The sequence below is a fragment of the Anastrepha obliqua genome, chromosome 4 (genome assembly GCF_027943255.1).
Source record: "Anastrepha obliqua isolate idAnaObli1 chromosome 4, idAnaObli1_1.0, whole genome shotgun sequence".
Classification (NCBI taxonomy): Eukaryota; Metazoa; Arthropoda; class Insecta; order Diptera; family Tephritidae; genus Anastrepha; species Anastrepha obliqua.
Window position 1 is genome coordinate 57,822,077 of NC_072895.1, and position 279,431 is coordinate 58,101,507.

At 34.9% G+C, this 279,431-nt stretch overlaps 2 protein-coding genes and 1 non-coding gene across 3 annotated transcripts; 2 read left to right on the top strand and 1 right to left on the bottom strand.

Annotated features, from left to right (window-relative positions):
• The first annotated feature begins 103,729 nt into the window (after window positions 1–103,729).
• LOC129244170 (uncharacterized) lies at window positions 103,730–212,510 on the top strand. The gene is made up of 5 exons (XM_054881785.1): window positions 103,730–103,753; window positions 122,337–124,095; window positions 127,478–129,751; window positions 208,407–208,809; window positions 212,443–212,510. Exons 2-5 carry the CDS (start codon window positions 122,467–122,469, stop codon window positions 212,508–212,510), a joined length of 4,374 nt encoding a protein of 1,457 aa, XP_054737760.1. The 5' UTR covers window positions 103,730–103,753; window positions 122,337–122,466.
• LOC129246640 (U2 spliceosomal RNA) lies at window positions 206,274–206,466 on the bottom strand. The gene has a single exon (XR_008582507.1). It is a non-coding gene; the product is annotated as a U2 spliceosomal RNA (small nuclear RNA).
• Window positions 212,511–256,083: 43,573 nt separating the features above from the next.
• On the top strand, window positions 256,084–263,985 carry LOC129244171 (probable E3 ubiquitin-protein ligase RNF144A). Its single transcript, XM_054881786.1, has 6 exons — window positions 256,084–256,134; window positions 258,861–259,023; window positions 259,135–259,367; window positions 259,501–259,704; window positions 259,859–260,109; window positions 263,522–263,985. Exons 1-6 carry the CDS (start codon window positions 256,084–256,086, stop codon window positions 263,526–263,528), a joined length of 909 nt encoding a protein of 302 aa, XP_054737761.1. The 3' UTR covers window positions 263,529–263,985.
• The last annotated feature ends 15,446 nt before the right edge of the window (window positions 263,986–279,431 follow it).

Genomic DNA, 279,431 nt, shown 5'->3' on the forward strand with positions numbered 1-279,431 from the left:
ACAAGACAGAAATATTGTTGAATAATTTTTTTTATTATAATCTGGTAGATAATTTTTAATGGCATTTATTGTTTTAATATAATATCCGGTATATGTCTGTCGCGGCTACGAGTTACATGGCCCATTGGATCAGTCCAATTTTTCCAATAAATTTGGCCACATAGCGTGAATGATGCTTGAATATTGGCTTCTAATGCTGCAAGAGGTGCTGGTTTGGCGGCATCAACCAATGACTTTACATAGCCCTATAAAAAGTAATCCAGAGGCCTTAAATGGCATGACCAGGGAGGCCAGTGAACAGGACCGTTTCTTGAAAGAAAGTTGTCACCAAATTTATTTTGCAATAAATCGAGTGTTAATCGAGTGTTAATCGCGCTGTATGGCAACTTGCACCGTCCTGCTCGAACCAAATGTCGTTGATTAATTTTTGAAAACAAAAGTTCAGCGTAGCTCGATAATGCTTACCATTCATCTTAACACCAGCTCCTTTCTTATTTCGAAAGAAATGATGCCGCCAGTTTTCTCATTTTCAAGGTAGATTTTTACAATTTGGAAGCGTTAGAAGCAGTCGAAATTGTCGTATAAGTAAGGATTTTTAAAGATCATATGTGTTGGATAGTGACAATTTCAAATACATAGTTACATAGTGCCACAAAAATATTACCCAATATTAGACAGAATAATTTCCACAACAAAGCGCTAACTGGCTTTTTGCCAGTTGATTAAATAAATGCCTTAAATTTTTATTTATATTTCTGTTAATTTTCCATTCTATTGTTTCGCTGCTCATTTTATTGCAATATTTATATTTTTTCGGTTTCAATTTTTATCATAATGGCATTCAGTAACATGTGGCTCTTTTGTTGTCTTTTTTGTTTGAGTCACACTGAGTCAATATTATTGCACACTTGAGAGCAATTCCGTCGCGGCCGCTCAGTTCTGCTGTTGCTTGAATTTTTATTTTAGTGTTTTTTTCATTACTACGAATTTCAATGCCGGTCGCTACTGTTACTGCAGTTTAATGACTTTATCGTACTGCTGGGAGTACAAATAATTGCGCATAAGTGAATATTCCATTTAAGAAAAAGAAAAAAAAAATTGTTTTTGTATTTTGTTTTTTTTTTTTTTTTTTTAGTAATCTTGGAAATCCCTTTGCGAAGAGGTTAAGGGGGCAACTGAGATCTCCAGACTTCGTAAAATATTAGCGGAAAGTCCTCAAAATTGGGAGCAGCTACAGAAAAGTGTACATTCAATACAAGCAGTAAAGAGTCTTTAGAACTGTTACTTAACACTCATTTTCCAGGCGAAGTCAGAGTAGACGCTATATCTGAGGAACGACTTCTAAGCGCGATTAAAAGTTTCAAACCTTTTAAATCACCGGGTCCAGATGGTATTTATCCAGTGGAACTGCAGAAAGTCGCAGGATTTTTAACACATTGGCTACTAGCAATCTTCAGAGGTTGCTTTCTTTAAGGTCATATACCTCTTAAATGGAGACAAGTCAAAATCGTTTTCATTTCAAAAGCTGTTAGAAATTCATATACCCACCCAATTACTGCAGCACTCACTGATCTTGCGGTAGAACCGGGCTTGGTAGGCTTCATTGGCAAAATGCTAAATAGCAGAATCATTGAAGCGTGAGGTAATAGCTTACGCCGATGATGTTGTTATTGCTGTCTCTGGTAAATTTGTATCTACATTAAGAGACCTAATACAAAATGCTGTAAATATGGGTATATGGCAGAAAAGTGTGGTGTGGGAGTCAACCCACGCAAAACACAACTCATATTGTTCACTATGAAACACAGAATTCCTCAGCTAAGTCCAATTATGCTCAAGGGGGAAGCTTTTCTGATTTCTGAAGAAGCCAAGTACTTGGGACTAACCATAGATAGGAAATTGACTTGGAAGTCAAAAATCTTAGAAGGAGTTAGGAGTTAACAACGTCCTCCCGGAGGCAATCACCCGGTCTCTGGGTAAACTGGGGGTCGAAACCGACCTGATCAGATTTATCTATAAAATGCTCAGCGACAGAACTGTCGCGGCAGAATGGGGTGGCATCTCCATTCACCGGCAGGTGAGTAGGGGCACTCCGCAAGGTGGTGTTCTCTCGCCCTTCCTCTGGGTCGCTGTTGTAAATGACTTGCTGGAGGAGCTGGTGAAAGGGGGCTGCAGGGTGGTTGCCTACGCGGATGACGTCGCATTAATCGTCAGAGGAAAATTTGTGGATACTCTGTACAACCTGATGCAGGGATATCTTAACGTAGTTGTTAGATGGGCAACGGACTGCGGCCTGTCGGTGAATCCTCTTAAGACGGAGCTCGTCTTATTTACGAGGAAACATAAAATACCTAGAGCTCAACTTCCCTCACTAGGGGGCGCTCCGCTGATGCTTTCTGACAAGGTTAAGTACCTAGGTATTATCCTTGACAGCAAGCTCACATGGAAGCCCAATATTGAGGAAAGAGTGAGGAAAGCAACAATCGCCTTGTATGGATGCAAGGGCGCTATTGGTAAAAGATGGGGCCTCTCGCCTAGAGTTGTTTTCTGGCTATACAATACTATTGTAAAGCCTATCTTGTTATATGGAGTCATAGTCTGGTGGAACTCACTAGAGAAGACGACATTGGTGAAGAAGCTGGAGAGAGTCCAGAGGTCGGCACTCATTGGAATCAGTGGGGCGCTTCGAACGACTCCTACTCTGGCGCTCAACGCAATGTTAAATGTGGTACCCGTAGACATTGCAGGCAGAATTGCCGCCTCGCGTACCGCAATCAGACTGAGGGGCTGGAGCTATAAGCTTAACCTCACTTATGGGCACTCAAGCATTCTCAGAAACTTCGAGTTCATCCCTCTGTCAACGGATCAGTGTATACCCTCGTATAGTCCTACCGGAAGCTTCTCCACTCATATTCCGTCAAGGGAAGAGTGGAGAGAGGGCTACACTTGGGGACAGGGCATGGTGAACTTGTTCACGGATGGATCGAAGTTGGAAGGAAAGGTTGGCGGAGGAGTCTTTTGCGAGGAGCTCCCCACCAGACTCAAATTCAGGCTACCGGACCACTGCAGTGTGTTCCAGGCAGAGGTAGCCGCAATCAAGGAGGCAGCCGATTGGCTGCTCAAATGCGTATTAACGGTCAAGAAAGTAAATATTTACTCCGACAGCCAAGCGGCAATAAGGGCCCTCGGGTCTACGACGGTGCATTCGGAATTGGTCAAGGAATGCTTGACCTCGCTTTCGACTGCGTCCGAATTCTTTAACATCAGCCTCATCTGGGTTCCTGGTCACAGCGACATTGCTGGAAACTGTGAGGCGGATGAGCTGGCCAGACAAGGGACATGCGAGGTGATTTCCCCGCGAAGGGAGGGAATTGGGATCCCCCTGACTACCTGCGGTCTGCTCCTGGAAAGATGGGCATCGCACCAACTCAGCGAGCGCTGGGCAAGTACACGAACGTGTAAGGTCGCGAAATCCTTCTGGCCACGTGTGGACCGCAGGCGCTCGGGCGAGCTTCTGAGGCTGACAAAATTTCAGCTCTCCAATCTCGTGGGTTTTCTCACAGGACACAATGCGCGAGGAATGCATGCTGTGAGACTTGGAATCATCTCGAGTCCCTTTTGCGCTGGATGTATGGAGGATGAGGTGGAATCATCTCAGCACCTTCTCCTTAGCTGCCCTGCTCTGGCGGGGCTAAGATCTAGGCATCTTGGCTCCTACTTCTTTGCCACGCCTGCTGATATAGCTGGCGTTGACATTAAAAATCTGATGAATTTCATCAGCAGCATAAAGCGGTTGACGCAAACATAGTCATCGTTCGTAATCGTAATCCGCACGCTCCCAACTATCCCAGCACCTCTCCCCGCCCTCTCCCTGTATCCCGCCTCACCCCTCCATAATGGCATCACAAAGGACGAATCCTTCTTCGTCCAAGTGTGCCCATTCCCTGGGCAACCATATCAACCTAACCTAACCTAACCTAGGAAAGCGAACCTACCTTTTTATGCCTGTAAAAGAGTTTTATGTAAGATCTGGCGAATTAAACTTAAGGTTGCTCATTTGCTTTATACTGCTTTTGTCAGATCCATTCGTTTATATGAAAATGTTGTCTGGTTGTGCGCTAAGCCGAAACTAACCTATTATAATTTTTTGAATAAGGTGCAGAGATCAGCGGAATTAGCAATATGTGGCGTCATGAGAACCACGCCATGCATGGCTTTGGGATATCATATTACATCTGCCACCCTTAGATCTCTTCTGCAAATACTTAGCGGCCTGCTCCGCTTTAACGCTCAAAGCGAGCTCACAATGGAGGACTGTCACACATGGCCATTCAACCATATTAGACTCCTACACGGATATACCCAGTGCCTGTGATTATCACCCTCCTAATGAAAATCTCTTCTAGACTGGAATGGCTTAAAGAAGATCCAACACCTAACACACCCCTTAAGATCTACACGGACGGATCTAAAATGGACACCGGTGTAGGATCAGGGTTATAATTATAGAAAGCTCTTCACAACTTTCTATTAGTGAATCCTTTAAACTACCGAATCACTGTAGTGTTTTTCAAGCGGAAATAAACGCTAATCATGAAGCCTTAAAATGGCTCAAGATAAACAGAATATCATCAACAGATATCTGCATTCTATCAGACAGCCAAGCTGCCCTACGGGCCCGTGTTTCATTCCAAATAACGGCAAGGAGTGTCTTACATTGTCACCAATCTCTTAATAAGATAGCCAAACAATATCGTATTATCTTATGCTGCGTTCCAGGCTACAGAGATATACCAGGGCACTGTAGTGCTGAGCAACTTGCAAGAGAAGGTATTTGTATGCCAAACACAAGTAATTTCATGGGGTACTTCTCGCAACTTGTAAGCTTCTTCTTCCCTCACAGGACATTGTCTCATAGGAAATCATGGAAATGTAGCCCAGCCCCTGCGGCTCACAACGGACCCATGTCGTGGTCTAAGTGAGATCGCTGTCTCTAACCTCCTATAAGATATGGGTTCCTTCACATACGAGTACTTGTAATTTTCATACGAGCGTGGGTATATAAGTTATTCAAAATTTAAATAAGGAACGCTCCATCCAGAATTTATAATTTTTCCAACGTTTGTTTTTTTCAATTTTATGCATTTTATAAAACATTATTCGCACAAATAATAACTCAAAGTTGTCTCAAAGTGGTGTAGAAATAGTTGCTCATTTACACTCGTATCCGGGATGCACTTCAGAACCGTTCATCCGATTGCGCTGCCATTTCTGTGAGTTCATATAAGTAAGTTTACGAGATTTAAATTTTTCTCTTATTTAGAATATATTATATTTATAGTATATGGAATAGAGGTATATGAGAAGAAGAAATAATTTGTATAAAATATATCCGCTACGTGGCACTAGTGCTGAGCTCCTTCTGACATTCATACCTATAGGCCGATTTAGCGCGTACTCCAAATACAGATATGGTCACAATAATGCGTAGCGAAATTTTGCCAAGTTTTAACAATTTTTTTATATTTTTGTCTTTTTTAATTATTTTTTTTTTTTTTGTTTTGTATACAATTAAAGGTTATACTACAACCAAAACTGTATAATTCAGAGTTTCACACTTTGTACCAAATGAAATGAAAAAGTTAACAAGTTTTCTTTAAAATGTCACATTGTTGGTCGAAATTTTTATAAAAAATCTGGGTGCGCAGTTTTATGGCACATGTAATTTTAGTACAATATTGTTTTTGTTGACGGTGTTAGGCATTTTCTCGCATATAAAAAAATTTGAGCTCTAGTTGCGCAGAAGAATATTCATCACTCTCAATAAAAAAAAAAATTATCAAAAATAAATCCGAATTTTTAGTTATTTCAATCTTGCCACCACAGTCGAATGGCCTGGTGCGGGACTATTATTCGAAGCGCTGAACACTTCACACCAATTGATGGAAAAAGGATTTGTAAAGGCGGTCTGCTGACGGTGTTGGGTGTTTTTTCCATATAAAAACTTGCATTTCAGCATACCAAAATTCAATGATATATAAAACTGCATACTTTTAATAGTGCAAAATTTCTCTAAAATTTGTAAGTAAAAAGTTTGGAAATTTTGATGAAAAATTACCGAATGTTCTCGAACTTTATACAATATGGGAAACTTTATATGGTTTTTGTTGTACTATGAACTTTATTTTTATTAAAAAATAATTGAGTTTGCGTAATAAATAAATAAATAGTCAAAACTTGTCAACATGTGATATACACTTTATTTTGACGTTGACTGTATATAATATTATATATAAACTCATAAGCATACCACCCATTTTTGCAGAAATATTTCCTATCACCTGATTAAAATACACGTTGAACCAAATCGGACTAATAATACGATTTTTATAAATATCTCGACTGTAGCACCATCTAACGGACCAGTTTGTAGCCTATGTTCAGATACTAAGATGCCTAAAGCAAATTTTACCAAATTTTATTAATACATTTCGTTAGTTTTTGCGGCATTTAAGAACTACTCAAGCTGCCATATTTATTTTTCCTTAGTTCCTGGTGAAACCCTCAAGGGCTTTTATTTATATGGCGACATTTAACCTTTGTTTATTTTGATCGACTTGTTATGCCGTATCGACGTCGTTAAGTTTTAGCCTAAAAATATTAATAATAGCGATTTTTTTTAGCGAATAGTTTTTTTGCTTTTCATTTTCTATTAGCTTCTAATTAGCCTATAAATTCAACTAAATAATAATGAACAGATAAAAAATACAAAATTTATTGATGGGCAAAAAAGTTGTTAACTATCCTTTGTTTATAAATATTTAAAATTTCCAATTCATTGAATGCCGCGATAATTAAATGTCAACATTCGCTATCCGCAACATAAATATTGAACAGATTATGCACATCAAGAGCAAAAAAGGGAATTGAAAAAATTGTTGTAACAGTAACAGCATCCCAATTACTACAAATTTAACAACAAGCTGACAAAGAAACACGGCAAATTAAAAAAAAAAATGCAGAATACAAAAAAAGGAACACAACCACAAATTTGTCAATATATTCTTTGCATGGCGTTATTGGTTTTTGCGGTGTAGTGAAACACGAACAAAAATCGTACTATCGCGAATCCCTGCACGAGTATTTAAGATCCTGAATAATACACAAAAAGGCTGGATTTCCATTTATAGATAGGTGTTTTTTTAATGTTTCAATTTAAAAGGAAACCAATATTAATTAGCGTGGCTTTAAAAATAAATGTAGTACATAATAAATTATTTTGTAATACACGCTGACTTACACATGCGCAAAATTAACCATCTAATTATTTTCGCAGAACATTTTGACTAAAGAAAAAAATATTTGAGTACTGGAAATTTTTATTTAGGTATTTACGCGTTCCATTTCTTGATAGTTTGTATACTGCAGCTGTCTAATTCACAAGTCTTAAATATAATTGGCATAGTCCGCCATTTGCAAAAATTATGAAACTTCCAATAAGGTAATTAATTTTGTATCACCAGATGTGCTTTTGCAATTTTTTGGCGAAAAAGTTAGCAAATGTATTTTGGTTGGAAAACATTTTTTCCTGAAAAAGCTAACAAAAATGTATTTTAGTCAGAAAAAGTTAACGGGCACGCCGAGTTGTAATTTATTGAATACCAAATCTATTGAAAGTCTATCCTGAATACTAAAATTGGTAAGGGAGATTTTCTCTGTTTTTTAATATGTTTTTTTCCAATCTTTTTATAAGCAATTTTATTTTACAAGTTTTTATTGAATTTTTCCTTCCACCATAATTCAGAATTTTGATTAAATCCCGAACTGGTCCTTGAAACAATTGTAAGAAATTTTTGGAGCTATTTATATGGTACCTATGTTCTTATTTTTAATGATTCTCTTAAAATGTATCGTCTTCAATAATTTTTTTCCAAATATTTGTTCTGCTAAAATTTAAACTTTTCTTACTGAGTGCATTCTTAATAAATCTTCACCGCTGCCTAGTTTTCGCCCATATCATAACCTTGGATTGAATACTTTTATTGCTTAATTAATTTATTAATCCAATCATTCGGTGCCTTTTTTGCAACAAAATTATTCAACTATACATCAAGTACTTCGGTATCTGAAGATATTCAGTGTTGTGCGCATTCTCGTGCTGCTCAATTGAAATCTCTATGCCATATCGATTCAAATAACTTGAAAGCACTCAGAAATTGACGCCTGATTGAATTTCGCGCGCGCAATAGACGCAAGTGAAAAAGCAATCTTAATATAATAATAATAATAAAAGCAAAGACAATAAAAACAGCTACAATGCAATGTAAGACCAAACAGAATTATAAGCGCTGCAAAATGTCGAAATCGAATAAAACTTTTCGTTTTGCTCCAAGTCCCTGCCAAATCGTTAAATTCAAAAGCTTTCGTTCTCCCGCTGTAACTTATCAAAGTTATTTCTACGCCAACAATTACACCTCGTACCATCTATCCAGCATGGTGCTGCGACCATTGCAGTTGAGGAGTGTCGAAATGTTTGTAAATTTGATTTTTGGCAGAACTGAAAATATTCTTGATTCGCGTAAAAGTTTTCACATTGTAAATAAAGTGCGAAAACAATTCATGCTCTTCCATTCGTTTGTTTGCAGGCAACTATACGATGCCATGCTACAGTATCCTACCATATTTCAGCGGGGTTGCGTATACGCCGTGTATGCACCCTTCCGCTAGAGGTATACGCGCGGTGTAAAGAGCGTTGCGCTATGCTAGTTGGAGCAGCCCATAAATTGCCAATATTAATGAAAAGTGTGAAATATTAAAAACGTCGGGTTGCATTTGCGCATTTGTGCATTCGTTCATTTCTTAATTAAAAGCTGTAGCGCACAACTTTCTTCACTGCAACGAGAGCAGAATAAAAGCAAAAATTTTAATTTATTTCGCTCTGCTATGACTTTTACTTGCCATTTTACCTGCTTTCTGTTAGCTTTAAAGATTTTTTTGCTATTTTACTTTTGCGCGGTAGCTGTCTCATAAATAAAAATCAGCAGCTGTTGCCGCTTCTTTCGGTGACTTTTAGTCGCTTGGCAAGTGCGAGGTTGTCAGCCGCTGAAATGTGCATATTTTACTACCTTGGGCATGTTTTACAATTACAATTTTACTACCATTTGGTCTGCAAGTTTTTATAAGTGCAAAGGTGGCGTATTAGTGGGTGGGTGAGTAAGGCGTGTTTTTGGCAAAAAAAAAAAAAAAACGAAACACAGAAGGCGGAGCGCGAAAATTACGACCACTGACCAGCTGGGTGACTCACCCGCTTACAAAGAATGCTCACTGCCTTGCGCTGATTGCAATTCATTCGACCAACTTTGCGGCGATGTTTTCATTCTCATATCTTGACTGTGCAAAATCTGCTTTCCTTTGTTTCGCCGCAAACCAGTTTCCTAAACTAATTTTTCCATGGATTTTCACTCGTTTTCTGGCCTACATCCGCTGCAGCCGTTGCTCTCTGACTTATAGCCATGGCGCTCTAGATTTTTTGTTAGCTTGCCAACGCTTTGTGGCAAGTTAGTAGTGGTTGTTGCACTACCATTAGCCTTTTGCTCCGTCGTCTTGTCTCATCAACTTCCGCCCGTCTGTGCTGCGTATGAAATTCAATTTTCTACGCCACTCGCACAAACTGAAAAGCAGCTACATATGAGTATATGACCAGCTGTGTCGTCGACATTGGAATATAGCGCAGGTGGAAAATAGAATATAAAAGAAAATTGAAAATTGAAGAAAAGCGTGGAAAAGTTTTCTCCCTCAACTGCACTTGTGGTAGGACACCATATTGTCGTGCATTGCAGTTGCTAGCGAGCACATTGGGGCAACCGCATTGCCACAATACGTTGCAATATGCTGGCGCTCATGAAATATGAGAAATAAATTGAATTTTCTGATGACAAAATGAATAGCAACACAACGAAATGTTCGTGATGCTTTAAACGGGTTGCCAGAGGGTTTCCTGTGCATTTGTTGCTGTTCGCGAATCAAACTGCTTTAATTGTTCGACAAAAGATTTGATGTGTGAATTTTCAGAATTTAACAGGCATTAAATATATTTCAAACTGCAACAAACTTGCAACAAATTTTAACTTTTTTTAATGTAAGCGCGTACAACGCAATGGTGGTAAATCTCGGTTTTAAGCATGTCACGATTTTTTGTAAGGATCTGCAAAGTTTTAGGTAAGGCCAAGTATTAAAAAAGCGATCCTTATTCTATAAAATTATATGAACTAAGCAAATATGGGTATCAAATAAAAACATGTAAGAGAATTTATTGTTTTTTCTTTTTTTCAAAGCAATCCTTCTCAAGAAATATGAAAAATATGTTTGGTTTTTGGGAAACTTCGTTCTTTATATAAGTTTGCCGGGCGACCATTATTAGAATACACTTTTTGTTCAAGTTGATTTTTCATGCGTAAAATGGGTTTCTAATCCAGATCCGCCGAATTGTAATGCACGCACGCAGAATTTTCCGCAGCCTTAGTCCTTGTCTAGCGAGGACATAGAATGAGCTTGCCAGGAAAAGAACCGAATTGGTCTCACAGATCTCCTACTGGGTCACCGGCAAACTTCTAACTGTTGTAAAAGGGCAATTGCACAACTTAAAACCCTGTGTCCCAGTACAATGGTCCCGGTCATTAAAATTCCGAACTCATAGCTGTATTTAGCGGTCATTGGACGATCGGCACTCACGCATTTAACTCGCCGCTAGTTATTCTTCGGAAATAAATTATAGAGAACGCAGAAGAAAGGCTGTCGAAATAACCGAAAGTTTTGTGAATGAGATTAAAACATTTGTGTACATTGTCAAACTGCAATTGAGTTTTTTAAGTGCTTATAGCCTAATTTGAAATGGGTTCAAGAATGTAGAAGATCCGGACAATCCCTTCGATATCACAGCGACAATTTGTAATGACGTTTCGGGGAATGATAAACCAACAGAGTGCGTGAGGTACTTTAAATCATTTCTCAGCGCACGATGTGTCTATGTTTTCGTTTTGGTTTTGTGTTTTCACAAATTAAAGAGAGGGCCAGAGTACATCCTAACAGCAGGTAGACTAATTTGGACCAATGTTTGAAAAGCAGACAGCATAACAGCAAATGCACTAACATATCTCCTTTTGTTGTGCTGTGAAAGGAATTTTTTTGTTTTTTTTACTTTTATGGCTTTAGGTCTACTACTAAGCCACACCATAGCTTCGGGTTTTTATATGCTGTCTCTGTTACCTTGAGGGAGAAATTCCTAATATAGGGTTTTCCAAACAGAGGTGTTATATTGATATTCAAAGAAAACTGCTATTTTTTAATATAAATGATCGGATGTTTATTTCATTGTAAAGAGGAAGGTATGCCGTTAATAGTGGAAAATAACATCAGGCAAATAACCACGCTTACAGGACCATATCCTTTTATGAAAGTTTCCATAACCGAATTGCAAAGTGGCTGCCCTATGTCCTCGACAGTCCCACGAATTCCAACTTTGAGGTCTTGAATCGACCCTGGGCTGTTGGCGTAGACCTTCTCTCTTACGTGGCCCCAAAGAAAAAAGTCACAAGGTGTTAAGTCACAAGATCTCTGTGGCCAATTGTGATCACCTCTTCGATATCACGGTCCCGGAACTTTTTCCGTAAAATATCAATGGTTTCGTTGCTGGTGTGGCACGTAGCACCATCTTGTTGAAAATAAACGCTGCCCAGATCAATACCATCTAATTTCGGATATAAAAAATCGTTAATGATCTCTCGATAGCGCAATCCATCCATTTAAAACACCTGTTATTGGAAAACCCTATAGTTCAGCCAACACGCACTTTCAAATATTCTTTGCATACGAACAGCACGGCACAGTTTTATATCGTTGCTGCTGTTGTTTTTCTAACGTACATGGGTACGTGTTCACATACAAACACATGGCAGTCACTGAAAACTGTTGAAAAATCTCATCGACAGCAAGAACGATAGTCAAAATTCATAATTTTTCTCTTGCTGTTGCTTCAATTTCGTGCTGCGCAAATCTTTACATGGCAGCAAGAGTCGGGTTGCATTTTGCACAGTGCAAGATCGGAGTAAGTTAAATAATAAAATGAAAACATTTTCCAACCCAGATTTGGGCCACGGCAGAGTTACGCACACTTTAACGAAATGGACGAAGAAGAGGTTACTTGCGTTGGCGCTACAAAACAAGTACATGGCTTTTCAAGTGACTACTTATTTTGCACAGTAGCACTGCTCATATGACTGACATTCTGGAAATCCGGTTTTATGATTTCGATATAATAGGGTAGAGATGAGGAAGAAGCAGAGTTCATTTATTACTTTTATTACTTCTGTGCGAATGGATCCGCACTTTGAAAAAGAACTTTGTTTCTTCATACAAAACTTATTAGAGGATGTTGATAGTTTAGGCAGTCTCGTGGGAGTGGCTGATTGGCTTCGCCAAACGCTCGATATGATTTAAAAATGATAAGGATAGAATAGGAAAATTTTTGCTGGTAATGTGTTCTTATTCTAGCGTACTTGTGCTGAAATATGCAGCCAAGTTTAAAACTAATGACATACTGCGTACTCCTCTACCCTTTTTTGTTGATGAAAAAAATAAAAAGTTCTACCATTTTGCGTCCAAGAATGTTCTAAATTGTTTGATACACCATTTATAAATACCTTTTTAAAAGCACTCGCGTTGCTATTCTTACTCAATTTGCATTTATTTATTTACTAATCTTTATTGCACATTCACTAGTACCGTTTTTGGTATGTATGTAAAGTTTACTTGCGCGCATATGGAAGTGTTTGCTTTTGTATAGTTTTTGGGTAGTTTTTGTGGCAAGTTGAAAAGTATTTGCGATGTTGAGTCAAAAAAAAATCACCTAATGGAATTTTGATATGCAAATGCCAAAATAGCCCTACAGTGTTTTCATACCCACACATACATGAATAAAAAATGTATGCCGCTGAAATGAAGAAAATTTTTGAAGCTGAAAATTTTACCGCTGAAATGAAGGCGAATGTTTGAAAGAGAAAAAGAAAAAATGAAAATGGAAAATTGTTCAAAACTAAATCGCTGAAAGTAAGTTTCTCGCAACAAATTTTATCAATCTCAATTGAAGTGGCAAAAAATTCATAAGTTATTTTATCATTCCATGCGAATGGATTTTCACAAATGCATATACTTGAGAGCATATATATGGTGCTTACTTATACGCCTGACGGAATGAGGAATGCAAGTATGCCGAGAAAACCGCAAATGTTGCTGCGGCGTGGCACGTAGTTGTAAAACAAAAGCGCAAACAAACAAAGAAATCTTCGCCTTTTTTATTTCAAATATATTCTTCAAAGTCATGTTTACACACAAGTGCGTGTGTATGTGTGATTTGGAATATTTGCTTGCGGATTATTTGATTTCAGCCCGGATGCGAGAACTACAGAGCAAACAAATGTGGATCAATGCAGGCACGTGCATCGACAAGCAGATATTCGATATGGCAAACCGACAGGCAAAACATCCATCATTCAAATGCAAAAATAATGGAGATGAAATCAAAAAGTTAAAAAAAAACCAATATAGCATACAAAAATCACTGGTATTTTTCATTTACCTGCAGATATGCGAATATTGCAAATCAAACGGCTTTGTTGCGGCGACGGCAGCAGTCAACAAGCATTTTACGCAAATCGAATGCAAATTCAATATGGTAGTTGAAAAACGGTGTGAATTTGTAGCAGAGCGAAATGTATTTTGTTCGCAGAGATCATGAAAAATACGTTTGGCAAAACCAATAAAGCAATTTGCATTGCTCAGTGCTGAACGTTTTTTATTTGTTTTTGCATGTTTTGATTTTATTATTAGTTTTATTTGTTTGGAATAGGAAAGTGGCTGATTTTCGTTGGAATAGGTCATGTGCTAGTAGAACGAACACAAACGCATATATGCACTATGGATCCCGAAGTGGATGGTAAATGATTTGGGAATTATGGGCATGTATTTGGACCCTTACACGACTCTGGAACATATATGAGTGGCTTACAAAAATTGCATAACCTAAAAATATCAGGGTGTATTACTTTCCTGCTTGATTTATAACTTACTGAAAGTTTTAGAGAACTCGAAAAATTGGACTATGTGTGCATTTGTGTTGAAAATAATAGGAGCGCGACAGATTACCAAGTTTTAACAAGTTTTTGGTATTTAATTTGTTTTCTGCCTTTATGAAAGTATTGTGCGTTCTATAACAAATACCAGATAACTCAAAGCTCTAAACTTTGTAAAATATTCACAAAAATTAAAAAACAAATTCATCAAAAATTTAAAATTTTTTAGAAAAACTCTAGGTATACAGTTTTATAAGCCTTTAAATTCTAGTTTAAAAATAGTAAAACCTATGCGTCAAACTCGCAAAAAATCCCCTTGCATTTTGGCAACTTGTTTGCATACGCTGTTTCAGATTTTCTTCCATGTAAAGTATACGAATTTTGTATGGAAAAAATTCTCAACACCTCAGCGCAAAAAAAAATTCATAACTCAAATACAGTTCTTGCAATTTGTTATTCTAATATTGAATGAACTATAAAATTGCACTCCCAGATTTTTTTTAAATCTGAATAACAAGTTGAAAGCTTTTATATATTTTTCTTTTTGTTTTTTCTGAATGTTGTAAAAAGTTTGGCGCGTTGAGTTGCATGGTTTTTGTTGTAGAATGCACCATACTTTCATAAAGGCATAATAGTTAAGGGGTTACATGGGTTTCGTTGGTTAAAAAAATCGATCTATTTTTTTTTTGGCTTATTAATTTCTACAACATCTCAGGAATATTATCCTAAATTTTCAAGTCGATCCGAATAATAAATTCGGAGATACAGCCTTTGGAATGAGTGCGCTCCAGGCCACTTTTATTGTTGCTCAATACTTTAAACGCGTTTTTCTCGGAACCGTGTTTTCAAAGTCGGTTGTCAAATGTTCTCGAAAACTATTCAACCGATCTTGATGAAATTTTACACAGGTGTTCGAAATACAATTTACTCGCGCTTGAACGAAGGATTTAGTTTTTTATTTTCAATTGCAACTATTTAAAAAAAAAAATAAAATGTCAAGCAAATTTGACCGAAGTTTTAATTTTTTTGGATATATAACTGCCAAAATTCCAATTTTTACTTTTTTTTCTTTCCTTCGTTCAAGCTCGAGTTTATGGTCTTAGCTAAAGCACTAATTTTTGTTTTTTTTTTTTAATTTTTGATGAGCCTGTCAGGAGTTATGCTGACAACGAGGACGCACCTTTTTTTCGAGTGGTCACCGGATATGACGTCACAATGGAGGAGTTTTAATTTTTTGTTTTTTGAAAATTTCAGAAATTATTCTTTAAATATGTATCTATAAGACAGAAAAAAGTTTTAATTAAATAAATAATTTTTTAAATAGAAAAAAAAAATATTGAAAATAGACCTTTTTTTACCCGACGAAATCCATGTAACCCCTTAATTAACATTAAATTAAATACCGAAAAACTAGCGGCTAAAACTAAATACACAAGTGTGTATTGCTATAATAATATAATTTTAAATAGTTAAAAATATATGAAAAATCTAACTGGTTCTGTCGAGGATAGAAACGGGACTAGTAGAGCAAAAAGTTGACGTTCTGAGAACATTGCAGCTTTAGTGCGAATTTGAAATCAAAATAGTGAACCCTGAAAGAATCTAAATATTAAAGCTAATTAAATTAAGAAAAACCTAACGAAATTTCAGAACTTTCTAATGTAATGGTTTTCTTCTTTGCAGGTAAATATATCTTTGCTTGTGGAATTTATATATATGTATATATATATTATACAAATATAACGGTAAGTAAAATGTATACCTATGCACAAGGTGGCTCAAAATTTGTCATCAAATATTGTTTTTAAATAACTTTTTTACTAAATAAAAAATATTGATTTTGAGGAGGGATTGGCGCTTGTCGTCGTTATGTGCACAATCTCACCAGCGGTCGATAGGAGAAGTTATATCAGTGGCAACCGATTGTATTGTAACCAATATGATTGACAAGCCAGAGAAAAGCCTATGTAAAATAAGACTTTGAACGGCTGCTGAATATTGTAACATCCCTTTGAAAAGTAACAATTAGGTTAGAAATTACACAGCTTATGAGCTGACCATATAAGTCGCCCTTAAGATGGTGGATTCTCCGTTCAAAGAGAAAGTGGAGGTGTTTAGCTACCCACGGTCTGATCTTGTATAGATGGGCTTCGAGTCATTTCAGCAGGCACTGACAAAAGCAATGATTTAAGATTGTGTGGTTAATTTGAGTACAAGTGCATCGGAGATAGGAATTTTCACGTTAACAAAACCAGATTTGTCGTTAATAATTATATTTTAGCCTACAACTATCCCATCGAAATCCATATGTTGAAACTCAACATAACTTCTAGTATCTTTTGAAATCTGCTGCCGTCTGACAGATGATGATGCACTACTTCACAGCTTACCTGCTTTCACGATTTTTAGTTTCAACATCTCGGCTCTCACATTGTACCATGCACTTATGTACTTTATTAGGTGTTTTGTGAAGCATCGCCTCTACTTTAAGCCGTGCCATTAATTTTACCAGGCCACCCTTGGCTCTCTCACACGACTTTTAAATGAAGTCACAACTGGCTGCATGGACTTTGTATAAAAACAACTTAATAAACAAAGCCCAGCTAAGATTAAATAAATATCCCCAATTGATGAATTGTTTTTTGCCGATTTTCGACATGGAAAAATTGTAGAAATAAAAAGGGAAATGAAGGGGCGCAAAATCACGATTTCATATTTGGCTTAAATCCACTGCACACATGGCACAACAGTATACAGTTCTCCGAGTATATATTTGTATGAGTGTAGAATACTAGTACCCCACTTGCAACATGCCACATGCAATGCATGGAACATGCAACTTGTTTACACTACAACAAATAGAGCGTGAAATCCTTAAACGTGGCATTAAATCCCTTTGTTGACTGAGCGCCACTTACCGACAAATGTGCACAGTCTTAAAGGGTTATCCACTACGGATGGGTCGTTTTTCACAGACAGTGCCACATTGCTGATATAGAAAAGACAGAATTTCGTTAAAGCCTCATACATAACTTGTTTTATTCCATTTCAACATCGGTTCGCCCTTAATGGAGGCCCCTTTTGTAAAAATAGTTGCAAATATGTGTTTGTGCCCTCATGCAGCGATACTGTAAAATAAAATAACGCACAGACCGCAAACTAAAAAAAAAAGAAAAAAGCAAGCATTCTACTCTTTGCGTGGTATTTACCAATTTTAAGCCTTAGCTGGTAAAATGAGAAAACAAAAAACAGAAAACGGAATAGTTCAACAGCGCAATTAAAACGTCGAGAACATTCAATTAACCATTTAAATGGCGCAACGAACCAAACGAGGATTTAAAGCCAAACCAAGCGGGCCAAACGAAAACCGCCAGCAGGCTTAGCAGCCCACACGCTTTTGCTGGCTTGCCCAAATGTTCGCTCATGCGCACACAAATCCCAATTGCCGTATCTGGTATGGGATGTGGATATGATTCCGCCAACGTCACGACGGCTGAATGCTTGGTTGGTTGGTTGGTTAGTTGGTTAGTCGGTTGGTAGGTGGCTTAATTGTTTTGATTAAAGCCAAATGTGAAGTAAAGCAGCGCTGCTCAATCTCTGTTGTGTGGCGATGGTGCAAGGTAGATAAAACGAGTAGTTGTATAAATGCATATATTTGCATATGTATGCATGTGTATGTATATGAAAAACCGTAAAAAATCCATTAATGAATAAATTAAATTACAACAATGCAAAAGTAGGTTCTTATTTATTATTAAAACAGGGTTCCTTATCCTTCCCCACCAGCCCAAGTTGTGCGAGTATGCCTAGCAAACCATGTCCTTCACTCGCTCAAACTTACTTAATGTGCAGTTTATTTGCTAGGCATTAAAGCGCATTTGTAATTTGCTTAATTGGCATTTGATGATGCGAAGCAGAGATGCTGTTTGCCACATACATATGTACTGATACATACTTACATATAGATGCACGTGTAGTACACGTGTTTCCATGTATGTGCACGTGCAACACTTTTTGCCAATATCTTTGCAACAGCATTTGCGCACACTCGCATTTGTTATGCATGGGCGCGTATATACACATACATATCTATGAGTGTGTGTACAAAATTCAATTAAACATGTGGGCAGCAGCAATCTATAGTTACATTCATGCAACATCATTACATTTGCAAATTGCAAATTACATTTGTGGCATGTTGCACATTGGCAGTGAAAATGTGGCTAGACTAGAAGCTCTTCAAACGAGGTGTATGAGGACCCTACAGGAAAACTTACTAGTATAGAAATACTGCTGCGCTGCAAGTGAATTTGGATTTATGACCAGTTTATGCTGTTTCTTCTTTCGACATAAACAAGGTTAATGCTTTAAAAGTTGTATGGGTTGCTCTATAGTTCAGAAGTAGTACTAAATTAGACAGCTAGTCTGCCCTGCAGCCCTTTTGCGCTAGTTCCAACAAGAAAGGATAATGATACAAAATAAAAAATGCGCCTACTTTTTTTTTAAAAGTATATAAAAACGTTAAAATGTACTGAAAATACTCGATTTACAAAAAATGCAAACTAAAAATTTTGACACCTAATTGTTATAAATTTTTTCTGCTTACTTCTTACAATACTCAAGTCTATAAATAAACCAATTTTTAAAAAAATGTAAGACCATCTGCAAAATATTTGTATGTGTGAGAAGCTGGTTTCGAAGCATAGGGCATGCAAAGTAGGTAACAAGTTTTCTTTAAGGGATCCAAGTATTAATTCATTAGCATACAAATTTACCTAACGGCCTACTTATGTGCAGCGTGGAATCATTTATTTCTGAGCAAACAAAAAACACATATCTTTTGTTTTTAAATTTTAGAATAATTTATCTAACAGAACGTAGATTTGCACCAACTACTTTTTGATGTTTGCCTTACCAGCCAAATATGCACTTCTTTCACCTTTTCCCCATCACGTTGGTCAATGTATAGACCAATATCATTGTTTCACGTCGTATAATGACCATCAATTGGTCTTGGGCCCTTGGCTTGTTGGCGTACACAGTGGCTTTTTGTAACCGCACAAATAAAAGTCTGCCGACGTCAAATCGGATGCTCTCCAAAATCATCAGTTTTTGATATCAATCGCCTTGGAAAGATTGGACGCTTTTAAATTTATTATTTGTCGAGCTGTGTCGCATTTGATGCCGTCGTGTTAAAGCAAATAGCACCAAAATGTTAGTCAGTTAGCTGAGTGTTTTCCATGGGAAGAAACTGGGGATGCCATTGTGAGCGGAAAATGTTGATGCCTGAATTTTGGGATATTTTTAAAGTAATTTCGGAATTCCGTGATTAAACTTTCGAAAAGTTCTTTGTTTTTTTTAATGAATAAAATTTCAATAATTGCAAGCAAGTAAACATACCATGACATTAAACCAATTAAAATTTAAGATAAACTGATTCAGAAAAATCACATATCTATTAATATAGACAAATTTTATAGTAATGCATTGTTAAATTATATTTAAATAACCACGATAAAATATATACACATTAGTAAATGTTTTTTAGCGTGATTTGTAAAAGTTTGTAAACAATGTTTGCTTCAATTTTCAATTCTATTCAATTTTCACCGTACTGCACAAGTAAATTAACACAAATTTCTTGGAAATCGATAAGCTTTTATTATAAGTAACATAAAAACTATTCCACTGAAGATCTTAGACAAAAGCATGTCTTCCCCTATCACATTGCATTTTCTGAACACATCCTATATCATATTTTTGTTTTTTCTTTTCGGGGTTTTCGGTAAGCAAACAATTTCTAAGATCTCTAGGTCGAAAAGCAAACCTTGAGTTATTTTACTAGACACTAATCTCGTTATTTCCGGGTCCTTACAAATACCATGAACCGGAGGCTGATATCATTCAAAGAGAAATGTGTCTCGTCAGACTTGGTAATATTTCGCAAAAAAGTCAAGCTCGCTTGAATGTACTGCTACACAATTTTACCGCGTGCTATTTTCTCTTTGTAGCGTAATGCTCCTTGGTATAAATCTCCTTCGACTTATGCTCCCAATGCGTTACAATATTAATTAATCTGATGGGGCTGTCAATAGTTATAGCATTGATCTAAGCTTTCACTCTATCATGTTACCCTGTATATCGTTTTTTCAATTTATTTTTGTTTTGAAATACTGATTTTTTATATACGTTTGCTTTAACTTTTCTATGTTGGTATTGTTAGGGTTTGCTTCATAATTGGTGAAATCATGCTAGCTTCAAGTCAGAAGTATTTTACTAGGTGCGACTTTCCCTAAAGGGTGTATGCATGTACATATTTTTGCATAAATAGGTATGTATGTATATGAGTTTGCTACTAATTAAAAACGTATCCTTGATTGTTATGGAGTGTAGACACGTTAGTCTATGAAGCATTAGCGGCTGAGCAATGTTCTTCAAGTCTTTAATTTCATTGTGCAAATCATCTACAAAAACATTAGTTTACTTAATAAAGTATGAGTTGGTCCCAAAATAATACTTTGGGTGCGCAAATTATTTAAGACTAGGTTCTATACATTCGAAATCAGAGTGGAGGCGAACTTCTGTAATCTATACTATAATACAACTACAACTATAAGCATTATTTTGCTAAACCATCGCTGTTTAATTCCCTAGTCCGATCGAAATTGGAATAAGTCTTATCAAAAATATGGTTGTGAATGATGTAGCAAGTTCAACAAAGAAAAATAGACAAAATTTTGGGCAGGTGTAAAATACCTTTATTCAAGAAAATGTTACTCTTCAACTAGCCTTTGGATTATAATTTTTCTTTAAAACTTTTTAATGCTTAAATTGTCTTCATATATGTATACCGAAGGCTCGATGTTTTTTTTTTTTTTTTTTTTGTTTTTGTGTTGTATGGAAGAAAACACCCAACACCTCCAGCAAAAATTGTTTCAATCAGCACGATATTCGAACTACTTAAAACTCACAAATCAAATTTAAAAATTAAATGGTTTAAAAAACTGTATATTCGAAATTTTTCAAAAAATTCTGGCTGAAAAGTTTGAAATTTTGATAAAAAATATTTGAATTTTTTGTTTTGAAGTTGTACAAAGTTTGCAACCTTAATTTATATGTTGTTTTTGTGGGGGAAAACAGGAAATTAAATTTTTCTTACAAATGTTTTATATTCTAAGATTAAAAAACAAAAAACGAACATAAACTAAGGAAGCGTTATTCCCTTTACTTGGTGCACTGAAACTCATTTCCGTTTTTTATAATTTTTTAATTGTGCATTGCATTGTTGAAACCGCAGCTATTTTGTACCATTTTGAAACCATTCGTGTAATGTGTTTTCCAGCATTTAAAATATTATATTTTCCAAGTTATATTTTTTCTCAACTGACACACGCACACACAGCCACACGCATGTGTAGATTTTACTTTTATATTAATTTTGACCTTTGAATTTTTCGCCCATGAAACACGCAGCTGAAGTAGTGCATCTTCTAACTTTTTTTAATAATGTCCATTAGTATTTTTAACACGGATGCGTTCTATAAAGTGTTATTTGTTAGCCTATGCATTAGTCTTCAAAAAACTTCATAATGGACAAAACAGTAGGTGATTGACTCCATCAATATTTCTATCCATTAATATCGTATTTCGTTATTACTCTGATTACGAGTATTTGGAGTATTCTTATTTATAGTAATAGCAGAATATTTGTTTTGCCTACACCTCTATTTTTCGCATTGGTTCATTGATACATTGGCACATTTCTGGCACTCTGGAACTAGTATGACTTTGTTCATCAGCAACCAATTCACATATGTTTGACTCCTCACTGCAGGGCAGCTATTTACTAACACATAAGAATATATCTAGATACATATATATAATATATTCCCATGATTGCATACATGCTTACCATAGTTCCGACATTTGTTTTTCCGCATACCAATTTACGAGCATTTCTAACGACCTCCTTTATTGACTGCAGATATCACTTTTCATATGTAAAAACATTAAACTATAGTATTTTATAATAAGCAAATAAGATTACGCTGTTTTAGGCTTTGAAACTAAATAAATATATATTGTACAATATATATATGTATGTATATACAAGGTGGCGTAAAATTAAGCATCCGTTTTAGTTTTTGATTAATTTTTTGCTAAATAAAAAACAAGTTTTTGAGCGATGAAAATCTTCATTTTGACCTTTACGCTCTCCATTGATTGCTTTTTTGTATACAACAGCTAGTTAGTTCAAAAATGTTTTTAGCAAAAATTATGAATCTTCCGATTTTCGCCACCTTGTATATATGTGTGCATGCCTAACACGGCTTTAAGGCACTAACATTTTTAGGGAACTTAAAAATTATTTATTTTATTTAAATATTTGTTTGAATTAATTTAACCGCAAGTGCGTATAGGTATGAGTGAGTTAGTGTATGTATAGCATGTGATTTCATATATATTAATTTATATGATTACAGCATACCGTTATATGTTTGTGTGAATATGTAAATATATATATATGTATGCATTTCTGGAGAAATTTACTACATAAATTCAATACACTCGTCCCTGCTGGGTTGCTTTAAAGTTTACACAGTTTGTTTGCTTTGCACCTTTTTATTAACGTACATGTGCATGCATCTGGCTGCGATGCCTCTCTTGGCCCAATGCAACCGCATGCAATTAAATTCAGAAATGTCTTAATTAAACTCCATGTATTTTTAGTGGTTTCTTATACTTTCTATTAAAACAGTTCCTGGAATTTATTATTACAAACGCTCGTTTAAAGACATTTTAAAAACTGAAAAGGAAAGGCCAGCTGGTAAATAAGAAATATAAATTTATCTGTGCATAACTCGGTGTTTAACAGAGCATATTCGTCCAAAAAGGGCAAGTTTCTGCAAATGGAGTCTGGGATTTTGCGCCAAGAAAACGTGCCATATCGTAAGGCTAATATATGTAATGAATTTCTGTCAACAAATATTTCATTTCCTTCGATTTATTTCAAGTTTAAAATTAAATCGAGTTTAAAAAATAGTTTTTTCAGACCTTTTCAAGCTAATATTAGCTGAAATTACTAAAGATAATTAAATAAATTAAAAAAAAGACATTCAAAATAGAAATTCGCTAAGTGTGCAGGTTAAATGCACGCGCCTATTTCGTGTTAAGCAATTTAAGATGAAATGGGTAAGTGTTACGTAGTGCTCTAGTAGAGATGTGAAAGTGACTGAATCGTAACCGAGATGAACAATCAATTTGTTCTTTAATTACACTAGAAACAAGTAAGAGATAGTAAAGGTATTCTACTTTCTAGAGACTTTAATTTAATACAAATCAAGCGGGGACTATAGGAATACCAAATCTAGAGCAAATGAAGAAAGCGAACTATAATTTAAGAGTGCAAAGAGCCGAGAATTTTGTGCTATTACTACGTAGAAAAACTAAGGTATAGTGAGAAGTAGATGCAGCGAAGTTAATATGGCTATTGAATGAAAAATGGGGGTAAAAAATCGCACCCAAATTTTTAAATAAAATATACGTATATAAAATATAAAGTTTTGCTAACATTTGCCCTTACACTAGATTGTTCAATAAGTTTTGCGGTTCGATAATGATTTTTTATTATGTTGGTACTCTCATCATATGAACTCTTCATTCTTTGTTTACAAGCCATTTAGTAATTGAATTTTTATTTTTAGAAGGTTCAAAAGAAAATTTATGAACGTGTGTTGAAAGTGTATAAGGACTTTCCGCCATCTATTAGTATAGTAGAAAGATGGCTTGCTGAATTTAAACGTAGTCGCATAAGCCTTGAAAGCGATCCACTCCAAGGACGTCCAAAAACAACAACCAAGATTAGTCCGGCAAAAGTTAGCTCGAATTTTCTAGGTCTACTAAAGTTTTCATGTTACGGCCACATCTATTTCAGAAAAGGGGGAAAAATGATCAAAATATATGTCTGATGGAGATGAAATGTTAAGACATATGTACTAAAATTTCACGAATCATATTTTCGTGGTACATCTTAACCCATTATCTCCCATCTAGAAAGGTCATTTCGACCCTTACGTTAGGAAAACCCAAAAAAAAAACCAAGTTGGAAAGTCGTTAGAGAACTATAACATTCTAGAAAATTATTCTTTGTATATTAGCATTTTACTAGGTCTTCTCAGGCAAAACCTTCATGTCACCACGTGGACTTGGTGAATGTTTTTGAAGAATTTAGGTTGTAATAAGAGACTCAAAGATGCATAACATGGAAGCGCAGGAGAGCACATGCGGCAAAACACTGAAATAATAGAAAATTATGGTAGAAGGAACAATTCTAAAATAATCACAACCAACATTCTTACGGCAAATCAGCACAGGAAACTATGCGATCCTTACGTTTTGGATATGTTATGTGTTCCTCGTTAATACTATCACCTTTGACATTGTTAAAAGAATTTTATGCATTTCGCTTTTTTAACCTGGTGAAGAACAAATATTTTATCAAGTACTACCCATTAACTTCTACCGATGCTTTGGTTTATGCTATGTGTGTTATGCTGGTGAATAAGAGGATGCGAATGGCGTAGACTGCATATACGATACTTATATGAAGTGAGTAAGTGCGGTGAGAAACAAGTTTTTTACGAACAAATTAAACTGTCTTTAGCTGGTTTTTGGCTGGCCAAATGTTGGAATTGTTTATGCCCTACTAACTCATATATGGTAATGTCCTTACTTATGCATACATCTTTATATACAATACGAGTACATATGAATATATCGGGTCTTTCAACAAGACGGTTCAAAATGGAATAAAACAAACTGAGTATGTGGTACTAACGAATTTAATTTCTTTGGTTTTTGTGATGCCAATGAGTCACATATCCACGTGACTTCCCGCATAATGGCACGGATCAACGATTCTGCTGCATAGATCCGTCTGAATTTGAGCGGTATACCATCTCATCTAAGTAATCTTTTTGACTTTGAGCTCAGCGGTCGATTGCAGCTTATTGTTGGTATACGCTCTGGACATCAAGAGACCTCACAAGAAAAAATGTAGTGGGGTCAAATCGCCTGATTTTGTTGACCAATTCACGTATTACATATTGGTTATAATGGTGAGTGCTGTTTTGAAAGTCGCATAGTCACACAGTTACACCTGGGTTAAAAAAAGTACCACGACGAATTATGGATTTTTAAATATTTCAAATCGTTTTTTATATTTTTACAATAAAAAAACATTTATTTCAAAGCTCCAAACTGTTTTCATGTGGGAGAAAATGCACAAGCCCTCTGCAAAAAAGATTGTGAAAATTCAATGAGATTTACAATTTGTTGTACTAATATTGAATGAGGTATAAAACTATAGAACCAGAATTTTTCTAAAAATTCTCAATCAAAAGAAAAAAATTTTTGTGTATTTCTTGTTTTTGTGAAACCTCTTAAATTTCATGCAGTGTTCAATCGATAGCCATAAAATTGCTTTATTTAGAGTGATGAAAATCATCTAGAGAATCTCGATATTCTAGTAAATCTCCTGAAATTTGAATGGCATAATTGTAGAACAACATCAAGATGCACATCGCAAATTGGAAGAGGAAACCAGCCAAACATCCTACAATGGATATGCGGATTATATATTTAACAGATGACACAAAATTAATCAGCCTATCGGCAAATTTAAAAACTTTGCAAATGTAGTCATGCGTCAGTCATATTAGACATTTGTGAATTAGACAACTAGACAAACAATCGATCGCGTAAAGATTAAAATAAAGATTTCCATCACTCAAAAGCATTGTGTTTTTTTCAGTAAAAAAGTTATTTAACAACAAAGTTGGTTGATTAATTTTGCGACACCTTGTATATACGAGCTTATTTAAATAATTAGTTCATACTTCTAAAAACTAGCATTATTATCAAAATGATATGCGACCTTTTGATTCCCCCTTTCAAAACCAATCGTCCAAGCTCTAATTGAGTTCAGCAAATGCCCGAAGAAACCCCATCACTTCCTTGGGACGAACCCTAGGTAATTCAATAACCCACAATAATGCATCAGCTCATACTGTATTGCTTGTTCTTTTTTTGTTTTGTTTATTGTTCCTCCTTTATATTGACCCCTTTCGATTTTTTCCTGTGAACCTAAAAAAAAACCATCAGAGAACGGAGATTTGCCAAGATTGAAGAGATGAAACAAACAAACACATTTCGCAAGTTCCTCGAAGATTGAAAAAAACGCTGACACAAGTTTATTATAACTGTAGTGAGGCGGACTACATTGAAGAGGACAAAATGGATATTTGTGAATAAAAAAATTTTTTTTTGAGAAAAGTAGAAAGTTTTTCTTTTGTTTTAAACAACCTTGTATTGAGAAAGAAAATATATATATTGTGCATCTCTTAAAAAATACCCGTTATTTATATACTCCTATACTTTCATATTTATGCCATCCGTTTATGTGCGCCTGTTTATTCTCTATTTGTTTGGTTGTACCACACGTATGCAAATATCTATGCTAGTACATACACATGCACACATACACATCCACATTGTGGTCAGTACTCTTTATGTTCGTTATCTGTTGACTTTGCCAAATATTTGTTTAGTTTCATGCTTTTGGGTGAATATAAAAACGTTTTGGCCAAAAAGTGCTGGCAATGAAAGCTGTCACAGAACAATTCCATGACCCACAATGTGTTGCGGTGTTAGTGTGTGTTTTTTTTTTTTGTTTTTTTTTGTTTTTTGGTGAAATGCATTGTTCGGTTTTGGTCAAACAAAAGGAATTGACTCGCTCGTTGTTGTTGCCAAAAACGGTTAATGGGTATATGTAGATGTATGTATGTGGCCTCGTTTATATAAAATATATTTTTGTCAGCGCTGCATTTACACAAATTTGAGTATGTATGTATGTGTAATTTTGTGGTTTTTGTTTGCTATTTTATATGCTCAGCAAGATGTCAAAAAAGGATGAGCTCCAGGATTAACTAATAAATTATGGGATAATAGTATTTGAGTGCTTGCGTCGATACAAAGTTATAACGGAGTTTTAAAATATGTAATTTTATTGCTCACTATTTTGCTCAAATGAATGAGCAAATTTCATGTAAGATCTTAATGCTGAAATATAAGTATAGTTACAAAAAGCGATTAAGATCTGTTTTTATCAAATGTTTTTATTAGAAAAATTATAAAAGCTGTTTAATAAGTCTAAAGCTTAGGCGATGATAATAATTTATAATTTAAAACTAAATTTGTCAGTCAATAATATTATGTACCCATCCAGCCTAGATATAGTCGCATGTTGGAAAATGCAAATCCGGCAAACTGAAATTCTGGAAATAGTAAATAATATTTCTAGACCAGAAAATTTCACGATGAGTCAAAAATTTAAATTTTATCAGATCAAATACAAAATTTGATTGAATGATTTACAATTCGTTGTAGTTTTTCAGATAAAATGGTAATATCAAGACTTTTTTTAGAATTAATCCGATACTTGTACTTAAAAGTATACATTTTACTGACTTTCAGGACTAGTGGCTTTTCACTTCGAGAAAATCATCAAAACAAAAACTAAAACCTCTGATGAAAATAAAAATATAACAGTGTAAAATTATGGGCTATACCAGATTTCTGTAAAATATGCGATAACAGAAATATTTGCAACGTTTTTTTCTACTTAATAAAATTCATTCATTAATTTGCTCTATTCAACAAGTCACTGCGTTAGAAAGGACTGCCTATTCAAAAACAAAGTATAATGCAACCCATTTTCCCAATTTTTTGAAGCCATTCAAGTAATATGATTTGTGTGACGACCTGAGGATAAGTCATTTACCAGTGAGTCACGTTTTTTAGTATTGAGAAACAGGAAAAAGTTGCAAAGGTCTAAGTCTAAAGAATGTACTGAAACACTTTTCATATGTGTAGGAAATATTGGTGTCTTGTCTTGGGTATAATAAGAAACAAACCGAAACAAACTTATTAATTTTCAGATTTCCTCAATTGATTTATAATTTATAATTTTTAAAATCTAGTCAGTTGTTTTTAGCTTTAAATAAGTTTTTTATTATTATTTTTTTTTTTTTTGTTTTTATTCTCTTTTAAAACAAGTTTTTGTCGGAAAACTGTTTGGGTTTTTTTTTTAATTTTCGAAAAATACCTTCCTCAGATTATTTTCTTATTTTTGCCATTAATATTGGGTGCGCAACTAAGTTCTCGCTGTTTTTTGATGAAAATACAACTTTGTTCTGAAAAAATGGTTACAAGTGAATCATTGAAAGTATTGCTCATCGCTGGCTACTACTTTTTCCATCTTTCTGGTAGATCTCGTATACCGTCGCGGTAAAACTGTTCATATTTTGAGGCTATCCACAAATCAAGCCATACATAGCATTACCCTCGCAGCGTGAATATTCGGCCGAGGCGACGACGTAGAAGCATGACCGGGCAGTCCCCATGACTTTCTTTTCTTTGGATTGCTATAATGGAAGAAGAAAACTCTTCCTTTTTTGCCGCTGGAGCAGTTGTTCACAGGTGAAACGTCGAAAAAACGACCTTCAACATCCCTTGGTTTTAACTCATAAGGAACCCAAGTCCCCTGTTTCTGAATCATTCCCAAAGTATGCAATCGCTTAGAAATGGATTGGCGGGTAACTCCTAATACTGAAGCAAGCTTTTCTTGCGTTTGACACGGATCCTCATTGAGCAATGCCTCCAACTCAGCGTCTTCGAAGGTTTTTGGCCTTCCTTCACGCCGACAGTCGTCAACACTAAAATCACCGCCTTTTAAGCGACGGAACCAATCTCCGCACATTGTTTTACTTAAAGCAGCATCTCCGTAACCTTTTTATAGTTCTCGAGCGCTTCACCCGCCATTTTTTTTTTTTTAATGAAAGAGGAAAATCAACACTTTCCGCAAATGACGATTATTCGGCACAAACTCAGACATTTTCACAAAACCAAAACAAAATCACTAATGTGTCGAAGCAGTTTGTTTACCATATGTCTGAGCTTGGTTATGTTACAATAGACTAGCACACACTGCTGGCGGCATCTATTGACAAACAGCGGGAACTTACCTAAAACTAATGGTGAGTAATTCCTCAAAATTTCATAGTAAAATATCCATAACTGTTTGAAGTTTCTAATACGTACACTGAACTATCGAAAAATACCGTGTATCGCTTTGCAAATGGGCGTAATAGCATAATTATTACGTTGTTCAATAAGTTTTGTGGTTCAATACTAAAGTGAGAATCCGGAAGGGCTGCAAAATACGCTTACACAGCTGTTATGACCACATCATTTAATAAAAATGGTTTCCACACATGCATTTTTTTAGATCTGGAACAAATGAAACAGCCGATAGGGGCCAAATCTTGTGAATACGGTGGATGATCCAATAATATCAGCTTTAATTCATATATTTTAGCGTAGCTCAAAAGAAATTAGGCTAGTAGTTACGCTTTTTCTAATCTAGCCGCAAAATTTATTGAACAACCTAGTAGTATGCTGGAACTCACTGGAGCAGTATTTTGCACAAATTTTTCACTGGGTATGTCGCGAATGTTCAACATTTTATTTTATATGAAAGAAAATTGCCACCACCTCAACGAAAACTTTTGAAATTTTCGTGCAAAGCTAGAAGATTTCAGCACATGGTTTTGGTAATTCATCGCGCTCCTATTGTTTTGCACACAGGTGTGCATGTGGGTATCAGAGAGTTTTAAAGAGTTTTAAATTTTAAATGATTTTTTATCCCTCAATGTCCATAAATTTTTTTAAAGATTTATAATATTGGGTATGGGAATAACTTTCAGTCCTTTTTTAGCCAAAGTTACGAATTATTTAAACAATTAAATAATACATGATATTATGTGGAGTATGTGCCATTAGAAGCTACAACTTTACTCCATATTTCAGGCAGGATACGGATTCCTCTGACGAAAAACTCGAGTTCTTTCGACTTGATCCAGTCATTGAGCCAGTTTGCGATGCTCTCCTAAGAAGTGAACCGCTTTATAATAAGGACTGACTGCATTGACCGGAACAGATGGTAATCTGAAGGTGCAATGTCTAGGGATTACGGTGGGTCTGGCAAGATTTCCCAATTTAGTCCCTCTAAATATTTCTGGACCAATTTCGCAGCGTGTGGCCTGGCGTTGTTATACAGCAAAATCAGTTTGTCATGTCTACCGTCCCATTCTGCACGCTTTTCGTTTGTTCGATTCAAATGCATTAGCTGCAGTCAATAACGATCGCCAGTGATGGTTTCAGATGGTTTAAGGAGTTCATAATAGATGACACGTTTCTGACCCAAACAGATGTACAACAAAACTTTTGAAGCATGAATGTTTCTTTTCGCTGTCGATGGACCTGATTCACCTCGCAGGCTTCAACATTTTCGGCGCTTAGGCTAATCATAATAGATCCATTTTTCATCGCCAGTGACGATGCGATGCAGAAAACCTTTTCTTTCCTGCCGGTCAAGATGCATCTCACACGTCACCAAACGTTTCTCGATATTCCTCTCTTTCAATTTATGTGGCACCCAGTTAACTGCTTTCTGGACCATTGCCATCGCGTACAAACGTTTATCGACGGTTGATCTGTCAGCATCCAACTCTTTAGACTCGACATGGGTCTTCATCCAATAATTCTTGTAGTTGAGTATCTTCGAATTTTTTCGGTGCCCCTTCGCGATCTTTATCACTCATGGCGAAATTGTCACTTTGGAAGCGTCAAAATCACTCTTTTTGCAAGTTGTATTTGATGGATTACGTGATTATCGTAAATATTGATCAATATACCACACGTTCCAGCTGCACTTTTCGTTAAAAAGTAATAATGAAGCATGACTTGCCGCGCTGTTTTTTTTGGGAAAGTGCGAACATAGACGTTTTTAACGTCAAATAAAAAAGGATCTTTACGTTTCAAACGAATGTCAACTACAGCTTCAAATTAAAAGTATATTACAAGAGCGAACACAAAAACAGTATTAGCGGCGGCACCTCTTTTACGAAGGTGGAACTCATTCCCATACCCAATAAATTCACTTTAATGTTTTGTGACTATTTCTTCTCCTTTTTTTCTCTGCTGCGTCTTTCATTGTGTCTGTGCAAAATTTTGTTATTGTTCTAATCGGAGAATAGTTGCTATTTGAGTTTCTAATTTAATTTGTTACTACTTACTATTCAAACACAAACTAATATTCAAAGGAAACCCTTCACACAAATATATACTCACTCACACAAATACATACAAACACTTCGCATGGTTAAGGTAATAAATTATACAAAAGAAAATTCTCCATTGCTTTTGTGAATTTCGTTTGCTTTTTGTTGCAGCTGCAAGGCAAATTAGACGTTTTCTTTCACAAATGGCATTTGCGAATTGAATGCTTTTACAGTTAGTTTAGTTTGTTTAGTAATCGAAAGTTTGAATGCTTTTGCTGATTGCTTTTGTGAATTATTCATTCATGTCTGATAGCATATTATATTAGTTGGATATTGAATATGCCGTGGTTTTTGGCTAATGAAAAGATTAGGCATAGAGGGTGAGTGTGATGCACAGGGTGGTTCAAGTGTAGTTATCGCAGATATTATTTGGTTAGTAACAGCTTTTTCTCATTCAACTCATTTAGTAACTTTGAATTGCTGCAACTGTGCGTTCACTAAATAAAAGTTTTGAACAAGGAGACTTTTGATCTCAGCGACAGCAAAGGTAGACTAGTGAGTGAAACAGCTCTTCGGGAACAATGCATGTGATTGCTATATTCAGAAAATATTTTATTAAAAAAATAATACAGGTATTTGGATCATCTTTTGTAGTATTATTGCCAAAGTCAATAATGTACACCCAAACGAGTGCATTTATTGAAATAAGCCAAATTCATCGTTCCAGCGGATCGCATTTCCACCTCGGCGGCTATGTTTACAAGCAAACTAGCGGTTTTTTGTGGCCATAAATAGAGAACATCTACTTGGGTTATTTTTAGTTTCAGCCCAATGGCGAGTTATGCCTCATAACGTATGCCACAAGCAATCTTTTGCGCGCCAAATACGGTACTCGTGCTAACAGCCGTCTTAGCGATTTCTATTGGCAACCTCGAGCTGCGATTAGATGGGTTAGACTTTTTTTCGTGGGGTACCATGAAGGACAATCCAAACATGAATTTGTGGATTAAAAAGTAACCACCATGTAGATCACTCTGTATATGCAAGATATTTGGAAACAGTGAAAAATCTAGTAAATTTCCTTATTGTGGTGTGTGTCTTCATGTGGTCCTATAAAATAGATAAACACACTCAAAGGGTTGCCATTGCCTGTCTAGGAGCGATTGCTATTAGAAGAAACTTTCTATGTTTTGGTGTTCCATGCTCACAGTAAGCTTTGAACAGCCGGCAGAAAAAAAGTAAAGACTGTTACACATAAAGCTACTCGGCTATGATGTACGAATATAATCAACGTTGCAAAAAGGCAAACGTTTTTAGTTCAGAGGAAGCTTTGCATAATATTTAAATTTGATGTCAGTGGCTGAATCCATTTTGAAACAAATTCTGTACGATGAATTATCTGGAATGTTTGAGGAAAAGGCCGGAAATTGTTTTCTCAAAGATTTGCAAAAAGTGCTAAAGAGGATGTACAGGTTTTATAAGACCGTTGCAATTAAGTTACACTATGAAATAATAAGAAGTGGCAGAGAATTCTGTTTTCTTCTAAAAACTCATTTTGCCACTGGTTTTCTCCTTCTCCATCATAGAAAACTTAATCCAGGCTGAGCACAATGAACGCTCCAAGATACTTATTTATTGTTTGCTTGAGTGTTTCGGGGAACGCTGACTGTGCCAATCCCACGTCGAGGTCTTTTCCAAGACCATGTTGATAACTTTCTACAGTGGGGAACAGCAAAACTGGAACCAATCGAGCTACAGGAATCACTAACGATAATTTTTCACTTTGCCCAATTATATCTTCGCCTTGCTTTTGAATGCGTCTGTGTTGAGGCGAAACCTTTAATCATTTAAAACAATAAACACTAATATATCAACGAAATTTAGTAGACAACTTAAGGCCGGCGGGCCAATTAGATGTCCTAAATTCAGTAGTTTTCGCGAAGCGTTGTAGGATGAGAAAAAAAACAATTAGCCAAATGAAGTTTTGGGGATAGTTTAATATATATTTGAACTAAAAAAAAAAATTTGTACAATCTCCAACAATATATTGTAAGCCGAGTTATCAATAGATTCCCAGAGCGCCTTGCCACTGAAGTATCCAACTTGTGTACAAGATACAACTTGCAATTTTCATCTTAAAACAAAAAAAAAAAAGATTATTAATTTTGATGTAATTATCTTCGATGTGAACTAAGAAAATTGGGAGAAACACGTAAAATTCGAATTTTTGGGGAAGGTAGAAAAAATAAAGTGGTTTTTCAAGGAAAAAAAAATTCTTCAACTGGGTAAAAGAGTCGCTTAAAAAAAGTTTTTGGATGTTTTTTTAGTTCACATAGAAGAGAAAACAATACTGAAGATAACGCATTTTGAATGAAATGGATAGCTCGTTTAGTTTTTTTGCAATCGTGTACATAAATTAGGTAAAATCGTGAAAATGAAAAGCCGAGAAAACGCGCTTCAAAGTTTCAAAGTAAGCGCACGGTTGCTTGACGCCGCACTACGCTCGGCTCTGTAGCTCTGCAAATACTTGGAATTTAACTCTGAAAATTTGTGTCTCATGTTCTTGAATATCTAAGCTATTGATTTCAGGAAAAAAAAAATCGATTTTTTCGACCTTTTAATTGGCCCGCCGGCCTTAAATTGTATCACTAAAGCTGAGCACGAACATATGAGATTATACCATTTTTATGTTTCCTGAAGTATAACTAAATATTCGAAACTACCAAAATTAAGATTCTGTCACAGGGTTGTATGATTTTCCAAATTACAGTGCCTTCAATATTGTTGTACCTGCAGCAAGTATCCAGCAGATTTTCGTGAACTGATTTATTTGAGATTGATACCGAATTTTTTATTTTTTTTTCTGTTCCTCTCAAAAAAATTTTATAGAGGAGCTTTCAGAAGCTTCAAGATTCCACACTGTGGGAAAAATTCTACGAATGAATTTAGCTCAGCACATGGTAAATTGAGTTGTTGGCAGAATTCATACTTGTATAGAGTAAACTTGTTTTTAAAAAACCCATATAAATGAGTTTCTACTTCTGTACATACACACATACTTTCGTATATTAGCTTGTTACACAATTTTATAGAACAAGTCATAATTCATTTCATTAGAGTAAAAAATTATTTATACATTCACGTTTGGTCCCATTACACTTCCCATATGCGCATATATTAACATATATACACAATGATTTCCAAGATATGTTATTTATAAACACTTCTAGAAGCAGCTATTATCAAAGGCATTGGTTCTCATACTTATAGGTGTATGTGTATATACAAGTTGGCGCAAAATTAATCTGCCAATATTATTTTTGAATAAAGTTTTTACTAAATAAAAAACATGACTTTGAGTGATGGAAATCTTAATTTTGAGATTTACTTGCTCCACTACTTGTCTGTCTGTATACTAAAGCTGTCTAGTAATGGACAAGTGTCAGATATGATTGACGTACAACGCCATTTGCAAAAATAATAAATTTTTCTATTTTCCCCTTTTGAAAATGAAGATTAGTTCATTAGTAACAAAACAAAAGGCACTAGTTAAATTTATACGAATTTAATAACACTTGAATGTGTACACACGTATGTAATGAAGTAACTCAAATTAAGTCGAAAAAATGTCGATTCAAAAACACTGAAAAATTCCCAAATCCATATATTTTTGTTTTTTTTTTAGTTGTAAGCTGATACATAATTTTTTGTCTCGATGAATTTAATTGGAATAAGTGGAAAGTTGTAGGCTTTAATGATGGACCGCCGTGGTCTAATGGGTTGGTGCGTGACTACCATTCGAAAGTGCATGACTTCGAAATCTCGGACACGAGGCACCAAATAATAGAAGACGTTTTTTTCTAATAATGGTTGTTTTTCGGTAGTCAATAGCCCACCTGCGTGAGTATATTTGCCATGAAAAAGGTCTTCATAAAAAACCACCGACCGTCTAGCGACGGCATAAAACTGTAGGTTTCGCCATTTGTGGAACAGCACCAAGACTCACACCACAAACAAGAGGAGGAGTTCGGCCAAACACCCACTAAAGGGTGTGTATAAAGGTATATATTTAACACTATACTTTATACATATTAAAATAAAAAATTAAATAAGTCAATGTAACTTTTTGCAAGAGGTGCTTATTAATGTGTATTAAAAACAAAAACGTTCGAAGGTTTACTTAAAGTCAATTTTATTTGTTTTGCTGTAAAAGAGAGTCTTTCTGCTTCCATTTCGTATTCTTCGCAACAAATCATAAATATCGAAATTGTTGGAGTCCAAAAATTTCAGGATTGACATCCATAATATATATATAACGTTGAAAGACGCCTAAGTATACTCGCATATATTTCCATTATGAGTTAAAGAGCTCTAAATTCACTTGTTATGCATAAGTGATTTAATGTAGAATATGCACATACATACATGCATATGATATGTATTAGCAACATTTTTGCACTATATCGACGCTGCAGGGACGTAATCGTAATCAATTAAAATGTTGCTGTAACGCAACCACCACTAATTGAATGATGTCAATTTGATTATTTAATAATATTTAACAGAATTGAACACACACGCCCATTAGGTTTAATTGGAGCTTTTATCGCCGATGCTGCTAAATGATCGGAATACATGCATACATACGTTTGTAGCTATCTAGTTAATACTTCATTAAATATTAATGGCTGCAGTTTAAAATGGGTTTTCTAAGTACCGAGAATACGCGAAGGTTTCATGAATAATGATGGGTTAATGGTAAGGAGCGCAATGAATATGTGGTGAAGAGTTAATTTGCATAGATTGCATACTGTATAAAGGGTGCGCCACTGTATTTCGAAATGTTGTGTTAGAAACTTTTTTATGATTCTTTCATTATAAGCGAGAATTGAGTATCCAATAAATTATGGTATATGAAATATACCAATTATGCAGCATATTTTAAATAGTTTGTTAGCACTATATCAATCTTGAACTGCATCTCACAAAAAAATCTGTAATTGCATCGAATCGCAGCTCCGTAAAAGAAGAAGATGACTCTTAATTGGCACGATAACCGCTTACGCGATTTTTGCCGAGTTTAACAAAGCGCGCCTGTCGTTTCTTTATCGTACTAACCGGCTCCGGATGGACACACCAACTGAAGCAAGGTCCTTCTCCACCTGATCTTTCCAACAGAGAGACGGCTTTTCTCTACCTCTGCTACCACCAGCTGGTACTGCATCGAATACTTTCAGAGCCGGAGTGTTTGTATCCATTCGGGCGACATGCCCAGCCAACGTAGCCGCTGGATCTTTATACGCTGCGCTATGTCTATGTCGTCGTAACGCTCATCTTAATTATACCCAAATTCAATTGGCTGAAAAAAACCATACTCCAAATTTTTCAAAAAATTAAAAAGTTAAAATTTAGCTGAAAGTTTGTCGCATATTTCATGTGTTGCTTGAGATTCAAATATCACTGTATCAGCTTCTGTGCCATGCAGTAAGACAGGCGTGATGAGTGACTTATAAATTATGATTTTTGTTCGTCGAAAACGGACTTTACCATTAATTTGCCTATTTGTCAAAAGTAGCACGCGATGGCAAGGTAGATTCTCCATTCGGTTCCACTTATACTATCAATAGTGAGCTATATATGTATATATATATATAATTGGCACGTACACCCTTTTTGGGTGTTTGGCCGAGCTCCTCCTCCTATTTGTGGTGAGCGCCTTGATGTTGTTCCACAATTAAAGGACCTATAGCTTTAAGCCGACTCCGAACGGCAGATATTTTTATGAGGAGCTTTTTCATGGCAGAAATACACTCGGAGGTTTTCCATTGCCTGCCGAAGGGCGACCGCTATTAGAAAAAACGTTTTTCTTTATTTTGGCGTTTTACCGAGATTCGAACCCACGTTCTCTCTGTGTATTGCGAATGGTAGTCACGCAGCAACCTATTTGGCTACGGTGGCCGGTGCTCTTACTATTTCCAAATTTCATTTGTCAACAGTGACGCAATAATTTTCAACCGATTTAAATATATGTATCTGTAAAACAGCTTATGACATCAAGCTCAGTCACCTCAAAGTGAATAAAACCGCTACAATGCCAGAAATGGTTGGAAAATGAGTTGGTTGGTTGGTTGGAAAATGAGCTTAAGTCTCAAGCATACAAGTTCCAAAAAGCACACGATCTTTCATCCCAGGAAAAAAAAAGTTCGGTGTGAAAGAGCAAAGCAGTTGTTGCACTTGCACGAACGTGGCGAATTTTCTAACATTGTGTTTTCTGATGAAAAAAATTTCCCAATTGAGCAGTTCATAAACACTCAAAACGATCGTGTTTACTTGACCGAACGCTCATATGAGAATTTGAGCCACTGCTTTAGAGCCGTGGACACGCAAACATTTCTGTCCATGGACGTTCCAACAGGGCTCGGTACCGCCTCATTAAGCTCGTGTAAACCAAGAATGGTTAAAAAATCATGTTCCACACTTCATTTCGTCTACACAATGGCTTTCGAATTCGCCAGACGCAAAGCAGATGGACTATACCATCTGGTCCATTTTGGAGAGCAAGGTGAGGACTAAAAAATATGCCAATATGGATGCGCTGAAAAAAGAGATTGTACGAGAATGAGCCAAAATACCTCAAGATCACATTCGTGCAGCATGCAACTCATTTTTTGACCGTTTGAAGGCTATAGTCAAGGCAAAAGGTGGTCATATTGAGCTAAAGTGAATACTATATGTTAAAATTGTTATCATTTTTGAAGAATTTTGTCTTTTAAATCAATAAAAACTATTATAATTTCACACAAAAAGGTTATGGTGTTTTGAATAGGTAACACTTCATATCGTTCACCCTGTATATATATATTTTTTCGTCAATTAAAGCTTATTAAAAAAATTTGTCGCAGATTAATTAATTTGAACTTATTGCTCTATTTTAGTATAACCAAATTCCGAACATATCATAGTTTTTTTTAGCTACTTTTGCCAACAGAGAAAATACTTAAAATGAGTAGCATTTTATCACCTAAATTATGAACAAAAACAAAAAAAATATATTTTTTCAGCCTAAGTATTACGGCTTTCCCTTCACCAAAATTTGCTTAAAGCTTCGAACTACTATTTCTCCTACAATAGCGCATAGAAATATAAAAAAATTTGGCTAAATATTTATTGGTTGCTATTGGGAACTTTATATTCCCTTAACTTTATATTCTGTGCTATTTTAATATACAGTGATGAATTTTTCTAATTAATTTTAATCTCAGAAAAGCGAGATAAAATGAAAATGTGAATAAAATCATGTATATGTGTCTCTCACAACATTAACTAAACATTGTTTCATTTTGTAAATATTGTGTTTACTAACTAAGTGTATAGTTCGCCTTCAACTGAGGTCCCAAGTGTACAGCCCTCAGTGCGTATGAGCGACATTTGAGTCATATTACACTAATTCAACGTGTCAATTATGATGCTGATGCACGTATATGGTATACAAATATGTGTGTACGCGCATGTGTGTGTGTGTGTAAATGTATTCTTTGTGCCTTAATGGATTTTGCTGCAACTTGATTACTCCCATAGGGCAATAACATTAAGCTTGACAAAAAAGAAACTTGCTTTACTCACCCGCCAACGCGCTGCGTCCCATACCACTATGTTAATTTTATTGGCCCATTGGCCTTGCGCTGGTGTATACTGTATACAATAGTTTGTATGTAGCGGTACGATGTCGCCCATCAACTCAAATTGAATGTGAAAAATTTTACATTGTAAATCATTACATGCTCTCAAAGCGCCGCAAAAGCGAAGCGGAAAATGCACAGATACATATATGGTATACACATACACAATATTCGCTTCCGGTCCGAGCTCTTTATACCACTCGTCACGCTGGTGCACTGCTCACCGCCCAACCTCAGACCATTTCACACTTTTTCTTTATCTACGTTGCTATTGAATTCTCTGTGGAGCATTGTAGAGTGTATAGTATATATAAAAAAAGACTACTAATGAAAATAAAACAAAAAAATTTAAAAATGACCAGCAGAGTTTAACGTTCGCAAACAAGTGTTTTACAAAATGTTTTCCATTCAAAATTTTACACCACTCTCGTCTTCGCCATTATTTTTTTTTTTTTTGTACTTTCTTTTTCCAATACCTTTTTGCAGCGGAAATGTATGCTTGCAGCGCTGGTTTTGTTCAATTTATTGTTCTTCTTTCCATTATTATTTTTGACATTGATTTCTTTTGGCATTTGCGGATATTTTGCCCTGGACATTGTATTGTCTTGACTCAGCAGCGTACTTCGAAAAGCTGCTACAGTAACGAATATGATGGTACAAAGTGAATATTAAATGATCAAAAAATATTATTGATTGGCAGCGTTTTATTGCGACACGGCGATATGTCGATGGAACGAGTAAAATCAGCTGTTTAACCCGGTTACTGAGTTTCATGTTTGTTTTGGCAAATAGATATTTTTTACTTTTTTGAACACATATTGACCGTTGTAACCGAGTAGGTTTATGTGTAACTGCCCCTCAGTTACTCCGGGTTTGAGATCCACTATTCTCATGAGACACTAAATTATAGGAAAAGAAAACCCTTGAGTGTTTTTTTTTCTAATAAAAATTTGTGTACAGTTTGGTGCTCAACTCCATAAAGTCGGCAGAGAGCACTTCATAATTTTTACAAGGTTTTCTATTTTCTTTTTTCTTCTTCTTTTTTAGAATGCTTCTTAAAACTATAGCTCACTGTCTAATCAAGCCCCTATAAATAAATCCATATTTTGAACTCCGATAGGGTGATTAATTTGGCGCCACGTGTAAAATGCAATATATTTTTATTATAAAAATAAAATGAAAGCAAAATAATTAAAAATAATTTCCCGTGAAAAACTTACACTGTTGGAAAATATAATAGAAACAGTTCACTTACATTTTTCGAACCGACCATTTCACTTATTTTCAAATTGTTTTGGTTAAGATTGTATACATTTTTCTATATTTCTAAAAATAAAAACTATATTAAAATTCTGAAAAAAATGTGTGGTATTTGTATTTTTAGATATTTTTTAGTGTGCTGGGCGTGTCAACAATTAATGCCGTTTCATTTACCTTTGAGATATTGGTGAAAAAACAATTTCAAAAAATTCCCATTAAGAAATTTGAAACTTTGAGGAAAATTTTTCTATATTAGTTTTTGTTTTTAATTTCCGCAAAGTTTCAAACTTGGATTTACATGGATTTTGTACACGAATGTGCAATACTTTCATAACCAAATATTTAAATAAATAAAAAATCAAAAATACTGTAAAAACCTGTCAATAAGCCCCTGTGCTCGAGTTGCCTAACCCTTTAAGGGTAGAACCTAATTATGTGGTCTATGGGAGATTATTGTTGACTAGTAAAATTGATTGCACTTAAATTGCACCACCCTTTAAACACACTCACCCACATGCATGCCTGCACCAAAAGGCAATCAGCCTGTCTGCAGTAATATTATCGTCTCACTTCCACTGCGTTGATTTTGTAGGTGAATGAATTCTCAGCGTCCAAGTTTGCATAAGTATTCTGTGAGTATGCCAGAGTGTCAGTCAGTTACTCGGTTGCTCAGTCAACCAAATAAACACTAAGCCAGTCAGCCTGTCACTAAGTTATACAGTCACTGAGTTAGTAAGCCAGTACTACTAGCCAATGCTAGCAGTCGGTCGGTCAGTGCTTTGCTGTGTCCGGTCTGCACCGCTATTGCCAACACCCAACTGCTGCTAATACCCACCAGTTCCAAACCAGGCTGTCAATCAGTTAGCACAGCAACTGCCATCAGCCATCAGCCGTCAGTCGTCAGCTATGAGCTCATAGTTTATGCATCATTACTTGTTGACTTGCTTATTTGTAAATGCTCGAGTCCTTTTAGCTAACACGACTCGTTTTCATTGTTCTCTATATAAATACTTGTATATTTGTACAAATTTATTTTACATTGCTGTTGGTCTTGTGGTATTTGTTGCCATTTTCCATTATTTGTTTGACTCTAATCTGTAGCACACCATTTTCCTTTGTTGTGTGTTGCTTGTGTTGATTTTTACTAAATGTATGGGGAATAATAATTTAGGTGCTGGTGCAATAAAGAGACTGACAGGTGATTTTTGCTGATAAGCAAAATGTCCATGCAACAAAATACTGTGAAATATTGTAGAAATTGATTGAAAATTACTTATGCTTTTTGGTTGGTCAAGTATTTACTTAGGTATTAGGTGTAGAACAATGGCTTAGTAATGATTGTTACTCATACGCCATGTTGATTAGTCAGGCCCATATCGAAGTAGTTTATTTTGTTCAGTCAATATTTATGTTAATTTCGTCGAGTTTTCTGTTCTTTTATAAAAAACAAAAGCACTGTTTATTTATTTACAGTATTATTCAATAACATTTTAATATCAATATCCCTGCAACCCCCCTCTTTTTAAATTCCTGGTAAGTAGTGCATACATTAAAGAGACTTGGGATCAACTGCGCACTTTCATCGAGCTCGAAATGGAGTTTGGTATTTAATTTTTGTGGTTATTATAGTGTCAACACTAATTTTGTGAAGTTGCTACCTCCTGGTATAGACTATATATCAGGTTCTCTATTCGGTCGCTTCAATATTATCCTTCATTCATCTCTTCCCAAACGCATTTCGTATTCCAGTGAGTGCGAATCCAGTAAAAGTATTACAGTTTCGCAAAAGTCTATACGGAATACAAAAACAAAAAACCCCGTTTTTTGATGCATCATAAATTATAAATATCAGTCATAAATTTTTCAACCAAAGAGCATCTAATTAGCGTCATTTTCTGCAAAAATATTTTTTATGTAATTAACGTACGTACACAGGTAGTCATTATAATAGCACAGCGCTTTTTTTGTCAAGTTTTGACTATTTATTAAAGTTTGTTTGTTTTTCACAATCCATTTTACTACCAAATAGTCAAAGTCACACACTTCATATTTTTAGTATAAAAAATATTTCGAAGATTCTTTATGCGGAAAATATGGATAACATCGTCAACAAAAAAATGCTTCAAAATCGATGCGAATTTTGAGCTACTTTAAACTGTCAACTTGAATGGGCAATAAAGTTGCATACCCGAAATCTATCTAAAAATTCAGAAAACTGAAGATCCCTCAATTTCTAGAAACCATCAAAACACATGCCACAAATAGGTGGAGGAACTTGGTCAAACACCCAAAGATGCCAATTATATATAGGGTGGGCCATGCAAAATTTGATTTTTCAATCGGCTATAAAAAAAAAAAACGAATCAATATTTTTAAAGATTGAACATTGTCATTTATGAATGAAAAATAATATCATTCAAATGACTGCCACGACTGGCTTTACAGTAGGCCATTCGATCAACCCAATTTTTAAGCACATTTTCGATTGTTTGAGCTCCAATTTCGTGAATGGCAACTTCGATTTCGTGTTTTAAAGCATCAATCGTCTCTGGATGGTTCGCATAGCATTTGTCCATAACGGCTCCTCACAAAAAATTGTCCAACGGGCTTAAATCACAGCTCCGAGGCGGCCAATTGATATCGGAATTTCGGCTGATTATTCGGTTTTTAAAAACGGTAGCCAAAAGTAAGCCATTTACTGCAACCGCGGCTCCCCGCTCATTTTCGAAAAAAAATGACCCGATGATGCCGCCAGACCAAAAACCGCACCAAACAGTGACTCGTTGTGGATGAATTTGCCTCTCTACAGTAACGTGTGGATTTTCTGAGCAACAAATCCGACAATTTTGCTTATTGACATAGCCACCGATGTGAAAATCAGAAAAAAAGAAGAAGACTCACCACTTTGGAAATAAGTTTTCAATATTATATTATAGCGTCCCATTTCGTAAATGTCAAACCTTTAAGTAAATTATAAACACATTTGACATGTCATTTGTGTTGCCATTCTCAAAAAAATAGGTGTTTCAAAAAGCAAACGCTATATGGCCCACCCTGTACATATAATATACAGTCTGTGTCAGAAGAAAAGAACCGGTTGTTTTCTTGTAACTTCAAAATTTATTTTGTTCTGCTTTTTGCTGCGTAATAGGCCCACTCAAGGGCTGCGACGCCAGTGCTTACTCAGGTAGGTGTCGAAACTTTCCTTTAAACGCAACCGAACAAAAATTAGTGAGAAGTACGCGAAGCGTTTTGAAGCGGTATTTTTATGCACGCATTCGAAAGGGCCGAAATCATCTTACGCCGCGCCTGCAAAAGTAATAAAAAAATCAAAAAAGTTTTTTGTGATGTGGACTTTTCCGAGCGCGGTTTGAAGCGAGTGACGTCAAAAAAGCAGGATAAAGTGATCGTCAAACTTTTTAAACGGGATCCTTCTTTGTGACTACGCCAAGCACAATCATTTCTTGCTAAAAAGGGAATAGATGTGAGTATCAACACTACCAAACGTCGACTGACGGAGGCGAACATATCCTACCGTCCCACATCATCAAAACCACTGCTCTCAGAAAAATACATTGAGAAACAACAAAACAAGAAAATTGCGTCTCAGTGATGGACTGGCCTTCCCAGTCCCCAAACGCCAACCCCATTAAAAATCTGTGGGGAACTACGAAAACGCATTTTGCCGGAAGGCCAGAAGGGCAGTCCATGATTTAAAGCAGCTCGTGCGTCGTGTTCGCAAAATCTAGTCCTGTTTGTCGACGAGCTACTTAGAAAAGCTGGTTCAAAGCATGAAGGCTACACGGTTTATTGAGTAATTGCGGTTCGTAGTTTTGTACATACTTTTATGTAAAAAAAATTTAAATATATATCTTTTATACTTCATGAATAATCGCGGTTCCTCTCTTCTGACACAGACTGTATATAAGTATGTAAGGTGTAAGTTTGAACTGGCTTATAAATCGCGTTGATCTTGCATAATTGTTTTTTCGCTGAGATGTTGACCATTTTCCAAATCGGTCACCACCACTTACCGAAATTTTACCGCAAATCTATGAACGAGTTGGGAGTGCCTAAGCTACAAAGAAATTTTCGTATGCATGTACTACATATACATATATACGAGTATACAATTTTACACGCTTTTCAAACAGTTTCGAAGTGATCCGTGAATAAAACCAGTACACTTTGCTTCTCTGCTGGGTTCACAATATGACCATAGATAGAGCCAGAGCTCATCTACACAATTATATTAATGTATATACAAACCCACAACAAAGAAATTCCGTAAAATATTTCTTAATTTTATAGGATTCTAAAACAAATTAAAACCGCAATAAAGAATACTCGTGTACATAATATTGGTAAATACATAAAGTTGTATAGCTGTTCGTTTTCGCATATATGTACGTGCATATATGCATCTGCGTAAAATTTTAACTTCATAACAAAGCGCAAATAATTCGTATGTAAACCTGAAAAGTCAACAATGTAAAAGAAAGCACCAGACGGAAGGCAGAAGACACAAACGACAGCCAGAGCAAAAGGCAAAGCGGCATTGCATTCATCCAGCGGACAATTTGCCGCTAGGAAATTATGTATGAAAGCAAAGACTAAAGACAATAACCTCGGATAAGTATAAGAAGTTTAGAAGCGGAGAAGTGCCTGCGGCATTAGGTAAGAGCATAGTGTGCAGCAAGAGAATACTTAAGCAAGCATAATGACGGTTCCTATATTATAAAATAAAATAAAACCGATGCTGGTAGAATAGAGCATGTCTAAGTGCGGCGCAATGCAAGGGATACCAGTACAAAGAATACCATACCGCATGTCTGTGCATATGTATGTATGTATAGTATGTTTATGCAAGTAAGTATAAAGCTCATCTTGCTGTATGCACATGCCAAGCAGCAAAGCAATTTATATACTTGCACATTGCATAGACAACGATGCCAACAATTTCTACATGCATCAGCTATGTTATCATAATGTCGGAGGCGCAGAGTCTGCACCAAGAGGAAGATACGTGGTTGCACACAGTTATCACGGTTTGTAGTATACGAGGTGTGCTCAAAAAGTATTGCAAATTTTGTGTTTTTTTTTTCAAAAATTATTTATTTATTCATTAATATCTATTTTGTCCCCTTCAAAGTAATCCCCATGAGATATTATGCACTTGTGCCAACGTTTTTTCCAATCTTCGAAGCACTTAAAAAAATCATTTTTTTTATCTTGTTTAGCTCCTCCTTCGATGCCGTCTTTATCTCGTCAATCGTAGCGTGACGTCGTCTTTTCATGAGCCCTTTCAGCTTCGGGTAGAAGAAAAAGTCACAGGGGGCCAGATCTGGGGAATACGGTGGCTTTGACATCATTAGAGTGTTGTTTTTGACCAAAAAGTCGCGCACAAGCAACGATGTGTGAGCAGGGGCGCTATCGTGATGCAAGAGCCAATTTTTGTTCTTCCACAAATCCGGGCGTTTCTGGGCGGATTGCTTTGCGTAAATTGCGCATAACTTCCAGGTAATATTACTTATTGGCTATTTCACCCTAAGGCAAGAACTCATGATGCACAACGCCCCTGCAATCGAAGAAAACGGTAAGCATAACTTTTACATTCGACCGAATTTGGCACGCTTTTTTCGGTCTTGGTTCATGCGGTAGCTTCCATTGAGATGATTGAGCTTTGGTTTCTACGTTATAACTATAAACCCACGATTCGTCACCAGTTATGACCCTCTGGAGCAAATTTGGGTCGTCGTGTTGGGTCGATAGAGTCCAACATCTCATTAGCAATGTTCATGCGATGCAGCTTTTGGTACGAATTTTGCGGCGACCCGTCCCATGCCCAAATCATTGAAAAAAATCGAATGGCTCGAGCCAATCGATATGTCTAGGACCTCAGCAACTTCTCTAACGGTGATTCGATGATTGGCCAATACCATTTTCTTCACTTCATAAATTTTTTCGTCTGTTGTTGAAGTGCTCGGGCGTCCGGCACACTTTTCGTCGTTCACATCTTCTCGGCCTTGTGAGAACATTTTGTACCACCGATAAACGGTACTTTGGTCCAAAGTGGCTTCTCCATATGATACAGTCAATATTCGGTATGCATCCGCGCACTTAATTTCGTTTTTGACACAAAATTTGATACAGGTTCTTTGATCCATATTTTTGAATAGGTAAATATCGAAGACGAGTCGAAACACATGCGACCAAAGCAGCTGTCAACAATTAACTGAACATTAGCCGAACTCGTCGGCATAAGTGAGAGACATGAGTATCAACATCTCGCCACAAAAAAATCGAAATTCGAATATACGTAACCTGCGAAAATTCAAAATTGGCGATACTTTTTGAACAGACCTCGTACACGTACGCTCTAAACCCGTTTTAAGTAAGCGTAGCACTTATGGTAGGCTACAAGCAAGAAGAGAATGCGGGTGCGGAGGTGTAGGTGGGCAAGATCGCTATCAAAGCACGCCAGGCAGGACATTCAGTTAATATAAAGCTATTTGAAAATTGAAGTCTGTGAAATAGAGTAGAATTCTGAGAAATATTTCAGCATTGAGTTCAACCGTTCAAACCAACCCGAACTGCGTTAATATTTTATAGTTTGCTTTCAGTAATACTATCTATATAATACTTAAATCTCACTTAATATGGTTTATTCTGATCGACAATAAGCCACCGAGTGGTATTAGCACAGAGAACAAAACCACCAATTTAAAGTGCTTTTTGAAGTGATATGCAACATTTTAATAAATATTTCACAATCTTAGAACTAAGTACCAAAAAACTGATGCCATTGTTGGAGGAATCTGCAAATTGGCCACATATATGCTCGAAAAGAGTGAAAAAGAAAACGAATCACATGCAACATGATCTGATGACTAAAGTAAAGAGCTCCCATCGACCAACCCTTTAATATTAAAGGAGTTGTAACAACAGAGCGAACAGTAGCCAAATCTCAAGTATGTTTTAGTAGTCCACATCATTCATATCACGTTCAATCAAACGGTTTCTCTCCCGGAAACATATAGAGACCTAGAGTACACTGCTCCACAGATCTATTTTGAAAATAAAATTTTCAAGCGTCTCCTAAAAAGATGTCAATGGAATAACGTTAAAAACATTGATGCTTGGTCAGTGGTTCTCTTCACTGGCGGCTCAAGGCTAAATATCAAGGTCGCAGTTGAACCTAAGTCTTTAGCTATCTGACTAAGGCAGCGTATTTCAAGCCGATTTAAAGGAGGCTGCTTTGTGCCACAGAAACTCATCTGTTGCAGCACAAACGATCACTACCTAATCTGGCAGTTAAGCTGCCATAAGATCTCGGCTGTGCATTAAAGATATTCCTGGAAATGGCATCGCGGATGAGCTAATTAGGGAGGAACAAGTCTGAAGTCGGCCAGTTGAGCTCTGGGCCAGGCCGGTCTACATAGCGAAAGCCAACAGTAGTAGAACCTCGGATCCCATTTGTGAAATAACCACACAGGTTTGGCGTAGAAGGAATGAGCGCATAACTAGATCTCTGATCAGTCTAGACTAGGTTTTCCCTCAAATGAGGGAATGAGTTATTACAAAAGAGAGTGGAATGAAAAAAGTAGTTTGAGAACAAGAAAATTGAAACAAAAATTTTTCAGTACATTTAAGTTAGCTAAGCAGCTGATTCCGTCAAATCCACTAAAAGCCAAGCGGTTTGCGAAACCTTTTGTATTTTCTCAACCGCCTTGATGGTAAACAAGAAGAATAACCAATTGCAGAATGAAGTTGTGGATGGGACGAAAAGGTAAACACCAAGTCCACTGTTTACCACCCATAAACTCAAATCAACGGTTTCGTTCTTCCATCGATAACCGCCGTTAGAGAGCTCCTTAAACCGATAATATTGCAAGATATTTGAGACCTTTGAATTTTCATTAAATATTATATTAGACAATTCTATAAACGGGGCCAAAAACAAAAACATAGCATGCTGCGTAAGGAACTTAAGCGGCCAAAGAAGATTGAATATTTATTATTAATTTTCTTACAGGGTAGTCACTGGCATGCAAAAATACGTATGTTGCTGTACACTTATACTCCAGCATCTTTCAATGCACTTTAAATATATGCAGCAGCCGTCTCCTTTCTCATCAGAAATCTGACAGTTAAGTTAAGTAAACAAAGGATTTTGAGGCTGCATGCCGACTCACCTCACCGCAACACAAAAGTACACCTCGTTTGTCTGTCCTTGTTATACATACATATGCATATATATGCACACAAGAACTGCTACGCGTTCAAAGCCAAAGTAGCTGTTGCAATGCCAGCTCTTTGTCAGATGCCAGATGCCGCGTTCGTTTCTATTTTAGCAGATTTCTTTTAGCTCTTGCTTTTTATTCTGCCTTAAATTGCTTAACTACTGTGGCTGTGGTAGCAACTTTTTCGGTGTTGGCTGAGGAGACAACGAACATTAAAGAAATAAAATAATAATATGCATATAATGAACTTGTGAAAATTAGAACAATGCGGAAAAATATCGAACCAAAAAGGTTCGATTCTACACAATACCAAACGACTTTTTGATTTTCTCCATACTCGCATTGCAAGAAAATATAAACCCGTGAAAATGAATAAAAATAAATAAATACATAATAAAACCCGTGTAAATATATAAATCGAAGGAGTAACACTTAACGCCTACTGCCTTTTCTCAACATCTTTTACACCGTTGAAGAGCCTCTGGGTCGTAAATGATTTATGTGTAACACTCGTTACAGCAAGGTTTTGCCACCTGTTTGTAATTTAAGGAAGTAATTTGTTAAAAAGTGAACAAAATTATTAAAACGTGGGTAACAATAGAAAGCTAAAGTTTGGAGTGACTACAAAATACCGTTGATTTTTGGGAATTGTTATTTTGGTGGTACTAAGCATTTTCTTGCATATAAAAAATCCAAGCCTGTATTTTGTACGGAAGAAAAGGCGTGCCACCTCAGCGAAAAAGAAATTAAACGGTAATTTGAAACTGTTATATTAAAATTTAATGGGCTTAGAAACCCGCACACTTAGAAAAGTTCTAAAAATTGTGTTTTTATGTAATTTTAAGAACTGAGGTTAATGCGATACCAACTGTGTACCATTTTCCATTAACATAAAATAAGTTTCTGATAACTTTGCGATCTGAGATATTCAACGAATGAATAGTATGGTTTTTCATTTCTTCTGATTATCCCCTTTAATGGCAAAATATTTTTTAACCTCCTTTTCAAAATGGCTTATTAATGTCGCCTTCATTACACTGTCGTCTGAAAATCTTCGTTTCGGTAATTCCTTTTTGTTAATCTGTAGCTGAGTGTCATTCCTCTCAACCCAGGCGGTGGGAACGGAGGCTTTGTTTTGCAAACAAGAACTCCTCTCGCTCTGCCCAATTGCGCCGGGAGTTCATTCGGGATTTGTTCTCACTTTGAATTCTATCAAATTCACATTAGATGGTGGGACTCAGTCCACGATTCAATCTTGTATTAAGGTAATAGTGTTCACAGCAGGGACTATGCCGTTACAAGTTCGATATCGCTCACACATAAATTTCTTTGAGACTGATAGTTACTGGAACGGGGTTGGACCGAACCTACACTGTTACGAATAGTGTGATTGCACGCATTATTTCTTACCTTATAATATTTCCCTGTTTACATTTTTGGACCGAGAGTGCATCGTGATCGGCTCCATGGTGTACATTCGCCCGAAATTAGCCATTCACAGCAGTTCCTTTACGCAAGTTATCGATTTAATAAATTCTTTCTTTATCTTGGATATTGGTAGCTATAATACTCGACGCCAACTTTCTCTCGTTAAATTTCTCTAATTCGATCTGCCACAACTTAGGCCTGCGATCCGCCAGTACTACTTTTGTGACTTTTATGAACATTTTATCTGATCATTACCATGACTGGCAACGCGAGTGGAGGTCATCTCCACAGCACTCTTTTCTGTTTTGCAATTGCCGAGCCCATTCAAATGAGGGTACATAGTCCTCTAAAACCGCTTTCCTTTTTTTAACCCTAAAGGGCTGAGGTCTGCTCGAGAACCTTAGCCAATCACTTGGGGGACATTTTGTGGACGATATTTAAAACGATTTTTTTTCGCAATAAATAGTTATCTCAACTCTAAATTATTTTATATTTATATAGAGAATGAAATATTTTAAACTTTTGCAGTTTTATACAAAAAACACTATTCAAAAAAAACTTAGATAAACAATCCCCGATCTTAAACAACTTCTCCCGGACGATGAAACTATCACATTGGGGGTAACAAGGAATTCAGTCAGAGAGTGGTGCCCCAAATTCCCAAAATTTCACTTTACCACAAAATCACTTTACCGTTATTCTCCGGTATTTCGCATATCCTGCCGGCATGAACTCTTGAAAATCTCTCAAAACAGAAAGCCCAGATTTTTCAAAGCACACTTAATTGCAGTCGAATCGCAAACCTCAAATAAACCGAAGGACCAGCAGATTGTGGCCGCATGTAGGCGTACAAAAGAGAGGACTTTGTTTTAGTAACTTAAGAATACCTATAGGAAATTGATAGCGGTACAACTTCAATTCAATTTCTACTATGTTGAGCAATAAAATTAGTTCGAATGATTTTATTTGGCAAAGGAGGTGCAAACATAATTACATACATACACATATAAAATCCGCCAAAAAAGTTTTGGTTTTGATTTTTTATTGCCTTTGTGTTGCTTGCAAACTTTTTTCCTCCGATCTTCTCTACTAACCTTCTTCTGAAACTATTACCAGATATTGTTGCTTGGTTAAGCAGCTTTCGACTGTTGTATCGCACTTGCTTTTGCTCTGTTATCAAATACGAAACTCCTAAGGTGCTACAAGAGCAACAAAATCCTTGCTTTCGCATTACAAATACACATTTTGAAAATTTCCGAAGTAGCTGTTGAACATTAGGGTGACTCACCAAAAACGGTTGCTGTTTTTCCGCCGGAATTATAAAATGTATTATATATAATAATATTTTGAGACTTCCGCCAAAACATTTTAAGATACCAAAAATCTAGTTTTTATTAAAAAAAATTGGGCTTTAAAAATATTTTCCCAAAAGATCATCTAAGATGATAGAAGAGTTCAAGCTTAAAAATCTAAAAAATTAATCGGTGTAATTACAAGAAAGAGATTTTTAGAGGTACTTCAATAAAGTCCAGCTCACGTAAATCTAAATATTTTCCCGACATATTTTAGAATAAGTCTTAAGATACAATAAATTTTATTTCTAATTCCGATAAAGCATCCTACAATTTTTTATTTTGTATTGAGAGTGATGCACTCTGATGTAGTTGCATATATATGCGTGTATATGTATTGTAAGCGACAGCATAAAAACATTGTGGTTGGCAAACTGTTGCGGCAGATGTTGCATCAAATGCGGCAGCTGTTGTTCCCTGAAGTTCGAAGCAAATTCCTATACATTTTTGTGCACATTTGAATACTAAACGCACACTTATGCATTCTAAATATAAGTGAGTTTGTGTGTTTGTGCGTTCGTAATCGCAGTATTTGCAGAAAATCTGCTGCCTTACCACAAAGCAATACGATTATGTGCAACACAAGCCAGGCTGGTTGGCTGACTGACTGACTGATCGGTGGGCTAACAGGGTTTGCAAGCCAAGTAGGAGCTGCACTGCACTTGCCACAAATTGAAGTTGTGGTTTGCAGACAGTCTCTCTGTTGCCTTGTTGCCATTGTGCAAAAGTGCTTTACAAATATACTATTTATATGTGTGTTAGTGTGTGCATTGTCAACCTATAAGCGCCGTGTCTACCGAGTGACACATACCGCAAATGGCTTGCTCTTGCACTTTGTGCCCACCGCAGCCAGCCAGCCACCCATTATTGCGTATATATGCCTACGTACACATGCATACTTACATATACATGCATATGTATTTTCTGTTCAATGCGTCAGTTCTACTTGGCTTTTTGCCTTGCGTGTTGCCACAAGAATTTTAGAAAAAGAGTAGAATAATTGTTTTCGAATACAAAAAATGTTAGCACCACCTTGTTGAGATGACTCACCACAGCTGCAGCACATGCGTATATACATACCAACACATAAATGGCTTGAGTATCTTGTTGTGTTGTTTGCTTGTTTGCGCTTCGAATCTGAAATTAAATTGCTTGTTTCCTCTTTTATTATATTATTAACAAACTTGATTTTGTGTATAATTACATTTTTTCTTGGGAAACTTTACCAAATTTAATATCAAATGTGTAGCTAACGCCTTTTATTTATTCTCGTTGCAGGTAATTACATTAAAATGGAAATTTCAACTCACGTACATATCAAGGTATATGAATATACAGCTATGGCCAGAAAAATAGCGCACGTCCCCACAATAACTTAAAATGATGATTATTTTTACTGGATTACTAAAACAGTTACTTTTCCACAAATCTGTTATTTTTATTTATTTATAGTCCTGCAAGGCCTTTAATACATTCAGAAAATTGAATTTTTTTGTTTTAATAAAAAAAAATTTCATTAGAAAAAAGTATATATTTGGTATAACTTGATACATTTCTACATTCTAAATACTTATATATATCAATTCTAGATGAATAACATTAAGAACACAAAAAAACAAGAGAAATTAAAAATTACAAATATAACGGGTGATTTTTTAGCTATTATCTTTTTAAACAGTTGGTTTAAACAGCTGACGCACGTTTCGTGTTTTGTTTCACTGTCAAACCTCTTCAGTTTGGTCTATAATTTAACCATGAATCGTCTTACAGACGAACAAATCTTGCAAATCATTTAATTTTATTATAAAAATTCGTGTTCTGTTAACAAAGTTTATCGCGCGCTTTTTCCATTTTATGGTCAGTTTAATCGACCCACTGAAGCGGCTATTCGAGCTATTATGACTAAATTTAGAACCAAATTTACATTATTGGACATCAAACCACAAACAAGCTTACGTAGAGTGCGAACTGAAAAAAATTTCGCAGCTGTATCGGTCAGTGTGAAAGATAACCATCAATTATCGATTCGTCGCCGTTCGCAGCAATTGGGCCTCTGTTACTCAACAACGTGGAAAAATTTGCGAAAGGATTTAGGTGCGAAGCCTTTCAAAATACAGCTGGTGCAAGAATTGAAGCCGAACGACCTACCGCAACGCAGAATTTTTGGTGAATGGGCTCTTGGAAAGTTGGCCGAAGATCCACCTTTTTATCGAAAAATTGTGTTCAGCGACGAAGCTCATTTTGGATCAATGGGTACACAAATAAGCAGAATTGCCGGTTTTGGAGTGAAGATCAGCCAGAAGAATTGCAAGAGCTACCAATGTATCCAGAAAAGGTCACAGTTTGATGCGGTTTATGGGCTGGAGGTATCATTGGACCGTACTTCTTCAAAGATGCTGCAAATCGTAACGTAACTGTGAATGGTGAGCGCTACCGTGAAATGATATCCAACTTTTTTTTGCCCAAAATGCAAGAGCTTGACTTGCATGACATGTGGTTTAGCAAGACGGTGCCAAATGCCACACAGCACGCGTAACAATGGACTTGTTGAGCGACGAGTTCGATGAACATTTTATTTCACGTTCGGGACCTGTCAATTGGACACACAGATCGCGCGATATAACGCCTTAAGATTATTTTTTGTGGGGCTATGTTAAAGCTCATGTCTATTCAGACAAGCCTGCTTCAATTAACGCATTGGAAGACAACATTAAAGCATTTATATGTGATATACCGGCCGAAACATTAGAAAGAGTATGCCAAAATTGGACTAAGCGGATGGACCATTGGAAGCGCAGTCGTGGTCAACATTTGCATGAAATAATCTTTAAGCATTAAATTATATGGACCATACTATCGATTTAAATAAAAATTTCATGCATTTTTCTGAATTTTACCTGTGTTTTTTTGAAAAACTTTTCTATAGCTCTTAAAAAATCACCCTTTAGTTGTATTAGGAGGTTGAATTAGTTTTAAAAGTGAAACACAGATGGTGCTATTTATCACTTTATCGCGTTGGCAATACTGAATATATATTCATGACAAAGCCTCATCCCTAGGCTTTGTTTATCAGTATCTGTCATTTCGCTGAAGTATAAACAACGCAGTGTTTTCGTGCTCCGAGTATGTCAACTTTCGTGCCGTCGAAACGCAATTTGCGGGAAGCTTTGCTTTTCTGCTTCAATTTGAAAAAAAATACAGCCCAAGCCCGTGAATTGCTGCAGGAGGCCTACCCAGACCATACTCCGTCGATTTCAACATGTGAGTACTGATTTCGACGATTCAAAAGCGGTGATTTTCACACCGAAGACAAGGAGCGTCTTGGCCAGCCCAAAAAGTTCGAGGACGCGGAATTGGGGGAATTGGTAAACGAGGACTCGTGCCAAACCCAAGAAGAGCTTGCTGAATCATTGGGCGTTGATAAATCAACCGTTTGCAAGCGTCTAAAAGCGATGGCATTGATCCAAAACAAGGACATTGGGTCCCGTACGAGTTGAAGCTGCGCGACGTCGAACGGCGATTTTTTACGTGCGAATTGCTGATCGAGCGACAAAATCGGAAGAATTTTTTGCATTGGGTGGTGACTGGCGACGAAAAATGGATCCACTACGATAACCAAAAACGCAAAAAATCATGGGGTTTGCCCGGCCACGCATCAACGTCGACGGCCAAGCAGAATATTCACGGCAAGAAAATCATGCTCTGCATTTGGTGGGATCAGGTCGGCGTCGTATATTTTGAGCTGCTCCAACCGGGCGAAACAATCACGGGGGATCGTTACCGACTGCAATTGATGCGTTTAAGCCGGGCATTGAAAGAAAAACGGCCGGAAACGGTAAAAAGGCACGACAAGGTTATTTTGCAACATGACAACGCTCGGCCGCATGTTGCTCAACCTGTCAAAAAATACCTTGGAACGCTTGGCTGGGAAGTGTTACCCCACCCGCCGTATAGTCCAGACATAGCTCCCTCCGATTATCATTTGTTCCGGCATATGAGTCTCGATTTGGCGGACCAGCGGTTCTCCTCGTACGAGGCTACCAAAATATGGGTTGAGTCATGGATAGCCAAGCAGCGGCCAGAATTTTGGAGAAACGGCATCCGAAAATTGCCCGAAAGATGGGCGAAAGTTGTAGCTAGCGATGGGCAATACTTCGATAAAATATTTTGTACCGTTTTTTCACAATAAAGCCCCAAATCTTCGAAAAAAACCTTTAAAACTAATTCAACCTCCCAATACCTACCTTCAAATAAACTATATTCTAATAAATCAAATAAATTTTTATTCATTTATTAGGGTTACCCTCTTTTTTTTGTTTTTTAACCTCAACAGACGCAGCGAAACACTAACTACAAACATAGAAAGTCATGATCGAAAAAGAAGCGTTTTAAATACCTGTGCAGTAATTGCAAGATGTTTTTAAGCTAATTTTCAATTATAAACTAATTTTAAATTCATCTCCTGAAAGATTTAACAGACTTTAAGAATCTTTTCGAGCTAATATAATACATTTCGCATCACTTTTATGGTTCTTAGCTATAATTGGAAACGGCAGATGCCACTGAAATTAAAATATTTCCATAAATCGGATCTGCACTCCAATTTGGATTATTCGGAATATATGTACAGCTCTTTATTACTTGATTGTACGAGAATATGAATAAATAATATCGGAATCCCGGGATTTGGGCACCCAGGATTTCAGCATTCCGTTACTGACATCTCTATGTATACATATATAAAATAAAAGGCATTCCACTCATGTTCTTAGGTAGAAGCATAACTTCCCTAATTACTTTGAATTTCGTAACTTTGTTTGTAGTTTTCGAGTGTTGTAATGTACCAGGTGGCTCAAAATTAATCACCCTATTGGAAGATTTATAATTTTTGCAAATGGCGCACTATACCAATCATATTTGAGACTTGTGAATTAGACAGCTGCAGTATACAAACAGAGAAACAATAAAGTGTTTGAAGATCGAAATAAAGATTTCCATCACTATGCATGCTCTTTTTTTTTAATTTAGTAAACAAGCTATTCCAAAACACAATTTGATGATTAAATTTCCGCCACTTTGTATAAGTGACCAGTTCAAAGCTCTAGATTAAAAATTGCTTAGCATTTGGTTTTGTTTTATTTTTAAGTCGTCAAAACAATAGATTGCATACGTTCCCGCAACAAAATTTAAATTTGGTCAAGAACTGTCACTTCAGCAGTATTTTTCATATACATACTATATATATATGGGGAAAAGCTATGCTGCAACCACAACAAATAGATTGCATAAAATTACTTTGCCTTGGCAGCACAGGAAAATTGTGTAGTTACTTTTTGTTAGTTTTTCATATTTTTCATTTCGTTCTACTCTCCATAACCTAATTTAGTCTTGAGTTTCAAAAGCGAACTCCCAATTAATTATTACTACCCACATCGCACTCTTCCCACCACTCCTATCTCACACACTTTGGTGCTTTTCAATTTTACAATATTTTGCACTTTTGTCTCATCAACGCAGCAGAGTGTACACCTTACACTTTTATGCGGACACGCCATAAATTTTAATTAAGCAGCTCTTTATGTGATACTCTACTCTGCAGTTGCAAAAAGGGATACAAGCATTAAATATACGGTGAATATACAGTGCCTGCTACGCTCATCAAAAATAGGTTAAATAAATATAAACATTAAGGTACCCATGGACGACCTGGCAATCGACAATCTCACTTGCTGTAGTAACCAAAAATTAATTGACCTACTTTCCACAGCTGCGTTTTACTTAACACTAAAATTCAGAGTTAACAGCAGTAAGATGAAAAGCCTTTTGTTTCCACAGATTTCGCTTTGCGTCCACCTTTTCTTCCTTTAGCCTCGCCTTTTAGTTGCTCCACAAATTTTGTGCACCTTCTGCACGTTCTAATATAGCAAAGCCATTGCTGCAAGTAAGTTTTTATAAGCTTCAGACTGCAGCACCTCAAACCTACGATTTGTTTTTATTGTTGCGTTTGTCGATCTACAGCCTGGATTGTTGGTAGCTGAATTTGATATTCATAAAATTTCCTTTCACTTTTGCTTTTGGAGCGCAATGATTTTCCAAAGCATTGAAGCCATGAATTGAATGCAGCAGCAGCTTTTATGGCCAACTTCGGTTTCTGATCTTAAATTCATGCAAATGCTGATAATGTTGACTTGCTCGACAATGCTTGTATGAAAATACACTTGCATATATGCATACAAGGTGGCGCAAAATTAATCGTCCAATTTGGTTTTTGTATATTTTAACAATTAAAAAGAAATGGTTTAAAGTGATGGAAATATTAAGCACTCCATTGCTTGTCTATTTGTGAACATCAGCTGGCTAGTTCACAAGTGTCAAATATAGTTGTCGTACCATGACGCCATTTGCAAAAATTATAAATCTTCCGATAGAGTGACTACTTTTGCGTCACCTTGCATATACTTACCTATCACTTACTTCTGAATGCACATGCATCGAGGTTGTGTATGTATTTATGTCTGCATTGTGTATCCTCTTATAGTAAGCAATAAAGCATTTACGTGACCTGAAAGTGTTTTTCAGATAGAAAATCGAGATTTATAGGTGAAACATGAAAATGGTGTGGCATAAAATTTCAAAAGCATATTGTGTCATGCTCGCAGGGAGTTGTTAAATAAATGACAATATGCTATTTTCGAGCACAGAATATTTAACAAAAGACGACAAGCACAATCGGTTGATGTTGCACTGAGATTGTCTGAGGACAGTGTGTGAGACAACTAAAAACACCATTGCCATCTATGCATGAAGAAAGTAGAACAGGGGGGAAAAACTATTTAAAATCGATGCAGGTTCTCTTCTTTCAAGAGAAACTTGATATACGTAATTGTTGATTTAAATAAAAACTAGAAAAGCCAGCGGTTGGTGTAACTGCTTAAGTGCAAAGTTAATTGATTTATAGTCAGAAAGCAGGGATTCAATCATCATAAAATAATCTCCAATGTTTTCCAGGGAATGCTACTTTAGTGGTAGTCCCTGACCGGATATAAATCCATTTACTTGCATTCGCTGACGAGCTATCTGCTGTGGGACCATGCCGTTCTTGTTGTTGCTGCAGCAATTTATTAAACTCTGCCTAGAGCGATAAAACCATCAATCGCAGTCATTAGGTTAGGTTAGGTTAGCCTGGTTGGCAATAAGCCGCGCATAGACCTTTTGGTCCCTAGCGATACCAGATGGAGACCGACCTCTATGAATACCTGAAGTAGACATCATGTAGGATGTCAGCGCTTTTAGCGAATCTAAGTAGGGCTGGGAGCTCCGCTTTAGAGACGTCTTCCAGACCCTCAAACAGTGGTGCTCCCAGGCATTTTAGTCGCGTTTTTAGTAATGCCGGACAAGCGCACAGAAGGTGTTCTAAAGTCTCCTCAACATCCTCTCTGAATTTCCTGCATTTGTCCGTGTTAGCAATCCCTATCTTGTACGCATATGCAGCCAGTAGATTGTGGCCTGTTAGCATACCTATGATAGTTCTGCATTCCTTTCGCGAGAGCGTAAGTACGAATGGAGTCAGTTTTTTGTCGTTAGTCCTACACATGACTTTTGCTGTTTTGCATGTGGTCAAGTTAGTCCACCTAGCTTCCACTTGCCTTTTCATGTGGTCGTCCATTTCGTTGTATATTGTGTTTAGCGGTTTTGGTATGTCGTTCTCTTGATCAAATGGTAGCCTCACAGCACTTTTTGCTATCTCATCTACTATTTCGTTCCCCATAATGCCTTTGTGACCAGGTACCCAGTAGATATGCAGCCTATTGTTTCCGGCTAGCCTTTCTATGGCCTCCCTGCTCCGTCGAACATTTTTGGACTTAATACAATATGAGCTTATTGCTCTTATTGCTGCTTGACTATCCACGTATATATTAATTGTTGAGTTCTTTCTTGTTCTAGAGTAGGCTAGCTCCGCGGCCTTCCCCACAGCAAAAACTTCCGCTTGGAAAATACTGCTGTGGTCTGGTAGCTTGATAGGCTGCCTCATTCCTAGTTTTGAGCAGTAAATACCTGCTCCCACTCCGTCTGGAGTTTTCGAGCCGTCTGTATAGATGTGAAAAGTTCTATGGCCAGGCTTCATGCCTTTGTGCCATCCCTCCTCTTCAATTGTAGTGCGAAACCTTCTCTCCCAATTAAAGTACGGAGTCATGTAGTCCGTGCCACCTGAGCTCCACTTTCCTATTGAGCTGTGACCGAAGGTTCTGCAGGTGAATACCCCCGCAGCCATTAGCCTCCTCGCGGATTTCGCTGCCAGGTTTTCCGCCATGAGGTCAATAGGTGGCATGCTGAGTATCTTCTCCAGTGCCGCCGTTGGAGTGGTTTTCATCGCTCCTGTTATGCACAGAGCAGCGAGGCGTTGAATCCTTTCTAGCGGCATTAAGTATGTCAGTTTTTTTGTCGCAGTCCACCATACTAAGGTTCCATACAGCAATATCGGTCTGACTACTGCTGTGTAGCACCAATGCATCAGAGAGGGTGATAGACCCCAAGTAACACCCAGCATTCTTTTACATGCGTACAAAGCATTACTGGCCTTCTTCACCCTCTCCTCGACGTTGTGCTTCCACAGCAATTTGCTGTCCAGTATTACTCCGAGGTACCTCGCATAGTCTTTGAGAAGTAGTTCGTTATTGCCCAGCTTCGGTAGGTTCCACGCCGGAACTTTGTACTTCCTGGTAAAAAGTACCATGTCCGTTTTTCCGGCGTTTATCCCTAGCCCTGCGCGGGATGTCCATTGGTGTATCGTTTTGAGAGTGTTGTTCATCACATTACTGATGGTGTCCAGGTACTTTCCCGTAACTATTATAGCTATGTCATCGGCATAAGCCACTAGTTTAGGTGCCCCTCCGTCAAGTTTCTTAAGAATTTCATTTGCTACAAGTAACCATAATAGCGGTGATAGTACCCCACCTTGCGGAGTACCTCTACATGCATATTTGGTGACGCTCGCATCGTTCCACTCCGCTTTTATCTTTCTGCTAGCTAATAGCTGCCTTATCCATAGATAAACCGCGGGTTGCACGTTAAGTGACTCAATGCTGTTTAGAATAGCATCTTTTGTCACGTTGTTAAAGGCTCCTGATATATCTAGAAATACTCCTAGAGCATACTCCTTATATTCTAACGCCTTTTCTATGTTTAGTATAAGTGAGTGAAGTGCAGTTTCAGTGGATCTGCCTTTAGTGTAGGCATGCTGCGCCTTGGATAATTCGTCCGGCGCAATTGTGTCTCTAATGTATGTGTCTAAAATCTTCTCTAACGTTTTCAGGAGAAATGAGGTCAGACTAATCGCAGTCATTACTATCGTGTAAAAGTAGGCACAGGAAACAAGCTGCTGCGACGGGATGAAATGAAGAGAAGAAGGATAGTGAGTGACATTTTCGGTTCTTTTACATGACGGACATTTGTTCGTTCTAGCAGGCCCGATTCTAGATAAGTAAGAAATTAAGCTGTTACCTCATTCAGAACGTAATTGGGTCAGAGTGAGCCAACGGTTTGCACGAGACAGTTGAAGCTATTCGTTTCCGACAGCTGGTTATTGGACTCGAAGCGAGGAAGCGAGACTTTGTATAGCTGGTGAAGGATCCTCGGTAAATGTCGTGCAAGCTATATATGTATTCCGTCAGGCCCAGCAATTGTTTAGTTAAAGTCACGAACTCGTCGGTATGTTGAAGAAGATAACTTTCTGACTTGTGCACGAGGTTAAGCCCCTGCCACCAGGGTAATATCTGATAAAAATATTATTGACAAAATTCATTTGTGGAACATTTTAACCCCTTTTTAAATATCAATTCGACCTTTTTCTAAGAAATCTTCGAAAAGTCCTTTCAATCAGGACATTACTGAATCTGTATAAAAAATTGTCAGACAGAAATGTCGTTATTTAAGGGTAGTTAGTGCTTTAAGGGGGGGGTAGGGTCACGACTTCTTAAAAGTCGGTGCCAATCACAACTCCGAAACTATTCAACCGATTCTTTTGAAATTTGGCACACGTTTTCTAAATCAAAAATACCTCCCCCCTACACTGTTTTTTTTTTTTATTTTTTGTTTTTTAAGGTTGTTTTTCACTTACAAATATGGCGAAATTTTTCGCCAAAAATGTTCGTTTTACGTTTTTTTGCCACCAAAACTACAAAAATGAAAAAAAAAAATTTTTATTAATGTAGGGGGGAGCATTACGTCATACTTTAACTGAAAAATTCGACTTTTTTAGTTTCAGATGATTCTACGACGAATGCCGATTGGCACCGCAGGGCACCTCTCGAAAAACATATCTCCAAAAAAACTCTGTCATGGGCTTATTTGTCAATATTTTATTATTAATATTTTTTAAAAACTTATTGAAAAGATGTATAATAACATGTAACTGATTTTATTAATGTATCTTAAGCCATATTTCTGTAAAAAATTCACAAAAAAAGTGTTTTTTTTTTAGCGCTAAACCCTACCTCCCCCTTAAAATACTCCATAAACATGACGCTCGTAAAATTCTACTGTATAATATTGACAATATTTTGATCAGAAATCGTTTTAGGTATATCATTTTTTACAAGCGTTTGAAACTGTTTCCAGTTTTTTATTTCATTTATTGGGGCTATAGTTTGGATGCGAAAATTGAAGCTGCCATAGTGAAAACAAAGAAATACCAAAGCTGTGCTGCGAATATTTATATAGCACTACATCATAGCGAGAGCGATTTGGAAAAATAGTTTCGCTGTGGTTTTTGCTGCCGTGTTGCCTTCGTATTTGCTGTCGTAACTGCTATTCTCTCATTTTTGTATTACAAGATGACTACAAGATGTTGTAAATCTCATAATTTAAAAAGGGTTGCATCGTTCCCAGCAATGTAAGTAATTGTAGTTGCCGAAATTTGAAAACTTTGACCCACTTTAAAAAATTTGCTGGTTTTCTTTTACATTCGAATTGCAAAACCTGAATACTTTTTCCGAATAACAATTCATCTCCTATGAATTGCTCTCTCTCCTTCAACGGTATCATAGGAAATCCCTTTAGTAATAATCGTGATAGCCACACAATGGCAAACAAACACATACACTCACACACGCTTATCGAACCACGGCTTTGTGTGCCAGGTGCCAGGTGTCAGGTATAGTGATCTCCACCTCCGAACTAATTAATAGCAAAGTATTGGTTTTATGTGCCCATGTGACAATTTAGCACAGCTCAATTTAATCACATGTCACCTCCTCGATAGGTAGGTGACAGTTGCACATGAGCACTAATAACAGGATATATGTATGTGTCGGTGTACATTGATGTGTAATATGTACCAGTATTTGTTGCATGCGGAAGTACTTACGCGAAGGTAGTGCGAAAGCTGATAATTAACCGTTGTAAGGCGTCATTGTTTGCTGCCTCTCTGTTACAGCGCATTCTGCTTTGATTATAAAAGGAGTTGGTTGCTGGGAATGTTAGTGTGTTTACTAGGGGTTGTCACGCTCCGTATAAAAAATAAATTGTACAGTTTTTCCATAGGAATTATAAAATTTTAAATATTCTGAGTCTTCCATGGAAATATAAAGATTCGCGTGAGTTACACCGATTTAAGGGGACAGATGCTGTAAAATTTCGAAAAAAAAAATTTTTTTTCTCATAAAATGTTAATACAATCCTTTAAGAATATGGTAAAAAAATTTTAGAACGTAAATTTAGGTATTTCTTATATTATAGATCGTCAACCGTGACGACTCTATTCTTTGCGCTCGAGCACTGGGAGAGGTATAGTTATGTATTCCAACTTTAGACGCGTTTTTCTCAAAACTATAATATATTTTTCGAAATTTCGTACACGATAACTCGTAAAGCTATTGACCGATCTCCCTGAAATTTTACACATATCTTTTTTATGATATTACTTTCTATGTGAATTTAAGTTTTCGAAAATTCGCCCCCAAAATTCATTTATTTTTTTAAAGCATTTAATTCCGCGATTTTTTTTTCTAATAGGTCTATGAATAAGTTCGTGCGGTTTTTTTCGAAATTTGAATTTCGGATCATTCCCATGGCTTTTAAACGTTTGGAAATGGTTGATTGATCAACTCCCAAAGTTTTTGCAACCTCTTCTTGCGTTTGAGCCGGATCTTGATCGAGCAATTCCTCCAATTCGGTATCCATGAACTTTGGCGGCGCGGCCAAAATCACCACTTTTAAAGCGTGCAAACCACTTCTGGCACGTTCGCTCAGCTAGAGCATGCTCACCATAAACTTCCACCAAGATACGATGACTTTCGGCTGCTTTTTTCTTCATATTAAAGAATTCCCCGCAAAAACACATTATTTGGCACGAAATTCGACATTTTCAAGTGTGGTAAAAATATTGTTGTTTACGCTTCAAATAAAAAACTTATACTGACGTTTGTGCCTTACGACAGTAGCTCTCCAATGAATGTTTGGAAATGTGGATCGATGGAATAATAATCAAGTTATATATTTGTTTTTAATTCATATAGAAATTATGACATTAATAAACAAAAAAAATGTTGGTTTTTTGTATTCAGAAACAAAACACATGCACATCTTTAAACTCAAACTAGTAGTTGATTTTTTAGAAAAAATCATTTATATGATAAACAAGTTTTATTTGAAAAAAACTAGATTTTTAAAGCATTTTCATCGATTTAAAATCAGTGAACTCTGTCATCGGTGAACTCATGTCAAGTTACAAGTCCGATCTAGCTAAGAGTCAATGAGGAAAGATATAAAAATCTCTAAGCGAAAACTTCTGCAAATGTGCTAGCGATAGGTATCATGACCAAAGAGGACGCACTTCAAGTTAATGAGCTGCGGTTCCGATAAATGTTGCAGTTGCAAAGGCGAGGGGAATATGGTGAACGACGAACATTATCTCTACCGCTTTTTAAAATAGATATATTAGTCATGCGAATGACATATTAGTCAGCGAAATGCAGAAACCGTAAAATTTAAATAAATTTAAGTTAATTTAAAAACATTTTGTCTAAACCAGGCAACATTGATTCGTAGTGTAAATTTTGAAATTATCGGTATGCCAACGAAAATGTTAAGCAGTTAAAGATCGGTCAGTCAGCTTACTTTTTAGGCAGTTTTTATAAACTGATGTTGATTTTCAATTTGAGCATTATTTTTAAATTCGACGATCTTGTGAAAAATGTTGCCAGCATCATGCTGCCACCAACATGTTGCGAACTTTTTCACATCCTGAACAGTGTAAAACTTTGTTTAGAAATTATTGTGAAATTTTACGCATATCTCACGGCCCAGAATTTTATGTGGATATTGACAGTTAATTTCGCTTGAAATACAAACAGATTACTATGCTTATGCCGTAAACTTTGCACGCGGCTTATCTTAAAAGCATATTTTAAAGTCGGCTGAACTCATAACTCGAATTAATCTGGACAGATTGGCTTGAAATTTTGACTGCACATTGCAATTACATATAAAAAAGGAAAGTTTTTGACTAAAATTTTTGTATTGACCGCAAATATAAACAGTCTTGCATATGCATGTTTATGTGTGCGTTACCAGCATTATGTTTCACACAGCAAGAAAGGCATACTTATTCTAACATGCATTACTCACCATCAGCTTCCATATGTACATATCGCACTTGTTACGTTAAAGCGTAACAACTCAAAATCTGAACATTTTCAGTAGAGACGAAAAACTGTTTCCGTTAATATTAATAATATAGGTAATGCAAGGGAAAAAATATGTAATTGCACGAAAATATCATTAAAAACAATATAACGTTTGTTTCATTCTTATTTGTTTAGTAGTTGCGCTAAAATAACAAATTTTTGAGTGGTTACTCTTTTCCTTTTCTTTTTGAGTTGTTACGCTTTAACGTAACAAGTGCGATATATACTGTTATATTACTTTTGAAATAATTTTCATATTTTTAGCCAACGGAAAAAACACTCGTTATAGTATTTTACAGCAATACATATTTTTATATGAATATGTTCAAATGCACATTCCTCCACCGCCCCTTTTAAAGCGTGTGCGACTCGTTAGGTGAGTCAGAAAAAATTACAAGCGCTCTGCGTCAGCGGAAATGCTCTGATTTCGAGAAAAATACAATTTGAAAAGAAATTGCTAATTTTTTTGCAATATTATGCATAACAACCCACACTTCTCTCACACAAGTTCACTGTTCTAGTTTTTTTTTCTTGGAGACATTGAAAAATGATTGAGTGTCATTATAACCAAATAATAAAGTTTCGATCGTTTTACATTAATATCAAGTCAATAAATATAGTTCATGTGAAATGGAAGATTTGTGATGCGGTCATATGATGATCATATGATCAGATCAAACGATCATTTCAACATAACTTCAAAGTCAAAATCTTTCTTATGTGAGCCAATCCAGAGAAATGGCTATCACCAACGTGTTCAGCATATCTGAGACATTAAATTCTTACAACTGTTCATTCATATGGCGTTTGAAGTCACTCTGCAACATAATCTGCCCAATTCTAAATCAGCATCTGAGCAAAAGACCTTACAAAAAAAGAGCGAGAGTGCACCTAAATACATTGTACTAAAGTGAGAGGCATGCTTGCTTCTATAGTTCATGGTGCTCATAGCCTTAAAGGCAATTGATTTGAAAAACTAATTGATTCGAGTGGAATCTTATTGAATACAACAAAAAATGTATATTTGAAAGCCACAACAACTAAGATATGTAACCTATGAATGCGGAGTTTACATTTTTCAAAGATTTTTTTATTCTGTATAATAAAAGTAATTTATACTTGAAATATTTCTTATATACATATATATGAGATGTGTAATTTTAAGTGCATAAATTACAGAACCCTGCAAAATTCGACTTTATGAATGAATGCGGCCAAGTGTTTCGGTAGAGAATTTTTGCGCTAAACTTGAAAAGCACATACCTAAACAAAAGGCAAAATAAAAGCAACGATTCGACGGAATGAATCGTGTTGCTTATAGTATTTTCTCGAGTTGCAATTCTTGCCTCGCTTTGTACATGAAAGGCAACAGTTACAATTCATTCCATTTATGCTGTAAAAGAAAAGAATATAATTCATTGCCTCCCAAATCTTGTTAAATTTGTTGTTGAGTACAAGTTGATCGTGTGCTAAACCAATGTATCAAAGCTGACTGCGGCAAAAGCGGTGAAGAAGTAATTACCGAGCTTATGCAGCATTTGATTAGACATATTTTAATAGGTATATGCGGAATCACCGATTTCTTATTGTGCTGGGTTCACATAAAAGATGAGCGCCATTCTTTATGGAGAAAATGCGCAGCGGGAAGCAATTAGCCAAAACCATCGAGAATTTTGTCTATTTTTCATAAGTCTTTTACTAAGTTCGAAACTTGAACTAATATGTTCTATGTTATAGAAGCAACTACAAAAAAAATTTATGAATTTAAAATAAAATGGTCAAAATGTGAGACTTTTGTAATTTTGCACCGAAGTATATTTTCCATAGTTGGAAACTTCTTCTTTAACCCTCCATGCGCAAATTGCATTTTTCGAAGCAGGGCTGGAGATTTTCTTTTGCCAGGTCTTCAGAATATGTGCCACTTTTTTTAACAGCTTAAATGGACTCAAATAATACTCGTTTATTGCAAATTCCAGAAGAGAGAAGTCGCACGACGAATAAGGCGCGCAGTCTGCCGAGATGCTGGGATGCTGCTCACATGTTCGGCTCGGTACAACAGCAACGCGTGGCCGTTCATGTAAAAATATCTGGATACGTGAATGAGCCCTTGTTTTTTGCTTATTTCATGAATCGCCTGTTTGGCAAATTTTACCTGCCGTATTCTGAATAAAAATAGTAGGACTTGAAAGAATTTAAATCTTTACATGGTTTCTTTTTAAATAAAATATAGGCGTAAAAGTAAGCGTAGCTGTAATCAAATAATAGTTTTAAACGGCGTTGTCATATAATTAAAAAACCCAATAACAAAATTTAACTAAAGATTAGAGTGTGCGTATTGAATGAAATGTGTTAACAGAATGAACAAGGCTTTGATTAATATTATTTTCGTATGAAGAATACTATGAGGCTTTAGAGATAACATTTTTTTTCATTTTGTTGCACTGTGTTATCCCGAAAACTGATTTGGCGATAAAACTAAAGCGTTTTGAATTGATTAATATTTTTCAAGGCACTTCAGCCACCATCCTCAACAACAATATTGATTAATAAAAAATATTGCCCGCATAGGATTTACTCGTTGTTTCTGCTGGCATTTATTTTTTTGGATCGTAAGCTGTATGATGATACAAATTTGTTAACAGAAGTGTAAGGTACTGTATTCCATGCCACAAAAAAGACTTGAACCACTGAATAACTGATCGCCGCATGAGTTTGGCATATTCGCATCTTCCCGATATTAACATCCGTCTTGCCACTTCATAGCCACACCTCGTATGTCTTACAAATTACAATGGCACCAAACTGCATAGATATGATCTCTAAACTTAATGAAGTTACAAATTTTAAAGTCACCATATAACAACTGTTTAATAATAGGTCTATGGATAAGTTCGTGCGGTTTTACAACAGATGGTGTAACTTGATTATTATTCCATCGATCCACATTTCCAAACATTCATTGGAGAGCTACTGTCGTAAGGCACAAACGTCAGTATAAGTTTTTTATTTGAAGCGTAAACAACAATATTTTTACCACACTTGAAAATGTCGAATTTCGTGCCAAATAATGTGTTTTTGCGGGGAATTCTTTAATATGAAGAAAAAAGCAGCCGAAAGTCATCGTATCTTGGTGGAAGTTTATGGTGAGCATGCTCTAGCTGAGCGAACGTGCCAGAAGTGGTTTGCACGCTTTAAAAGTGGTGATTTTGGCCGCGCCGCCAAAGTTCATGGATACCGAATTGGAGGAATTGCTCGATCAAGATCCGGCTCAAACGCAAGAAGAGGTTGCAAAAACTTTGGGAGTTGATCAATCAACCATTTCCAAACGTTTAAAAGCCATGGGAATGATCCGAAATTCAAATTTCGAAAAAAAACCGCACGAACTCATTCACCTATTAAATATCACCATCAACCACAAAATTTTTTCCTGCTGGCTACATTGCATGTGTCTTTGCGTTTGTCCTGAGTCAAATTATCATTTATGTACCATCGCTATTTTGCCGTAAAGGAGCGAATATATTTGTATGCAAAAATTTACTCCTAGTATGTGAAATATACTGGCAGCCGTATATATAATTAAAACGTAAAAAAAGGAAATAAAAACAGGAAAACAGAATGCACAATTTAAATTTATGAATTAAAAGAAGCTCGGTTAACCATGGCCGTTGTTGAGAGATGGTTGCATGCTGGGGTCTTGTTTTCCCTTAATTCCCTATCATTTCTACACACACGTGTGTATTTCTATTCTTGCATCAGTCTAGACATCGAAGTGCCACTTGTCCGTCAGTCAGGCATGGTTACTGATATTGCTGTAGAATATGTGGCGGATGACTCACGTTTCGCGTTTCTTCCTGTACACTTTTTGTTGCTTCTTACTTGCAGTTTAGATAATATGATTACCCACCGCCAGCAGCAATGAAGTTTTTGTGAGAACGTCGCTTAACATCTGTCCTCTACAGCAAAAACGTACAAAATCTACAGAAAATGCTTACAACAGCCGGTTGTAATACTGCAAGACTACAAAATAGAAATTTATGTACAACCTGTGAGACGTCTTTACATACATACATGAATGTTTTGTTGACGTACAAGTGTTGCTGTGATGTTAGAAACGTTATGAAAGTTGTTATAGTTGGTTGTGGTAACTTGCTGTTATGTTTCTTCTTGTACCCATCGTCAGCCTATTCGTACAGCTCAAGTGTGAGAAACAGATATGTTCTTGTGCGTATTTGTTAGCGCGTGATGTGGCGTCTAAGTAGACACTCTTCACAACAAAAGGTTGAACTTAAGGCATCTAAGTATGTATGCAGTTATGAATGTGTGAACGCTAATAGATTTAAGGACGGAATGGACAAAAATGCAATAATGTGTTTTAGACACTGTGCGGTAAGCACTTGCGAGGAATATTTCAACTTTAAGTTGCATGACGTCCAAATGCCTGTAAAACAACCTATAGGACTGAAGTTAACTTTTCTGGAGATTGCGAATGGTCGTAAAGTCAATCAATGCTTTTTTCTTTGGCCAGTGATTCTTTTTAATAGATAAATAATACGTTAATTTTTTTAGAGGATTATCAGACAAATAGATTTTTTAAACATTTTTTCCCCTTTTATACATTTTTATGGTAAAACGGAATGAAAAACTATGGGAGCTTGGCATTTTAGATATATGGTATGACCAAGATTCTATAGAAAAAAACCGGGGCACATTTTTGTGGAACATTTTAGCCCTCTAACTCATCAATAGATGTGGTTGTTTTGTCACTTTTATGGAAAAGGTCCAAAAATACACATAACAGGGAGACGTAACGGGTTAAAAGTAAATATTTGTAAAGTATTTATAATAAAATTCTACTTTGCCTCTTTTAATTCTCTAAAGTTCACAATTAAACTTAAATGCCAACACTAAGTCAAAACGGAAAATGTGTCGGTTGATATGTCGTCTTAACGAAAACGCTCCCGGAAAAATTTCCCAACTGGATATTTCGTGGCTGCTGAGAAGTAAAAGGTACGGTAATTGGATAGATTGATTTTCTCTTGTGAACAGTTATTTATATGTGAAGAAGATATATTGTATATAATAGACATGTACATATTTAATAAACAACACGAAAACTATAAGATTTTTACATAAATTACTTTCCACTACTGCCGCCTTGCAAGAAATACTACGCATTTGTGTATTTTTATGGCTGCCCTGGAAGCGGGAGAAATAGAGTATTCTCGCAAACGACCGAAATATGGAGTGAATCCATACCTCAAAGATAAAAAAGCCGATAGACTTCGAAATCATACGAAAAAACGTTTTTGGAAAAAATGGCAATAGATTCCGGAAGCTTCTTAGGCATCCATTTGAAGCTGGCAAAAGCGGCTTTATGAGGCGGCGAACATTCATTTGCAGCATATTCTTGTTTTTAAATTATTTTACGGTCCCAAATGCCGAAGCTGTCTAAGGATGCGGTAGTAGTTGTTTAACTTCGCTTGGTGCATTTCGGAGTCTAAAGAAAATATTGCATTATTCAGCAACATTAAATAATTCGATTTATCATTGCTGAAATTAGTGGGGTTGAAGATGGAGAGGCTTTCCAATAATAACTCTTGGATTTTCTGAGGCCCAGATCCGACAATTTTGCTTGTTGAGGAAACCACCGATGTAGAAATGGGTCTCATCACTCAAAATGATTTTCCATGGAATTCCGGATCATTATCATGCATTTCAACGACCTAATCAGCAAAGACACGACGTTGTTGATGATCGGCCGGCTTTATTTCTTGTCTTAACTGGACTTTATAAGCCTTAAGACCCAAATCTTTATGCAAAATATGGTGTAATGCTTAATTCCAAAGAACGATGAGGAATGGACAAACCTGGGTTTCTTCAACACTTTCGGTTATAACAGCAATATTTTCTACTGTTCTTGAGCGACGTGCAGAGGTTTTATTCTTCACATCACTAACTTGTCCCAACAGCTGGAATTTTTTCACCAATTTCTGTATTGCGGTCCAACAAAGTGCTTCACGATGACCCAAAAAGTTTCGAGTTCTACGAACCGTCTCTGCCGTATTTTCACTATTTTTATAAAGAATTTTAATAATTTCAATGCGTTGTTTAAGCGTGTGTCTTCCCGTTTTTATTAATGGCGTAGTTTCTACTTGTCAAATATCAAAAAATGACAGCTTCAAAAGTGACATCTACCGAAATAGCGGGCTATTCAAAATAACACCTGTTATTGGAAATCCCGTTTTTGCTTTCCGCGCGAAATTGATACCAACCATAAATTAAAAGAATTGTTTTCATTTTATGAGTTACAAAATATTTAGGTTTTGAAAATAGTGTAAAAAACGTATCTCAGTTCTCATTGTTTCGGCGAAGGGCGCATTTATGGTAGGATAATTTTAAGGCACCTTCAAGTTTTTGTGAATACAGTCTAGATACCATTGTTATAATATTTAAAGTAAAAATTTCACAAATTATACCTTCTCACACATCACTAACCTAATTAATTAGTTCCAAGTTTTATTAAAACTGAGAGAATTGTGATGCGTCATACTTACGGCTGTGCCGCCCACGCTGTTTGTAGGCATAGCTTAAGTCAGTTATGTACTGTCGAAGCCTGCTATGAATGTTGGAGGTGTGAAATTACAGTGTATACTATAAATATAATTTACTGATTGGGTGGATCTTGCAGCTTGTCTACAATCCTTGGTAAAAGTCTTATAGCGAAGAGCATGTTCTAGCTTCCTAATCCGCTGAGCAATGCGAATGACTATACGAAGCAAGCAATGTGCGCTTTCAATAACATATTTAATAAAACTGTTAAAAATTGCAGATATGCTTTTCAAGTGAATGAAATAATGAAACGAATGGCTCACTTTGCTATTGAGAATTGAATATTTACAAGCAAGAGTAATAATGAGCACAATTCGCTTAAGCACTGAGATAAATTATTATTATTAGTATTTTCTATGGTTCCAGGGAGGAACAAAGAGGCATAAACGATACTGACCTCAAATTTTATTATACTCGACTAAAGTTCTTTTTTTTTGCTTAATCGTCAGCTTTCAACTATCTTAAGAATGAAAGTTCACTAAAGAGTTACAAAAACTCTTCGCTTTTAAAGCTAAAATTTCGGAAATTTCCAAAAAGTAAATTTTCTTTGCTGCATACGTGTTAACGGATATACAAACATAGTTTTTGCATACTCAGGGATGTGTTATGTGAATACATGCATGTGTAACAAAATGTCACATGATTCGCTTAATGAGCGCTACATTTGTGCAATCGTGTTACTTTTTTCTCTTCGCTTCCCATTCCAACTCTCAACTTACATGTAGGAGGGGGGACTATCACTGCAGAGCGAAGGAAACAGCTACAAAAAGTCACTTCAAAAAAGTACCGAAAAAACGATACAGCTCCAAGGATAAGAGTTAAAGTGCTGCATGTAGCACGATACTCAAAACAATGCCAGTAACAATGCAACATGCAACAGCGACACCAGAAAACAAAAACTTTTTGCAACAATCGCATTTCTTAGCAGCGCCAAGCAATTGGAAGCAATAATGGTTGTGCCACCAAAGAAATGGTAAAAAAAAAACAAATTCAACACAGGAGACATGGCAACATGACGGAGTGCGACGACGAAGACAAATTGGAAAAGAGATTAAAAACGATGAGGGATGAATATTCAGTGAAAATACAAGACATCTGCATAGTAAAGAATTTGTGTAGATATAATATAAATAAAATGAAATGCTTAGTATTTGAAATTTTGCCATTTTATGTTTTCCTTTATAGTAATTTTTTTGTTTACTATAATTAAACGTTCGATTCATGCAAGCACGTTCATATTTTTTGATCATTTCAATTTCGTTTCTATTTCCCAATGGGCGCCACGTTTTTTCATCGAATATTTTGCAGTTGCTTGATTGTTGCTTACTAAAAAGTTTGATCAAACTGCGCACTTCACTGTGACTCGAGTTAGTTGCAATTTCGTTTCACGAAGAATTTCGTTGCTAGAGTCACTCCACATGCGAAAATTTTGCTTGTTTGTACTGTTGTTTAGTTCGAAATGATGAAAATGATTTCGCAATCTTTCACAATTCCCAGAATCCGCTGAAAAAATTCAAGTTGATTGGCAAGTCGTTGGCGACCAGTTTGCTTGCCATTCGAGTAACATGAAGAAACAAATTCGCATCTGTGCAGAGTTATTTGCAGTTACTGTTTGCTAATATCCATTTGAGCATATAAATTCCTTGCCGAAACGCCTGAAGTGATCTGTGTGGCAGCGATTCCATGTCAAATGATCCAAGTACCATATATTGGGCAATGTCGTCAATTCTCCTAAACATTATTTTATATGTAGGATAGAGCATAATATTATATAATAGTAAGTAAACTTAGAAAATTTTGAAAAAAAGAATAATCTTGAAAAACAAATTTTATATTACAATTTTGAATAAATATAATAAATAGTTTTGAGATTTAATCAATGTTGCAGATGTTGGTATATAGTTTTTTGAAAAGAGTGAAAATCTTGAAAATGTTCAAATTTCATTAAAAATTACAAACTGGTATACATTTAAAATATAATAATTTTTAATTGAAATAATTTATTAAATATAGTAATATAGTTTTGGCACTTATTGAATGATGGAAATATTCGTATATATTTTTGTAAAGTAAAAATCTTTGGCCCTTTTGAAAATTTTTTAATTTTAGGTATTTTTATCTTGACGCACTTCAGAAAGTTTAAAAAAAGATATAATTTTGAAAAACAAATTTTCTAATTCTAAATAAATATAGGAGTTTTGAGATTTATTCATTGTCGAAGATGTTGGCATAAAGTTTTTTAAAGTGAAATATCTTCGGCCCATTTTAACATATTTGTAATTGTTTCTTTTTTTCACACAAAATATGGTATACCTTTAAAAAAAAATTTTCAGATATATGAAAAAAATACTAAATTTTCTCCCATATGTAAGTATATTCTATTCCAAAACAATTAAACAAAATTGAAAAAAAACGAGCCCAATATATTTTACGCTAAAAAAATGTTCAATATGGAATAAATCTCAAGCAATTAGACTATCGAGTGACTGTGCCATTTTTACCAAAAAAGTTCACCGGCCTCATTAGGGTCCGTCAAATGGAAGTTTCATCAACAAAAGTCCATCGAAATTCCGTTTGGACGGAAATTTTCAAACTGCAGTGCATGTAATGATGCACAATCCGAATTGCATATTTTTGGTAAATCGAAATAAGAGTCTGTTAATCACAAAAATAGGAATTGATTTTATCATTCAGAAGAAAGTTATTAAATTTTTTTGAGCCCTCGTTTCATTATCCACTTCTTATAAACCTGTCCATTGCTATGTTAATATTACCTACTGTTTTTTCAAGGGTAATCGAAAACTAGGCCAGCATTCATTTTATGACGCGTCTCAAAAGGAAATTTATAGTTATATTGTCAGATACTCAAGAATATATGAGGCCCAAGGCCATATCTACTTACAGATTTCTACATCCGACCTCATTAACGAATTAGTTACAAAAGTGTTGACAAAGCTGCTACAAATTCTAACCAAAAACCGTGGAATTTGCATGTAAAGTTTGTTGAATTTTTTTAATAAATTTTGAAAATTGGATTTATTTAGCTTTCGTTATGCAATGCGCTATACTTTTATAAACAAAAAATCATCCAAAAAGAGAGAAAAGTAATAAAGACTGGTCAAAATGTTGAGGTGCTATCGTTTTTTCGGTTAGTGTACATTTTCCCGTCCTTCAAGCGTCAGTTCTTACCTCAAATAGAGATTGCATCGAAAACAAATTCATTACCAAACGTGATGGTGAATAAAGTTGAATAAATCTTCGTCAGCAGCTGTACAACTTTCTCAAACACCTACTGTGGACACACCCACTGAAGGGAAATGTTGCACAAATTACTTACATGTGCACCGATTCGTTGAGTTTGAGATTTCTTTCTAATTTCGCCATAATATTTTTGCACTTTTCTTTGATGTGCTGTAAAATAGTTTTCTGTAAAAATAATTTTCATATCCCTTCCTTTTTCATATTTTCATGACATATTTTTATTTTATTTCTTATTTCGACATTGCAATACTTACTTTTATCTCACATCTATTTTATCTCTTTCTGCTTCCGTTTCTGTTGCATATTTTTGTGCTTGTCAGCAGTTAATACACATGCACGCACCCAAGCACATTTATCTATAGATCTTTATGCAATATTTTTTGTGCGTACACATACTTGCCTACATAGAGTGCTTATCCGCCTCGGGTAGTAGAGCACATTAAAATCTCATTAGTGTGCGACAAAATTGTTGGCTTTGATGTTCGATATTGGTAAAACATTAACAAAAGAAAGAGATCATGCTGGGCGTTTTATTGCTGCAGTTTTATTTATTGTGCGTGCTCATTTTGATGCAAACTTTTTATACACATTTTTTCCTTTAATATTACTGTAAAGGAGCCTTTAAAAATGGTGCAAAGCCCCAAAATTTTAATATTCAAAAGTGGGCAATGTTCATAATTACCAAATAGTCGAAAAATAGTTTTGGTTTTCTTTTACGAAACGAGAAAATATTTTCGTTTATGCTTTGTTTTAATATGAGAGCAACTCAATATTTCTCTAGCTATCCAAAATTTTCTTTGTAAAGCAAATATCGGCTAGTGTTTAAGGTAGGAAAAAGTAACGCTTGAATTTATGCTAAGCGATTTTGCTTGTTTAGTAGTTTTCATGCTATATTCGTTGATTCTTCTTAAATTTTCTATATACCTATTTGCCATAGAAACCGGGGTTATTAAATTCATTTTATTTCATTTGAAATTATTTTATTTATATTATTTAATATCCATACATACATACATGAGTATATGTGTGTGTTAACGAATATTTAATGCAATTATATAAAAATAGATTATTTGCAGTAATAAAGAAATTCTCAATTTACGTGCATTCCATGTACTAATCAAAAAGGTGTCTATATTCCAAGTGCACTTAAGAGGTCTGCGTTTAATGATGTGCTCGCAAATGATGTACTACAAACATCACTGCTGAAGAAACTTATATTCAATTATAATTTGTTCAAAGCTCCAAAGGTTAGATGATGAATGCCCTGATATCGAGGGCACGAGAACTTAAACGAATTTTGTAACCAAATATATCCTGGATAATCCGTTCAAAAGGACAACTCTTTTTGTATGAACCCATTACCGCCCAACACGAAATTACATGTGGTATTGATTTTTTTTGTTTTTTGTTTTGTATGGCGAAAATAGCAAATATTTAACAAAAAATTAATTAAATATACTATGAAGTAATAGAAAAATATTTTTATATATTTTCTTAATATTACAAAATTCTATTTTAGCATGGATTTATTTTTGTACAATGATTTCAAAAAAACGCAGCTATGAAAATTCTCTTAGAAAATTACTATTTATAATGACTCTAATTTTTCATTCTCAAGTCTCAAGAATTATATTATCTAAAAATTATATGCGATGTTGGGCTTTGTTAGACGTAACAGTTCAACCTTCTCTGATCCGTACACAATGAAATTACTGTTTACCGCGCAGAGACCTGCATGGCTCACTGTTTTCTTGAGTTGTTCGTACGCTAAAATTCTTGCTCACATTCAGTCAATTGAACCAAAATATTTGATCAAGTGCAGTCAGCTCATGCAGGCGAACGCGTAGTTCAGCTCAGTCAACACGTATGATCTAATGTCTTCGGCTCAAATCTAATCATTGAACAAAAAGCAGCATTGAATGAAATTAGCATCGGCCTTTGCGTTCAAACGATCAAACTTGTTCAAAGAAGTAATTGTCATTATTGTAAATAGCACATGTTCGAGCAAACGAGCGTTGGCGTACAATGTACGCTGTAAATTGGGTTTCGTATTTGAAAGGATTAGTTGGTTTCAGCCGTTGTAAAATCTGTAGATAGTTTACTCCTTCTACACTCTTATTTGAAAAATTTTAATATGTAAATACCTACATAAAATTCACATATATTTATTACTTATTATAAGAAAAAATGAATTGCAATGTTTTCCTTATTTACATTATTTTCTTTCGTGTTTTATTATAAGTTTTAAGAAAAAAAAAACAAATATGAAAATATTATGTATAGTGTTTTTGCTTTAAAATTTTGCTTTTACTTTGCTATCGTTACATGCAAAACTCATGCGGGATCATACGTGTTCAAACCGGCTCATTTGGCTCTATAGCCTTTTTATTCTTGCTCAAAAAAATGAATGTACAGCCGAACGAGCAAATGCCCGAAACGGCTGATATGAAGATGATTGGTGATAACATCGGAGAGCTAAAACGCAGCACATGATTTGATTGAGCTGAAATAAACAATGACAATAACTTATTTGAACAAGTTCGATCGTTTGAACGCAAAGGCCTGTTTTTTTGTTCAAGCGAAGCGTATGAATGTTTTACACTCAACCGGTGCAGTTCTCTGTTACCGCGTTTGTTCGATCTAGGTTGGAATATGCTTTATTCACAAGAATAGAAAGTGTACAAAAATGCTTCCTAAATATGCCCTCAGATCTCTAAAATTTCCTGTCCCATATCCCACTTATAGCTACCACTTGAGTGCAGAAGTACAATTCAATCGCTTTCTTTTGTGATTAATTTAATAGAAGGTGACACTGATTGTGCATTTCTTTTGCAGCGCATTAACTTTCTTAGTCCGGCTAGAAATTTACAAAGCTCTTGCTCTTTTTATCTCAAGATATTTAAAACGAATTTTGAGTCCAATGCACCTATTGTTCGGACTCTGCGCGAATTTAACGAGATCCCGAATTCCACATCGTTGGAGTTTGCAATGACTAAAAATCAATTATCTTCTTCGTTTCATTGTTTAATTCGCTAATATAATTGTATTCTTTTTAATTAAGTTTATTTTAGGTTTAGATTGTTTTATTTGTATAAAGAAATAAATAATATATAATATATATATATAATTGGCGCGTACACCCTTTTTGGGTGTTTGGCCGAGCTTCTCCTCCTATTTGTGGTGTGCGTCTTGATGTTATTCCACAAATGGAGGGACCTACAGTTTCAAGCCGACTCCGAACGGCAGATATTTTTATGAGGAGCTTTTTCATGACAGAAATACACTCGGAGGTTTGCCATTGCCTGCCGAGGGCGACCGCTATTAGAAAAATGTTTTTATTAATTTTGGTTTCACCGAGATTCGAACCTACGTTCTATCTGTGAATTTCGAATGGTAATCACGCACCAACTCATTCGGCTACGGCGGCCGCCAATAATAAGAATAATAAATAAAATAAATAATAGGAATAATAAATAAAAAGAAATTTCCAAAAAATTAGACGCTAATGGATTAAGAAAGCTGGAGTTGTCATACTTACACAAATTTTTCTCAAAAATTTGGTTTTTAATTCTTATTTTAAAATGCATCCAACCATCACTATTTGCCTAAGCATGCATTCGATGGTCCCGATTTTGATCTCGTTCAATTGATCTATTTCCAATTAGAAACACTATGTCAAAACAATTGCTGCTCTACTTAGACTTTCCAGCGACGAGGAGTTTTTCCTTTTCTTTTACCACCCCACCCCACACTTTCAGAGATGTTCAGTTTTTGTGTGCATCTGCTTATCTATTACAATATGTTGTAGTTAGTTTTCGCTTAATTTCAATACTTGCATTGTTTACGATAAATAATGCTGTCCTGTAAGTCCGATGTTCAAACATTTAAAAACTATGAAACGAGTATTGGCTCCAGTTCTTCTGTGACCCCAGTGATCAAAAATTTGCTGCCTGTTAAGAGTCAATGGTTTTTTACGAATAATTTTTTCATCGCTGAAATGCATTCAGCTGTTCGCTGTAATCTGAATAAGAGCAACTGCTTTTATTTTCCTTTTAGTTCTACTAAACTAAGTTTTCAATTAACAACTTCAAGTATTTTTTAGTTAGAGTAAATGTTGATATTTTAATTTAAAAAGTATAAGAAAGTAGGTCAGTTTGCCATTACATTAATTTTGTTAATTTACCCATCTACTGCGAATTTCCTATTTCCGCTCAAATTACTCACTTCCTTATCAGCTTTTTGCTATCTCTCGCACTCTCCAATGACACATTATATGAATTTATTATTATATTAGCAAATCAATTACACGCCACATACGCCTCTCATTTGCGGTCACTTGGGCATCGACGCTCTTCTTCTTCCTCCTTTTACTTCCAGCACACTAACACACTTATCTAATTTATAATATCGTACCAAATGAGCACCACATTCACCAGGCCATTGGCTGCGATGAGTTGTTGTATCGATGTTGATTAGTTGATGGGATGGTGTACTGTTGATGGTACGCCATTGCGTATGCGTGACATTTGACAATTAACACGCCGACAGTTCATAAATGTGTCACCACTAGCAAAAACACGAAAACATGTATGCATGTGTATGTATGCGTGGGTTTGGTGTTGCTTTAATTAAAACTGACGAGTGTTGAATGTATGTCATAGACAAAAAAAATTTAATGTGTGTATGTAGGCGAGTGAATAATGGCGTAAAATAGGTTACCAAAGCATTTAATACAAACGAAAAGATAGATTTAATTAATAAAAATGAAGAAAGCTAAGGAGATCGAGAGATAACTAATGAAACTGTGACTACAGCGTGCGTATGTGGCTTAAACGAAGACAAATAAAAAGAGAGTTAGGTGCAAAAAGTAGCTTCACATTGATAAAAACATATTCACCCACTCTTTGTACATAATTACCTGCATAAGACATATCATGCGTACACATACACATTTTCGTACATAATTAAATCACTTTATTTTTTTATCATCAGTCTTTAAAAAAATTCCGGGTATGCAATTTTATAGCCCATTGAATTTTAGTATACAAGTAGCAATTTTATAGCCCATTGAATTTTAGTATACAAGTAGTAAACTGTAAGTTTGAAGTTGTTCAAAAATCGCGATTAATTTTGGCATTTTTGTTTTTTTGCGCACGATGTAGAGAATTTTCCTCCATATAAGAGACTTCCGGACATGGCCTGCTCACCCTAAAGCTTTCAAAACTGCCCACCAAAATTTGCTTTTGACAAATTTATACATTTGAAGGATTAGTTGGCAACCCGAGAAGTGGTCAAAAAAATAGAGACGCGTCAAGTAGCAGAATTTGTCGAAATAAGGAAAGTTATAGAGCATAAGTTGAAGTTAGCTTCATGTGTGGGGGAAGTTCAAAAAGGTGGCGCGAGTCAATTGGTATGGTCGAATCGTCCGTCGTTCATGTGGCAAAGTAGCAAAAATATTTTTCCATCGCAAAGTCGCTGAAGTCGCCTGAGTCATGACTAATGGTCAAACCGTAAAGTCTTCGAATTGTTCAAACCATTGCTGAATTAATTTTTTTAATATTACACCCGATATCTTTCAATAATTTTATAATTATCTAATTGACATAAAGCACTTGAATACTTAAAGAAGCATTTCATGCTTCAATTTACATACATACATCCCATTGGGATCTTTCACATTTTCCCTCCTTTTAAGATTTTGGAATGAAAATCATTATTTCTTCATTTGGCAATCAATATTCATACAAGATCCAGTTATTCTACTAAATTTACTTCGGGCATCTGTCTTTCGTTATATCTACCATTAAATTTATAGTTTAACTCCATTGTGATTAACTTAATATTAAATACAAACATATACCATTATACATATCTACAATGCCTGATTGTGACAGCACTTGCCAAAGCATTGCTTTTTCAATTGACAAATGTTTTGCTTTTAAAAAGTGTCGTGCTTGGTTGAATATTTCAATGTCTAATCAATGATTTAAATGGCGATAACATCTGTCACCGGCAGCGCCATATGTCACAAATACATGAAGGTGACTACAAAGAAATAAAGGGTGGTCAAATTTCAAGGGCCGATGCTGAATGTGAACCACACCTAAACGTCAAGTTTTTTCTGCATTTCATTTGACATTTTTCAATTTCAAACTAACTCAATTTGAACCATGGAAAGATACACAATCGAGCAATGTGTTAAAGTTATTCAGGCTTATTATGAAAATGGACGTTCAAATCAAAATGCATATCGCGCACGTCGTGATTTTTTCGGTTATTTAATCGTCCAAATGTGCGTACAATCGAAAAAATTGTGCACAAGTTTGAGCTGACCCGGTTTGCACTCTCCAGGATATGTGAAAACACCAGTGCATGCTCGTACAGCTCGTACTGCCGAAAATATTGCTGCTGTTCGCGATAGTGTGGTTGAAGAGCCGTTCACCTCAACTCGTCGTCGTGCCCAACAATTGCACCTCTCACGCTCGTCGTTGATGAACCTTATGCATAAAGACTTGCATTTACTTGCTTACACGATGCAATTGACTCAAGAACTAAAGTCTCTTGACCATTTCAAGCGTCGTCAATGATCAGAATGGTGGCAGGAAATGGCAACAGTGAATGACCAATTTTCGAAGAAAATCATCTTCAGTGATGAGGCACATTTTCACCTCAGTGGATCCGTCAATAAGCGGAATTGCCGCATTTGGGCGAATGGATTATAATCCAAGAGTGATTGCTGAAAAATGCACCCACAAAGAGTGAATGTTTGGTGCGGTTTATGGGCCGGCGGCATCATTGGGCCGTATTTTTTCCAAAATGAGGCCGGTCAGATAGTTACTGTGAATAGTGTTCGCTATCGTGAGATGATAACGAACTTTTTATGGTCCGAATTGGAAGATATGGATGTGGACGATATGTGGTTTCAACAGGACGGTGCCACTTGTCACACAGCTATCGAAACAATGGGTCTTTTGCGCGAAAAATTTGATGGCCGAGTAATCTCACGTTCAGATCTGAATCTTTTGGACTACAACCGAAGACCTCGCAAAGATTTAGAAACCATGGAAACTGTGCGTGCTGCAATAGCTAAATGGCCTAATCGCTTGAATGCTTGTGTAAAAGTAAATGGTGAACATTTCGAATAAAAACTAAATTTTGTATAATATTTACATAATTAAATAAAACTAAAAAACTATATATCCTTACATTTTAGCAATGCGATGTGTGTAGCGGTTCTACGGAAAAAATAACCGGGACCATTTTAACCCTGCAACTGGGAGAGTGCAAAAAATATTCGTTGTAGAGGGATATAGCGGGCTAAAATGTACCAGAAAATGTTTGTCATATAATGCTACTATAAGACTTTTATAATTGTGAGCCATCAGACATATGGTTGCTGTATGGGATATGTAAATTTTGTAGCCCCTTTAGTACAACGCAATATTCCACTGCACTGCTTTCTTATGAATAGCTCTGATTAAAAAATTTCACTGGAATGACTCCCCAGTGGCTCAAGTAGGAAATTTATACAAAATAAGGAAACAAGTCAAAAAACGCAAAATAAAAATAATAATACTGAAATTTGCATACATTTAAAATATGCAAAAAGATAATTCAGCACTGAGTGACGCTTTGGGACAATACGTCGAGAGAAAGTTGCATACATACATATACATATATAGAGCAAAGATGTAAACCTGCGTAAAAAAATACATAGTGAAAGCGAAAATACATACGTACAAGTATGCAGCTAAATATATATATATATACATCTATACGATGTAAACATTAGTATGTTCACTAAAAAGTTACGGCTTTTCCACAGGCACTATAAAATGTGTTATTTAATATCATAAGGCTTTCGTAAAAATATTTCAGAAAAAATTTGAGGTTTACATAAGAACTCCAGCCAAAACTCGACCTTTTACAAAATAAAATTATTTTTTCCATACAATCACTTGAGACAATAGAGGAGTTTAAGCTTAAAGACATTGTATAAAAATTGTATCAACGGAATCAGCGGAAGAAAGGTGTTGTAATATTTATGTAAAAACTTAGGGCGTGAATGAGCAATTTTTCCTAGAAATGAAAAGTGACTTCTAATGATGGCTTAGAAGTCTAAATCGGTCAAGATTTTTTGCGAAGTTTTAAAATATAAAAAAAAAATTATATAATTCCGATTGAAAAATAATTCTGAGTTTGATTTGTGTGGAGAGTGATGCACCCTAACGTACAAGCCCAGATATATTCACACACGCGTACCATCATATTCACAGTTCCTCATACAACAAATGTCCTGGAATGCCTTCAGTTGTAAGTGCCACTAAGTGGGATTGCGTTTGCACGCGGAACTTTTCATATGAGTGTGTGTGTGCACATCCCTTTGTACTTATATAAATAGATGAATATTGTATGTGTTTGTGTGAATATTGTATGTGTTGCTAGTTTGTGTCCACTGCCATGCGTTGTGCCACAGCTTAGTTGCGCCAGTATCAAAAACTGGGTCAACAGCACATTATAACGCTTGGCGGCGAAGGCAGCGACAGTCGTTGTTCAAGTCATAATGCTGGGGAATATACACACATACATTTTTGTTTTTGTTATTTCCAACTTTGTTGTTTAATATAACATTATTCCTGTTTTTGTTTTTTAGCTACCATCGCTCGCCATTCACTTCTGCTGCCTCTGCTATTTCCGTTGCTCCAGCTGTCTGCCTGCCTGCCTGTCATTCACTTCCTTGCCGCTTTTCCAGATATCACTTCAGGCAACACATATGCGTCCATTTACTTTAATTTATGGTTTTGTTTTTATTTCATATTTTATTTATTTATTTTTTCAACTGTCGCGACTGACATTTGTACGAGCATATGCAAAATGCTTACCAACAATTTCATATGCACACACGCACACACACTCACCTATGCTGGCATGAAGCTAGTGAAACGTATGTGCTCATGTTCACACATTATTTCTTTTACCGCCATTTGCCATTTAGTTCCTTTGCTTCATTTTGACATCCCTTTTCACACTCACTGGCTCATTCACTCACTCAGCGCGTCAGTTTGGTTTGCTTTGGTATACCTTTTTGTTGGTGCAACGATAAAATTTGTTTTTTTTTTACTTCCGCCTTTTGTTGCCTCCCTTAGCTATCCAACTTAATGGCCGCAGTGCAGCAAGACTAACAGATGCCCAGACGCGCCGCAAAGCAGGTCACATCACATCTTTTTGTCACGTGCCGGACATTTTAATATTGCATACGGTCATCCTCTTTCGTCATGTTTGCCCATTTTGGGCAAGTAATGTGTTGTGAAATATAGTTGCTGTGAAATTGAATATTATTTTTGGGTCGTTATCTTATTTTATTTTACTTTTATTTTTTTGTTTTTTCTTTTTATTATTTATAATTTTTTTTCACTTGCCAGCTGACTTCTTCCATTTTATTAATACTTTGGTTGCTCCACGAGCAAATTGAAAGTTAACTTGACCGCGCTGATTGTTTGTTTTGATTTGTTAAATTTAATAGTTTCTTGTTGGAAGCTTCGAATATACTGGCTTTTAAATGGCCATTTTTGTTCCATACGCCTCCATGGCGTATGAGTGACATACAAATATATAAATTCACAAATACAAAGTGATGCAATAACCATGTCGCAGTTGACCTGTTGAGTTACTTTTAAACCCTTTTCGTTGAAAACGTCAGCACAAGAAGATATGCTCCGTCATTAATTATGAGGTCTGTGTAGAACCACCTGTATACTTAGACAGTAACTTAGAAGGCTTTACTGCCTTAGGCAACGATTGCTCAATTGAAAATATTTGCAATACCTAAAGTAGCAGACTGGATAATTGGCGCAAAGTGACATGGACATAAGATCAGGGTCTACAGACGCAGCCAAGTTGCTCCAAAGGTTTTAGAAATCATGCTCTCATCTTCAAAAATAAGCTAAAGGAGTAAGTTGGGGCTGAACTCCGTTGCAAAATAGGAGACTGTGGTGTTTAAGGCAGCAAACTGGCTGATAAATCAATAAGCAGCAATCTTTTTGAGCGTTTAATTGGATCGGAGCCAAGTTTAGTAGTAAAAATAGCGGGAAAAGTTGGGTACATTAAAGTTTTCATTAATAAAGCACATGAGAGCCGTTCGTGCAGAACTGACACCTGCAAAGCAACAAAGTGTTTCCTGACAGTGATTGAACAAAAGTCCGTCTTTCATAGAGAGGGAATGAGTTACGAAAAGTGCTAGAACTAATTAGTGGCACAATTCATGGGGACGTCCTACGACATCATTGACGATCCACGGCGTACATTTCATTTGGAGGATGAGTATAATACAGAACATTTTCTCTGCCGCTGTCTGGCCTTCTGGCCGCTATATTTTTGGGTTGGCTGTATTGAGGTGAAATGGACGAAGAAAGCCCACGCTCTCTTCCTCTTCAAATTGCTAAGTTTCATAACATAATCTGGATGGTTTGCAAAGGAACAAACTATTTATAATATAGTTTCCCCTCTCTAAGCTGTGAACAATATTGGCTAAGTGCTTGGAAAATTTCGGCTACGCTCAACTCCTTGACTTTCTCTAACAGTGACGCAGCCAATTTGATATTTAATTATGAATTATATCCTAAAACATGCTTTTTGGGTGTTTGGCTGAGCTACTCCTCCTATTTGCATAATGCGTCTTACTCTTTTTCTTTAAATGGCAGATGGTTTCTTGTGAGAAGCTTTATCATGGAAATACACTTGCTATGCCAAAGACGAGGAGATCGATATGCGAAAAAAGTTTTTCAAGTCATAGTTTCAAACCAATTGTATTTTTGTGCTTGTTTTTATATTATAAATTAGAAATAAATAAATAATTTTTGTTTAATTAGATAAAATGACTCAAACACGACTACATTAATTTTTTTTTTTACTTCCTGAGGCATATAGTGTCGGACATGTCCTACCAGCGTCTTTGGTTCATATCTCGAATATTTGGTAGTTATGTGATATGATATATTTTTCATCTAGAAATTAATTAACAGTTTTATAATTTGTAAGACTACTAATGTACTTTTGGTTAGCTTTGTAGGCAAAAAGCTCGCATGAGTTAATAAGTAAATATAAAAATTGCTATTTTTGGCCGGCATTTGTAAAAAAAGGAGATTTAAGGGAAAATTGCTTCAATTATTAAACTGATCTTGGAACTGCACTCTAAGATCTAAACTTAATCATTTTAGCGATGATTTATGTTGCAAAGTTGAGAGGAAGGAGGGAGCAAGCAAGTGGGAGTGTTGTGACTATATGAATAGAAATTTTCTAGAAGGTTATCCAGCTGGTTCCAATGAAAAACTTTAAACTGGGAGTTGAATTCTAATTGAAATCAGTAAACCACACTCAAGCCCACCTACATTCTTTGTTAAAATTTCAAAACAAAATTCTAAAGAAATTTGTGCAATTCGATTTCTTGCCGCTCGCTGTATAACTGCATCACTGTGCACTTTACCATTTAATATATTTGCTAGTTATGCAACGATTAATTAGCCAAGCACTGCAAATCCGCATATCTTCATTCTGCTTCTCAAATTTCTGCATTCATCTGGATATTTGATCAGCTAATCATTGTGAAGAGAGCCTGAAGTCCGAATTTCTCTATCTCTGTCTCTGTGTGTGTGTGTGTTAGTAAGCGATTGGTCTGACTCGTTTACTCTACCACAATGCTAAAATGCGGAGTATTCAAGTGGATTGTTGATTGAATGTTTGGCTTATTTCGAATTTCAATTCAGCTTTTTTTTTTAATTGGGATGCAGTGCTGATGCTTCAGAGCATCGGTTAAGTGAAGTTACCAGCAGTGGATAAGTTAGGAAGTATACGTAGTAGTTAGGAATTTCGTGTTGAAATTGCAAAAGGAATTACTGCAAACGCTGAGAAAATTTTGTGGAGGTCAATTGCCTTCTGTCGGTGATAAGGAGTTATTAGAGCAGAAAATATAATTGGGAGAAAGCATAAGTGCCATCAGTAAAAATTTGTAAGCATTAGGTATTTAAATTAATTTAATGGGTTAAAAATATGAATTATAAAGAGGGCAGTATAACATTCTTTTGGCAGTATAACACTCTTACAAAGCCAAGATGATTACCGAAAATGTTGCATTAATTGTATCGTTACATTCAAAAGTACTGGACTTTATAGAGCTTAAACAAAATACGTATTCCAGTAAAACACTGCAATATATTTTTTTTTGTATGTTGTCCTCTAAATTTGTTTTATGGCCAAGAAAACGAAATCAATTTTTTTTTACATATGCAATAATTTGCCGCACCACGAATTTACAAATTCAAAAAAAGGAAATTTTATACTCAGCATGGAGAACAATTAGAGAAAAAGTACGCTTGTGCATCAACATCTCCCAATTGCGTACTCAACTGATATTTACCTTTTTTCTGTTATATTTTCCTGTAATACCTCGAAGTTGTTCTTACTAATGAATCAGGCATACTTGCGTTGGTGTATACATACATTGGTACATCGTCATATAGACTTAAATCTACGTTGTTCTACCATAGTGCACTTAGCAATTGAGAGATTTTAGAGATTAGCCGAACATCGGCTTTTAGCAAGACTTTCTAAATGCTAATGACAATCACTGAAACAACTCCTCCTTCTGCAGTTACATTCGATGTTGCATTTCTCGAATTAGCTGCTTTGCATTTGCTTTGCACTTTGTGCTCACTTAGATGCCGGTATATGTATTGCATGTATGTTCATATGTATGGAAATATATTCTTCTTAGCAGTATTCGCATACTAACAACTTCTGAGCTTGAGTTCACCCACAATAAAATGAATAATATTTGTCTCTTAGCTTTGCTGTGCCTTAGTTAATTGAATTTGCATGTTGTATGTCTGTTTATCTCTTGTTCTTCTTCTACATATAGCGAAATTCAGTTAAATTTTGTTGCATGCACACAGTGGAAATGAGAACTTTTAATTACAATAAAAATGAGAATATATAGATTTGCAAAAAACTTTTCTTACAACAGCTAATTAGCCTTTTTTTATTTATCTGCAGAAGGTTCGACTTATGCACTCGAAAATTCTTTCGACGATTTTAAATTTATATACTATTTAAATGCATCTAAATATACGCAGACTACCATTGTAGTGTGTGAATACTATGCGATTGATCCCAGTTTCGGGGACGTGAAGCAATAAGTGATGTAAAAACATTGTTCTACTACCGTGATTTCGTTGGCAACCAATGTCACATACAAAATGCCACAAATGCTTCTAGCTGTCAATGCCATCTTCTCATCAACCTGCGTCAAAGTACTGGCGAAGATATTCGAAGTTATGTTGAGTTCCGCCGCAGGAATTCCTAATGGTCTGTTTACGGCCAAGACCCACACCAATAATGAGAAATGTGGGTTTGTTAACTCCGGAACCTCTCTCGAAAGACTCATCTCAACCGAAATAAGGTCTTTGCAACTTTACAACGCAAAATTTTCACACAGCGTTGGCTTAACTGATTCAATAGTCAATATTATATTAGAAATAAATATACACAATTCTACTAGCATTCGCTCTTTCAGTCGAAACACTCTACAGACGCTAAAACTATATATTAAAGTGCTGGGACACGTAAAATTAATTTTGAGTCGTATATTATGAGACTGTTTCCGTTTTTCTAGATCAGGTAATTTTCTCAAAATATATCGCTTTTAAGTTCACATTGCCCCTCAAGCGGCTTATCGATAGCTTTTGAATGATTTAAGTCATAGCCGGGAAGTGAATCGGCTCTTTGCTTGCGGTTTGTCGTTGTTCGATGTAATGTTTTATATTTGGATTCGAAAAATGTCGAACAGTTATTCAATTTACAAAGGAGTTCGGCGAAAAGCCTGTGAGGTTTTGGAAGTGTATACTTTGGTGGGATGAATCGAACTTTAACGACCATAAAGTTTGGTCAAAGAATGTAATCGCTTGTGCTTCGGTTTTTATTAATCGTCCTGCAAAGGTCTGTTTAGTAAGTTCACGTGCTCGCTTCCTCCCTAAAAGCCGTTGTGTCCAGCTAATAAAACAGGGGTATCTTTGGCGTTAAACTTAACGATATTAATATTGTATAATATTTGCACTCATATGAATACAATAGGTTTCACGAAAGCCTCCAGTGTATTTTGGCCCTTACTGCGCATGTAAACTCTTTTGCCGGCGGCCGCTGTAGCCGAATGGATTGGTGCGTGACTACCATTCGGAATTCACAGAGAGAACTTTGATTCGAATCTCGGTGAAACACCGAAACTAAGAAAAACATTTTTCTAATAGCGGTCGCCCCTTGGCCAGCAATGGCAAACCTCCGAGTGTATTTCTGCCATTAAAAAGCTCCTCATAAAAATATCTGCCGTTCGGAGTCGGCTTGAAACTGTAGGTCCGTCCATTTGTGGAACAACATCAAGACGCACACCACAAATAGGAGGAGGAGCTCTGCCAAACACCCAAAACGGGTGTACGCACCAATTATATATATATAAACTCTTTTGCCCATCCATTTGTTCTACGTTATCTAACTCAGAGGCTTAAGAAACACACACAATGTAGTACATAGTGTGCGTGCCTGGAGAATAAAAAAGTTGAACGTTATTCTGCTCAATGAATACCGCTTCTTGAGAGCCAAACCTTGTAAAGATTCTAAAGTATCTGAAATGTGGTTTCGATGGCAAAATCTATTGGCAGCTGTATGGTATTACTACATAAAATCTTCTAATTTTCTGACTTAATTTTAAGCACGGAAGAATCAGAAGACATATCTAGTACTTCTAACCGCGATAATATGATTCTATCTACGGCATGACTTTCATACTGTTGCCCAAAATGGCAGGCTGAGTTTAGATGTATAGTCCAAAGGTTTTTAAACGAGTAGTGCAATGTGTGCAAAGTGGCTGCTGTTATTAGGGCTACGGAAATAACAAGACAGATCGAATATTGAAGCTCAGCACGTGAGCTCGCTAGACATCTGCCCGCGAAACAACGATTTGATAGTAATTAAAAAAGTGAATAATAAGTAAGTAAATTAGCAAAGGATATGCAGTTGGAAACCCGCCTGTACTACTTATTTGCTCTAACTACTATATACGTATATGCCCCGTTGCAAATTAAAAAACACAATACTAATATTTATAAAACTATAGTTCATACTGGAAAAAAAACCATTTAACGCAAAGTTTAAACTTTGTACGAAATCTTTCACAAATTTATCAAAACTCTCAACTTTTGAACCAGAATTTTTAAATTTCTTCTCAGTAAAGCAGTTTTATAGCTTATCAAATTCTACTATAAGGAAGTGCAAGTTTCAAGAGACTACAAAAAGATTGTTGATTTTTCCCATTTTTCCCCCGCTTAGGTGTCACGCCTTCTCTTCCATACAAAGTACGTGACCAAATTGTATATATGGAAGGAAATGCGAAAGACCGTCAAGGAAACAATTATAAAAAATTAATGGGATTTTTAGCAACTTCAATCTTGCAGTTTATTTTACTAAAATTTGATAACCTATAAAATGCTTACAACAATTTTTTCCAGAAATTTTTATTGAAAACCATGGAACTGTGATTAAGTTTTTTTAAATTTTGCTCATTTCTATGCAAAATGTGATATCTGAATTTATATGGGATTTGTTAGCTTTACTTTTATAAAACACAAATTACATTAAAAACAAAAAAGCAGTAAAAACTCATAAAAATATCATGGGATATTTCTAAAGCAGTTTTAAATGGCCTTCGGACTCAACGAAGCTATAATATAATAAAGTTGGGAAAGGTCCATCATTACTCAGTTATGAGTAACCGCTCTCACTTGGAGGTTTATTGTAGGTGACTCCAAATCAACAATAAAACAATTGCACACTAAGTATTTATAAATTCATTACTTTAAGTCGTAACCTCTCCTAAAACTATAAATCATTATTACAGTGAACAATCGCAATCCGATTCATTAAAACGCCAAGAAGGCCGTAGAAGTGTTAAACGGGTACTAATTAAAAATATACTGCGCTACGCTTTTTATTTTCAATTTTATTTTTTTTAACTCCAAAGGTGGCTACTGAGTGGGACCGGTATCACCTGCAGTTAATAAATTGTCTAAGCGTTAGTGTAATTTATTGAACTTGATGTTTACATTTTACAATTAAAAGAGTAAATAATAGAAATAAAGCTTAGAAAAACTATGGAACTATGGAACTCAATTGTGTTCAATGATGGATGCGTTTGTTTTGAATATTTTGCGGTTTTTTACTTATGGAAATATGTCGTATAAGGGAAAACGTAGATTTAAATTGTTATGTAGTACGTAAAAACATATCTGCTAAAGAGCATTGCGAAAAATAAAAACTCGACAACTATTTACATAGAGGGTGCCTATAAAAAGGGTGTAGAAAAATGTGTGCTAAAAATATTTATATTTATTTAAGGTACCACAAATCATAAAGATTTTGAAAGTGCATTTTTTAAGTATTTTTTAACTCTTTTTCAACCTTTCAAAGAATCCCTGGCAGGCGGATTCCAGAAGGTCTTTAAGAGTGGATGAGCTGCGTGCTGCGATTATTTCTACCATTATTACAATTATCTCTGCAGCCACTATTACTACTACTACTACTACTCCTACTACTCCTACTACTCCTACCAATACTACTACTACTACTACTCCTACTACTCCTACTACTACTACTACTACTACTATAACCGCTACAATTGCAGTTGCTGTTACCATTTCTAGTACAACCACCTTTGCTTACCATTATCGTAACACTACCGTTCATTATTACCATTACCATTGTCATTATTATTTGATATAGTATTTTTGTTTACATTACCATGGTATCGATACCATTGTTGCGCAAACAATGCCAATACCATTACCAATACCATTGACATCAGTACTAGAATTACAATTAACATTACCATTTGCATTATCAGCCTCACTTCCATTGCCATTATCATTCGTGCTACCATCCCCAATACCATAATTATTTCTAATCCCAACATCTTCTGTACTACCATGACTATTACAATTACAATTTCTATTACCATTTTCAATGCCAATACCATTCCATTCGTACTCTCAGTCTTATGTTGTCATTACCGTTATCATTACCAGTGCAAATACCTGTACCATTTCCAATACTAATAACACTGTAGTGTAAGTACTATAATTATTGTTACCATTCCCATTACCATTACGAGTATTATTATTACTATTAATGATATTCGTGCTGCCACTACTATTGCAATTAATTACAATTACAATACTATCAGCATCGCCCCTATAATTATCGTTATTAATTTCATTATCAATACTATTACTATTACCAATACCATTACCATTACCATCACCATTACCTCAATTTCTCAATAAAATATCTTTTGTTTTTCTAATCAAAGTCATGACTTTCCTCATCTACATAGATGATTTATTAATTTTATTCAACCAAACGCCAAACCACGTCTCTCTAATTCTCGGTCAACACTTTAGAATTAAACAATTCAATTGTGAACTAAATTTACCTCCTCTAATTACTTACTACAATGCAATTGTATTTGTTGTGACAATTGTACAGCAAATTCATATGATTTATGATGCTAACGTCAGCAACAGTTAATTGCATTTATTTTAATCTATGAATGTGTTCATTTAGTATTTATTATTGCCCTTAATACTCGTATTTATAATTGAATAATTACATATGGAGTTAGTACTAATTTAAATTTTATGTGCTTGTGTTTTGATTTACAGAATTACAGAAAATTCGATTAACACGATTTGCGGTCTGACAACAAATGAAAATGGTGAGTTTGAATTTCGTTGATTAAATAAATTTAATGAAATGTAAAATAAGAAATGTCCTGTTCAAATTTAAATAGGTTTTCAAATTTAAGGCCTTAAATAATATTGCTTGTATTTGTATTTGAGGATTATTATTTATAAGTAGAATTTGTGATAATTATATTTTTCTTCAACGTTGAATATTTTTTTATTTGCTTCAGTAAGACGCAATCCAGTTAAATATAGTTGCTTACTTAATTCAGTAGAAATTATACTCACTACTAAGGTCTGCGGTTAAATTACCACAGCAGTAATATACAAAATTGACTGTGCAGCTTTCTTCATTTCATGAGAACTAATAATTTATAGCTTGTGAAATAAATTAAGATGTTTAAGCATGCAATTAACTGCTTTTCTAAGACATAAATTAAAAAGAAAAGCTTTATCGCAAAGTGGACAATATTTCATACAAAAGGCCTTAGAAAGGCCTGGAAAGTCTAAGACGGAGGCCAAAAACTAAAACCATATTATAACAATTGGCCTCTACTGTTAGCTGAGATTTTTCTAAATAAGTTCAATAGGTATACTGAATGGTTTAAAAAGGAAGACAATACTTGAATTCATATTATAGTGTCACAGTGTCGCTAGAGGCGACTATCTAATTACTTAGTAGAAAAATTTGTTTGCTCAGTTCTGATATGTGAAGGGGAGTGATAAGTTTAAAAATATTTTTTGCACCTCAAAAGATGTTCATAGGTAGTTGATTTAGAATAGATCTAGTGATCTCAACATTTCAATGGCATATCTCAGCCTAAGTAGGTATATTTTTGCACTCTGAAATGATGATTAATTCGGTATTTAAGTGAGCCTAAAAAGTTACTCGAATGTTTGAATATTCTTGAAAAGCACCGAGTGCACATATTTAAAAAACTTTTATCTACGTTGTATAAAATATAACAAAAGTAGTTCAAATAACACTTGACAACAAAGTGAAACAAAAAAAGCTGTCAAGATTTGTTTCCTATATAGTTCTCCGAAAGAAAAATCTAAATAAATAAAGAAGTTTTTGATTCGCAATATTTTCTAAAATTCGTTTTGATGTTGAAGGCGGCAGTACGATATATACATACATACATATGTACGTTAGGGTGTTTCACCATAAAGAGTAGCAGGTTTTCCACCGGAATTCCAAAATTCATTAAATTTTAAGACTAACACCAAAATATTTTGCAAACATTTTAGTATTTACGTGAGTTTGATCGATTTGAATATATTTCCAAAATTCAAATCTTTTTTATCAATAAATCCAGTTTTAAAAAAATATTTTTTATTTTATATTTTAAAATATAATAAAAATGATAATTTCTTTTGGTAAACATTACTAATTTTTGGGCTTGCAAAGTGATGCACCCTAATATAGGTACATAAAGCTAATTTACTTCAACAATGATCATATTCAAAATATTTTTTCAAAAAAAATGACCTTAAATGATAGAAAGCTTACGCATACCAAATCTGCATAGAATTGTTTAAAAATTGAATGAGCAGAATCGAAATAAAGAATTTGATGGAGCTATAGGGTGGTTCATGTAAAATTTGCTTTTTGAATCGGCTATAAAAAAAAAACTAATCAATATTTTTTCAAACTTTTTCTTTTATTTTGAAGATTGAACATTGTCATTTATGAATGAAAAATAATATCCCCACAAAAAATAGCCCAACGGGCTTAAATCACAGCTCCGAGGTGGCCAATTGATATCGGAATTCATTGATATCGGTAGCCAAAAGTTCGAGTGTAACTTTGGCAGTGTGACAAGTTGCACCATCCTGTTGGAACCAAATGTCGTCCATGTCATCCTCTTCAATTTTTGGAAACAACTCTTTGATCATGTCACGGTAACGCTCGCCATATACTGTAACTGCGGCTCTTCGCTCATTTTCAAAAAAAAAAATGGCCCGATGATGCCGCCAGACCCAAAACCGCACCAAACAGTGAATCGTTGTGGATGCATTTGCTTCTCTACAGTAACGTGTGGATTTTCTGAACCCCAAATCCGACAATTTTGCTTATTTGCTTCATCAGAAAAGATGATTTTTCGGTAAAAATGTTCATTTTCGGTCAAACGATTTTCTGCCCATTGAGCGAACCGAAAACGCATTGGATGGTCATTAGGCTTCAGTTGTTGCACCAATTGAACTTTGTAAGCCTTTATACTGAGGTCTTTACTCACAATACTCCTCAAAGAAGTGCGTGAAATGTTCAATTCTTGAGAACGATGACGAGTTGAGGTTGTTGGATGTTCACGCACATTTTTGGCTACAGCAGCAATGTTTTCGGGTGGGTGTACGCACTGTAGGAGCACGTTCACGTGTTGTTTTAGCCATTAACGATCCACTTTCACGAACACAATTAACAAATTGATCCACAAACTGTCTTGTTGGCAAATCTTTTTTTTTGAATTTTTTTTTTCAAATTTCTCACAGTTTGAGTAGAAGACTCACCATTTTGGAAATAGGTTTTCAATATTTCCCAATTTGGTTCAAGCGTATAGCGTCCCATTTCATGAATGTCAAGCCTTTAAGTAAATTATGAACACATTTGACATGTCATTTGTGTTACCATTCTCAAAAAAATAGGTGGTTCAAAAAGCAAACGCTATATGGCCTACCCTGTACTTTCATATTGGACTTCCTCATGTAAATCTTAATATGATTCCAAAATATTTTGGCGGAAGTGTTAAAATTGAATACATTTTATAATTTTGTTGAGAAAGTATTACGAAATTTTTTTTGTTCGGAAAGTGATACACCCTAATAACGTATGGATTAAAGACCTTTTTCGCGCTATTTTTGGGTTTTTGAGTTATGACGCTATTGAAGTAAACCATCTTACCCACTCTTTGCCAGTTATCATGGCAAATATAGCAAAGGGCAGGAATAATGATAGCCTCCCGTTCAAGCTTTAACTATTTTTTTCTCACATCAATAGTTTGAGTGACTGAAATTTTGTAATTTTTTGTTAATAAATTTTTTACTACATTAAATTTAAGAACCCAAATTTCAAATTTTATTCCAACTAATGCAGTTTTGTAGCCCCTTGAATTCCGGTACAATAAACTGCAAGTTTGAACTGACTCAAAAATTGCGTTAATTTTTAACAATGGTTTTTTTTTTGCTTTGTTTTTGTTTTTTGTGTGCTGTGTTGAGTTTTGTTTTCATATAAATTGAATTTTCGACCATTCGATTACACTTCACTACAACGTGCGGGCATAAAAATGGCCAAACTGACAGTTCCAAAATAATGAACTCCTTTTGAAAGCCCAGTTCTTCTGTTAACTTAGGCTAACAAGATGTTTTCAATGAGTTTTGAATGCGATGTAACTCTCTAATCAGTCTATACCTCTTTCGCTACTCATTATTTGCCACGCATTGGCCCAATTAGTAACGCTTTTTCGAGTGCTGAAATTGCGTGTGCATCAAATGTCTTTCACTGAAATTTGTTTTATGTATTAGTTTTCTACAGTAAATATAAATTAGCTGAAAACAACCTTTTAGCGCTTGTTGACCTACTCACAATAATTACCAACGAACTAACGCAGTCACAATATATTTCTTTTGCTATTTTCTTCTTCCGTTCTTATTTCTTATTCTATTACATTCTGTTATCTACAACACTAAAGAGAGAAAAATAGTAGAAACGTCTAATTTGGTCCACTAAAATCACAAGTTAATTAGCTGCTAAAAATGTTCTTCCATTACAGTCTTGTTACGAAAACAATTACAAATATAGTGGAATGGACACTGCGAAATATTTAAAATAAAAGCAAAAAACTTTGTACACAGAAAACCATGACACCGGAAAGGGCAAAAGATTAGAGCAGCGAAACGCATTTGTAAAATGTAGCCTTTAAACAAACGAGATTTATATAAAATGAATATTGTTTGAGAAGTATGAAATGACTGACGCCAGTCATTAGTCACTTTTACAGCCAAACAATCAACTGCTGATTTATATTTTATATAAGCGTAAATTAAGATAGAGTCATTTTGGTCTCAGGAAAAGTGAAAACCATACAATGTAAGGTGTAAAATTTAAATTTTATCACAACAATCAGCAACGGAATTTTAGTGCTTCCACATAATTAAAACAAGCAAGTTCTAATTCCATAAAATTAGTTTGAAAAGAATTGTGTGGCACTTTTTATTTTGGGCAACTTATTTTTAATTTCAATCGATTTTATTACAATGCCAGTTAGGATATAAATATCATCGAAGGCCTGCTGCCTAAAATATACACATTTAATTAAAAGAATGCACATTACGTACGAGTATTTTTAGTTTCAAAAACGAAAGGCTGCTGACGTCAGCGGCATAATTGAAAGCGTTGTGTTATGTTTTAATTGGACGTGTCAGGTTTAGTTCCGGTTCAATTAGTATAAAAAGTTCGATAATAAATTTTAACCAATTAAAAAATTTTTTTTTTATTAATTACACTTTTTTAATATCATTCGTATCACAACGAAGTGCATCTGTTTTCAAAATAATATAATGCCACAAACAGAACTCGGTAAAGGAGGACCAAAAATAATGCACGTATCTATCAATTGAACAACTGAATTTGTCGCAGGATGCTCAAAGTTTACCATTTGTAAGTGTGAAATGGCATACGAGATCATACGACTCTTACATCTGAGGCTCAGAGTATTCTGTCTATACTTGACACATGAGAACTTTGTCTAAATTTGACAGCTGTTGCTCGACTTGGTTCTTTTATAGCGGTTTAGAAGCATCTGTGTAATATATTATAGGTAATTTTACCCCTGCACTACTACACAGCCCCAGAACGCGTAGAATGACATTTTAATTTGAAATTAACTCTTCGAATATCTTAACTTTGGAATCGATTTATCGTTAGTGATAAGGCACATTCAACTCAGCGCGAAGTGGTAAATAAAAAAAAATTGTCGGTTTTGGAGCAATGAAAGTCCTCGAATCGTGTTTGAGCAACATCTACCTGATTTTGTTTTTATTTTTCTGAAATCAATAAACAATTGTTCATACTAACTACTTACTACGAAAACATCTGTATCGAAAAGTTTAATTAAATAACAATAAAGAGTTTAGTTGAGCAGCAGAGTACTCGTATAGTTTAGATAATGTGAAATCCAGTTCAATAGAATTTGAAATTTCATTGAGTTGATGAAGAGAGCGAGCAATAGGAGTATTGCAGGAATATTTTTTTCTGAGCCAATTCAAATGGTACGAATATTTATTACATAAAAACCTGGCAGAGACCGAAAAGTTAATCCTTTCTAAAAGAGACGAACCGCCAATTTCACCATTGATAATATTAAACCAAAAAGGCAGCATGTCATGTGAGCCATTCTTTTTCGAGTCGACTGAATTTTTGCAGCCGTTTATCGAGAAAAATCAGTAGAAGGATTATTGGTTCCAATAGGATGGCGCAACCTGCCATACGGCACCGAAAACGCTTGCCACTTACTCAAGACAATTTTTCCTCGACGTCATCACTTCTGTGGGGCCAGTTAAAGCTAAAGATGTGCACAAATAAACCTAAACCACCTGAAGGCTAATCTTGTCAAGGGAATCTCCACCATCACTTCCCGAACGGTCCGAATGCTTATGAAAATGCAGAAAGAAAAGAGCCAAAATATGCAGTATTGAAGATAGGGGCCATCTTCTCGACAATGTTTGCAGCCATTGACCTAATAAATTCTATTATATCAAATAAATTTTTAACCGGAGGAAATCTGAACTGCTGTTTCTCACTAAATGATTTCCAGTTCTCATGTATAAGGTCTAGTTGAAACACTCTGTATGAAAAATGTTCAGCAAATTTTTAATGGAATAGCGCGTGAATAATTCCTTAAGAACATATTAACGCTCCATCTCCGTCACTTGTGGGTATCATTTGTTTGGATACAAATAAGAATAAATAAAAATAAAAATAAAAGTAAAGTAAATTTAGTACAACGATGTTAGATATACCGAAAACGAATTTTTAAGCGTTAATATTACCACTTGGAATTACCATTTACATCCTTCTCCTATTTGTGCTGTGCTTCTTGATGTTTTTCCACATAAGAACGGGACCTACAGTTTTACGCTGCCTCTGAACAGGAAATGGGTTTTTTGTTTTTTTTTCAGGTGCTCTTTTCAGGGAATAAGTACACTCGGAGATTTACCATTGCCTAAAGAGATGCGACCGCTACCAGAAAAAACCTTTTCTATTATTTAGTAAGTTTCGAAAGCAGGCCCTATAAAATGGGAGTCAGCAATAAACCCATTCGACTACGGCGGCTGTGTTGGAAGTTATTTAATCTAAAATGTCTCAAAACAAATTACTTTTTACCTCAATTTAAGGTAGCCGAGTATTTCTGTCAATTACGAGTTTATGTTTATATTGACGAGTAATCCCTCGGTAACCCCAGAGAATTTTTATCATGAATACTTTCGAAGATCATTTGAATTCTCACATGTCTCAATTGAAAGAATATTTTGGACTTTTCTTAAGAAGACTTAAAATGAAGTCAAGTTGTTTCCTAAAAAGGGAAGCTAGAGAGTTAAATTGCTATACAAAATTAGTGTTCGTGAAATTCTGCTATAGAAATGTTTCAGCGAGCTGCGCTAAATTACTTCATCGTCTGTAAGTAGTTAGGGCATTACGCTTCTCGTTTTATATTTCATTTGCCGAGCAAGTAAATGTGTCTCTGCCTTAGCTTGTGAAATGGTGCAGTGAAAGCTTACGCTGTGTGCATACAAACTACGTTTACATCTATGTATTCCATGCAGCTCTTTCTGACAATACTGATTTATTACAAAAGTCCCCCCAGTCTTGAAGCTCTCCAACAAAATGCGACAAATGTGACCAGTTTTGACTTCTTCTTAAGACTATAACTTATTGTCATATAATACAAATTTATAAATAAAAACCATATAATACAAATTTTAAACTTTATGCAAAAATTAGAAAAATTCCATAAACTTTTCATCACAATTCCACGGTTTTTAATTAGAATTTCTGGAAACATTTTTGGTATGTAGTTTTGTAGCCTATTCAATTTTAGAGTAAAAATGTGTCACTAAAGTAGCTCAAATTTTCCTTGACCTTTATAATTTTTTTCCTTGACAGTGGTGAGCATATTTTCCATATACTCCATATAATAAATGCACGCCATTGTTTTTCATGGAATTTTTTTTGAGCAAAAGTAGTGAACAAAGCTATCCAGGTCAAATAAATAAAACTGGAAATGAGCTCATCCCGAAGCTCAGGTAATACTGCCGCTATCCTCGGTTTGCCCACCTTTTCAAGCTAATTAAAAATATTAATAATATTTCTATCAGAATTCGACTTGTAAAACTGTAGCACTTACAATTAGCATAAAAATACCTATGACCAAATTTGGTAACTCGACCCCGTTTGAGAAAAACTAGACATTCTACTATATATAGTATGTAATACGAATTGTACACTTCCACGTTTATATAATATATTACAATAACTTTTCTGTTTCTATTATTCAAACTTGTTGCACTATAATTAATAATTAATATCCCTCGATTGTTCCACTAAAATTTATAAAATCGATACAATATTAAGGGATTTTTTCATATGAACTGTAATTAATTGCAATTTTTGCTTACTCAAATGTGCATAAGCCATAGATTTCCTAACTATAAATAAAACAAATACCTTCGCTAATTAAATGTAATATTAATTTACGCCTTAATTGATACACAACTACATTAAATTGTTGCAATGATTAAGTGATTTTCCACAAAATCCAATTTCAGAATTTTTTACATTTTATAATTTTATTTTTGGTGGGCTGTGTTAAGGTGGGCGTTGGCTGAAACTGCAGGCGGCACTTGAACAAAATTTGCGGCGAAAATGACCAAAAATCCGATCGATTTCCGCTCTCTGGGGTCAATATTAATAAATGCGCAATATTAACAAAATTCCTAATTAATTGAAGGCTATATGTATGAACATGTATGTATGTACAGTTGAGCTCAGATAACTAAGTCACTTTATCTCTTTGCAATGCTCGCACTAACGTGTCACAACTCGTGTCAAACTTTTGTCGTTTATTTTTTATAAAAACTTGGTATATTGTATGACAAGAATCTTATGAACCGAAGTTCCGAACTTCGCACAAAATGGAACAAATTCCAAGAAACTCTTATATATATTGTCGACCTTAGATCAGAGTTTTTAGAAATTTTCCGGGCCTCTGCTTTTGCATCACAATTTAGTATAACGAACCGAAAGACTCCGAATAAACGAGTCTCAGAATAGTATCTATATACAACACTGGTATACGACAATGAGCGTCATGGCATGGGTTTCGAACATGTGCTTTATTGAGATGAAAGTTCTTATTACCCTATGTAGGTTAGATTAGGTTGAAGCGGTTGTCCTGTGGGACACACTCAGGCTCATAGCCCATTTTGATGCCGCGTGGGGAGCTTGTCCCTATCTCTCCTAAAACCAGTGTGTGTTTTTCAAAAATTTTAAAATATCTCTGATCTCTATAGTACTGAGGTCTTCTAGCTCATTAAAAAATTGTCTACCCAGAATAGTAAACCTGTGTCTGGATAGAGCAGGGCAGTGGTACAGTAGGTGCAAGATTGTCTCTTCCTCGTCCTTATCTAGACAACTTCTACAGAAGTCATGTGTTTGCACACCCATCCTTTGGGCGTGTCTGCCTATTAGGCAGTGCCCCGTTATGACTGAGATCAATGTGCTAAGACTGTGTTTATTTTGGCTTACCCTATGTAAAACGAAAACAAAAAAAAATTAAAAAATCAACGCGATTTTTGCGCTACTTCAAACTTACACTTTATTATACTAAAATTGAATTATTCAAAAGTTGAAAATTTTCATCATAATTTTTTGAAATTTGTTAAATTTTTTTTTTGTATTAAACAAAGCTTGGAACTTTCATTTGTAAGCTTTTTGTTACAGAATAATCTACATTTTTTATAAAAAATTAACAAAAAAAAGTGAACATGAAAAATATTGCGAATATTGTAAAAAGATGAAGTGACTTAATTATGTGGTCACATGCGTATGTATGCGTGAACTATGTATTTGCGCACCCATAACTATGTGGTCGTAGTAGGCATAGATGTGTATGTATGTATTGTTATCGGTCTAATGTACACAAATAAATTACTAAGACTAATTGGAAATACGAAACGACAAATTCATTTAAAATCCGCGGGGAGTAGTTACAAAAACAAATAGACACAAATTCTCATGCTACTGCGGTATAAGCATTTGAATTCGGTAAATTCTAAAAACCGCAACACATAAATCAATAGCTCGTGTCCATGAAACACCCACCAACTCAAGTGAAGCGCATACTTAGTTAACTAGCATACATATATGTATATATACGTATGTATGTATTTAACTACCTACCCCAATTGCTTTAGTAGCATAAAGTGCAAAAATAAACGCAAATGCAATAACAATGCGGTTAGTAAGCTGTCAAGAGTCAATAGAACTTCGCAAAAACAACAAAAGCTATATGTAAATACTAAATTAATCCGAACTAAAAACAAAAAAAACGAAAAGCCACGCCAACAGCAACAACTAATCGGATGTGGAACATTTGTAGCCGCATTTGCAGCTGCTGATTAAGTGATTTGTAAATTTTGCACAACAGCAGAATGCAAGCGTGACGCCTACATAATGAAGTGGAGGCTAAAGCGCACACATAAGTAAACACATCATGCTCATGTATGTATGCATTTGAGAGGGTGAAAAATGTAGTGGTTTATGTGAGCTTATTAATTTCTGTTGACCAACCGCATGCGGCGCGCGAAATGGAGACTCCCACACATTCACTTCGGCACTTCATTATTTTCTGACGAATGGCATAAGCGTGGCTACCGTTTACAGTTGCGATTAATGGTGACGAGATTATGTGAAATTTTTCGTTGGCCCATTATTTTGTGTTTATTATAGGCTGTCTAATCAAAGGATAATATTTTCACTACCGTTTATTTTTTAATTTTTTTTCTTACTTCTTCTCGATGGTGACTTCTGCTTGAAATCGAAATATCGGCAAATAAATAAAAGCAATAATTTAATTTGTTGTTAATATTGTTAAGCCGACCTTGGGATCACAAAATAAAAATAAAAATATTTAGTTTTTTAGGAGGTGACTAACGCAGTATAAATCAATTGAATGCTGAAAACGACGAGAAAGCTATAGTCTGTGCGTATTAATTGTTATAAGTATTCTCCGCACCCAAATTGCACAAAGCTTAGATATAGCCAGATGACCACGAAAGATATTTTTTCTTACGAAGAGAGATGGTACGGCAAAAATTGGAAAGAAAATATTTATACTTTAGTGAAAAATTTGTTAAATATGTGTTAAACCGGCTCAGTCCACATACGTTAGAAAAACTTTGCAATAACAAATGTTTGGTATTTTATATTGAAGAAAACTCTCAACATCGCATTTTTAAACGACTAAATGTACTAAAATTTCATAGGCTATGAAACTGCATAATTTCTGTTAAAATGTTGAAAATTTTCCTAACAATTTTTTGAAATTTGTTAAATTTTTTGCATGGTTTGAGACTTTGAGTTATAAGGATTTTGTTATATTACAACGAAAATAACGACAAGCAAAACAAAAACGACAAAAAATCTAAAATTAGCGAAAGCAAAATATTATGTATGTTGGGAAAAGTTGAAGTTGAGCATAAATGTGTATAATTTTTTTGTTTTATTTTTCAATCTCCCTTGTTGCTGTTGGTCCGAATTCGTAAATAAAACAAGCCATCGCTGTGGATTTAAAAAATATATAAATCGCAGCAAAATACTCAAAATGTAAAATAAGGTACTTAACACTTTTCTTGAATTCTGTGATTAATGAAGAAAGTCCTCACTGGATATTGTTTGCGTCGAATGTACTACTCCGTTGAAAGTCGAAAAGAATTACGCGTCTGACTATAGTAAAATGTTACGTATACGCCCGTGCATTACTGCAGTACCAGTAGCGATTAAGTTGATTTGGGCGCTGTTACGCTCAATTTCTACTACGTGAGAGTGTGTGTATCTATATCAAGTAACAGATATAAATGCATATCAGATCCATGTAAGTAATTGTGCGCGGTTAGATTTTCACCCTCAACCCCGCGTTTTTGAATGTTGACAAGAAATTTGTCTTTCTCTCGATTTCATGCCATTTATTACTTTGTTACTCAGCAGAAAAGAAGACACAGGCGATAAGAACAATGTTGAATGGAAATCTTTAGTGTTGCTAAAGAGGGCGTGGTAAACATGTGTGTAATGATGTGCTTGTCGTCTTGATTAATGACTATGTAAAGAGTGTGGCTGTGAGTATAGGTGTATATGAACTCCATACAGCAATATGATCATATTATTGTTGTATAGGTATTTACATGAATATGTTTTCATAAATTATTGGTGGCATATTTATCAGATTCATTGTAGTGACAGATTTGTTTACACATAGTTAGATATCTCATTGCGAATATTTAATAATATATATGTATGTTGCGTATGTATATATGATAAATCTAACAATGAAAGTCAGCAGTATAGTTTCACAGCAAAAAGAAGACGAATTTTGAACAGAATTATGTTGAAAATATTCTTGCCAATATACAATCGCCTTCATTTTCTCTGAGGCCGACACAGTTTGTTCCATCCCAGGGCGTTCACTTCAACTTAACATCTGTTAGGTACTAATTGTTTGACTAACAAAACAAACAAAACATAACTGAATTGACTAGAAATGTATTACAAGAAAAGGAATTCACTTTAATAAATTATATAGACATAGGTACATACCTACATTAAACTAAATAACTATAGCACAAAGGCCATAGTCACACGTTTTGGCAATATATTCGTTTCTCACTAAAATTTAATACTTTATAATATATTATGAAAATACTCATTCTCCGGCAGAAGCCGTATAATTCCAAGTTTCAAACTTCGTGCATATAAAAAAATCTCCAATAAAATTTCTAGATTTTGAATCTGCAGTAAAAAAAAAAAAAAATTTAGTTTGCAGTTTCATAGACCAATCTATTCTGATGTAACAAAAGTGTGCGCTTTCTGTAGCTCAATTTTTTCCCTTGACTGTATTGGTTGTTCTCTGCGACATAAAAAGAATTCGAGCATTCGTTATATGGAAAAAATGCAAGGCAGCCAGCTTTTATCACTGGCTTCGAACGTCTACTCTAATTTTGAGTGAACCTCTTGATTGAATTAAAATTTAATGGGTTGGAATAGAATGCAGCAGAATGGAACGAAAGAAAAAAACAGTAGAATAAACGACGATAATTGCTGTGGATTGATATAATCTGGAGAAGAAAGAAATTGTGTGTAATGAGTTAATACGGAGTAAACTGGAACGGAAGGAATGGAACAATCTAAATAGAAAGGAGCAAAATATAAAAGAAAAGTGATAGAGCAAAATACAAATTTCATAAATGGAGCGCGATTGAAACTTGTTTCCTTTATATGACGTCTTGAAATTGAGTTGAGTGAAGCATATATCTAAAACTAATTGAATGTACAGGATGGAGTGCTTTCTTCGATTGAATTATTCATGGAGACATGCGAATAAAGCTAGCGGAGAGTCCAATGCGCAACTAAAGGTAATTTAGTCATTTTTTCATTCCGCGCGGCATTATTCATTGTAGATATGTTGTTTTCGAACAGATAGTGATGCTCTATTTCTATGCCAGCATCTAGTCCAAACTCGCCAAGATCAGCTGGATTTTGAATAACGACAACCCACCGTCTATCTCATTAAATGTACATGTGTTTTTTGTAAAAAAAGCACAACAACTTTACCGCACCCACTTTGTGGACCACCTGCGATGCTCTCTTATTCGCTATTCTTGAAATTAAGGTTATGGCATACAGTGGATGTCAAGGGAGCTGTAAATTCGTTACTGAAATAGACGCGATTTCGGCTTGGAAGGGTTATCGCGAGTTTGTGCATATTGTGTGGTCGATTCTAGAATTTTGCCCGTAACTTAATTTGATTATGTTTTATTGACAGATTCCAAAAACCTATTTGCCACACCTCGTATTTATGCTTAACACAAACTGCGAGCTCTGTTCAGTAATACCTAGGTGCGACTTTGTGCGGGCATCTTGAATACAAGGGAATGGCAAGGTAACTAAAAAAGGATAAGTAAATCGAGGGTGCTTTCTGGATGAAAGGAATATAGACAGAAACCAAATCTTTCCAGCATCGTTCTTCTTAAGTTGAATTAATAAACTACACTTTTTTTGATAAGCGTCGTGGCTTTGCAATCCAGTTCTCAAGTTGATATAATTGTTTGCTCTCTAAATCGTATCCTCTTAAAATTATGCAATAAATTCAACATTATTTCAAACTTTATGCCTTCTTGAGTAACTTCACTTTTTATTTTTTTAATTAGTAAATTATTATTTACATGGCGTTGGTTCTAATGTCGCTTCTCAACCAGCCAATTTGTTCTACCATTCAATCAACCCGCTCATTATTGGCAATCAACAGTCATACCACTTTAAACTCCAATTACTCAATTTGCGATAATGGATCCTTACCAAATCATACACACACATATGCACACAAGTATGTACGTTAGAGTGATGGTTGTTGTGCTGTTGGCATCAACTTCTTTTGATAAATTGCTGTCAAAATTTGTTTTCACAAGCTGGCAGTTGCGCTATTTCGATTGGTGGCTGCCTGGCTGATTGTTAATGGACGGCGAATTGTGGCGAGCAACATTTTTTGAAAGAATTTTTTTTGTTGTACATTGTACAAGTTTCTACTTCGGTACTGTTGTAGCGTCACGCATATTTGCGCAGCAAATGATGCTGAAAATACTTTTGCGGACAAGTTACAGGCTGAAACTCAATCACTTGTACTGGAAATGTACTACGTACGTACATAAACATGTATATATTTTATATGTACAAGTATGTATGTACCTAAGTAATAATACAATACACACAAATTATTGACCAAATTTTTAGGTTGTTTATCGCTACTCCTTTCTTTACCTTGGCTGTGAATTAAGAACACTATTAGCGACATTAAATAACCCTAAAATTCCGGGATTGAAGTAATCGCGATATTTCGAGATTCGTACGGGAATAAAACGTGTACAAAAAATTAAAAGCTTTTGGTTTTTTTTGTATTCGCTGTACGTATTTACATAAAACTCTAAGAGTTCATGGAAACCCACTATGCAATTGTCAGGGATTAGTGAAAAATGAAAAAAATTGTTAAAGATGATGTTTTTAAAAAATGAAAAAAAAACAAAAAATTTGTTTCCTACAAATTTTAAACAAAGAAATAATTTTTTTTTTTAATTAATTTTTTTACAAACTATATTTTACCTCAAAAAATAAAAACTGAAAATTTGTCAAAGCTCCCAACCTGATTTTCAGCATCGAATTTTTTTCAATTTACTCCTTAATATTTCTATGCTCAGTTTACTCCTTAATACTTCTATACTAAAGCCTACAAGTAGCCCAATTTTCAGAAAAATTAAAGACCTTGTCCAAAGTTCTGGAATTACTTGACATGGAATGTCTCTATTGCAGCGCACGTAATCCCCAAACGGAAATAGCTCTTATATTATTTTCGTCAATGATATTTATTTTTTAATTAAGAAATTTTTTATTTTATTATTATTTTTTTTATTACAATAATATATACATTTTTTCGGGATTCATATTGATTAATACCCTAATCCCGACATCTCTATTGCCACATTTTTGGTTTTGGTTATTTTTTCCATCGTTTATCCGTCAATATTAACCACTTATAGCCGGCAAGCAATCGAGCGGCAAGAAAATATTGGCAAAAACAACAGTAAGGAAAACTTCAGATGTGCTGTTGCTAAGGCGGCATTTACTGCCACCCACACAAAGTGGCATTGTGCCAGCAGTGCCAAGAGCAACATTGCCTATAAGAAGTAATGCTATTTTAAACAACACAACCTCTACCGCTGTTGCCTCAGTCAACCAAAGATGATTGATGGTTGCCTATGTCATTATGCTGTCAAATTAATGAGATTGGAAATTTCATTATGATAACAATGGCAACAGGACATGATGGCTACAAAAAACATACAATCAAGCTTACGAAATTATTTCCAGTTGTACAGATGCGTGTAAGTACATTAAAAAGGCGAATAGAATGGGTGTTATCTATATTTTGAGAAAGAGCAATCCTTGTCTTACCAGGTCATGTCTGAAATCTGCTATTTAAAAATGCATTTTTTAATAAATTAAGTACGTTTCAGCTATTCTCACTGGATTGAATATTTTATATCGATATGACAATTAATCGTGCGGATTGCTTCGACACAGTTTATCTCAATAACAGCATAGATGAACTTTATCCAAAGTTCAGCTGGAAAAAGGTGAGAAACGTAATTCAACCAGGGCTGTAGTTCGCTGGTGTATGTATAAATCGGTTGATGAGCCAAAAATTGATATCTACACGACTTTTCATATTAATTACCGGGAAGTTGAGGCATTAACACTACGTGTGTCAATAAGAACATTCAGCGGCTCCAAATATTGATTGGTGAAGTAAGAATTCTGCCCATGTAATCAGATGCAAAAAAATAAAAAAAAAAAATCGTTCGCAATACATCTATCATATCAACATATATACATACATGCCAAATACAGCCGACGTAGCCGAATGGGTTGGTGCGTGACTACCATTCGGAATACACAGAGAGAACGTCGGTTCGAATCTCGGTAAAATACCAAAATTAAGAAAAACATTTTTCTAATAGCGGTCGCCCCTCGGCTGGCAATGGTAAGCCTCCAATTTTATTTCTGCCATGAAAAAGCTCCTCATAAAAATATCTGCCGTTCGGAGTCGGCTTGAAACTGTAGGTCCCTCCATTTGTGGAACAACATCAAGACGCACACCACAAATAGGAGGAGGAGCTCGGCCAAACACCCAAAAAGGGTGTACACGCCAATTATATATATATTTATAATTATATTAATTATTTAGGTTTCTAGTAGTCACATTTTGCGTACAATTTTATTTTATTTTGTTGTCTTTATTTTCATTTAATTTTTTGTATCATTTATGATAGTTAGCTCAATTTAATGCATTTTTTTCCGTTTAATTAAATTAATTTATTTGTTGTATGCCTTGTATACCTAATTAATATTTTTATTTACGTTTCTTTGTTTAAATGTTCCTAATTTTTTTAATTATTTAATTTTATTCTATTTCATATTTCATTTAATTAACTATACTTTCATTTTCGATTTTATTCACATTATTTTTTTTTTCATTTATTTAAATTACCTTTGATATTTGTTGATGTAATTTTTTATTTAATTAATTAATTTAATTTTTTTACTTAATTTGTTTAATTTCATTATTTATTTATTTAATTCTTTTAGTTATATTATTTATTAATTATATTTTCAATAAATTTTTGTATTCCTAATTTAGTTTTTTTATTTTACTATTTCTTTATTTAACATTTCTAATTTTTTAAATTATTTATTATTTTTATTTTTTTTTAATTATTTTATTTCTTATTGCATTTAATTAAATAAATTTTCATTTTTAATTATTTTTTTTTTGTTTTTTATTTACTTAAGTTAGTTTTATTATTTGTTGATATACTTTTTTAATTAATTCATTTATTTTATTTACTTCATTTGTTTAATTTCACAATGTATTTATTTAACGTTTAACCATATTATTTATTAGAAATAAAATAATAATAATTCCATTTATTAACATTTTTTTAATCTAATTTTTTATTTATTTTATATTTTTACTTATATATATTTATTCAAGTACCTTCCCTTTATTTAATTTTTTTCCTGTTAATTAATCTTTTTTTAATTATTTTATGTCTCATTAATTTCATTAACTCAGTTTTCCTATTTGGGTTTTTTTAATTTTTTTTTTATTTATTTAAATTACATTTACTTAATTGTTTAATTATTCTGTTTTATATAAATATATAATTTTTTACTCACTTTAATTTTATTGTCTATTTTTTTTATTGTTTAATTCTCATATCATGTAATTAAATTTCCATTTTGATGTTTTACCTTTTATATATTTTTAAAGATTTTTATTATTAACGTATTAAACTTTTAACTTATTAAAGTTGGATATTATTTGCAATAGTTTATTTCTTATTTATTTAATTCATTCAATTTTCATATTTTATTTTATTATTATTTTCATTTACTTTAATTAACTTGATTATTCCTTTTAGTTCTTAATTATTTTATATTCTTATTTTTTTATTTCATTTTAGTTATAATTTTTTTCTCATTCTTTATTTTACGCCCTTGTTACCCACACTATGATCTGCAGCATGGCTCATATCAAACAACCATCAGCAACAATTTTTTAAATAACTTTCTGCCGTATTCCTCCAAGATTTTCTTAACATTTTTTCAGTTATGTAATTTCTTTTTTTTCGGATGTCTGCTGTGAAAAATTACACCAATTTACATATTTCGAGGAAATTTTATGACTTCAAGCTTGTGTTGGTTTGGTTGTTTGTGCAAGCAAAAAATTCGCATCCAAAGATAGAAGAAGTAACTAGCTGGGTGATATATGATTTTGTGGGTATGTAACAGTAAATTTAGCAGCAATTTGTTTCGGGAACGTGAATTTATGTAAGGAACAGCCGCTGCTTCACTACAGATGATAGATAAGCCTTGATTAATCTGTTTTGCTTCACTTTTATCGCAATGAGGATAGCTTTTTCCGCGCATACGTTTAAATAGTTTAAAAAGCTAGATATCTTTTGGAGAATGAATTTTTACCTGTATACTTTAAAAACAAATAATTGAACCCGAATACCTTAGTTTAGACATTTTTACTTTAGTTTTGTAATAATGTAGCAAATCAATAACATTTTAACCGGCTTTAATCCACAATTATTATACAGATGAAAAAGAAAAGTAAGTTGGTGCCCAACTCGCACGTCCTAGGAATGGTAGCCACTTTTTATTTGTATCTGGCCTATATCTTTTTATGTAGAAATCTTATGCCCACGAAAGCTAACGCAATTATCTACTAGATAAGGCGCAAAACTGTTTTTGTTTTTTGTGAGGCAACTTAAACTAGTGAGCAAAATCAGTAACATTATGAAAAATAAATTTCCTGTTTATTTGAAATTTTCCTTTAGTTTATTGAAAAAAACTAAAGTGTTAAGCCAAAACTAATTTTGATATTTATTGAAAGTCGATTATTTAATCTTCAAAGTCTTAGCTCTATGTTTACTACTTTAGAGCTATTATTTTTTGAACTTCAACTGTATTTCCAAATTGTATAAATAATCTCAGATATAACATCTCCATATACAAACTTACATATATGTATATGCATTGTATCTTAAATTTTCATTTAATTAATTTAATTAAAAATGAAATAAATTCAGGTATGACATCTACTGATAAAGTTATATTTATGCTTCAATTGGTATTTAATATACATATTATGATTTTACAAAGGAGGATCCCCACCTTATATGAATAGTGTCAAGCAAAACGTCCACTCATGGTTATATTGCATCTTAATTTTCAAACAAATAATTAAATAAAATTATGTGGCAACTCTGTTCAAAAACATTTCTAATCAATTTCTATCAAGACTGCCTTTTATTTGGTACCCAAATTGTGATATTTGATCTACTTTTAAAGTAATCTTAAAAAGATGGCAACCTTTGATCTAGATTTGTATAGTTGGATAGAAAAGCACTATCTGCGCACAAAATTTAATTAAATTCGCCGCATCCGTTGCTTCTATATAAATGCTGAAACCGGGTTTTAAATATAAAAGCTCCCTGATTCTTCTTTATGATGAAAAGATTATTAAATTTTTACATTTTTGGAGATTATTAAAAGTTACTACCGAAATACTGAGTCGGTCTCCGCAGCTTCACGACCGGCAAACTTATGTGCTTTAGTTCTAAATGAGCCAAATCGGTTCATGCCACGCTATTCACAGGGCTTGGGAATCCCTTAGTTCACATTGTGGTAGGTTTTTGCGTACAAATCTTGGCTTACACAACATCATGATCAAGTAAATTCAAGAAATGAAGCCCGTTTACTATTTGAATTGCTGAAGCTTCTCTATTCAGCTCAGCAGGAATTGCGTTGTATCTAAACTGAAAAATTCTATACATAATTGAACAAATAAATAGTCAAGTGTAAAATTAGATACATAAAAGTTCAGACATCTAAGTCCGACGTACCGCACTCGTATTCTACATCTTTACCATTTCCCCATCTCAGATCAACCAAATTAATTTTTAGCTCGCATAGTCTATTTGCTCCTCTCTGTCACTGCGTGCCATCCAAAACTTGAACAAGACTTGAATGTATTTAGTGTGCGCTCACTTCAAGTGTGTCTAATTAGAAAAGTTTTCTTTTATAAAATTTTATTAGTGAACTGGTTGGAGATTCAGAACTAAGCAAAGAAGTAGAATAAGTGAAAATTCTTAGTAGCTAGCCAACTTGCTAAGATTAGTCATAAAGATTAATCAGTGCCTATGTGTCTATATACATATGTTTCTATCTACATGCATATGGCGATGAAAGCTTTTGAGAATGTGCGAATTCACAGATTTACGGTAGATATGCATGAATGAATATTTGAAGCAAAGAAAATGTTGGTACTCAAATACTCTGGGTTGAATATAAAAGAAAAAAAGTTTAACTTTCATTGATTTCAAAATCACTACTGGTGGTTACCAACGGCCAGCTGTCTGTCATTGGCATTACCAACAATTCAACAATTCAGTTCAGCTGCCCACTACCGCCCGCTAACATGCATTCTCAACTACTTTATTATCTGGTTCTTTCTATCTCTCCTAAGTTTTCGCATAGAAGCGAAATGTCGAAGTATACAAGTAAAATTTATTTAAGCATGAATTGACAGCTAGACAAATTGAATTTCTAATGCAGGAACATTGGAGTAACAGGAATGGTGGTGAGTGGCGGTGAGTGAGTGTTTGCTGATTCTCGGCGTGTGAAATGAGCAACTGGCTGCCGAATAAGATGAATAGGATTTATTTCAAATCGGACATGCTGAGTCTAGTTTGACGCATCAGACATTCTCGTAAATCTAGAATTCCGCATCATCAATTCATTGGCGTTTGTGACATTCAAATCAAATAGTGGTTGTGCTTGCTTGCTATGCATTACAGCAACAAACAATGCGCATACTGCAGTGAGAGGAAGATTTATTTATTAAACAACTATTGCCATGCAAGGAGTCTCTTAAGGCAAAATAAAAACGTTTACTCTGCAGAAGTCTTGAAATCGCTTTAATGCTAGACTTTCGCTATTTTGCATGGCATCAAATTTGAAAAACAAAAAATGTTTATTACAACTGAACAGACAATTATATTTTGCCGTTTTTCGCAAATCCACGTTTGCGCATTTCCGCTTCAGCGTTTTTTAGCTGCCATTGTAAATGGCATTGTGAAGGCGAACCGAAAGCGAAAATCAAAAAATTAGCCTCAGCAGAAGAATTCTTAAAATTTGATAAACGTTTCCTGTTCTTCCTGAAACTGCTCAAATATTTTACGGTTGAATTCTGATTTAACATATTTCTCACAGTTGGCTGCATTGCCGACAGAATATTTTTTTTTTGATAATTCTTTTTTAAATACAAGACCGTACGTGTCAGTGTTGCCATAAAATGTCTTAAAAATATTTGCATGCTTACAAGGCTCACTCACCAAGAAGGTTTTATAGGTGAAATTGCAAGTGCGATCGCATATATGAAAAGATTCGGCACTTGCTCCCTCTACTACTCGCTGAGTACCCTTTTTAGCAAGAAAACGAAGTATGAAGTATTGAAAATACATTTCCTCTTGTCTGGGAACTGCTACAGAGGAGGTAAAAGAATTTCAAAGAACCCAATAATATTAAGATGGCACGATAAGAATTCCCTATGGATTCCCAATGAATAGCCGCGAGAACAATTTCAACAGTTAAAATAATTAACGTATTTCCTAAATGAAGGTGAAAGAGTGCCAAATACAAAAGTGCGAAGTACGTGAAATTTCCTGAATGAAGGTGAAAGAGTGCCAAATACAAAAGTGCGAAGTACGTGAAATTTCCTGAGGGGGAAACACCTTAATTTTCAGTACAGCAGTTTAGAGGAGGTAACGAAAGGTATTTAAATTTTTGTGCATTTTTCATTCTAAGAGAAATATAATATGTACTCAATATTATGCCTTAATTAAAGTAAAGCCAAGGAAATATTAGTTTGGGTAAAATAAAAGCTCTTATTTTTATTTTTTATTTTGCGCAAATGACTTAAAACTATTTTATGGTCGATCTTTACCTTCTTGTCGATGCTACGACTACTAACATGTCGATCAACGTCGATTAATTCTGTGATTTCATCGTCATTTTCAACGACAGAAATTACCCATGGGAGGTGCATCTTTAACATCAAAAAGAATTTTCAACTTAATCAAAGAAAAACTGTAAAATGTATTCAATTTTCTCTTCGTTGATTGCCATTGTTAACAGCTTGTAACTCACAACTGAAGGGAACAAATGGAACAGCAAAATAACTTTTTTAGTGTCAAATGTCATCTTGACAACGAGCAGTAACCATTAATAGTTTAATCGATACTTTACGAGCTATCGATCTGTACAGCCGTCTACCGAGAAAATAATCGAATTCTTTTATCTTAATATTTATATTTTAATGGAATTTTATTAATATAAATATATTTAGAGCAAAACCATAAAAATTAGTTAGATATTATATGGTTATGGGACATCTGACAGCTCTCTCAGGCTTGTGAGTGAAAATATCGCAAAAAATAATCTTTTCGTCTTTTCGCTGAAACTTTTCAATATGAGCATCCTATGCAGTACTTTCATATGTGGTATTAGATCTCGAAAATGTTATTGCCATGCCGGATGTATGTTCCATACATTGCTCTGTTAAAGGTTAAAACGATCTACTGGACCAATCGTTTTGAACATTTTCGCAGTACTTTTTCGTAAAACTATTATCCCTTATTAATTTTACAATAATAAATTATCCGATTTTGTATTTTTACAATATTCTGATTTTTTGACTTCCAATTGCTGCAAAAATTGAGAAATCGGAAGAAAAACTCCTGAAACGTCACCTTTAGCAAATGCATATTGGCTTTTTTTTTTTTGCTCAGACGATTTTGTTTCTAGTTCTGATTCATACCGCAAATTTTTCAATGGCTGCCCGGCGATTTACCATCACTGGCTCAATTTGCAATTGTAAAAAGTTAGAAAGATATGCTTCAAATTTTGTCTTCTCAAATGGAAAATTACTCATTAAACTAAGACAATCAATCTGTATCGCAAAAAAATAGAAATCTTCATAACGTGCATATTTTTACCAAATATTCAGCCCAAAACTATTACTTCAGCAGCATTCACCAAAAGTTGATGCAGAATATTTTATGAGCGAATAGTAATAACTGAGTAAAGCCAATGTTAGACGTCGGCCAGATATCTTAGAACAAAGCCGAAAACAAGCTTACTGACTTCGATGTGTTCCGAGAGTAGTTCCACCGAATTAAGATGGAGCAATGTGAGAATGTATAAGATGAATTGATTCAACATGCGTTATTTTCAGTTGGTAAATTTTATTGATTTAAATACTTGAATGTGAATGGCAAAAATGAGAATGCCATTTGTCCTTTATGTCTTGAGATAATGAAATAGCGGTACACTGATCTTTAGCTCCTATCAAGCTTCAGCAACAAGCTCAAATTTAACTGTAGAATTGGGTTGGTATTTTACCTCCTCAATTACTGTAGGGCGAGTAAATATCTACTCCGACAGCCAGGTTACAAGCTCAAGGCTTTGGGCTCGTTACTTGTGCGTTCGAAATTAGTCGGTAAATGCCTGACTTCTCTCGACTGCATCCGAATAGTTCGATATTAAGCTCATTTGGGTACGCGGTCTCAGTGGCATAGCGGAAAAGTGATGAGCTAGTCAGGCATGAGACCATTGAGACGGTTTCATCGCAAGTCGCTTCTAGAAAGATGGGCCTCGCGTCAACTCAGTGAGCACTGAGTTAATGCGCAGACGTGCAAAGACGCACATTCAGCGCTGATAGTTATATAATATTTCTGAGTTTATATATATTAGATCTTCGATTATGCTAAAATTTTGTACTTTAGCTAAATTTATGTTAAAACTGACGGAAATTAACTTTAAAAGAATTCAACATTTTTTCACTATGTGAGTGGCAAAGATCAAAAACAGTGCCCGACAAGAGGTCTTAAAATCCTATATAGGTCACAATTTTCTAAACCGATTTGCATAAATAGGATTTGGATGCAAAGGCTATAAATTAGACAGTATTTCAATTTGATTATCTTCATAATTTTTCCAAAAAAATATTTTTTAAAAGGCTCTACTTTATAAAGTTCAATTTTCGTTCCATATTTTCAAAACTTTTTCGACTAAACTAGAATCAGTAAAAAGATTGAAGAAATACCTTTTGAATAAGGTGCTTTTCGAGACGGAGTCGCAAAGGCTTCAGAAGTTATGACCATTTACAGTTTTACAGACCATTCTTGCAGTTTAAGATGCAAATGGAAACTTTAAAGTTTGAAAGGGGAAAATGGAAACAGAGGTGTACATTGCGTCTAATGTTTTTTAGAGGTGAAAAGTTGAACTATTTATATACTCGTACGTTTTTGTAAAACCATGAGATGAGCTATGTACTATAAATATATGTATATATGTATAATTGGCGCTTACATCCATCGCTTTTGGGTTGAGCCGAGCTCTGCCTCTCATTTATGTGTGTGCCTTGATGTTTTTTCCACTAATGGAGGGACCTACGGTTTGAAATTTTTTTAAGAGGCTCTTTTTCATGGCAGAAATACACTCCATTGCATGCCGAAGGGCGACCGCTATTAGAAAAAACTTTTTTTATCATTTAATGTTACATGCACCAACCCATTCCGCCACGGCGACCACGTGGGTTACTACTCAGAAATAACTTGAATGCTGGTGCATATGAAATTTTGGCTGCACAAGTGTTACTGCTTCGCGGTGTTCTGAAATAGTTTTTTACGCCCTCTTTTTCCCGAAATTTATATACATACTTTCATACAAAAGCTGTTATTGTTTCATGGCAACCCTACCACAATAAAGCTCCATTCATCTTGAGCTTAGTATCATCCGCTTAGTCATAGCCTTTGGCAGTGGCAGTCAAACCTCCTACTCTTACCATTCGACGCTTGTGCTTGCACTCGCCATCATCAATGCTTAGCTTGCCGTTGCTCCTTTTACATTATTTCCACGCTGGTGATTCATTAATTCGACATTTTATCATAGTTTCCAGCATAGCTCAAGCGTGAAATTCGTCTACATTTGCAACATTTGTTATAAGTCTACAAAGTATGCGTGGCTGTGTGAATGCACGTAAATATGTATACATGTATGTATGTATGTGTATATGTATGTATGTAGGCAACTAAAATATGTGCAATGAATAGCATTTGCCTGGCGGTGGCATAAACATGAGTAGCTTCAGCAATACTATCACTACTAATACTACTGCAAATAGCCGGCAACAGAAACTCTACAAATAGTGGAATTAACAGCAGCGAGCAGTGACTGGCAACAACAATTGATATTAAAACAACAGCATAGTCCATGATCTCTTGCCGGGGTGCGTGATGGGGATGCTCGAACTATTCCTAACTATTCTGCTTGCTGTAAAATCAAAGCTTTTATTTTGTTGTTGCTACTGCACGTTGTTGCTACTGTAATATGCTACCGAAGCTGGCAGTGCCGTGCTGGTAGTGCCATTTGACATCATATTGCTCCCGGCCAGATTTAGTAGATTTGGACATTACGATTGGCGCCAGATGACTAGTGGAGGAGGGAGGGATACGATAGCTAGGCAGGCAGGATCAGCCAGGATGAGAAATGGAAACGCTGTTTGCGCTACTTTACTTCCGCTTTGCTTTACTACCTCCAGGATTTGCTATTTGTCTTCAATTTTTTTTTTGCTTGCAAGAATTGTATCGAAATACAAGGCGATTCCCATTTCACTGCACTCCCTGCCAAACGAATTTCCGCTGTACCACTTACTGTATATGGCATTCTCTCAGAGGTTTGGTGCACATTTTTCGGGTGTAAAACGGAAATCACTTTAATGCAATTGAGCTGAAATGACTGCACATTTCCACTGCTCTCGGCGAAATTCAGCACCAAACTGCTGATTGAAAAATGAATAAGTGAGTGATGAGCGAAAAGGAAAAAAACGATATACGAACTAAAGTACAAATTGGAGGAGTGGCATGTATGTCTGTAGTAGTAGTAGTAGTAGTAGTTGGTAAGGAAGGAAGTATTGCAACTCTTGCTGACAATGAACGAATTCTACAAATTTGAAGTACTTTATAAATGGATTAGTCGTATGAAATGAGCAGACAGGCAGGCGGGTGGGAGTGAGCAACTAACAAATGATTGAGTGTAGCAAGCGGATATGCATTCCATGCGCTCAGTACTCGTTTATATTCCGGTTACAATTTTTTCTTTTCATTTATCTTTTAGCTGTTTTATGATTTTTGTTATTCCTCTTTATTTGCTATTTCTTCTGTCTTTTTTTTTGTGCTCACGTTAATATTATCAGCGACTAATTCGACAAAGTGCTGAAAAGTTTTTATATACAATACATCTGTGTTCACAATAATAGCAACGCGATATATTGCAACATATTATTTATTTATCTATATTTTTTTTATAAAAATATAATTCATGTTACAAAAAGCAAACCATATAACTTAAAGTTTCAAACTTGGTACAAATTAAAACAAAAACTGAAAAGGTTATTTTCAGGATTTCAAAATTTTTTAGTTTAACTTTTTTTTTGTGATAACGAATATTCGAAACTTTTCTTATGCTGGTATGAAGCAAATGCACATTACTGCCAGCAAAAAAAGAAAAAATTCTCAAACATCAAAGCATTATACCTTCATTCTTTTATGGCCCATTTAAATGCATACTTGTAATTTTTCTGAAGCTCGGTTAGAAATTCGAAATTATTCTGAAAATTTGTGAAATTTTTTTAAATTGTGCACAAAATTGGAAACTTTACGTTATATAGTTTGGCGTAGAAGTATAAAATATATTTTTATAAAAAAAAAAAAAAAAAATTAACTCGAAAATAAATAAAAAGTCAAAAATGTGCAAATATGTAGTGCTGCTATTATTACGAACACAGCTGTATGTATGTGGGCAAGTATGTACAAAATAATACTAGGAAGCATAAAATGGCAGCATACAAAGCGAATGGCAATCACAAATAAGCTCAGTACTTAGTAAAATACCGCAGCATTAATTTCAGTTGTCATTTTCAATCGAATTTCGAATTCTGATATTCAATGGCAATGGCAATCGCACTGTCGCCAATAGTGAGATTATACAAATTACGATTCTTTTGATACTTTTCAATTTTTTCTTTGGTTTTTTATGTTTTTTTTTTTTCTTTTATTATTATTATCATTTTTTTTTTTTTTGTTGTTTGTGCCACTACTGAAAATTGGATCCAAAGCACTTTTAAGTATGCATTTAATGAAGAGTGAATAGACGGATAGAGGCGAAACGAGCAAAAATTGTCGTTAGCAAAAGACTTTTGTGTTATCAATTTTCACTTCTTTGCATAAATTTTCATTTCCGGCGAAGTGCAATAAGGGAATTGCATTATACAATTTTAAAAATACGCGCCTTAAGTTGCTTTGAAGTGTTTGACATTTAGAGAATTCAACTTAAGAAGAATATGTGTGATTAAGCGTATATAGCAAGTTAGCATATCTGTGTATGTAATAAACCGAATTAGAATTACTTTACCATGAAATAAGACTTTTTTTCAATTTCAAACGTTTATTAACAAAAACTGGTTACAAATTTAATCTTCAAAATAATAGCCATCGCTAGCGACACAGGCAATTTGTGGATGCCGCGCCAAAAAAAATTGGCCGTCTTTGGTCGCAAACCAATCATCGAGTCATCTTTTGGCTTCTTCGTAAGAATTGAAGCGCTGCTCGAAAAGTGCGTGTCCCATCGATGCAAACAAATGATAATCGAAAGCCGCCAAGTCTGGTGAGTAAGCCGCATGCACCAGCGGTTCCCAATCGTACGTCTCCACCAATTCTTGGGTCGCTCTTGTTCGATGTGGAGGTGCATTGTCACATTGTCAGTTCATGCGGAACCCGTTTTCCGACCTTTGAAATCATGCCCATGTCTTTCAAACGTTTGAAAATGGTTTTTTGGGTCACTCTCAACTGCTCCTTCATCATTTCTTACGTTTGACCATCAGATCATCTACTTCCAACAATGCTTGCAATTCGGCGTCCTCAAACTTTTTCGGTGGCCGGCCATGGTCCTCGTTCGCCACGATAAAATTTCCACTTCAGAATTTTTCAAACCATCTGAAGCACTGTGCTCTACTTAGAGCACCATAAGCTTCTATAAGCATTTGATGCGCTTGAGAAGCGTTTTTCTTCAATTGATAACAAAAAATCAACGATGTCCGCAAATTGTAGTTTGAAGGCACGAAATTCGACATTTTTAAGAGCGACAAAAATGCATTGTTGTATGAAACGGAACAAACAATGAACTTAATATTGTTGACAGATGACAGATGAAAAAAACAAGACATTTGGGAAGGTTTAAAAATACTCCTAGCGACATCTATAGACTAATAGCTGCAATTCTCTTTTCTCCTGGTATAGTTCACTGCAGGCTAATGAAGCAGTAACGTATGGTGCAGCTACTAGTTACTAATCAAACTGTGGTATCAGCTACCCAGGCAGACTCTAGCTGGGCACTTAGGGACCAAGCGATGGGAAGCTCGAACAACCAGCGTCTATAAATCCCTAATTACATTATACAAGAAGCGTGCGCTTCTAATGATTTTTTTTATAAACCGTTTGAGAATAATAGACGCGTGTGCTAGGTGAATGAAATAATAAGCAAATAGTGTAACATACAATAATTAAAAATGAAAACATGAAATATATGCAATAAATTATTCGATTGCCCCAAAGGAAGGTATCGGTAAAAATAGATAAATTGACCACCCACCTTGCCGTGTTCGGGATATCTCGGAAAATCGTGTTTATTTGGCTCAAATAATATAACCTTTAAGTAACTTTTTTACTGAACAAAAAATAATGAGTGATGTAAATCTTTATTTTAAGCTTTACGCGTTCCATTGCTTGTCCATTTGTATACTGCAGCTTTTTTGTTCAGAAGTGTCATATATGATTCACATACGCACCATTTTCAGAAATTACTTTCCGCTGGGGTGATTAGTTTTGCACCACCTTGTAGTGCATACACCTGCAATCATAATAACGGGACTGCTACTATCGCTTACTACCCGAAAAAGTTTACTTAAAATATTTGAATGATTGGGCTACAAAACAGAAACACACTTTTACGACATTGCCGAAGCTAAGGGGAGATAATAGGTGAATCAGTTGGGGTCATGCTTGGCTCTACAGCAACCACTGATCAACATATTTGTAGATATTTCCGAACCACAACTACAATCCCTTCAATTACGTATTACACCTAGGGCGTAGTTGCAGCAAGTATAAACTCAAAGTCGCATAGCACTGACTACACCAAGGCGCACATCAGACGCACCCCCTTTGGCGGCCACCACAAGACAATACTCCTTCTGATTTTCATAGTACATACCTAGGTGCAGACCTACGTATCTCGGGAGAAATGGCTCTGAGTAGCATACTAATGCTCTGAAGACCACCATTTTAGATATGATGGGCACAATGGACATAGTAGAGCTCACTCGTTCATGTAGGCGGTACAGATCTCGGCTGAAGCAGGTAATAGCAGGCAGCAGCTGACAAAGATAGTAGTGAATAGTTTTCAAATATGGCATGTGTGCACTCGTTCTCCCAAACTGTATGCAAGTATAACTATTTTTGAGTACATATCTTTGAATTTTATTTTTAAGTGCAACATTTCGGACTTATCTTGACGACGATACGCAATCCAATTTTCAAGACTGATGCCGTAATTTCTTCTTCTTGATTAGCGCGATAACCACTTACGATACCGTCATTTTCTGAAGGTAGTTTAGCATACTCTACTTCTTCGATCCCAACTGCCTTGTACTCGGAAAAGCCGATTAACCATAGATCAGATGTAGCTTAGTCTAGTACACACCTGAAAAAATTCGTTCGTAATAAAAAAGAGTGCAGCCACTGTTAACATCTAACAGTTCATACCATGCAATATCCTGAGTGAACTTATTTATTTATTTATTTATTACATTCAGACAGCTTGCCACATAGTCTTTAAGGACACAACATGATTTTCATTATTAATTATCAGTCTCTACAGAATTAAATATGGTATCAAGAGATAAATTTAAAATTTCCCTCCAGAAAATGGCTCGAAATCTAACACTTATTGTCTGCATATTGATTAAATTTTTATCAATTTGAAAAATTGCCATCTTGCCAAGAAGGCGCTAGATTCCGTACCATTTTTCTTATTTGCTATCAACTCCTCCCTCTTTGTACACTATCCATCAATCAATTTCTGACACTTAGCCAATTAGCCAGCCACTAACCAGTTTCACATTTCCTCTCTTGATTTATTGTGCTCTTGCTTTATCGTTGCAGGCCGCCATTATGAAGATGTATACTCGGAACATTGTTGGTCACTGCGTTAATGCGTTATCAGCGACATGCGACAAGTACACAACTGCAATTTGCAACAACACCGTGAGCGCTATTAATTACAATTTCAAAGATGAGACCCCCAGCAATGCAAACAACCGCGTTGCAGCAGAATAATGAGGTGCACATCAATACACAACGACAGCGTCAGCTACAGCAACAACAACTACAACCAACACAGCATCAACAGCTGCCATTACAATTGCGGCCACCGCAATATCAACAGCAACAACAACAACAACAACAGCTTCAGCTCCAGCTACAATTACAACAACAACCACAGACCACTTCACTAACACTTCTCAACCATTCGAGCTACGATACAGCTGCCACGACAGCATCACAACAAGCACGCAAATACCGATTTGAGCAACACGACTTCACCGTTGATAAGCCACTGAACTTTGTTGCAACCACAACAGCTGCAGCGACAACAGACGAAGTGACCATAGCCGCACCAAAATTGAATGGGCGCCGAAGTAGTGCAGCATATCCCGCGACCGTAAGATTGCCAGTAGACGACAAGACTAGGCAGGAGCAATTTGTGCAGCAGCAGCACTTCCACCACCAACAACAACCGCAACGCACCAGCCTTGATTGCATGCAATTGCTGGACTTAAGCACTTCACCGCCGCATGAACCTATCTACCCGCTCCAAGGTAGCATTTCTACGTACTTGCCGCAGCGGCCTTTGGCCGACGTGCCACCGCCATATCGGCGCGCATCAGCTGCCAGTGTTGCACCTGTGCAAACGCATCGCGCGTCGTATGCCAGCCAGTACTCGCGCTCCTCGTCAAGTGAAGACGGTTCCATTGGTGGTACCAACGCTGTACACTTTCCCAAAACTTATTCGCGCGCTAGCAGCGCATTCGATGACGCAGCTGAGCATTTTATAATCAACTTCCCAGCCGCAGATTCACCTTTGCACAATCAGAACGATTGTGTTATAAATTTGCCGCTTTCCGAGACCGAGCCATTGCTGACGAATATCGAAGCCACAGTTTTGGATAAGCAACGCTCAATACGTCTGCCCAAGAGTAGCGCTTCATTAATATTCACAAAAAAGGATTTGTTGGCGCAGCGCACGGCTTCTATAGCGCCCTATCACACAGCCAATACGAATAATAATTGTGCCACGCAGCAGCACCAGCAACAGCAACCGGAGCAAGAAAAGCGTAATCAACCGAAACAACAACAGCAGCAACAACAGCAACAGCTTCATCAGAGCTTGAGCTTGCGCTCAGCAAACGAGTACGCCACACGTAAGCCTGTCAAGCATTTGCCTGCCTCGTATCAGCAACAGCAACCACATCCACAACAACAACGCCGCAGTCTGCAATTGAATTACAATAATAATCTGGTAACCACATCGACTTGTTGTAGTGCGAATAATAATTACTGTAGAACCACAACGGGCAAAAGTGCAAGTGGCAGTGACGCCAGCAGTGTTGGCGGGTCGATTGGCGCTGTTTTGCATAAACATCATCACGCTAGCGGCGGACAAAACTTGAAGGCAGCTACACCAGCGGCAACAACAACTGCCAACGTCATTCCACAACAGCATCAGCATAAGAGTCAGCAGCAGCTGCAATCAGGCCAAAACAATACAAACACGGCTGCGGCAACACGCAAGCAACACGCGTACTCCTGGTACGCTCCAGTCTACAGTGCACTCGAGGAGGAACTGGAACAAGATTCTAGGGTGAGTAGATGGATTTACAGTGAGTCAGTTTACATTAGTAAAAATGGTTCAGTGTGTAGAACGGAAGCAGGCAGTAGTGGAAGAGGACTGAGGGATAGAACGGGGGCAGTATATATCGAAGTCAAAAGACGTGCCAAAAATGTTGCCTCTCGTAGGTTTGAAAGTAAACGTTTTTTATCAGTATTTTTATTTAGATAATGAGTCATTCAATGTCAAATGATCGAAGTAGATATTTTGGAAATTCTCGTCAATTCTTCTAAAAATTGGTTTGTTTGCGGAGTTGAGTATAATAAGAAGTAAACTGATTTTTTTTTTAATATTTCATAATTTCAGAATTTAATCATTGTTAAAAATTTAGATATGTTTAACTTTGTTATAAATTTTGTTTCTTTTTTTAATTTTAGAAGAAAATATACTTTTTAAGAAAAAGTTTAATTAAATTAATTTTTAAATTTTATTAATTTTTTAGAAATTAATTAATTTTTTAGAAGAAAATATACTTTTTAAGAAAAAGTTTTTTTTTTTTGCGTATATGCACTGACATCAAGGAATGAATCTCTAAAAGAATGTTTTTCACAAATTTGTTGTACGTATTTAAATGCGAAAAGTTGTGTGGTTCACATTACGAAACTTGTAGGAATTTTCTGGGAGTAGCCTCAACTACGAATGAAAAAAAAACTAATCTGAGATGAGGTTGGCTGTTTTTCAAATATGAATTTGTGAAACAAAAAATAAAACATTAAAAAAATTAGAGAAATTTTAGAAAGGACGAAATATATTTTATTTAAGAAAACTCTTTTACCAAAATTTCCAGCAATACTAAAATTTTCGTGTTCGAAATTAAAATCTTTCTTTTTTTTTCAAATTTGTTTGCAGTTTACTTCTTATACTCAAGCCTATACTATACTATAACCCAATTTTTAAAAGAAATGGCAACGATGTCTGAAATACCTAGATTACTAGACATGGAATCGTTCTAATTCTTCTTTCTTGTCAAATTCTTGACTGCTGTGCCCTCCACCTAACGAGAATTTCTGCGTCACTGGTTTACCTCTCCTCTCCTATAGTTCCATCGTTGTTTTCGCTGCATAAAACTCTTTCCAATAGTATGGAACACTCCTACTGTTTGCCGAAAATGTAAGTCCTGGTTATTCCTTAAACCCTTAAATTGATATGCTTTTCCAGATGCCAGTATGATTCTGTTCTAAACTATTCCAATTCAATTTTACTGTGCAGGTAGCGGCTAATAATTATATTCACGTTTGAATTCGCGAATTCCCACGATATTCAAAGGACGTTAATTCACTTCCCGTCTGCAGTTCACTCACCTTGCGGCTCGAACAGAAAATATTATAAGTAGTAACAGTGACAGCTTAGAAACTTGTTCTGCAACATACTTTAGGTGTCTGCATTCCAACAAAGGGCTTATCATTAACTAAATATTTTCTGCAAAAAATGTAGTAAACACTTCAAAAGGGTGATCAGAGTAGAGATACTTTTTCCAGTAGGTTTTTTTTCTGACAGATCACGCATGACTACCGTGAAACTAAATACATTTTTTTCAGTATTCATTGACATTTCATTATACGTAGAAAAATTTACGCCTCAACAACGTTAACAAATCGTACAATTGTATTACGAAAATCGACGCTGTGTAAAAAGTGTTCATCGCACGCTCTGTCCAACTTATGGCTGTTTTTCAAAAACGATGGGGCCCATTTTTGGCTTAATGGCTACGACAGTAAGCAAAATTGCTGCTTTTGTCTTGTTGAAAATAAACGTTGTTCAGATCAATACCATCCAATTCCGGCCATACAAAATCGTTAATAATATCTCAATAGCGCAATCCATTCACCAATAACACCTATTATTGGAAAACCCTTTACTCAAGCCTATGTTATACTATAAACCAATTTTTCAAAGAAGTGGCAACAATGTCTGAAATACTTACTTACTTTAAAACCCAATACCTCTAAATTGAACAACAAATGCTTAACAAGCAAGCCAAAACCTGAAACTTGCCCCTAAACCCTCTTCATTTAAAAGTAAAAAAGAAATACCGAGATGTCTGTACTCAGAAATTTCAAATGTAAAAAAACTCAGTAATTTTAGTTATCTCTATTGAAGTGAAGTGAAAAGAGGTTTTAACTCTTAACTGCAATAAATTACTTGATGGGCTACGAGACGAACCAAAGGAAATGCCGTGTATTTAATGTGCTGGCTTAGGTAGATAGGTAAGTGGACGTTTCTAAATCGTTACCGTTCCATTGGGGTATCACAATAGCTGTTTTTTTTTTTTTTTTTTTTTTTTTTTTTTTTTTTTTTTTTTGAAGTGCAAACCCACTGATCTGGATCACACTTATATCTGTGAAGTAATCGCTGGCTTACAAATGATTTCATCCTTTAATATTAGATAAGCACTTAACTTCATTAGGCCCATGTTGAGGTCGCTGATGACAAGGCTGAAATTAGTTTTTCGAACAGCTTTTAAAAATTATAATCCGATTTCAGTTAAACTTCGTATATATCGTGTGGGTATAGCCCGATGGAGATCTTAGTTTAGCTCGTGGAAGCAGTTAAAGAGCTTTTAGTGTAATATTTAAAACATTTAAGTAATTTCCATTCCGAAAACTACATTTACTTTAACAAAAAAAGTCTTAGGAAGCTGTTTTCAAAAATGACAAAAAAATCATTTTTCTCCGAAAATTTTCAACAAAACATTAAACTTCTTTCTAAAACAAATTATTTTAAAGATATATTTTAGCCTAAAAAATTAAAACTGTTAAAATTAATCAAATTTTAATAATTTATTGTACTTTCAAGACATCAAATTTTGCATCAAAGCGCAATGCTTTCTAAATGCTTGCCAAAATTTCGAGCAAATCAGACAAGATCTTATGGAGATATAAGACTTTAACCGAAGTAGTCTAGTTAGGCACGTCGGTCTTCTTGAACCAAGTTTTATTCTAATTATTAATTTGTAACGGCGGATCTTTTTGTTGTCACAGCCAGCACCTAGGAACATTTTCCTGCCTTAATCAAAATAGGCTATTTGCGATAAAAGTGGACCTTAGTATCCATGCTGTATTCTAAATGGTCTGGTTTTTCGTTTTATTTATTACATACAATGGAGCTGGTGCGTCAGTGTTTGGGTCTTCCTTAATGAAATTCTGTAAAGATATCACTCAAATAAATTTATCCACATTTTTGTTTGAAACACCCGGTAGTATTTTCTATTTTCTAAATTTTTTTACTCTTGTTTTATAGTGATTTTGAAATGACATTTCATAAGTTTCAATTACACAAATCTTTAATTATAAAAATAATTATTTCCAATGTCAAAGTTCACAATTTTCTTGTTTTTTTTGTTGTTTTCTCGCAGGATTCCTCGCCAATCCACAATCTGGCCAACACAAAGAAACAACACCTCAACCACTACCAACACCATCGGCCCACACACAATTCTTCGACGGCGGTCGACAATGAGACCGTTGCGCTCTTAGAGACGCGCAACCAAGTCAACATACAGGCGCAGCTGCATGCGCAAGCCAACAGTAACGCCCATCCGGGCAAAGACATCATTGTTGGTGGTGGTGGTGTTGGAGGCGGTACCGTTCGCGCACAACAAAAACACAGTGGCCAAGCGGCGAGGCGTACAAATGGACAAGCGCCTTCAACATTGCCGCTGGCGAACGCACACAATGCCTTGCTTCAAAGTGAAATGGCCGCCAGCGAAAGTGGCGGAGGGGGCGTTGGTCTATCAAGTAATACAGAACACACATCGGCCCCGGTGAATGGGTATGAAACAGATGGTGGATTGGTGAATTCTTTGAGTGGCACCCTGCCGCCACGAAGACGCATAGAAAATTTTCTGAAATCGTTGGTGGGACGTAAATCGTCGTCCAGTGCGCGTAATAGCGGTAACTCGGGTAATGGTGGCAACGCGGAAGTCGTCGCATCAGTGACTATGACGAGTCGAATAGATAACGTCGTCTCGCAGCAACCAATGCCTGCTTCACCGGAGATAACGATAACGGGAACTCCGTCAGAGCAAAATTTAGTGCTTTTGCGCGATACTTCGCTGCTCAGCGGTCAATACAAGCAACCGTTGGCTGCGACGCAAGAGCAACGTAAAAGTGAATGCGGCAGTGATAAGTTAACGGCAAATGGTGCGATCCAGGGCAGCACTTCATCGCTAAACGTAGTGCAGCAAAAGCTTTGGAACATGATGCGGCGAGAGGGTAGCGCGGCCAGTTTGTATAACGAGAAATCACATTCAATAGTGCAGTACCGCGGCTTGCGCAAGTGTGAGACTGTATTGGCATTGACGCGTCAAACTAATTCGCTATGTTCGCCTGTTTTTGGTGGCAGCGCGGCAGCACATGTGGGTGCAAGTGAAAAAAACGGCGGGGGAGGCAGTGGCGTTGCACGACACAATAGCTGCAGCGCTGGAGGTGGTGCAGGAGGAGGCAGCAGTAGCGGCATGCGACGCACACATACTACAGGCAGTGGTATCTTCAGTGCAAGTGGCGTCGAGCAAATACGACCATTGAATCGGCTGCGCAATAGCATATCGAGCGTCAACGCAGCAGCAACCTGTTCGCGCTGTTCTAGTCTGCTCTCCCTGGCCGCCTCCGGATCACGTTACTCGCTCAATGTGACATCCAATGGTGGTGGCGGTCTCTTCGTGCAAGCGCCCACCGTTCAAATGCCAACATCTGCCTCACAACATCAACTGCAAGCGCTCGCAGCACACCTCGATTGTAAGCCACCACCGCACTCATCACAGCAACATCAACAGCAGCGCGAACGTAAAATTAGTAATGTAAGCAGTAGTCAGTTAAATAATAATTGTAATGTATTAGTTAGTAATCGCAATGCTGATCCAAACGCCGCAGAGCAGATCGCCAGCGGCGGTGGCAACAGCAGTGGTAATTGTTCCCGAAAGAGCTCCGCTGGTGCGCCGAGCACGCACAGTGCGAGCAGCATCACACCGCCGTCCAATATGACCACGGCTACGCTCACCTCAAGCATCACATCGCCGCACGACAGCACACCCACCACGCCCACAGCAACAGCAATAGCAACAACAGCAAGCGTAGTCGCACCAGAAGCACTAGTAGTCACACCCACCGCCAACGTCCCGCACCTTCAGACAGTAATGTCTTCATACGAAAGCACTAGCAACAGTAACACCTCAGGCATACTCGTCGATCTGCCGTCATCGCCGACATCCGCCACCTCTTCAGCGAGTACACCACGCACCTCCGCCTCCTGCTCATCTGCCAATACGCCCGCGCCCACCTATGCTTTGCCTACGATATCGCAAACATATCCCTTCACCATAACTTCGCTCCTGGCGATGTCAAAGACGGCAATGGCGCGTGATGGGGGTCGGTATAGCGGCAGTGGCGAACAAGATGATGATAACGCTATGACGATAAGCATGCCGTCCGCGTGCAAAGGTACGACGCATACTGATATGTCCGTTATGGATGGCAGAGATTTTGTGTCGTATATGGCAACACCAGCTCCAGTAGCAACACAGCCTGCAAAGCATTTTGAACCATTCACTTGTAAGCTGTGTCTGGTAGATGTGGAAGCGAAAGAAGAGGCAACAACATTGCAGCAATGTGGTTGTGAATTTTGCACTGAGGTGAGTACAATAACTAATTTTGCTAAAAATATGTTCACATTGTTTCAGTAATCAATTAAAAAAGGATATATGATATACCTTTTTGGTATATCAATTATGAAAATGACTGCTCCCACAAGCCAAGAGCTCATTTGGGTTTAGAACACATATCAAGTTAAGCTATAGGATGTTATTCTTGTTGTTGTTGTTGTAGCAGCATAAACATTCCCCATACCTATATGGGAATGCTGCTGAAGTGACAGTCCTTGTAACGGTAACAGTCCGGTAACGTAGAACCGACTGTCGTGGGATATTATTCTTCAGGGTGTCTGGTGACAGAATTCGGAATGAAAGACTAATTTAAAAACGAACCACTAATGATAAAATTCATTTCAATACCTACATATTACAAAGAAAAGAAGACCGAGTTTTATTTTTGAAAATTAATTTTCCTTAATATTTTCACTTGCTGGAGAAGTGATGTCGAAATCCCTTTAAGCTCGCGAACTATATTTTCTTTTAGTGCTGAGGTAGCCTCTAGGTTTTCTACTTTTGAAGTACCCCCCTCAGAAAAAAGTCCATAGGGGTAAGACTGAGCGACTTGGTTGGCCAGGTTATATCACCGAAACGGCTTATCATTTTGTTATGGAAGAAGAAGAAATCATCATACTGCAGAAGAAGAAATCATCTTACTGAAACTATGTATATGCATTGAAGCAAGAATTATTCTCTCACTATTGACAGCAAATCTTCGATCAACATATGCCGATAAGAGAAACCGTCCACAGAAATTGCTTGCCCTGGGCGATTTTCAAAAAATATGGTCCAATTATTACCATTTTGGGACAATGACATCAAACCGTCACGTTGAGGTTATAAGGTGGTTGTTGATATTTTAGTAGTGACTACTGTCCTTTAGGTGACCAATAAAGACAATTTTGCTTATATACAATTCCATTTAAATCCAAATGGGCTTCATCACTCCAAAAGATAGTTTTTACTGTACGAAATCACTCCAACACATTGTCTCGCTGAAATTTTCTAGCAAGTTGTAATCGTTAGGCTTAAACGATTGCATGATTTGGATTTTGATGCGGTAAAGTCTAAAATCCTTCCTCAATATTTCATACACAATAGTTTTATAGAGGGCTGTTGGCCACCGAACTTCTTGCGCGGAGCATTTGCACCCATGAACGAATCAAATTTTAACTGGAGACATTACGTAAACATTGAATATTGTAACGTGAACAAAATCTACGAAGAGCAGTTGCACATGAATCATTGACCTTGAAATACGCTTCGATTGCGAACGCACGTTGTTCACTCGGCCATTGCGTCATCGTAACTAAATAATCCGCACGAATAACAAAGCTAACGCGGTCCCTTGCCCGCTCGTACGCTCAGCTATTAGAAAAACTTTAAATTTCAAACCGAATTCTGCCACCGGACACCCTGTACTTAGCGCACAGAATAACCAAACATGGGATTTAGTGAATTTTGGCGAAGACTCAGCCATATTTTGCGCTGAATTTCTAAGCACCACTAACCGCCGCCAGTAGTCTCATCTGGCTCATTTGTCAACTGCACCTGAGCTTGTGCTTCTGTTTGTTGGCCAAATCGTTCCATAGCTCGCAGCTGAATGAGCTAACAAAGCCAAACCCACTTACTAAACGCCAAAAACCGCTTGTTTGCTTGCATGGGGCTTAGCTGTCAGTCGCATTTCAGCTATTTGACTTACCACCGTGCACACAACCATATGTACGAGTACACCTGCCATGTATGACCTGTGTCTCATATGCATACATATACATATGTATGTGTATGTGTTGGAAGTTTATTATACATGGTTGTGTGAGGGCTAGGCATACAAATAATGCAACTGCAGTTGGCAACGCTGTTGGAAATTTACCTTTGGCACACACAAACACATTTGGCAAAGCATAGTTATTTTGTATGTTTGTTGGTATGTGGCACTATGCATGTGTGTGTATGTGTTATCTCTATGTGTATAATTGTGTGTCAGCAATATTTGCTAAGCACTCGTGAATTGTTGATGATGTCTTTCGACAATCCGTCGTGCCTATTTTTCTCCTTCTCCTAACTCAGCAGGCTTTTGTGTGACATTAATTGCTCTTCAAGGTGCAATTAAATACGAATTTGATTGTGTAGCGCTCAGCATTTTCATTCTGTCATTTCGGGGATTTTCCTACTCGAGCGCTTTAGCTTGTAAGTATTTAGGTAGGTTGTGTATATGAATGCACGTAGGGATAGGTGTATACGAGCATATAGTATCTTAATTTGGTGTAAATCGCTTGTCAGTTAGCATTGTTGAGCTATTTGATGGCACAATAGATTTGAAATGAATAGCAAGATTTGTTAGCGTGATTTTCTACTGGAGGAGGTGAGAAATTTATGCGATTATACGTATTGTATGTTTTTTCTGACATCTTAAAGTAGGCTTAAAAATTTCAAAGGGGCCACAATAAATACTGAATACATACATACATATGGCATATAAAAAAATAATAGGGTAGTGGATATATTGGGAAAGTTTGCAAATTTTTTATTTATTTATTTTTTTTTTTTAAATACATTCATTTTAAACCCAAAATCATATAAATCAAATTTCCAACTACATATTCCGCCCATGCATTTTTATAATATATTTTATGCCCATTCCATACGTAAATTTTTCTGCAAAAAAACATTATCAAAAATTAATGAAACTTTGCGGTCAGTTCAGACTTTTAGATTATTACACTAGAATTGAATAAACTGAAATTTTTATAAAGAACTAGCACACCCGGCCCGCTTCGCTGGGCACACTTAAATAGAATAGATATGGTTTAGAACAGAAAAGATATGGTTTTCATATTATTTATTTCTTTATTCTTTATTCAAGCGCTTTGGCATAAACAATATTTTTTGTTTTTCTATTTGTTTTTGAGTAAATATAAAATATAAATTGAAAATCAGGAAAAAAGAAGATTGTTTTTGAATTTCAAATCAACGCAAATGAATAACTAAGAAACAACTGATCATCCATGAATTTTTCGTTTCAATTTATATGTTTTATTAAGCATTGGAACTTTTTTAACCATTATCCATTTATATTTTTCAAAAAAAAAACGAAAAAAAATGTTTTTTCCACGAACACATAATTTCATTTGAACATTCGAACTTCACATTAAATTCTCAAATTTCGTAAGAAAATTTTCACTGTTCCAAAATCCAATCCAAAAAAATTCACAAAGAATTTTTACACTTTGCACTTACGTCTTCTTTTGGCATCCAAATCAAAAAGAAATATTGACGCATTGTAACTCACACTGTCAATTTGACAGTTCAGTTCCGCCCCAAGCGTTAAAAAAGTAAACGACATTATGGCTGGTTCAAAAGAACGCTGTACCCGTTGCCAGTGTTCCGAATTACAACCAAACTTTACGAAACCCATTTTCAATACTTACTTAACAATGTGTGTAACTTTGGTTTAATTCGGTGCAAAGACACAGCGGGTCCACGTTTTGGCATATATTTCGAGACCCTTGTCATCAATAGGTATGAAAATTACCCCGTATTAAAGCACTTATCCACAGCTTTCATTTGATATCCATATTGTACAAACACATTCTAGGGCCCACGTTTTGGTCTCTATCTCGAGACCCTAGTCACGGAGCGTCATGAAAAATACTCTGAACTAAAGCATTCACCAACAGCTTCCATTTGATACCCATATTGTACAAACACATTCTGGGGTCCACGTTTTGGTCTCTATCTCGAGACCCTAGTCACGGAGCGGCATGAAAAATACTCTGAACTAAAGCATTAACTAATAGCTTTCATTTGATACCCATATTGTACAAACACATTCTAGGGTCCACGTTTTGGTCTCTATCTCGAGACCTTAGTCACGGAGCGGCATGAAGAATACTCTGAACTAAAGAATTCTCCAACAGCTTCCATTTAATACCCATATTGTACATACATATCCGAAGGTTACCTGGGTCCACGTTTTGACCTACATATATCTCAAACCCTATCCACCAATAGGTACCCTATATTACTTCTATCACCTCCAAAAACATGTGTACAAAGTTTCGTAATAATCGGTTAAGTAGTTTTGGCGTGAAAGCGTAACAAACAAACTTACATTCACATTTATAATATTAGTAGGGATTGGTTGAATTTTCAAATATTTTTTTTATTCATATTGTTTTGCATGTAAAAACTTTGTTTTTTTATAAAAAATGTGTTAAAATTAAGTTTCAAAAATTATAGTTTTCGTGTTTTTATTTGCTAAATTATGGTTTTTCTTTATTTCTCTATATTTCAACCTCAATTAGAAGAGATATTTAGGAACTTTGGGTTGTGCCTAGACGACGAGGCCACAAAAACAGTTGAAATAAAAGACAATAAAAAAATAATAATAGCCAGAACTTGCGAACATATCACACTTCTATAGTTGTAAACACTGATGTAGATGTGCACGTCAAAGTCAAGCGCTTAGTTCAACTTATATGTATTCCTTTATATTACGCTCGCACAGATCGTACATTCCTACATGAAAACATTTTTTTTAACTTTAATACATATTATTAAGACCTAATAAAAAGTAGGATAATGTGACATCTTTCGGAAATATGTAAAATTAATCAAAATAAAGTCAATGTATAATATATGAATCATTAACAAATCGAATTGAAGCTTTCTAAACCTCAATTTATGCTTTCTAAAATCCAATTGACTATTCAAAAATCAACTTGACTATTCCAAAATTGACGCTCTCTGAAGCTTAATTGACTATTCTAAATTGCAATTTACGCTTCCTTAAATCCAATTTATGCTTTCTAAAATTCAATTGACTATTCCAAAATCCAATTTACGCCTTCTAAAGTTTAATTGACTAGTCTAAAGTCAAATGACGGTCTCTAAAACTCAATTGGGTGTTCTAAAATCCAGTTGACTATTCCAATTGGGATTAGTTCGTTTTATAATAAAGAGCATACTATCCTATTCGAAAAATTTTAGTAAATTTTAAAATTTTTAGTAAGAATTTAAAAATGAAGTCGGGTGCACAGCTTCATGGCCGATTGAATTTTAATCTAAGAAAGAGCACGTTTGAGGTGCTTAAAATTCTCATTGAGTTTTTCCCTTGGCGGTGTTGCGTACCTTCTTCATATAAAAGCACGAATTTATTAGTTGGGGAAAATGCGGTACACTGTCAAGGTAAAAACTTATAAAAAATCAACGCGATTTTCTAACAACTTCAAACTTGCAATTTATTATACAAAAATTTAGTGGGCAATAGATCTATATGCTTATTATTATTATTATTTTTTCTTTTTCTTCTTTAATTCTGCTTGAAAAGCTTCAGACTTTTCCAGTTTTTCTGTTTTTGTATAAAATTTGAAAATTGGTTTTGTAGATTTTGCCTTTTGACAGTTTTCCAAACCTGAAGATCAAAAGTAAAAAACGCTAATAAAATTTTGAGAGCTGGTCTTCAGTTAATTTCTTTAGCTTTTATTTTCAAAAATTTATTTTGGAAAAAAATATTGGAATTTATTTTTGGATGAGAATATTTACAAGATTTCTCAGCAAACATAAAATAAAAACAATCATTACGCATACTACATATATTAAACATACATATTAGAAATGAAACCCTTTTATTCCAAAAAATTATAATGCCGCAACGCTATTGCCAAGTGTTTGCATCTTGGCAAGTGCTAAAAACCTGTTTTCTAACCAAAATTGTATCTTGACTCAGGCTATTGTGAATAAGATACAGAACTAAAAGAAGAAGTGTTTATTAATCAAAAATAATGCGAACTAATATCTAAAATTATGTCAGCTCAACAGTCTATTCTGTCAAATTAATCGAGAGCTGAGTGGCGATACCGAAGTATGCGCAATGGACTATCACAGTAATTATAACACTCAAATGCATGAAATTCATTTACCTAGCATTTCTTCAAGGTTATTCCATTTTAATTTAATTAACTGAATTTAGTCCAAACTTAATCGACGATGTGTGTTTTTTTTTTTGCAATTCCTTAGGTTTTGTTCACTTGCCTTCATTGGAACATATTTCCAATCCAGTGGATTCCTCATAGCATTACCATTTATTTCTCTTCTTTTTTCCTCTATTTAATTCAGTTATATTCTCCTGTTATAATCCTTTTGCATGCAGCGAACTCACAGTTTTTCAAGTAAAGTAAAATCTGTAACTCATACTTAAAGTTTCAAAAACTCGGACAATAATTGATTGATTTTTTTCATTAAACTTTACCAATATTTCGTTTTCATTTATAACTAACGCAAATTGCAATCGGGAAAGCAATCAACTCACCACAACACACGTTGCATTCACAAGTAGGTACAGACGCCACAGTAGCTACAGTAATAGTAGCAAGAATGCTTTGCTGAACCAGAGTGACCAAATGCCACGACCACAGGTACGTCTCCATGTGCAATAAAAACCACAGGTAGCATAGTTTTTCATCAGCATCATCATCATCATCATCGTTTTCATTATGGCTCCCATCAGCATTAAGGCAGTCAAGTCACGCTTCTCCTTGGCAACGCTAACCTGAGCACAATCACCCACTCTGATACGCAATTTGCCAAGGTAAGCACCTTCACAGTCATTGAGATGACTGCAAAGCTGCATCCTAGCATTTTCAATGCATTTCGTACTGGAAATTGAAGCAATAAAATGCTACTTAAGCAATTCCTTTTATGTAGGCAAAAATAGGAAAAAAAATAAAGGAAGAATTCTTGTGATTCTCAAGAATGAAAAGTCGACCACAATAGCAACCAACACCTCATTACAGTTCAAAAGTTATTGTTGCACCGACGTACGCATACACACACGCACGCACGCAAAGTATAAAGTCACATCCGCGCAGTCAGCTTCATACACATGCACACTCCCATGAACGCACGAAATCTTTTCTCATAAATATGTACATATGTATGAGTGTGGTGTCTAAAAATCCGATCAACTTCAACTATGATGCGTTGTGGCATGTGGTCACGAATGTTGTTATGTTGCAATCTTTATTAAATTGTTATTTTTATGCGACAATAAAATGTCTTATGATATTTACTGGTGAATGTTCAGAACAAACAGATGCCCGTATAGCTACTTATACACCCATACATACATGCCTATATACTCGACGGTATTTCATTGCATTAGAACTGAGACGCATGAAGTTATGTAATTTACCATGATATGCTTTCAGTGCCTGCTTGATCCTTAGAATATAAAGAGTGAGCCATTGGCTAGTTTCCCTTTATTTTGACACTGACAGCTATTTGTGTAAAAAGCTCAGCAATTCATCACTGCTTGACGAAAAGAGAAAACATTTCGAAAAATTTAAAACTTAAAGTATAAACAGAACCGAATCGCTGAGCGAATATCATCGGATGGTTTAATGTCGTCGAGTGACATATAAGAAACATAGAAATTCGTTGCATCCCTAAAATTTTAGTAGGAATGTTAATCACAGAAGTGGTAACCTAGCAAAAAACTGAACTCAAATCAGTTGACTGAGCGTCATCTGGCGGTTTTTGATAAAACAAAAATATCGAAGACTCAATACAAATATTGATCGACATCAAACTTACACATTTTTGCACTCAAATTTGATGGACTATAAAACTGCATACCCAAAATATTTTTGAAAAATTCTGATTAAAAAGTTTGAAAATTTTAGAGTTTTAATTAATCTTGCACTAAGTTTGGAATTTTGATATTCTGGTCATTGTTACAAATAAGCTAATATGCGCCATTGTATTTTATTATAGGCACTAAAATACAATATTAATAGTAGTTGTGGTTTTATATGGTGACTTTATAATAATTTCTTGATATGTGTTCATACGCAATGCATCAAGCCCCTCGCTCTCCTTTCTATCCTTGATCGCCCTATCTCTCTAAGTTAGTCAATATATTTTAAACGGCTTGCCCAGTTTGGCTGAAATTTTGATTTCAACCTTGCGCTGATTTATTAAGGAACTTTCTTTTAGACCATCCGTGGTTATTAGGCTCCAGGTAATGAAGAATCCGAATATGTTTGAATTTCTTTAGCAAATACTCTTTACCGTCTTTGCTTGCCTAACTGCAGCTACAAGTATAACATCAAGGCTATTTTCAAATTTATTAGCTCCACACCAAAATTCTATTACCTCATGGTGCAAGTACACATTTATTTGGTGTGCCACAACACTGCGGCGCCCCATAAATGCAGACTCCTTTATTTGGCATTATAAAAAGTTAAATTATGTACTGCAACAAAACAGAAACAACAAAATCCAAATAAGTACAATAGCCAACATGCAACCGATGCGAAGCAGCACATTTGCAACACACTAACACGTACACAGGCATATGCTTGCAATCATACATATGTAGACATGTAGGTGTAGAAGGCTGTCGGCACTATGCCGACTTAAATTATCCTGTAAACAAAAGCAGTCGACAGAGTCAGCTAGCTGTGAAAAAGGCAGGACGGAAAGTAAGTTAGTAGGAGTCTTGGCAATTTGCTACCTTTTTCTAGCTATGTAGTCAGCAAATCTAATTTCCTACACGTAATTCCACAACAAATTTTGCTCTGTGCCATAAATAAATTAACGCATCGACGCGCACCAGGTGGTGGACCAGGTCGGTATATCTTACCATGTGCCTGCTGAGAGACTTTGTGAGCAGACTTTTAGTTGGTGTTGAGTGTTTGTGCCGTTCGTTGTGTGAAGTAGTGAATGGCGAATGCACCATTGCAGCGGGGTATGCAATAGGCAGACGTCAGTATAATGTATGTATGTGATATTTTCTGTATGTCAAACTTGCACTCAATGCACTCAGTCACGATTTCTAACAAAATTTTCTCTTTGCTATGTTAGCAGTCCGCCAGATAGGCCGGAATGAGCAGAAAGCTCACGGTCGCCACTTCACAGGCAATCTCAAGCTTCCCATAATAGTGTTAGAAACAAATCAGGCATGTACGTTTTGTCCGTTTTCGTCTAAGAAGCCCACTAAAATTGCGCTGGGAACATTTTTGAAGCACATTTTAACCCTCTAGCGACCCTAAAAACTTAATATTTTTCAAATATTTAAAAATAAGTATCAACGGGTCAAAAAAATTTTAATACAATTTTTCACAACAATATGCGCCATTAAATTTTATTCATAGCACTAAAAGACAATACTAATGGTTAGGGCCGTGGAGAGAGTATTCGGGCCCCGGGGGAAACTTGAGATGCGGGTCCCTTCAAATTTTTTTACTTATCAAAATGCGTATTATGTTATAGTGATATAACATTCAAACATTGAAAAACTCATTGATAAAATTTTTGATAGAATTAATTATGAAATATTGATTAAAATGAATTTTAGAAAACTTTTCAGCAGATCTGAAATAAAATACGCAGCTGAAAAAAGTTAAAATTTTTTATTCATTTTGTGAGCCTTACAAATATTTGAAAATGACTGCCACGATGCTTAGAATTTTGCTTTTCTTGCTTTAGCTGAGGCAAAAGCTCTTATAATATCATCGAAGTCGAGTTTCCTTGCTAACTCAGATTCCAAATACAAAGTTGCCAATCCTGTTACTCTACTCTGAGTTGAACAAGATCGATGGTAGTCTTTGATCCTTGATAAAGCGCTGAACGATCTTTCGGCGCCGGCAACCGATACTGGCAGGGTGCAGAATATTCGCAAAGCAATGCAGATGCTCGGGAACAGAGTATCCAAGTTTTTAGCTGTGATGACATTCAACAAGTGGAACGGAGGCATACAACATTCCGAATTTCCAGTAAAATTCGCCTTGTACACACTCTTCAAGTGACACATCTCAATTGAGATTTCTTCCGACACATCAGAAGGGTATTTTTTAGCAAAATTAAGAGCTGCTGTCTGAAGTTCTGCTTTTTCAATTTTAGGAAATAGCCGCAGAAATCAGAAAATGTTGTTTATGTTTTTAATTGCAGTAAACCGATTTTCAATACTAGTGATAACTGAGTCCATGATGACGAGAAATGTGTTCCTCTTGAAATCAATTTCTTCGGCGGTCATATTTTCCGCTGAATTCTCAGGTTCTTCATCATTACGTTCTTCTTTCGGCTTGCTGGCAATGTTGACGAAGTGTTTGGCAAACCTTTTGTAACAGTTTGACATTCTTTTAAAATCGATCCCCATTGGCTACGTAACAATTGTAGATCTGCTACTAGGCATTCAAGATTCTTTACCTCGACGTCAATCGTTGCTTCTTTTCTTTGCAAAATCAAACTGACGTAGTTTATTGCTGTGAGAATCTTGAACCATATGGAAGACATTAAGACACATTCAAATTTACTTATGTATAATACTTAATAATTCCATCGACATCGCGTTTCGTTTCTACGGTGAGGTTAAGTCCTGTCACTTTTGTAAGAGCTTTCTTCAGTCCAGGTAGATTTTGAGCAAACGCTTTGACAGCATCAATTCGAGCAGACCATCTTGTATCCGATAAGCGGTGAAGTGAAGTTGGTACACATTCTTTCAAAATATCCCATCGCATCGTACTACTACTGAATATTTGAAACATTTTTGAACGACTCAAAAAAAAAGTGATTGCGTTAGGGCAGCATTCAGCGGCATTGCATTGAGAGTATGAGCTCCGCATGGTGCGTAAAGTGCATATGGATTTCAAAATTGGTCTTCATTTAAAATACAACTATCTAAATTTAATCTAATATTCACTATAATTATTAATTACCTTATAAATCAGTAGCATAAAATCTTCCATTTTAATAAGAGCTCAATAATATACACTTTTGTATCACCATATTATATTTATTCTTCGTAATCGTGATCATAACATCTGCATCTATCGTTATATGGCTATTCTTGTAGTTTTATACGAGTATTTTTTTTTTTTTTTTCAAATAAATAGATCTACTTGAGATAACGCAGCAGATGGTCCAATCTTCTACAGCTCTTTCTCTTTAATAATAGCTATGGCGCATTCTTGCCTTTGGCTGCTACACCGTGCTCTCTTAGTGTTTCATGTGTCTTGGGCTTCCAATTAGAATTGTGATAGATCAGCTGGGACTTGAAAGCTCCTTTTGATTTCATACAAAACAACACAACCTGACACTTGCCTCGGTTCTAAAGCTAAATTTCAATTTTTATGCAAGTTAAAATTTTTATGGACCTAGTTATTTTCCAATTGGTTTTTTCTTTGTTCCATGTGGTAGGCCTTTTAACCAAAGAACGCAATGTAGCTGGCGATGTGCGGCAAATTTAATTAAAATAAAGTCAAATGTGTAAATAAAATATTCATCGATATCGATATCGATATCAGAAAATTCCGTTTAGAAGCAATAAACTGTAGAAACGAAAATTTCATCAAAAAAAATTCAAAATGGACCATAAATACATACAATTTTTTAAAATACAGTGGCAAACATAACTTCGCGCTTTATGATTTCGAGTTAGAATTTTTTTCCAATTATTAAACTTCATACAAATTTTCATCTAAATTTTTGGGGCATAGAGTAACATTTCGCACGAAATTTTAGTATAACGAGTGCAAGGTTTAAGCGGTTAAAAAATAGACTCGATTCTTAAGAACTTTTTTCTGCGGTGTTTTGGACTTTCGTTCGTTTGAAAACGAATTAATGTAGAAGAAAATGCGCAAAACCATTTGCTAAAATAATTCAAAAGAATCAACTCCAGTTTTCATAATTTTCTCTTATTATAAGAAAAATTGAATTTACTTTTACTTAAGTTGACTTAGCTTAAAAACTTAAAACTTACACATATATTAATTACTACTGTGGGCACAAAGTAAGGTGAATTTGGTTGTAAAATAAAAAATCTTAATTTATTCTTGTAAATCAATTTCATCCCCTTCAAAATAGTACCCTCTCGATGAAATATGGTACACTTATGCCAACGATTTTTCCAATCCCCGAAACATGTCAAATAGTCCATTTCCGGTATAGCCATCAGCACCTTCTTCGATTCAGCTTTTATCTCCTCAATCGACCCGAAACGCGTTCCCCGGAGTGGTCTCTTGAGTTTTGGGAATAGCCAGAAGTCACACGGAGCCAAATCAGGCGAATACGGTGGTTGCGGAACGATATGCGTGGAATTTTTGGCGAAATGGTCACGTGACCGAGTGCAGTGTGAGACGGTGCATTATCGTGATGCAAAAACCAAGAGTTGTTGGCCCATAATTCTGGTCTTTTTAGACGAATTGCTTCACGTAAACGACGCATAACTCTCAAATAATATTCCTTATTAACAGTTTGGCCAGGTGGAAGGAACTCATAGTGCACCACACCACGAAAATCGAAAAAAACTGTCATCATGACCTTTATTTTTGAATAACTTTGACGTGCTCTTTTCGGTCTGGCCTCGCCTTTAGCACGATATTCGCTTGATTGGTCGGTTGTTTCAGGGTCGTAAGCATAAATCCAAGTCTCATCTCCCGTAATGATGCACTTGACCTTGTCCTGATAGTCTGAAAGCATTGTTTCACACACGTCAACGCGACGACTTTTTTTCAAGAAATTGAGAATTTTCGGTACCAAACGAGATTTGACTTTTCGTAGGCCCAAATGGTCTTTCAAAATGGTTTTCACAAGAGCCCTCTGATATTCCGATCATACCAGTAAGGTCTTTAACAGTCAACCGACGATTCTTGAGCACTAACTCCTTCACTTTATTGACGTGTTGGTCATCTGTTGACGTCGATGGTCGTCCGGAGCGCTCCAAGTCATCAACACGTTCTCGACCCTCTTTCAAGTCTTTGTACCACTTACTCGTATAAACATTTTTCTGCGACATGGTCGAATCACCAAATGCCTTCTGCAACATGCTAAACGTTTCCGCAGTCGAAATTTCATTCCGCAAACAAAATTTGATGGCACTTCTCTGCTCAATCAAATCAGACATTGTAAAAATCGAAAAATGCACTCTTGGTCGTTTGGTAAACACAAGCATAAATATATTACTGATAATGACATTGACATGAAAGTTGGCCCAGATGTTATTAACAGTGCTGCCAACTCATGAAAAAAATAACTAGAGCGAAATTTTAATCCCACGAAGTTTGACAAATAAATTCTCTTTACTTTTTGCCCACAGTAGTATACCAAACTTCACTGGGCTGTAAAACTGCATACTCCAAATTTTCTAATAAATCTAATTAGAATGTGTGAAATTCTAATTACATTTTTGACGTGATAACGTCTTATAATTCGATTTAACAGTCTGCACGCACGAAAAAATGTGTCGTTACCTTGCTCATTAGTGTTACCTTGCTCATTTGTCGTTACCTTGCTCATTGCAAAGTAAGATTCGGAAACGAAAGCGCGGAACGAACGACAAAGCAAACAAAGCAAACGAACGGCAACGTTCGACATCTTGCTCTCTCCTACTTAAGTGAGCGTATATATGTATGTATATGCGCAGATGTACATATATAAATTCACGTATTTGTATTTGCATATGCCTTCTTATTGATTATTATTAATTTGATTCACTTGAAGAATTTAAAATAAAACCAAGTTTGTTAATAATAGCTGTTGTTTTAATGTTATTATTATTAATTTTTTTATTATATATGAAGGAAAAAATGTATGGTAATATTTACCATATACCTTATAAGATATGTTGTCTTTACTAATATTATAAAGAGGAAAACTTTGTTTGTTTGTAATGAATAGGCTCAAAAACTACTGGACCGATTTTAAAAATTCTTTCACCATTCGAAAGCTACATCATCCACGAGTGACATGGATTATATTTTATTTTGGAGCTCGAGATATAGGTCTAAATGTGGACCCGGGTAACCTTCGGATGTGTATGTACAATATGGGTATCAAATGGAAGCTGTTGGTGAATGCTTATGATATGTCTTATAATTCTATGTTATGGTGTTAGTCGGTCTGTACGACCAACTCACTTAGACCTTACTGGCCCATTGTGATACCACTGTGCTACATCGTAACCTCATTTACTTTTCTTTATGGAGCCATTTTGTGGCTCTTATGAAGCGGTGGTTTTGTCCCATGCCCACGCCAGACAGTTCTGTAAGAGGATTAAAAATGATTTTGCCTAGACAACCTGCTCTGATTTTAAAAGGCGTGGCAATTGCAAAGGAAGTGCTCAACTGTTTCTTCCTCTTCCTCAAGTCTACAACTTCTACAAGTTGTAGATATGTAGTTATTCTTTTATAGATGGAACTCTGGTAATGGAACGGATAGTCGAACGGACCTGCTGTAAACATACTAACAGCCACATTTTGCTCACTTGATAAATTCACCATCTTACTTATTTTCCAAGACTGAATAATTATTACGATGCATATATTGACTTAAATAAATATTTAATGTTATATCTCAGTACTCTTCTGTGATTTTTATACCTACTAACTCACCGCATCTTCATAAAAATCTGCACTTTGTCTCACATATCACAAAAGGCTTCTTTTGCCGAGCTGTGCTATCGCATATGTAATTTTACTCCTCTGCTGTTTGTGTAACCACTGTCTTTATCTCTGTGTGGCTAAGTAATTTCTTTGAGGTTTGAGGTTTTACATATCTTACGAGTATCTAACTCAAAATGCCTTTTCCCAACCTTTACCCGTTTCTTACAATATTAAATCTTTCGAAATGGAAAGCCTATGTTTTAATCAGCCATAGGTGTTGCTTCAACATGTACTTTAAACCTCCTCATTTTAGCTTTTCAGACCTACTCTTACTTGCTACGTAACGGCTTCCTATTTTCCTTCATTTTTCTCTATTCCTCTTATCCCTTGCCTCCTTATACACCTTTACAAGCTTCCTTTCCTTTCCATCCATTTTGTACAGCGTATTTCAGGCGGAATTTAAAAAATTTAGTTCTCAGCAATGTTGCACAATTTATTACCACAAATCGCATTCGAATGCTTAAGCACCACGCCCAATACTGCAACGCCCTCCAGTGTTTCTCCTGATTTTGTAAGACGTATATTAAATGCCCTGTCTACCACCTTTTTCCTACCACTTCTAATTCTACCCTTACCATTTCCCCCTCTCTGTATATCGAATCATGGGAGTCCCTAAGACCTTTTAGCCAAGCTATGAACATTTAATGTAGAGCACACACACACGCACGCTCATTCTGAATTCGAGCCCACATTTACACATATGCATGTATGTGTGTGTATATGCGATTGTACATTTATGTGTATATTGCTAGAATAATCCGTTGGCATATTGCGAGACGTGCCTGCTGAGTCTTTGGGCTTTGGGCTTTCGACTCTAAGTACTTTGCTGAAATGAAGTTGAATGGTAGCCACAATATACATGCATACTCATACATATACATACATACGTATATGTGTATACTTATATCTTATTAGTTGTGTAATATAAGCCGAGCATACCAGACTATCGTCTAAGTCACCTTTGCTCGTATGCTTGCCTATACGTTTGTATGCGTGAATGTATGTATATCCTCGTTCATTTAAATTTAGGGTATTTTCCTTAATTTCAAGACATTCTCTGACAGCTCGTACTCCTCAGGAAATACCTGCCACATCCACTTACCTACACATACACTATTCTCTCACGTGAATTATGTGCAACAACCTTGCTTGTCCAAATCTAATGAGCTGCGAACGTGTTTGTGTAGCATTTCTTGCAGAGAAGGCAGTTGAAGCACAACAGATATTTCTCAAATTAGAAGGCAGAAAATTTCATTACTCTGGCAGTTCATTTGCTCGAATTTCTGACAAAATAAAATGTGTGGTTATTTCTAGCTTATAAAATCTTAAATGCACTTAGATATATAGTTTGGGATTTTTTTTTTAATATATTTTTTTCAAGTCGTGTCTTTCTCTGAATTTTTGTTAGCTGCGGTTCATTTTTGATCTTTTTATTTTCCTTTCGCCACTACAAGGTGGCGTAAAATTATTCATGACTTTTGCTTTGAAAAACTTTTAAATAAATAAAATTAAAATATTTTGAGTGATGAAAATCTATACAAGGTGGCGCAAAATTAGCCATCACTATTGCTTTTGAATAAGTTTTTACTAAAAAAAAAGTATTTTGAGTGATGGAAATTTTTATTTTGCCCTTTGCGCGCTGCATTACTTAACTATTTGTATACTGCAGCTGTGCAGTTCAAGTATCAAATATGAAGATATTTGACGCCATTTGCCAAAATTTTAAATGGCGAGTATTGCAAATATTTAGTTGCTGGCAGGTTCAGTTAGGTTACATGCCCCCGAAAAAACGGAGGACTTAGACAGTTTAGAAGTAAATTGTTCATAGTAAAATAATTAAAAAGAATAAAACATGCACGTTTAAGAGCAACTTTTTTGTATTCTTAACAGTGTCAAAGATATTTCTGTAACAATTTGAATTTTTGTGGTTATTTGGTTTTCTGGAATTTATTGAAATTGATTGACCGTCGACAGTGAAGATTTGCTTACTTTACTTGGTTGGCCTTTATTAATATTTGTATTGCCATTTTTGGAAGAATCTGGAACTCTGTATTTTCTATCAAATTTTAATCTCTTTTTAGACAGCATAGAAATTGGGATGGGAGCAAAATTTGTATAGTGCAAATTCCGGGCTTGAAACACCAAACGATAGAAAAAGTTTTTTCTAATAGCGGTTTCCGCTCTGTAGATAATGGCAAACCTCCTTCTCATAAAAAACATGTGCCTTTCGGTGGCTTCGTGAAACTATAGATCACTCCATTTGAGCACCAACATCAAAACGCATACCTCAAATATGTGGAGACGAGCTGAGCCCAATACCCAACATGGGTATAACCGCCAATTAAATATATTTATAATTGTTTTCAATTATTTTTTAGTTGTTAATTATAACTAATTTTTCCATTGAAAGCAACATAAACTTTTGTCTTTACAGTATTTTAAAAAATTCAGAATTATAAAGTTTAAAAAGGCAAATATTCATTCAATCTACAGATATTAATAAGTTTAAACTATTTCATTTATTTTTTTTAGGCTTTTAATAAATTTTATTTCTTTTTGATAGATTATATTTCATTCTATAACAAAAAACCCATGAATCCAAGTTTCAAACTAACTTACCAAACCAATTTTATTCTATTATAATAAAGTTTGATATTTTTTTTCTGTATATAGCAAATTTTCGTAAATTCTGAGAATATGTTTAAAATTTTGATGAATTTTTACAAATTTTGTACACCATTTGAAACTTGGATTAATATGGTATTTGTTATAGAGTTCACTATATTTTTATAAAATAAAAAGAATTTCAATATGTGGTGTTTTTTTAATTTTCTGTCAGCATATCTGTCTATCCAAAAAAGACACAAAATTCGGTGCCACATTAGCTTTTAATAGCATTTACCTTGCGACTGAACACATTTGCTACCCTATTCAAAAATATACCCTTTTTTTAAGTAGCATAAGGAAGAATTCGCTTGCTCTTCAAGGACATTCCCTATGTTCCAACTATGTAAACCTAAGTATCATATAAATAGTTTTTGCATTGCGCATATGTGTGACTCCTATTCTGATGATAACGATAATTGCAGTACTGATAACCCAAGCCTCGAACTATCACCCTCGAATAAACCTTGATTTATACGTATTTAGTTTTGAGCACGTAAAAGTGAGCATGAGAAAGTTGTTGCATATTTACACGCAACTAATTTATTTTTCTGCCTTCTATGAATTGACACGATCTTTCTTTAAAAACTTTGTCTAAGCATATCCCTAGTAAAATTTTCTAATAAATAATTTTCTAGAACTTTTTAACCATCTAGCGACGCCCGAAATGCTATATATTGCGCTCTGATATGAAGTTTAACTCTTTTTCACTTAGTTTATAAATTATGTAAAAGCTAACTTGTTTAAAAAGCAATGTCATTTCTCTGCTTCTTCTGACTTGCTGCAAAGCGACTTAAAATTTTTGTTTTATTTTTTATGAAATTTTGATTCAAACGAAAGCAAGAATTATGACTTGGTATGTATATATTTTCCCTACTTATTTACTTCTTTTTTCACTCTTTGCAACATTTGGAATTTACGTCCTTCATTACCATCAGTGATTCACTTTTTCTTGATTCCACCCCATAAACTGTTAGCAAATGGCTCTTTTACATTCTTGGTTTTTTTCGTCTTCCTCCAATTTGTTTTACCTTTTTACCTGTTAGTCAGTTTTGTTGCCGGTTCTATTGTTTTTATGTTGCTTTGCACTTTGTTCAATGCACTTATTGCACGCAAACAAGTTTCCATAAATATTATTTTTGTTTGTTTGAGAATTTTGATTTCATTTTTAGTAATGCTATTACCAGTTGAAATATTATACTGCAGATTTTTGCTGCTATCAAAGTCATCATTTGTAGCATTTCCAGTTAGTGCACATTTTTTCGCATTTTTTTAATATTTTGTTGTTGTTGTTATTGCAAATATTATTTTGAGTATGTCAGCAATTTGTACTGTGATGCCACCATCAAAATGTTTTGATTCAGTGATTTGACAAATTTGTCAATCTCAGCAAAAAATAATATGCACACAACAGTCAAACGGAAATTCACGCACACAAACCCACCTATGTATAGGCGAATAAGCAATAATATACAGTGGTCACACAATTTATTCGTACACCCTGCGTAGTACGTAAAAAAATTTAGCTTTGCACAAAATATTATATTTCCTGTGGCAACTGTAAGAATGTTACATTCCTAATGAATTGCCGCAAACAAAACTCCCGTTATATCAGCTCACACTGTAGCAAAATGTTACAAAACATTTATTCGTATACTTTCTGCTCATAATATTTTTGCTGCAAAAGTAACAGTAAAGATTGTTTGTGATTTTACTAATATTGGCGAAAACGAAATAAGATTGATTTTTCTTATTTTTTATCGCCGATTCAGTTTCAAAACAACAACAAAGTAGCATTAGTCGGGCAAAATCCAAAAATAACTTTCACGATACTATGCTGAAATATTCAAGAGTCTTTGCATAAAAAAGAAAGCCCACAAAAAGTCCGAAATATAAATGAGCCAGATTATTTTTGGGAAAACGTCATATTCAGCGATGAGTCGAAATTAAATGTTTTCGTATCAGATGGTCCTCCAAAATTTGGCGAAAAAAAATACAGAACGGAATGGAAAAAATCTTATTCCTACCGTCAAGCACGGGGAAGGAAATGTAATGGTTTGGGGATGCATAGCATAAAATAGACAAACATCTGTATTTAAACATTTTGAAAAATAATTTGCATGATAGTGTCATTAAACTTATTGTTTCAACAAGGTAATGACCCAAAGCATTCATCTTATATGTTCCAAGAATGGCTTATTTACCAGTGCAAGCAGTTTAAAACTCCACCTCAATCACCGGATCTGAACCCAATTGAGCCTGTCTGGGAGCTCTTAGAAAGGAGAATCAGAAAGCACAAAATAAGAAAGGCGTCATTAAAGACTGCTTTCAGTGTTGAATGGGGCAATATTGCAGCTAATTAAACCAAGGTATGGGTAAAAATATGCATCGACGTTTGGAAATAGTTATAAAAGCTAAAGGCGGCCCAACCAAGTAATAAATACTCGTTTTTTATTATTTTTTTAATAAAATATTCTTTATATGGCTATGTACGTTATTTCATTATTATCGTTAGTTCTCTAACTCCAGAAATGAATTTGGAAGTTTTGATTCCTTAAATATTGAATAGAAATGTTTTTTTTTACGAATACATTAAAGTTTTATTCTTCTGTATAAATCGTTGTAAGTATCAGGTGTATCTGTTTAAAAACCGTGAGTGTACGAATAAATTGTTTGGCCACTGTATATTTTATGTTGTATGAGTAATCAAATGTGGGAATACGATAGCATACCTACATCCATACATTTGCACATTTCCTCATATGGTTACTAAACTATTAGGTATGAATTTGAGCTTTCAGATACATGACGTCAAATACACAAGCCCAGCTGGAAATTTTGCCTTAAAAAAGGTCAGAAATTTAATGCGTTTAAATACTCAAAGAAAATATTTCCCGTGGAACTTTATTGCATATGTCTTAGCCTTTCATTGCACTCAAACATTTATTCTAACCATTTTTTCCACATTTTGGAAACTACCTAAGCTGAGAGACATGAAAACATTAGCTAATTTTCGCAAATCAAGCTAGTTTTTTATTACAGGATAGATATACTTTCGTAAAATATTAACAAAGTCCGTGCTGGTTTTGGTATTGAAATCTTCTGCTGAAGGCAGCAGTGCTCGGTTTAAAATGAAGAGAGTTGTAGTTAATTCTCAGCGCTGGCGCAAAAGACAAGTGATGCCCTATGTTTCATTTAAAGTTAAGGAATATGAAGAAACAGACATTCGTGATCTTTACATAAAAATATGTCTACTTAATCCTGCCATAAGTTCTGTTACAAGTTAGGCCCGTTGTAGATATGAAATTATAATACATTTTATGCATGTAAATGTTAGAAAAAAATTTAAATTTTTATTCGAAAAGGTCACCATTTGATTTTATACAAACCTTCAAACATTAGAAATTTCAGCTATTGCTGCACGCACAGATTCCATGGATATCGAAGTCGCTGATCGAAACAAAGACGCACCAAATTTCTGTGAGGCCTACTTTAGAGGCATCAAAAAATCGATTTTTTTTTTTCATAGATGTGTTCCCAAACTATCCAACAATGTGTCCTCAATATTTCAGAAGCAAATTCACAATATTTTCGGAGTTACAGAAGAAACTGTGAGCAAGCGTCGAGCGGGTATACGAGCGGCCGGATCGCTCGAAGTGCGATTTCTGGGTTTTGTATTGTATATTTGCGATTTTTCCTAATTGGCGGGAAGGATAGGGAAAAAGTTAACCGTCCTATCGAAACGAGATAACATTGATTATATTCGGAATTAAATTATCTTCTAGTTGAACCTAAAAAACCTTAAGAAAGTTATGATTAACCCACTGATTAACCCAATCTAAAGTGAATTTGTTTTTCCAAAAAAATTAATTTTTTTTTTTTAATTAGCAAAAAGTTGTTGAATTTCTCACTTTTTGTTTTATTTTCTTGGTTTAACTAGAAGCAGTACTAAACCAAAATAAAAAACTTTTTGGGTTTTTGGTTTCAGATGAAAATTGCGACCTGCATCTTTCCCGCCGCACGACACATGCACACTCGAGGCGTCTCGGCAAAATGCTTGTATCAGGCATAATATGACATATATTTTAATGAAAAAATTTGAAAAGACTATTGAAATATATAACTATAAAACCAGAAAGTTTCGTTTCAATCGAATATTTCTTTCCTTCCCAAAAAAATCCACAAAAAATCGATTTTTTGAAGCCTCCAAAGCAGGCTCCCACCTTAATCTCACTTGCACTTTTACCACACTTATGAAATACAATCACTGCAATGCGGTTTTCCTTAGCTACCTATTCCATTTTTAGCAGTAGAAACATGCAACAAAACTGAGTATAATTTATGAATAGACAATACATACGACCAAAAGCAAAAATAACAGAACTTATTTCTGCGAATTTATTTATATTATAGCAAGACTAAGTATAGATTACTTATCGGGAATAAGTTTATAACACATTTCCCTCCTATGACTGTTTATTTTTTTCGTGCAAGGTTACATCAAGTGATTTAACTACAAGAATATTTACCGAGCTTTGTTGATTTTCCCCGATAAGTAATGTATAGGGAAATGGTGTAGAGGCTGCACTCAATGTTTGTTTCCTGCCAGGTGCAAGCGGTTAGTGGCTTCACCCACTTGGCACCGCCTCATCATGTGTGCTTCATAATTATAACCGAGGACTTCTACCAACTGACAATACATATTTATATAGTAAACGAAATCTAAGTTGTACAAACGTACGCAATTGCGTGCGATGTGCGTCAGTGCGTATGAGGTAGTTACTAGTCATTTATCATATTCGCTCTGAATGTTGCGCACTTTGCTGGTTATGTATGTATATTAGGGTGCATCGCTCTCCACACAAAGGGATTATAAAATGTGTTATATTGGAGGACCACTGCTAAAATATTTCGGCAAAATATTATATTAAGATTTACATGAGCTGGATTTGATTTAAAAATAACTTCAAAAATCGACTTTTTTATAATTAAAATTAGTTTTTCCATATCTAAAACTACCTCAGATGATAGAGGAATTTAAACTTAAAAATTTTGCAGTAAAATTTTTAAAAATTGTATCAACAGAATCAAAATAATGTTATATTAGAAAAAAAAATTATAGGAGTTTTAATCGGTCAAGATTTGGCTGAATTATTTAAGTTTTTCTTAAACCTGTCTTCCAAAAACAGTCAGAAATAACATGAAAAATGTCATCATTTTGATTCCATTGATACGGTTTTTAAAATTTTTAATGCAGATCTTTTCAGCTTAAGCTCTTCTATTATATGAGATAAATTTCTTAGAAAAAATATTTTTTAGAACTAATTTCATTTATCAAAAAATCATTCAATTCGTAGAGATACTTTCAAGTCCAGCAAGTCCAGCATAAGCGTTATATTCGAAAATTTTTGAGCGGAAGTCTTAAAATATATAATATTAAATATTATAATTCCGAAAAACACCAAATTTTTCTAGTGAGCCACCATAATGTATGCTTGTACTAACTGTGTTAACTTGTTTTCTAATTTTTTTGTTTAGTGTTGTATTTATTATGTGTATAATGTTGCTGGGTTGTTAGGTTGTGATCAACAATTTGTCACAAATACTGGTATTTATTTTCAAGCACACATTCTCTTATACTGGAGGGCTTATACATATATCTCCACATGGACATAAGTATGTGCTTACACAGTCTGTGACAAAAGCGCGTGACTACGATTACAAGGTCCCACAATTTGAAAAAATATGTTAATCCCTCGCGTCTCATAGTATTTTTCTGATGGCTTATGGAAAATAAGAACCATAATATTTTACCAAATATTTATATCATTTTTTTTTTGCATCTTATGCCACCTCAAAGTTTACAGGCTGCATAAGCATTAAAAATTCGTTATATTGCAAAACTATGAATATTACTAAAATCGAGATAGATATACAAGGTGGCCCAAAATTATTCATCCAATTTTGTTTTCAATAACTTTTTTACTAAATCAAAAAAACAAAGAACAAAGAATTTCGTGCCAAATAATGTGTTTTTGCGGGGAATTCTTTAATATGAAGAAAAAAGCAGCCGAAAGTCATCGTATCTTGGTGGAAGTTTATGGTGAGCATGCTCTAGCTGAGCGAACGTGCCAGAAGTGGTTTGCACGCTTTAAAAGTGGTGATTTTGGCCGCGCCGCCAAAGTTCATGGATACCGAATCGGAGGAATTGCTCGATCAAGATCCGGCTCAAACGCAAGAAGAGGTTGCAAAAACTTTGGGAGTTGATCAATCAACCATTTCCAAACGTTTAAAAGCCATGGGAATGATCCGAAATTCAAATTTCGAAAAAAAACCGCACGAACTTATTCATAGACCTATTATTTTGAGTAATGGAAATCTTTATTTTGACTTTTATGCGGTAAGTAGTAGGTAGTATGAGCTATATTCGTATTTTTTAAAAACAAAAAAATAGAGGTGTGTTTATAATTTCCTGAATCGGTGTACATGAGAAGTAAGCGTAGATTTTCGAATTAATAATTGTCTCAAAAAAAAATAAAAAAATTGAAAAAAAATGTAACCGTAGCGAGACTTTTCTGAATTACAAGGTGGCGCAAAATTATTCATCTAATTTCGTTTTTTAATTATATTTTTTACTAAATCATAAATCTTCCGTTAGGGTGATTAATTTTTCGCCATTTTGTATGATATTTATTTCTGCCTGACAGCATCTACATGTTTATGTGGCAAACTGTATATATATAAGTATATATATAAGTAAGTATATATTAAGTGAGAATACAAAACAGAAATATTTTTGGAATGCATTTTTTTATTACAAATAATAAATTAATTTCATAAATTTTTTTTTATTTTTTTTTTTTTTGAAAATGATATCCGGTATTTGTCCGCGTGGCTACGAGTTCCATGGTCCATTCGATCAGTCCAAGTTTTGACTACTTTTTTCAACAAATCTGGCCATATGGCGTCAATGGTGGCTTGAGTGTTGCAATAAATCGATTGTTAAGCACGCTGTATGGCAAGTTGCATCGTCTTATTGGAACCAAATGTCATCGATCTTTAGCTGAGTAAATATTGGAAACAAAAATTCAGGCAGTAAAGCTCGATAGCACTCACCATTTACAGTATCGGCAGTTCCACATCGCGAACAAATTTTTTTTTTTTTAAAGTAAATTTCCACAATTTGTAAGCGTTAAACGGTTCATGATGCCTTGCCGAGTCTTGCTGAACAGAAATGTCAATACATTCTCAGCTACCAAACATAGCTGTTCTCATGCAACTAAAAACAACACCTGATATATCTCGGCAACATTTGTCGCCTAGTGTGCACGCATGAAAAATCCTCCAACTTGAATTGACGCCACACACTAAACATGCCCCAAATACGTTTGTAGTGCCAGCCATAACACAAAACAAAAAACGAAGAGCGTAAGCAACTTTAAACACAACTGGCAACACTCATTTCATTGCTTTTGCATAATTAAGTGTTTTTTTTTTTCTTTTTTGTTTTTTTGTTTGCGCTCAAACTGCTGCTTTATTGCAGTTATTGTTGGTTTCTTTTCGTTAACGCAATGGTTGCAAAAAAAATCAAAAAACAACAACACAAAAATCAAAAGTGATTTCTTCAAATTGCTTTGCCGCCATTTGACTTTCTACACCCAACCACCCTTTAGTACTCAACTATACTAATTCGCTCGCTTGCTTCTTGTTATTGCTGCTGGCATGCAAACGGTTTGACTTTTTTTCTTTCTTGTAAGTTGTAAGTCATATGCATAATTGTCCACCTATTGTTCGTTAGTTGTTACTGTGTTGCGCATGGAAGTGTCGTGCCGTCGCCACTTTTTTTTTTGTTCGTTAATTTTTTACTCGTCTGCTTTTTTTAGTAATATTTTACTTGACTTCCAAGCAGTTGACTGTGTTGCTGAAGTACCATATTTCGTTGCCTAGCTGAAGGCGCACATTTCACTTTCTCATACTTAGTCATATTTGCTTAGCGAAATTTATAAAGGTTTCTTCTGTCATTTTGTGCATTTTCTTTCCACTTCTTCATGTAATTTCGCGTAATTTTCATGCAAATGTATGCGCCTCGAGGCATGTGGCATTTGGCATGTGGCATATGTCATTAATGTTGTGATTAGTGTAGTAACCTCTTTTGTATTTAATGCGCTATTAATTCTGCTACGAATAATGCTACGACATGGACGGCAGTTTCGTTTCATCTCTGCTGCCACACAGAGCTAATGATACTGCTTTTCTTTTTTCCACTTAAATAATCCCTCATTCGTATGCCTTTTGAATAATATTAAATGTATAAGTAGCTTACTTCCGTAGTCCGAGGCTTAACCACAACCAATAATATTTTTTTTTAAACTCGCACTTTATTGTACCGAAATTCAATATAGCCCATTGCAGTTTTCGAGGAAATTTTGATTAAAAAGTTGAAAGTGTTGATGATAATTTTTTTAAATTATATAATATTGCAAAATTAATATATACATTTCAATTTATTAAAATTAATATTTTTATAAAATATTTAAAATATATATTTAAAAAAAATCAACATAAAAAATATTGCGAATTTTGAAAAAAATTATGTGCCTTAATTATGCGAGCCAAGTGTTGATTACCATCTTCTGTCTGTTTGGTATAGGCAAACAAAACTCCATTTTCTTATATAGGGTTTTTCAGTAAGAGCGCTTCAACTTTTGAAATTTTTTGAATAAAACACAAACGGTTTGACTTTTTTAACTAATTTTTTTTTTATTATCGAGTTTGAACATATACATTTAAGTATGAAATTCGATTTCTTTTGCATGACCACCGCGTGCACGTTTTACGAAGTCCAATCGTTGAACCCTATTTTCGACCACTCTTTTGCATAAATCGGCCGAAATTCCAGCAATTTCGCGTTCAATATTGGCTCTGAGCTCACAAATCGTCGCCGGCTTGTTACTGTAGACCAATGACTTTACATAACCCCAAAACGAGGCGGCTTGTTAAATGGACCGTAAAATGGCCGTAATGCTCTTAAAGTAGGAGCAACAGAACGATTATTTTCATAAAAAATTTGCACGATTTGCAATCATTGCTCAATTGTGTAGCGTTCCATGCTGAAATGTATACTAATGAAGTTTACAAATGACAAGCGAAAAATAAAAAATATTGCGTCGTTCGCCCTCCCTATCGGAAAAAAGTTGAAGCGCACCTATTAAAAAACCCTATATAAACGAAGGGCACAAGGGGCAAACGTCTTACATTTTTATTTTGCTATTTTTCCTATTTTTCTTATTTTTTAACATTCGAAAAAATGGGATAAATAAAGTTTTTAGTTTTTGAAAATATCTGGTATTTGGCACTAAGAAAGAACAACTAATAAGCGGAATTTCGTTTTACCTTCTAAAAGACACAAATTACTTAATAGTTCTGCATTGCAAATTGTACATTTAGTAAGCTTTAAAAATTGAATAACATTATTTAATTCTGTGTGCATCAGAAGCACTACCAACCTCATAACTTTCAGCTGACTTTAGTTGAACGGAAAAAAATTAAATTAAAATCTAGACTTATCAATGACTCCAGTTATGGTATAAAAGTAAATATAATAAAATAAAATAAAAGTAATAATAATTTGCCCAATTTACATCAGCAACAATAATTTATACAAAAACCAGAACTAAATCAAAAGGCACTACCTTTCTAGGTACAGTACAAACAAATCTCGCATGCTGTGAGCAGAATAGGGAAGTGTTAATTAGAGCGTAGAAATACTTGCAACCAAAAATTGCGACATACTGAAAAAGAATTCAGAAACAAATAAACAACCACATACATATGTATTTAAACAACAACTGACAACGTAACAGCAATGAAGACTCAACCGAGTGGCTGACTGAGTAACCAACAAACTGACATACGGACTGCCTCCGGTGAATGGAATAACTGACTTCATGCAACGTTTTACATTCATAGCAACAACAACACTTTGTGTATAGAACTAAAATGAAACTGTGTCGGGAAAGTATGCAACATTGCGCGCAATAACGATGCCATTTGAGAAGCGATAATGATTGAGTGGAACAGAGTGGAGGAGTATCTGACTGCCTATGTTAGGTGGCTTTTGTGACGATGTCGCCGCGGGCGACGTGGGGCGCGGACGTAAAAAGGATTTTCGCACGACACATATTTTCGAACTTTTACACTTACCAGGAAATACACTTACATACACTGTGTACAAAAAATAAAAGGAAGGGCGAAAAACAAGCGTTAGCGACGCATGCAAGTTTTTTTATTTTTCTATTTTTTATTTTTACTTTAAATCTATACACACATAAAGGGGCTTCAATTAGAGATTTAGATTAAAATTTATATTTAGAATTTAATAAAATGTCCGATAATTGGGCGCATAGTGTCCAGCTTACTAAAATAGCTTATCCTATGCTCAGAAAGTACTGAGAATGTTTAAATGAAAAAAAAAACAGAGTTAAATTTCAGGCAAATTTATTTTATCTCCTTCAAAATATGACCAGTCTGAAGCAACACACATGTGCCAACGTAACACAGTCCTCCATGCACCCCTGGTAGGCCGACGAAGGGATGGCCTTCAGCTCCTTCGCCGCATTCTCTTTGAACTCCTCTATCGACTGAAATCTCCTTCCACGAAGTTGTAACTTTAACTTGGAAAACAAAAAGAAGTCGCACGGGGCCATATCAGGTGAATACGGTGCTTGCACGATGGTATTTACTTGCTGTTTCGTCAAATAATCCAGCACAATTTGGGCTCGGTGCGATGGCGCGTTATCATCATGCAAAATCCAAGAATTATTTGCCCACATTGCGACGTACAGCTTCTCTCAAAGGCTTCAAAACGGATAAATAGTGACAGATGTGTGTCTTACAGTCCTACCAACATAAGAAAAAATATGGGCCGGTTCCCACGTGCGCGCTCGTTTAAATTAAACAATCCCGGTACTTTATGATCATTGGGTATAACAAAATTCAAGATCTCCATTACAAGATAGTTGAACGCCTACTAAAAAGTCACCAAAATCGGCAAGCTACTCTCTATTGAAAGCAATTTGTGGCTATTCATCCCTGAGAAATCAAAGCTAAGAATGTGCAATGTGCCAAAACCTCATTAGATAAAGCAGGCCTACTATCATCGTATTTCAAAAACACTTTCACGAATCGAAACAGCAACCAACCATATGAAATAAAATAAACATATATTTTTTTTATTTCCTTGTTCACTCCGCTTGTGAGCAGGGGCCCGCGACAAGACTCTTCCATCGTGATGTCGGCATCTTCTGGTTCGCGCAACATCGACCTTCTCCAAGTAATGTTTGACCGACCGCAACCTCTGCTCCTTTGCGGGTTCCAGTCCGGTGCCATTTTCGCCAGTTCTAAGTGTGTATCCTATCCATAGCCATTTTCTGTGTTTGGTTTTCCATAGGATGGGCTCCTTATTTGTTGATCTCCACTGCGCGTCGTTGCTGATGGTGTTCGATCAGAATATTCTACAGATGATGCGGAGGCATTTTTTAAAGAAAGACTGTATCCTCTATGTGATGATGTTGGAGACCAGCCATGTTTCACTTCCTTACAACAATATTGATTTGCACACATGAGCTGAATATTCGCAGTTCAGTGCGCCTGGAGATTTTCGAACTCTCCCGTACTGTATGCATTCGCCCGAACTTTACCCTTGCTTTGTTTAGCCTACAGTTGACATCTTCTCCTGCTCCGACGTCTGTCGTGATAGTGCGGCTGCTTTCGACAAATTCCACCGTCAACCATTATATGGCTTGCTTTATTGTGGTTGAATCTCATAGCCTTCGTCTTGGCGATGTTGACCTCCAGTCCGGCAGTGCGTGCCAGCAGACTAGTCTGTGCGGCTTTGCTGGCATGTCAGTGAATTTGTGAGGGAAGAGGCAGATGTCATCGGCGAAGTCCAGGGCCTCAAGATGTCTGGTGAAACTCTATACGATGCCTCTTTTGAGCAGATCCACTTGCCTCATAATGTTGTCTAGGACGATGGCGAAGAGAAGAGGCGACAGAGGACAACCTTGCCTTACGCGTGCGTTGGTGGTGAGTGAGTCGCTGATGTTGTCGTTGTGAAGCACTACCGGTTCGGAGTTGTCGTAAAGAGCTCTGATGAGATGGATTATCTTAACGGAAACTTCATTTCTACTCAACGCCAGCTACTGGTTGTTCTACTAGGATGCGATTGGTGTTGGCTTGGTCAACACAGCTTCGGTGAGAAAAAAACAAAAAAAAAAAATGAAAAATAGTAGAAATCAAGTATAAGATAAAAGCCCTAAATAATAATTAGTCACCAGAACATGACCACGGAAAATAATTAAAAACATGCCCGATAGCGCCACAATATTTCTACGGAACATCTTTCTATGTTCTTCCTCTTCGTTTATTTAAGAAAATTCCTACACTTGTTTCCGCCTCATACGTTAGAATCGATCAAATGCATGTCTTACATATTCTTATGCTCCCATCACCCTAAAATACTAGAGCGTGGAAAGTAGCTCGAAGTAATAGCAGGCCCTAAACCAAAAAAAGACGCCGCACTGACAACATCATATCGACTTATTAACCTACTGCCCACTATTTCAAATATCTTTGAAAAGTTTCTTTTGGACCGCATTGACCCACATTGACGCAATTAAATCTAATACCACAGCATCACCTTGGATTTGGACGTAGTCATTCAGTGATACCACAAATCTACAAACGACAATATAGATCAAAAAAGTCCGTGTACAGCTGCAAGGTATATCTTGATGTGGCAAAACAAGTTTTGCCTACTGGTTGAAAGCCAAATGACTACTACCAAATATTGGAAAGCTATATAGAAGACGAAAAATTCTATGTAAGGTACAAGTACAACGATGCATCCTCTGGCAAAAAGCCAATGAACGCACGAGTTCAACAAGGAAGTGTATTGAGCCTAAGGAAGAATGGATATTAAAGAAGACAATGCAGTCCAAGGCCTACAACAATAAGAAAATGTATAACATCCCCCTTAGAATATGTAAGCCTGGCGTGCATCTATACACTAGGAATCACCATCGACGAGCGATTAAATCCACATGACGAATATTTAGGAAATATATAGTAGTAAACGAGTGCACCTGTAGTAGGTAATTACTGTCAATAATATTTACCTTTACATTTTTGTGATTTTGTAATACCAAAAATATAGGGCATAATTACTTAATGTATTAAGCCAGTTGCAGCCGAATGGGTTGGTGCGTGATTACCATTCGGAATTCACAGAGAGACGTCGGTTCGAATCTCGGTGAAAGCAAAATTAAGAAAAACATTTTTCTAATAGCGGTCGCCTCTCGGCAGGCAATGGCAAACCTCCGAGTGTATTTCTGCCATGAAAAAGCTCCTCATAAAAATATCTGCCGTTCGGAGTCGGCTTGAAACTGTAGGTCCCTCCATTTGTGGAACAACATCAACACGCACACCACAAATAGGAGGAGGAGCTCGGCCAAGCACCTAACAGAAGTGTACGCGCCAATTATTTATTTTTATTTTTATTAAGCCAGTTGTAATATCAAATAATAAAAAATAAAATAAAAAATTAATAAAATAGCATTATTTAGCGCCTCTAAAGTTAGTGTGTGGAAGTGTCAAAGTCCGATCGTTTTCTAATTTCTTGCCTATATTGCAAGTTTTACGCCCTGAACTACAATACGTCGTTGTATATTTTTCCAAAGTCTACTCATAATTTACAAGCACTATAAAACAAATTTGGTAAATTGCTATTTCAAAATTGATTTGATAGCTGTCATCCATTTACCACCACCTTAAAATAATCAATACCACATAATTCCTGCTGTACCTAACTTAAACCTCTATTGTTACCATTTAAAATCAGCCTCAATTTAAGGCAGCGAAATAGTAACGCACCGAAATATAAAAACAGCGCTGATTGATCGCCATCTACCACAAAGGGGACTTTTTCTTTTAATCGAGTCATATCTTCTTTTCAGAGCCACTATTTTTTTGCGAAAAACTGAGAGTATTTAATTATCTTAAAATAAATTACACGCTTCAATGAATATACAAAAAATTTTTGAAATCAAGAAAATAAAAGTAGCGGCGCAACACCTGCTCAAACGTGGCTCCCTTAATTTGTGCCGTGGAATGTACAGCCTCTTGTAATCAACTGAAATCAACCAGGCAAAAATGTTTCATCAAAATAAGGTATTCCGCTTTACACTTACCTATTTTCACGCTACAACAAAAAAACTGCGCTCAAGTGGGAATATTTATATTCTTTACATTTATTTCATATTTGGCCATTTTTTATATAATTACATGGATACAAGTAAAAGAAAGCGTCTTGCAGTCGCTGGTTGTTCCATATATCTCCAAAAAGCACCTTCCTCTTGTTAAGCGAGTCATCTAAGCCAAACGCTCTTCCTAAAATACCCGAAATCTCTGAGGCAGAGCGCCGGTTTTGTAGAACGTAGTATGAGAGAGATCGGCATCCATGAGGCTCGTGTTGTGGAATCCACGTTAAAAAATCTGTATCACAATTTTTTTTTTTTAATTTTATCAACAGCATTTTTGGGAGTTTTCTTCCGTAGAGAAAAGTGTCGAGCATTCGTTATATGGAGAAATTGCAACAAGCCCACTAGCGAATTAAACGCACTGTACCTCATCCGACTGAAGATTGAGCTTTCGCATATTTAATACTAATTCACATAAAGCCAAGTCTCTTACCCCATTTCTGCTGAGAAACTCGTAATAATTTGCCTTTTCCAACAAAAAGATTTTCTGTCCAAAAAAAACCACAATGTCTGACCGCCTGACTCTTAGAGTCCAGACAGCGAATGTTTCAACGGTCTCCGCCGCTTACATTTATTTGCCAGATTCATTAAAAATTCCAAAGTTTCTCCAATGTAAGATTGTATGCGTTGCGTATACAGCAAATTTGAATTTTAAACGACGAATAACACTAGTCTACAAGGAAAAGTATCCGAAATAATTTAAACTAATATCTGCTTCTCTGTCCATGCAAAATTCGGATTGATAACTAAAATTAATTTATTAGTTTGAGTTTTTACGATAATCGTATCTTTCGTGTTTAATGGAACCAAGCCGACAAAATTTAACCAACATTCAGACCCAGAAACCAGACTATATATTTCCGAAGGTTTATGATGCGCTGAATCCAAATCTGGTTTTCGAGATATCCTAACCTAAAAGTGCAAAAAATACAAAAAAAAACATGAAAATTTCAAAATCCGATATCTCTGCGAAAAAAAATGATATTTGAGCAAACAAAACGCCATTTGAAAAAAGAAGGATTGTATTTAAAGATGCCATCCTTTAATTTTGGTGAAACAAAACATCTGCAAGGCTACATAACCTCAAATATGGGCAAAAATGGGGTTTTTGCACTTTTAGGTTAGGATATCTCGAATACCAGAGCTGATAGAGCAATTCTGAGGCCAGATTTGGATTCAGCGCATCATAAACCTTCGGAAATATATAGTCTGGTTTCTGGGTCTGAATGTTGGTTAAATTTTGTCGGCCTGTGTAATCGTTCGGTTCTAGAATTGGAATAGAATAGAATTATTTTTGAATATGATATTATAAATATAATAGATAATATAATAATTTTTTCACAACAACTCTAACATGTCTCGCTTATATCACTGGTTTAGTGCCCATATTGAAAAACCCTGTACGTAAATATAAATATCTATGTATTGTCACACAGGTAAAATCCATTATGGCTGTGTGTATAATTGGAAAAGTTGGCCTCATTTACAATTGCCTGTCAGCACATTGATTCGTTACAGTTTACATTGCACTGTGTTTTTTTTTCTTTTTTGCTTTGCAATGCTTCGCTCCTTTGCAAAACTTTCATTTGCAAATGCGTGTGGGTGTATTTGCGCCCATTCGTACATAGTATTTACGAGTAGATTGACGGCAGCTGCTCACTTACACGCTCCCCTACACCTCCGTATGTTAGGGCCGTCGAAATATACGCACCTACGTTTTTTTTTTGCCATTACCGCCTCTGCGCTGGCCCACATTTAACGAAAGTTCCTCCTTCGTCGCAATCAAGAAACAGTTAGTTTCAATGCTTGAGGTATTAAAAAAAAATCACTAGTTGGCGCACACTCATACACTGCATATATTAGGCAGACAGCAGCTGATACACAGAGAAAAACTTGCTGCAAAGCGCTTCAACTCCCATTAAATTCAATCATAATCATTTGGCTCTCCTGGCGCATAAACTCGTGCACAACTCACACATGCATACATGCACACATGCACACATGCTCGTATGCTTTTAATTAAAACTAAACTTAACTGCTCTCACACTACCTTTCCGCTGCCTTCATACAGGCAAATACTAGATAAAAGCAAAAATACCATTAGGTTATGTAAACTATCTCGCGTCTGCTAATACGTGCATACAACTCTAATTTTATTTCATTCATTTCATCTTGCCTCATCACACATCCTTTGGCGCGATTTATTCAATTCGAGCTAAAACAAAGAACTGCAATTAAAACTTGAGTTTATTGTAGAGTTTTTTTGTGCTGCAGAGAAAAGTCTGAATATATTTGTTTATCTACATACGTGTGTAGGTATTTTTGCTAAATTATACTTTCATAGTTTTTTCTGTCTAGTGATTATATCTGCATGTATTTATGTTGATGACAACTTGGCTTATTAGCCATGAGTAATTACTCGCATCAGTTTTAGCAAAGGCTAAATAAGATAAAATAGCATACAAAAACGGGTTTTTTCATCGGAAGCATAAGGATTATTGCATCTTAAAACTACTGCTACTATTTCGAAAAAAATATAACGATTTACATGAGCTGTACCGATTTAAAAAGACCACCAAACGTGAGGTTCTTCATGCTATTATTTACTACTTTCGAAAGATGGTTTAAGGAAATCTTAAGGCCAAATTTTGATTTTATTTTCCCAAATATCAGCACACCTCTGTTACGTTGAGTCTGTTGATAAAGTTGATAAATTGTTTACACATTTCTATGCATCGTAAACTCTTCTCTTCTCATCTCAGATGATTTTTGGAAAAAGTATTTTTAAAACAAAGTCTATTCTTAAAAAGCTTGATTTTTGAGATAGGATGATTATACCACAACAGAGGTAGAAGCTGCAATCACCAAAAATCTAAAGAAACAGTTTTTCACTATCTGTGTGAGTCACCAAGTCTAGATCCTCTATGACATAGAACTCTCGATGGGCAACAAAAAATTGCAGAAAAATAATTTACGTCATAGGCAAATTCATAGTCAAATGAAGATGGTTCGACTAATAAAAGGTAGTGGTTCTTCAAGTGATGTATCAAAATGGCATCTTTTCTGATAATTGAGTCTGTGCTATGTCAGACAATACTTACACCACCACCACCTTAAAATAAAAGAAAAAATCATAGTTCCAGTGGAAAAATCGCAACTTTTTTGATAAAGGACGCTAACATACACATATACGAGGGTTACCTGTTCGATTTTGTGGATACTATATTACATAATCTGTTATTCGAAATTTGTATAGAAAGTTTGGGTATTTTTTAGCATAAACTTAAATATAACACCTTCAGCGAGCACTTTGAGCACTCAAGAGATCGAATCAATGGGTAATCCGTCTTACAACTCTGATTTGGTAGCTAATGATTTCTGTTTGTTCCCGAGCATCAGAAATGAAATGCGAGATGAATGTCATTCAACACCTGAAGGTACTGTTGAAGCCTTTAAAGAGCTCCGTTTTCGAGGTATCCACTTGGGGAAGTGGCGGAGTGGGGGAAAAATGCTTTGAAAATTGGTTCAAGCGAATACAGAAGTACATGGACTTCCAAGGAGAATATTTTGAAAAACAGTAAAGCCATTCCCATTATTATTCTAGTGTATTTCAATTACTGGGCGCAAAGTATAAAAGGCAACTCGTGTACGTCATATAAGTAAAATTTATGTATTGTGTTGTTCACTCTGTCAAAAAAAAATGCCAAGAATTGCAAACACAGCCATTTAAGGTATTGCGCTTTCATTATGAGCTTTTCTGGTCAGGTACTCAACAAATATCATCAAAATTTCCTTAGTATTCGCATAGTATGACTCCAGTTGACTTTTTCTATCTCCAAAACTAAAATTATCATTTCGATCGAGACTCCCATTAGGCTGCTGCGGAGTGACAGCTCCTTTTCTATGATTTGGCATTTTGCGTTCACAATGGGCTTCGAACCCACCACTACGCATAATTCCGCATGGCTATGGGACCACTTTATATAATAAGAGTGGCTTATAGCTTTATTAAAATTGTATTTATAAATATAATAGGACTATGAATAAGTTCGTGCGGTTTTTTTCGAAATTTGAAACTTTATTGACGTAAAATGGTTACAAATTTAATATTCAAAGTATTGTCCATCGCTTACTACTACTTTTTCCCATCTTTCTGGCAATTCACGGATTCCCTTTGTGAAAAATTCGGTCGGTTTTGCCGCAATCCACGAATCGATCCATTTTTTGACTTCATCGTAATTACGGAAGTGCTGGTCAGCCAGGCCATGTTGCATCGATCGGAAGAGATAGTAATCGGATGGCGCAAGGTCTGGACTATACGGCGGGTGGGGTAGGACATCCCATTTGAGCGTTTCTAAGTATGTTTTGACCACTTGTGCAACATGTGGCCGAGCATTGTCATGTTGCAAAATAACTTTGTCGTGTCTATCGGCGTATTGCGGCCGTTTTTCTCGCAGTGCTCGGCTCAAACGCATCAATTGTCGTCGGTAGACATCCCCCGTAATCGTTTCATTCGGTTTCAGTAGCTCATAATACACAACACCCAGCTGGTCCCACCAGATACACAGCATAACCTTCAGGCCATGAATATTCTGCGCCGACGTCGATGTTGAAGCATGGCCAGGGTATCCATACGTTGCCCGACGTTTTGGATTGTCGTAATGGACCCACTTTTCATCGCCAGTCACAATTCGATGCAAAAAACCCTTTCTTTTGTGCCGTTGAAGCAGTTGTTCGCATGCCATAAAACGGCGTTCAACGTCTCTTGGCTTCAATTCATACGGCACCCAATGGCCTACCTTTCGGATCATTCCCATGGCTTTTAAACGTTTGGAAATGGTTGATTGATCAACTCCCAAAGTTTTTGCAACCTCTTCTTGCGTTTGAGCCGGATCTTGATCGAGCAATTCCTCCAATTCGGTATCCATGAACTTTGGCGGCGCACCCTCGCGTTCTTCGTCTTCCAAGCCAAAATCACCACTTTTAAAGCGTGCAAACCACTTCTGGCACGTTCGCTCAGCTAGAGCATGCTCACCATAAACTTCCACCAAGATACGATGACTTTCGGCTGCTTTTTTCTTCATATTAAAATAATGAAGAAGAATTCCCCGCAAAAACACATTATTTGGCACGAAATTCGACATTTTCAAGTGTGGTAAAAATATTGTTGTTTACGCTTCAAATAAAAAACTTATACTGACGTTTGTGCCTTACGACAGTAGCTCTCCAATGAATGTTTGGAAATGTGGATCGATGGAATAATAATCAAGTTACGCCATCTGTTGTAAAACCGCACGAACTTATTCATAGTCCTATTAATTAAAATATATTGGTTGAACTAACATAATTTTTATATTTTACTCTTCTCATTTCAGGTAAGTCTTTGAAAGATAACAACTTATGGATTTCATAAAAGTCCTCAGCTTTGTATAAAAATTGTAAGTATTTTTCGAATGGTATTTGGCACAAGTCTCACCGCAGTGATATACACAGCGGACAGGGGAAGGAATGCACACCCACAAAATTCTAGAGATGAGGCTTTGTTAGATTTTGAAGTTTCCTCGAGCGCCTCACATTTACTCATGGCCAAATGTATCTCGCAACCTTGCACCTTTTTGTACCAACCCAGCGCTGACTGAGTTGACGAGAAGCGGAGGAGAAGGGGTTCTCGTAACCTTAACTTGCGGCGAAAACACTTCGAGGGCCCCATGTAATTTTTGCAGTGCCCCTGCAACCAAACACTACCAAAATTAGCCTGAAATAAAAATTTGTGGATGCGGTCGATAGTAAGCGAGCTAGTTGCGAACGCACCATCATAGAGCTCAGGACTTTAAATGGCGCTTGGCTGTTGGAATAAATATTTACTACCTTACACGAGTATTCAACCAATCAACCGTTTATTTGATTGCGGCTAGCTCGCTTCGAACATACTGCTGTGGTAGAATACCACGAAATAAAAATTGCCAAAAATCAACGCGATTTTTGAGCCACATGAAACTTTCACTTTATCATACCAAAATTCAAAGGACTAAAAAAACCTGCATACTCTGAATTTTTTCTAAAAATTCTGATTAGAAGGTGTGAACCTTTGATGAAATTGCTTTTAATTGGCATATACTTTACTTAGGATTTATGTGGTTTTTGTAGGAGAATTAACTATATTTTCATAAAATAACTATTAAAATTAAAGAAGAAACAAATAAAATTTGCAATAAGTCCTATAGTTATTTAATGCTGTGTATACATATATTTAAAATATTCAAGGCCAAATGGTTCATTTGCTTATTGCATTATTATTGAGTATTACACAAATCAAAGCCAAAAATACCAAATACCAAAGGCAACGCCTAACTAATATTGCATTATTTATAGAATTTTATGTAGTCTAATATTTCAAACCAATGCGGCTAGAGCGTAGAGACGCAGCAGAACGCAACTGCAAATTATTAGTTTACTACAACCACAACTATGCTTATTGTGGCATGAACAGCTAAATAAATAGAAATATAAATGGAGTTTATGGGTAGTGGGTTGGTTGAACAAATGAACAATTGTTAAGTGGTTACGCCATTTTGGGTTTGTTAAAGGAGTGACAATACTGCGATTGCATGGATGAATGGATGAAGTTGTGGAATAGAAACGAAAACGTGTACATACTTCTAAAAATGTTTATAGTATGCGTATGCGTGTGTGGGTGTACGTGCTTACTGAGTGCACAAATCGAAATAGGAAATCTAAGCCATTTGCAAATAAACCAAACAATGAGTGACAGGCCGTCAACGAATGATAGCGTTTGGTACCCCTGCAGCAGCTCATTTCATTTCAATTAGTGCAACGCTAAAATGGCGAACGCCCATTCCATTGACACAGCTACATTGCAGTTGAGTTACAACGGCAATTTAACTAGCCCTCACACACATGCGGATTCAAACCCTGTAGGGAGTTCACTGTCACTGAACCAGAAAACAGAACTGCTTTTTATTCCATTCTATGTATTTGGTCTATGTAAGGAAGTGGTTGCAGTATAAGTAAATTGCCCGCCCACAACATCCTTTTTTTCGATAGTTCGGAAATGGTATTGCATAACATACTTGGACACATTAGTATGAGTATTCGTATATTCGAATTTCGATTTTTTTGTGGCGATATGTTGGTATTCATGTCTTTCACTCATGTCGACAAGTTCGGCCATTTTGAATATTCAGTTAATTGTTGTCAGCTGCTTTGCTTGCACGGGTTTCGGCTCGTCTTCGATTTTTACCTATTCAAAAAGATGGATCAAAGAACCTGTTTAAAATTTTGTGTGAAAAACGAAATTAACGAATGTTGACTGTGTCATACGGAGAAGCCACTTTGGACCAAAGCAACTTTTATCGGTGGTACAAAATGTTCTCACAAGGCCGAGAAGATGTAAACGACGAAAAGCGTGCCGGACGCCCGAGCGGTTCAACAACAGACGAAAAAATTTATGAAGTGAAGAAAATGGTATTGGGCAATCGTCGAATCACCGTTAGAGAAGTTGCTGAGGACCTAAACATATCGATTGGTTCGTGCCACTCGATTTTTTTCAATGATTTGGGCATGGGACGGGTCGCCGCAAAATTCGTACCAAAAGCTGCATCGCATGAACATTGCTAATGAGATGTTAGACTCTGTCGACCCAACGCGACAACCCAAATTTGCTCCAGAGGATCATAACTGGTGTCGAATCGTGGGTTTATGGTTAGGACGTGGAAACTAAAGTTCAGTAATCTCAATGGAAGCTGCCGCACGAACCAAGACCGAAAAAAGCGCGCCAAGTTCGGTCGAATATAAAAGTTGACTTTTTCTTGTTACCGAAGCTGAAGAGGCCCGTGAAAGGACAGGACGACGCGAGCTGAACAAGATAAAAATAAAAAAAGATTTTTTGAAGTGCTTCGAAGATTGGATAAAAACGTTGACACAAGTGAATAATATCTCAAAGGAGCTACTTTGAAGGGGACAAAATAGATATTAATCAATAAATAAATAATTTTTGAAAAAAGTTCGCGTTACTTTTTGAACACACCCCGTACTTATTAAAAACAGTTTAAAAAAATGTTTATTTGGTAAAAATTTTTGGAGATTGACGAGATAAAGACGGTATCGAAGGAGGAGCTGAACAAGATAAAAATAAAAAAAGATTTTTTGAAGTGCTTCGAAGATTGGAAAAAACGTTGACACAAGGACAAATAAATAATTTTTGAAAAATCACAAAATTCGCGATACTTTGAGAACACACCTCGTACTTATTAAAAACAGTTTAAAAAAATATTTCTTTGGTAACAATTTTTGGAGAGAACATTTGTTTGTTCCTTTTTTTCTTATTTTTTTCAGAAACAAAGAATCCCTGAATTTCTTTTTTTTTTTTGTTTTTTGTTAAAACTTTTTGGGGAAACCAATTTTTTTGTCCGATTTGTTTCATGAATAGCTAAGACATTGCTCAGTAATCTCTGAAGCTTTCGTAGTGCGATTCTTATAACTTTTCGAGTTATATTTAAGTATGTACTATACCAAAATTCTCAACATTGAACAAATACGAGAACTATTAAGTTTTCTCAAAATTTTATCAGTTGACTTCATAATATACTAATAAGTAAACCAATTCACAGAAAGAGTGACGACAATGTCCAAAATACTTGAACACTCGACGCCAAACCGCTCACATAGGTAGATTACCTTGTAGCGCTTGTTCGCTATGAAACACACAAAAATTCATAACCCATTGTGATACCGCAGAAGGAAATTGTGTTGATCTCTCAAAAAACCAATGTAAAGATCCTAGATTTATTAATGATAATAGTTTGAATTTTTTGTATACACCAACATAATCTCAATTTTTTCGTTAACAAACCATAGTCATAACCCCTGTTACGTCAGCCAAGCAGATGATTCTTTCAGATTCGCTGGGAGCCAGCTAACGGTCTGCTCATGGTCTCACGTTCATAAACCTTTCATCCTGTGATTTCCACAGTGCTGATATCTTCCAACGCATTGAAGAATTGTCTACCGAAAGTTGTGAATCTTCGCCTGGATAGATCAGAACAGAAGCTGAAAAATCTTCTATGTTTCTTTTCATATGCGCTTATTATTATATAGCATGTCTATGCTTATTTTTGGCTGAACAGGCTTTCCAAGAGTCGGCCACAATTGCCGGACGGTGCTGCTGGTAGGTTCGTAACGTCATCTTTCCTTTGCTATGCTTACAAATTTCTCAGAAATAAGTAGTCTACATGTTTGTAAGGGTATACCCGTGTCATTGGCTATGTGCTCGTTAGTTAGTAAGTGTATTGCCGAGTCTCACTGATTCATCGGTCTTCACTCTATGTCGAAATGGCCAGAAACCAATGCTACATTTGGGTAAAAGGACTCAGCTATCTCGTTAAGAGATGTACAGCGCATTTAATTGCTACTTTGTAGATGACCCACTGCTTCATGAGGGATTTTATCGCCGCCTGACTGTCAGTTAAATTGCAGATAGCAACGCCACTGTGCCAGTGCCACATAGGACTTCAGTCTGTTTTAGTTCCTTTTTTTTACAATAAAATGAAATATATAATAATTTTTTGAATCTTTGTACTTTGTAATACTAGCACCTGGCAGCTAAAGTTTTCTTTATTTATAACACTTGATAGTACTTGGTTCTTCTTTTATTCGTTCCAAGTGGAGTCCTGTAAAATAAAGTGGATGGCTGCTGTGAAGCTAATTTTCATTTGTGTTAATCTAAAACTAAAAATTCAAACGTTTTTCTACTCTAAATGGTTCCTTTTCTCGTTCGATCTACTATTATAATCTTAGTTAATACAAACGAAAGTTGCAGTGCTGTAAGCAAGAAAATACATACATAATTGAATTTTCATTTTTTAACGGTAAATCAAAATAAGAATTTTTAATGAGAAAAAATGTTCGTAAACCGAAGCGAGAACTACGAGTATAGCGAATAATATGTACGAATTTCAGACCGGTTGGTTTAATATGGTTTTATATCTAAAAGTAAACTAGTTGGAAAACAGTTTTTTTAAGAAAAAGGTGGTTTAAGATGTTACAATATAATAAACTAAAAACCTCTTCCTCTATTTGTTATAGCTTCGTAAGCTTTCGATCAACGATAACCAAGCAAAAAATTAAAAAACGGATTTTTAGTACTGTCACATAGGAATACAACCACTTTAACCGTCGAAGGAAAAGTCTTATTTTAACGCTTTATTTTGGTGCATAGAAGAAGTTTAAATATAAAAAAAAAATATTTTCAAACTGGGGCAACATCTCGACGACTGATCCAATCTGCGAAATTACCTGTTTTTTAAATTTCTTCACAAGTGGACGGTATTGTCGTAAAGTGTAAGACGTGCAAGAATAAACACAATTTTTTATCCTCTAATAAACTAACTAACGTACACAAAGTTTAGTAAATCTCATTTTGTAGCAATGATGCACTTTAAACAAAGTTCGCTTATACTGTAAAAGTATTCACCCTTTTGCACATATGACAATGGACATAGGAAGATACGTAACTTAATTCTGGCATTTAAATTGAATTTTGAGCTTTGGTGTATTGAGATACTTTTATTCGAATTTTATGACAAATATTTCTCAATACATTTTAACCCGTTATATCCCTCTGTTATGGGTATTTTCCCCCATTTTTCGTAAATGAGACAAACAAGAGCCATGTGTGGCATTAAGGAGCTAGAGTGTTAAAATATGCCCCGTTGTTTTTTACAAATAACTCCTGAGCACATCACATATCTAAAATGTATGAACGGCATAGTGCCTTATGCGGACTTAACGTACAAATGTCAGACTTTATTGCCGCAAAATTAAAAATTTGCTCTGAAAACTTTTTAGGGTGTGTTCAAGGTTGTCAATATCCATGTTTTAAGATATTTTTTTTTTGTTGATTGTATTCTTATTTTTTAATGTTATTCTTTTTTTCCTAATTTTATTCTTTTTTTATGTTTTTATTTTTATTTTTTAATGATAGGTGATAGGATGATGCTAATAGTGTTTATAGACTGTTGGGTGAATTTCAACATGTGTTTTAAGAATCCCGTTCATATTTCAAATTCTTTTGCACTGGCAAGGGTCTGTTCAGCTGCTCACTCAGTTTGCCAACGGCTCACCAATTCATTTTTTTCCTTGCAGGGAAATGTCCCTTCATCACACACACACTCACTTACCCGACTAAAATTGCAGTGACGAGCTTCCTGCTTGTCTTTGCAATTAATTACCCCCTGTTTTCGCTACATAAGGTACCTACTGCTATGAGCATGCCAAAGCAATGTGCCACATGGCACACACTCGCACGTGTACTATTACCACACTCACAGCAGAGGCAGTCTCATTCGAGCAATTATTGCTGTTGTCAAGTCCTAGCTTACCTCTCACAATCGACAGAAATTGCAGCGCATTGTCGTTGAGAGTATTTAGATAGCCATGCTTGTGTGTGTTTGTGTGTGTACATGCAAGTGCTGTTCACATAAATCACTGATTTGGCATGATTTGGTGTGGTGGATTAATGTTGTTAAGCAGACGCCGGTTTTCTATGCCATTTCCAGTATTTTTCAATTGTTTCCACACACACATGGATACTTACATACATACATTGAAATGCATTTGGAGTGTTATGCAAATTTGATCTGCTAATAAATCTAGGTATGTATATGTGTGCAATTTCTATACGGGTAGAAAAATCTGCCAACATAATTGCAAGCAATTCAAGCAATTATCTTTTACAAGCCAAAAGCAATTAAAACTCCATTATTAGCTCATTTCTATCGAGTCTACATATGTTGCTGCTTTTTTGTCTCATTAATATGTAGCAAATGAATGATTTAACTGAAAAGAGAAAATTGCAATGAAATCAAATTCATTGGAAATAATTCCTCTATTTATTGTCCTAACATTTCAATGCAAGGCATTTAGCAATTCCGGTAAAATATGCCAAGGATTCTGGGTAGTATGAAATAATTTGATATCCTATCAATGGGAATGTTTGCTTGCATCCAAATCTTATACCTATAATTCTTCTACTGCGTGGTGCCCAATTGGAAAATCGGAATTTGTGATATTGGTTAGAATTTCAGAATATTGTTTTCAATTTTTAAAATACAAAGCGAACTTTTCGTAGGAGCATATCATGGAAACTTAACTGCGTACTCCAAATAGCAGTTTATTGAGACTTGATACACTGCCAACTCTCTGCCGCTCGAAACCTTGAACTCAATGAAAGAGTGAATGAGTGAAATTTTTTTCAAAGTGGATGCAGTGTTGCTCACACAAAACATTTATTGAACTGAAGTGGCAATATTTCTAAAGCTTAGTCATTGAATGAGAAACCCCCTTTAAGAATATGTTTTATTCAATATATTTTTTGATTATTTGATTATAGAATTCTGGATTACTTTCTCATTGTCTTAGGCAAGCAATTTTGTTTCAATGTTTCATAGAATCATATAGAATCTAACATACCCGCCCACATAACAGCACTACATACCTGCGAATCCCACATGAGAGTGTTTTACGGCTGTTAATGCTTTTATTATAATACATTGCCAATGTTAATGTTGGTGTTGATTCTTATGTTCAATAAATTGTATGTACAAATCATGGAGAAACAATGTAGGGGATTATGTTGAGTCGTTTAAGTTACCACAAATGAATATTTACCTACAACAAATACCATTGTTTTTAACACTCACTCAGCAATTGTATGCCTTTCTCTTCCGAAAATGTATTGTTACTAAGTGTTGAAGTATTAGCCCGCTGGTTGGTTTTTATTAAAATATAGTTAATTGTACAACAAACACCTTCTAAAGTTTGTATAAAATTCGCAAGAGTGTTGGATGAAACCATTGAAACACGAATCAGGTATTTTCTTTTCTAGTATTATTTTAAACCTTATACGACGGTTAGGTTAGGTAAGGTTATGGTGGTAGTCGGTCCGTATGACCAACTCACTTAGACCTACATGGGAATCTCATTTACTTTTCTTCGTGGAACCATTTTGTGGCTCTTATTAAGCACAGGATTGGTCCCATGCCTACACCAGACAGTTCCGAAGATAATGGAAAAAATACTTACCTAGACAACCTGCTCTGATTTTAGCAAAGACTGGACAATTGCAAAGAAAGCGCTCAACTGTTCCTTCTTCTTCCTCATCACTACAACTTCTACAATATTCATGGGAGAATACTCCTAGTTTCAAGGAATGCCTGCCAAATAGTCAATGACCGGTGACATAAGCCACGACCTTTGAGATATCATCTCTTGAGAGGCTGAACAATTCCTTTGCCTTTTTCTGGCTTATTTGCGGCCATACTAGCCTAGCTGTTACGCATGTACCATACCTTCATGTCTCCATGACCTTTTGGCTTCTTGGATAATTGTTTTTTTTTTTTTTTTTATTAACAGTTTACTCGTGGCCATAGGCATCCCACTGATACTTTTGTCACTGAGGAGTTGTAGTGCAATACCTTTCCTTGCTAGCTCATCGGCTTCACAATTTCTTTCCGTATCTCTGTGCCCCGGAACCCGAATAAAGCTGACCTTGAATACGACGCTAGTATCATTTAGGGCGCGGCATTCCTATGCAACCTTGGCATAGCCGCACTCATTGATTTAATGGCCGCCTGGCTATCCAATAATATATTTCTAGTCGTTTTTGTTACGGCATGCGTATTTAGATATGTAACCACTTTTTTATGGCTAGGACCTCTGTCTGATAGACGCGGCAGCAGTCTGGAAGTCGAACGAATAGTTCTTATAGTCTAGCTTGGAACCATCTGTATACAAATTTAATTCCCCCCTTCTATATGGCCTTGGTGTCTGCCACTCCCTTCTTGATGGTATACTCGTCTTGAAGAGCTTGTCGAAGGTGAGTCTAGGAATAGAATAATCTATTTCTTGTTTGTGACTGTTCAGAGTGTGCAAAATACAGGCATGACCAAACCTCCGTTCTTTCTATAGCGTCATACTTTTGAGTCTCAGCGCCGTGTTTTTCTACGAAATTTAGTGCAGACAAATTGATTAGCACTACCAGCGCTTTGTTTGGGTTAGTCCTTAAAGCACCAGAGATGCATACAAAACCTGTTCTATGGACCTTACTCATGGTGTTAGCGTAATTCGCCTCTTCAGCAAATGGCCACCATACAAGTATTCCATGTTTATACGAGGGTTGCTGTTTATATTTCTGTCTTTAGGCACTCCTAATGTTAGCAGGCGCCATCCAATGTTTCCATTGGACATATTTTACCTTAAACGCACTCAGAACATTTTGCTGTGTAAGCCGATTAATGTTGTTCACAGTGGCTTTAAAAATTCAAACCCGGAAAGATGGAAATGAACTGCGACCATTTTTCACAATTTCCGACGTGGATTAAGAAGATAAGAATGCATAATCATTAAACGGCGAGCAAGCGCCATCCTTTAGTAAGTAAAAACATTCTACAATTAATTTTCTCGTAATCGTTATTCGCTCACCGACGAATTCCAGGAAGTGGATCCAAAATCAATTGTTGTGCCAGAAAATATTGATGCTGTGAGCGAAATACCTAACTGAGCAAGATCGTCATGTCGTAAGATTGAGGTATCCCTGGGCATTAGTATGACGAATAAGATTTTATATAATTTAAAGACGCCTTAAAGAGCTTATTTTTAATCAACTATAAAACCGTTTTCAACCACCAATGTTAATTTTTTAAATATAATATTTGTGGTGTGCGTCTTAATATTTTTTCATAAATGTAGGGGCTTACAGTTTTGCGCAATATGTGTTTTTATGGAATTTTTTCAAAACGGAAATACACACATAGGTTTGCTACAGCCTGCCGAAAAGCGACAGCTATTCAATTTTTTTTTCTTTTAGCATTTGCTGTTTTGTGCTCAAGGTTTCCGAACAAACTCATTCGGCTACGGCGCTTAGACTTGCTTACGCTGCCGTAATTTGGAAACGCTCTATCTAGTAGTAGCATGGTAACTCATATTAGACGCTTAGATCGAGTTCAAAAACTATTCATTAGCGTTTTGCTCTGTTCGTTAAACGTTCCGAACCTTTTGAGTCAAGTATGGTAATTCAGTTAAGGGTGCCTCCCTTTTGGAAAGATTAACTTTCCATGTGTCCATACGTAATATGCATCGATCTCAACAATGAGGAAATTGGTTCAATTCCAAAATATAATTAGTACAATTTGCTCCTTTGACTTGAGTCCTATCTGAGTTATATGATGGTTCTAATACACATCCTTCCCTGCCTAATCATTTTTAAGTAGTATTAAAAAGTTGTGATCTATAGTCAGTAAGAATTTTGTTCATCTGACTAAATAATTAAATTAAAGAAATCTAAATTAGCTCAAAACCAAACTACTTAAGAATTTCTGAATAATTCTGATCGTTTCACCGTTATTTACCAAAATCCGTTAGGAACTCGATTTGGTTAAAATATTATATGAATTAATGCCTTCCTATAATAAGGTAATGTTATGTATGTATGTGTGTATGAATAATATTTATTACTTTGCACTTCTATATTACTTTGCTCCGTCAAATCATCCAACAATTTGCAGCCAAACTGATTCTTCCAATCCATTCACCAAAATATTCCCTTTAAAAAGTTCAAATTCTAACAACCTGTTGACCACTTGCCAACAACACTCGTAGGAGGAGTGCAAAGTGGAATTACGCAAATTAATTTGAGGCCAATTAAATATAATTCCTGTAAATAAAAGAAAACTACGCAGGCAGTTTGAGTAAGAAATATTTGCATATACATGCTTATATATATTACATATAAGTACATATACGTATTCATGTGCATATAGGATGTACGTATGTATGTATGTACTTTAATGCATGCACTTACCAAATTTTGCCGTCAAAGAAGTTGTGCATATGTATGTGCGCGCGCGTGTATGTGAGTTGATTGCGTGTGCTGTAAAATTCAAATGTGGCACAAAGTGCTAGCCAATATCAAATATGAAACACCAAATTGTGGCATACACATCTGCACATACGCTATGTACTATGAGTACGTATGCATATGTGGGTGTACATGTATATGTATACTTCGCAGTGAAGCATCAAATTAGTAAGAAAAAAATACTAGTTTACACATAGAATTTACTAAAGAAATCGAACTAGTCCGAAAAATACCAGATTTGTACCGATTATAAAACTATTTGTTCCTGCCTAGTTTATTTGGATTTAATCATTTAACTACCGTTTATTTTGATACTTTGTAAACAATTAAAAATTCTACTACTGCCACTACTACTATATCTCATCATCTTATAAAATAAAGTCCCGAAATACGTATATAATATAATAACTACGCACAGAATGTTCCGATTTGCAAGAAATTTTTGTTTTTTAAACCTTTCCTATCGGAGATGGTTAGTTTTGCCATGAATGAGAGAAGATTGTAGGTTGATTGAAGGTTTCTTACAGTTAAATGTAACAATTAAGTGTGAACAATTATATAATTTAAATGCCCAGCATAGTCCCCTCTACAGTTAAAATCCACCAAACAGATGATTCATGAACGCCTAATTATTGAGCATGTCGAGGTATCGATGTTCAAGGTTGTTCAGCAACACTTTGCGCCACGACAGCAATATTCTCAACAGAGCGTCCATTTTTGGTCCTTCAGTCATTTTTCTATCCTCGAAAGAGTCGGTTTCTTGAAATATTTTCACCCACCTTTGAATTGTCAACTTATTTGGACGATTATTTCCACCAAAAAAAATAACGGGTTATGTTGTTCTTAAAGATCAACCATTTTCATATATTTCAAGATTCATTAATTTTAACGTGCTATTCTATCGTGTAGAATTGCATCTCTATCTACTTGCTAAACGTTAAAGGTGCCAAAAAAGAACGGAATTATTCTTTACTGATATCTTGACGTCGCTTTTGAAAGACGCTTTACAATATGCTGACGAGATGAACGCAGCTTTGAAACGGCTTTATTTTTTGCCTATAAAATTACACTACAAAAGATTTAAGAATTCTTACTTCTGGCGTAGATAATAGTGCGCTTTTTCCATTTTCCAGTTCAAGTTAAAACATTTGAAATGAAATTTAGAAAGAGTTAAATTTTTGTAAGCATCTAGTTCCTTTAAATTCGACATTGATTTTTTTCATCAAGAAGTCTTAACTTCTAAAGCCGTTGAGACTCAATCTTGAAAAATATTGAAAAAATTTTGGAAATATGGAACAAAATTCCGAATATTAAATAAAGTAGCGCCCTTTTAAAAAATATTTGGTAGCAAAAATTAGGAACCTAATTAAACCGAAATATTATCTGCCTTATGAGCTTTGCAATGTCACCCAATTTATACAAATCGGATCTGAAAAGGTTAGATATACGGCACACCGACCCAAGACATTGCAAATCTGATTGTGAAAGTATACCATGAAATTAGCAATCTTAAAAATGAGTCGTTGGATTTGTTTAAAGAGCGAGCAATATTTTCAGCTGCCAATGAAGAAGATACCAACGAGGCAGTACATTTCCCAATAGAACTTTCAAATTCTCTCAACTCAACCTTAATGCCGCCATATAAAATAATTATTAAGGGAGCAGCTTCTGTAATATTACAATGTCATCTGACTCCGTCAGCATTGTGGCGTTTAGAAGGCATTGGATCTTGCAAGTTTGACTGGATGTGATTCAAAAATCAAATTTTCTATTAGAGATTTTGATCCATAATTCCACAGATTATTATTTTTTTTTTTTTGCCTATTTTGAATTAGTATGCGACCGAAATATTTTTGACCGAAGTCTGACAATAGACTTCTCGTAGAACATCGCCATGGAAAAAATACCAGTTGCTTGTATGGAGAAAAGACAATTGCCCGACTAGTTGGACCTGCGACTCGTACTGGTTGTGAGGTAGTTAACAACTAGTGCTTTTGACTACAGGGTGTACACTCGAACTTATATATGTATATAGAGCTTCAGTGTGGCGAGAAATTTCACTTTAATTTCAGCTCTTACATTTATGCTGCTGCTGCTGCCCTAGTTGTTGACTAGTCTGACGGCGCCTACAATGACTTTCGGTTTCCCTTATTTCCCTCCGCTTCGTCAACACTCACACATGCCACAACACTGTTGGTGGTAATTTGCATATGTGAAACCAGCCAACAACTACCCTATGAAGTGTATAAGTGGAGCACTTGCAATCACTGTAATAGCAACAACAACATCAGTAGTAGCTCCTTCAACAGCCAGAATAATAATAGCAGCAACAATATCAACAATGGCAACAATAAATGCATAGTTTTGAGGAGTGGAGGCGGAGGTGTGAGTATACTTATTTGTTAGAAGCAACAATAACTTCCATGTATGCATTGTATGTGTGTGTGTATTTCGCCATCTATCATTTATTAGAGGCACATACATGCATATATTTATGTTTGTGTTTGTATTATTGCCTTCACAGCCGGAAGTTTCAGAAAATCGTCGAATGCCTGGTTGCATTTCCTTCCTATCTTCTTCTCTCTCTCTCTGCACACTTATATGTATTTCTCCAGCTAGCCCCCCTGCTTGTTTGCTCGAATGCATGAATAGATGACTGAGTGAATGACTGAATGAGTGTTGTTAAAGTTTTCCAGCTTGCAATTAGCTGAATTTTGCTTATAAAGTTTTAAAGCTAGAAATCCAAGTTGGGAAATTTCAAATAAAGCCACAGAAATAATTTTATATGAAAATAATAAGTTTGCTAATGTTTTTTAATTAATATTCAGAAATTATGGAATAAATTCACTTAAATTAGGTTAGTTAAAACTCACTATTATGACCTAGTACAGTGGCCTGAGATGAATGTAGATAAATGATTTCTTTCCTTATGTTTTTTAACTTCAAAAATTGGAATTCGCACGATCAAATTATGTAACTAAGAAAATTGTCAAGCCTTTTCCGCAACATCTTCTTCTTTTTCACATAGAAAGAGAATATTGATAATAAAATATCTAGCTAGAGAGGCACATAACTCTTTGGATAAGGCCAACTTAAGCTTACTTGCAAGTTACTTTGCCAGCCACAATCGACTACGTTCATATCTGCACCGAATAACTAAGACAGTATGCTAACTACATAAATTGGGAGGAAGATGTGACGTCTCAACATATTTTAGTTGAACGGCTGGACTTGACAGAACTTAGACTAATTTTCTTCAAAAATGTATAGCTGACATTTTATCACAGTTAGAAAAGCGGCACCTACGGAACGTTTTACCTTCATTTAAAAGTCTGAATGTGGCCTGTGCTAGGGGGATTCTGGACGTTATATTGAGATAAGAAAGCTCCTTTAGATCACTCCACTCTTGGCTTATTTTAACTCTCTTGCTTTAACTGTGATTAGCTGCAGTCCAACTTTCACTAAATAGATGAGCCTACAGGCACGCGATCGAGATTAATGCTAACCTCATTCACCTAGCCTGCCTTGAAATGGATGAGAGGGCGAAATGCCGTATGACTTGAGTATAAAAGGATCGCAAACCTTAAAGTATTAGCAGGCTTAGAAGGATTAGAGAGATTTGCTAGACAAAATCTTTGGTGTGTGCGAATACAAGTAGATCAAGCTATATAAGTTTCAATCCACAAATCCTTGAATTATACTTCAAACTTCCAATATAATTTTAAGGCTCAGTCTTTTGCATTGGAGTCGTCTAAGATTGATAGAGATCGTGCTCTCAGCTGTATGTCTATAACGCCTTCCCTATGAGGATGACTGCATTATCTATGCAACAATTTCAGTATTTCTTTACTTGCTGTTTTTACTTAAAACGTAGTGCGCTTACAAAGACACAGAACAGGACTCCAGTCATTCTCCAATCTCTAGCATCTAGAAAATTGTTCACAATCTTCAAGATCTCGGAAAATGTTTTCTATTGCTCTTGGAGATATCGATTCGATCTTATTATGAGTCTTGGGACATACTCCGGAATAGGTAGACTCCGTGGTTGTAATAAACAATATTCTCATTTTAGCTTTTTTGAGCTGTTTTATGCTAGATCCTCTTATTACAGAGCTAACTTCAGTTTAGTTCACTTACAAGGATCAGGATCACTACAAAGGCCCTGTCAAAAGCAATCCTAATATTTTCTATTATAATTTGTAATAAGTATTAGAAAACCTAAACAAAAAATCCTGGCAATTTGCTTTCCATAAGTACCTTCTCCCACTGTTTCAATTAGCCCAATTGCGGTAAAGCCAGCGACCAGTCAAAGGTCGCCCGCACACACAGTTAGAAAGTAAAGTGTAGTTAAAAGCAGTCAACGAAAAATAAAACTAAAGCTGATACTATTAGAAAGCAAAAAATTCATCTGAACTATTGAAGGGCAATAGAGAAAAAGCAAAAACAGATACCAACCAAAAAAACAGCCTACAGAGGAAATTCATGAAATCGCTTTTTGGTTGCTAATTTTAAACGGAAGTGCAGCGCCAGCAAAGCTTCTAAAGTAGTGACAGAGAGTAGATAGAGACAGTATGGCAAAGGAAGCATAATGGCTGATTTGGTAGAAAAATTAAGTGAACTTGACTGAAGGATAGGAAAAAAATGTGAAGAAACTAAGAAGGAGGGAAAAAATGAGGGACTGAAACTCAAGTGAAGTTAAATGTTTAAGAATAGTAATATGCTGGCATTAAGAGTGGTAGAATGTCTGGAGGAGTGTAAAAATAATATTTTTTCTAGTTTTTTCACTAAGCTTTCAACTATTGTTGTCATTACTTGGAGCTCCGTTATTTGACGCCGTTCGCTATTTAAGTAGCACTCTGGTCACTACGTCTTACTGATAATAGCACATAGCTTAAACCACCAAAAATATCTGCGAGTACGTAAATCTACTTGAAGGGACTTCTGATTTTTCACTTATCAATCTGTACCAGCTTATCTCTGTAAGTACCGCTGATGGCTATCAAACCGAACCGAGCCACATAATCGCCGCTGTCATCATTACTCGCATGCACTCTATTCTTGGCTAAATTAAAAGAGAGGGAAATCGAGAAATTTCCTGCCATTACTCGGTGCATGTTTAAGTGGGCTTTTGGCCATTTTTAGAATTTGGTAGCCACAATATCCACTGCATCCGCATAGCTGTATTTGATGGCTCGCTCATAGACAGGCTTATATTCACAAACACACGCATAAATATATCTATGGGTATGTGTATGTGTATCTCACTTAGTCCTAGTACAACGGCCTTCAATTGTTGAAACGACACTAAACTGCAGCCATTGAAACTGCCGCCACTCACATTTGGTAACTCACACTCTTACCTATTAATAGCGCTTGACCCTGCCGGGAAAAGCTAAAGTAATCATCAAATTTCTGATACAGAACTGGTACGACTTCGACAATTGTAAACCATTTTGCTGCTCATGTTGAGCATAGCTGCTGACAGCTGTGTTCAGAGCTTGGCAGAGTATAAGTCGAAGGTCAAATGCAAACAAATGCGGAGTGACGTAGTGTAATGCCTGCTTCTTCTTTTGTGCGTGACTACCATTCGGTAGGATCCGAGTTCGCAACCGACTTTGAAAATGAAACCCCACATTATACAAAATATTTTTTTTTAATAACGATCAATTTTATTCGTGACTTTTTTAATTGAATCTAAAACAGAAAAAATCGGATCCTTGAACTAATATTTAAAACAAAGTTGACGTATCAACCAAAAACGAATATTTCTTTTAATTATCTTTTCAATTAAATATCTCGAAAGCAGATGAGTTTTGAGCATCATATCATGTAACTAAATTAATCAGATGTAGTGTAAATTTTAATGTCCTAAGTATCTAAGTATTTGGCGCTTACACCCTTTCTGGGGGTTTGACCGAGCTCCTCTTTCTAAAGGGAGAGACCTACAGTTTTAAGCCGACTCCGAACGGCAGATATTTTTATGAGGAGCTTTTTCATGGCGGAAATACACTAGTGGGTTTGCCATTGCCTGCCCAGAGGCTACCGCCATTAGAAACAACTGCTGCGTTCTCTCCGAATTCGGGAGGATAGTCACGCACCAACCCATTCGGCTACGGCGAAGACCATTACAGTACCGACAATAAAAAAATTATTAAAACTGAACGCGACTTTTGAGGCACTTCAAGCCTTAACTTATTATTGCTAAAATTAAGTATGCTACTTATAAAAGTCTACATACTCGAAAATTTTTGAAAAAACTCAGATCATATTATAAATTGTAAATTTTGTTGAGAATTTAATGAATATTCCTGAATTTCGTACAAAATATATAACTTTGATTCATTCGTTTTTGTGAAAGAACGAACTATTTATATATTGTAAATAAATTAATAAAAATTTAATTTAAAAAACTTAATGCCAACATTTATAATCACAAGGGATTCGTAGGTTATATCTGTGAACACAGGAGTATATATGAAATGTAATCTCAACACTTTATTATTTAATCTCCTGTGCATTTCAAACTATGTATGTTGGCTAATAACAATGCCTAGAATGCTCCGATTTGCTCAGGTTTGTTTTTGTTTTTTTTTTTTTTTTTGTATTTTCAAGCTAATTTCTCCTGGAAGGTATTTTTCGACATAAATTGCATTAACTCGCAAAAGAGGTGTGTTTGTAGACCAAATTGTTTTAATCATAAAATAATTTTCAACTGTCTCAAATCAAGAATAACTGAACCGATTGGAGTGCTGTTTTTTTTCTATAAAACTTGGAAATGTTTACTTCCAATCTGGGCAAGTCTAATTCATGAATTATTTCATACCCCTTTAACAATTTTTCAAACATTTCGATTTTTTTAATCTTGTCTCGAAAAAATATATAAGTATGACCTTATTTTTGCTTTTTCAACACTAATGAGAGATAATCTCCGATGAGGTCCTCCTGGTCGTCTTCTGTCGGTCCACTGGTCGTCTTTTGACAACGCGCTTGAAGAAAATTAGATTCGACAGATGCAAGCAGCTTCTTCGGTGGCGCGCTGTCAACGGCATTGAAAATATTCTTTTCACAGATGAGACAATTTTCACTGTTGAAGAAGTTTTTAATAAGCAAAACGACAAAATCTATACCAAAACTTCTAAAGACGTAAAAAATGTTGTTCCAAGCCTCCGTAATGGTTTGGCGGGGAGTGTCTTGTAAAGGCGTTACATCTCTTCATTTCTGCGAAAATTTTGTCAAGATCGGGGTAAAAGTGTAGCAGGAGGATGTTTTAGAAGACGTGATGAAGCAGTTGAGCAGTACTCTCTTCAATGGAGAGCGTAGAATCTTCCAGCAAGATTCCGCTCCAGCCCATAAGGCAAAAGCCACCCAGCAATATTCCTGGGTTCATAGCGGCAGAAGATTGGGCGTCGGGAAGTCCAGATATGAATCCATTGGACCTCACAGAAATTTGGTGCGTCTCAAACAGTCTTCGGTTCGAGCACCGACTTCAATATCCATGGAATTCTTGCGTGCAGCAATAGCTGAATGGTCTGAACCTTTAAAGGTTTGTGTAAAAGCAAATGGTGATCACTTCGAATGAAAATTTAAAAATTTCTATTAATATTTACATGATTAAATAAAACTAACTTCATTAAAAAAAGTATTATAATTTCATATCTATAATGGACTTCACTTGTAACAGAACATATGGCGGGACTAAGTATGCCATATTTTTATTTTGTATACCTACAGCGGATATGTATAAGCGAATGGGTCTCTCATAATGCCAGTGCGCACAATTTTCGCGTGAGTGCAAAGGGGTGGCAAAGGGGTAGAACCGGTAACAAAAGGGAAGGAAAATAAACTAGTCATAATACTAAATTCACTAGAAGCACATCAATTCGTTACAATTTCATTTCCCTACTGGGTGAATTCGTACACTACGTATGTTTGCCTGCATTTTGGATTATTTCCTTTCTATCCGCTAGCTTTAGCAATGACATCATTTCTGCCAATTTTCGCTCATTGTCGCCGTTGAATCATTTTTGAAATTATACCACTCCTAAGTTTGTGTGAATTGTCATTTGCCATTCATCGGTCGTCTCTTCGCTCTATTTCGCACACTTGTTTGCATTCTTTAAATTGGCTGCAGCAGAGTGACGGCTGAATGCTAAGTGTTGAATACGGAGTGCTTAGCGCTGATTGTTGCCAGTTTGACGCAACAATGACAACGACCGCCTGCATGTTGTGGCACGAGCTGCAGCAATTTTAGCTGTGGCCACTGCGCATTTGCTAGTGAAAATATGTGTCTGTATATGTGTATATGTATGTATGTTAGCCACCTTTTATGTTCAAAAGTAAATACACTTCCCTTGTGGCAAACGGTGTTAGACGCTTGTGAAAGTGAAGCTCCTTGTGTTGGCAACACCGTCAAGGACATTCATTTTAGCGAGAATTTATGCATAGGAACAATGGTGGAACGGCATAGAAATATTAAAGTTATGATGGTATTTCTTATCGACGGTAATGGAGTGATGGTGAAATTCTTTGGAAGAGAAATGATTTTGTGCAAATTTATCTAAATGCATAAACCCTTTTTAGTGAATTAAATTGCTTATGTAATTATTCTAATAAAACACACAAAAAATCCAGAATTGCCACGTAATGACACCTAAATTTTCTTCTTATAAATGATATAAATTTAAGACATCTTGCAAAGAGCAACAGATTTCTTATGAGGAATTCCAGACATACACAAAAAATCAGGCCGAGATGCCATAAAGAATGCTAATAATAGCTACTATATGTAATAGACCATAACTTTGTATTTAGTAGGGTGTGTTTTCCAAAAAAAGCAGCTTACAAATGAAAAATAACTTATTTATGATTCCATTTTTTGGAAAACTTACTTCGATTAGAAACGTTTATTTGTTCCGCAAGCGGAAAATGAGTTTCAAATGAAAAGCTCTATGTTAATTGGTAGATCTTTTACCGCAATGGACCAAATACTTCAAAAATTATAAGTATGGGGTTAAGTGTCTATCATGTAGAATACTAGCGATTTCAATTGATCAGGCGGATATCTCATCAATTCGATCTTTTGAGGGACCAAAAACTCTCTTGACTGGGAGCCAACTTGAGAGCTCGCATTGTCTGGGTGAAGGATGATTCATCTTGGAGGCGGTTAGTTTTCCTTAATTCTCTGAAGACTACTGGCAAACAAATAGTTGAGTACCACTCAGTATTGACTGGTTTAAATGTCCTTAGTGATACAGTTGCGACATGACCAAATTTTGCGAAAACGACGAAACGAGCAATTTGTTTCGAGCTGCTACTCCCACGATCAAATTTGGTTGGATTAAGCTCATCTTGGAACACCTATACTGTCGATTGCTGTTTTGTTTTGGAGTCATCTGCATAGATCTTAGATTCGTCAACTGTTATGATGTCAAAGACGTTCTTTGAATTACCGCGGCAGAATTTCTTCAGCATTTCTTTATACCAATCGGCAGGAGTCTTTTTTTGGGGCAATTATCAAATTATACTGTATCCACTGAGAACCAAGCTTCTTAACGACCAATTGGTTCCTACAATATGGACTATGCGCTGGTCCCACTAATGTGAAAGGATGCCTCTGTCTTGCTTCATGTCGAGATGAAATTTTCAACTCACTGCAAAAAGAACAAATAAAGTTCGTAAGTAAAAACTGTATATGTAAATTTATGCTACAAAACACTAAACTTTTCGTAATAATAATAAAATGCAAGCCGTTTATTTTACTTCAGTCATCCACACATCCGAAATGTACATTTCCGCTTTAATTAAGCAGCTTTCATCACTTTCCACCTACTACTTTTTCACTGATTTCCTTGCTCACTGCTCACATTTACAAATAGATTAATTACAGCAAATGAATTCATTAACGACCAAAAAAACAATTTTCAATGCAAAGAAATGCAAATATGCGATGAGTGGGAAAGGCAAATCAAATGTTTTGTTTCTTTCAACATTTCAACCAACACCGAATCTGCAATTCTATAGCTCACGTCAACTCTTCACACCAAGCGCCATTCCAAGCATGCAATATGTTAGTAACTCTCCTCAATAGCAGCACAAGCAACAGTTATGCCCAAAAAACAAAGCAGCCTTTAAGGCGCTAATGCTTACTTATATTCATAGCAGCAACCTAAGGTGAAGCAGTTGTGTGAGGCGGATGGCCAGAGTGGCTAATGGCTGGGTTATATATCTATAGTCCACTTGCCCTTTACTCCTTCACACAAACACCAATCCAAGCAGCTATTCGTTGAATACTAAATGCGCGAAAATTTCCACTGATGAAGAAAAACGACGCTGACGCTGATAGTGACTTTGAGGAAAATGCGCGGTGGCAAAAAAATTAGTTTACGGAAATTGCAATTTTCCACTCAGGAAAACAATAATGGGCGAGTGAATGCCATGACGTTGTGAAGTATGAGCTACATTTTTGTTGCATTGCTGGTGGTTGCTTTTGTTGTTTATGTATTTTGAGCTTAAACAAAAGCATAAGAAAGGATATACGAAGCACAGACGATTAGGTAACGAATTGGCGTCGTTAGCTAAGGCAGCAGTGGCGAGGGATAGAGGTGTAGATATCCGAGATACTGGCATTAGACGAAGGTGTCAGCGGGAAGGATATGCTGCAAGTCTTAGCTATAACGCTTTTTGGATCACGATAAAATAACGCGCAACCAAAAGCACGTCGCAATTTAATTTTTCAGCGCTAAAAAAAAAAGAATAGCATAAAGTCAGCTAAATCGGGTACGCGTTGTGTGTGTGGGTGAGGACACGGCATTGAAATGCCTACTGCTTAGTCTACCTTTTTGCCTATTTATTTACGGTGTATCTGTGCAACTTTGTGAGTCTTAATTTTTTGCTCTTACACCTTTGAGTTTCTTTTCCATTTTGCTTTGGTTTGTTTTTGTTTTCAGTTATCATTTCTTTGCTTATTTTTTGGCGGTCAACATATTAGATGTTTCTTGGCTGCAGCAATATTTATGTTTTTTCAGCTGCTGCGCGAAGGCTAAGTGCCATATTCACATTATCATCGTTGCCTTCGCATACAAAGCAAAACCGTTCGCCAAAGGTCTACCACGGAAGCATATGGAATTTACTATATTATATATTTCCGAAATCACCCAGCAACCATTTAGAGTCTTGCATTCAGCATTCAACGTTTTGAAAGCAATGTCGTGCATTCGTTTTGTGGCGAAATTGCGCAACACCTTCAGGGGGAAAAATTGCACTGTGTGACAAAAAAAAAAATTAAATATACTTTTATGGAGACCTAGCACAACTTGTGGGTATAGAAAAACTAAAAAAAATGACATAGGAGAAATTTCCAATACACCCCCAAAATCTCATCGGCCATAAAACCGTTTTTCAGTAGGTTGATGTGAAGAATCACTCCTAGCTCATTCGACGCAAAATTAAATTTTCTATAACAGTAGTGTACTAAAAAAAATCCTCAATATCGGATAATATCGTAAAAATTATGTCAAAGTTGAAAAAATAGAGAAAAAATAAAAAAATTCCAAATACTTCCGTCTACAGGTCTCGTCAGTTGTCATTTCAGAAAAATTGTCAACACACTGTCAAAAAGGTTCATTTTTGTTCATTCGAACTAAAAAAACAAATTCGAAATCGAATGGAAATTGGCGAAGTTAGGAGTGATTGTTCACATCAACCTACCTCCTATACCATTTTTCTTAGTTTTATGTACTATACCTACAAGTTGTGCTAGGTCTCCATAAAAGTATAATATCACTGTCGCACAGTGTTATCAAAACACAAAGAGAATTTTAAACTTGCACTTTATTATAGATACTAAAATGTAATGACTTAGTCGAATGGGTTGTTGCGTGACTACCATTCGGAAGTGCGCCGGTTCGAACCTTCGGCCATGAAACACTAAATGACAGAAAACGTCTTTTCTAACAACTGTCGCACTTCGGCAGGCAATGGCAAATCTCCGAGTGTTTTTCTGCCAAGAAAAAGCTCCTCATCAAAAACCATCTGCCGTTCGGAGTAGGCTTAAAACTGTAGGAAACTGTGAAGAAACATCAAGACGCAAACCACAAATATGGCAAGTAGCTCAGCCAAACACGCAGTAAAGACTGTTATGGCCTATTATGTACGAGTATATCAGATAAATATTAAAAAGAGACATAGGATTTATAAATGAGTTATACATTTGCTGTTATTTCGCCATTTCTTGAGAGTTATTCTTAAATCTTGCTTACTATGAAAGCAGTACTCATTCCGGACTCATCTAATTCGAGCGTTCTTCCGAATACGTTTACTGGGGAATATTCCTATAGCTTTCTATGTAGGCATAGCGAAAGGTAAAAAATAATGAGCTGCCTTAGCTAAAATTTATTTAGTACTTACTCATTTGATCTGCTTGGGTTCCAAAAGCAGGGCAAGTTTAGTGGTATGTATGAAGTAGCTTTCACATTGCTTTATAATTTACGTTGTTCTGGTTTTCCTTGACTGGAGTTTTTTATTTGGCTGTTTACAATGCTGAGATATTATAGTAATTTATTATATCTGCACCAAAAGAGAGCTCAAATTGTTTGTTTTTTTTATTAATTTATAATTATCATGAAGTATTCAAATATAGCAGGCAAAGTTACCTTCAAGTTTTTTGGTAATTCTACATGCACTAAAAAAATTTGGTTAAATATTGAAAATTTCAGTAAGAGAAATTTTTTTAATAGAAAATTTCATAATAGCTTGGCATTTTTGACTTACTACAGGGAGCTCGAATTAGTCGTCGATCTCGACATAAAATTAGTAAATTACTACCTTGAAACTTCCATAGCATCTTGAAGTCGTACGATTCATGGTAGACGTAAACGATTTTATTACAAAAAAATTTCCGATATCGGCTGGTATGCTTCAGCGAAACGTTCTTGGTCCAACGTTATTCTTTTTATTTACATCTGATATTCCCATATGTAGAAATGTGTTAACTTCAACGCCCGCAGATGATACCAAAATTATCTAGTGCAACAAATGCCGAACGAAGCCGTCAAAAGTTTTGCAATACCACTTAAATATAGGAGACGAAAGATAAGCGGCTGTTGTATTAAAGTTCCGCATAAGCCAGCTGCTCCACTGGCTACATCATGTCGTCCGAATAGATCCAACCGCTGTAGCTCTGAAAGTATCCGATGCGATACCAGCTGGTGGTAGCATAGGAAGAGGAAGACCTCTTTTGCGTTGACAAGTTCAAATGGAGAGAGACTTGGCTTCACTTAATGTGTTCAACTGGCGCCGATTAGCATGAGAAGGAAATGACTGGGGTGCTTTGTTAAACTCGAACTAAATCGTTTAAGCGGATATCGCAGCAATCAAATAGAAGAAAAATATAATTTATTCCTCAAGGATAAATTAACCTAGGAAACAGAAGTCCAAAGATGCTTGCTTGTGGAACAGGGGATAGAGCAATAAATGACTCGGATTCCGAATTTTCAATTTCCACCAAAATAATTATATTTATGTAACAGGATAGCATGTGGCACTTTGTCGAGCGTCTGGGAGAAATAGTATCAACCTGAAACCCATGGTTAAACGCCGAGGCAGAATATTCTGAAAAACAAAAACACTTAATTGTTGTAGTACCCATCAAGAGTTATTTATCGGTTGATTTCCATGCTGTTAATTCGACAGATATGTCTAGCGAAAATTCTACTGGCGCCATAGAGCACCTGTTATTAAAAAAGAATGTTTTCTGTTTGACTTCACGAGCTTCAGTTCTATATATGAATCACAATGTAATGAAATTGTATTTTAGCTCTTATAATTTTAACGTTTGACATTGCATATACTAAAAAATTCACACCTTTAATGACTTATAAGTCACCGTTCATATCTTTCGGTTATACTCTTTACTTAGCGGTTGGGTGAATATTACTTTATAATACCAAAAAAAAAAACAAAGTAACGAACGAAAATACATAAAACTCATTTCAGTGCTGATTGTCCGACAACTCAGCTTACTTATTAATTATTTTTTTTTTTTTGTGTTTTTTTTGTTTTGTTTTGCATTTCAGGTCATTACAGCCCCATTCGCTGGCTCATGAGCTCAGTAAAGTTGTTACTCATACGCCCCGTCACTGCTTGCTGTCTTACCTTCAGCTATCAATATTTTCTGTTCCTCTCACAAAACGTACGTGTAAGCATGCCGTGTTGGTTAACGCACAAGAAACAAAAAATGTTTACGACTACTTACGTGCCACTCCCGTTGCTTTTATGTGCAATTGTCGTTGTTGTCGCACGAATATTGCTGCTACTGCTGTTAGTGACGACGTAAAAGTCAGTTTAAATGGCCTCATCATTGCATCTGCAAGGCACTTCACTTCTCTCCACTTCACCCTATGCGGCGTACTTCATACTTACTTCGCTACTTTTCGGTTGCTTCATGACAACTGCCACACCAAAATGGCCAAAATCGAATGGCTGAGGCGCACACTCAGCTTCAATCACCTTTTGGCCACCTGCTATTGTCCGCTCAGGCGCCAGTTGGTGGCAATATGCGCGTACGCTTGGGTATTAAAACGCTTTGGGTCGCCCGTCTTAAAGCCGTAGTGTGATGCGCGATTTGCATATAAATGCAGGTCACGTACTTTTATGCGACACCGCGCACGACGTGTTCCAATTCAGAGCAGTGCATACATACTTACATACGTAATTACGTTGGACGATTACTAATGGAATCGTTTTTATATGTATTTGTGTGGGTGTGCGTGTAAGATTGTTTGCTGAAGTGGAGCGATTTTTTAAATATTTTTTGTGCAGGCGTTTTTTTCTACGACTTTCCTGTTGCCTTTTTCAATGACTTAAATGGTTATGACTCCCAGGTACCCACTGAAGGAAATCTATGTCCGCTATTTATTTCTCAACTGCGCCTGCGAGGGTTTCCCCTAAATTTTTGCTTGCACAAATAATATTTTCTTCATAATTTGCTTTGTTGTTTTCTTCTATCGCCGGTGAAATGTTCCTCTGTTTTGGTAAGAAAATTTAAAGCTTAGATACAGAGTGAACGTTTGGTTTTATGATTCTTTTGGCTGCTGTTTATTTTGATTGTTTTCTTTAAAGCTAAACCACATTTTATTTTCCCTCCATTTCTGCTTTATGCCAGCACTTTTTATTTGTTTACTCAATCCTCTCCTTTGCCATCAAATGTGTCTGTCTGTCGTTGGGTGTCATAAATTGCTTGTGCCGTATTACTTTTGTGATGAGCGCGGAATTTCAAATTCAGACACTTTTTGAATGTGCAAACACATTCCTTTTTTCCTCCCCCCACATTAACTTCAATAGCTTTGCCTCGCCTTTGTATGACATTTTTGTTTTATTGCATTAAATTTCCTCTCTTCTTTGGTTTACAGTTCATAGTCGTGGGCATTCTGTCGATTTCTGGCGGTATAGTTCATATTTCATTTTTGGCGTCTCTACCTCTTCTGTATGTCTTCGAATGACTTCATTTTATTCAATCTGACAGTGCGCATGATGAATTGGCTGGCATCGAGTGTGTGTGAATTAAATGGTTTTTGGGGGGGTTTTTGGGCGTATTTGTATTATTTCACTTGAGTTCGTTAGCTGTTTATAGTTTATGAGTCATTGTGTGTTTGCAGCCTAATTGAATTTGTTATGGTCTTTTCCGCGTGGCTGCTTGATTCTATTCAGCTTCGAAACAATTGGAGTTTAAAGTACTCAATTTTAAGATACTGGAAAATATTTCTACGTAGCCAAAAATGCATATCATCTTCCTGCTCTTAGTCGCACGAATGTGGTGGATTGGTGGTAGCTTCGCGTGAGTAACTAGCCCGCGGCTCAATTAGCGCGTAAATCGCCGTTTTAATGGCTCTCTTGGTTTTATTTATTGTTGTCTTTAAATCACTTGGACTCGTCGATGAATCTAAAGAAGATCTCGCCAGTATTGCCAAAGGTACACTACATACACCGGCGCTCAAAATATAGCAGCGCAACATATTGCAAAGTTTTGGGTATTTATTTATTTTTCATTTAATTTAATTCATTTCTTTTTATAAAAATACAGCTTAACGCTCACAGCTACACAAAATCTTATTAAATCTAAGTTGCAAACTATGGAGAAAATTTAAAGAAAATCAACAAATTTCGATCCATTCTCAAACCTTTTCTTAGGAATTCCAAGAAAAATACTGGGTACGCAGTTTTGTAGACTATTGTTTTCTAATATATTGGGTAGTCGAAAAAGTCTTTTCGTATTTCTAATCAAACTTCAACTCATTTTTTTTTATTTTATTATTTAAACCAAATTATTTAAACCAAATATGTCCCATTTTGGTCGACCACCTTTTGCCATTTTTCTTCTAGAGACATTATTCCATCAGTGTAAAACTTTTGTGGTTTTTCGGCGAAAAACTGCGACAAGTAATTTTCACAGGCTTATCTTGAAGTGGTGGATGCATCAAAACAGCCAAACTCTCCCAGTTTTTGCCGAGTCATCAAAGATGTGTGTGTCCTAGCGTTGTCCTGATGGAAGACGACGCCCTTTCTGCTGATCAGTTCTGGCCGGTTTTTTTCGATTGCTTGCTTCAATCTCATCAGTTGTTGGCAGTAAAGTGTAGAATCAATCGTTCGAGCAGGCTGGAGCAGCTCATAGTGGATGATTTCTTTCCAATCCCACAAAACACACAACATAACCTTTCGAGGCGTCAATCCTGGCTTTGCGAGCGTTTGTTGAGCTTCACCACCCTTGCACCATGATTTTTTCGCAGATTATTGTCGTATTTGATCCACTTTTCGTCTCCTGTTACCATTCGCTTCAGAAATGGTTCGATTTCATTTCGTTTCAGCAAAGAATCGCAGATGTTAATTCGACAAACATCGAGCTCCTTTTTGTAACCAGCCTTTTTTAAATGGTTCAAAACCATTTAATAATGAATGTTTAGTGCCTTGGTGATGTCATGTCAGCTTATGTGACGGTCCTCGTCAACCTTTGCCATAATTTCATCGACTTTTTCAACGATAGGTCGACCGGAGCGAGGTACATCTTTTACATCGAAATTTCCAGAACGGAAGCGAGCGAATCATTGTTGTGCTACACGAACTGATACTGCATCGTCTCCGTAAACTTCACAAATTTCATTGGTGGCTTGCGTGGCATTCTTCCCTTTTTTATACAAAAATTTCAAAATATAGCGAATTTCTTCATTATTTTCACTCATTTTTAAACAGCTATACCTTTTTTTCAACTTCTCCGCATTTAATTTTTTTTTTTTTTTGTTAAATGAAGCTTAAAATGTCTTTCTAACACCATATGATACGACACAATGTGATTGGTAGCACGGGAGATAGATGACTCCAACGACATCTATTGACAAAATACGAAAAGCCTTTTTCGACTACCCAATATATATATATATATATAGTTTTTATGATGTTGTGCATATTCTTAAATGCTCGAAATAGTTTTGTGTGTTGAAAGTATCATCAACACAAAAAACAAAAAAATAACAAATCAACGCAATCATTGAGCAACTTCAAACTGGCACCCTTTTGCTTAAGTTTTTTGCATTCGACCTACAAAACAAACTCCCGAAATTGGTTATATTTTACATTTACCTACAGTTGCTCTATTTTGTTTGTCCTATTTATTTATCCAGCTGTTAGAGGTTTCGTTTTATTCAAGGCGAATCTATGTATCACCTTGCAATAGTACAAAAACAAAATGTGCAGGTTTTCTATTTAGCACGTATTTTGATTTGCCAATTTAGCGATTTAAGCGTCAAAATTTTAATCAGAATGTAAACAAACAAGCAAAACAGTAGATCACATTCTCAGTGGTAACAAATAATTCAGAATATTTAAAATATGAAAGTATTAAAAGTAAGAATTCAAGAGATTTAAAAAACTACCTTTGGCAGAGAAAAATCAAGCGGTACAACATTGTTGTAATAGACACTAAACAGATCTGCGACTATCAAGAGACTTAACACATTGACGCCCGAGAGCGAGATTTATCGTTTTCATTAGTGATTTGTTGGTTACTGGGCAAGATATTTCTCTTTTTGGTGATAAGCATGATTCAATAACAATAACGAAAAACAATTTATTGACTGGCATTTTGTACTGCTATTGAACGTTATCCTATCCATTGGGGTTCTAAGTAAGTTTTCAATTCGGTTTTTATTTCGGAGTGATTGGTGGATACATACATGAAAGTGTTTAAATAATCATAGTAATTATTACTTTTGTTTTAAAGCTGTATACTTTCGTTATAGATTAGAAACCCAGTTTTGCGGGGGGACTTTCATAATATTTTTATGAATATTATTTTTATTGCACGCCTCCCAAAATAATTTTCAAGTTTAAAATCACCGGTCTTATAGTAAATTTCAGCATTACATTAGCGGGCGGGAATGTGTTAAGATTTAAGTGGAAGAATACGACGGTATAGGATCTATCAAATTCAAAGAGCGAAATGCGAATTTGAAAGAAAACTTCTGAACCATTTCTATCTTCTATATGGCCTGGCCGTCTACAAAACTTAGAGGTATATGAATCTGAGGTGCTCATTCACAATATGGCTGATTCTTCTTTATTGGCGCGGTAACCGCTTAAGCCGATCTTTGCCGATAGTAGGATTTTATTTAAATAAAAAAACGCCAAAGTAAATACAATGTTTAATGTTTAGCAAAAGAAAATTTGTTTATCTTCTAGAAATGCTCGCAGAAAAACTCAGGCCATTCAAAAAGTTCCCGTAATATATTCAGAAAGTTCAAAATACAAGGTTATTACCCAAAAGTGATAATATCGCCTTCAAAGAACTTTCCATCAACTCGACGCATTTATGGCAGCTTTTAATCCAGCTCTCGAGACATTTCTGGAACTTTATTTGGGGTATAGCCATCAGATCCGTCTCCGATTTTTTTATTACTTTCTTTCGGCTACTAAAAGCGCAGGGAGCTGTATCAGGTGAATTCGATGGCTGTTGGATAATATTTGTTTCGTTCTTGGTCGAAAATTCACGAATAATGATGGCACTGTAAGACGGTGCGTTATCATGGTACAAAATCTACGAGTTGATTTTCCACAAATCCTTTCTTTTTTGGAAAATTTTTCACGTAAACGAAACACAGTCGTAATCTATAAAAACCGTTGATCTTGGTTTTGGGAGCTCTCAACTCACTCGCCTGATATATTTCACTTTACTCACTTTCACTGCCACGACGTTCGTCATCTTCGATTGTTTACGATCTCTGCTGAAGCGTTCATGTCATAAGTATACAAAGCAACATTTTGGTATTCGCTTATTAGGGATCGGAAATCATGCCAAAATTAGCCAAGAACTAAATTAAACATCTCGCTTCAAGGTTGCTATGTTTATCAAACGAACACGGGAATTTGAATTCAACTTTAATTTGAAGATTTGCTTAACTTAAAATTTAGTATGCTCTTAATTTCTAATAAACACTTCGAGACTAGTGCTTCAAAGTTTTTATTTTATATTGCAAACATCACAAAATGTTAAAAAAATTGTTTGCATATATAAACCCATTTCAATCTACTCACATTAGTTTTGCACAATTTACAATTACACATACATACAAATGTGTGTTCCCACTACATCAATTTGTGCGCCCCAAAAGCAAATGTCCCTAATCGCAGTAGCTACACAATTCTATGGCTCCCTAGTTTAGCTCAGTTGAATATTCATGCGCGTGGGTGTAGCGGCACCATTTGCTTATTGCCACTGTGGCTGGTTCGCTGGTAAGCACAAAGTGATGTTGCCAACAACAAATGAGAGTAGCAACTACCAAGCGTCAAAATACTAAAACAAAACCTAAGTGTACGTTGGTTAGATACGTACATACATATGTATGTACCGACGAGCATACTATGTATACATTTGGCGCAGCTGAAGCAGCAATGCGAGTTCGTTAGCGGCAACTGTAGCTAGGAATCAGCACTAGCTGCACCAATAATAAGAGATAAGCGAATGGCTAGGGATGTTCTTAAGTGTTGAGTTTTGAATTGATATGATATAATTTTAAAATAAGTTTTCAAATATTGTAAATGTTACTTTATAGAACAATAAATAATGGAATCAATACAAAAGAATAACATTTTTAATTTTAATTTAAATTTTTCTTTTTTTTTTAATTTTTCTTTTTTTTTAATTAAATTTTTTTTATTTATCTTTTTAATTTTTTATTGTTTTAGCTGAGTTCATTATACTAGATACGAAAGTCATATATGCAAGTTTCAAACTTTGTGCCAATTAAAAAAACCAAAATAAAAAATATTCATCAAAATTTCAAACTTTTTGTGTACTCTTATGGAGGATTTTAATCGGAATTTCTAAAAAAAATTGGATGATACAGTTTTATAGGTCATTAAATTTTGGTACGAAAAAGTTCGTCGAAATTCCTAATAATTTTTGATTCTTTTTCTGATGGTATCGAACATTCGTTATATAAGTGTGTTCACAATGCCAGCAAAAAAAAAAAGTGAAAAATCAACGCGATTTTTGAGCTACTTAAAATTTACACTTTATTATTCCAAAATTGAATAGCCTTAATAACGGCAGGCTAATCACCTACCCTGACAGAAATCAAATAGATTAACGAAACCAAAACAAGTCTTATCGAGGCACTATACTCCCGAGGGGAGTGAGCAAGGAAAAAAAAAAGCGGCACACTCTAAATTTTTCTAAAAATTCTGATTAAAATGTTTGTAGTATGTATAAAAATTTCTCGATTTTCTTAAATCTACACAAAGTTTGAAACTTTTGATGGCTTTTGTAGTAAAATGAATTGTATTTTCATAAAAAAATATTTAAGTTAAATAAGAAACTAATAAATTGTCAAAACTTGTCAATAAGTCCTTCCGCTAGAGGCTTTAAGCACACTTACATTAAATTAAATTATTATTTTATTTAAAACGCAAAATTTTTACTTTGATCTAGGGTTAAAATTTTTCAATCTATAAAAATCAAATAACTATTTGTCAAATATTAACTCTCCGCTCGCTTCTGAATCGCCTGTCCGCTCTCTGCCTCTAAACTAAACACAGACTTTTCAATTAAAAAAAAGTACACCCCTAATAACAATTGTTGCAACACCATCACAAATGTTCGCCCAAAACCGAAGAGTTCACGAGTAGTACAACATATGAAGTGTTAATTTTGTTACCCCTTCTTGGTTGATGTTGTTGTAAAGTTTTTTTGTTGCAAATTTTTATGTGCGCCATTTTGTACTTAACAAGCTTTGCAGCTTCACTTCGCTGCCGTTATTTGTTTTCAAAACTAACAGTTTTAAATTTATATTTTGTAGAGACTCTCTTTGGTGCACTTACATATCCATGTACGTACATATGTGTGATTGTGGCTTGTAAATGTGTCAAGTCTTTGGGGTTAATAATCGTGTCTTTTGTCAATTGCAGTGAATCGCAATGCAGACTTACGCCAGGGAGCTGCGACTGCAGCATAGTTTCCGACGTATTTAAGTTTTGCCTTTTGCCCTTCGTCCTTTTTCGTTGCCCTCTCTTTTGCCAATGCATAGAAATATGAATGCACTCGCACGGGTGTGCGTAATTCCATAGAGTCTATGCTGTAGCGCACGCTTTGTTGCAAGAAGATTAAAAGAACTTTGCGAACGCAACTTTGCCGCGCGTGTGGCTGTGTGACTGTGTGTGCATGTATAGTTGAGTTCACTAAAGTTACTTAACTATAGTTGGAAAAAGTTTTGACACAAAAATTTATGCACATCTCTGTGTATTTACGCATCCACTCGTATATGCATATGTGCGTATGTATTTAAATATTTATAACTGTTATCTGCCCACACGACGTGTACTAATAACTAAATAGAATATATAAGTGTAAACTTATAAGCAGCGCACGACTTCTTGTTGAACTTTCGTGACTTCCATTTGCCTTGAGATATGAAGTTCGAAGTTTCAACTGAAGCTCTTTAGCTCGAATAAGCTTACGAAGATGCATACATGGGAGTCTTTGCAGACATACATACATACATATATAAACATACATACATCGTCAAAAGCGACGACAAGATGTAAGTGGTGAATAATCCCTAAGCAATATATTGTTTATGCCATCTTTGACATTTTTTAAGTAGATAGATGTACAATTTTACAAGATGAAAGAGCGCGTTAAAATTATTAAAACTTATTATGAAAATGGTCGATCTGAACACGCACATCGCATAATTCGTGATTTTTTTGGTGGAAATAGTTGTCCGAATGAATCGACAATTTAAAGGTTGGTGAAAAAATTTCAAGAAACTGATTCTCTTGAGGATAGAAAAAAAAATTGCCATACTTAAGACTGACCCTTCTCACCATGTATTAGCTTAATTCTTTTTTTTATAAAACCGTAGTTCATGTTACAGCCATCTATATTACTTAAAGTTTCAAACTTTGTACTAAATTAAAAAAAAATCAAAAAATGTTCATCAAAATTTCGTACATTTTACATAGAATTTTTAGGAAACTTCTAAGTGCACAGCTTTAGGAGAAGCCATAGAGTTTTTGTGTAATATTGTGTCTGTTTTAGGTTGCTCTAAATTCGGGCTAATTTTGGTGTTATGCATTTTATTCCATAGAACGAATTTTCCACTTTTCTTTATTTGGAGAAAATGCACAAGTCGAATGCACTATCGGAAAAAATATGCCAAAAACCAATTAGAATTTTGAGTCACTTGAAACTTGGTTTTTGTTATAATAGGAATGAATGGGCTATAAAAATGGGCGTACTCGAAAATTTTCTAAAAATTCTGATTAAAAAGTTTAAGGTTTTCATGGAAGTTTGTTGATTTGTTTTATTTTTACAAAGTTTGAAGTTTTACATTATATGGTTTTTGTTCTAGTACGAACCATGTTTTTAATAATACGAATAAAGCTTAAATAAATAGTGAAAACTTTGCAGGTTTATACTTCGATAATCGTCATTTTCGTTTGTTGGTGAATCGCGGCTTCATGGCAGTATTAAAAGCAGCAAATATTCAGTAACTGGATGGAAATTGCAGATTTTTATAAATTATTGATTTTAAGTATTGGCGGACTGTTTTCTCTAAAAAATTGTTATCATGTTTTTTAGTCATTTATGTAAAGTAAAATATTCAATCGTTTTGCGCTATTATTGAGCCTTGCTTCTGGATGTATGTACGAGGTGGAGCAAAATTAATCATCCAATTTTTTTACTAGATCAAAAAGTTAATTTATTTTTATTAAATTACTTAATTATTTATATATTTGTTTTATTTCTTTATTTAAATATGATTGACGTACGATGCCATTTGCAAAACTATTTACATACATATATTTATAAAGGGCGCTTACACCCTTTTCTGGTATTTTTCCGAGCTCCTCCTCCTATTTGTGGCATGCGTCTTGCTGTTGTTCCACAAATGGAGGGACCTACAGTTTTAAGCCGACTCCGAACGGCAAACATTTTTTTATGAGAAGTTTTTTCATGGCAGAAATGCACTAAGAGGTGTACCATTGCCTGCCAAGAGGCGACCGCTATAAAAAAAACCGATTCTTTATCTTCCGATAGTGTGATTAATTTTGCGCCACATTGTATATATCAGATGGGATCATACTAAATATACCATGATTTATAGATGGAATTGTACTTCGAAACAATTTTTTTGATAGCTTTGAGTTTCTTGACTACAACTAACATGATTCAGCGTTCCAAATTGAGTTAAAAAGCGAGAAAAGTCGGTTTTTTTTCAGTGTCGATACGGCAGAGGTAAAAGGCAAAGTGAACGGCCAAAAATGTGTGATTTTTATGAGATCAAGACAGTGTGAAATACAATAGCAAATTGGTGGTGCTAATCAGTGCATTCTAGTAATAAGGACGTCGAAGATAAGGCACGCTCGAATGGGTCAGTTGCCGAAAATGTCGATAAAATCGTGGAAATCATGAAAATCATGAAAATCATTGAAATCGTGTAAAGCGTGGACTGATATTTAAGCAATTATTCAAGAGCTCAAGATTTCCTTGGAACTATTTGCATGAGATGTCACACATTTTCTAGAGTGAATGAAAACAGAACTAGGTCCCTCATTAATCTAGACCGACCTTCCACTCTTACAGTAATTGGTATCATCACAGGGCGCTGCTTAATGTGAACTCATGGGAAGCATATGGAGCTTCCCTCTTATGACTTCTGTAGTAGTTGTTTATTATTATTATTTTCCATGATTCCAGGGAGGAACAAAGGGCCGTAATTATAGGAACAAGTAAAAAGTGGAGAGTGTTAAACGCTTCTTCTGTCTTTCTACCGTTCTTGCCAGACCGTAATACCGCTGTCTACTTATAAAACATCAAAAGTATTTATTAGCAACTTCAAGCTCACAGAATTGTATAAGCTATAAAACCACACGCCAAGAATCTTTCTACAAACTCTAATTAAAACCCGTGGAAGTTTGTATAATTTTTCTCATTTTTATATAAAATTGGAAAAGTAGATTGACATGATTTTATTATACAGTGAACGGCACTTTTATATAAAAATAATGAACATTCAGAAAAAAACGTAGTCAAAAGTGGTGAAAATTTTGATGTGCTATCGTTTTCAAGCTGCCATTCAGTCAGCTGTCGACGCAGCATCGCTCGATTCACATACACACAAATCTTTATAGCAGTTCAATTTGTGAAATTGGCAACATGTCGCTAAACGATTACGAAAGCAATGTCAGCAGCGAGGCAGGCGACATTAGACAACAACACGATGACTCTGCAACACAAATTCAATTTTCTGCGTCTCGAATTGGTTATTGGAATATTTTTATGCGATCTAAACCTTTTTGCAGTAACATGCATGCTTGTACCTAAGTAGATATGCGAACATGCGCAAGCATAAGTTTTTGCATAAATCAATTCGTTATAATTCCCCTGAGTGCTTCAGACTTCGATTCGTCATAACGACGGCGCGACAATTTGCAATAGCCAAACAACCATTTTTGAGATACGTGTATGAGTAGCTGAAAACTTGTCTTGGGTTATTGCAAATTCTGCTTTTTAGAGCCATATTTTTTCTTTTGTGCATATTTTTGCTAACAAATTTTCAAAGCCGACACTTGAACTTTTATTTTCCTTTCATTTTTTTTGTTATTTACTGCATTTTCCCCATCCTCACGTCCACCATCAATAACGCACCGCTCATAGCGTGACACATTTGAGTGTCGTGAGTTGGAATATATAAAAAAAAAAATTGCAAAATCGAATTTTTCGCTTTATATTGGAAAATATTTTTCAATTTACCACGTGCACACGTCCTCAAATACAAAAACATTGAAAGAATTGCGAAAAATGCATCAAATATTGGAAGCAAAGAAAACTGTGAAAAAATGTTATTTGTGCAAAATCATCAATGCCATGCATGTGTATACATATATGTGGCTGGGTTTGTATATCAGCCTTAACACTAGAACAGCAAAAACTAACAACAAAATGCAACAGCAAGTGCATCTGAGCAGCAGGTACTTAATTTTTTGTTGCATATGACTCTGCACAGTGACATAGTTTGCTGTATTGGTGGTTGAAAAAACTTATTCTTTTTTTTTTTGAAAAGTTGTTTTTTTATATTTTATATCTAGTTTTACTTGTTTACTTATATCTAGTTGTATCACTTTGAAAGGGACATAATTTAGGACTTTTTTCATCAGCATCAAAAACATTTTCCATAAGAATCATACCCTGTCTGAAAATACTTCAACTGGACAGAATTTGGTAAAAACTTGTATTGGAATTTAATTTTGTCAAATTTTTAAAACATTTGCGTAGAACTGGAGCATCTGAAACAGACAAGTGAAGTATATTCTAATATTTTATTGAAAGATTAAAAAAAAACAACTTTTAATAAAATGGTAGCTGGTGAACAAAAGTTGCCTTTTTATGTGTTCTAAAAATGTACTAAATTTATTTTTGTTTATTTTTATGGTTTTTGGTTTTGGGTTATAAGGTTTGGTTGGTGAGGTTGTCTAGGTTATCCAAATACCATTTTGTTTCCAAAAAAATCGATCAACTAACGGCTAAACTTTTAAATCTTAAATTGTCAAAAGCCCGCCGATTTAATTTGTAAAAGCAATTGTTTTTTTCTGAAAATAAGTTCAATCCCATAAAGACTAAAAAATGTAGCAAATTTTTGCGGAAACGGCCGTTTTTAGTTTATGAAAAAGATTTTTAAGATTCAGAAAAATTTTGAATTCATTGAAGAATATATTTTTATGTGCTGCAAAATATACTAGTTTTGAATAATACGTCCGTTTTAGGGTTACTGAAAAAAGTGTTTTGTGGCAAAAAATTCAATCCAGTAAGTAGGGTAACACTTATATATGTATTTTCGATGTTCGAACTTAGTACTTTCATACTTACCTATATTGTAAATAAGGTAATACTCTTTATAATCTCAAGTCCATCCCTAATAAACTGTCAAACTGTAAACACCAATCGGTCAAATGCTCATTATTGCGGTATTTTAATCAACAAATCCTTTAATTACTTGATTTTTATGTGTTCCGTATTCAACAAAAAAATCCTATATTAGTTTTTCACTAATCGTGGCCTCCGAAACGAATAGTGGTATTTTGAGAAATATATTAAGTAAAAATGTTCAGACGTTAATTCAACATTCCTTTAGTTTTTTTTATTTAAACAAGGCACCAAATTCTATTTTTCAATTAATGTGATTTACACTAAAGTAACTTTGTTTATGAATTGAACTGAATTTTTTTCAAATATCTTTTGTACCTTTGAAGATATTCAGTAAATTCATTAGTAAAATTGGCTGAGTTGCGTTTGGTTCAGCTTTTGACTGAGAAAGTAATGCTCGGTTGCTACTTGAAAAAATATGTCATGTGTTCGCAATATAAAGAAAGTGCACAATACCGTTGAGGAAAAAACTTATCAAAACTCAACGAAAATTTCGAGCCACTTCAAACTGGCGCGTTATTGTTCCAAAATTTATTGGACTATAAAACTGCATGCTCCGGATTTTCTAAAAATTTTGCGATCTTCTCCTATTTGCATAAAGCTTAAAATTGGACTTATACGCTATAAAGCAAAATTAGAAATTATATTTTTATAAAGCAAAAATTAATTAAAATTAAGTTGCCTGTCGAGGAGCGACCGTTATTAGAAAAAACGTTTCCTATCATTATGGTGGTTCATGTGTGTTCACTATAATATTATAATTTTAGAACTCGCCGTGGGTTATCAGTTACTCGTAGCTGTAAAAGCACTGATCAAAAATTTGTTGTTTTCTTTAATTTTGTGGTTTTGTTCATCTTCACTGCACAGTGCAGTACTTCTACGGCAGCAACATCAGCGTATCCTACACCTACATTTAGATTATATTTCATGTCACGCATACGTCCAGGTGTACACCATACAACTTGAACTGCTTATGCACACACAAATGTATTAACGCATATACTCGCATACACAATTAGGGAATACATACTCGTGCAACTACCTTCACATTTCGCACAAATGCAACGGCTTGTAAATACATCATTCGTATGCACATGCACGTGCTGTGATACTCTTGCATACTTATATAGGTATACTTATACTGGTATACTTACACATATGCAAGCGTATGTACCCAGTAGAATTTGGAATCATCGTTCAAATGTTATCGTATTCTGCATTACGAATATTGTGAGTGCTTGGCCGAGATTCTCCTCCAATTTGTTGTTGGCGTCTTGATTGAAAATATAACAATGATAAAAAGTCATCTTTAGGCAGAGAAAAATCTGGCAAGACGAGTTCGCATTTGTGCTGTCTGTGCGGTGTAAATCATTGGTCGTCTTCGTCTTCTTGTTTTGACAGGTTAAGTCTAGAGGAATGAGTAGGCTTGATGGGGCAAGTGAAAAGCTGGTTAATGTCGGGCGGAGTGCCTTCAAATGCATTTGTCGCATTAGTTAGTTCCAGACTTACCTTGGATGGAACTTGCGTAATCCCTTCTACATTATTTTTCTTGCTTCCTTATTTTCTAAAGACAGCTATCTTTCTCCTCCGCTATGTGATTGGCAGCTTGATTTTATGAAAAAGTATTTTTTTATTTATTTGCTTCATTAAGGGGTAACACCACTATAGAAATTTCAAAAAATTGATTTTTTTTTATAAGCTTAAAAAACTCTTTGAATCTTTTAAAATACAGAACAAAAAGTTTTATACGTTAAGTTTAAGTCTATTTCATAAATATTTTAAGCTTTTAACCAAGCGTTAGTGACTGCTACCTAACGACTCAAAACATGTTTTCTGAAATTGGCACGCAGCATAACTCAAACAATTTTAAATATTTTTAATCAAGTTTTTCACTACGTCTGTATAATAACCTTCTTAAGAGAAGAGCGTAGGGGATTTTCGATAGATTAATTTAAACGATTGTTATAATTATTTAAGTGCCGTTTTTTTAGTCCAAAATAGAGTTTTTTCCTTCAAATGCTTGCTAATTCCACAAAAATAAATATTTTTTAAATCCCCTACGTGTTTCTCTAGCTATTCTTATCTAGATTAAGAAAAAAAATGTTTCTTTGTTCCAGATTAAAATTTGCACCCTCTGTGCTGCGTGCCGCGGAGCTCCTTCAAGAGAAACCACATTACAAAAATGTCTCCAATGCCGCCATTTTGTAAAATTTTTCGATCAAACTTTGTAGTTTTGTATTTTAGTACATAAGTAATAACTTCCCAAATCAGAGTGATTGTTTCCCCTTTCCTTCTATACAAAAAAAAATAAATACCAGTCTAACGGTTAGACGGGATAGAAGTGAAACCTTCCGTAAGACAAACTGAGAGAGAATAAGACGAAAGCAGCATTAGGAGCGGGATAAGGTTCATTATAATATTGCTCTAAAGTTCATATTTTATTTTCTTCATTTTATTTTATTCATCCTCAATGTTTTCAATTTCAACAAATGATACGAGTGGCTTATGATAGATAAAATATGATACAAATGCTTTGGTTTCGATGTTGTCAAAAAAAATACCCAAACGGACCGAAGAAACAGACTTACAAATTTCTTCCATTTTCGTCTACTTGTATTCATATAAAAATTTATGTCTCTTCCCACCAAAACTAAATGTATTTGTATATTTCTTCTTGTATTTATTCAAGGCCGAAATCCCGGCGGTACTGCAATACCGGGCCAACCCGTGACAGAGGTGGAGCAAGCTCCTAAAACACTCCGCCCATTTCCAAAAATCAGTTTAACATTTGTTGTCCTCCGATGGAGGATCTATCAGATGTTAAGCTGATAAGAACAGATATCACACTACCTAGTCAATAGATTTTAAATAATAAACCTAATAAACCTTTTGAGAATTACACGCTCACAAAAATTATTTATATCAACATATAATATAACGCTTCGTAACTAAATAACTTTTAGGCCAGCAACGACAGCATGGAGCGGTAGCCGAGCGACTAGCAATGTGAGCTTCCGATCCAAAATCCTTGGTTCGAATCACAAGAAAAAATAAAAGTTATTTTTATTTAGTTCGTCGCTACGTTTATATCCACATATAATATAACGCTTCGTAGCCAAGTTGGTCGCTTTTTTCGTTTCACTTTTCCTCAAATCACTCCCAACGATTCTAAAGAAGTTTTCACTTCAAAAATTCTTTAAAAATCGTGTTTATTTTACGCGTGTACAGTGGTGTTACCCCTTAAGTCAACAAAATGCAAATTTCTTACTTAAGGCTATTAATTACAAATTAAGATATACTTAAAGTCAAGTTAAAGCGACAAAAAAAATTTTTAATTAGAAATATAACAATGAAAAAATCCATCTTTATGCAGAGAAAAATCTGGCTAGACGAATTCGAGATCTCGTTAAATTCACGAAAACCTCGATCTAAAGGGGCATTTCTCACAACCTTGCGTTTTCTAAAAACATTTTTCTTAAAGAGTGAATAAGTAGTGTAGCACAAAAAGCAAATAATATCTTTTATGGATTTAAAATTATATCAAGCGAAGTATTAATTTATTTCTCCTTTATGGCTTATGCCATAAGCAGTAATAATGAAGCACAAAATCAACAAACCACTTTTGGGGTCCGAAATCGTTACAAAAGGAGTACTCTTTTATATCTCGCTTTAAAATATCTTCCTCTTTATATCCGAACATTTGCTAAGTGAGTGCAACCTCAAAAATCTATTCTATTGCATCTCAATACTCTCATTACTATATAGTTCTACTGGGTACCTGCTCTCACATATTATTCTCACCCTTCCATTCACGTATATGTGTACTATGTTTAAAGTTAGCTACAAAATGCGGCTAACTGTGGCAAACTTTTTCGGATTGTTAATTTTTTTTTTATTTTTCCCGTTTTTTACCATTTACAATTTTATAGCTTTTCATCACCGCGTCGAGATATTACATGAAAATTTCATTTACCGTACGTGGCTAATGGAATGTAAAATGAGAAAATTTATTGAACTGCAAAATAATTCGTTTAGAGGCATTTCTCAGAAGAGAAATGCAAAAGCTCTTGCTCGAAAATATTGTCACATAAAAACAGATGTATCAAAAAACTTATCACTGCTTAAGCATCCTTCATTTTTACTTTTGGTGCATTTATGTTACGTCAAATAAATATTGCCTAGGCACTTACTACTTATATATTGAGAATTTATTTGTTTCTTTTTGGGCTCTAATAACTTTTTTATATAAAAATGTATTTTATTCTACAGCAAAACCATATAAACCATTAAAAACACTTAAAAAAACTTTTTAATCAGAATTTCTATATAAATTTTGAGTATAAAGCTTTATAGTCCTTTGAATTTTGGCATAATAAAATGCTATTTTGAAGTAGCTGAAAAATTGCATTAATTTTTTATATAATATGTAACTCCTTTTCTTTTTTTCTGACATTTTTAGGTGTTTTTTGCGATATAAAAAAGGGTCGAACAATATTGTACAGAGAAAATGTTCACGACCACCGGCAAAATGTATGATTACAGTGTGTTTCTTTTAGTTTTTTTAACTGTTATCTATTTTTTTTTAATATGTCTGCAATCACATAACTACACCGTGTCTAAATAAAATCAAATAAAGGGTGACCAGATTGGAAGTACTTTTTCCGAAAGATTTTTTTGACAAATCACGCGTGGGTACTGTCAAGTTAAATACATTATTTTTTTAAGTATGCATTGACATTTCGTCATGGAAAGATTTATGCCTCAACAACATTTTCCAAATCGTACAATTGTAATTAATGGCTACATCAATAAGCAAAATTTACGTATTTGGGCAGAAGAGCAACCTAAAGCCATTCAAGAACAGCCATTACATCCATTGAAAACAACCAAACGGTGCGGCCTCTGGGCTGAAGGAATCGTCGGCCCATATTTCGGCAAAGACGAGGCTGGCCCCAATGTTACATTGAGTGGCGAACGCTATCGCGCCATGATAAATGACTTTTTGGTGCCAGAAATTGAAGCCTGTGATCTTCACAACATCCAGCATAAACGTTTTCCAATCAGTCTTTGTCCGGATATTAATCCGAGTCGTTTGGGTTACGTAGAGCCGACTGTCGTGCTTTGTCGTTTCGGTGAAAAATTTATCTTTCTTCTCGAACCAATGGATTGGTCACCAAGATTGTGTAATATTACACCATTGGACTTTTATTTGTGGGGTATGTAAAGTCTAAATGCTTTGTGGATAAACCAGCTTCGATTGAGGCATTGGAAGCCAACATTACTAAAGTTATTCACGAGAATCGGACTGAAGTCCTTCAGCGAGTCATTCAAAATTGATGCTTACGGATGGCTAAATTACACTCATTAATGGTTCTAAGCAAAAACAATAAATATGGACCAATCAATTTGAATTTTCGTTGTTTGATTTCAGTTTTAAATCCGATCCCTCAAATCACCCTTTATGTCGTAGTAAAGTTGAGCGGATCAAATAAAAGTAAAGAAAATCGATGAAATAGTTTTTATCCAAAAAGTGCATAAGACCAATTTAAAATTAGTTAAAATCAATTGCAATTAAGTCCTCAAATAAGCTCCTCTTCCTCTCATTACTAAACCTCACAAAGAGCCACTAAACTGCGTTACTCATACGCCACCGCAGACCGCAACCACGGAGACGCAGTATTGTGTTTGTATTCCACCTAACCATCATTAAGCATGAAACACAAGATAAAGGCATTGATAATGACATCGTCCGCTACCACAATTGCCACAATTTAAACCTCATGCAGTGCCTCTGAGTTTCGCTGACACTGTGCAATCGCAATTGAACTTTGCGATTACATTGGCTTGTCATAGCTAATCGTCTTTGTATTCGCACTGTTTCACTAATTCAGCAACTTATTTAAGTGTCAATGTAATTTCAATTAATAGTGTAGTGTAAGGGATACTCATATAACAAAAACAAACAATAGTGACGATGACAAAAGCGGCGCGCCCTCCACCAACAACATTTATCTATTAGAGTGGGGAGCAATGGAGAAGCTGTTTATGGCAAAAGCGACCACAATTTGGCGGTGGCTTAGTACGAATTTAAGCATGCAAACAATAAATGGGTGCACACATACATTTCTATGCACAAGCACACTTAAGTTCATATGAATAGCAGCACATTTACACAACAAATGTTGGCACTGCTGTGGAGAAATTAATCTAAAAGCAGTCTGTTTTTTTTTCAATGCACTTGCTGAAGTTTTCATTTTGAACCAAATCAAGTGTTTTGATGTGCATGTATGTGCGTGAGTTGTTGGATTTTGTTTGGTTTTGGTTTACTTTTTGCTTTTACTCTAACAAATCATCTGGCACTCAAGTGGTAATCGAAAGAATAACCCTTTTGGCTGTGCTTTGTGAGTCACATATTTCAGAGTTTGTAGCGATAAATTTTGGCATTTAGTAGTCGGTTAAAATACATAAGCGGAAAGTTGTTTAATAGCATGTGCAGAGATAGTTATTTGCATACTATTTTTGCATATATGTGTACGTATAGTACGTAATAGTCTTATTAAATAGCTGACGACTGGAACTTAACTAATTTTTTATTTTCTTTTTCTTCTCATTTCAGGTAAATATCAACTTTTAAGGATTTTAATTAAATTGTCATGTGGGTGAGTTCGGAAAACCATTTATTTATTTTTTGTCTTCTGATGGAAATCTTTCCAGCAACATTTATATACTAAATGGTGATGCACAATTAATTAACCTATCGGAAAATTTGTAATTTTTACAAATGGCATTGTGCATCCATTGGATTTGACATTTATCAACTAAACAGCTGCTGTATACAATAGAGTGCGTAAAGACCAAACTAAAGATTTCTGTCATTCAAAATCATTTTTTATTGTATTTTTTTCATTCTCATTCAAAACCAAGCCACCTTGTATTTTTATAAATCGGCATTCACTACCGATAATTATTCATATCAAAATGTCAATAACACAAATTTACGTATTGAAAAAAAAATGTCTGACCTATAGTATTTATCTGTAATATCTTACGCCAATATGCTACTGAACCTGAATATGAAGTTAGATATTCAAAAAGTAAAACCATTTATAAGATATGGCAAAACATATTTAATTTTCTTTTAATTCTTAAACAAATTTTTGCGCTTTGGAAATTTGTAAAATCGAAAAAGTCGTGTTCTGGCATACCCACTTTCCAAGTACAACTGCGGAGCATCTAACTTATTTGCTAAATTTTTTTAGCTGGATTATGTTTTTAACTCTGAGGAGCCCCAGACTTCTCCTCTAAATATTTCTCGTGATATTTTTTGAAATTGGTTAAACTTTTGTGAATTTGTTAACGGAGTTTGTAAAAGTTTATAAGATTTTTGTTATATTTACAATGAAATATATTTTTATAAAAAACTGCCTGAAAAATATTTTAACTATTGTAAAAATATGAAGTGACTTAATTCGGTGTACTTTTGTGTTGAAGCAAGGAATAACTTCTACTTTGAATATGATTTGTTTTCAGTAATTTAAGCACTATATACTTACTACTACTAAATGGTATATAGTAAGCACTTATGTTCAAAAATTGGGTATTTATTCTATGTGACTTCTAATGACTTCAAATCACCCCTCATCAAACATTCAGGAAGCATGTAAATATATCTTTTATGTCTAAACGAACTAAAAAATTATTATAACACCTTGAAAGTGCAAGGTCGTCAAATCCTCATCTCAACACAATTATAATTTTAGTAATTTTCTAATTCGTTACTTAACCAGCCAAAGCAGCAAGCTCTCTATTTGGATTCCGTTTTTTGGCCCTTTTTTAACCTAATCGGAAAATACCCTTTTTAAACATTCAAATAAAATCCCACTGACGGCAGTAAGGCACAACTACCAGCACATAGAGAAACGCGTCTAGACCGGAATTTCAATGAGAGGAAATGAAATTGCTGAATCAGTCACACCAACCTGAAATGGCAACAAATGGGTACAGCAACGAAAATAAAATAAACAGAAGAGAGGTAGCGACACTATACCCAAACTTTGTGACACTCATTGCAAAACAACAAGCGTTGTGGTGGCTAAAGCGCACACCCGGAGACAGACGGGCGTGAAAAGTAAACGAACGTAAAGGGTAAAAAATTCACTTAAAAATATTTACATATAAAAATGTGTGAAAATGATCATTGGGTATGCAAAAGTTGTTTCACGTTTCCAATTACAATTTTTTCTACCGAAATTTTAATGAATGTGTAAATGTAATAGTACAAGAAGGCATTTAAACCCACATAGTAGATCCCATCATAAGCTTTACCTTTTTTAAACTTGTTAAAAGAAGCGAATGAAGTGAGTCTTGGATGGAGAACGAGGCCAAGGCGTAGCAACTCCTGTCGTCAAACAAACAGTCATGCGTCGCATGTCGACATTCACATTGCTGTCGCCCGTTACAATTTTGAACTAGCAGCTGGCTTCATTTGCTTCATTTACCGATAATAATGATAGCTTTGAAATCCAATAAAGAATTGCTTTTGTCAACAAGCGCTACACTGAACTTTTATTGGATCATATTATTGTCGGGAGTATAGCACTGCAACCTTAAGATCTATTGTTCCACTTCAAGGGCGTAGAGTATGTTCTTTAATCCTGCTGCCGAGAGGAGCTTTAGCCTAAATATCTCGAAGTCATCGTGTCATCCGTTATTGGATCTTCACCTAGAACTATTTTGAGTTTGTATTTCAGGGCATGAAATATCATAACAGGACAATTCCACGACAAACATTACAATTCTCATGCACTTAGGCGTCTTACACTTTCGTTTTCTCTCTGCAAAATCTACAGATCTCACATTACTAATATCATTCATTGAATCAGATGATGACTCAGTCTACTACGGCATCCATAGCTGAATGTGCGGAGGTTTTCAAAAAGTTCTTTCGACAGCAGAGTTTCTCTACTGGCAGGCTTGGTGCGATGGAGAAGAACTAAAAACGCAGATGTACTAACATTGAGTAATATGTAGTGTCGCACACATGATGATTCTCTTATGTGAGAGAAAAAATTTAAAATTTGTCGGCGAAAACTTACTCAGTTCTCTTCTAATCTTCGCTTTGTTAAATCATTTTATAAATGCTTGATAATCGCATCTAATAGAACTTCATATCCAGGCTCTGTGATCTTCTGCAACGTCGTTAAAGAAGTAGGCGGTCTTGATCGGCGGAGTTGTCTTGATCGAACACAAACTCTTCCTATTCGTATTTCCTGGACGCTTCTGGTCGATCACCTGTGTCAATCTGGTCGGGGGTTGTCAAGTGCTTGATCGAATAGGAGCAGCTCATAGTGAATCATTCCATCCCACCAGACTTCCATGAAGATCTGCTATCCCGTTAAATCGGGATTGGCCTGCTCTCCACGATTTCACCATAATTTTTATTTTTTTTCATTTTAGTTGTTGTTCGCTATTGTTGCGCTATGATACAGGGTGGCTGATGAATTTTGCTACATTAAGAAACTCAAATAACTTTTTTTTTAGTGTATGGAATTCATTTATTTTTTTTTCAAGTTGAAGGTCATTTAATTTTATTAAATGTAGCTTAACTAGTTTTAAAAATAATTGAATTTAAATGCCCCCCATGCTCGTTGACACAAGTGCGGCATCTTAGTAAAAAGTTGTTCATTGCTGCTTTGAGAGTTGCGACAGGAATAGCCGCAATTGTTGCCCGAATGGATTGTTTTAGTTCATCCAAATTTGTTGGCTTTGTTATATAAACTTCTTGTTTACATAAACCCCACAAGAAAAAGTCAGGTGCAGTAAGGTCAGGCGACCTGGGGGGCCAACGAAATTCGGAGTTTCTTGAAATCAGTTTATTGGGAAATTTTCGTCGCAACTCTGTCATAACAGTCTGGGCTATGTGAGACGTTGCCCCATCTTGTTGAAACCACACAGAGTTGAAAGGAATTCTCTTTCGGCGTAGTTCTGGATAGAAAAATTCTTTCAGCATTTTCAAATAACGGTCTCCAGTAACCGTAACGGTGTGACCATTTTCTTCAAAAAAATAAGGCCCGACAATACAGCGTGAAGAAACCGCACACCACACTGTCACGCGAAGAGGATACAATTTCGTCTCGTGGAGTATCTGTGGGTTAGAAGTACTCCATATTCAACAATTTTGTTTGTTCACATTGCCGTTTAAATCGAAATGGGCCTCATCAGACATGAAAAGGCAGTTTAACATGTTTTGGTCTTCTTCCACCATTTGCAGGATCTTCTGGCAAAATTCCAAGCGAATCGGCAAGTCTGCTGCATTCAGTTTGTTAACCATTTGAATTTTGTAGGGAAATAAGTCTAAATCTTTGTGCATTATTGTTTGCAAAGACTGTCGGCTGACACCAAGTTGAGCAGATAAGCTTCTTGTTGAAACCCTTGGATTGCTTTGTAAAGCTGCAGCTACAGCAGCGATCGTTTCCTCCGTCCGAACTGGTGGGTTTCGATGATAAGGCCTTCTTGCGACTGTTCCTTGCTCAGCAAAATTATTCACCAGTCTCATTATGGTCCATCTGCTCGGGGGATCGCCGCCAAACATCCGCCTGTACTCTCTCTGTACCAAAACTACGGACTCCAGTGCGTGATAGCGGCGGACTATCCAAATTCTTGTTTGCGTGTCCCAGTTATCCATTTTAATAAATTTTAAAGATCAATCAGCGAATTAAAACAAAAATGGAACAGATAACTTAAAAAGAAAAAAAGTTATTCAATTTTTTTTTTGGTAGCGGCTTTCATCAGCCACCCTGTATTTTTCATTGACTGTTATCATCGACGCTCTCGCTTTTTATTTGGAAACCACCATTAACTCCGATGATAATATTGTCAACCTTGAAATCCAACGAAGAATCCTTATAGCCCACAAGTGCTCCTTTGGACGAATTGGGGCATTGAGTAGTAAAGTTCTCCCTCGACGAACAAAAAACAAGCATCTTTAGTATTTCCTTACGCTTGTTATGTTGTATAATACAAACGCTTGGGGAACGACAAAGTCCAACGAGGGAGTCTTTAGAGTTTTCGATGGATAAATTCTGCGGCAAATATCTTTGCACGTTGGCGGAACTGAAGTCAAATGGATCCAAAATGTTATTTTGCGTCGATTTGCGTGACGCACACAAACTAAGCTTTTTCTTCAGACCAGTCTCATGCGAATGTTTCCAAACTATTTTCACACTAATCTTAAGTTCCTGACTTCTGAATGACTTCTGGCCACTTTTGAGCAATTTTTAAACTGCAATCAATAATTTTTTTTTTTTTCAACATGATACATACACATATCAACAAAAGCAGACTCATGTACAAGTCTTTCCGATCGACGTGTGCTAGTCATCGATAATCAGAAATGTGCTTTAAACCTCACTATTGCAGGTGGAAATTATGCCACAGAGCAGCATAAGCATAATTTTAAATTACACAGCTAGATTTTATCATTTATGCTCTCATATCCTCACTCACAGTGGTAATGTGCAACTACCCATTTCACTTCGGTTTATTTGCCCGAAGGAAAAGTATTGCTTAGTTTTCAAAATTTCACTTGTTTTTCTGCTTGATTTGTTTTTTAGCGATGGTAAAATACATGGCACTAAATTAGTCTGAATTATAGAGAAATAATAGCCATGGGTACACTCAGTACGATACACAAGCAGTATTACTCGTATTACGCTGCATTCGAGGCCCCTGGGTATAGCAAGCAGTTCCTCGTTTTTCCATGCGCCATGCGCTGGCAAAAGCTTTGCCTTACCTTATCTGTACTAGTTATCATGTATATATGTAAATACATATTCCTCAAATATGATTTGCCGTACTTGCTGTGCTTTCATGTTTTATCTGCGGAATCATATAACTCAAATACCTTTAGGGCTGTTGAAAGTATGTTACTGATATCGGCGCTTCTAAAATTGCTGCAAATTGTTTAGCACTTACACCAAAGTATTTATAACTTGTTACAAATAAATCCAGTGTATTTGTTGGGGCAAATATTTTTTATTAATCAAAATATCTGCCATCTGCTTTGGTAATAAATCTAAAAACTCTTTTTAAAACAAGTTTACAAACGAGGATATTTTTTAAAAATATAGTTCAGGATGGCGGTCACAGCAGCACGAATAGCTGCATTCGATTCATGGTAATTTTCCTTTAACACAAAACGCAGTTGCGGGAATATATAAGTAAAATAGTCACAGGGTGGCAAATTGGGTTATTACAGCGTTATTATAACGAAATGAGTTGGCACGAAATGAGTAGGAAATTCACTAACAACTGGAAAAAGTTTTTGACATCTGTCAGGTTGTGTGACACAATTTTTGGTCGATGATTAAGTACATTATCATCCAAATGTGCCGGCAGCGAATTTACCAATATACAGAAATTTTCACGAAAAGACCCAACAACTTGCCAAAATTCCACAGTTGTCTGAGGAATTTTCAGTTCCATTTCAATGATTTCGAAGGTGATTCTTTTAAATTATCTTTGATAAAATCATACATTTTTCAATACTTTCTGGGTATAATCCTCTCTGTGGTCGACCAGGTCTGTCATCGTCTCTTAGTTTTTCTCTGCACGATAGAAAATGATTGTGTGCATCCCATACGGAATAAATCATAAAAAATAGCGCTCGTAAAGGACTTCAAAAATGTGAGACTAATTTTATATTTTTTTAGAATATGTTGCCCCTTTTAAACACAAGGCCAATGTACTCCTGAAAAGTGTTTTTTTAGGATTTACCTATGTAAATATACATATACGAGGTGTGTTGAAAAAATTAGGTGAATTTTCAAATTTCACGGACTACGTACATTTGACTTTCGATTATTATTATTTTTTATGGTGGCACACGCGCCTGTATAGTTTGTTTGTGAGAGGCATCAATAAGACAAAGTATATATTTTGCACGTTTGGCGATTTTCTGCTATCGGAAAAAATAGATCAAAGAAGTTGCATCAAATTTTGTGTAAAATATGGATTTAGGTGCTCGAAAACACTTGAAATGTTGACTGTGGCACACGGTGAGAGTGCTCTGAGTCATAAAAATGTTTACAAGTGGTACAAGCTTCTTACAGAAGGTCGAGAAAATGTGAATGACAACGCTCGCTCTGGACGCCTCAGCACATCAACAACTGATGAAAATGTTGAGAAAGTGAAGAAAATATTTATGGAGAATCATCAAATCACAATTAGAGAAGTTGCTAAGGATAGCGGCATATCAGTTGGCTAATGCCAGGCAATCTTTTCGAAAATTTTGGGCATGAAGCGTGTGGCAGCAAAGTTCGTTTTAAAATTGCTAAATTTTGACCGAAAACAACGTCGCATGAGCATCGCTCAGGAATTGTAGAATAACGTTAACGATGATTCAGATTTGCTTAAAAGGGTCATAACTGGTGACGACCCTTATGGTTATGTCATCGAAACCAAAGCCCAATCGTCCCAATGGAAGAGTCTAGAAGGGCAAAGACCAAAAAAGCACGTCAAGTAGGATAAAATGTCAAGGTTTTGCTCTCTGGTTTCTTCGATTACCAAGGCGTAGTGCATCAAGAGTTCTTACAACAAGGACGTATGGTAAATAAAGAGGTAAAAAGGTAATACCTTGAAGTTATGGGTCGTTTGCGTGAAGCAATACGAAAAAAACGCTCGGAAAATGCATTGCTTTTGCATCATGATAATGCACCTGCTCACTCATCTTTGCTTCTGAGAGATTATTTGGTCAAAAACAACACCGTTATCACGCCTCACAGTTATCAAGCCTCATGCCTGCTTAAGGACATACCACAAAGTGCATATCAGAACTGCTTCGCGGATTGGGAAAATCGCTGGCACAAGTGTATAATATATGAGGAGGACTGCTTGAAGAAGATGAAATAGAAATTGATGAATAAATAAATATTTTTCGAGAAAAATGAAAATTCACCTTATTTTTTGAACACCCATACGAAGGGTCATATTATAATTCATTGGAGAGAAGGACGATAAGATTTAGCAGTACATATTGGAAACAAATTAATGGTGTACTTCTGTTCCTTATCGTAAATTTTTTTTGTTTTTTTGTCTGAGGAGACCCCAACTGAAATTTTCTGGGAAATATCGACCGTCCAGACATAATGTTTATTAGATTATTAAAAATAAAGATCAAAATGATGCACACTTTGGAACAAAACGACAAACGAACAATTCTATAGCTCTTCCTCTTTCATATTTGCTGTACGGCATCTTATCTTATTTTAATTGCTGCGCCTTGTAATTGGTAAGTTCTGCTCATTTGCACATAAATTTTGAATGGGAAAAATTTAATACATCAATATGAAGCAAAGGAAGGAGTGGATGACTTCAGAAGATACATCAAAGCCGAGAGTCGGATCTTAATCCAAAGAAAATCGTGAAATGTGTTTGGTGGAGCTGGGATGGCATTATGCACTGGGAAATGCACGAAACGAATGCCTTGCTCTACATTGCCCAGCCCGCATGAATGAGACTATTCGGCTGAAAATACCCGATTGACCTGGTCAAACCATACTCCTTCACGACAACGCCAGGCCCCATGTTGCACAAGTCGTCAAAGTCGCACTCTAAGAACTCGAATGGGAGATCCTTCAGCCACTGCCGTATTCTCCGGATCTTGCACCGATCGATTACCATCTTTTCTGCAAGTGTGTCAAACCATATGAATGGTGTTACCTCCGATAACAAAGAGATCCTTAAAAACTGCCTCCACAACTTCTTTTACAATATGTAGACCAGGCGATTTTTGGCGGAACGGAATCAACAAATTGGTCGAGAGGTGGGAAGAGGTTGTAGACGCGAATATATAATTGATTAACTTATTGATATGATTATTGTTTTATGTTTAAATAAAAGTCTTCTGTAAAAACGCTACGAATCCCAACCCAATAGAAGAAAATTCTGAGCATCGTATGCAAAAAATGTCAATAATAAACGCGATTTTTAAGCGACCTCAAACCACTTAATTATGTTTAAAGTAATATCTTGGAGACTATAAAGCTGCATGCCTTGAAGTTTTCTATAGATTCTGATTAAAAGACGAAAATTAGGATGACAAGTTGTTGAAATTTGTTGCATTTTTGGGAATTTCGTACAAAGCTTGGAACTTTGATTTATAAGGTTTTTGTTACACAATGAACTAGACCAATACCTCACTTTGCGTCGTGGTTACGTTTCAAAAAAACATAACGCAAATTGAAACGACTTAAAGTGAATTAAGATTTTCTATAGCAAACCATGTAAAGATCTAAGATAGGTTCTAGAGTTACGAAAATACTACTTTTTAAAAAGAAAATTGAACAAAGTAATCATTTAAAAATAATATAAAATTTTATTGCATGCATACAAAAAACAAAAAAGAAACTTATTGAATTAAAACAAAATATAGTATTCACTTAATTTATGAAAAACAAAATTAAAATTTATCACTGTCTGATGAGTCCATAGTGGCTGTTGTCGCAAATCTTCTTTTTTCACACAAAATTGGTCAAATGTTTACTGAACAGCTTTTTTTTCAACATAAGATAAATTTTCTTGCAACAATTGATATTTATAGCTACCGCCTGGGACATTTTAAATCTCCTTCCGCTATCAGGATCGTTAAAAAAAAAAATCTCAATTGCTTTGTCAATCAAACACATCGGAGTTTATTTGGAGGTTAAATTTTGTTCTTTGAAGATTTATTTTGAACGGTCACTGTCTCTTCTTTAATAGCAAATTGCAATTCCAGTTGCGATAGTTCTTCTTTAGAGAATTCTTGGTTGTGAGGGGTTAGCAATTCATTTATGTCAGTCTCCTCCATACCTTCAAAATTAGACTCTCTAACTAAATTAGAAATTTCATGACGAACAGCTGCTGTACCATAAACTTCTGCAGCGCATTTTCGGTGAACCTAATCAGGCCATATTTTGCGCCAAACACCATTCATGCAAGATGGCCTAACCTCTTCCCACAAATGGGAAATAATTTCTATGGCTTTCATAATGTTGAACTTTTTCCAAAACTCTAGCATGGAAGGCTTATCTTTTTCAAGGAAATTTAAATGTTCCTCGAAGGTATAATAATAACTTTTAAATGCATATAGAGTTTTTAAATTATAGTTTTTTTTTTATTTTTAGGAATTTTACTAGCAGCGCCCTTTCCTCTAATTTGGCTAAAAAAATTACGGGTGTATATAAAGAAAAACTTTAACTCTGCCAATAAATAAATTGGAAACATATTTACCTTTTTTGTAACCAGAAACAACGCGTAAAAATTCATATAAATTTATTATTCTCTTTTAAAAAAAGCACACACACTACATAATTGAAACTGAACGCTAAAATTAGCAGAACAAAGTGAAAATAAAACTGTTTTGAAATTGCGTTGATTTTCACTTAGAAAGGGAATCCTAGAGTTTTGGTGGCATGGCGCAGCTAGAAACAAATGTGTATTTTAGAAAAAAAAAGGAAATTAAAAAAAAAAATTAAAGACTCGAACCCAAAACAACGCCATCTCAAAAATCTAACGACGCACAGTGAAAATTAGTACTAATTAAACAGCGACGCTACTTCGAAAAAAACGCAAAACGAAACGACGCAAAGCAAGGTATTGGTGTATATTTTAATAAAAATTTTACGAAAAAATGTAGCATAAAAAATATTGAAAACATTGTAGAAAAGCGAAGTGATTTAATTACGTGGTCACAAGCGTATGTACATAAGTATATAATTTTTACGTAATATTGGGCGATTTTTTAACTCCATGAGAACTAACGATATCGATAACTATGATTTGACAGTTGAGAATGGCATTTGTGTTCGGTAAGGTTTGGCAAGTCATCATGCATCGTTTAACGCCAAAATAACGCTTTCAAACTGTAAAAATTTACCGTGAATAAAATAAATCTGTTCGCAAAGTTCACACATTTTTCCATACATACATAGATATAAAATAAGCAAATTGTGACATGAATGTCCATTATGCTAAACAAATAAACGAACAAAAACAAACTAGTCTGCAAACAGATTAACACACTCACAAATTCATTTGTATAGGCAAATACATGCATACATATGCATGTACATAAATGCATACACGTGCACATATAGAAAAAAATTGCACAAAAATGAAGCTTTCGACAAAGTGCTATGCCACTACAAACAATTTAGCATAAATTTGCACTCTCTTAACCATTTAAAGCTGACCAAATTGCACATCATACACATAAAAGCGCATAATACATATGTACATGTATCCATATATGTATCTTCTTTCGTTTATCTTTCCTAGCCTGACTTAATGCTTAACTACCGAGTGTCTGGCTGATTTACTATACATACATCCTTGCCCATAAAGTCTTCACCGGCGGTGAGCCTGTATTGAAACCCCTAATAAAGCCAGCAAATTTCAATAAAACCCAATCCTTCCTTGTTGCATTTACTCAAATGTTTTGACTTTCATCGAATTTCACTTCATTTGGCCTTTACGAACTGTTACTTAGTACTTGCTGCTTGTTGTTTTTGTGCCTCTAAAGTTTTGCTCAGCTGCAGTTATTCTCATTTTTTAATGTGTTTGCATAGGTTAACCTTTTCCCAGCAAAGGCTAACTGCTACTCAGCTAGACATATTTTTCTTTTTCTATTTATGTAAAATTTTTTATTCGTACTTTTTACTTTGCCATCAGTTAGTTGGTCCTTGATTGCTAAACTGCTGTGCTGGCCTGCATTTTTTGCTTGTTTGGCTACCACGAAACTCTGTTCAGTTGGCCAACTGCCTGCATCCTTTAAATATTTTTGCTCATTTTGTTTGCTTCAAAGCAAAAGTTTTACTTAGTTCACTAACTGGTTTGTGTTTATTTATGTTTATTTTATTTTTATTTTTCTTAGTTCTCTCACATATTTTGCATTTTTTGTCATGAGCAGAGAGGTTTATTTAGTTGGCCTTGATTTGGTGTATTGAGGCATTAAAACCAAATGGATGGTATTTGTGGAAGTTATTGAGTTAATGGATTGTTTAAAGGTGTTTCACTGAGTAAGTGTTGATCAAATTGGCTATTGAAAAATGAAACAAAAAAAAAAGAATAATTGTCTTATAATGAATAAAGGAATATTATTTTTATTTTTCTCTGCATAATTAAAGTAAACTAAAGCTACTCATATAAATTTTATTAGAATTATAGCTCACCAAGGTTTAGATAAATTTGTTTATTCGCATCCACACCTTGCCAAAAAACTATGCAAAAACCATGATATTCTACACAAGAAATTTGAAACATAATTGTCTTTTCCCAAAAGCTATATTTTTTATATAAATGTGATAGTTTTTTTGTTTCTTTTTTTTTTTTGGTTGTTTGTTCCTTTGTAGCCCTACACTCCTAAGTGATTTGTTGTGAGTTTATAGGCCTGAAAAGTTTTACGGGTTTTTGGATCCGCTAGGTGGCATGTGGTCAAGATATTTGTAGAAAACGTGTTTAGGGGCCGATTTGGGCTGAAGATATTTTAACTTATTAAAAAAAATAAAGGTGAAAAATGAGTTCGCTAAAAAGCTCATGAGATCGAAATGCTCGGAAGTGTGTCAAAGAGCATATTTGGCAACGTATGTATATAATGTAAAATTATCGCATCAATACTGTATAAATACCGTATGTCTACATTGCATCAGTAAAATATTGATACTTTGTTGAGTTATGCCTTGCAACTTTGTTCACGTTTTGAAACATTTTATTTACTTTGATTATATATTATATTAAATAAAGTTATCTTATAATATTAATAATTTCATTACAACTTACCTTTCTTCGTTTTCCGCCATTTTTTCCTTTGTACATGTACACATATTGCATCAGCTTTTTGGTGATGCCTAGGTTGCTTTATGTTGCGTATCCAGAAGATCAAGGATACTTTTAGCAACACGATGCATCGTCAAAGATTTCCGGGTTGATTTTAGGGACATGATACTTTTGTAAGAACACAACGTTTTCGAAAACGCTAATACTTACTACATATATGTAGTCGCGAGCATAACTGAGTGCATGATGATTTCATTAAATATTTAAAAATGTTTTCGAGGTAAACTTTTTTGTGGTTATTTTTTAATAATGTCACTCTTTTACCAAAACCACCTAAATCAAACTTTCAGCCATTATATGGTCTATGGATAAGTTCGTGCGGTTTTACAACAGATGGCGTAACTTGATTATTATTCCATCGATCCACATTTCCAAACATTCATTGGAGAGCTACTGTCGTAAGGCACAAACGTCAGTATAAGTTTTTTATTTGAAGCGTAAACAACAATATTTTTACCACACTTGAAAATGTCGAATTTCGTGCCAAATAATGTGTTTTTGCGGGGAATTCTTTAATATGAAGAAAAAAGCAGCCGAAAGTCATCGTATCTTGGTGGAAGTTTATGGTGAGCATGCTCTAGCTGAGCGAACGTGCCAGAAGTGGTTTGCACGCTTTAAAAGTGGTGATTTTGGCCGCGCCGCCAAAGTTCATGGATACCGAATTGGAGGAATTGCTCGATCAAGATCCGGCTCAAACGCAAGAAGAGGTTGCAAAAACTTTGGGAGTTGATCAATTAACCATTTCCAAACGTTTAAAAGCCATGGGAATGATCCGAAATTCAAATTTCGAAAAAAACGCACGAACTTATTCATAGACCTATTACAATATAAAGTTTAGAAAAATTTATTAAATTTTCATCTAAATCTTGAACTTTTTAATCTGTTTCTTAAACTCTTTTACAGCCTGAGGTAATTTTTTCGAAAAAACATTTTTAAAACCCTATTTTAATTATATAACTCGATTTTCGAATGTACAAAACGATCCAGCTCGGGTAAACCTTAATATTTTGACGTAAATCTTAAAATATAAAAACATTATAATTCCAACGGAAACTCAGAACTAATTTTTTTATGGAGAGTGATGCACCCTAATACATGGTGGGCAAAATTAATCACCCTCTTGGAAGATTTTTATCAAGATTTAGATCAGTTTAAGGATTTGCTAAAGCCGACTAATGCACTTCTAATGTTTACCATACTTCTTACAGTTAAAAAATTCTAAACACCAAAACACATTAAAAATTTTGAATGAAAATATTGAAAGTAATCCGAACACTGAAATTTCACAGCTGCTACGAGCCTGATTGAAGCAATAAAATAACATAATTTATTGCTTCCACGGGAAGGCTTGCAATGTAAAAAACAGGAAGTGGTGGCTTTAGAGTCAGATAGATTGGCTTTGTAAGAGCGAAGTGATGAGCTAATAAATGAGAATGGGAGGCTGGAGAGTTGATGCAGGAAATAGCGAAAAAGGAAGTTAGAGTAAAGGGTAAATGAAGCATTCAATACGCACACATACATATGTGCATGTACATATATGTACGAGTATATATATTTATATATAAAAATAGAAGAATATGAAAGTAATGGCTTATGGCAATGTGATGATTGCTTTCCCCTTTTTATTGTATTACATGTACATAGCACACAGTTGCATTGAATTATGTTTATGTTTTTATTTTTATTATTTATGTTTTCATGCTGTTAACCTAAAAACATATATTTTTATCTTATTCAGTATGGAAACTACCACGCCACAAATATCGCGCCGCAGATAAATTTATGAATGCGTTATGACTTGAATATGTAAAGACAACTAGAATAAAGGAAATAATGACAAAAGTTGTATAAATCAAAACTGTCACTAAGCAAATGGTTATAAATGGGCATTGAAAAAATTTTGTTGAGAGAGTTTAACTTTTGCTTTAAAGAATTAGCGAATTGAAGCAGTTTTACTTTTAATCACAAAAGTGTATTTTTTTTCAAAAAGCTCTCAATCATTATGTTCAAGCGACTTTAATGAAATTTAGCGAAATTTAAATAAATAAATAAAAGTGCGAATACATTATAGGAGTACAACTCTGCTTTCGCCGTTTTTCGATAGATGGTTGGCAGGCGCTTGTTGCAGCGAATAGATCCAAACCATGAAACAGCAACAGAGTTAGGCAAAATGTATTCGAATAACGAGTGACAATAAATAAATTGTTTTCTCGTCATTCATAAATAATATTAGGTGCGCAACTAAGTTCCCGCTGTTTGTCAATAGATGCCGCCAGCAATGTGTGCTAGTCGATTCTAAGATAACCTAAACGTCATTAATCAAGCTTAGACATATGGTAAACAAACTGCTTCGACACATTAGTGATTTTGTTTTGGTATCATATACTTTTAGTTTCGTGAAAATGTCTGATTTTGTGCCGAAGAATCGTCATTTGCGGAGAGTGTGCATTTTTCTCTTTCATTCGAAAAAACAAACGGCATCTGAAGCGCGTCGAGAACTACAAATGTTTATGGAGAAGCTGCTTTAAGTGAAATAACGTACCGAGATTGGTTCCGTCGCTTCAAAGACGGGGATTTTAATGTTGACGACCGTCCGCGTCAATGAGGATCCGTGTCAAGCGCAAGGAGAGCTTGCTTTAGTATTAGGAGTTACCCGCCAATCCATTTCCAAGCGAATGCTTGCTTTGGCAATAATTCAGAAACAGGGGACTTGGGTTCCTTATGAGTTAAAATCAAGGGATGTTAAACGTCGTTTTTTTCGCTGTATCGCTTGTGAACAACTGCTCCAGCGGCAAAAAAGAATGGTTTTCTTCATCGCATCGTGATGGGTGACGAAAAATAGATTCATTACAGCAATCCAAAGAAAAGAAAGTCATGAGCCCTGCCCGGTCGTGCTTCTACGTTGTCGCCTCGGCCGAATATTCACGCTGCGAAGGTCATGCTATGTATTTGGTGGGACCAAGTTGATGTTATTTGTTATGAATCTAACATGAATTAAGCGAAACCATCACTGAGCATCGGTATCGTCTTCGATCGATGCGATTGAGCCGAGCACTGCGCGAGAAGCGGTCGCAATACGCGGAGAGGCATGAAAAAGTGAACCTACAGCAAGACAGCGCTCGGCCTCACGTTGCCAAACCCGTTAAAATCTGCCTTGAAACACTGAAATAGGAAATCCTACACCACCCGCCATATTTCTCAGATATTGCGCCGTCCGATTATCAACTGTTCCGATCGATGGCACATGGTCTAGCTGACCAGCAGTTCCATTCATATGAAGACATCAAAAAATGGCTTGATCCGTGGATAGCCTCAAAAGATGAACAGTTTTACCGCGACGGTATACGAGATATACCAGAAATATGGGAAAAAGTAGTAGGCAACGATGGGCAATATTTTCAATGATTCTCTTGTAACCATTTTTTCAGAATAAAGTTGTATTTTCATCAAAAAAATAGCGAGAGCTTAGCTGCGCACCTAAATTCAATACAATATTTCTTTATAAATTTCTACTCTGTCAAAAGTGTTAGTTTTTGTACCAAACTCTGGATATTTGCATTCCCGCTTCCTTTCACAGAAATCTTCACCTGGGCTCATCGAATTCTCTTAAATTTTTACGATGAGATTGTAATTAGGAACTCATCATTAGTGGTATGGAAGCAATTTCAAGTCAAGTGATCCAAGTATTTCGGGCACCGTTGTGAGTTTATGTTGTAGTTTTGCATATAATAAGAAGTAAACGGAATTAATTTTGGGAAAAAAATTTTAATGTTAAGATTTATTCAATGTTGAAAATTTTGGTAGCGTTTTTTTGCGTGAAATAACATTCACATTTTCATTAATAGTTTTTTTTTTTTTAATTTACATTTAAAAAATATCTGTTTTGAAAAAAAATAGTTTTTTCGCTCAGAAGTTTTGAGAAAAAGATTGTTTATTGTAATTTTTGAAACAATTCTCTTCGAAATAGATTTCTAACTTATTCATTTTTTAAACTTTTGTACTGTTTTTTAATAAAAACTTTTTTTTTCTTTTTTCCACTGGCTTTTCGCTGTACATATTTGAATATAACACGAAAAATTATGGTAATCTCACTATGAAATTATGGTCATAGTTTTAGCTATTAACTGAAAAAATAAGAAACAAATCTCAGAATGCGGTGTTTTCAAAAATTACTAAAAAAATCAAAATTTCAAAATTTTGAAAATATTCAAAAATTCAATTTTTTTTTTACAATCAAATATTTTCCTAAAAAAATTTAAAAAAGACTCAAATTTTAAAAAGAATAGAAGATATTTTACTTTAAAAACTTAAGTACCAAAATTTACAGCATTCAAAAAGTCTCAAATTATTAATTTTTTTTTAATTTTCTCAGTTTACTTTTTATTATACTCAATCCTACAAGTACACTAATTTTCAGAAAAACTTACAAGTATGTATGTATGTATATATGTCCAAAATACTTGAACCACTTGTCATGGAATCGCTCTAAGAGCACTTTAAGAGCGTGGTAGTAATGTTGTTGGCCGGCATGGCGGTAGAAGAAGAATTTTCAAAGATATCAGAACTGTATACATATGTAAATAAAGATTCATTTGAAGAGAAAAAATAGTACCAGAATCGTTGGAAGTGATTCAACTATATATTTAAAAAATGTTTCAAGTCGCCTGGATATGATTCAGAAGTATGTGCAATGAGCCGCAAGTCGCAAAAAGAGCGAATACACACTTGGTAGTACTGAAATGGTAGGCCTCATCTCACAACACTGCTCCTTCCGACTATCATTTGCTTGGATCGAAAGCACATGCTCTGGATAGACAATGTTTTCACTCCTATGAAGAAATAAAGAAATTAGTCGATTTATGGGTCGAGAGATCTTCCTTGTGAGAAATTCGTGTAATTTCCATTGGAAAAAAATGATAGCAAACGGCAGGCAGTACTTTGAAATGTAAACATTTAATCATCTCTTTAAAATAAGGCTTTAAATTATGTACTGCAAAAATTCTTGTAAAATATAATCCTACAACCCAAACAAGCACAATACGCTTAAACGTTATTCATTCCATAGCGCGATAACATCTTTTCTTTTCGCCTTCCCTTATCTCCTCTTCTGCAATATACTTCCTTCATTTCACTCGAGTACTTCACTCACTCCTCGTACCTGTACAAATAACCGCTGAAATTGAATGAAATTGAATTTTGCCGATAATTTAAAACAAAAACTCACACAGTTCTCTATTACATTTCGCCATCCCAGCATACAACACTTACACTAGCACATATCGCATTCATCAGTACACCCAACACAATCATACATAAGCACCTCCATTTTCGCATTCACACAATCAACCATTCTCTCATTCAATGCATCGAATGCTTACTCTTGCATTTGCACGGCTCCGATCAATTGAATTTCAATGAAATTCTAAAATATCTGACAGCCGGAAACGGAAGTGAAGTTAGACTGGCATACACATACACTTACAAATGCTTACGAATACCAATGCAATTGAGTTGAATGACTGTAGATAGGTGGTACTTGCAGGAACGGATGATTCAATGGTTAGCTGCGGTTCATCTCTTCCTGCTACTGCTGTGTTATTCGAATTTAATGAAATGGAACGCGACGTCAGTTGTGGTAGTGGTAGTGCAGTGATGGAGTCCGCAGCAGCGACGGCTAACAGATGGCAACGGAAATGCGCGTTTTAATCGAAAATGTTTTGTGGCATTAATATCGATGTATGTGTGTGTATGTGTATGTATTTGAGCGCGTTGATTGTGCACTGTAGCATATGCTACTTTGCGTATACACACACAAGCACACATCCGGCATATTACTGGGGTATTAGTGTAAAATCTCATTTCCGTCAAACAAAATGGACAAAGTTTGTGTATTTATTGATGTGCTGTGTATATGCATATGTGTGTGTGCGTTTTTTCTTTCGATATGGGCGAGTACATACATACATTTGCATAAATATTGCAAATGTCAAAGTCAAACGATGCCACAGAAAATGGTCAATGAGGCGTATATGCAGGGTTATATAATATTTAGATAGGCAAATCGACAAGCTGCAATTGACGCTTTGTGAGTGTAGAAAAGGGGATCATTAAATTATAATGTGACAACAAATTTCCGCAGTGCAGGCCTTTTTGGTTTGCTAAAATAACCAATCGTTTCTGTAGTTCGATGAGAATCGGAAATGTAGGGCGGGAAGCTAACAGAACATTCGCGCATTTTGTCTCTAAGTACAATTTATTACAAGCGGTTTGAGACTCAGATATTGCATGAGTGCATTCTAACTTTTATGAGCAACAATGTGCTTAATTATGAGATGTAAAGAACGTGCCTTTGCCATATACGATTTCACATGGTGTATTTAGTCTAGACATAAACTTAACTTAAGTTATGTAAGAATTTAAAAGTGTTTACTCAAGCCGTCAAATCAACTTACGTATACAGCCTCTTGCCAAATAAATAAGAGAACGCAATTTGTTCACATGCTTTTCTTCTCAGTTGTAGTGACTTCGATAAATACTCCTATAAACTAGTCCTAATTATAAATCTGGGCTCCTAATCTCCTTTAGCTATCCAATTCTTTTAAGACTAGAAAGCGCTTTTCATTTTTTATCCTCCATCCCTTCTTGGTCGGTATGACGACGTAGTGCTTCCGATGTAAAATGCTTAATTATTAATATTACTTGATTTTTTCAGTTTTTGTATACATTTTATATATTATATGTATACATGCATACTCATATATAGAGCTGTTTATAAGAACTCATTATTTCATCGAATATGCCATTGCCTAAACTCTCAACAACAACAAGAAGCGCTGACGCCCTTGGTGAACTTTGTCGAATATATCTGCCTCTACACTTCTTGATTATCTATGGTGCTAATCAACTGTTTTTCTCGTCAAAGTCACTGCAAAAGCTATTTTCCCTGTTCTCGTGATTGTGCCAATACGATTTTTTATATGAAATATCTTCCATATTACACTAGTTTGCAGCAAAAAAAAACTCCAAGAACCAGGTCATCCAATTCCTATGTAAAATCAGTCGTTGCGTCCGAAAATTCACATCATTTTTTCCGTTTTATATCTGCATTCTTGATGTCCCTGAAAAAATCATATAAAGATGTGATTAATATGTAGTTTATAATTCAAATGTATTACCCTCAGTAATTTGTTACTAGGAAAACCAACAAAATCGGTTTGACCTTTTGCTAAACTTTGCTTTAATAATATCAGGGTATAAAAAATAATTTTTAATCTCATGCGAATAACTTTTATATTTATTGAGAATTGTTTTTATGTATTTTATATTTTTTGTAGATATGTTAGACATAAGAAATTAATGTAAAAAAACATTTTCTTAAATCGTATTTTAAATATTTCTTACAATACGAGGTGTGTTCAAAAAATAAGGTGAATTTTTAATGAATGATTTTTTAATGAAGACCTCACTCGTGTTTCTAACTGGTCCAAATCTAACTACTTGAAATTAAATGAGTCAAAGACAAAGGCGATTGCTATTTCTCATTCAAAGTATGAACTTAGCCCTTTGCCGCCAATATTGCTTAATGAAGTAAATATTAACTTTGATGACATAGTAACTAACCTGGGGCTCAGAATAAATTCAAGATTATCATGCGTTGACCATGTAAACTTTATTGTAAACAAGGTATACCATATAATATTCTTAGAAAACTATATTGTTTATTGAGTACTGAACCCGATATTTTCTTTAAATACTATAACTTTTGGTCGTGATATATTGACCAGTTTTTACTACTTTTGTTTTTTGGTTTTTTAATAAATTTTTTTAACATTACTTACTTTGCAACAAATATCATTTAAATGAAAATTTCAAACTTAAAAAAAATCTCATCCATTCATTACAGGAGAAAATGCGCAACATCCTTAGGGGGTCAATTATCAACAAGAATTTTGGGCTACTTCAAACGTGTACTTAATGGTACTAAAACTTCATTAAATATAAAACTGCGTATCCAAGTTTTTTTTCAATTTTCGATAACATTTTTTTTGTGCCAAAATGGGCTATACTTTACAAAAAATGTATAATACAAAAACTAAAAAAAAATTGTCAAAACTGGTCTAAATGTCGCGATTCTATTATTTTTTCCGTTAGTCTATACGGTTGTTGTGACTTTATCACGTGACCACTGAAGGTTTCAAACCTACTCCAACGGAATGGTAGCCACGCACAAATCCTGCAATGGGGGTTGTACGGAAGTCCAAGCTTCTCCGCATGAGTTCCAATCACCCAGTGACCTGTGGCCCCCGCTATGAGTTTGGAAATTGAATGACTAGTACTTCAATCATCCTGCTTCTCTCGTACTGCAGCCAAAGTGTTTTTGAGATAGCACACGATTAGATAGAACTATCTGTCGTGCGCTTTCTTAAGAAAGAAGTTGTGCAGTTTCCCTTTAACAACGGCCAAAGGGACTCCGATGTCTGAGATGGGAAAACCTGGAACTAGATAATGTCGACCCTTTCCTGACAAGCTTATCGGCAACTTCATTCCCCTTAATTTCCTATGCCCTGGAACCCAAATAAGATAAATATTCCCTGCACATGCGATACATTTGATCTCCTCCTAACAGTTTTTGACCAGAAGACAGATCACAGCTTGTAAATAATAAAAATGATCACCTTTTTATTGTTGACACAAATATGTCGTTTAGAAAGCCTCTCAGATATTAGTATTAAGTAAGAAATTATACGAAGTCGTTTTTTGATATATTTCAAACAAGAAAAAAAAAAATTACAAGTGAATTTAATTACTTGCAGACAGTCCATACCGCCCATTTTTCTAGGACAATTCGCCTGAATTGAGCAATAAAATTAAATAAGACTTCCATTGCAGCTTTACCACAGACAACAATAACTATGTACTATATTTGCTAATTAAACGTATCAATACAAATTAATTCCATGTATCTCAAAGCCGCAATTAATGCGCTAGGTGACAAACTGACAAAGAAAAAACACAAGCATTATCCTGCACATAAACATATAAATGTATGTGTATGGCCGTAAAAACCTTGTCATGAACACAAAAACGAAACGATAAACGCTCTTAATTCACTCACACCCATTTATCGGGGGGTAGCAACTAAGTCGTCGCTAGGCTTCGTTCATGCTCTCATGCATTCTTAAGAGCTTTACGACAATTTCTTTACTCTGTTTATTTTTCTTTGGTCAAGGACAAGCATCGTGCGTTTGTATGTTGTAATTGGTTTGTTTTTGTTCTACTTTTGTTTTGCAAAACAGTCAAGAAGCCGCTGTAACAAGTGGAATGACAGTTGCATCAAAGTTAAATGCTAAATTATTGCAGCAATTAAACCGCATTTAAAAAAGAGAAAAGTCGGATGCCTCTAACTGCTGCCGCTGTCAACATCTGCGCACACCTTTAAGTGCCCTCAATTTGAATATAGCAGTACACCTGTGCTCAAAATAATAGTAACGCGACATATTACAAAACTATTTATTATTTAATTTTCATTTTTTTTATACCAAATACAAAAAAAGTTTGTTCTACAACAAAAAGTATGTGGCCTAAAGTTTCAAATTTTGTGAATCATTAAAAAAATCAACAAATCCATTATAGTGAAGTGGCTGGAAGTTCGTGTTGATTTTGAATAATTTTTTGTTTTATTGACGGTGCTATGCATTTTCTTCCATGTAATGTATGTTCGAAATTTATTTTTATATGCACTTCATGCACTTTATAATACCAAAATTCAACGAGCTATAAAATTGCATACTCAGAATTTTTCTACAGATTCCGAATAAGGAGTTCAAAATTGTAATGAAAATTTCTTTAATATTTTAAACTTCTGAACAGTTTAAAACTTTGAATATTTTTTTTTTGTTAAAGAATAAAATATATTGTTATAAAAAAAATAAAAAGAAAAAAATACTAGTAAATAAATACGCAAATCTGGCCGAATAGGTTGGTGCGTTACTACCATTCGGAATTCATAGAGAGAACGTAGGTTCGAATCTCGGTGAAACACCAAAATTAAGAAAAACATTTTTCTGATAGCGGTCGCCCCTCGGCAGACAATGGCAAATCTGCCGTTCGGAGACGGCTTGAAACTCTAAGTTCCTCCATTTGTGGAACAACATCAAGACGCACACCACAAAATTTAAAAAAATTCAGCAAATTTTCGTCTATATTTTAAACTTTTTAGTCTGAATTCTTAGGAAACTGTTCGCTATGCGCATGAAAGTAAAACAAGTACAAATTTTAAACGTCCAAAAAATCGCGTTGATTTTTAATATATTTTTTTTTTTTTTTGCTGATGGCCCTTTCGGTCTTTTCTCCATATTTTTCATATCATTGCCAATATCGGTGGAATCAATAATAAGACAAGGAGACAGCTTATGTCCAATCTTATTATGAAAGAAATAATATAGTTGTAAAATCAACCCATGCGAGTGGGTAGTGAAGTTAAGATAGTCTGCTATACCGTCAATGTAGTGATTTTATCAGATAACGAAAACGGCCTGCGGCATACTTTCGAAAGAACAGCAGTCTACGGAAAAGTATATAACATACAATGAAATTCAACTACTTAAGTGCTATAATAACTTCTTTTAAAAAATTATGCGCCGAGTTTACCGAGTATATGAATAAAAAAGCTCGAATTGCTGCATGCCTGCGTGATGCCATATGGCGAAATAAGCACCTAAGCCTTAAAGGGAGGAGGGCATTTACAAAACATGTGATCATCCGGTACTAATATATATATAATACTTTCATAGCCTGCAAAAGGTGGAAATATCACCCCCATAGACCTGGTAATCAAGGAAAAAGTCAGAGAAATATGCGATATACAAGACATTGTCAGGTGGAGTCGAAGACGCTGAAGAGAGTGGAAAAATCATGTACAACGGATATAAACGGTATACGCTGAATGTCAAATTGTATTAATTATTGAATAACAGGATCTGATCCTAAAACAAAGAATAACAAGAAAGAGAAGATATAACAAGTGCAAGTTATAAAAACTGGCATTAATTTTTTTTTTAATTTTAATTTTCTCTGTAAACGATTTTGCGCATTGTTTATACAAGAAATTCATTTTAATATGGAATGAAATGCGGTTAGCGAAAAAAATCTAAATCTAAATAGTTCAATTTCAGGAGCTACATATATATGCATACCCAAAAAATTAAAAAAAAATAAACCTAAGCAGTTACAAATTCAAATGAAAACTTTTTGAATTTTTCTAAATTTTGTGTAAAATTTGAATGTTTGACTTACCTTAAAATTTGCAAAGACTTTTTAGCTCGAAAAACACTGTAAATATTTCAAACAAATTACCTTGCATCCAGTTAAGCTCGCCAGTGTGATTGTAAAGAAAAAACTACAGCATACACCACAATCGTCTTAGTCTACGCTTTCCGCTTATTCAACTTTCTTTTGGCTCTTAACTTGCTGCTCTACCTCTACCTTACTCTTCACATTTCACCATCTTCAGTTTAGCCCGCTTGAAGCGCACCTATACGCCTTAGCGCTTTTAATTAAGCGGATTTGGCTGCCTTAACCGAGCTTGGTCGTCTTCGTCGTAGACTCTTTGACCTACCAGCTGTGCCGACTTGACTGTTAACATATTTCACCTTTTCTACCTGCCAAGCACCAACACTGGTTTGTCTATTTGACTATGGCGAAAGGACGAAAAGAGAAGAAGGTCAAAGATACCAACCAGTAAGGCTGAGGTTGCGTCTGCGGCACAGAATAGTAAAGTACACACGAATTCATGAAAGTATATATGTACTCAGAACGCTAGGTGGTGGGCGCAATATACATATGTATGTATCTACATTTGCATTTACCTATGCATATATACGTATCTGAGATCTTTGAAATAATTGTACTACGAGTGAAATTCATCTGCATGGATTAGCATATGTCAAGCGCGGATCAAATCTGGTACTGCCACCGTTACGAGCGCTAAAGCAATACCGGCACAAATAGTGGGATTTTATTTGGGTTTTCATGGGATGCCGCAAAAATTTCATGACGGTGGTGTACTAAATACATATATTGTAGCACTTAAAGCTTTAGGTTATGTTTGAAAAATTACCAATTAAAGAAATTCATTTGGTAGAAGAAAGAACAAAACAAATTAAGTGCCACAAATAGCGGAAGAATGGGAACTTCGAGAGATACAAAATTGTATATAGCAGGCGCATGTGATTTTTTTTTTGGCAAAAAGGGGCTTAATAGATCAAATCTCAGAAATTGTATACCACATCATAATTAAAGATTGATAGTGGACAAAACATTGTCAGTGAAACTAGAAAGCTATTGAAAGTTCAATTGATTTGTGGCTTAAACCCATATTGAATTTAGCACCCTATAAACTATCAAAAAAAATTTATTTTTTCATATTTTTTGAAGTCGTAAAAAAGCGGAAAATTCCGAATAATAAAAAAATTAAAGAATATGATAAACGCTCTATATTATTTTTTATTTATTTATATTAAAACTGCTAAGTTTATGCACACATGTGTTCAAACTAGTAGGAGCGCAATGAAGTACCAAATTTTACTTAATTCTACAACAAAAAGCATGGAAAAAATTCACACAAATTTAACATATAAAAAAAACAGTCACGACAAAAGCCCTTAACAGAGAAAACCAACGTTTTGATACATACATCTCCCCCAGAAACAAAATAGAAGCCCTTGATATTAATAAAAAATGCTGGTGGCTAAACAATACACAAACGTAAACACTATTTCATGCCGAATACCCGACATAACTTCCTTTTAAACCATTTTATCTTCTATTAAAAAAGCTAGGCATGCACTGTTTTTTACAGGTTTTTTTTCTCTGCAATATAATCATAAAATATTATATAAGCTTCAAATTAAAGCAGACACATCTAAAATACCAACAATTAATAAAATGTTACTATATATATCTATAAGAAGCTCGTCATGTACTTGAGAACTCGTCTAGAGTCATTGTATAATCATATCATATACTTAAAACTATTGTTTATTTTAGTACATAACATTATTAATACCAAATAAATAATCAACTTAAAAAAAAAAAAAATATAAAAAAATACAATAAAATTTCCAACCTATTAATTCTAGGTATGCAGTTTTATAGCTCATTCAATAAGTGCAAGTTTCAAATGATTCCAAATTCGCGTTAATTTTTGAAACATTTTTTTCGCTTAGACATTGAGTATTTTCTTTCATATACAAGAATTCCGAGCATGTGCTTCATATGCACGAAAGTTTGCAATGTCGCATGCAATAAAAATTGTCCAATATTTACGCGATTGAATAAAAAACATTAAGTACAAAAAACAAATAGCGAAACTTGGTAATTCTTCGCTATTATTTGAACACAGGTGTATATAAAGGGTATTTTTTCATCACCCTTTAAATTGTCGACTCATTCTGATTATTTTCACTAAAAAATCACGAGTTTTGCGATATGTTGTTATTAATATATATATATATATCTGTCTATTTAAAAAATGCCATTCAAAGCAGGTATCGTCTAGGAATTATTCACTACTGACATCTAGGCATTACTTTTGATGGACCCTTTATATCTATTCTTAAAACTTATTTCGTCATAGGCCCAGGTGTGCAAAAATACAATGAAAATTTTCTGGGTTTTTGAGTGACCGGTACAGATAAGTATATATATATATACAAGGTGGCCCAAAATTAATCACCCTATCGGAAGATTTATAATTTTTCCAAATGACGTTGTACGTCAATCATATTTGACTCTTGTGAACTGCATAGACAGCTACAGTATACAAACAGCCGAGCAATGGAGGAAAATCATTTTGTTTTTTTGTTTGTATTTAGTAAAAAAGATATTCAAAAACAAAAATTGATGATTATTTTTGCGCCAATTTATATACAAATTAAGCTTTGTTCGTTTAATCATTTAACTTTCATAATTTTTCAAACTACTTTAATAAATTCCTGAGGTATGTGGGGGACCCTGCTTGCTTATGAGTACAAGGGTTTGTGGAGTTTAGTGAAGCAATTCAATGAAGAAAATGAATGGTTTTTAAGAAATTCAATTTATCTGATGCTTAGTCCCCGTGATTGCATTAGCCTTGCAGGTGGAGACGAAGAGGTTTATTAAAATGTTTACACAATGATAACTTCGGATGGGGGCCTGTACGTCGCGATTCCTCGATACCCGTACTTACAAGTACATACTCAATACTTTTTCCTAGAAGCAAGTAATACTTTTACTTGATGTTTTTTTCGAGTTTTGTATTTAGTATCGATACTTTTTTTGCAATATTTGCTATATGGCAACACTATAACTACGATTCATCATAAATTCATGCCATGCAATTTTTAAGTTACCATTATTTTTCGTGGTTACCTTTCTTGTAACTTCCGTTTGTAATTGCTTTTGAAAGTTGAGCTTTTGCTAGGCCTCCAATATACATAATTACATATTCTGCTTGGAAAAACTTCGACAAAGTTGACTCCACTAAACGTGCAGCGTGTAGAATATGTGATAAAAGTTTAAAATATTATGTCGCTTGCAAAAGGGTCTGCTCAAAAGCAGAAAAAATTACTTTTTTCGTGTCTGAGGTAGTGAGGAGGATTTTTGGCATAATTCCTGTGCATTTCCCTTTGTGAAATTCAAACAAATGCGTTCAATGACAAATATTAACACAAAAATTTGATTGTTATAATATTAATTTTTCACTCGATACTTAAATATACGCTATACTTTTTACCTATATTTAGGCAGTACTTGGTACTTTGATATTGCGATATTAGGAACAAGTAAAGTATCCAGCCTAAAGTGGTACCGAATGTTCATAACCCAAACCACTAGTCAGAGTATCACTCTATCCAGTGAGGGATGAAACACCAAAATCACCTGCAGCATATTTGGTCGGATACCTCTCTGGTGGCAGGTTGTATAGTGTTTCCATGATCTCACCTCACCGCAGAACGGAGCGCTTGGTGCCTCGTGAGCATCATTTTAGTAAAACAAACACTTTTTCAACTTTGAAATACGGCTTTGAATATGGCTGATCTATGCGTACTTGTGCATAAAAATTTTAGACCTAAGCGATTTGGGGTTATTAGTAAATGATTTATTATAAATGTAGCAAGCCTGTGTTTTATAAATAGTACAAACTCATATTTTCATACAAAATTCCATTATTTTATCAAACCCTTCAATGTCTACATACATTTTTATTAGTCCGTCATTTTATTTCATTTTTACATGATTTTATAATCATTTTACCTAACTTTTCTTTTCTTACATTTCAATTCCGTATTTCAGCATTCCAGCACACATTTCATGCTGACTTTCATTGCCCTAATAACTTTCCAAGACCTTCACGCCCGTCATTTTTATTATGAGCTGATTTAATTATCCAAATATTAGCCTAATTAACTGTCAAGTGCACGCACGCCCACTTACTCCGATAAGCCAAGAAAATTTAAGCAAAGAAAATAAGAAACTGACGCGAATGTACCACCCACTTGCTCTTCACCGATTGTTTGAAAAAGTCCTGCTGTGCAACACAACCGCTGTAGCTACTTACACTTTCTTTAGCGAACGTTCAACATTACTGCAGAAATTCGTAAATATTTAACTTTGTAAAAAAGACTGTTCTGTGGCTGTGGCAGGCACAAAAATTGTCAAAGTTGCCTATTTTTTAACGACTGCTAGAATGTTTACTTTTTGAAATTTTTGAATTTTAACATTTTCTTAATACTTCGCTTTTTTACTCTTTCTGCACTTGTGAATTAAGGCTTGTTTCTTGTGCACCCTATCTTTATTAAATTATTCCTTGCTTTCTTGCCTAATTTAAAATGTTTATACTTAAAATATTTATATGATGCAGAATTGCTTCTGTTTTTTATACGCTGCTTTTTGAAAATTACACTAAATTCATTTAATTGTTACTTTCTTTGCCTAAATGTAATAGAAACTTCTTTAAAAATTGTGTGGAGCCAAACTTTTTCTTAACTGATCTCCAATTGAATTGTTTTAAATACACTTGCTTCTCGCTAAATATTTTTTAAGTACTTTATATCTTTCTCTGCCATTTATGAAAATTGATGAATCTGACTTTCTCCATTGAAAAATTTGGATGTCGTTCAATAATGTCTTAAATTATTAGCATAAAGCGAGTGGACGATGTCCACATATTGAAGCTTTCATACTTTTTTTCGCATTATTTAAACATTTTTTTTTTTTAAATATATAACTTTACTTCAAATTAATTTTCCAATTTTTTATAAAAATAAATTACATTTTTTAACGAAAACCAAATTTCTTTCACACATTATGCAAAATTGTTAAATATTCATCAATTTTTCACACTTTTTTTCAGAAGATAAAGAATATAAAGTTTTTGAGTACGCAGTTTTATAGCCTATTTAGCTTTAGCAAAATAAAGTGCAAGTTTGAGGTAGCTCTAAATTCTCGGTGACTTTTGATAAATTTTTTCCTTGCCATTGATGAGCATTTTTTTGCATAGAACGAACGCGTAGTGCATTTTTAATATTTTTTTTTTCAAATTATATTTTTTTATCCTGTTTCTATAACAACATATTTCATTGTAAGGGGTGGTTAAATTTCAAGGGCCGGTGTTGATTTTGAATAAAATACAATTTTTTTTAGGAAATTATTGTCATTTCTCTTTATTATGATAATATTGGAATGGCTCAATTACGTATGGAATAAAACATCGACCAAATGGCCGCCGCGGTCTCGGCGGCACACCTTCATCCGGTGGTCCAAATTTTCGATGACGCTGAGACATAATTGAGGTTCTATGCCGTTAATGTGCCAAATTATGTCATCCTTTAGCTCTTGAATTGTTGCGGGCTTATCGACGTACACGTTTTTTTTTTTTCAAATAACCCCAAAAAAATAAGTCCAACGGTGTCAAATCACATGATCTTGGCGGCCAATTGACATCGCCGTGACGTGAGATTATTCGGCCATCAAATTTTTTGCGCAAAATATCCATTGTTTCGTTAGCTGTGTGACACGTGGCACCGTCTTGTTGAAACCACATATCGTCCACATCCATATCTTAAAATTCGGGCAGTAAAAAGTTCGTTATCATATCACGATAGCGAACACTATTCACAATAACTACCTGACCGGCCTCATTTTGGAAAAAATACGGACCAATGATGCCACCAAACAGTCACTCTTTGTGGGTGCATTGGTTTTTCGACAATCATTCTTGGATTATCATTCGCCCAAATGCGGCAATTCTGCTTATTGACGAATCCACTGAGGTGAAAATGTGCCTCATCACTGAAGACGATTTTCTTCGAAAATTGGTCATTCACTGTTGCCATTTCCTGCTACCATTCTGACCATTGACGACGCTTAAAATGTTCAAGAGGCTTTAGTTCTTGAGTCAATTGCACCTTGTAAGCGTGTAAATGCAAGCCTTTATGCATAATGTTCATCAACGACGAGCGTGAGAGGTGCAGTTGTTGGGCACGACGACGAGTTGAGGAGGACGGCTTTTCAACCAAACAATCGCGAACAGCAGCAATATTTTTTGCAGTACTGGTGTTTTCACATCTCCTACGGACCCGGTTTGCTCAAACTTTTGCACAATTTTTCTGATTCTACGCAAATTTGGACGATTAAATTGACCGAAAAAATCACGAAGTGCGCGATATGCATTTTGATTTAAACGCCCGTTTTCATAATAAGCCTGAATAACTTTAACGCATTGCTCGATTGTGTATCTTTCCATGGTTCAAATTGAGTTAGTCTGAAATTCAAAAATGTCAAATGAAATGCAGAAAAACTTGACGTTTAGGTGTGGTGCACATTCAATATCGGCCCTTGAAATTTAACTACCCTTTATAATGAAAACAATAACGAATGCACAACATAATTTTTATTGTTTTTTTTCGATTTTTATAAATTTTGTAAAAAATTTGAAATTGAGTTTTTATGGTCTTTGTTATATAATGATTTATATTTTTATAAAAAAATAATTTAAATTAAAAATATATAGATACTCAAGTGTATTCAATGAGTGGTGCTTTTGTAATTGTGTCTTTATCTTTAAATGAAAGCGTATGAAAAGAATTATAAAAACCTGTATTTTCCGTATCCATTATTTACCGGAAATAAGCACCGTATAAAATGTACGAGATTCGTTGATCAAACCTGGGAAGTGCATATAACCGCAGTGCTCATAAGCGAGAAATGCTGTACATATTATGGCTTAAGCAAAAAGCAAACATTCCCATTACACAGGCATGAAAATAATTTTTGCCGAGACACTACTCTTGTATATGCAATCTAGTGTATTTTTTTAGCTACTCCGCATTTAAAAGCAGTATTTATTTTCGGATGTACATAGGACTCAGCCTTGAATGTTGTTGAGTGGACTTTTCCACAATTGCATGTTGGTCTTACGATTCTCATATGAGGAAATTTTCTTTTTTAGAAATGTTAATTTTTCAGCCAAACTTAAGACAGTTTCTTCTTCTTATTATTATTTTATTATAGGCTTATACCTATTTTTCTTCACACAATTTACAGATAAAAATGAGCAACAGATATACTAAGTTAACTATTTAATCTGGCCACATTCGACTGAGATGAATGGTCTGCACTTAAATTTGGTTTCCTAGAACTCTTCTTTTAGTGTTGAGTATCATTCGAACTAAATAACATGCATAGTAAAGTACATATTTTTTCCACAAAAAGCGAATGTCCTCAGAAGTTGATGTCAGAATATTGCCTACTGCATGATTCCATGGTCAAGGTGGTGGTCACCCTCCGGGTAATTGTAAAATATTATTTTCATGTATCTTGCAATATCCCTCTTCTCTCTTTTGACCAATTTGAGGATTCGATTTTTTGCGGCAACCTTGCTTTGAAAACAATGGGTAAAACAAAATAATAGCTGAAGGTAATTGCAATAACAGCAATGGCAACAAGATAGACGAACACCAAAGCAAACAAACCAGACAAGAGATGGAAAACAATGGAAACGTAATGAAAATATTTCTCGTTTTCTACGAGAAAACAAATAAAATTTTCGGAGCAAACGTAATTTTATTGCCTACAACGAAAGGGAGAAAAATATATATGGAAGTCATATGTATGTGTATGTGTATAAATACGTGTATGTATGTATATGCATATGTAAAACCCAACAGACAAATATGGCACTGAGAATACGCAAAAAGCTGGCATGGAAAGCATACATACCTACATAAATACATACCTACATATGTATGTACATATATCAAGGCCAAGACTGGCATTCATAATAAGACTTAAAGAAATGTTTTGCATAACACAGTTGGAAAGTATCTACCTTTGTCAATATTATGTCAGCTGATGCGACACACAAAAATATCTGTTATTTTATACAAAAATAATGTGATTTTTATTGTAGGTCTTCTTGTATTAAAAAGAATCGAATTATGTATAAAATCTGCCCAACTCCCCCAAAATCTTCACTTGCGCTTTGCGTACTTGTGGGCCTATGATTTTGTCGATTATAAACCAATTTTAAAATTTTTACCGCTTTTTAAAGAAACTTGAACCATTCAAACAGTATTTATGTTTAATAAACTTAACATATACACACATGTGTATGTATGTATGTATTTTTCCTGCAAAAACAATTTTTTCACTTTTTCGAACTTTGACGTTGCTTTTACCCACTATTTTTAAGAGAAACTATACTAGCCCTGAATTGGTGCAAAAAGTACGTTGGATAGCAAGTAAACCAAATGTTTATTTTCAAACATCAATCCACTTCTCTTGATAACAAATTTTTCAAAAATATAATTTTTAGGAATGCGACTCAAAAATGTTTGCTTGACAGTCGTTCTGGAAGGTACATCCTTGCAGGTTGTCTAAATATTGGTCTGCACATGCATATATGTGTAAGGATGTGGGAAGATATGCGGTTTGTTTCGCGGCTTATAGTCTACCAAGTTATTGAGTTATAAATGCGCAAGGTGCGGAAACCAAGTTTTTCTCTGCGACCGGCCAAGCAAAAAAGGCGTTACTTGGTTCCTGTCGGTTATGTACTATCACGCTTTGAAGTCCTGATTGTATGGCTTTAAAAGCAAGATTGGTAACCAGGTGATTGAGGCATGAAACACTTTTAAGTTGTAGAAGGAATACAGCTACAATCTGCATAGTAGCGACAGCAGTAAAGCAATAGAGCCGGAGAGCGTACAAATGTGAGTGCGACATCATAGATTTTTGTTTTTCAATTTCAATAGCTTAGCTACACAGATATCACCGTAAGCACAACATTTCCAGTTAGGAACATTTTTACTTCTTAACTTTTTTATGGTGTGCTGAATAAATACATTTCTGCATGCGAACAACCATCACAAGCTCGTCCGTTAGAAAAAATGTAAATTTTGCTTTAGCAATAGGCAACAAGCAATAAAAAGGTCGTCATGAGTCCAGTTAGTTAAGTGGAGACAAACGCACCACAATATATGTACATGTGCGCATACATACAATAATGTTTTTGAAGGGGCTTAAATCCTTGAGCGCCGCGGTAGCCGAATGGATTGGTGTGTGACTACTATGCGGGAGTGCGTAGGTTCGAGTCTCCGTGCATGAAATAGCAAAATGATGGGAAAATATTTTCTAATAGCGGTCACCTCTCGGCAGTCAATTGCAAACCTTTGAGGGTGTTTCTGAAATGGAAAAGCTCCTTACAAAAAACCATTTGCCGTTCCGAGACAACATCAAGACGCATACCATAAATAAGAGGATGAGCTCGTCCAAGAACACCCAATATAAGCATATATATAAACCCTTGGGACCCATCTCTTAATTGATCTCAACATTTATTGAACTAATTTTTTCTAAAATTTTCCATTTTGACTTATTTCTGGTGTTGAAATTGAATTTTGACACTTCTTGTGTTAAGAGACTTATAGTAGAATTATATGACAAATATTTTTGAGGTACTTTTTAACCAGTTACATCTTTTTGGTATGATTATTTTTTGCCCTTTCCTGCAAAAGGGACCAAGAATACTCATTATTGAGGAGTTAGGGGATTAAAATGTTCCACAAAAATATTCTGTGTTGTTTCATACATAAAACTTCTGAACACATCATATATGTAAAATGTAAGGACCACATAATTTCCTATGGCAATATTCTAAAAGAAGTAAAAAATATTTTTTTTTTAGCCTTTTGACAAGATTCCATGGTCTGAACCTTGTCATTTTGTTTTTATTTTTTGGTTTTTGTTATGGCAAAACTGAAACTCAGTTATCAAATTGTTGAAGGCATTGAATACTTGTATGCTCCTTTTCTGCTACTGTTTCTATTCAATGTTCAGACAAATATTCAGTGCTTTGACTCATCTGAATTGACTGCCTCAATTTCATCAGAGCGTGCGTGCCTTTGTGTGCAGGAGGAGGCAATAATTTTCAAGTATGTTTGTCAAACAGCGGCGGAAATGTCAAATGGCTGCAAAGTAACTGCTGCTATTTATGTAAATTGCCTCGCTGCTTGCTTCGTTTTCAAACCCTTTTACAAACAAGACATATCCATTAATTCGTTTACAAATTGGTTTGTATGTATATTAAAGGGAGTTTGGGTTTAGGGTAGGGTGCATGTATGAACAGTAGGGGGGTCCTGTTTACCAAGTAGTATTAAAATATTCGGTCATTTGGGTGTGTGGCTCTTAGGGTACTTTATATTGTATGGTTTTTTCCGGACCTGTTCTATGTCACTAAAAAATTCGTAAGTGTCTAAGCAAATCTATTATTTGCACTTACCTTCGTTTATCGACTTATTACAACTTTCGAATGAAAAACTTTTTTTTCAACAATTTGTCAATAGTGCCTTTTGTTTTTTTGTTATGAGCCATGGTGCGTTGCAGGGAACCTAAATTGTTGCATACACTATAGTGTGCCTCACTAAAAAAGTTGCTGATTTTCCAGCAGACTTAAAAAGTCATTATATAATACCATATTTTAAGATTTAAGGCAAAATAATTGTGAAAAATATTAAGGGTTTTGAATAAATAATATTAGTTTTCAAATTAAATTTTTTTAAATAAAAAATTTCCAAAAAATTTTCTCAGCTGATAGAATAGTTTAAGCTTAAAAGGTTTGCATAAAAATATTTCGAAATTGTATCAGCGGAATTAGAATATTGATATCTTTGGAGGAACTGGCAAATCTCAATATTATTCGGAAGTCTTTTGGCATAAATCTCAAAATATAAAAAATGTTACAATTCCAATGGAAAAACAGTACCTATTTTGTTTTTTTGTATGTCTTTTAGTTTTAAAAAATTCATTCACAAACAAAAAATCTCCTCACCTGAAACAAGATTTTAAGCTTACATTTAAATAATTTGACGGCCGCCGTTTCCGAATTTTTTGGTACGTGACTACCATTCGTATTTCAGAGAATCTTAGTAAAAGACCAAAATGAAGAAAAAGTTTATTCTAATAGCGGTCACCCCTCGGCAGGCAATGGCAAACCTCCCAGTGTATTTCTGCCATGAAAAAGCTCCTCATAAAAAAACAAAATATGCGCCGTTCGGAATCGGCTTGAAACTGTAGGTCCCTCCATTCGTGGAACAACAGCAATACGCACAGCGCAAATAGGAGGAGGAACTCCGCCAAATACCCAAAAAGTATGCACGCGCCAATTAAATCTTCAGATATAAAAAATGTTATAATTCCGATGGAAAAAGTAACAATATTTTTGTATGGAAAGTGATGCATATAAGCATAAATTCAACTCGAAAGTTAAACAGAAGATGATGCATATAAGCATAAATTCAACTCGAAAGTTAAACATAAGAACCCCCTAATGTTCGTCTTAATATTAAGTAAGCCCGCAACTGATTGCCTATTCTTGTAAAATTTGCATTTGTTTGTGTAAAAGCACAATGCGATGACTGAAAACAATTCCATCAAAAACAAATTTATGAATGTACATATGTATAAAAAAATGCACTAAATAAATGGCATACATAGATGTTTACGTTGGGAAAACAAATTATTTATTCGAGCACGTACGACAAATCCTTACACAAAACACAAGCGCATATATGTGAACCCATATAAATATACCCTGCATAAAATTCGACTTGTCCTTGACGTGTTGGGATGAGTCGGAATGGAACATGCGACTAGTAGTACTTTTAATCTCTGCATACGGACTGGACTCTTCCCCGCAGGTCCTATGAAGGGGCTTATTGTATGCTTTTGTACCTGAGCTAGTCGAGCTTAAAGTTCAAAATTTATATCTATGCCTCACTCTTCTGTTAGCAACGCAGTAGTTGGTGAGTTTTAGCATTGATCTACCACACTTAGGGTCCGGAGCTCAAATCTTCACACAGGCGAAAAAAATTTATTTATTATATTTTCGTTCTAAATGCTTTGTAAATTTTAATATTTTTTTGTTTTGTTTAAAATATTACAATTAACTTTGTTGATACATTTGATCTGAAAAATGCACATGCTCGATGACTAACTCAAACCAAATCCTTTAGAATCTCAAGCTGTTGTCCTCACATTATGCTATCGTCATCATGTGTAGGTGGCGTGGTTATTTACGTTTTCTTCTCAGCCTTTTTACTTTCAAACTTCGAAGAAGTGATTCGAAATCGTCGAATAATACCCAATTGTACCCCATGGGGCCTCGTTTTTGAGATTACGCACAATATTATGCAAGGCATGAGCTGAGTCAGTATGTTGTGAGTGTACGTATGTAATGTGCACGCCTACTCATACCAAAAATGATTACCACTTTTAATGTTGAACATTGCGTTGCACATTTATTAAACGCTTAAACTTTTATAGCTGCATTTTGTTGCGAGGTTGTCACAATGGCACCGTCGCCTGTGAATCGTTTCCATAATAAGGAAAAAAGGCAAATGAAATGTATCTCAAAAATATTCTGTCATACTCCCTTACTTTTAGCACCCAACTACACAAAATTGTTGAAAAGAAATTATTAAATACATACATAGCACGTGCATACATAAATAAGTATTTCCTGTGGTTTATTTTAACCATTTTCATCTTCGTCACCCCAGGCTAGGCCTTCTTTCATTTTCTGCTCACGTTTATTAATTAATTTGTTTTGACTTTGTTAATTCATATGCATTTGTGTGATTTTTTCCTTTCATCATATGTGCTTGCGGTATCATATGACACGAGAATAAATATGGGTGTATATATGTACATATTTATATGTGTGTGACACAAAGGATGTATTTTCATTAGCATTTCATGTTGAATAGGTCCGATTAAATGTATACAAATTTATGTTGCATACTTATTTGGGCTACGATAGAGAGAGTTAGACTAGACTTTCGTGGTAATTCAATGTCTCCAATAGGTGGTTAAATAAATTTTATATGTACATTTAAGTGTACAGAAACACGCATCTACTCCATTGCTACTCCATATTAATCGAAGTTTCAAACTTTGTACGAAATTTATAAAAATTGAACAAATTTTCAGGAAAATTTCAAACAAATATTTGCATACGCGATTCTCTGTTCTTTAAATTTTGATATAACAATTTTTTTCCTGACGGTTTTACACAAAAAACAGGTCGCTTGGTTGTCTTGGCCTGAGCTGTTATTACGTACGTGTGTTAGTTTTATTGTTGAAATTGCACTTTTTTCTTACTTATAAAGGGTCCGCCATATAACTTTACAGAATTAAAAATGCTATAAAAAAGAAACTACTCAATATTTTTCCAAACTGTTTTTTTTTTTTATTTTGAAGTACAATCCTTCCGGTTAATGATGGAACACAACTTCATTCATATGGCAGCCTCGGCTAGCCATGCACCATCCCATACGATCGGTCCAATTTTTCAACACATTTTCGATTGTATGCGGCTGTATTTCAGCTATGACATTGCGTATGTTCGTCCACGCGTATGTCGCGGCCACAGCAGCAATATTTTCGGGTGTACGCACGGTTTTTGGTCGGTCACGCGTTGGTTTGTCAATAAGCAACCCAGTTTCTCTTACTTTTTTCGCAAAGTAACGCACATACGCTTCATTCGGTGTTTTTTTTCTTCCCATTGCCGTACGTAATTTTCGTACACATTCTGCAACATTACCATGATTTTCAAAGTAATGTCGCAATATTTCCCAGCGTTCTTTGAGCATATACACAACCATTTTCGTTCAGCGGAAGAATAAAACTAATTTTCTGTCAAATCAGATGACAGCTAAGTGTTACCATTCTTCAAATAATACCTAGTTCAAATCCGTAACGATAGATGGCGGGCCCTGTATATCATTGCACGTAAAATAGTGGGTTAAATAGTACAACCATTTTTATATTCCCATTCCACTCTTTACTTCTGCAATTATAGCAGCTTCCAAGCATATCTATCACGTGTGCTAAATACACAAAATTTGATTACTCTGCAGAACCTAAAATCAGGCTACTCTTTATCGGAAGTTTTTGACCTGCAGAATAGCCCTATCAAGTTATATTAGTTTGGGGAAAAAGAAATCCAATATTTTTGCGTAAGATTTTTGCGCAAATGGTTTAAAACTGTTCTATGGCCGATCTTTAGCTCCTGAGCGATGCTACGAGTACTAACAACAATGTCGGTCAATTTCTATTATTTCTGGGATTTTATCGACAGTATCGTCATTTTCTTTAACATCAAAAATGCCTAAACGGCACCATAAACACCACTCACAATTCCAGCGGCCTGGCTTGCATTTTCGCCTTTATCAAAGAAAAACTGTAAACTATACCGAATTTTTTCTTTGTTGCCTTCCATGGTTAGGTTAACACCTAATAACTCACAATAAAGTGAAACAAACAAAAAACAGCGAGCATAAACTTTAAATTCTTTGATCGATACTTTACGAGATATCGATCACTAGAGTCATCTACCGAGAAAAGAATTTTTTCCTTTTAACCCAAATTAATATTATTAATTCACCATTTATATACTTGTAAATAGTTGGCGCTTGCTCCCTTTTGGCTATTTGGCCGAGCTCCTCTTCCTATTTATGGTGTGCGTCTGGATATTGTTCCACGAATAGAGGAACCTTCAACCTTAAGCCGACTCCGAACATGGCAGAATGATAGTCACGTACCTGTTTTCCATTTAGTATAACACTACAAAGGCCAGTAAATTTTTTTAAACTAAAAGTTTTCTTTTATGTAAAAATGGCCTAAATTAAATCTTTCTTTCCGTAAACCTTCCTTCTGTAAACCTGTGTGTTTTTTGCTAGCTAAATCTAAATTCTCCAAACATTTTAAATTTTATCATAATGTGAGTGCATAAATAGCACTGCGCAATAATTTTAGGGTCAATATCTGGGCGCAGAATGAATCCGATTTTGGATGAAAGTAAAGGGTTTTCCAAACAGAGGTGTTATTTTGATATTTAAAGAAATATGATATTTTTTAATATAAATGATCGGATGTTTATTTCATTATAAAGAGGAAGCTATGCCATTAATAGTGGTAAATAACATCAGGCAAATGACCGCCACGACCACGCTTACAGGACAATATCCCTTTCATGAAATTTTCCATAACCGAATTGCAAAGTGGCTGCCCTATGTCCTCGATAGCCTCACGAATTCCATCTTTGAGGTCTTGAATCGACCCTGGGCTGTTGGCGTAGACCTTCTCTTTCACGTGGCCCCAAAAAAAAAAGTCACAAGGTGTTAAATCACAAGATCTCGGTGGCCAATTGTGATCTTCTTTTCCCGTAAAAGATCAATGGTTTCGTTGCATGTTATTCATTCGTAGCGCCGTCTTGTTGAAAATAAACGTTTTACCAACATAATAACGTTTTACCAAAATAAACGTTTTACCAAACAATACCATCCAATTTCGGCCATAAAATATCGTTAATCATCTCTAATCTTGTCTAAATAATATCTGTTATTGGAAAACCCTTTACTTAGGTCATATAGTAAAACCGCTAAAGCATTTTGCATTCTCGTGTAACATTTTTTTATGCATTTTTTGTTATTTGATACTTACTCGTGTCGTCAATGCTTTGAAAATTTGCATTAAATTTGAATGGGGAAATGCACTTTCCGTTAGATTTTTTATAATAAAATGATTAAAATCAAACTCCTGTTTTTATTTCTCTTCGAAAATGTGGCCTTTTGCTTTGTAAAACAATATATATTTTTTAACTATATTTATAGTGATCCCGAAAAAGTTACAACTTTTAAGGTAATACAAAAAAAAAAAGGTTTTAAATAGCAACAATAAATTGTTTAAATAATCTAAAGAAATTGTAAAAACAATATAATAATAATTAATAGGTCTATGAATAAGTTCGTGCGGTTTTTTTTCAATGTACATAAATGTACGTATATACATTTGTGTGGGATAAGATATTCGCTCAAAATCTTACATGTTGTGGACGGGCAGATTATTTTTATTATTATTATATTATATATGTAGTAGGCCGGGTCGATTTGTGGGGAGGCAAAAAAATCGCCCATTGCTCTGTAAAAATCATATTCTAGGGATCAAAAAAAGAAACTTTGCCGAAGGAACCATACCTCTAAAACGAATTCTGATGTCCCCCAATTTGGGTCGAACTTTTTAGTTTCTTTTCTCATGTAAAGGCCAAAAATGGTGATATTTTGAAATGATGGTATAAGGAACCCCCCAGGGGAGTTCCAGGGGGTGTGCCACTGACATGGGTGGATCGGCCGTTCAAAGTTAGTGGCGGTCGGTCATACATTTGGACTCGATTGGAGCACTCTAAATGGGTTAAAGTGGGATTTTTCGTTCGACCCAAATTGGGGGACATCAGAATTCATTTTAGAGGTATGGTTCCTTCGGCAAAGTTTCTTATTTTGATCCCTAGAATACGATTTTCACAGAGCAATGAGCGATTTTTAAATCGACCCGCCTTAATATGTAGTAACTCAGAATTTAAAATTATAAGCTATATAACATCTAAGACTAAGCTATAGCAGCAGTGGCCTTCAGCTAAGGGCAGGCAGATATTGTCGTTGAATTGACAGATTTAGATCCTCGGTTATACTGGCAAGGCGGCCTTTAAATCGAATATTGTTTGCTATTCATAATCATATCTGTTACAACTTTCAAACTAGGTGGTACACCCTGTATACTTTACAGACTTACATACATATATGACGCTTCTTATTATGGTACACTATTTCTAATATACAAAATCTATAAAACTTTTCTCGTAAATCTCCTAATAGCAACATAATGTAATAAAATGTATCATTTGTCAAATAAAATTCCTGATAGATTGAAGTAAATTATGCTAAAAAATGCATAACTGGGCGATGCAGCTTTTTTGTGAAAAAAAAAAATGTTTTCCCCCAGAGCAAAAAATCTCATACAATAAGCCGCTAGTCACTCGAATCAATAAATAAATAAATGTTATACTTTTTCACTCAGAAAATATGTGTAACTCCAATAGAATGTTGAAGGAACGTGCCGAACATAAGTAATGCTATATTCGTATGTATGTATATGTATAAGTGTGTGTGTAGAGAATAACGCCACTGGCTGAATAGAGATGACTAGGGCAATGTAAGCAAAGCTCGCTTGCTCACACACATACATGCATACACATACGCATATTTACAAACACAAGTTAATGGAGTGCTTGGGTAAGACAGAGTGGACGCAAATACCGAAAGCATGCATGACAAGTATTTTGTTTAGTATTCATAAGGACGGCAGGATAGAGTAGCATACAAATGCCAACCAAACAAAAAGCAAAACAACAGCAAACGACAAGTGCAAACAAAACAACGATAATAACTCGTTAGTGTTGTTAGGAGTAAAATTATACGTAGATATGTATTTGTATTTCCACAAATGGAAATTGCAAACAGTCCGTCAACTAGTTCGTAGGAGCGTTCTTCTCTGGCTTTTCAACTATTATTTTCTTTAAAACATTTCTCCCTAAGCTCAGTTGATCACCCAACGAAGCGTGTGCGTGCAAATTGAGAAAAGGGTGAATTTACAGGCTTTCTTCAATAAAAGCATCAAAATAAGAATGCATAATAGGGTATGGCGTGTGTATGCTGAGGTATGTGCCGTATGTCCATCATTGCCTCGCTTTCGCGCCAGCTGGTAGCACTATGTGCTTATGTATACAAAAATATGAATGTATGTATGTATGCGCATAAAAAACATTTACCGAAGGAAAACTGTTTGCATCCGCATGCAAGTCACATGTTGAAGCAGCAGTTAAGCTGAGAAAACAAAAAAGAAAGAACATAAGAAAATAGAGTAAAATCGAAAAAACGTGCATGCATATATTCTAACATGCAACGTGCCTCACTCTGCAAGGACAACTAAAAGCACCGACCACTGATGAGAAAAAAAGCGTAGAAGCAAGTCAAAATAAAAATTATATCCTATACTCTTCTATCTACATACATATGTATGCAACTTTTTTGTATGTATGTATCGTGCATACATATATGGGACAATCGCCTTGCTTTATGCTACAAAATCGGTCAGCGAGCGTAAAGTGGAGCATACGGGCACGCTTTTGGTATATTACAACAACAACAAAGTGGCTCAACTCAAGCAACACATGGCTGAGCAGTAGTAAGGCGCATGTTACGTGCCAAACGACATTCACCAGTCAGGATTTACTGATTGCCTCAGTGGCCAGCACACTTAGGGAGTGACCAGTGGTCGTAAGCCAGCATTGTCTCTGCCGATGCCTTGCATGCTGTGAGGGACTAAGCTGAATGACACTTAGCATCACTGCGACCCTTACATACATACATAGATATATATGGCTATAAAAACTCACACACTAGTTCGAGACTAACTAGAAATCTACCAGTTGTAGAATGGCCAATAAGAAGTGTATGCGAAATGACTATTCTTCTATTACTGCTAGGAATGCCCAAAATGGGGACTAGCCGAATATAAAGCTAAAATTCCACACCAATTGAGCTGCCAATTCTTAAAAACTGAAGCACTAAAATCCATAGCGCTTAGAACGCTTTATATGGAGTTGTAGCTTAAATGCAGATGGAGTCTGTTGCTGTTTTTGTGCTAGTATATTAACTGGTATGAAAGCATGAGTCAACGAACAAGTTACTTGTTATGTAAAGGCTGTCAATCTATGTTAAAAACACTAATTTCTAGCGTTGGCTTGAGTATGATAAGAAGTAAACTGAAAAAAATGTATTCATTTTCAGATTTATTCATTGTCAACAGTTTTGGTAGGGCTTTTTAAAGTGAAATAACATTTAAATTTTTATAAATTTTTTTTTAAATTTTTTAGTAAAATATATTTTTTAAAAACAATCTGTTTTCGGAAAAAAATTAGTTTTTTTCGGTAAAGATTTTTTATAAAACTTTTTTTTGCGAAAAAAACTCTTCATATTTTTTTCATTAACGTGAAATATCTTCCATTCTTTTTGAGTTCTATTTTATTCTATTTTATTTTAAATTTTAGTGTAAAATATGCTTTAAAAAGTTTTTTTGGAAACTAATTATATTTATATAGAATTTAACTCTTGAAAACCTTTCTCTCTAAACTCTTGAAAAACAGATTTTTTGTTTGTAATTAAAAAAAAGATTACCTTCAAATTTGTTTCTTATTCGTCCTATTAATAGCTAAGACTAATATCCTGGCAGGTTTCATTATGAGACTCATATAACTTTTCGAGTTGTTTTCTAATACGTATCCGTGGATCAGTGAAAAATAGCATTCTAATGTGCGTAACGACGCTTCGCTTGATTTGCAAACGTGCGCTTCGCTAGAGCAGAATCAGCACTCAGGCAGGAATCGCTCAGACAGTAGTCGAAATACTTACTTGATCTGCAAAACAAACTAGTAGAAACGTACATATGCTGTTCAGAAGTAATAACTTTGACCATAGGGTAGCTAATATGTACCTTAGGTTGCATCATTGATCGTACAAAGAAAAAACGGTACTGTTTTTCCACCGAATTACACAATTTATTGTAAAAGTTCTGTTAAAGTATTTCAAAAAAGTATTAAGATTTACGTTTCAAAAATTTTATCAATTTGATGCCGTTAATAAAACTTTTAAACATTTTTATGCAGACATTTTAAGCATAAACTCTTCTGTTATCTGAGCTGTTTTTTGCGAAAAAATATTTTTAAAAACTAATTTTATTTATAAAAAACTGCTTTTCTGGATGGCTTCAAAACTGTTCAACTGCTCACATAAATCTTAATATTTTTCGAAATATTTTAGCGGAAGTCTTACAATTTAATAAATTTTATAATTCCTTTAAAAATCTCGACTTTTTTGGTGTGGCACCCTATTGCACAAAGAAGCATTAAAGTATTTATGTAAGTATGTATATATGTTTACATAGGTTTTAGGGCAACACTACTAACTTGCAGCTCGCCAGTTAATGCTTTCTTTATAGCTTGCTTTGTCCAATATGCTTTTCCCCCTAATTTTTCTTTTCATAATCCCTTATATTTTCAGCTTCATATCTGATTATATTTCTCACAGTTCTTATTTTTAATCTTAGTGGTTTTACGTAAGTTTATAATTCTCAATTGCTAACTTGTTAATGGTTCATGCAATCGGACTGGCATTGGATTACATGCATACAAACAAACATATTTACACACGCATATGCTAGGGGAGTTTGAAGATTATTTTTTCTTTAGTCCAATACATTTCAAGCTAAAATATAGAAACTTAGTTATTCAATAAATTGTTTAATATAATTTTTAAGCTTTTAGGCGGCGCTGTCACTGAAAAAATTATTGTCCACACACATAATTCTACTTTAAGTTTAGGCGCAGTTCTTCGCAATCAAATTTTTCTACACATATTTTTTTTTTTTTTGCAACTACATTTTTTAAGTCGGACAGACTCCTACCTCGAACAAATCTTGACCAATTTGAGAAGAATTCGGAATTGTATATTCAAAAAAACATTCCGCATGAAAGTATAGATTACTTTATACGATATATTCATAGTATTCTGAAGCAATTATCGGATTATGTGCTTTTTTACTTTTTTTTTTTTTTGAAAGTAGTCTAATTTTAAAGATTTAAAAATTTTGTTGGCCAAAATTTTGGATAGTTTTAAACTGGTTACACATTTTTACGATCCCATAAAAATTCGCTGACTAAATATTCTGTTTTCCGCAAGTTTTAGATCCTCAATTATCCCTTTTTCGTGAATCACAGTGAGGTATTAGGAGTTTAAAAATTTCTCTGACTAAATATTCTGTATTAGAAAAGTATAAGAGTTTGAATAGTCAAAGTAGAGTTTGATAGTGAAAGTGATGAAAAACTAATCCAAAAAAATTTTTATATTTTTTGACAAAATTTTTGAAAAATTTTGAAACTTTTTAATTATTATTGTAAAGTCATAAAAATTCTCTGACTAAATATTCTGTATCCGTAGACTGTCAATAATAATTTTTTTTTGTTAAACACAGAAAGCTTTAAGAGTTTGAAAGTTTGCAATTGACGGATACTCAAAGGAGTGAAAAACTAATTTAAAAATTTAAGAAAACTTTTTTTTGGTAAAATTTTATAAGTTTTAAACCTATTTACTTATTATTCTTTTTGGTTTTTGTTAAATGCAGAAAAGTATTAGGAGTTTGAAAATTGACAATTCATGAAACTGATAGGTATGCAATTCAAATGGAAATTATAAAAATTATTGTAAAAAACAAATTTGCTAAAACTTAAAACTTTAAATTTAAAATATTTTTATTAATTAAAAAAAACTATTAATTTTTAATTTACAAAATTTTTTTATTTATTTTTAAATTATTTGTTATTAATTTTTTTTTTATTTGATAAGTTTATTTCTTTTTAAAAGCTCATAAATCCCCTGACAATCCTGTAATTATGAAGGAAATCGTTTCAAATATTACCAAAATATGGTACAATTATTTAAAATAAGCCCACGGCTAGACATTTACGCCTTGTATCTTTAAAAATTTCGTAGATTTTTGAGAATCTTATGGCCCGCAAATACTTCTTACACATTACTAAGCATTCACACATTTTAAAAAATCGGTATACCACTAACTTTGATATTTCTAAGGAGTTTCGAGGCAGTGGTCAATACTAAAAAAACTCACACACTTTACTTAGAGCCAACACAATTGCATTAGATTGCTCGAAAATATAACCACATACTACATTCGCAAAAAGAACTATCTTTTTAACACGGTACGTGTATTCGAAAATGTCACACACAGACGGATATTACTCAACCAGTATTCACTCGCATGAAACTCATTCAACTCCCACCGAAATGTAGACTAACTTTGCACCAAAATAAAATAAGTTACACAAAACAACAAAATAATGGCAAAGTAAAACTTAATTCACACAACAACCACCGACAAAAGTAAACACTTGCCACCGCTAACACAGCCAGTACTGCTTTGATATTGTGTTGCAACTTTATCAGCCATGTTGTGTGCCGACTTTTTAAATTTCACTGATTCATTCTAATCTCTGTGCGAGCAGACACATTTAATGCACTTCCTATTTTATTTTTGTTACTGTCGCTTGCCACCTACTGACTGATGGAGTGTCGTGGTAGAGCAACAGAGGAGAAGAGATGCAGGAGGAGTTAAGAATGATGGTCGAGCAAACCTGGATCAGCAGCGCTGAGTTCAAACATATTTACGTATGAGCGATCTCTCTTATAGTTATGCGTGTGTGTGTGTGTGGTTTGCAGCAATGTGCAGTTGTTGTCATTGTTTGGTTAAAACTTTCTACCATTGCAACTGATTTTAAGTGACCAAAATAAGCAAGTACAATTTATTTTTATACTGGATATACCTTCTACTCAAATATGACCGAAACGTTATCAATAAAACGGTCCGCGGATGACATATGGCAAAAATAAATTTTTTGTTTTTTGGTAGGACTGTTATAAGCTTACATGGCAAATTTTAGCGTGATATGTCACATAGTTTGTTTTCTGTGCTACTGTAAACAAGTCAAGCTCGAGTGTGTACTTCGAATTCTCTTTTATGACTTCAATTGTCTCAAAATGTTTTCCATGGAGCGGCAACTTGAGCTTGGGAAACAGGAAAAAAAAAAAATTTACGTTAGTTGAAATAAATAACTAATACCATTTTTCTCCTATATTTCGACATGAAAATTAAAGTATATCGGTTAATCCAACTTAGATCAAATATGTGCTAATTTTTGTACATTACTTTGAACATTTTGAAAACCATTTCCTCATAATGCAATTGAAGTAGTCATTTTTGTTGTTGTACTAATTCATCAGTACGGTGTAGTACTACCGGTCGTCAACCTATATCTCATCTAACGGTAGGCCTAGAAAACACGCTGTTTCGACGAGCCGGATTCAAAGGGGTTTTAGGTGAGCGCGTTTAAGTGGCATATGAATAAGTGGTTAGGACCGTTGGGGGTGCCTCCACATGCTGGACATATGTTCAGTATGTCGGGTTCTGAATTGACCTGCTACAATGTCCAGTGCATCGTTGAGCCAAAGTTACGCGTATCCCACAAGGCAGCTTAAGTTCTTCGTCTGCGATGCGTGGTGGTTGAACTGCGAGAGTTAAGGAAGGTGGTAAGTCATCGTCTCTATTGGATACAAATTGTGCCTAGCTCATTTTCACATGCCAATTTCAGGCAACAAGAGGATTTTCAAATGCATGAAAAAGTGATAATCACTTGGTGTTAAGTGTAGACTATTTATACAGCACTTCCCAACTATGCTCTCAAATCCCAGTTCTTTAGACGCGTTTTTTTTAATTTGAACGGCTTAGCGTTATCTTGTTGGATACAACATGTTTCCTTTTCACCAATTCTAGCCGCTTCTGCTTGAATTTACTTGGTCATTCAATGAGAGTTAATATCCGAATAGAGTGTTCGGCTCAATGAAAGCTGCTTTGTTGAATGATACTCTTTCAAGTCAACCAAAGATACAGCAAAATATGCTTAACCATTAATCCGTATTTGGCAATCGATTTGGCCAGATCTCCTCGATGCCACCTCATCCCTTTTGGTTGTTGTTCTCGTATCTGAGGTATTTTTCATTGACTGTTAATATCGACACACTCGCATATCGGCAAGAAGTAGTTAGAGACTTCGTTTATTTGGGAATCAGCCTTAGCAAAAATCAAACCTTGTCAGCCTTTTATTATGCTTGTTCTGTTGTATTGGGCAGCCGCTTGGGCGATGACAAAATCTTACGGGGCAGCCCTTGGAGTATTTGAGAGAAAGATTCTGTGGAAGATTTGTGTACATTTGCACGTTGGCTGGCGACACAGACATCAAATCGATTCAAAAGGTTATTTTACGTCAATTTTTTGTTGCATCCATACTTCACCTTTATGAATATGGTTTCAGCCGGTTATTTTGCTCTTCTTCAGTTTCTGTGCAATGAAATAAGTGGCCACATGTTCTTCTGACTCCACGATTTCCGTGATTTTATCAACATTTTCGCCCATTTATTTTCCTGGAGACTTTCTCTTTCATAATTATAAACGTTTGTTCCTGCTGAGTAACCAACTGTTACCTGAAGTGGAGAAATATGAAAATATCAGAGGCCAGTACTTCAATAAACTTAAAATATTTTTGTACGTTTCGCGTGATAAACTTTGCTGTTTTTGATTCCGGTTTCATAAGTAAGTATCATCAGGCAAATGAGATTTCCTCAAGAAATTTTTGTTTATACAAAAACCCAGTAACATTGTTAATCTGCGGCATCGTTTATGGTTGTATCTCGTATATTTATTGTTTGTTGTTTTTTAATGTTGTAAACAGTTTGCCGAAACTGCATTTGAAATTTACCATTACTGACGGCAGCCAGCAATTGAAGAACTGACTTTTGTTTCTTTTCCAAGCCGCTCAAAAATACTTCTCTCTCTCGCTCTGCTCTTGCGCCTGTAGCCTGTAGCAAGCATTTCGTTATTGGTCTACAGAAGTTGAAGAAGAAGTTTCTCAGCGGATACTAAAATATCCGGTTGTGAATTTTTTATGCTGCAAGTTTTGCTAAATATTTTGTTTCTTTTTCCGCTCGGCAAAAGTTGTGAAATTACTTTTATCGTATGTGGCATACAGCAGGCATGCCTAAAGGATACTACTCAACTGTATCCTTTGCAGTGCTGCAATTAGTATATTAGTTTATTTGCGCCCACAGATTTTGTTTTTGTTCTTATTGCTTTTATTTCGATAGAAACATAAAACTTCTAAAATTTTAATGGGCAGCACTGAGCCATAATTGCAGACGCCACTTTGAAATTCAATTTCGCCTATTGTTGTTATTTTTGTTATTGTTGCTAGTTTTATGACAATACTAATTTGCCAAAACTTTGAAAGCTCACTCTACTACCCACTGGTTTATTCACATACTTTTCCATTATTTCTTTGCAGTGCATGAAGGCTTATGTGGACTTTGAAATAACTGAAGGCGCCTACGAGATCTCGTGTCCGGATGCCCAATGTCCGGCGCAAGGCATTATGACACTACCCGAAATCGCGAATCTTACGACGACTAATTTGATGAAGAAGCACCATCGATATCGACTCAATAAAGGTAAGTTGTACTTCGGCTTGTTGGCTTGCCTTCCTCAATATACCTCAAAGCAAAAGTACTAACAAGAAAGATAAAAAATTCATCTTATTCTCCTATCTCGCCATTTGCCAGAAATCGAAATGGATAAGACGCGCACCTGGTGCCCGCGTGCCGGCTGCGAAACCGTTTGCCTTGTCGGCACCGGTCCACATTCCGATGCCACACCATCCACCTCAACTGGTAGTGGTGGTGGCGGCGGCATCCCCACAACAGCTTTCACTGACAGCCATGGCACGCAACAGAATCTTTGCGCCGTTCAGTGCCCATCGTGTAAGGATGAATTTTGCTCGGCCTGCAAGAAAGCGGTAAGTGCATGCTGCCCGCACAGCTACTATCTGCTTCATAATGCTTAGCTAATGTCCTTTTGCTCATTTGTAATTCGTAATTTGTTATTTTTACCTTTTACAATTTACCATTTCATTGGTGCGGCACGTACAGTGGCATCCCAATATGACTTGTGAGGAGAATAGTCGTCGTTTGGTGGCGGACGGTCAGGATGACATTGGTATACCCTTCGACAACGACCTCATCAAGTGTTGTCCCATGTGTGCTGTGCCCATTGAAAAGGATGAGGGCTGTGCGCAAATGATGTGTAAACGTTGCAAGCACGTCTTCTGCTGGTATTGTCTGGCTAGTTTGGATGTGAGTACCTGCAATAGAATTTAAATATTGATAAGGGCACTTTTAGAAAGAGTGCATAAATTTTTCAAATGGCCCAAGTTGATAGTGCAAATAAGCATTATTAGTTGCTTGAAGTTGTGGAATTATGTATTTAATTTTTTTTTCTACTTTGCAGGACGACTTTCTCTTGCGTCACTACGACCGTGGGCCATGCAAGAACAAACTTGGACATTCCCGTGCGTCTGTGGTGTGGCATAGAGCGCAAGTTATTGGCATTTTTGCCGGTTTCGGTATATTGTTGTTGGTAGCGTCACCGCTACTCCTTTTGGCAGCACCCTGTATTATATGTTGTAAATGTCGTAGTTGCAGTGGTGCTAGAATTGATGAAGGCGATGCCGAGCTGGACGAGGCGACAGCGTTACAAAGGTAAGGATAGTCGCAGAAATGTATTTGAAACAAGGGATCACAGTTGGGTGAGGCTTTGTTAATGAAGTGGCCATTGCTCAGGTGCAGCAGATGAAAAAGAAAAAGAGCATTAAATGAATTATTTGATATAATATTTTTAATATTTAATAAAAATTAAATTTAATTATTTGAATATATATAAACTACGCGGTGCTCCATCTATACTTGTTAGATGAGAATTTTTAGTAACTTTAATCGTGTTTAATAACGCAAAAATTTTTAACAATTATTCCTATTTTTTCCAAGTAGGCGTTTTTAACACCAAAAAATTATACATCGCTCAAAAATTGAGCGAGCAAAGTGACAGTTCGATGCAAGAGAGAGGCTGAATTTTGTCTTGGAGAAATTTAAGTCAGTTATAATTATCCATCGTGAAAATGGATGATCTGAGAACATATTATTGAACTTTTTGTAAGCAAGCGAAATAATTTTTTATGGAATCTGGTTTTTGTACCCTTTTGCCCCGATGAAATGGAAAATGTATCAGCAGAAACATATGGGGTGTTTCTTAATAGCCGAAGAACTTGAAATTAGCTTTTTTTGTTATAATCTGGTAGATAATTTAATGTATTTCTTTTTGAATATGATATCCGGCATATGTTCGCTGCTTACATTCGATCGATCCAAGTTTTGAAACTGTTGAAACTGTAGGTCCCTCCGTTTGTGGAAGAACTTCTTCTTCTTCAACAGCTCACCAATTTAATATACCGGTGGGCAAAAAGTAAGGTGAATAAAAAATCTTTATTTATTCTTGTAAATCAATTTCATCACCTTCAAAATAATCCCCTCTCGATGAAATACACTTATGCCAATGATTTTTCCAATCCCCGAAACATCAAATAATATTCCTTATTAACAGTTTGGCCAGGTGGAAGGAGTTCATAGTGCACCATACCACGAAAATCGAAAAAAAATGTCATCATGACCTTTATTTTTGAGCGACTTTGACTCTTTTCGGTTTGGCCTCGCCTTTAGCACGATATTCGCTTGATTGGTCGGTTGTTTCAGGGTCGTAAGCATAAATCCAAGTCTCATCTCCCGTAATGATGCATTTGAGCTTGTGCTGATAGTCTGAAAGCATTGTTTCACACACATCAACGTGACGACTTTTTTCCAAGAAATTGAGAGTTTTCGGTACCAAACGAGATTTGACTTTTCGTAGGCCCAAATGGTCTTTCAAAATGGTTTTCACAGATCCTTCTGATATTCCGATCATATCAATAAGGTCTTTAACAGTCAACCGACGATTTTTGACACTAACTCCTTCACTTTATTGACGTGTTGTTCATCTGTTGACGTCGATGGTCGTCCGGAGCGCTCCAAGTCATCAACACGTTTTCGACCCTCTTTGAAGTCTTTGTACCACTTATAAATATTTTTCTGCGACATGGTCGAATCACCAAATGCCTTCTGCAACATGCTAAACGTTTCCGTAGCCGAAATTTCATTCCGCAAACAAAATTTGATGGCACTTCTCTGCTCAATCAAATCAGACATTGTAAAAATCGAAAAATGCACTCTTGGTCGTTTGGTAAACACAAGCGTAAATATATTACTGATAATGACATTCACATGAAAGTTGGACCAGATGTTATTAACAGTGCTGCCAACTCATGAAAAAAATAACTAGAGCGAAATTTTAATCCCGCGAAGTTTGAGAAATAAATTCACCTTACTTTTTGCCCACATATATATATATATATATGTATATATCGCCTTCCTCAATACTTCACTCTATAAAATTCGCGAACAGATCTATTTTTTACAAAGTAAATTTACACAATTTGGAAGCGTTGTTTTGGCGTTTAACGATTCATGATCCCTTGCCAAACCTTACTGAACAGAAATGTCAATACAGTTTGCCATTCTCAGCTGTCAAATCATAGTTATCGGTATCGATAGTTCTCATGCAGCTAAAAAACACAACTTTTTAAACAAACTCACAACCTGTCGCTCGCTAACGCATGGCAAATAGAAGACGGCTAATATCACTGTTTGGCATTTGACTGAGGAATCAACGAAATCAATTTTTTCTAAAAGTGTGGGATATAGAGAAAGTAATTTCTCGGTCTTCCCAAGTTAGTGATTACAATTTTTTATTCAAAATTAATTATTTCTTTTTTATCAAAATCAATGTTTCAGAAAACTTGATTTTGTCAACCCCCAGAAAAAAAACCGAAAATGTTCTACAGTTTATTTATTCTCGTAAGGTATCTTATAATTTGAAAAATAAATATAATGTCCATGATTTGGTACATTTTTCAAAAATTCTTACTTAATGTAGGCTTATTTTCTCTGTGAAGCACAAATCCACTAGTTTACGTTAGACCATTAGATGCTTAAAAATAAGTGGTTATGGACCACTTTTGCAACTGCCAAAGACCAACTGAAAAATGTCGTACCCCTTTACATCAAAACGGTGGTCAAACAAAATCGACCCGAAACCACCTTATAAAATCCAGTATATATTTTTGCTTATAAAATTCTGGTGTACGTGTGTTCGTAATTATTTTTCTCCGAAACGACTTGACCGAGTTTGATTTAAAAAAATGTGTACTCATGAAGTCACTTTGAGCGATTCTTAATTATAATTGAACTCGATAGGATGCTTTGCTTTCAATATATTTCTAAAAATTGCTTCTACCGAATGGTTAGGTTTATCTTGTATTTAGAATATGTACTCTTACTTACTTATTGGCTAGGGAACAGCGCAAGCAGGCCAGAAATGGAAGCTCGTTGTTTGCCCGACTACTCACCCTCAAGCCATCTAGTGTCCCTGTGCAATAAGTGTCACCTGATTTAGATTGTACGAACATTTCATGCATAGCGGATGCATAATTTGGCTTTGAGGTTGAGCTGCGTTCAGCGTCAGAGAGTTTTGCCTCCATTTCGGCCGCTTCAATCTGTACTTCCATTGAAGAACTCATAATAGGGGCCGTTGAGCATTCTAATGATAGGCATTAATCGCAATAACGAAGCAAATCCAGCCACGTCTACATTCCGCGAGCTGGAAAGACTCGTTGTTTGGGGTGATGAATATACCTTGTCTAAGAAAAAATAATTGGCTCGCTAAGTGGAAATGGGGTCAAGATATTATATTTTATTTATATACCTATGTACTAGGGATGTAAATTTTTTCCATTTTTAAAATTCCGAAATTTCCGGGATATCGCTCTTTCAATCCTGGGATCTAGAAATTAAATATTTATTATATTGCATCAATATTATATATTATATTAAAATTTATTTTCTTTTTCAACTGATACAAAAGTAGTCGATCACTTTTTTCTATTCTCTCGATTTACCGTTTTTTGTTTTTTTTTGTTCGTTGTTTTTGTTTTAATTATTAATATCTCTTTTTCTTTCTTTTCAGTCTTTAGAAGGCGCCAAAGAACCGTAAATAGGAATTTGGACAAAAAATTGAACGAACAAATAAAATACAGTAAAATGGAAAAAACATAAAGTAAAAAAATTACTTTTACCAATTTATTTGACTATGAAAATATAATCTGGAAAATATTAATACCATATGTACGAGTATATATAAATGTATTTATTAATAATCAATGAAATGCAAAAAATACGCAAAGAAACAATAACCGGCTTTAAAATGTTATTTGTTTAGAAATCATAATGAATTGCAAATTGCAAACCGAAATCCAGGCCAAACCACTCAAGAAAAATAAGAATATTAAAATACTATGTTACACAAAATGCTGCAGTGGAAAACAATGTTATGAAAGAAATGACAAAAGAAAATCAAAATGATCTATAAAAATTGCTGTTATGTATGTATGTGCGAAGTTAGATGAATAGCTAACGGGTATATAGGATGTATATGGTAAATATATACATTTGTACATGAGTGTAAATTTTTATATAATACATATATGTATATATGTACGTGTACTTTATATAAGTATGTGTTATATATGTACATTAGAGTGCATCACTCTTGGTACAAAAAACATCGATACTGCTTGCTTTTCCAATGGAATTATAAAATTAATTATATTTCAAGACTTCAGCCAAAACATGTCGGAAAAATACTGAGACTTACATGGGCTCGAGCAATTTGAAAGTGTAGTCGTGTATGTATATAGTGAACTAATTATTGCAAGCCTGTTCACAGTATCCAAGTTGTTCAATATATTAAAGTTAACATTTTTGGTTCAAAAACTTGTCTTATTTGCTCAAAACACACATGTGTGTATGTATAATGCGCGATATCTGTAGAATAGATACACCCCTTTTCTAAGATTTTTACTCTTAGTTGCTAAAATTGTGTGGTGTGAGATAATCACATAGTTGCCAAAAAATTTTAATGGAATTCACTTGGAAGTAAATTGCAGAACATGTCAAATATTACGTCTTCCTTTTTTCATTTCCGAAATTGTTGATTTAGCTACTCTACCTAAATATTTTTTTTAAAGATGAAATACAAACGCCTTTTTCGATTTTTTTAATAATTATTAATTTCAGATTTTGTTCTTTAACGAAATGAATTTCTATGAAGATGTGATGGCACAATCAATTTATTAGCATTTAGAAGCTTTTATAAACGTAGAACAGCACATTTCCACCCCTAAACGGTTTATACTAGACAAAAATGAAAAAATCCAACGCTATCGTCAAATAACATCAGCTTTTCTAGTAATCAACAGCCAATGTAAAAGATAAGGGAATACCCGCTTTAATTTTTAATTCGTTTTTTCTGGTTTCTGCTTGAAATTGCTTTCAAAATTTTGTTCACTATTTAGAAATTTTCTATTGTTTACTATTTAGAGTACTCCTTGTAAAAATTTCAGTGTTCACTATATCCAAAACCGATTACATATCCAAAAATTTCATTATTTTTGTTCCACCGATAATATTTTTAAACATTTTTATCCAGACTTGTTAAGCATAAACTCTTCTATCATCTAAGGTGATTTTTTGGAAAACTATTTTCTATAAACTAATTGTATTTATAAAAAAATATCGATTCGTCGGTTCGCAAATCGTAAAAAATATTTTGTTGGAAGTTTTAAAATACAATAGATTTTATAATTGCGAAACTTATTTCATGATGCACACTGATGTATGAGTGCATTTATATGTATATACTATACATGTATATTGTATAAGTACATATCGCTCGTTTGTTGGAAGAAAGTGAAGCGCTCAAAAGCTCAAAAATTCGAAAAAACGACTTCAAAGTTTTCAATTTCCTATGCCTCCCTAAGTATTTAAGAGGACATATTTTCATCTAATCAGATACCGCTAAACGGTAGATATGGACGTACATCTTCTTGCACATCATAAAAGAACAGCTCGCGGGTATTTCTGCATTTCTTTTTTTCTTCTTAGAAGTATAAAAGAACTTTTGTCTTCCAACAAACAAGCGATTTATGTAAGTCTCAGTTTTGTCTCGTTAAAGTCAAATTTTTTCGTTTGCGCGCATGTTTGAGACTTTAAGAGGTTATAAAATAAGATCAGCATCAATTTTTGGATATCCGTTGTTCGAAGCCTACTTTTATCATCATCGAAAGCATTGCTTTTGAGCTTGTTAAACTATACTCGCAAATTTTCTTAACAGTTTGAAAATTCTTAAAAATCTTCTGTTAAATGTTCTTAAATTTTATTTAATTTTCGTTTGACTCAATGCTATAAAGAAATTTAGTTTAGTTATTTTGTATTTTTTATACATAATTTTACAGCTTTGAAATTACAAAACCTAATGAAGGGGAAGTAACCGCCGTAATCATATGACTTCGTGCGTGACTACCATTCGGAAGTGCGTTGGTTCGAACCTCCGTAGAAAAATACCAAAAAATTATGGAACAATTTGTTGTAATAGCGGCCACCCCACGGCGGGTAATGCCAAACCTGCGAGTGTACTTGCGTCACGAAATAGTTCTACATTAAAAACACCATCTACGGTTCGAAGGTGGCGGGAAACGACAGGTTCTTCCTTTTTTTCTTTGTTTTATTTTCCACCACAATCTCTCAACTTAATATCGAAGAGTGAAAAAATTAGTCTTGAATATTTTATAAAAACTTTCGGAATGCTTTAACCCTTTAACGGTTTCGCAAACTCTACAATGGAGCGTACAAAATGTAAAATATTTATTGAGGTTTGTTATTGAGCTGAATTCAAATCTGTGGTTGAAGTTGAAAAATTTAAGATGGCAGTTAGTTTTTTTTATTTGTTTGTCTAATTTTAGCCAACGAACGTCAGAATCGGACTCGAATTTCAAATTTGTTAATTGTGAGCATACATTAGAATTCAGCGTCTCTGAAGACTCTTAAGTGTACATGGATACATTTTTAACTGAAAATATTGAATTAAAAAAAAACTACTACCGTTTTGTATATGGCCTTCTCAGGTTGTTAATTTTAATAGAAATTCGTAATAAGGATTTTTAAAAACGAAGTCATTACGAGTATCAAATATAACTTGTTTTTGAAACTGTGTCATTTTCTTGAGGTGTGTAAAAAAAACTGCCCATTTTTTATGGCTGCAACCATTAAAAAAATTATAAACAAATAAAGTGAATTTATATTTTTCGAGTTTCTTAAAGCTTATTAAAAAATGTTTATCCAGGCAGAAAGTAATGCGTACTTATTTGTTCAAGTTATGATAATTTTTGTAGGTCGGAGACCGTTAAAGAGTTAAAGCTGCTTCACTGGCATTCAGTAAATCACTTAACTCGATTTATTGTGGGAGCTTGCTATTGATTGTATGTACATACATACATACATACATGCATGAACATAGCACACATATTCCTCAAAGGAGAGACAACCTAAAATGTCTTATTTGTCGGAAAATGTAAAAGAAAAATTTCAACACACAAGAACCGAAGTACTATTCTGCTCTCTAGCGGATTTGAATAATATGAAGAGTAAAACTGCAAAAAATTGATTTTGAAAAATTTTGAGTTGTGTAATTGAAGAAGAATTGGATATTTTAAAAAATTGAATTTATGTCTACTGGTGATGTACTGAATTATTGTAAAAATTGTATTGTAAAAATGTACGTAAATAACTAACGGCAGATTTTTATATGAAGTATGCTGCGCGCTTAACATTCATTTTGTGTTACTTTTTTGCTTACTTTTTTTTAGTTTCTTTTTTTATTTTTATTTTTTTTCTTTTTCTTTCTCCCCTTTTTTTTATTGTTTTGTTTGAGGAAAATATAGCGCTCCATTTGCCAAATGAGTTCGGTTCAGCATTTTGTTTTTCAAATTGCAATTAAAATACACTACGTTCGTTAACTATAGTACCAGGGCTTATTAATAAGTTTTGCCAATTTATTTGTTTCTTATTTAATTTCAATAATTTTTTTGTGAAAATATAGGTACAAGTCCAAGTTTCAAGTTTGTTGTGCAAGTTAAAAAACAAAATCTAAAAATTTTTATAAAAATTTCATACTTTTTAATCCGAATTTTTGGAAAAGTTTCGAGTATAAAATTTTATAGCCGATTCCGTTGTAGTATAATGAAGTAAAAATTTTAAATACAATTTACAATTTTTTGCTTTGTTGGTTTCTCCATATAACGAATAATCCACATATTATTTTTGTATGGAAGAAAACACCCGGCACTGTGAGCAAAAGAAATTGTGAAAAAGCAACGCGATATTTGAGCTACTTAAAACTCACACTGAATTATACCCAAATTAAGTGGTTTATGAAACTGCAGACACCAATTTTTTTTTATTCTGATTGTGTGAAAATTTTATGAAAATGTTTGGAATTTTTTTTTTTTATTAATTTTCGCAAGGCTTGAAACTTGGATTTATATGATTTTTTTAGTAGAATAAACTATATTTTAATAAAAAACGAACAAATTAAAAGAGAAACAAATAAATCGTCAGAAATTGTTAAAAAGTCCTAGTGCTATGGTTATTTATGCACTACTAGAAATATGAAATTAAATTTTAGCCGAACATTTGTAAGTTTGAGTAATCAAAACACATATTGCATTCTACCACATACCCTATGATCAGAAAGTACCGGGAATGTTTAAATAAAAAAAAAAAACAAAGTTAAATTTCAGGCAAATTTATTTTATCTCCTTTAAAATATGACCCGTCTGAAGCAATACACATGTGCCAACGTTTAACCCAGTTCTCCATGCACCTCTGGTAGGCCGACGATGGGATGGTCCTCAGCTCCTTGGTCGCATTCACTTTGATCTTCTCTATCGACTGCTTCCACAAAGTGGTAACTTTAACTTAGGGAAACAAAAATATGTCGCACGGGGCCATTTCAGGTGAATACGGTGCTTGCACGATGGTATTTACTTGCTGTTTGGTCAAATAATCCAGCACAATTTGGGCTCGGTGCGATAACGCGTTATCATCATGCAAAATCCAAGAATTGTTTGCCCACATTCGCGACTGTGTGCGAGGTACAGCATCCCTCAAACGCTTCAAAACGTATAAATAATATTCTTTATTGATTGTCTGGCCCGCTGGAAGGTACTTATGGTGCACTACGCCTTGGCAATCGAAGACAACAGTCAACATCACCTTCCCGGTACTTTTTGACCATAGGGTATATTTATATGTATGTAAATAGCATATGGCTCATTAGGAGCGAGTATGACTGCGGAAACATCTGGCAAATAAGCATAAATCGAATTAAATCGAAATAATTGAAGGCCTCAAATAAGTCGGCCTATTATTTTTACAGTAAATGAGACGAAAATGTGAATTTTCAAATGAATATTAAATATTACTATTGCGACGGTCGTTGTGGAAAGAAATTCGAGTAAGATGACTACAAATATGTATACTTTTTGAGAGTTGAATATGTGAAAACAACCTTAATCGACTTAGTACTTTTCATTAGTGAAGAACCTAATTGCTTTATTTTAGTGTATTCTTTTTATTTTTACAGCGTTTTCACAGCTCCAGAAATATATTTATAAATTTTGTATGAAATTTTTCAATTTTTTTTAATGAAAAAAAGCCTTGTGGATCTAAAATCACTTAAGTCAAATAAGTTGTTTTATCAAACGCTTTAAAATATTTAGAGCTATTTATAAATACCACAGCGCATACACTGCTTGAATCACAGTTTTATATTGAATAAATTAAGTTGTTACTGTTGTTGTTGCTGCTCTTACTATGGTAACCGTATAGGGATTTCTCAAGCAAATTGCTTTTTCACCTCAACGACAATTCTGAAGCGCAGCAGATTAAAAGGATAAGAAGCAATAAAGTAATACATAACTACTAAGTGCATATGTATGTGTATAGACTTGTATGTGTACGTGTGTATGGTATGCTGAGTATGCATTATGCGTTAACTAAATTGTGATATTTACAGTGATTCGATTTGTAATGGATATTTTTTTATGTTTTATTATTATTTCTTAGAAATCGATAACGCGAAAAAAACGATAATCATTTGCTTTGCGAATGAAACATGTTTAAGAATTTGTAAAATATGTATAAAATAAATTAGAAAAAAGAAAAACATGCGAAAATCGTAGAAAGCCTAGTTATGTAGTAGAGGTGAGCTCAGAAAACCCTTAGTACAATGCAGCTTGAGAGAAATTTCGTCAAATATGGCCCTGCCAATGCGTAAACCATATTTTACGTCATACATGCATACTCCCGTGTGTGTGTGTCTGTGTATGCGCAACATGCGAGTTGAAATCGCAATTGATTGTTCGTTTTGTTTGCTGAAAGCATTTGAATGTTACACAACTGTATAGAAAGCACCAATTTTTCTTGACTTTAAAAAATTGTTAGCTTTTAATTGTCAAATGAACTAAGAAGTATTTATATTAAATATGATTAAATATGTAAAAGATGATTAAATTTGAAAATAGTTTTATTTGTGTAAGAAAAACAGAAACAGTTTTACTTAGTAAAAATCTTTTTTTAACTACTGTATATATATATATAAATATATGTACATACATATGTACGTATAACTGTCTATAAAAAAAATCAAAAATTATATAACTCAAGTAATCACTTCTACTTCTCTAACTGTTAACTGCAAAGTATTACAAGTCTATGCTTAATAATCACAGAAACGCAATCTTTGTTTTATTCAGCTTTTGAGTTTTTTTTGAAGCCACAAACTTTATTAGTGCATAATAGCATTAAATTGTAAAAAAATATATATGTATATGTATATTCGCGCAACTAAACGAGAAAATATAACTAAATTAAATTAATAAATAAAATCGTTTTCACTTAAATTGAAAAAAAAAGAAAAATTATTATACTTACATACATATACTCTAGCATATTTAGACTAGCATTTAGTTTATTTGAACAAAATTGTAGCTAGCCACGCCCATATACAAGCATATTGTACACAATCTGTTATATACAAGACACTATTATTATTAGCACTAAATACCATTTCTAAATGTATTTGAATTGTATATGAAAAACGTATATATGTATTTATGTGTATACGAGTATGTTTGCATGTAGTTATCTATTGCGTAATCAATTCGTATTGCATACCAATAAAATTAAATTGTACACTTAATTAAAAATATGTATGCGTGTATGTAAATGGTATAGTGCAGAAGTATTTACCTCATCGGTGTATACGTGTAGGTGTGCATATGATTAACTATGTATGTGTATGCCTGTTTGTCGTTTGAGTCGCCGTTTAAGTTTATAGCATTCGACTCCGAAAAAAAGTTTTGTGTGTAGGCAAATGCTTAATTTGTATTTGTGTTTTATAATCGACACATATATTATTATATATATATATTATTAATAAAATTATATATACATACATTTAATTAATTATTAATGATCATTATTGTATGCGAAAATTTCAGCAACTATTAAAAACTAATGCCGATTGATTGTTGATTATTCAATTGATCGATCTTGATAACAGAAATACCTATTTAGAAACTGTAAATGTATTTAAAACAAATTAAATATACACATGTATAAATCTATATAATAATAAAATTGAAATTTAAAATAAAGAGAGTACACGAAAAATGTGAAAAACTGTGTTTGTTTGCATTTTTATTCGAGTACGACTTGGAGATAGCGGAAAAGCTAGCAAGAAAAGGCTCGACACTAGAAATACTCGTAGCAGAGGCGGTGGCAGTCTCCACCCCACTGAACACATTAAAAGCATCCATTGCTTCACACTATCATGCCTTAGCCGAAGTAAGATGGAAGCAACTAACTACATGTATTACAACAAAAAACACATGGCCGTCATACAAAATCCAAAGGACGAATGATCTGTTAGGATGCTCCCGGCCAAACATCTCATGCATCACTGCAACCCTTACAGGCCATTGGAAAGTAGGGGATCATGCAGCTAGACTCAATCTACCCTTCAATCCTATCTGCAGGAGCTGTCAAGCAGAAGGGCTAGCTCGGGCACGACTCCGCTCCTTTGGTAAGCCTTTCCTGCAGCAAATTAATAAAACCTCAGACATCGAGATAAAGAATTTGCTGCTATACTTGGACCTCAATAAATGGATTTGACTTAGAAAAAAAAAAAACAAAAAGCTTATACGATGGCGGTGGTAATAAAACGGTGGGGGTCACTAATTAGTATTATTTCAGTGGAAATACTCAACCACTCAACAACAACAACAACAACGACTTGGAACGTCGTATGTATTTGCTTAGCGAACCGTAAATATCACATACAAAGTGGCGCAAAATGAATCATCCGGTTATGTTTTTGAGTAACTAAAGGATGATCAATTTAGAGGTATCGGATTTTAAATTAAAATGAAATTACGAAAATCCAAATTGATTAGGCAATCTTTAGTATTTTTGTGAGAACCATTCATGACATTTTTTAAGGGGTTAGAGGTAGTCGGCGTCCGAAAAAATTATAATTTTCAAGAATTTTTTTGTTTGCTAATCAATTGCTTTATTTTACAAAAATAAAAACATAGCATTAATACATCATGTTTCGACTTCACTTTAGCAAAAATTTCAAAAAAAAAATTAAAAAATTGAAAAAATAAAAAAAAAAAAACAAATAGAAAAAAATAGAAGTAGAAAAAAAATATAAAAAAATAGAAATAGAAGAAAATAGAAAAAAAATTAAAATGAAAAAAGTAAAAAAATAAAAAAATATATATAAAAAAAAGAAAATTTAAAAACTTAATTTTGTCCTTCAAAATTGTCAATAATTTTATAAATTCTGTTTGAAGTTTTAAGGGGTTGGCGGTAGTCAAACTCCCGAAAAATTGATGATTTTGAAATAAGTAATAAAAAATAAAAAAAATAGAAAAAATAAAAAATTGAAAAAAATAAAAAATTGAAAAAATAGAAAAAAACAAATAGAAAAAAATAAAAATAGAAAAAAATAAAATAAAAATGGAAAAAAATATAAGTCGAAAAAAATATAAAAAAATAGAAATAGAAGCAAATAGAAAAAAATTTAAATGGAAAAAAATAAAAAAAGTAAAAAAATAAAAAAAAATATATAAAAAAAAGAAAATTTAAAAACTTAATTTTGTTTTTCAAAATTTTCAATAATTTTATAAATTCTGTATGAAGTTTTAAGGGGTTAGCGGTAGTCAAACTCCCGAAAAATTGATGATTTTCAATAATTTTTGCTTGCTAGTCAACTGCTTTATTTTACAAAAATAAAAACATAGCATTAATACATCATGTTTCGACTTGACTTTAGCAAAAATTTCAAAAAAAAAAATTAAAAAATTAAAAAAATAAAAAAAAAACAAATAGAACAAAAAATAAAAATAGAAAAAAATAGAAGTAGAAAAAAATATAAAAAAATAGAAATAGAAGAAAATAGAAAAAAAATTAAAATGAAAAAAAGTAAAAAAATAAAAAAAAATATATATAAAAAAAAGAAAATTTAAAAACTTAATTTTGTTCTTCAAAATTGTCAATAATTTTATAAATTCTGTTTGAAGTTTTAAGGGGTTGGCGGTAGTCAAACTCCCGAAAAATTGATGATTTTGAAATAAGTAATAAAAAATAAAAAAAATAGAAAAAATAAAAAATTGAAAAAAATAAAAAATTGAAAAAATAGAAAAAAATAAAAATAGAAAAAAATAAAATAAAAATGGAAAAAATATAAGTAGAAAAAAATATAAAAAAATAGAAATAGAAGCAAATAGAAAAAAAATGTAAATGGAAAAAAATAAAAAAAGTAAAAAAATAAAAAAAAATATATAAAAAAAAGAAAATTTAAAAACTTAATTTAGTTTTTCAAAATTGTCAATAATTTTATAAATTCTGTATGAAGTTTTAAGGGGTTAGCGGTAGTCAAACTCCCGAAAAATTGATGATTTTCAATAATTTTTGCTTGCTAGTCAACTGCTTTATTTTACAAAAATAAAAACATAGCATTAATACATCATGTTTCGACTTGACTTTAGCAAAAATTTCAAAAAAAAAAATTAATAATTGTATTGTAAAAATGTACGTAAATAACTAACGGCAGATTTTTATATGAAGTATGCTGCGCGCTTAACATTCATTTTGTGTTACTTTTTTGCTTACTTTTTTTTAGTTTCTTTTTTTATTTTTATTTTTTTTCTTTTTCTTTCTCCCCTTTTTTTTATTGTTTTGTTTGAGGAAAATATAGCGCTCCATTTGCCAAATGAGTTCGGTTCAGCATTTTGTTTTTCAAATTGCAATTAAAATACACTACGTTCGTTAACTATAGTACCAGGGCTTATTAATAAGTTTTGCCAATTTATTTGTTTCTTATTTAATTTCAATAATTTTTTTGTGAAAATATAGGTACAAGTCCAAGTTTCAAGTTTGTTGTGCAAGTTAAAAAACAAAATCTAAAAATTTTTATAAAAATTTCATACTTTTTAATCCGAATTTTTGGAAAAGTTTCGAGTATAAAATTTTATAGCCGATTCCGTTGTAGTATAATGAAGTAAAAATTTTAAATACAATTTACAATTTTTTGCTTTGTTGGTTTCTCCATATAACGAATAATCCACATATTATTTTTGTATGGAAGAAAACACCCGGCACTGTGAGCAAAAGAAATTGTGAAAAAGCAACGCGATATTTGAGCTACTTAAAACTCACACTGAATTATACCCAAATTAAGTGGTTTATGAAACTGCAGACACCAATTTTTTTTTATTCTGATTGTGTGAAAATTTTATGAAAATGTTTGGAATTTTTTTTTTTATTAATTTTCGCAAGGCTTGAAACTTGGATTTATATGATTTTTTTAGTAGAATAAACTATATTTTAATAAAAAACGAACAAATTAAAAGAGAAACAAATAAATCGTCAGAAATTGTTAAAAAGTCCTAGTGCTATGGTTATTTATGCACTACTAGAAATATGAAATTAAATTTTAGCCGAACATTTGTAAGTTTGAGTAATCAAAACACATATTGCATTCTACCACATACCCTATGATCAGAAAGTACCGGGAATGTTTAAATAAAAAAAAAAAACAAAGTTAAATTTCAGGCAAATTTATTTTATCTCCTTTAAAATATGACCCGTCTGAAGCAATACACATGTGCCAACGTTTAACCCAGTTCTCCATGCACCTCTGGTAGGCCGACGATGGGATGGTCCTCAGCTCCTTGGTCGCATTCACTTTGATCTTCTCTATCGACTGCTTCCACAAAGTGGTAACTTTAACTTAGGGAAACAAAAATATGTCGCACGGGGCCATTTCAGGTGAATACGGTGCTTGCACGATGGTATTTACTTGCTGTTTGGTCAAATAATCCAGCACAATTTGGGCTCGGTGCGATAACGCGTTATCATCATGCAAAATCCAAGAATTGTTTGCCCACATTCGCGACTGTGTGCGAGGTACAGCATCCCTCAAACGCTTCAAAACGTATAAATAATATTCTTTATTGATTGTCTGGCCCGCTGGAAGGTACTTATGGTGCACTACGCCTTGGCAATCGAAGACAACAGTCAACATCACCTTCCCGGTACTTTTTGACCATAGGGTATATTTATATGTATGTAAATAGCATATGGCTCATTAGGAGCGAGTATGACTGCGGAAACATCTGGCAAATAAGCATAAATCGAATTAAATCGAAATAATTGAAGGCCTCAAATAAGTCGGCCTATTATTTTTACAGTAAATGAGACGAAAATGTGAATTTTCAAATGAATATTAAATATTACTATTGCGACGGTCGTTGTGGAAAGAAATTCGAGTAAGATGACTACAAATATGTATACTTTTTGAGAGTTGAATATGTGAAAACAACCTTAATCGACTTAGTACTTTTCATTAGTGAAGAACCTAATTGCTTTATTTTAGTGTATTCTTTTTATTTTTACAGCGTTTTCACAGCTCCAGAAATATATTTATAAATTTTGTATGAAATTTTTCAATTTTTTTTAATGAAAAAAAGCCTTGTGGATCTAAAATCACTTAAATCAAATAAGTTGTTTTATCAAACGCTTTAAAATATTTAGAGCTATTTATAAATACCACAGCGCATACACTGCTTGAATCACAGTTTTATATTGAATAAATTAAGTTGTTACTGTTGTTGTTGCTGCTCTTACTATGGTAACCGTATAGGGATTTCTCAAGCAAATTGCTTTTTCACCTCAACGACAATTCTGAAGCGCAGCAGATTAAAAGGATAAGAAGCAATAAAGTAATACATAACTACTAAGTGCATATGTATGTGTATAGACTTGTATGTGTACGTGTGTATGGTATGCTGAGTATGCATTATGCGTTAACTAAATTGTGATATTTACAGTGATTCGATTTGTAATGGATATTTTTTTATGTTTTATTATTATTTCTTAGAAATCGATAACGCGAAAAAAACGATAATCATTTGCTTTGCGAATGAAACATGTTTAAGAATTTGTAAAATATGTATAAAATAAATTAGAAAAAAGAAAAACATGCGAAAATCGTAGAAAGCCTAGTTATGTAGTAGAGGTGAGCTCAGAAAACCCTTAGTACAATGCAGCTTGAGAGAAATTTCGTCAAATATGGCCCTGCCAATGCGTAAACCATATTTTACGTCATACATGCATACTCCCGTGTGTGTGTGTCTGTGTATGCGCAACATGCGAGTTGAAATCGCAATTGATTGTTCGTTTTGTTTGCTGAAAGCATTTGAATGTTACACAACTGTATAGAAAGCACCAATTTTTCTTGACTTTAAAAAATTGTTAGCTTTTAATTGTCAAATGAACTAAGAAGTATTTATATTAAATATGATTAAATATGTAAAAGATGATTAAATTTGAAAATAGTTTTATTTGTGTAAGAAAAACAGAAACAGTTTTACTTAGTAAAAATCTTTTTTTAACTACTGTATATATATATATAAATATATGTACATACATATGTACGTATAACTGTCTATAAAAAAAATCAAAAATTATATAACTCAAGTAATCACTTCTACTTCTCTAACTGTTAACTGCAAAGTATTACAAGTCTATGCTTAATAATCACAGAAACGCAATCTTTGTTTTATTCAGCTTTTGAGTTTTTTTTGAAGCCACAAACTTTATTAGTGCATAATAGCATTAAATTGTAAAAAAATATATATGTATATGTATATTCGCGCAACTAAACGAGAAAATATAACTAAATTAAATTAATAAATAAAATCGTTTTCACTTAAATTGAAAAAAAAAGAAAAATTATTATACTTACATACATATACTCTAGCATATTTAGACTAGCATTTAGTTTATTTGAACAAAATTGTAGCTAGCCACGCCCATATACAAGCATATTGTACACAATCTGTTATATACAAGACACTATTATTATTAGCACTAAATACCATTTCTAAATGTATTTGAATTGTATATGAAAAACGTATATATGTATTTATGTGTATACGAGTATGTTTGCATGTAGTTATCTATTGCGTAATCAATTCGTATTGCATACCAATAAAATTAAATTGTACACTTAATTAAAAATATGTATGCGTGTATGTAAATGGTATAGTGCAGAAGTATTTACCTCATCGGTGTATACGTGTAGGTGTGCATATGATTAACTATGTATGTGTATGCCTGTTTGTCGTTTGAGTCGCCGTTTAAGTTTATAGCATTCGACTCCGAAAAAAAGTTTTGTGTGTAGGCAAATGCTTAATTTGTATTTGTGTTTTATAATCGACACATATATTATTATATATATATATTATTAATAAAATTATATATACATACATTTAATTAATTATTAATGATCATTATTGTATGCGAAAATTTCAGCAACTATTAAAAACTAATGCCGATTGATTGTTGATTATTCAATTGATCGATCTTGATAACAGAAATACCTATTTAGAAACTGTAAATGTATTTAAAACAAATTAAATATACACATGTATAAATCTATATAATAATAAAATTGAAATTTAAAATAAAGAGAGTACACGAAAAATGTGAAAAACTGTGTTTGTTTGCATTTTTATTCGAGTACCTTGGAGATAGCGGAAAAGCTAGCAAGAAAAGGCTCGACACTAGAAATACTCGTAGCAGAGGCGGTGGCAGTCTCCACCCCACTGAACACATTAAAAGCATCCATTGCTTCACACTATCATGCCTTAGCCGAAGTAAGATGGAAGCAACTAACTACATGTATTACAACAAAAAACACATGGCCGTCATACAAAATCCAAAGGACGAATGATCTGTTAGGATGCTCCCGGCCAAACATCTCATGCATCACTGCAACCCTTACAGGCCATTGGAAAGTAGGGGATCATGCAGCTAGACTCAATCTACCCTTCAATCCTATCTGCAGGAGCTGTCAAGCAGAAGGGCTAGCTCGGGCACGACTCCGCTCCTTTGGTAAGCCTTTCCTGCAGCAAATTAATAAAACCTCAGACATCGAGATAAAGAATTTGCTGCTATACTTGGACCTCAATAAATGGATTTGACTTAGAAAAAAAAAAAACAAAAAGCTTATACGATGGCGGTGGTAATAAAACGGTGGGGGTCACTAATTAGTATTATTTCAGTGGAAATACTCAACCACTCAACAACAACAACAACAACGACTTGGAACGTCGTATGTATTTGCTTAGCGAACCGTAAATATCACATACAAAGTGGCGCAAAATGAATCATCCGGTTATGTTTTTGAGTAACTAAAGGATGATCAATTTAGAGGTATCGGATTTTAAATTAAAATGAAATTACGAAAATCCAAATTGATTAGGCAATCTTTAGTATTTTTGTGAGAACCATTCATGACATTTTTTAAGGGGTTAGAGGTAGTCGGCGTCCGAAAAAATTATAATTTTCAAGAATTTTTTTGTTTGCTAATCAATTGCTTTATTTTACAAAAATAAAAACATAGCATTAATACATCATGTTTCGACTTCACTTTAGCAAAAATTTCAAAAAAAAAATTAAAAAATTGAAAAAATAAAAAAAAAAAAACAAATAGAAAAAAATAGAAGTAGAAAAAAAATATAAAAAAATAGAAATAGAAGAAAATAGAAAAAAAATTAAAATGAAAAAAGTAAAAAAATAAAAAAATATATATAAAAAAAAGAAAATTTAAAAACTTAATTTTGTCCTTCAAAATTGTCAATAATTTTATAAGTTCTGTTTGAAGTTTTAAGGGGTTGGCGGTAGTCAAACTCCCGAAAAATTGATGATTTTGAAATAAGTAATAAAAAATAAAAAAAATAGAAAAAATAAAAAATTGAAAAAAATAAAAAATTGAAAAAATAGAAAAAAACAAATAGAAAAAAATAAAAATAGAAAAAAATAAAATAAAAATGGAAAAAAATATAAGTCGAAAAAAATATAAAAAAATAGAAATAGAAGCAAATAGAAAAAAATTTAAATGGAAAAAAATAAAAAAAGTAAAAAAATAAAAAAAAATATATAAAAAAAAGAAAATTTAAAAACTTAATTTTGTTTTTCAAAATTTTCAATAATTTTATAAATTCTGTATGAAGTTTTAAGGGGTTAGCGGTAGTCAAACTCCCGAAAAATTGATGATTTTCAATAATTTTTGCTTGCTAGTCAACTGCTTTATTTTACAAAAATAAAAACATAGCATTAATACATCATGTTTCGACTTGACTTTAGCAAAAATTTCAAAAAAAAAAATTAAAAAATTAAAAAAATAAAAAAAAAACAAATAGAAAAAAAAATAAAAATAGAAAAAAATAGAAGTAGAAAAAAATATAAAAAAATAGAAATAGAAGAAAATAGAAAAAAAATTAAAATGAAAAAAAGTAAAAAAATAAAAAAAAATATATATAATAAAAAAAAGAAAATTTAAAAACTTAATTTTGTTCTTCAAAATTGTCAATAATTTTATAAATTCTGTTTGAAGTTTTAAGGGG

Bases quoted from the DNA above. Each gene is read 5' to 3' on its own strand.
- LOC129244170 (XM_054881785.1), top strand. From the start codon at position 122,467: ATGAGACCCCCAGCAATGCAAACAACCGCGTTGCAGCAGAATAATGAG. The intron at 124,096-127,477 runs GTGAGTAGATGG...GTTTTCTCGCAG, and splicing joins AACTGGAACAAGATTCTAGG to GATTCCTCGCCAATCCACAA. The intron at 208,810-212,442 runs GTATGTAAAGTC...CAAAATCTACAG, and splicing joins ATTGGACTTTTATTTGTGGG to ATCTCACATTACTAATATCA.
- LOC129244171 (XM_054881786.1), top strand. From the start codon at position 256,084: ATGATGGTCGAGCAAACCTGGATCAGCAGCGCTGAGTTCAAACATATT. The intron at 259,024-259,134 runs GTAAGTTGTACT...GCCATTTGCCAG, and splicing joins TCGATATCGACTCAATAAAG to AAATCGAAATGGATAAGACG. The intron at 259,705-259,858 runs GTGAGTACCTGC...TCTACTTTGCAG, and splicing joins ATTGTCTGGCTAGTTTGGAT to GACGACTTTCTCTTGCGTCA.